Here is a 288,358-nt window from a genome sequence, read left to right on the forward strand (position 1 = left end):
ACGTGTGGTCAAGTTCACGAACATGCAGACAATGACAAATTATAGTATGACTGCTGCCTGGCCAACCACAATTCATCTAAAGATGAATCCCCACTTCAGATGTAGTAAAGTGTCAAATATGTATCGGTGTCAATGAAATACTCTAATCTGTAGTGCCTAAATAAGTTTCTGAAACATTAGTTTTATAGGAAAACTTATTTTTTATTTTTATTTATTTTTAAGGATTTATTTATTTATTTGAGAGAGAGAGAGAAAGCATGTGAGCGCGGGGCTGGAGAAGGGCAGAGGGAGAGAGAGAGATAATCTTAAGACTCCGTAAGAATGCTGAGCCCCACACGGGGCACGGCTCGATCTCACAACCTGAGCCAAAACCAAGAGTCAGCCGCTTAACCTACTGAGCCACCCAGGAGCCCCTATTTTTATTTATTTTTTTTACATCTTATCTTTTTATATCTTTGAAATTTTCTAGTCTAAAATATAAGTTATATACAGGGCAGCAGGAGAGACAAATTCTCATTGAATGGTACATTCACAATTTGAGTAAAGTTTTCTTTGCACCATTGAGGTCTCTAGTTGGATTTGGGTATCTGTGTTCTCTCCTATGAGATGCAAACCCCTAAAGATAATGTACTCTTTGAGATCACAAGAGAATGAGGAAGGCTTTGAGGATGTAAGAATTCAGAGGTGTGTGGGGCCCGCTGATTTTAAAACTGGCCCCTAAATTTGCTTCCTTCATTCATCTTTTTTTCCTCTGCTGCCACCAGCCTAATTCTATCCTTTTGCCAATCCATATAGGTTTATAGGAAAATTTATGGTCACTTTTTAAAACATTGGATGATTTCTGAAAAACTTATATCTTATTTCATTTATTTTTTTTTAAGATTTTATTTATTTGAGAGAGACAGATAGAGAGAGCGGGGAGGGGGGTGGGGAGGAGTTAGAGGGAGAGGAACAAGTAGACTCCACGCTGAGTGCAGAGCTCCATGTGGGGCTCATTCCAAGGACCCTGAGATCGTGACCTGAGCCAAAACCAAGACTCAGACGCTTAACAAACTGAGCCACCCAGGTACCCCAAAACTTATATTTTAAAATCAGTTATTTCCACAATCTCATCAACCTTTGGCCAAATTTAATTGAGTATTTGACATTGCTCCTTTGTCTGCCTTATAATAGATGTCCACTAGATAGTTCCCTTGTGGTGAGAAAGTTAATAAAACTCTCAAAGCAACTCTTAAAACTTTTAAGAAATTATCAAGTATTTAACCTAATGAATATAAGTATTTCAATTTAATAAAACAAACATTTATTCAAGGCCCTATGGTGGCATGAGGGATCTATTCCAAGTACCAATAAGGCAAGGCAGACTGACAAGAGTACTCCAGTAGAGGTTAACGGAACTTCAGGGACTACAAATAGTAATAAGAAAAGCTCCTCGGTATCTGTAATGCAAAAATCTCCTAACATCGGTACCCCAATAGTGGTAAAAACAAGGGTCAATGGGAAAATCCAAGAGAGAGTATTGTATGTGCCTGAAATAAGGCACATTTCCCCCCAAAAATCAGGCATCAGAAAAGATATCCTTTTGGCCAAAACGTTAAAAGTCTTCTCTGAGGAAGAATGCTTGAGACAGGTATAGACTTTGAATTCACATCATCTGGGTTCAAATCCTTTTTCCCTTACTGTTCTTAGATGAAATAAACTGTGTCTCTGTTTTTTTCACTGGCTAAGAAAGGATATAATGATAGTATGTAACTTCCAGACTTCTTGTGAGGATTGAAAGTGTTAAAATGTATATTGATGCCTAGTACCTAGAATCTATGTAGTCCAGGATTTCGACCCTTCCGCCATTATTGTCCACTAACATTATTGTCCATTAATCCGAACTGCAAACTACTTGAACTGGGCTTGCGACTGTAGCCTGAAACATCCTCAATCAGATACATACAAAGGTTATCTGAGGGAATTGGTTTAAAAATCAAGTAGGTAAAGATATTTAAAACAGATTAATTATGTATGGAGGTGTGACTTCACAATTTAAGTGTCCTATGTTAATGCAAGCATCCTTTTTAAAAAGCATTGAAAAAACTAAAAACTGGTGAAGACTACAAATGTACCTATTTAGGATGAATGAGAAAAAACAACCTCTTAATACAACGCAGGTGGAAATTTGTGGTTTGTAATAACATTCCTGGTGACAGAAACATAAAAGGATTCAGAAAGTTAGGTTTCTTCAAAATTTAGACACAAGTGAAAATAATATGCTTTGAAAAAAACAAAAACAAAATGTTGGTGATTCAAAATGTGGCTCTGGTAATGCTGTTATTGATGTCAAAGTTGTATGCTAAAATGTGAACAAAATTATTTTATAAAATGTAATGGAACAAGCAGTGTTTATACATTAACCTATAATTTTATTTTTAGAAATAATTGCTTATCTAAAATGAATTAAATACTGTAAGTTGACATATGCCTATTTTATCTATATTCCTAAAGTTTTATACTTGGCAAAAATAATGTTGGATTTTCCTTTACAGAAAAATAGATTAAATTCTGTTGTGTATATGATTCTGGGTAGTAGATATTTGGAAAGGCTTAAGAGGGAGGTGGGATTTGAGCCTAGTTTTGAAGAATAATTGGAGTAAAGAGAATAGAACTAAATGTATTAAGGGACTACTATTTTCTAGGTGCCTTAGACAAGCAATCACATTAAATTCTCATAGGTATTATTATTCCCAGTTTACAGATGGGGAAATTGAGGCTCAAAAAATTTAATGAGTCTTTTCAAAATGCCACAACCTACATGGTCAGGCTTCATTTTCAGGACAGGCTTTTTCAATTCCAGCACTGTGATTTCCCTAAAAGGCAATCCAGTGCAGAGGGTGGATCCTGGAGAAAACTGGGTTGAACTTCTCTTTTCTTTATTTCCTAATTGATGTAAATTACTCAACCTCTCTTTCTTAAGTTTCTTATCATGGGGATAATAACACTGTCTCTTTAAGGAGCTGTTGAGATAATTCAGTGAGCTTTTACAAGTTCTGGGAATAGCAATTGACACCTCAGTGCTCTATGGGAGTTAGCCTACATGATATAAGGAAAAGGGGGAGGCGGGAAGGGAGGAAGGAGGAGGAAGATTTCCACTCTGTCAGATTACCTCTTCCAGAAGCAGAATGCATTCTGGGTAGGAGGGATAGGAGGAGCAAAGATACAAAATCTGGCAAGGGACATAGCTATACCTGCTCTTTGACTAAAAAGCGAGGAAATAAGGGTAGGGCTAGGTCATCTTGGAATAAATCCAGCCTAGATGGAAATTACTGGGAATATATATATTCAATGGCCTTGGCAGTAAACAGATATCATACCTCAGTTTTTATGAAGTTAATTCTCTTGTACACTTTGCTTCCTGAATGTCTCACTGTGAGGGCTGCTAAGTAATTTACAGTGTATGAATACAGCCTAGATGTGTTCAATTTATACACTATTGACCTCTTAACCTAAGTCTTAATTAAGCCTATATTTGTAAAATTGGAAAGAGTTCTAACTAATAGAGTTGTTTTATGTCTACAACATGCATATTAGATGCTTGGCTGGAATCTGATATAATGAAAGACCAATTAACAAAAGAGTACTTTTGACAGATTTCCTCAGATACCTTTTATTTTCCTCCATACATAAAGGTTCTTAAAACCAGAATATATCTTAAAACCAATGTATACATTCAATGGGGGACCACTGTTTTTCTTTCACTTCCCAGAACTATTCTTAAATCATTGGTGTGCCTTACAGCTCTTAACTTTATTTCCCTTCAGAGAAGACTGTAAATCCAGAGGTTGCACTGTATTTGCTACTACTGTATTCTCAAATTATCAAGCAGTAAGTGTTCAGCAACTTTTTAAAACAATAAATGACTGAATAGTAATCAAGGAACTAAGATACTGTTGCAAAGAGACACAAGGTCCCAATTAGTTTATAAAATCTACTGAGAGAAGTAACTTGAGGCCAAAGCAATGCTTGGCGTTCTGAGACACATTATTAATATAAGAATTTTTGTTCATTTATAACCTAACTTGCTCAGAAGAAGATTGATGATGGCTTACAAAAATAAAAATAAATGACAATTATGTGAGAACTCTTAGAAAGAAAACAAAAACCAAAAACCAGATTAAGACCCTCAAATGAAGCCAGGAAAGCGACATAAATACAATTCTACAGGAATCCAAAGAAAAGGCAGTGCTTGAGGTTCAGAAAATGTCAAGAAAATTTTCTGGGTGAAACAGGGCTTGCTATGAAGTATTCAGTTTAAAAGACATGGAGATTTGGTGTCTCTGGAGCTTGTTTTAGCTGCTTCAGAATCTTCCAGGCAGGAGGGTGCTTTTTGGTGGGAAGTATTTTGGCGAACATGACGCCTACCACGGGCCTGGACTCCTGGGAAGGCTTCTACATGCTGGACCTCACCAATTATCTAATTTTTATAATAAGCTCACCACTTTCCCTAATTGCTTCACTTCTATCAACAGGTACAGTGGAAAGATAAGTATATTTCATCTTTCAAGGGTGAGAATTTCAGGTACAGTCTGTGAAGACATGCTTATTAAAGAAAAAATAAAGGGTCTGGCCTTTGTACTCACTGGCAAAAAAGTGGTATTAGGTATTGGGGGACGCACAAGGCATATTGGGTGGTGTTTTTTGTTTGATTTTTGCAGAGTATCCCCTTTTCTTTTGCTGCCTCCGTATTATCACTTCCAAAAGCAGAATGTCAAGGTCCAACTCCAATGGGCAATGTCTTTCCAGGATCTAACCATCTCAGGTACCAGAAGGACTGGGGCATGGTCATCCCTCCCCTCCAGGTGAAAAAGACAAGAAAGGGGGAATTTAGAACATCAGGGAGTAGGCTGTGTTCCTCAGGGTTGAGAGTTCTGATCTAAATCGAAAATCACCTCCATCCCTTAAAGTTGTGTGGGCTTGGCCAAGTTGCTCTGAACCCTCCGACACTTCAACTGGAAAATGGAAATATTAATCCCTTCCTTACAGACACCTTTTGAAGGAGAATCCTACTAGGCTCAGCCTAACCTGCACCGGGCTCGGTAGACAGATTCCCCGGGCCCACTGAATACAACATTACCAAGAAACAGCCTGGGAAAACCAGCGCCCGGGATGAGTCTTCAGTTTGGGAAACGCTGAGGTAACAAGGAAAGTACTTAGAGGAATACTAACAATCGGTGGTGGTGAGGTTCCGCCCATTTGACAAGCAACCCCTTCGTCAGTGCGCACCGACAAACCGACTGGCGTGCAGGGGCCGGGAAGGGTCACCCGCATCTCCGTCCTGGGAGGGTAATGCCCTCGCCGATCTCCGCTCCCGGACGCGCCCTCGCAGGTATCCCAGCCTCGCCGGCCGGGGAGCCTCGCGGCCGAGGTGCGCCAGGGGGCGAGGGTGCCAGGCGCGGCCAAGTCGCGGCAGACTGAGTCAGCCACCCAGCTATGCTGCGGAACCAGGGCGGCCTGCTTGGCCGCCCCCGCCGCTGAGCCTGGGCTGCCCCCGCGCCGGGCGCCGGCTGCCCGCCCCCGCCGGCGGAGAGGAAGCGGCGGAGGCGCGGCGCGAGAGCACCTGGGCAGGCGCCGGCAGCGGGCGCGGCGCTTCCGGAGCTGCGCGCGGGCTTGCGTTCCGCGCGCTCCCCGCCTCCAGGTGCGGCGGCCGCGGCGCGCCAGCCCGTGTGACAGCGCCGCCCGCGCGGCCGCCGCCCGGCAGCAGACCCGGTGCGGGCAGCCGGCGGGGGCCGGGGAGGAGGAGGCCCCGCGCCTGGGACCGACGGGTGAGGACCGAGCGAACCGGGCAGGGAGAGACGCCGGGGCTTCCCCGCCCGCCTCGCCTTTCCCAGCTCGGCTGCCCGCGCGCCAGGCGAGTACCGGGGGCCGCGGGTGGGTTGGGCGGCGAGGCCGGGGCGGGGCGGGGCGGGAGGGCAGTCTCAGGCTGGGCCGGGGCTTTTCGGCACTTTCCGGGTAAATTTCCAGAGCGCAAAGTGCCTGGCTCTGGTTCTGCCCCTTGGATTTCGCTCCCGCGTGTGGGCGTCTAAAAGGAAACCAGAAGCGGGTAAGTGATACAAAAACTCCTTACTAATGTGACTTGACCCGGGAGGGTGAGAATCCGCACAGACAACTAGGCACCTCCTCCAGCACCCCGCACCCCCGAATAAAAAGAAGCTGCCCTTTAGCGAGTTTCAGGCACCACGTTATTTACTCGGTAGAGATAATGAGTTTGCTCGGATCTCTGTGCTCCTCCGCACCCTGCTTGTTATACACTTTAAGAGGACAGGCTTGTTAATTAACTTTAATCACAGTCATTTGGCCTCCACCTGCCTGAACCCAACACCGTACACGGGGACCTGTCGGCAGTGAGTTTACTTGATTGATCTTTATCATTTTGTTTGGAGACAAGTCTCTTGGGGGAACGGGTGTCCATCTCATTTAGTGAAGTACGTTCGCCCAGGCTTGTTTTCTTAAACACTTTTCTCACCTCTTTTCGGCGATCTGGAGTTATTTGGATTTGGGGGAAGGCTTCGTGAAATTATATTGTGAACTATATGCTTTGATAATTAGCGGAAAAAATAGAATCATGACATTTTAGGCTTTTGCAAGTTTGTGTAGTGATAGGAACATTTTTTTTTTTTTTTTTTGAAAGGTTGTCCTTGAAGTAGACTGCTTGGTGGAGTATATCCTTCTGGTTACAAAAAAAAGTATTGAAAAAGAAACTATTTTTAAAAGTACATTTAATCGGATGTCATTGTGATTACCAATAATAGTATTGTACTTACAAGCTCAGTATTGATTTCCCCCGCACTTAAGCACTCTACACCCGCATGAGCTTATGGAACTTTGCCCATAAGTAATTGGAAGGTGAAGTTACGGCAGTTTTAAAAAGGAAGCTAACTTTTTAAAGGGGGGGAACCCCTCTAAACCTTTAGTTATGACTTCCATGCACTTACAAGAGAAGTACTGAGGGAAAATTCTCATGGTGACACTGCTTAACAATGTTTAAAAAAGAAAGAAAAGAGTAAAATGGGTCATGGAACTAAGCTGGAGCCTACAGTGGAAATGCCTCCCTGGCTCCTTTTTAAACATATATTTAACAGATAGACATTTAAAGTGGGTCTAAACCCCAAGAGTGTTTTATATAGATTTGGTTTGTTAGTACTCAAAGATTTATTTAAATTAAAATGTATCTAGGGGGTAAGTCAGTTGACTTGTTAAAACTTATTTTCGTGGGTGTGTGTTTGTATTTTTTCTGTCCTCTCTAAACCTGTCAGATTTTATATGGGTTGTCCATGAGAGGATAGTTGATTGTGTGTGTATATATATATATTTTTTTGCTGATGGTATATTTAAAGATAAACTCTTAATCATCTAATATCACTACAAGTTTCTAGCAGTGAAAGACTTGTAGATATTCAGTTAACACTTTCCAATTCAACTACTCTTATTGTGGTTAAGTGTAGGACTCCTATTACAGTGAATTGCGATTTTTTTTAAAAGATTTTTTAAAAAAAATTTATTAGAGAGCACGTGGAGGGGGGTGGAGGAGGGGCGGGGTTGGGGGAAGAGGGATGGGCAGAGGGAGAGAAACAAGTAGACACCCCCCCCCCCACCCCAAGCAGTCTGATAAGGGGCTCCATCCCGGGCCCTTGGGATCACAGCCTGAACAGAAGGCAGACACTCAACAGACTGAGCCACCTTTGTGCCCATGAATTACAATTTTCTTGGAAACTTTTACCTTAGTACTATGGAACTATGAAGTTTTAAAAACCCCAGAACTCCGAATTCTAGACTTCATGATATCCAAGAAGTGTTTTGTTTTTTTGTTTTTAATTTCTATCCCACCTTCCTGCAACTTTGAGGAAGTTTGGTGAAAGGTATTTTGAAATTGCCAAGTGTTATGAGGGTCTTTGCTTTCATAGCTTTCTTTTAACAAGAGTTGTTTTTTTCTCATTTATTTATAGACTCATTTATTGGATCCAATCTTGGCACTTCCTAAATTGAGGAATTTTTGGAATTCTCTATAAAATATTATGTAGAGAACTTTTTATTGTTGGAAATATTTTTTAAATTTTCTATTGTTAATCACCAACATCACATCGTTAGTTTTTAATGTAGTGTTGCATGATTCATTGTTTGTGTATAACACCCAGTGCTCCATGCCGAACGTGCCCTCCTTAATACCCATCACCAGGCTAACCCATAATAGTATTGTACTTACAAGCTCAGTATTGATTTCCCCCACACCCCTCCCCTCTAGAACCCTCGGTTTGTTTCTCAGAGTCCATCGTCTCTCATGATTTGTCTCCCCCTCCGATTCCCCCCCCTTCATTTCTTAGCTTTGACCAAATGTGAATTGATGAGAGATTAAAAGCTATGAGATGTCTTTTTAAGCTTTACTGTGAAGTCCTGGACCCCGGTAGTTTGTCATTTTAGGTTTTTTTTTCCTTTTTTTAATAGTATTGGCCGGAGTAAACATAAAATGATGGTTAAACCATTTTGCTCGCTTATTTCCTTATTTGAAGTCGTAGTCAACGGTATTCTCTTTATAAGATCTTTTCTAGTATAAGTATAAGCTTATTTGTTTACCCATGCTATGGAGGAAAAAAAGGAATCCTGATCTGGCTTGGGTAGTCATTTTGAGCATCTTCAAGGGTAAAAAGTACTAGTGAAGAGTTGGGAAGAATTACTTTCCTATCTTAATACCATTTGTGTACAGAGGTAGATGGGTAGCTGAGAGCGTACTCAGAAGGACTAAGGTGGTGGTGAACATGCCCTCATGTTTCTCATAAAGATGGGAGGCACAAAGGGACTCTCTACAGGTTATATTACATAGCTTTAGGAAAAGGAAAGAATGATTAATCAATTTGAAGTTGGGAGAGATGATCAGGAAAGAGCAGAAGAGAAGTGTGGTCTGCATGCTGATTGTCAGGTGACTTAAGCTCTGGAGGTGGTGATGATAACAGTCATTGCCCAGTCTCTTTGACAGTATCCTGATGAAGTTTGGAATCTTTAGACTGCTATTCAAGGCGCTTCATAGCCAATTCCACCTTCCTTTTCTGGCCTCACTTTTCCTTCTCGAACGTTAAGTCGGCTCCAGCTCTTCTCATCTCCTTGCTGTTATTACTGGAAGACATCTCCCTCTGTGTCCCCTTCGTGGCATTTCTTCTGCTTCGGATGGTGCTGCCTCTATCTACGTTTCTTCCTACTCATCTTGAGATGCCCTTGCCTAGCCCCTTCACAGATCGCTCCATTCTCAAAGCTCTGAAGGGCTGCATATTTCACTTACCTTCATGGAATTAATTTGAGATTTTTAGAGTTCCCTGGCACTCATGAAAGATGATGGTTCTACTTCTCTATGTAATTGACAACAAAGCAATATTTAAAATGTAAGCCATGTGAAAGTCAAAGTCACAAAATTAGATTTTTCTTACTACTATTTAAGCGCTTTTGGGGATATATCAGAGTGTTCTAATTTCGGTATTCCTTCCTTACTGGCACTTAACTGAGGGGTAAATAAATGATTGTTTGCATGCGTGCTATTTTCCTTATAGATCTTTCTGTACTCCTTTAGATTTTTAAACTCTTGGAGAGAAGACATTGCATCTTCACTTTCGTGGCACTTGATGCTGTTCTCAGATGAGGTAATAGGTGCTGTAATCTTGAACTGCAAATATTTCCCGCTATTATTACTCTTGGAGAGAGTAGTGTTCCTCAAGTATTTGTTGAATGAATAAATGTAAGTAAATGAGTCAGGAAGTTGGGAGACATTTGCTGAGAGACCCTCTTTTCTTAAGAGACTTTGACAATAATGGAACCAATAGGAGTAAGATCCCAAATTCAGCCGGAAAAGAGGTCAGGGTGCTATTTATAAATGCAAAGAGAGGAGGTTCCCAGGAGGCTATTTGAAACATCTGGTTGTTAGTCTAAAAATGTGACTCAAATTCAGAGGAATGGTAGGGTATTACATTTATACTAAAATTTTATAATTCAAATATAATGTATAATAAAGTGCACATAGCATAAGTGTAAACCTTAAAATCTTCCTGTTGAACTACAATATCATGCTAGTTTTGACCTGAGTAAATTAAAGCTATGTTCAATGTAGCATGAAATGGAAGAGAATCCTGAAGAATGTGTGCTCATGTTCTTATCAAGATATCTAAGTGGTCCAGTTCTCCTTCTTTCAGCCTGCACTGGGCAGAAGCAGCTGCCCTGCTACGGGGCCACAGGTGGGAGATCTCCACAATGATGCAGGCTTTGGCTTAATTCCTTTTTTACCGTCCCCACTTTTGTTCTTGTAGAAGCTCAGCAAGGTGAAACCTGTCTGGTTGCTCAAGAATTATGGCTCTCCTTCAGAGATCTGTGAATTAGAACGGAAAACAAGTTTCAAATGTTGGCCAGTTAACTTAAAAATCTAGATGGACAGCTTGAAAGAGAAAGATTTACTGAAGCTAGGGAGATTATCAAGCACTTAACTATTGAGATTATTATCTAAAATACCTAAACCTAGGTACTACTTAACCTACTAGTAACTTCTCGTAGTAGGTCAGTGAATTATCACTCCTAGCCTTCACTGGATGTGGAAATGGATATTAAGTTCTAGATTTTGAAAGAGTTGTATTTTTCAGATTGCACAGGAAATAATCAAAATATAACTTAAAATGATCCTTTCTCCTTGATCCAGGCTGCAGAATGCTTTTGCCCAGGCTTTCGCTATTTTCAGCTCAAACCTTTCCATCAGGCAGACACTAATTAAATGCTGATTGCTCGCCAGGGACTGTTGTAAGATCTTTATGCATATTTACTCATTTCATCCTCAAAACAGGCACTATTGTCATTACTCCTTACAGATGACAGTGGTGAGGCGCAGAGCTGGGATCGCTGGTAATCCCCGTGCTCTGTGTCCCAAGTCTAGTCTTCAGGTGAGGTCCTCATTCTCACTAATCTAACCACAGCTCTATATTACTAAATTAATAAAACTGTGTTTACTGCTGTGTTTGGTGCATTGTAGGCTTATTAGAAGAATAATTTACAGTGCTAATTTAAAGGCATGTAATTTTACTAGGCAGGCAGAAGAATACCAGTCAAACCAAGTGCAGCAATACAGTATATGACCAAGTCCAACATTGTTACGAGTGAATAATAATAGCCAACACTGATTGCACATTTGCAATTTATGTCAGGTACTATTCCATGTACTTTACATATTTTACTTGTTGAATCCTAACAAATTCTATCAATATGAGGTATATCATCCTCATTATACAGATGAGGAAACTGAGCTTCAGGGAAGTTAAATAACTTAGTAAGATACACAGTTAGTAAATGGGGAAGGCTGGTTTGGAATTCTAGTAGCCTGACTCCAGAGCGCTGTGCTCCTGCCTGGGTGGAAGCACGCACAGAATAGCTAGGGAAGACTCATGGATGTGGTGGTCTCTAGTTGTAAGATTTGAATTGGCCTCTAAAGGAAAGGAAAAAAGTCCCAAGTATGTACAGGAAGTTCACTTTGAATAAAAGCTGAGAAGCTGGCCCAGACCTTCTAGTCTGTCTCCCTAGCTCCTCATTGTGGTACACAAAAAACAAAACACATCATGTAACATAAAGTTTGCCATCTTCACTATTTGAGGGCATAGTTGGGTAGTTAGTATATTTACATTGTTGTGAACTAGATCTCCAGAACGTTTTCATCTTGTAGAACTGAAACTCCACACCCATGAAACAACTGCCCTCCTCTGCCAGCCCATTCTACTTTTTGTGAATTGTCCTGCTTTAGATACCTCCCAGAAGTGGAATCCTGCAGCATTTGTCTTTTTGTGACTGCCTCATTTCACTTAGCATAATGTCGTCAACGTTAATCCATGTGGTAGAATATTGCTGAACTTCCTTTTTATGGCTGCATAGTATTCAGTTGTCTGTGTATGCCACATTTTGTTTCTTATCTGTCGGTGAATATTTGGGTTGCTTACGCTTCTTTTGCATCACATTTAAACTTAAACCTTTAAGACCCTCATCTAGTACCTTCTGGAACAATACTTCAGTACTTTCTATTCTAGTCAAGCTGCTTGTTTTTACCGTCACTATTGACTGTTCTCCTGGGCAGTGACTACTTACTTTGGTTATATTTGATTATTCGATTTTTTTTTTTAATATTTATTTGACAGAGACACAGCGAGAGAGGGAACACAAGCAGGGGGAGTGGGAGAGGGAGAAGCAGGCTTCCCGCCGAGCAGGGAGCCTGATGTGGGGCTCGATCCCAGGACCCCGGGATCATGACCTGAGCCGAAGGCAGACGCTTAATGACTGAGTCACCCAGGTGCCCCTGATTATTCGATTTTGACTTCATACTTTGGTAGTATATAGTGCCACAGTAGCTGTTTTTCTGAAATGATAGATGCAAAATAAGTTTTCATCAGCTAAATTTTAAGTTACCATTGCTTTATACAGTAATTTCAAAGATTTTTTTGGTCATTTTGTCTCAAATATCACTCTAAATAAAGGTGAATTAATGTAGGCTTCCATTTGTAACCACTTTCATGGACACATATACTCACAAACTGAAAAGTTATATAACACTTGAGCTTACAAGACATGGTATGTTGAAACAAGATTTCCCCAGCGACTGTAAGTGCTTATGCATAGCTAGAGAGTCAAAGGAGAGGAAAAATATCTTCATATTGGTACCATTCTGTTGTTAAATCAGTTATGTGACTATTTGGGGGCATCATGGTTAGTTAATAGCACAGGTTGTGGAGTCTGACCCTTTGAATTCTGGAATCTGTCTGCTGTTTATCCGCTGTGTCGCTTTGGGCATGGGACTTTCCTCCCCAGGCAGCTTTGAGGATTAAATGAGATCCTACACAGATGGTTTGCAAACATCTGCAGATACTGGCTATCATTAGTAGCATGTAAGTCTGGGGGAGAATGAAGGAGGATGGCAGTATTTTCATGGGTGCAGAGGAGTAGTAGTCAAGGTAGAGAACATGGCAGTGAAGGTCAGGGCCTGAGGGTGACCACAGTTAAGACAGATGGCTAGATTGGGGGAACTGGGCTTCCTGTAAGGGGTTTAGTGGAGTTAGTGTTGCTGCAAGCTAAGTATGTGAATGGGCGGTAGAAAAGGGGTGCTAAACGGCCGATTTTATAGTATTTTGGGCAGCTAAGCACTCAGGCTAGAAAACTAAGTTAGGATTTTTGGCTTTTGAAAACCCTTTGCAATCTATTCTATACTGTGGGATGGAGTATTGTGACAACAAGCATATTTTCTCTAAACCACTTCCTCTTCTACATGGTTGTGGGGAATAGTCAAATATCATTGTTATGAATACTTGGAGTTAACTTCTTGGTATTAAACATGAGTTAGCTTGATATGCAAAAACCATGATATGTATTTCTTGTGACTATATTGTGTATTGAAGCAATGATGGAATTCTGTGAAGACCTGTGGCCTGAGCTAACTAGTTCATGTATGTTATCCCTATGGAGCTCCCTGGTTTTTTTAAGGGATTAGCTCTTTCTCCACAGTAAGTTTATTCTCGACTTGAAGTCAGGGACACATCCCTTATCATCTATAGTGTCAGTCATCCTCTGGGGGTAACTGATTAGTTGTAGAGATTTAGAGGAATAAAAATTGTGAGGTTTCTATCTTGGGGATCATTGCAGGGTGTCATAAATCAGTTTTCCTATTTACTGGTGCCATTCAGTCATTATGACCAGCAAAAGCATTTTTTTTCCCCACACATTTCTGGGTTTCCCCTGGGAGATAGTTCCACTCCATTGGGAACCACTGTTCTGGTATACAATAAACTCTCATTGTTCTTCAAATCAGTAAGAGTTGTATCGATAACCTTGAAAGTTTCATTATTTGTGTGGCAGCCTAATTTCTTTTTATTTGGTAGATATTTTGTAAGGTTCCTTTTGGTTTTGTGATCCTGTGATGGTTAAACCTATTTTGACACATTTGCAGTTTCTAAATATTCTGAGGTTATGTTTCTGATTTTAAAAAGGTGTGCTTTAAAAAAATGGGTTAAAGTTATGACTGAATTCAATTGTATGGTGCTACTTTTTTCCCTTCCATAAGATATGAGAGTTAGGCAAATGGGATTCCAGAAGTTGTCAGCACTGAATACTTCAATGACTTCATGGTTTTCAAGAAGTGGCCCATGGTTTTCAGTTTCTTTCCTAGCTCAACGAGGGGATGTGACCAAGGCCCACTGGTAGTCGGTGGAGGGGTGGGTGGTGGGAGTGGCTCACTGTGGTGGTGTACCTTACTTGAGGCATTGGGAAAGAGAAAGCTGTCCCAACCCATGAGTTTTTAAAAGCCCCACAGATGGGTTGGGATGCTTCCAGCTGACCTCCTGCTAACCCCCAACTCCTAATTTGAAGATCTCTTTTAGTGGTTAGATGGATTGGAGAAATCTGTATGTGAATCCTGTCTCTGCTCTTGGCAAATTTGGTGACCTAGACAAACAAGCTTTAACATTGTGTGTGTTTTACACTTTCCGTTTTAAATCATCTGAAGGCTGGGAAGAAGTCATTCAGCAAATATTTATTGAGTACCTGCTATATGCCTGACCATGTTCAAACATAAAGGCTAGAGCAGTGAACAGTACACAAGATCTCTGCCCTCTTGGAACAGTCCACAGATACTAGGTTGTAACAAAGCCATAAGATAGAGTAAGAGTAAGGAATAGTGAGGCACCAGGCCACTGGCATGCATGGGAAGGAGTAGGGAAGGCCTCTCTGAAGTGGCCACATTGGAGCAGAGACCTGCTAAAGTGATGGAATGAGCCATGGGTGTTATGTTGGGAAAGCAGCTTTGAAGGAGATGTGAGGGTGGGAATAAAACTGAGGCCAACTTGGTGGCAGTTGAGTGATTGAGTAGACAACCAGGGAATATGAAGTTGGAAAGTCCCAAGGAGTGATGTGCTGTGACTTTTGTTGTAAAATGAATCCTGGCTGCTCTAGTGAGACTATACTATGTGTATATGGGGGTGGGGGGCCGGACAGAATCAGGGATATGAGTCAGAAGCTCTTACAGTGGTCTGAGATGGACCAGATGGTGGCCTGGATGAGGCTGTTAGCAGAAGTGGTGAGAAGTAGTTGATTCAGGATGGAGTTTCAAGGTTGAGCTCAAGATAATAAGATAATGTGTTATTAAGTGATATCCAAGCTAGGCATGGAGCAGGGAGTCCTAAATATTACTTCCCTTTTACTTCTTCTTGAAAAGTGGTCAGGATAGGATGGGCAAATGTATAACCACATCTGTAATGCCAACTATTTGTACGTTCTCTAAACATGTGCACTATGTTTATAAACAATTTGGCATTTATTGGGCAGCTTATATGGGCTGGTCATCATCTTGGCAGAGTTATTAGTTTATTATGGGATAATAAAAAATCATTATAATGGCAAGCACTTAACATTTCTGTGTGCAGTTGGTTTTCTAGATACTTCGCAACAGCCATATGAAATAGGTATTATTATTACTCCTACTTTCCTGATGAGGGGAAACCGAGGCCCAAAAAGGTTAAATACTTGTTCAGGCTCACAAAACTAGCAAGTAGAGGAACTGGGATTTGACTCAGTGTGTCCAGCTCCAAAATTTTGGTTTTGTACTGCACCATCCCACTTCTGTCAGTTACTATGGAATGAATGGAATATGATTAAATGCTCTTAAGTAGTAAATGCTCTAGGAATACAGAGAAGAGAGTTTTTTTGTTCAATAGAGACCTTGTAAAGGAAATGGCATTTGAGTTAGACTTCAAAGAATGGGAAAGATTTTAGCTGTGGGGAGATAATGACGATAGGGATGGAAATAAATAATTATAATGGTGGAAGTGTATGTCTACTAAGCACTTAACATGCATGTACTAGGCACTGTTTTAACACTCAGTCTTCATCAGGACAGAGGTACCTTTGAGTGTTTCCATTTTATGGGTAAGGAAATGGACACACAGACACATGCCTGTGTTTACACTGCTAGGAAGTAGAGAACGTAGGGTTTGCGCTTGATACCAGACTGAGGGGCAGTTGTGTTAAGAGGGGCATTCCATCCTAGGGGAGGAGAGTGATGAGCTTAGACTCAGGTGGGATGGTATAAAGTATATTTGGTGAATGTGAGGAATTTAAAACTGGAAAATTTTCTTGCACATCCCCAGTTATCTTTGGGGTGTGTTAACAAGTACAAATTTCTGGGCTTATTATCAGCCATTGTTGCTGGCCAGAAGATCCACAGACCAGTATCGTGGAGAGCCACTGAGCCAGGGCATAGCATGCATGCCCCTGTGCCCAGGTGGAGGCCAGAATATAGAGGGGCTTTGATATCATTTTAAGGAGTGTACACATGGTAGCCTTTAATAGAATGGGCATGTCCATCTCTTTGCATCTGATGTGCATATGGGGTAAAAGCCTCTGCAGAAAGAACTGGATCTGTGAACACCCTTGAGTGGTCAGTTAAAAAATCTGGTGATTGGAGGATGGAGCTGACAAAGGCAGAGGTTGATGGTAGGGCCTGTGGAAGGGAGCCTCTTCCAAATCTTGAAAAGGAATCAAGTTCATGTTCAGCATGTGGAATGATAGCAGAGAGATGGTTTTGGGTATTTGGTGTATCCATCCTTGATTGAGCCACCCAGGAAGTGTATGTGTATACTCCAAGGGAAGGAAAGTGCGTTGTGTATGAAACATAAACGCACACACACCGCAGAACTAACTCTCAACCACTTCTATCCCTACCATCCTCTCCTGTCTCTTAAACATGTCCCAAGCACTTTGCAGAGTTCTAGGATTCCAGTTATACATGTGTATGAAGAAAGGAGGGATCCGTTGTATTTTAAGAGGTTGAAATACCTTCACAGAGGAGGTAATACCTGCCTGCCTATTCAAAATTTTAAATTGTGCATAGGATTTTCCAAAATGTTCAGATTTGCAGGCAGATGGAGCATATGCCAGAGATGTGGGGCTATTAAATGGTTTGTTGCCTCAGGAATGATAATTAACAATAATGAGCTAAAGTGAACAACGAGGCTGGCAGCATGTTTGGCATGGTTGAAATTGAGACTGGCGCTGGTACACAGGAACACCTACCTTGCAGTAAATAATGGGAGGTATGGTATCTGGTACATAATTGCTGTTTACATCAGTAGTAGCTGCTATTATTGTTGTTATTAGACTGAGACCGGACTGTGGTAGGACATGGTAACAAGCTTAGACTTTATCCTGTTGATTAAGAGGGATGTGCTAAATTTGAATTTTCATTAGCTCACTGATACATGGAAGCCGGGCTGAGGGATTTGTTTAGAAACTGTTATAATCTATAATCTATAACTGTTACAGGCAAGAGATCTAATGAGCATCTGAACCATAGCAGGGGCAGTGAAGACAGAGGAGTGTATTAGTCAGTTTGGGTTGCTGCAACAAAATACCACACACTGTTTGGCTTAAAAAAAAAAGAAATAAATAAAAACACAGACATTTTTTTCCCTCACATTTCAGGAGATGGGGAAGTCCAAGATCAGGGTGTTAGCCAATTTGGCAATAGTTATTTCCATTTGTGATGTGCAAAAAAAAAAAAAATAATATATTTATAAAGTAATTGTGTAGAGCAAGAGTGGTATATTTGAGCATTAATTTTGTATATAGTGTTGAGGTTTAGCTTTCTACTTTTTTTGTCCTGACATTTTGTCATTTTGAGTGTGACAGAGGGATACCTTATTGTCAAAGTCATTTCCTGCCCTGCATCTCTTGTTTGTATTTTTATTTCTCTGCTTCTGCGGTGCTGCCTGAGTACAGTATGTGCTTTCCCTTTCTTCACATACCTGTGTGTCCGTGTTTGTTGATATTTTTAAATAGTCGAGGCAGTAGCTTTTGGGTGACTGGCAGAGAAGACATGCAGTGTCTGAGTTGTGCCTTTTGGAGAGCTATTTTGATTTGTGATTTCCAGAGATAGTGCATCAACACTCATTCAGATCAATTTACCTAGGTGGGGCGTGTCTCCTTTTGTTATTTCAGCATATGTTATGCATGTTCTGTACTTTTTTCTTCTTACTGAAGCAAATATCCAGAAACGTGCACATATCCTACGTTTTCACAAACTGAACCCAGTCGTATAAACAGCACCTAGATGAATTGACTTTTTAAAAAATTTAAGGATGTTGTTTGGGAGAAAAATGAACATACGTGAATCTGCTGCTTATAAAGGAAAATGTGATCTTTAAACTTTTTGCTTTTCCTTTCGTATTTATTTCCTATTTAATGTATTTAAGAATTAACTATTCACGTAGTCTTGTATATCAATATTGTACATAAAATGCTATTGCATTTTTTTTAAAGATTTTATTTGAGAGAGAGAGAGCACAGGAGTATGGTGAGGGGGAGCAGCAGAAGGGGAGGAAGAAGCAGACTCGCCGCCGAGCAGGGAGCAGGGAGCAGGGAGCGGGGTGTGGGGTGTGGGGTGTGGGGTGTGGGGCTTGAACCCAGGACCCTGAGATCATGAGCTGAACTGAAGGCAGATGCTTAACCCACTGAGCCATCCAGGCGCCCCAGATGCTACTGCATTTTTGAAATGAAAACTCTTGACCTGAGAAAAATGTTTGTGCTTTTTAAGAGAGTCTTTGAAGGAAGTGTGTTAAAGGGGAAAGTTGTTCATAGCTAGTTACTGTTAAGAGAAATCTAAAATTTGGAAATCAAAAGACTCTACAGCGTGTTCTTTCAATGGCTTGTGTGGGGGGTGTTGTTTAACAGGCCCACCCTAGGGGTATTTAATTCTCATCTTGTGCTCTACTTTCTATTTACTGTCTAGTTAGAGCCCAGAACAGGGAAGTTATCTGTTAGCATATAGATTTTTGTCTGGTAGATAACCCCAAAGGTTATGGTTTTATTGCCCTGTAGGACATTAACCAGTTTTTTAAATCAAACCTACCTTAGTCTAACACTTTAAAAAAAAGTCTTTTCTGATGGGCTATCTATACCTGTTCCATAAATTGCTCTTGGAACTAACCTTACCAGCTTACTGGTTCTCTCATTAATGTGTTGAATACATTATTTGACACATGTTCATTTTATATTTGTGGGAAAGTCATTTTTACCTGTTTTGAAAATCATTATTGGATACTACCATGGCATTTCTCTTCTATACTTCCACACTCTATCTAGGAACTGACTTCCTAGGGCAGGCACAGTAATGCCAAAGATTCTAAATTCTGAGTGAGCTGAAGTAATTATCCTCATTTCTGTTTCTTCAGAGAAAGTTTATAAGGTAAAACTAGGTTTTACTAACTAAAATGTCCTAATAAATGAATATTCTTTTTTTTTTTTTGCAGGCTTAAGCACATAAGATATTCACTGTGAAGAAAATAACATTTTGAGACATTTTTCTGTTGCAAGTGATAGAGGAGAAACTAATACAGAAGTGCACTCTCCTGTGTGTGTGTACCTCATTGTACTGCTTTTGATATATCAGCTTAGTAATGAAGCCACCATTATGTCCTCAGTCAGTGAAGTAAATGTTGATATCAGAGATTTCCTAATGAGCATTAATTTGGAGCAGTACCTCCTACGCTTCCGCGAGTTTGGTTTGAACACTGTGAAAGACTGTGTAGCAGTAAATGATGGTGTACTACACAAAATTGGAATATCACCTACAGGACACCGAAGGAGGATACTGAAGCAGTTACAGATAATCTTGTCAAAAATGCAAGATATCCCAATATATGCAAATATCCATAAAACAAAGAAGGATGATGAGACTTCAGAGGATCGCCACGCTCCATCTTCTGGTCAGAATACCTCCGCAGAACCCTCCGATATGGGTGGTGTGCAGGCACCTAGCCCGACGCGGTGGGAGACCGTTACCAAAAATCTTGACCGAAATGATGTTAGTGTAGAAAATAGCCAGTCTTTTAAATCAGATGATAAGCTGTCTCTTCTTAAACACAACTTTCCTGTTCCAGAAGAACAACACCTGAATTTGAGTTCTTTCCAGCATACTTTATATGGTAATGAAAATATTAAAATAGAATCTTTGATTACAGAGAAAACTACGGATTGCACAGTTGAAGAACAACAAGCAAAAAGATTTGATTTGATCTCAGAAGATGCGAGTGAGCTTCCTGATGCAGATCCTGAATGCCTTTCTTCCCTTGGCTGTTCAATATTGGAGGCAAATTCTGGAAGTGGAACTAATGGTTTAACAGAAAGATCACCACCATCCCCGTTCTTTCAATTTCAGGGAGAAATGGTTGTAAATGATTTATATGTTCCATCATCTCCAATCCTAGCACCTATGAGAAGCCGTAGCAAGTTGGTTTCAAGACCATCTCGGTCTTTTCTGCTAAGACATCGGCCTGTACCAGAGATTCCAGGGTCAACAAAAGGAATTTCCGGGAGGTAAGAATTTTTATGATGAGCTATAAGTATTCAATTTGGGGGAATTTAGTTACTTTTAATACATATTTTTAGTGTTTGTAAATTCGACTTATATTAAGTTGCCTACTTAACCTTTTTTTTCTTCTTTTAAAACTAGAAAATGCTATTTATTTTATATACTATTTCCCAGGTCCTATTTCCAACTTATAGCTGCCTGGGACTCTTTAATTTTCTCCCCTGTAGTTGGGGGAAATTCCCTTCAATTTTATCTGGCCGTTCCTTCCCATACCTTCCTTCACACTTGGTATTATATTCTTCCACGAGTGCAATTCTCATACTAGAATTGCTGATTCTGTCTCCCCACTGGATTCTTTGTTCTTTGGCAGGGGCCACCTTTCTAATGTGTATATTTCTACTGCCCGACACAATGCGTTGGCGTGAATTAATTCAGGACACATCTAAGGAGCCACCTGCTTGGGTGCTGGTCACTGTGCTAGGTGCAAAGGAGGTAGGGAGGAATAAAGGCGCTTGAGGTATTGTGTAGGAAACAGATATAAAAACATGGTCACAGTACAGTGCAAAACCAGGTTCACTCGCATCAGAATTCTAAGGAGGGGCCCCCCCAGCATGTTCGGTTGGTCGTTCCTTTGAGGTAACTGCCGGGTCTAAGAGCTGACTTAACAGCAGAGCAAGCTTTCATCCCTTTCTCAGAGTTACACCTAAAATAGTTGTGGTTTTCTTCAGGATTGTGGTAGGATTTTTTTTTTTTTTTGTCTAAAAGCTAACACTTGTCTCTCTGCTGGGAGTCCTGAGGTTGTTCGACTGTTAACTGCTATGGTACTAAATGCAATTACGGATTTCCTGCACAGGCTCTTGCCTGGCATTTCTGCAAGATCCTCCTGTCTTGCGTGCATCCACTCTGTCCCTACTGCTGGTACTTTTGTCCTGGGGTATTGTGGTAATTATTGTGCATGATCCTGGTTGTGTTTGCAGGAGAAAATGTGGTAGTTTAGTATTTGCCAAAGAAAATGGGGCAATTTACAGGACTGTTAATTTAAGAACCTCTAATTAGAACATAAACTCTTTGAGGGCAGAGAGCCTAGTTTATTTGTCTTTGTGCCAATAGCAATGTCTAGTCTTTCCTTGGAAATCAGTAGTAATAGTGTAATTTATTAAACACCCTAGGTTTCAGTTTGGTTTATAATTTCCCGTGGGTTATCTAAATCTCACAGTGGCTCTGTGACACAGGTATTATTAATTCATCCATTTTCTTATGAGGTAACTGAGCCTTGGTTCATTTTTCCAGGATCACATGAGTAGTAAACTGGAGTTTCATTCCATTACATCAGACTCCAGAACCCGCTCACTTTCTTAACTGCTCATTTAGTAAATATTCTTAAAAATGTGGATTGCATATAGGAGAAAGCATATAGAAAAAAGTGGATTGCATATAGGAGAAAGAAAGAAAGTACACATGTAGAAAATGACCAATTTTGTATGACACTTTAGTTTTAAAATGTTTTGCTAATTTTAAACAAAAGGAAGTAACTGAGAAGGGTTTGCTTTGAGTACACACATTAACGGTGTATCTTTGCCAGAACAGAATCCTTTTGGGAGGGATAACTTCAGATAAGAAACATTTGGCTTAAGTGTTAAACAAGATGTGCTATTTTTCATACATTTTTGAGAATCTTTTGGTGTTTATTCAGTTGTAAGTGTAAGTAAGCTGTGTATCATTTGAAAGTCTTCTTATTCACATTATTTGTGAGTATGAGTCTTTGAAAATGAGAATTGAAATAATGTTAAAATTATTCGTAAATAACTTAGTACTAGTTGCTTCATAACCCTGTCAGATTACGCCTTGTAACCTTTCTTCTCTGATTATGGTGGTAAATGGTACCTATTGTATCTATGGTGCTGACATCATAAAATGAGAAAGTAAACTAAATTATTTTCAGACTTCAGTGTGTTTTTCCTTGTGGTCCTGGCCTGAATTGCAAATAATAATTTTGCAAGATTTTAAAAATGTTATGACTTTAAAAAGAAAGCTGTGGATTATATAACCTGAGATTGTCTAATCAGATTCACATCTAAATGATATTTTAGTACATTTCTTGATGTACCAAATAAAAATTTTTTTGTGTGTGTGGCCAATGCTGTTAACATAATTCCTTTACTAGTTAAATATTTCATGTATCTGTTAAAAGGTATAGATGTTGGATGTGTTATCCTGGTGGGAGGCCTTTTGTTTCTCTCTCCCTGGACACGAATTCCTACCCTCTGCTTCTTCCCTCCTTATTTATCTGACACAGTTGACTCCTGGTCACATGGATTATTTTTGTCCTTGCCTTGAGTTTTCCCTGAATTCCTCCTGCTCCTAGTCTTGGGAAGGCTGGGCTGGGTGGGAGTATGGACAGTGAACCTTAGAATCTCTTTTTAATCTTGAAGAGCCAGCTCTTCCCTTATCAGCTTCACCTGGAGATCTCTTATCGAGGCCTCCAAGCTGAAAGGAAGTTCCAGCATCTTGTCCTTTCCCTGGGAGCCATAGGTATGACCTGGGGTCTTTCCTGGTCTCATCAGTCCGCCAGGCGGGAAAGAGCAAGTACCTTTCAGCCACTGAAGAGGTACCTTTCTTACCCTCCTTCCCAGTTTCAAGATTTTTATACATCTTTCATGCAACTATTTTATCCTTGGCATAAGTCCTAAAGCCCTCTCTTTTAGGTATTGTGCCTCTCAGTGTTTTGAGGGAAGGGAAAATAAGCAGAGATGGGGGAAGGAGGATGATATGCAGGGCTGCACTGTGATCAGAGGACATCTGTTAGAATTTAAGACTGAGCTACTGTGTTGACTGGGGGCCTTTTAAAAGTTTGAAATCTAAACCTGAAGTGTCCAGGCTTCTTTGAACTTTTTATTAAAAAATAGCAATCTTAGATATTTTTCTCTGGATATACATAGACATGATATGGACATTAGAAATGGGTAACACTATGTTAGACTTTAATGTTGGAATATATCTGAGCAGAAAATGTACAGGAAAGTAATAAGCAATTGTTGGGTACATTGGATAGGAAAAATACAGAAACTCATCCTGTCTTTCTCATGTTCAAGAAAAACTGCATATTTCATGTTATAGCGGAAAAATGCTTAGCAATCCAAAATTCCTTATTTTCTTTTAAAATACCTTATAAATTCTGTGAAAAAAATAGGCTGATTATTTCAGTATTGGCAAAATTTTGACTTATCTAAATAACAAATCAAAATTTAATTCATAGTTTGATTTATTCTTAGAGGATGATGTGTGCTCCATACTTTTTATAAGTAAAAAGACATTAGGTTTATACTTTTTTATTTTTCATAATTAAAAAAACACCACTTTGAAAAAATAAAATTTTTAAGTTTTTGCTTAGCAGATGGTGTAATATTAGTTTCAGGTGTAGAATAGAGTGATTCAGCCCTTCAGTACAACACCTGGTGCTCATCACAGCAAGTGCCCTCCTTAATCCCCCTCACCTGTTAACCCATCCCCCCCCCACCAACCTTCTGGTTACCATCAGTTTGTTCTCTGTAGTTAAGAGTCTGTTTCTTGGTTTGCCTCTCTCTTTTTATTCCCCTTTGCTTCTTAGTTTTGTTTTTTAAATTCCACATGAGTGAAATCATACGGTGTTTGTCTTTCTCTGACTGACTTGTTTAGCATAATACTTTCTAGTTCTATCCATGTCCTTGCAAATGGCAAGATTTTGTTCTTTTTTGTGGTTGAGTGGTATTCCATTGTGTGTGGAACTACCATTCTTTATCCATTCATCAGTCACAGGACACTTGGGCTCTTTCCATAATGTGGCTATTGTTGATAATGCTGCTATAAACATCAGGGTTTCATGTGTCCCTTTGAATCAGTATTTTTGTATCCTTTGGATAAATACCTAGTAGTGCAATTGCTGGGTTGTAGGGTAGCTCTATTTTTAACTTTCTGAGGAGCCTCCATACTGTTTTCCAGAGTGGCTACACCAGTTTGCATTCCCACCAGCACTGCAAGAGGTTCCCCTTTTTCCACATCCTTGCCATCACTTATTTGTTCTTGTGTTGCCGATTTTAGCCATTCTGACAGATGTGAGGTGACATCTCATTGTAGTTTTGATTTATATTTCCCTAATGAGTGATGTTGACCATCTTTTTATGTGTCTTTGGGCCATCTGGATTATCTTCCTTGAAAAAATGTCTATTCATGACTCCTCATGAAAAAATATATTTTGAGCTGCAACTTTTGCTAGTTGATTAAAAAAAAAAATGAGAATAATGATGTAGATTTTTGTGTTGCAATCCTTCTGTAATTATCATTATTCTTATCCTAAGGAGATTTTTTGGTTCTTCTTGGATTGAGACTTAATTATCTGTGCATTGTAAATTTCACATTCTTGGTCTGTGCTGTAGTAATACTCATATTTTCTGAAATCAGATTTATGTGTTTTAGTTAGAAATTATATAACCTCAAGGCAGTTTTAAACTGATGCGTAATGATTGTGGTTTTCTTCTGAATTCAGTTCTGTAATGACCTGTAGTTGGTCTGTTATGAATTGCAAGAATTGCATTTTTTAAAAACATTCTGTGAAATGATGGTCCATATATGGTGTGTAATTATTTTTTGGTGTGGCTGCCTTCTCTAAGTAACAGGTAAGTATAGATCCTAAAGGGAGATCTTTAACATTAATTAACCTTTATAGCATTGCTTTTCTTGGTAATTTTAGTGATTAAAACATATATGAAAAAATAACATCTGTAGGCATGCTGAAGATCTACTTTAATAATCAGAGTTATTTTTTTGCAACTTGGTGTTTTACTTAATATTATTTTTGAGATTTGTCCACATTGATGCACATATTTTATGCAGTAACTGCTGTATAATGTTTTACAAAAAACAAACCCACAGTTTATTCCCTTACTAGGTTGTTGACATGTTTTCTCTATCACAAATGAAAAATGTGAATACTTTTAAGGACTGTAAGAAACAAATGTGCACATAAAGTTTACTGGGAGGACCAACCATTTTTTTTCCTCTAATAAAAATAATAATTGGTTCATTCTTGCTGAGTGTTTATATTGTGAAGGGCACACTTTAAATGCTTTGGAAGCATTTTCTCATGAATCCTCATAATATTCCTAGGAAGCAGGCCCTGTTTTTATTCCCCTTCGATAAATGAGGAAACCAGGCTCAGGACTGGACTGTTAGATAACTTGACCAAAGTCACAAAAGGATAATTAAAAGAGAAGGTGATAACTACTGCCTTTCTGTATGGGTTTTTAATTTTTGTAAATCAACCATGCTTTATAATTCAAATTTAAAAGCAATCTGCAGTTTTTAGGATAAATGGTGGGAAATCAAAAGGGCAGAAAAGCAATCTACAGTTTTTAGGATAAATGGTGGGAAATCAAAAGGGCAGAAAGAGATAGCCCCTTATTAGCTGTGGGACGTGGGCTGGGAGACCCTCCTTTCTTTATTGGTGGGATTAGGACACGAGGTCCTACCTCATAGGGCTCTTATGAGGATGAAAGAGATGCAGATATATAAATTCCCAACATAATGCTTTGGGCATAATAGGTTTTATAATATAAAATAGCTTGTGATAATTTATTCATAGATAAACGAGAAAATAAATTACTGATCACTGATTTTCGAAACAACTTTTTTTTTGTATTGAGCTAATCTTTCATTAACAGTCGATCAAATGAAGTTGGTTGAGAGATTCGGTAATTGCTTGCAGGTGGATATTTAGTACAAGAATCAATTAAAATCACAAACATTCTTCTTCACCTTTCATATGGCTGATAGTAAAACCAGCAAAATATGCTTTAAAACACCACTAATAGATATACTTAAAATTATTCCTTTTTAAAATGTTTTCAGTATATGTAAAGTATTGTAACTTTTCATTAATTTATTAAATATATATATTTAATTTTCATTTTTGGTTTTTGTAGTCTATTCAAGACACATTTGTGTACTCAAAGGTTGCAAAGATTTTCTTGTGTTTATTTACAGAAGTTTTAGAGCTTTAGCATTGACCTGTAGGTCTAAACTCCATTTCAAGTTAACTTTTGTATATGGTATGAAGTGATGGTTGGTATTCACTTCTTTTTTCCATTGAGAGAACCAGTTGTTCTTGCAACATGTGCTGAAGAGACTATCCTTTCCCCATTGAATCGCCTTGACGGCTTGTTCAAAAACTGGTAGACCACAGATGTGTGGGAGTTATGTGGTATTTTTATTCTGCTCTATTACTTTATGTGCCTAACATTTCACCAGTAACACTGATTTGATTGTTATAGGTTTAGACTAAATATTGAAACTGTATAAATCTTCCAGTTTGTTCTTTTAAATATTTATTCGACCATTCCAGGTTATTTATTTGTGCATGTAAATTTTAGAGTCACCTTGTCAGTTTCTATATAAAAGCTCACTAGAATTCTGAGATTATGTTGACTGTGTATGTCAATATTTGGAGAATTGGTATCTTAGCAATATTGAGTCTTCCAGTCCATTAACATGGTATATCTCTTTATTTTGGTCTTTAATTTTTCAGTGTTATATGGCTTTCAGTGTGCAGATCATGTTTTGATCTATTTACCACTGAGTATTTCATGTTATGGGTATTATTATAAAAGTTGTATTTCAAACTATTTTTCCAGTTGCTCAATGCTAGTAATTAGAAATACTGTTAAATTTGTTAACATTTCCCCCTTATCATGGGACCTTGCTAGACTTACTTGTTAATTTAGGAATCTTTTTGGTAGGTTCCTTAGGATTTTCTACTTAATAGATACCTTCTGCTTATAAGAGATCATCCTTTCCAATGTGCATGCCTTTTTCTTTCTTTCACTTACATTGCACTGGTGGGGACCTCTGAAATAATGTGAATGTAAGTGGTGAGAGCAGACCTCCTTGTCTTTCTCTTAATCTTAAGAATAACCATTCAGCCTTTAACATGAATTATGGCGTAGGTTTTCCATAAATGCCCTTTATTAGGTTGAGGAAGTTTCCTTCTCTTCCTAGTTTACTGAGAGTCTTTGTCATAAATGGATGTTGAATTTTGTCTGTTGGTTTTTCTGGGTCTGTTATGAAAATGTGATTTTTTTTCTCTTTTCTTAGTTTGGTGAATTACATTGATTTTTCCCATGTTAAACCAACTTTGCTCTCCTGGGCTAAATCTCATCTGGTTATAATATATTATTTGTATAGGTTGTTAGATTTGATTTGCTAATATTTTGTTAATGAGTTTTGCATCTGAGTTCATGAGGGATATTTCTCTAACAGTTATCTGTAGTTTTGTTTTTGACTGGCTTTGTTATCTGTAGTACCGATCTTATGGAATGAATTGGGAAATAGTCTCTCCTTCCCTATTTTCTGAAAAAGTTCACATAGAATTGGTATTATTTCTTCCTGATATGTTTGGTGGAATTCATCAGTGAAATGTCTCAGCCTAGAGTTTTTTGTTGGTACGTGACTAGTTACTAATTCAGTTTCTCTGATAGATACAGGGATATTAAGATTTTTGTTTTCTTTATTATATTTGATAATTTATGTCTCAGATAATTTTTCTGTTTCATCTAAGTTGTTGAATTTATGGGCATAAAGTTTTTTTCTTAATAATCTGTAAGTATCCCTTTAATGTTTGTAGCATTTGTAGTGATGTCCTCTTTCACTCCTGATACTGGTAGTTTCTGTCTTGCTTTCATTTTTCATCCCTGAGGTTTATCAGTTTTATCAATCTTTTTGAAAAACCATCTTTAGTTACAGTGATTTTACAGTTTTGTCTATATTTTATTTTGTTGGTTTCTATTCTTTTTTTATATCCTTGCTTGTGGTTACTTGGGCAGATACATATTTAAGAGACATTAAGGACACTCTCCTGATACATTTAGATGGATTTAAAAATAGAACTCTTTCGTATAGTAGTGGATTTTCATTGCAGCTGTTTCCACAGTGTTTTCTTTCTCTGTCATTATTATTATGTTGTATTCTAATTAATTTACCTGAAATCTTTCTCTCCCAAGACAGCAAATTTTTTAAAAAAAGGTCTTGTGTATTTTCATACTATGCTCATAGAGTCAACAAATTTTTGACTCAATATTGTAAAGCTAATGACAAAATAACCACATAAATACTGAAATCTAGTTAGAAAATTTGTTTCTCACAAGGATATGGCTAGCAGTTTTGAAATTCCATTGTGCATACTAGCATTGGGTAACTATATTCATTTACTTCTGTGAATTATAAATGTAAGGGCAAATGCTTGTAAAATCCAGTGAAGGCTCTTTAAAGCTACTTAGAAAAACATTTATGGAATTTAGCCATTCTTTTTAATTAAAATAAAATTTATTTTTGAATAGTAGTTTTTTCTACCCAGCAGAATGCATGTCTCTATAATTAATCCTTTACTGAAGATAGTGATTTACTTATTTTTGCTTATCTGTTTTAATTTATCTATTTCCCCCCTTTGCTTTAAGCTATTTCCGTGAGAGAAGAAATGTTGCTACCTCAGCTGGAAAGTCTGTGACACAGGAAAGTGAGTCTCTGCATTTAAAGTCTTTGTAAATTAGCACTCATTTGACAGTCCTAAATGTGTCAAAATTGTGATAAAAAAAGCAGCCCACCTGTGGAACAGGGAATGATGTCTGCTAGGGTTCATAATACCTCAGATGCTTTTAAAGACGAGTGAATAAAAGACAGTAATATGTATTCAGACTCCTGAAAACCTGCACATACTAATGTAAAAAGATTTTTTTGCACTATTAGCCACAGTCGAAGCCATTTAACTAAATTAAATGGCTTCTGACTGAGCTTACAGGACAGATTTATCGAAAGTAATTTTGCTATGGTAACTGGAAAGGGCTGACATTACTTTGGTAAATTCATCGACAGGCTTTTCTTTCTTTTTGAAAGTTCTGCTTATATAAGTTCAGGAACATTCTTCTTAACATAAGAAGGTGAACACTTGGTTACTGACCCTTTAAAAAATTTCTGCCATAACAAAATGCAAGTGTTGAGAATTCTTGTAGATCTGTGTATTTCAAGGACAGTGGAAATTCTCTTGAAATAACTTATTTACAGGTGTGTTAGTGGTTGTTATGTTAGATTATATTAAGTGGATCCTGGTAGTTTGATACAATATCTAGCTCTTATGTTAGTGAACTTTCAGTAATTCAGTTACTGAAAATTATAGATCTAATACTAATTTTCTGCCATTAATACTATTATTCTCTTGTTTAGGAAATAATATTATAAATGGCATCATGAGTATTTGCATCATATGTGGGAAATGTGTTTAGTTATGTTAATATGGATCTTAGATGTTAGCGAGGACACATATGACACATCACACTTTAGGAAACGGTGAGTAATGTGTCCTGGTCGTGAAGTGAGAGGCATACACAGCGAGTTCTACATCAAGAAGACCATGGGAAGAGTTGATTTGGGGGTGAAAATTATAAGCATAATTTTGGACTCAGAATAAAGCTTAAGTTGTGCTATTGCTATAAAATAATTAAACACATGACTTTTTAAAAAGTAATATTTCACATTATTCACATCTTTTCATTCTCATCCTATCATTTCCCCAGAAGATTCAAATGAGGAAAATTCATCTTCCATTTTTCCTTATGGAGAGACCTTTCTCTTCCAGAGACTAGAAAATTCCAAGGTTAGTTCCATACATTTTCATTTTTTTTCCATATTCAAGTCTTTGCTTTTCTGTCTATATAGCATCTTCATTTTCATTTAAAGTGTTTGAAGAACGAGTTATATTGAAGAAAGACATTTCCAGTCAGTAAAATTCTGTTCAGTAAAATAATGGTAAATGTGTATCTTTAAATATATTTCACAAAAACATGTTCAATTTCAGGAATACAAGAGGGGAGGTTTTCAGAATTTTCCAATTTTCAGAATTTTCCAAAAGATAAGTTACTTTAAAGCCAAACCCCAGAGAAAGCAAAAGCAAACAAACAGAAATCCCCTCGATTTTGCTTTGCCTTATACCCAAATATCTAATTCTAACTATACATCTTAATTATTCAGTTTATCACCTAGCCTTTCCTCTTGTGCTCTTTTTTTGTATTTTATTTCTTGGTCACAATAAAAGAGAAGTTGGAAGACAAAAAGTGACAAAGTAAAAGTAAATAAATTTTGTCCTTGGTTGGCATCTTCTGTTTTTCTTGGTTGAAATGATGAATTATTAATGATTTAGGTATAATATTGAAAAAGGCATCAAATATCGTCTCCCTAATTAAGTTGTTTTTACTGACAATTGATTTAAGCAGTTAGACATTTATGTAAGAAACTAAACTCAGATGTTGTGGATATTTGCAGAATATTGCTATCCTAAAAAAAGTGTATATATATCCTAAAAATATATATATATATATATTTTAATAGAAGAGGTCTATAAAGAATGAATTTTGGACCCATGAAGAAACACTCAAAGGGGAAACAACTACTGAAAGAAACTCTTTTCTCGTCAGATCAAGGTATGAGGTCATGATTGATGATGATTAATTCTTTTGAATAAAATGTTATACAGTGTTGACTTCTTGCTCATACTATATTTCTAAGAAAATAGTTTACATTGGTAAGTTCAAATCTTTCCAGATGTTTTAGTAGTGGCACTTATTTTAATAATTGAATTTAGAATCTGTAAATCGGGTACATAGTGATATTCTGCAGCAGTTTATATTTGTTTTCCTAATTGAAACCACTCTTTCTGTCCCGAAGTGGCAGATATGTGGTGCACCCAACTGCACATTAAAGATAGGTTAGTTTGAAGGAGAAAGAGGCAGTGCAAAAGATATTACTGAGGTGCAGCATTTTTATAAATGTAATATATCCTTTTTATTGGAAGTTCAGCATTGACAAGGAGCTTAACAGTTATCCAGTTATTTGGATCACACATTCAATTAAACAGTTTATGAGGCACCAACTTAAATTTTAGTTTTCTCAGTTTTATTAGGACTTGGTGTACTGCATCATTACCTAATGTTCATTTCATTTTTGATTTTTATCCTTCCCTTTCCAAGGCTGACACTGTTATGTGTTTTTTTCTTTCTTTTTCACAGGGGGGTGAACAGGGAGAGGGAGGGAGTAAATCTTAAGCAGTCTCCACATCCAGCGCAGAGCCTGATGTGGGGGTTCAATCTCATGACCCTGAGATCATGACCTGAGCTGAAATCAAGAGTTGGACGCTTAACGAACTGAGCCACCCAGGTGCCCCAGTTGTGGGTTTTCTTAAGTTGAAATTAAATAATTGAGGACCTTCAGTTAGCATTTGATATGAATGTGTTCTAATGCAAAATGTGGAAGGGGTCAGGTGAAATCATTCTTTTAAGGAAATAATAGTTTTTAGAACACTATATCCAGAAGGATGTAATTTGAGCCCTATGCTTATTTATTTCATCGATTAGCAAAAACTTCTTTGCAATGAGTTTTATTATACATAAATGAGTGAATCTGTTTTGTCATTCCTTAAGTCTATAGCAATATGCTTAGCTATTAGGAATGTCTTCCAGTGAATATTATAGGTTACACAGCTTTTACCTTCTGATCGTACCCTGACTCTCATTTTCTGGCCAACAGTGTGGTGCAGTTTTTCCTCATTAGTGTTGCAAAATAATGCAAAAGCTTTCACCAGTTGGATATACTCCTTGTTTTCTTACGTTATGATGGAACATAAGATTCTTGGAATTGAATAGTAGAGAGCCAGAGAAGGGCAACAAGTTTGGAAGTAAGATCTCCAAATAGATGAGGTAGTGTTTCACAATGTTGCCCCAGGGCTAGAGGTTGGGCCAGCTACATAATTGTGTTGGTGAAGATATGAAATCGTGATGCAGGGAATATGGTCAGTCTCCACCCTTACTACCAGTCTGCACCCAACCCCCTAGAATAAACAGATTAATGACATGTAAGAAAAATGATACTACTTCTAGCAGTGTTCAGATATGTCTTAGTGTAATAAGAGATTTCTATTTAAATTTTCTGGAAGAATTTTAAAAATTATCAGATGGATTAATTGAACTCCTAAGAGTTTTCAGACCTTTAATTTCTGTGATTTCGGGGCATGTGGGTGGCTTATTCAGTTATGCGTCGGTCTCTTGGTTTTGGTGTAGGTCTTGATCTCAGGGTCTCATGATTAGGGTCCTGGGATTGAGTACCCACCTGGAGCTCCATGCTCAGCAGAGAATCTGCTTCTCTCTCTTTCTCCCTCTCTCTCTTTTTCCCGTCCCCCTGCTCACATGCCTGCATGCATGCACACACATGTGTGCTCTTTCTCTCCAAAAATAAATCTTAAAAAATTTTTCTTTGATTTGTTTTTTTAATTTACAAAGTAACCAGTGGCTTAAATGACATATGGCACTTTGAAATGTTAACACCATTTATTTCCATTTAGCCTATATGATAACAGGAAGGAGAATATAAGTGACGACAAAGTGGAAGATATTTGGATACCTCGAGAGGACAAAAATAATTTTCCAATAGACTCTGCTTCAGAATCAGAATATTCAACAGTAGAAGAATGCTTTCAGAGCTTAAGAAGAAAAAACTCAAAGGCATCTAAATCTAGGACTCAGAAAGCATTGACTATAGACCCCGTCAATAGGCACAGTTATCCATTAAGCTCAACAAGTGGAAATGCTGAGTCCTCGATCGTTTCCTCAAATGCAATATCTCCCTATGCCTGTTTTTATGGATCCTCTGCAAGGAAGGTTAAATCGGGATGGCTAGACAAACTGTCTCCTCAAGGGTATGTAGTTATTCATTTTTCCCCCCAATAGCATATTTTTTAATGGTTCAAGTTTACCCATTTCTAAACTTGGCTAGGTTGCTGCTACTTCTCACCCCTCCCCCACCTCCCCTCACACAGATACAGTTTTTAGGGACTTTCAGTGAACTTCTGCAAATGCTGTTCTTCAGTCATAAGGAGGAACATGTGCAATGTGCAGTGTAGTATGTGGAATGCTGGGATAAAGTTCTGAATAGCAAATTGAAACTGAAAGTTGCAATTTCACGTCTAGATCCTTGATGTCAGTTTCTAACTTTACACTAAAGTGCACTGTGTCTCAATTTGTAGCAAAGAAAAACAACACAGATTGAGTTGGTATTACTAGGCCCACACTGTTTGGCTTTTGCTCATATTATAACAGTGTTCTGTTTGGGAATACAAGTCTTAATTGTAGTTAGGGAAAGTACATCATTGTTAGATTTCGGGCTTCATTGTTACTGATATATTTTGATTTTTGTATGTTGCACAGAAGGTCAGAGTCCCTTGAATATTATACTTTTAAAACAGATTTATCATTTCAGATGTTTACAGAGAAACTTATGTCCTTTAAGGGTCTTACAGTACTGAGAAATATTTGGGGGAGGGATTGTGTTTAGTTAGAATTGTTTTCCAGCATCCCGATTTTTGAATGTCTTTTTGAAATATTTACTTGAAATATTCCTCATGAATTATTAAGTTATTTTGGGATTAAATCTCTTGTGTTTAAGTAGTTAATGTGGTGAATCCCTGCAATGTGCTGGTTTTCTTTGTTCCCCCTAAAATGTGTATCATTTCTAGAAAGCCTTGGTTGGACCTAAAATAAATTTTATTAGTAGAAAATTACCTGAAGAAGCATTAGTTGACTAGTGGGTAGCAGACATTATGTTTCTGAAGAAAGTGAAAAAAAAATCCCAATACCTTTATGGTTAGTAATTATATAGTTAATACTTTATACCATTGCATTCTTTTAGCCAATTAGATGTTGAATAAACTGAAACAGAGTACTTCTTAGTACCAGTTATCTTGTCTCCTTTCTTTATATTAGGTTACATTAGGGTGACAAAGTAGTGAACTATGCCTACTCTTCATCAGTCATCAGTATTATTGGTAACTATGTAGTCTAATAGCAAAGGTATAAGTAAGCGCTCAAAGGTACACACAGGTGGTGTGAAACAGTGAGCTTGAATATTCTCGAATCTTTCATTTCTGTAAAATTGAAGTGTTTAGGGAGATCCGAGCGCTCTCTCACTTATCACCAGAAGATTTAGCAGACTCTGGTTATAGAGCCCCCAGAAGCTGTGATTTCCTGCATGATCTCTGGTGGTACCTTGCTCTCTGCAGGGTTGATATGTTTATGCTCCAGGCACACTGAAAAAGCTTCACCATCATTGGCTACCTCTGGGACATTTAGAACATTTTTCCTCTCTATTTATCAGAACTCAGACTTTCCATCCTTTCTATTCTGAATCTGCCTAAGGTTAGATGCTGTAAGTTGTCTAGATTTATGTTTTTCCATTTTAGGGGAAATAATTGAGTTTTCTGGCTTAACAGTTTTTCTCCTGGGTACCAGGATGAATGAAAATCATGAAATTAAAGGAAGTTGTTATATCACCAAGAGATTAAACTCTTCTACATGATTTTATTGCTATGACTTGAAAAGAAGAATGTGTTACTGGCCAAGAAGCATGTATTACTTATTAGAAGTAGAATCTGAATTTCTCCTTTTCCCTAATTGGACTCTGTATGCTATTGTAAGGGTGTTTAAGATGCTCATTAATTGGACAAAGTGATGCTTGCCCACTCCTTAAGCAGAGGTTCCTGAGCCTTATTGAACTCATGGTCACATGTCTGTGTGATGCAGGTAACGCTGCTGTAGATGGCATTCTGGACTCTAGAGAGAAGGTATCAGCAAACTTTTTCTGTAAAGGATCAGATAAAATATATTTTCAATCGGATACAGCCTCTGTGGGATATCTGTGGGAAATCAGCAACTCAGCAGTTGTAGCTTGAGAGCAGCCACAGAGAATATGTAAACCAATGAATGAGGCTGTGTTTCAATAAGACTTTATTTATAAACACACAATGGGCCAGATTTGGCCTGTGGGCCATAGAGGCATAAAACAGATTAGAGAGTTGGCTAGAACCTTATACCAGCTGCTTCTATTTCCCCTGGGCCCCAAGTAGAAAATTATAACCGGATAGATCACAAAGTATGGGAAACTGCTTTCTATTGTTCTAATAAATATAGAAGTCATAGTCATAAGAAGCAGGAGCCTTCTTTGGGGACCTGTGCACTTGTCATTCTTTGTCCTGGAGTGCTCTTCCCCGCAGAGCAGCATGGCTTGTGTCCTTCCTCCCTCAAGTTCTTGCGGCAGTATCTCCTTTGCATTGAGGTCCTGAACACTAAAGTTAAAATTATCACTACCTCTCCCCCCCCCCACTGCCCCATCACTCCCTTAATTACTTTATTTTTCTCTTTGGGGCTCATATGCTAGTTGATTTATTTTATGTACACTCCGTGGGGATAGTCATCTGTGTTGGTTTTTGTTTACTGTGATATCCTCAGCAGCTAGAATGTAGCCTGACACGTGGCAGATGCTCTTAGTATTTGTTGTTGAATGAAATCAGTGAAAAAACAAGCATTAGATATATTTTTTCTTTAAATTTTTTAAAAACAGGCAGTTTTTTTTATGTATAGGGATTTTTAAATAAGAACTGAACTCCAACACAATATTGGTTGAAAATCTGCAGGTGCATTGATAACACTGATATACGTTAACATTGCAGTGGACTCTCAGTGTTCTTTTTATGATTCTGTTTCCCTCTTAAAAACATGTGTTTTTTCAAAACACAGTTTATAAAAACAAGGAGCCACACTCAGTTATCCTTCTCCAAATAGTGTTTGGACCTGTCCTCATTCATGAGGGACAGTAAACAAAATAATCACATTTATAATCTGGATTTACTTCATGTGACTGTTTGCTTTTGCAATGGAAATGCCAGTCCTGAATCAATGTAGAGTATGTGAAAACTGCCTAATATTTAGCAAGAGAGTAATTGTAACATCATGCAACTAAAGAAATACTAAAACATTTATAGTTGGGCTTAAAGTATGAACATTCACTTAGCTATTTGAATTATCTAATTACAACATAGCCTGATACTATCAATTTCAAAAATTTTATGGAAGGAACCTAATAAAATGTTGACCCTGGGTCTGTGATTAGTGTTTCAAACAGGTCAAGCAGATGAAAAACTTAATAAATGGTACTTGTTTAAAAAAACCTAAAAATTCATTGGGTTTTGAAGATAAAAAAAAAAAGCAAGGCTTTCTCCCTCCCTCTTCCTTACTGTAACTGATAAGCTGAAGCTCTTCACTCAATCTGAGTGGATGCAAATCTGAAAGACCGGGTAGAATTTATTCCAGCATTTCTCAAATATGTAACTGGGAGGAAGCATTCCGGTAAGTTACTGTGAAGAAAGGCGAATGTGGTGAATGTGCTTTACCCCTCCTGGGAGATGCACATGGTGAAATATCCAAGCATATCTGCAACAAAGGAACCTTTTTGACATTTTAACTTGCTGTTTTCTAAAGATATTTGTGTGTTCAGTATAATGCATCACCATTTTTGTAAAAATTGCAGTGTATCTCAAGGAATTCATATTTTACTTGAGAATATGTTTTGTGACTTTATTTCTTACTCAGCGGAACTCCTCTTTAACAAATTATTAACTTTTTCTCCATGGAGAGGCATCGTATGGTAATCTGAGCCTAGAACAGCAGAAGCTGAATATGTGAGGCTAACTCAGCAATTCGGATATAGAATATGCTTAAGAATTTGTGGAGTAATACAAATATGTGCAAGATGTGTGTGTTTCTTGTCTTTTTTGTGTCTTCCATTTAGGGCAGAAAAAAGGAAGCGTCTACTAACTGGTGCAGAAAAATCCTCAAGCGTACAGAATTGTGAAGTTACAGAGGGGTTTAGAAAACATTTCTTCCAAGATTTTCTAGGGAGAGGAATTAGCAGTTCAGTTGGCCTTTGGAAAATGGATAAGATTTTAACTGGCACTTTTAGAAGAAATACTTTTCTGGCTAGATGGAATGAAAGGACCCTGACGTAGTTGATATCTGGAGGTACTGAAGTCTGTGAGATGGTAGCAGGGGTTGGTCAGGTTATTTTATTGGAGATGCGAGTTTGGGCTCTAGAACCAGGAGGGAGAAACTGCCGGTGGATTGATTGCATGTTCAGGTTGAACAGAGAACTGAAGAAAATGAAAAAGGCAATGGTCAAATACCAAGAAAAGATAAAATCCTGGTCAGGAGTTAGGAGTCCGATCATCCAGAAGCCCTTTGGGAAACCAGGGCTTAGACTGTTGGTGCCTCTGTCAGTGACTGATTTTCCGGCTTGTGCCCAGCGTCTCCAAGGCTGCTTTCATTGAGCTATTCCTCACCCTGATACACAAGTATGGGAGCACCTCAAGTTTCCTGGGAATGCTGACCTCTGGTTGGCCTTTCAGTGAAAAGCAAATGTAGTGGAAAGTTGACAAGTCTATCTGACCAGGATGTAATGTACCAATCACTGTGTTGAACTTCAAGTTAAATCTTAAATCTTTGATAAAAAGTATCTAGTTGGTCGTTTCTCAAATCACACATCCTTTGTAAAGACTGTGCCAAGCAAATAAAAAGCTTCAATATTTTATTTGTAATTTGAGGAAACAGTTTCTGAGTTTTCGTGTTTAGCAAGTAACACGACTAATTTCTTTCAGTCTGCTTAGTGGCAGAGAAATGAATGTGAGGGTGTTGGAATCAGACAAACTGAAATTAGAGTTGTAAGCCATCTGTTGGTCATTGGCTATGTATCCTAGAACCTTCATTTCCCACGTGAAAGTATAGGGTCAAGACTTCCTCTGTGGGATCAGTTGGAAAAGTAGATAACATTGGGCCTGACACTTAATTGGGGCTCAATAAACTGCAGTTTCCTTTCTCTTCAGAAGAACGTCATTTTATTTCAGGTGACCTTTGATAATGAGTTCTAGTCAGTTCTTATTTACCTTGGAAAATGTAAAGAAAGCATGTGTTCACATTAAACTTTTAAAATTAAGGTTTTGGTGATTGTAAAAGCATGTGGTTTAGAGTGTCAAAGTTGTACATGGTTTGTTAAAAAAAACAAAACACATAGCAACTTTCCCTCCTCCCACTTCATCACAAGAGACAGCTGCTTTCAATTCTTTTAGTAGTTTCTTTGGTTTTTACTTTGTATATCTTAATATTCTTTTTAATATATATTTTTTTTGCATTTTTTTTTTAATAGGCTCCGTGCCTAGTGTGGGGCTTAAACGCATGACCCTGAGATCAAGAGTCACATGCTCTAGAGACTGAGTCAGCCAGGCGCCCCATCTTAATAATATTTTTATACCTTTTTTTCTCCTCACTTTTCACTGTTAGAGATTATCTTTTGAGGTACTACCATGGAATATAATGTTTACTCATTTTTATCACTGTCCCCCATGCCTCCTTCTGGCATAGACACAGTTCCTATTTATCATCCCTTTCATTATAGTTGTACAAAATGGTTAGATTCTATCTGTATATAATTTTATGGCCTCATGACTGGAAATGCTGCTCATATATAATTTTTGATTTTTTTATTTGCTTGTTTTTTTATATACTTGTTGTTCGTTCATCCCAAAATTCTTCTGAAGGACCATAAATCTGTGAAGTAACCAAAATACTTACCAATTTCATCATCGCTCAGCCTCCTAAGGAAACTTCTGTTTGGGCTGGTGGTTCTTCAGGCCTCCTGCACAGTATACCAGTTAACTTTCTATGATCTCTTTCATTATTGTCCTGGGGATTCTCTATGCTGGGTGTTTTTGCCTTTCCTCAATCTTGTGTCATTGTCTACCCACCAACACACCCACCCATGCTTCTTGGAGTTTCCTGAGAAATGGTGGATAGGAGGGACAGTTTTTGAGACTTTGTATATTTGAAAGTGTCACTTTCTTCCTAAGGATGCTTATCGATAATTTATCATGGTTCTGAAATCTTGATGAGAAAGAATACTCCCTCCAGATCAGCAATCCACAGTCTTCTAGGTCTCTGGTATTGTAGAGCTGGTATTGAGAAATCCAATTCTCAGTCCTTTATATGTAGCCTGTTTTTTAGTTCTGGGAGATTTTCTTGTTTTATTTCTTTGTTAACTATTCTTTTTTTTCCTAAACTTCTTGGTAGTTTGGTGTTGGACCTCCCACACCAAAATGTTGATAAAATGTAGCTTTTCCATTTTCCATTTCTGGGGACTTTCTTCAGTTATATTTTCTAACCCACTTTTGTTTTTTGTTATCCTATATTTAATATAGAAAGCATCTTCTTTTGACTGGCCTTTTTATAGCTTACTGTTATTGTCCCATGGACACAATATTTTCTGTTACCTCTCTGAAGATCTTATATTTTTTGAAGCTTTCTTTTCCTGTAGAATCTGTTTCTTTCAATTTTATTTCTTTTGGGGGGATCATTCCCCATCTTTTACCGTAGAGGTGTTTTCCTCAAATGTTTTATTAATCTTGGGCTGTTTACATTTAAAGTGGGATCTTACTAAGCTGATTGGTACAGGTTCTGATGAGTCCTGTTATTTCTTACAAGATGATCTTCCTGGACTTTTCTTAATATGTTTCCTTGGTGAGTCCTCATGCCAGTATCTTTTAAATGAGTCTCTTTCCTTGAAGGTGATAAGACTGGTAAAACAGCTTTTTGGGAGCTTAGTAGGGAGCGTGGGCTTCGAGTATAAATATTTATGATGCAGACTTTTGGTTCTTCTGCTTTGAATACTGCCCCTTACCTTCAGTCATGTTGAGCGTCCCAGTCCAGAGATGCTTCCGTTTGATTTTCTGCAGGGAATGAAACTCTGCTATACTATTGAGCAAGAAGAGGGGAATTTTTCTAGCAGTGTGAAGAGAGGGAGGAGTCTGGGATGGAGCAATGAAGGGCACAAGTTTATCTCTTAAAGTGCCTTTCAGCAAATCTTATTTTTGGCACCCCCTCTCCTCCTCAGTCACTTCCAGAGTTACTTGATGTCTTCCATCTCCTGAGACTTTCTGAAATTTTGTGGGTAAATTGGTTTTTCTCTCATTTTGATTTGTTGCAGGCTTAGCAACCAGCTCTCGGAAACTTCCTAAGTCAGGCCTCTATCCTTCCTTCTGCTTTCTTGGTTCCTAAATATTGTTCTTATTTTCTACTTCTCTGGTTGTTATTGTTGGTTTGTAGGTATTTATTTTTGTGGATTTTTTTTTTAATCCTTTGAAGCTTTGGGAGTAGAAGTAAATGCAAGCTTTTAACTGATCATCTTAACTGGAAGCTGGTTTCCTGTTTGTGTGTGTGTACAGAATATGACTGCATAAAATAAAGAGGTGTGAATCATTTAACATAGCTTTTCATATACTATGACATGTAAGCTCTCGGTGAGTATTATAAAAATTGATAGTGACATACTAAAATGAATGTTTTATTATTGACTTTGGAAAGTTTATTTTAACCTGAAATTTTACATTAAAATAACATTTGTTTTTTCTTATTGAAAGAGGTATAGCCAAGAGAAGCTGGGATTTCAGAGAATTTTGGTTTGTTTTTGGTTTTTTTGGCCCCAATTCATTTTGGTTCACCTAATCTTGGAAACTGTCATTTTGATTTGCTTAAAAGTGAGGAAATGCATCTTAGAATAGAGAAGTGCTGGCATTTTGCACTTGATCTTAGCCAAAAGACCAAGAAACGATAGTGCTGGCATGTTATACAAATATAATAATTTCTTGCATCTGTACTTATAAAACACTTCTAACTAATACTGCATCATTTAAAAGCCTCATACTTAATAGGTAAAATAAATAAAAAATGAATAATTAGATAAAAGTATGCACTTTTCGAAATTGTGGTAGTTCTAAAACATTGAGGCTAGTTGGAGTAGCGAGTAAGACATAATATGCCTATAATTCTTCAGGATTATGTAAACAAGGAAGATGAATCTGAATCACCATGTTGATACCCTTTTCATTAGATACTATTTAGAATAATTGAGAAGTATATTTGTGATGATTTAAATTAGAGAGCCATAAATTTGACTTAGTGCCTTTGAGGTTCATTTCAGTTGTGTTATATTTAATGATGGTTTGGTAGCCTTATATTAATATCATTGGTCACCGTACTTGTTTATTTGGGGATTTTTTTTTTTTTTGAACTAAAATATTAAATCTTTTCAACAACAACAGCAAAAAAACTCCCGGGGCGCCTGGGTGGCTCAGTCATTAAGCATCTGCCTTCAGCTTGGGTCATGATCCCAGGGTCCTGGGATCGAGCCCCGCATCTGGCTCTCTGCTCGGCGGAGAGCCTGCTTCTCCCTCTCCCTCTGCCTGCCTCTCTGCCTACTTGTGCTCTCTGTCAAATAATAAAAAACAAAAAACAAAACAAAAAAAACTCCCAAAACTCTGTTGGCACTTAGGAATGAAATTAAAACAGGAGTACCTCTGTATGAGTACTTCATAAATACAGATTTAATTGTATGTACACTGTTGTTAAAAAAAATAATTTCTAAGATACACAGTTTTGAGACAACAAAAACTGACACCAGGTGGTAAGGCTGTATTTATGATAGCAGTTGTAACTTTACACCAGCTGCCCTACCAGAGCTCAGGGGAAGAGTTTATAGAATTCGTTCCATAATGTGGCACAAGCCTTATGAATTATTCTAAAAAAGCTTCTTAAAGAAATGTTTCCCTTCAGAACCCTAAAATCAAAATAGGATAAGACCTAATATGTTTCATGTCTGCTCTACCTTTTTTCCTGAAGGAATTCTGACACACTTTGCAAAATTGAATTCACATATAAAGTGGATAGAGGTCAAATGTTATCACTGCCTAAAGTAAAGGGATGTCCAGGATGCCTTGCTATAAAACGTTCCAGTGTGTTTTGCTTCGTGGTCAAGAGCACAGACTTTGGGACCAGATTGCCTGGATATGACTCCCAGATATGCTCTTTGCTAGTCATGTGACAAATTATATAACCTGCTAGTGCCTCTGTGCCTTGATCTGTAAAATGGGAATAATAATTACCTCATAGGGTTGCTTAGAGGTTGAAATGAATTAATATTTGCGTATGCCTTGCAACAGCGCCTAGAACAAAGCACAACATACTGTTTGCTGTTTTGTGGTATTTATTATGCCAAATAAATTCTTAATTGACCGAGGCTTTCTCTTTTCTTTGTAATAATTCATTATTATTTCAGATCTAATTTGTGTGCTATGACAGTAGAAACACAGCCTAGGATGACCCTGTATTTTATACCATGTCTTTATTTTTAGCATTCACTAAGCAAATTAAGCCGTTAAGTGAAATTTAAGGGAAAACGCTTAACTTACATCAGAGTAAATGTTTAAAGTACTTTTGGAACTGCTAACTGTGGGTAGTAGATTAATTTTACATAATTCCAGTGGAATTAGTTGTCTGATGTCTAATAACCTTTTATAAATATGTGAAATATATAACCCTTGCACAGAGAAGATAGTTCTTAAAACTTTAGTATTCATTGATACTTATTTTAAAATTGTACATTGACATTTAGAAACACCTTCTCAGGTACTCCCTTATTATTTCATTTAAATTTAATTTGTAGGCTTTACCAACATTAAATCTGAGTTTCCATTCGCTGGAAAGGAGAATAATGTGAGAAGGGATATATATGTAAGTTCTTATCTATAATTACCAGTTATTAGAATTCAGTATTGAACTTACGTGTAGAAAACAGTTAATTGAATGTTGACATATTTAATGAGCAAAATAGATTGAACAATATTTATATATATTTAGTTTTAGAAACATTTGTATTAATTTATATTTTTAAATAGGAATATGTCAAATGCATACATTTTTTAAAAAGTGTATTTTAAAAGTGCTTAAACATAAAATGTATTTTTAAATTATATGGGTATTAGTGATGAATTTTCCAAGCTTTCTGTAGGCTCTAATTTTTCTGTGATTACAAGGTATTTTAGAAAGCCTTTATTTTTACATATTAAAAAAATCTGGTCTTTAGTATTTGAAAAAAACAAAAAATGAAATGAGGAAATGGAGGGTAAAATGTTTTAGTGGTGTTTCTCTTCTCTCTATATAAATAATGCAAATTTGAGTAAGCATTTTTCAGTGACAAATATATTCCTTTGTTCATTAAAAATTTATTAAGCACATTTTATTGCTAGGAACTGTGGCAGTCGCTGGTTTTATATTGATAAACAAAATAGAACTGGTTTCTCCACTGAGGTATCTCAATATCTAGCATGGAGATGGGTGAAGCAAAACAAATACATAAATACAAAGTCTGTTAGGTGTCATGAAGTGAAGAAATGGAGCAAGAGACCAAGGGGATCTGTAGGATCTGTATGGTAGTGTAAGGATGTCTACTTGGAGGGAATGCTTTCAGGCTGAGGTTTCAAGGATAAGGAGCCGGCCCTGTCCAGAGCAGACAGGGAGCATTCCAAGCAGGGAAAATCGCATCTGAGAAGGCCTGGGGGCAGGAGTCTAGAGATAGCAAGCAATATGGCTGGAGGATGGTGTCCACAGAGTAAGTCCCCACAGATTTGATGGCTGGCTGGATGAATGAATGACAGCAGAAGGAGAGGGTTAATCATAGGATTGCCAAGTAGCTCTCTCCAACTGCAAAATGGTTGTTTCCTTAGCTGCTACACCATGTGGCTTCTCTTTCCATTTCACTGTCAGCTGGGATTTGTCCTCCATAGATTATTAGATTTAATAATCTAAGAATATTGAGTTAAAATGGTTGAACACATCTAACAGTTAACCTGGTAGCTGTGAAAACTAAATGGGTGGGAGACTATCTCTGAAACTGCGTCTTACAGAGGCTGAGGTTTTGGATGAGGCTTTCCTCAGAGAGCCAAGGATAGAGTGTGTCCTTTGTCATCAGTGCCCAAGAGGAGATGTGGTCAGATGGTGGTACCTTTGATCCCTAAATTGTCTGCCCTGTCTCTTCCCCTTCTCATTTTTCTGTGGGTACAAATGTTATACTCCTGGATGATGCCTCACATCCCAAACCATCTATCTAGTTGGTGATGGAATTCTGAGGAAGCTTTTTGAGTCTGAGTGGCTGCAATTAACGATCTTAAGTAAAACATATTAGAGTAGGTTTTAAAACTTTTTTTCACTCTGTGCTTTGGCAGGTTTTGAAACTTTGAATTTAATTTTGAGTTTTCAGAAGTTTTCCTGTCTTCCACCAACCTTTTTTTTTTTTTTAAAGATGCTGATTATTTGAATGTTAGTCATTGAGGTTTATTTGTCATCTTGCTAAAGGAACTGCACTCATGTCACTCATTCACTTAACAAATTCTTTTTTTAGTGCCATACATGTCTCTGTGTTAGTTGCAGATCGTGTAGTGAAAGATGAAACACTCTCGGAGTTTGTCCTTGTAAAGCATAGGGTATGGTATGGGAGACAGACATTGAGCAAGTAAACAAATACCCACACACACACACACACACACACACACACAGATTGTGTTAAGTATTAGGAGGAAAAGGTGTGCTTTGAGAGAAAATAACTTTGTCATCTGCTTTGGATTGGCTCATTGGGAAGCAGTATTTGTGTAGGTACGATAGGTAGAACTCTGAAAGAGGAGGAGTCAGTAGCAAAGGGAATAGAGGGGTAATGGTAATCATTTCCCTAAAAGATGTTGATTGTTTTTATTCTGAAATGGAAGATTATGTATACTGTTGAGCTCCAGCTTACCACCATTCACAAAGTAAGGTGGGTAGGGCCCAAAATAAAAATCTTGATTTACAGAATTATTGCCGACATTGTGTGGGAAGATGTGTATTTACCTGTGTTCAAGTATGACAGAGATCAACATGAAATGAGTGCAGAGTGATTGATTTGTTCAATGTATAATTACTTTGTATTTAATACTTCTTTACCTTTTAATATTTTTAAGGCAAGGAATTTAAAGAACTCTTGGGTTTTAAAAACTAGATGTCTAACTATTGCATGTTTCACGGTTAAGAAATCAGACCAAGAGAAGTTAAAAAGGGGCAGAAAGATGATGGAAAGAAAGCTGAGTAGTTATGCTTATGATTTCAAGGTGTTTATTGTTACTTCATAATTAATTCAAATGCTTATATATGGAAATATCTGTCCTGATGAACTTTGAAACTTTTATCCATTTGATCAGGTTTGCTCTAATTTTATGTAAAGCCGAACAGATCAGTGTGGGAGGCTTGCTGCATTTCACTCGAGTGATACATGTTTGGTGCTCAGAAAACAGCTGGGAAGGCAAGGTCTCCACACTTCCATATGTTCTTTTTTCTATCTTTAAATCTTAGGAAAACCACAGAAAGTTAAACTAATCCCTTATCCTAAACATGTTAGCAAACTACAAATGGAAAAGGTAGACATGGTTGTTTTTTACATATTTGCTTAGAAATGACTTTATTTAAACAGGAAGTTAGTTTTCATATATATCATTTGTATTAGAAGCTAAAAGTATATTGTGTCAAGTAGAGAAAGCCACTTAGAGAATAGGAATATCTGACTTCAGGGAAGGGTTCTGAAACAAAACAAGAACAAGCCCAAGTGGGAATTGGTTCTTCACTTTTCCCTTATACAGTCAGAAAAAGTTTTTCTTTTAAACCTAAACAGGAAACATGTGATTATGTTATTTTGCTTTGTTTCTCATTATTTTTCCATGATCATCTTAAATTGCATTTGCCTTTCATCTGATTCTTTTTGAAAAATGTTAATATTTCAGTGAATTTTGGATGATTGTAAAGGATTCTCTATATGGGGCTTTTTTCAGCTCATTTGATCAAAATTAAGTAATTCATAAATCCAACTGACAAAGCTTTGTTATTTTGGCAAAATATTATTCATGCTCCAAAGCAAAAGTAAAGGTAAAATAAGATAAATGCTGTAAGCTTAATGAAGGATGAAAGCTTATATTATTTTTTTAAATGTTTTTTAAAAAAATTATTTTTATGTAAACTCTATTCCCAGTCTGGGGCTTGAACTCATAACCCTGAGATCAAAAGTTGCATGCTGTACCAACTGAGCTAGTCAGGTGCCCCTATATTATCTTTATTAAGGGATTATTTCTGTTAGGGGAAATGGGTGCAGTGCTAGTGTTTCTCACCACACTTTTGTGCTAATCCTTATAAATTTGGATACTAATACCCTTAATAATATCATTGTTTTATTTATTTAATTTTTTTATTTGAATATAGTTGACATACAATGTTACATTAGTTCTAGAGTGTAGCCAACAACACTTTTACAATATCATTGGCTATATTCCCTGGGCTGTGTCTTTTATTTCCATAACTTATTCATTCCATAACTGGAAACTTGTACCTCCCATTTCTCTTTACCCATTTTAACCATCCTCCTAACCCTCTCCCCTCTGACAATCATCAGTTCTCTGTATTTATAGGTTTGATTCTGCTTTTTGTTTGTTTATTCATTTGTTTTGTTTTTTAGATTTCACATGAGTGAAATCCTAAGGTATTTGTCTTTCTCATCCTGACTTATTTCACTTAGCATAATCTTTTCTAGGTCTATCCACATTGTCACAAATGGCAAGATCTCATCCTTTTTTTATGGCTGCATCATATTCTGTTGTATGTATATGTGTGTATGTACACACACACACACTTTTATCCATTCATTTATGGATGGACTTTTGGATTGCTTCCATATCTTGGCTATTGTAAATAAAGCTGCAGTAAACATGAGGTGCATATATCTTTTCGAAATGCTGTTTTGTGTGTGTTTTTTAGGTACTCTGTAGTGGAATTACTGGATCATAGGGTAGCTCTATTTTTAATTTTTTGAGGAGCCTCCATACTATTTTGCACAGAGGCTGTACCAATTTACATTTCCAGCAATGAGGAATTGGTTCATGAGGGTTCGTTCCTATTTCTCCATATCCTCCTTAACACTTGTTATTTGTTGTGGTTTTGATTCTAGACATTTTGACAGGTGTAATGTAATATCTCTTTACAGTTTTAGATTTGCATTTCCCTGATGATTAGTGATGTTGAGCATCTTTTCTTGTGTCTCTTGGCCATCTGTATGTGTTGTTTGGAAAAATGTCTATTAAGTTCCTCTATCCATTTTTAATTGAATTGCTTTTTTTTTTTTGGTGTTGTGTAAGTTGTTTATATATTTTGAATATTAAGCCCTTATCAGATATATCATTTGCAAATATCTTCTCCCATTCAGTAGATTGCCTTTTTGTTTTGTTGATGGCTTCCTTCACTGTGCAAAAGCTTTTTATTTTGAAGTAGTCCCAGTAGTCTATTTTTGCTGTTGTTTCCCTTGCCCTAGGAGAAGTATCTAGAAAACTGCTGCCACAGCTGATGTTAGAGAAATTATTGCCTATATTCTCTTCTAGTATTCTTATGGTTTCAGATTTCATAGTTAGGTATTTAATCCATTTTGAGTTTATTTTTGTGGATGGTGTTAGAAAGTGGTCCAGTTTCATTCTTTCGCATGTAGCTGTCCAGTTTTCCTAACACCATTTGTTGAAGAGACTGTCTTTTTCCCATTGGATATTCTTGCCTTCTTTGTGGTAGATGAATTAATTGACCACATAAATGTGGGTTTATTTCTGGGCTCTCTATTCCATTTCATTGATCTATGTGTCTATTTTTGTGCCAGTACCAACAGCATCGTTGTTTTAAATACTTATGTTAACTGATTAGGAAATGTCATTTTATGTTTTTTTCCCTACATGCCATTGCCAAAACGTACACTGTCATAGCCTAATGCTTTTTTACACTGTTTAACAACAAATAGGAATGTACTCAACAGTTACACTACAAATGTATTTAAAATCCAAGTTCATGATACTTGAATGTAAAATAACAGTTTCATATGTTTTACAGAAAACGCATGTTTCAGAAGAGATGGGTGAAATTTGATGGCCTTAGCATTTCTTATTACAATAACGAGAAGGTAAGAATATTTTATAGTTCTCAAAGATTTTCTTGCATATCCAAGGTACACTTCAGTACTAAGCAAGCAATTTGGTTTTTAAGAATAGAAGTTGGATTGCCAACATGAACAGAGTTTGCATATGGTGAAACACTCTGTTCATAGTTTAACTTTTCTTTACACATAAAATTTGGATTTAAAAAAATTACACATCCAACAATTATTTATGGAGTGTCTTCTACAAACAACAGGAATTGTTGTGAATGATGTAAGGATGAATAAAAAATTATCTTTCTCTTAGAAAGCACTAAGGAATGTTTACAAAAGGATACTACAGGTAGGCAACACAAGGAGAGGTTACTTTGTATCTGAAAGGGCATGGAAGAACCAAAGAAGGCTTCTTGCATGAGATGATTTCATTTGCCATGGTCTTGAAAAAGAGGAATGTTTGCACATTGGGACCAGAGAGACTAGGATGTGGTAACAGAGAGAACCATGAGATGTCCAGATGCGAAGTCAGTTTTCTGATTGGAAAATAGAATATATGAAGGAAAATCCAACCAAGAAATGGGCAGAAGACATGAACAGGCATTTTTCCAAAGAAGACATCCGAATGGCCAACAGACACATGAAAAAGTGCTCAACATCGCTCAGCATCAGGGAAATCCAAATCAAAACCTCAATGAGATACCACCTCACACCAGTCAGAATGGCTAAAATTAACAAGTCAGGAAACGACAGATGTTGGCGGGGATGTGGAGAAAGGGGAACCCTCCTACACTGTTGGTGGGAATGCAAGCTGGTGCAGCCACTCTGGAAAACAGTATGGAGGTTCCTCAAACAGTTGAAAATAGAGCTACCATACGATCCAGCAATTGCACTCCTGGGTATTTACCCCAAAGATACAAATGTAGGGATCCAAAGGGGTACGTGCACCCCAATGTTTATAGCAGCAGTGTTCACAATAGCCAAACTGTGGAAAGAGCCAAGATGTCCATCAATGGATTAATGGATAAAGAAGCTGTGGTATATATATACAATGGAATATTATGCAGCCATCAAAAAAAAAGAAATCTTGCCATTTGCAATGACGTGGATGGAACTAGAGGGTATTATGCTGAGTGAAATAAGTCAATCAGAGAAAGACATGTATCGTATGATCTCACTGATATGAGGAATTCTTAATCTCAGGAAACTGAGGGTTGCTGGAGTGGTGGGGGTGGGAGGGATGGGGTGGCTGGGTGATAGACATTGGGGAGGGTATGTGCTATGGTGAGCACTGTGAGTTGTGCAAGACTGTTGAATCACAGACCTGTACCTCTGAAACAAATAATACATTATATGTTTAAGAAAAAAAAAAAACCAAAAGTTAGTAGGAAGGGAAAAAAGAAAGGGGGGAAATCGGACGGGGAGAGGAACCATGAGAGACTATGGACTCTGAGAAACAAACTGAGTGTTCTCGAGGGGAGGGGGGCGGGGGGATGGGGGTTAGCCTGGTGTTGGGTATTAAAGAGAGCACATATTGAATGGAGCACCGGGTGTTATACGCAAACAATGAATCATGGAACACTACGTCAAAAACTAATGATGTAATGTATGGTGATTAACATAACAAAATAAAATTAAAAAAAAAAGAATATATGAAGGAGACTTGAAGAGATGAAACTGAGAAGTTCTTTGGAGCTAGAGCTCATTGAACATCTTGATGAGAAAGTGGTCACAATTTTGTCTTTAGGCAAGTGAATCTTAACAACATGATACTGTTTTGATCATGTCTTCATTAGGTATGAGAATGTCTTTATTCTTAGGAGATGTAGGCTGTAATATTTGAAGTGTCCTATCTGCCGATGTTTTTCAGATGTTACTTATCTATATATTTATATTTATAAATATATTTACACACACACATAGGTAAAATAAAAACTGAAGATGTTAACAGTTGTCAAATCTGGTTGGAGGATATATCGATGTCAGTTGTCATAATCATTCTACTTCTCTGTGTTTGACAATTTTCCTTAATGAAAAGTTGGAACTAATAAATATATAGTATTTTTAATTAAAATCAGGTAATCTTATAGTCTGAAATATAAACATTCTCTTGCTAGATTCATTTAACATTTAAGCACATTTTCTTATTTATAGCTTATACTCTAACATTATTTTCTCATTATTTGGAGAATATTTCTTCCTATTGTGATATTTGTGGCTTGAAAAGAAACTCCCTTTCATATATTGATTCTTCAGTGCTACAGGACACATGCTCCAATACTAAGAACATTAGAAAGTTTGGAGAAGTATTACTTGGTTTCACCTTGTAGTCATCCAGATAAAGCATTAAATAAGTTTAAACACACCTCTTCGAGGTTTGCAAGATGGTGGGATGAGTATTTTTTAAAAGCTGATTTTCTGCCTTTGCTACTGTTTTTAGTTTGCTTGTGCATTTGCATGTTGAGACAGTTTCCATTCCAGCGGTGGGTACAATGTGGTCTCTGTATCTGCTGGAATCTGACCCCTAGTTTTTTTTTAGCAGCTGTGCCCTTCTCTGGTTTGATTGAAATGAGGGGGAATACTATTCAAGAGTAAGACTTCCGTGCCATGAGACTCTGTTGGTGGTGGTATTATCCCCATGTGGGAGAGAGAATTTCTGGTATCCGTGTCCAGCAGTGAGATTGAGTGCCTGCCACGTTGTGGGCATTGATGCAACAAAAATGCCGCAACCTTGGTTTGAAATTGTGATACAAAGTTCATGTTAAAATGAATGGTTACAAATTCTTTTGCTTAACAATGTTTTTAAAATTTGAATTACTGTTTTTGTGGCATTTCGTCCCTTTACTATCCAGATGGTTGGTTTCATCTTGGCAAAAAAATAAAAATGTTGGGTTGGCTGTTTCCTAAAAGGAGACACAGTTTCTGTTGTGACCCACCTTGCTCAAGGATAGATTGGAGGGCTGGGAAGAGGGCATTTCAGGGCCAGTGTGTGGAAGGCCTGGGTGTGGCCATAGCGACAGTGTCATCTGTCATGTGTGCTGAGTCCTCACACCTTTCAGTGTTTAAAGGTGCATCTGAGGAGTGTGTGGCTGGGCAGAGCTCTGTGTTTCTCTAGTTTTCCCTCACTTTCCTCAGTGCTGCTCTATCACGTCTCTGCAAGAACTTTTTCATTGTATTACTGAAAATGGCATCATCCCACCAGCCTTGATATCTTGTCACCTGCCAAGAAATCTCACTCACCCCCATTCTCACTCGGCTGGGGGCAGAATTGCTCTGTGGTCATTTCATTGTCTGAAAGTGGTAGTAGATAAATGACAAACTTGACCTAGATATCTGTGTGTTATGGCTCAAGGGATGCTTTAAAATTTCTGTCCTTAAGGAAGATTTTACACTCTGAAAAACACAATCATTCTGAGCCTTTTTTTTTTTCTCTATCTTGTCTTTATCGTGTGTTGTTTGAAGAGAAATATAAAGTCAACTCTACAGTGTTAAGAATTACGAGATTTCTTGGGACCTCATAATAGATTACAAATGAGCCACTAGAGAAACTATAACTTCCTGAGGTTAAAGTGACATGATAGTTAGCTTGTTAAGTACATTTTGATCACTCCTGGGGGAATTTATTTATTTTTCTATTTTGGAGTATTTACCTGTTAAATAGGATATTATTATAGGCATGTGGGTGGGTTGCTTTTTTGTAAGGAATTGTTTTAATCTCTTTAAGCAGATCTAGAGGTGGGAAAATCTATTTAAAATTCTGATTTCTTTTCCTACAGCGCTGCTTGCTTTTTCTATACTGAAAAATGTGTCAATGGTAACATTTTTATTCCACAAATGGTTAATTATCTCATTAGAGATCTAGTTTTATAAGCTGTTGTAATTCTTAAGCAAATTAAGATTTGAGAATGGATCATCTAAGAGAAGTGTAAATGTTTGTGGACATTCTAGATTTTTCAGTTTATCTCAGCCACTATAGACTTACAGCCAGAGGTCCTTGCACTGTCCCCAAAGGTACTATGGTCCTTCCCATGTCTGAGGTTGCCTGACACTAGGGAGACATTTTCCCACTTGTCTCATTCCTGGAGCACTTAGCGGTCTAGTAGTGCCTAGCATTGCCATCATACCCGGCTGCATTTATTGGGTTTCCTTTAAGCCAGTCAGTCATGTATTTCTTTGCATGACTTTTTTCAGCGGTATCTGGGTACACACTGTGGGGAATGCGAACATGTCTTTTTCCTGTATTTTCATCTCCATGTTTTTGCTCTTCCATCTGAACCTTCTGAGCCATTGCCATCCATCAAAATTCTGTGCAAACTTCAAGATCCATTTTTTTAATCCCCCTCTATGAACCTTTTCTTTATTTTTTTCCAACTATGACATTTGAACAATCATATGCAAGAAAGGTTAGAAGGAAGAGAAGTGAAAGTAGGGAGGCAAATCAAGGGAGTGTGCAGTAAATCGGGCAGTAATTATCTGGGTGTAGGCTGTGTAGGCAAGTGGAGGTATTAAAAAATGAATTTAGAAAAAAATACCAAAAATGAGCTGTCAGAGCTTGATTTGATTGTGATTGATTGGACATAGAATTCATTAATTGAGAAAATGTTTCTGCAATGCCAATTATGTGTAAGGTCTGAGGAAAACAGATGTATGACCCACCGTCTATTTGGGGAGACCGTCTTAATCAAATGATCACACAGTAAATATAAAAATCACTGTTTAAGTTATAGTTAGTAATTGCTATAAAGGAAACATGCAGGTTGTTATTAGCTTAAATTAGGGTCTTCTGCCTAGGTGAGGATGGGGGGCCTATGAGAAGAGGCTGGTCAGAAAACCTTTCTTCTGGAGCATATACTTATGCTGAAATGTGAAGGATGGAGAGGCAGGAACCATGTGAAGCTGGATGTGGACAACATTTCTTGAATAACAGAGTAAGCAAAGGCACTAGATTGGGGAGAAACATGGTATGTTCATGGAACCTCAAAGAAGGCTCATGTGACTGGAGAGAATCAGAGAGTGCCAGGGAGGAAGTTGACACAGTCACTGTAGGGAGAGTCCCAAGTTATGTGGGTGCAAATGAGCCACACAAATGAATGACTACTTAAGACTGATTAGAAGAGTAGTATTTTAATGAACAGATATAAAGGGGGGGGAGGTTATGTTTTCAGGAGATAATTTAAAGTTTGAGGTGCTTATGGGACAGTTATATGCACCATTGCAGTTACATGCAACTTGAAATATGAGGTTGGAGTTGACCAAAATGGATAAGGAAGGGACAGATTTTAGAATTTTCCTCATGAAGTTGGCAGTTGAAATAGCAAGAATGGATTTTCTTAGAGAAGATAAAAAAGTGGAAAACAAGGAGAAGAAAAGTTGCCTTGAAATTACTTACTTCTTGACGTCCTTGTTTTTCTGTGAGTTTGCCCACTCATCTTCTTCAGTTACAGTTCAGAAACCGTGTTCAGTGTTGGCTGTGTGAGGGGATGTGGGAAAGCCTTTGTGGTGTTGGTAGTTAAAATGGTGTTGAAGAATGCATAGGATTTTGATGCATACATGTAATCAGGGATAGGAGATTGGAGCAGAGGCATTGGAAGAGAAGAAACTGTCAGAGAACTAAGAGGGAATGCCATGATAGCACAGTATATCTTCTCAACGGGCAGAGGATAACCTCCCAGTAGAACACTGGGCTGCTGACCGTGACTGTCCCTTACCTATCTGGTAATACATGGCAGGAGTTTACCACTAGGAGGAATATGACCTTGACGTTTGTTCTCTGCATGGAATGGTTTAATACATTTAAACCAGTTGCGTCAGATACTTGGGATCTGCTAAAAAATGAGGGTTCCGTGAATCATTCTGTGGAAGGAAATAGTAGAAGAAACCCTGTAAAGATGTATCCAGACTCTTCTGATATCTAAGACCTTCCATAATGTGTCCTTGATATGTGTTTCCAGTTTTACCTCTTTGGACTCTACACTGTGGATGCTCTTATTTCTCTACTTTGCCTTTATTATTATTAAAGTTTCCAGCCAGGATGGCCTCCCAACCAGTTATCTGTGTGGTTAAACTCAAGCTTTCTTCAGGTCAGGCTCTAATGTCATTATGTCTGTGAAAACATCTGACCTCTTTTAAGCAGAAGTTGGGAGTTTCCATCTTTGTACTCATACGTTCCATGGTTCGGACTACGTTTTAAACTTTTCTGTCATTACATTAGCTTGTTTTTCATTTTGAGGCTCCTTGAATGTGTAAATACTATTTGAATTTTCTTTCCAACACAAGGCCCAGTAAATATTTCACCCTTAGTAAAAAGCTGAAATTGTCAGGTGGTCCTTATGCCAAATGGTTTTGGTGGATCCGGAAAAACAAAGACTGAGAAAGCTACCAAGAGTCTTCAGAATGACCTTCTTGAGCGAAATGGTAAAATGCGTGTGCCAGTTGCTAACAGCCAAAATTGTGTTAGGTATATGCCAGTTGCAAACAGACAAATCCATCTTTTTCCATTCTTTTGTCTTTTTCATTCATTTTTTGTTGGGGAATTAAAGGTAGAGTGAGGCAGTTGTGATATTAAGATAATTATTAGAATCACTGGGTAATATGTTTAATTGATATAATGCAACAGTCTGGTTTTGATAGATATTCTTGTTCACAATATGCAGTAGCAGTAGTTTTAAAGTAGTTTAGTTACAGTACCCATCATGGCCAGCAGATGCCTGCAAACACCATAAAATCATTTTGACCAGATTGTTTTAAAAAACATACAGTTGGTTTTGGGAACTCTGTATTGCTGGTCTAGTGCAATTGTTTGTATTTGATTCTTTGCCTTTTAATTTTAAATTCCAGAAGAGGAGAAAATTGAAAAGACATCTCACGTGAAAGGACCATTTAATATTTTCCTTTCTGGGGTGTTAAGTGTGTCTGAGGATATATACTATTTGTATGTCATTTTAAAAATTTAGATTAAAATTATGAAAGAAACACAATATGCTTGTAAATATTTACAAATATTGTACCATTCTTTTTCTGATAAGGTCACAAGAATTTCATTTTAATCTGTCTTGTTTGTGTATCTTTTTCTCTAATACAGGAAAAGTATTCAAAAGGAATAATTCCCCTTTCTGCTATATCTACGGTACGGGTTCAAGGAGACAACAAATTTGAAGTTGTTACAACACAGAGAACTTTTGTTTTTAGAGTAGAAAAAGAAGGTAAGATTATTTCTTTATCCCTGTAGAAACACTCATTGACATTACTTTCTGACCAATCAGAAGACTGATAAACTAGTGAAGCTACAGACGTCAAGAGATCTTAAAATATGTTACTTTTAAGTAATTTACATTTTATATTATTTTGAATGCCATAAACAAGTTGGCAAGTCATTTGCCCTTTGTTCATTATTCTTGCCTGCAGCAAATACTTAGAATCTACTAAGTGCCAAGAATTCTTCTAAATTCTGGATATATAGCAGTGAAAAAAAAAAAAGACAAAAATCTCTGCTCCTTTGGAGTCCACCTTTTAGCTGTTGTTTGATAATGCAAAGTAGTTATTTAATATGCAAAAACAATTTTTCTCACTATTAAAAGGTTGGTTCTAGGGAAGTTAACTTATGCCAGGTTCAACTGAAGACATAGGCTCAGTAATCATTCTAGTACAGATTTTGGAGCATCTTTTATACTTTTTCAATTCTTTTTACCTTCTTCCTCTGCTATAGGTCACTTGATGGTGAAAATTAGATGGCATGTGGTTTATGGATAGAGACTAAATCTTTAGATCTTTTTTTTTTTTTAAAGATTTTATTTATTTATTTGACAGCACAAGTAGGCAGAGTGGCAGGCAGAGGGAGAGTGAGAAGCAGGCTCCTCGTGGAGGAGGTTGCTGGACGTGGGGCTCGATCCCAGGACCTCAGGATCATGACCCGAGCCAAAGGCAGCCACTTAACCGACTGAGCCACCCAGGCGCCCCTAAATCCTTAGATCTTTTCTGACTTTTGAGGGGTGGTAAGGAGGGAGATCCAGGAGAGCTAAGAGTTTTCTGTTGCATACTTTGATTGACTATCAACACATTATTACTATATTCGTCACTATTTTTAAATAATATAGGTAAGGCCATCCTCATTAATTAAAGAATTATAATTTTAACTTCTTTTTTAAAGCTTTTATTTTAGTATAGATTATAACTCAGTTTTGAAAATACTTCTTGGTACTTAATTATTTGAATAATTGTGATTTAGAGAACTTACTAAATTCTTGATATATGCAGTGATCTGTGCTTCATTCTTCATGATAGTCTTGTGAGGCATGTAAGTGTTACAATTATCCCATTTTATAAAAAAAATACCATTTTACACAGAGCTCATTTTACCCTTTTATAAACTACAACAATATTAGATCTTATGGGGCAATATTTGTCTTTTTTATACTGATAGATTCTTAGAACATATACCAGTGCAAGGCACATAGAAAACATTCAATAAATCCTACCTATTCCTAGAAAGCTTTCATTGTTCCTTGGCATAATCAGTAAATGCGTAAGTTCTAGCTGCTGTCCACACTGGGGCAGCTTTTTTCAAACTGTGCATCACTATGCATTTGTGAAATCAACTTAGTGGTTTCTGATGGTACTAAAACAAATCCCCCCAAAACAGAAAAAACAAGCATGAAATAGAATAAGAAGTATTAAAGTGCATTGCTTCTAGTAAGTATTGTGAGACATACCTGTGTAAATATTGCACATATGTAGGGGAAACAGTGCTTCTTACTTAAGTTGCTATTTAAAAAATTGTTGAGATCTATAGCCTCGAGTCGGGGTTGGCAAACCATGGCCCGTCGCCTAAATCTGGCCACTGCTTATTTTTGTAAACAAAGTCTTGTTCCATCACAGTCACCGTCATTCATTTACATATTGTCCGTGGCTGTTTTTGTGCCTCAGTGGCAGCATTGAGTGTGACCAGGAAGGCCCAAGATAGTCTCCTTTGGACTGGATATCGTGACGATCTTTCCTTATGCTTTGATTTCCTCTGCCTAGAAGGTGACTGCCTGTTTCTTTGAGGTGCTTATCACTTTCCCCTTGGCTTCTCAAAATGAATTTCACATATGCCGCATAGCTTGCATTTTAAGATAGACACACTAAATAAAACTTCCCACCTGTGTGAAAATCTGTTTAGCCATATTTACTTACTGTAGTTAAAAGTTAAACAGACACATTTAAGTAGAATATATCAACCCACATGTTTAAAAGTTACATGCTGTGATACATAGTTCATATATAGTTCATAGTTCATGTATCACATAATTATGATAGAAACAGCATAAGAATTTCATTAAAACTTTGGTATAAGTTATTTATGAAATAAGTCTTAGGTCTTTAAGTTTTAAAACATGCTTCAGTAAAAACTGAGACTATCCACGTGGAATTACTGAGTGATGTGGTTTCATTAAAAGTCATTTTTAGGGCACCTGGGTGGCTCTGTTGGTTAAGCGTCTGCCTTCAGCTCAGGTGGTGATCCCAGGGTCCTGGGGATTGAGCCCCGCATCAGGCTCCCTGCTCAGCAGGAAGCCTGCTTCTCCCTCTGCCTCTGTCCCCCCTTCTCTCTCTCATGAATAAATAAGATCTTTAAAAAAAAAGTCATTTTAATGTCATAACTAACGTTTTTAAAGATAGGTAAATGTAGAGATGTGTGTGTGTATAAATAGTATACGTGTGTCTATATATTTAGTATGGCACCTTCAACAAGATACTAAGTATGTTTTATTGTTTTTTCCTTCTCCCATGTATAAAGATGGTTGATTGTTTTTTACTTTGGGGGAACTAAGAAATCAATCATAGTGGCTTATGAAATATTTGACTTAACTTTTAAGCCAAAAGAAACTTTACTTCAGTCTAACCAAGAAGCAAGACAAAAGTTTAGAACACAAAGGGGAAATGGCTTGACATCCTACCAGAAATGAATTCTCCATTTTTGGTGAGAAGGTTCCGAATGGCCTATCCTTTGTCTCCTCTGAAGCCAGGGTCCCTGTTCCCAAACTGCTGCCTTGCCCATTGGCATTGCTAAGACAGGATTGTAATTTGGCATCTTTTTCCCACAAATTTTCAAAGGCTTCAATTCCCCCAGGTTTCCTAGTGAAGTATTGTTATGCTCTTAGTTGAAAGTGAATTATGTTGAAATAGTAACATTTTAAAAATACTTTTCCTCAAATAAAAAATTTAGTGGGGTTCCTTTGTCCTGAAGCAGAACCACTGGAGTTGATCATAGGCTCATAACAGCTAATGATCTCTCCAGTCTGTATTCCCCTGGTAGCTGTGGTCACACACGCGGATGCATGACTTCAAAAAGCAGGTGATGTTGCGAGTTGGCAGTTCATATAGTGAGGAAAGGGCTTAAGAATTCTGGGTGGTCATTTGTGTTCCTGGGCCAGTTTCAATGCTGGGTTTCAGCTGTAGTGTCATGTTCCTGTCTGTCTCAGCTGTTCCTGGATCCCTGGGAGGCAGGCAGGTGTTTTTCCACTCAACTCTGTTTCCAGACGGCATCTTACAGCCCTCCAGTGGCAGCGATGGTACTGCCAAGCTTGTTTGTTTGTTTTAAAGAGCACTTGGTAAGAAACATAAATTTCCCTTAGTTATTGTGGGCAAGCAGACTTGCCTGTTTTGAAATAGTCAATGTTGTTTTTTTGTTTTGAAGGAGAAAGAGAGCACAGTGGGGTGGGGGGCAGAAGGAAAGAGAGAGAATCTTAAGCAGACTCTGCGCTGAGCATGGAGCCTGAGACAGGGCTCAGTCTCACGACCCTGAGACCCAAACCAAAATCAAGAGTTGGACGCTTAACCCACTGAGCCACCCAGGTGCCCAAAATATTTAATGTTTTTAGAACATTGTGAATGGAACATTTACTAGGTGGAGGGAAAGCCAGGGGAATTGAAAGTTCTCCATTGTATAAGTTGGTCGACTGTCGTAATGGGTCACAAACTGTGGAGTCATTCTTGAATCTTTTTCCTCTCATATCGCACATCCAGCCCATCAGCATATCTGATCATTTTTGACTTTGGAAATATATCTGGATTCTGATCGATTCTCAACACCGCTGTCCTTATTAGTCTAATGCAAGCCACCACCTCTCTCTGGGTTATTGTAATAACCGCCTTTGATCGACTTATAGTCCTGTTTTCTATACAGCTGTCAGCGATCATGCATCAAGGAAGTCTGATCACATCAGTCCACTTCAGATGCTGTGTTGTCTTTCCATCTCCCTGAGAGTAAAATACTTATGTACAAGAGCCGTTACGTGATCTGGCTCTGGTCTCTTTGTCCTTGTCTCCTCCCGTGCTCTCCCTCGCTCACTACATTTCAGCTCTTCTCTTGTTCCTTGAACATCAAACCCCCATGTCAACCCCAGGGCATTGACACTTGCTTTCTTCATCTGAGAGTGCTCCTCCTGCAGCCATCCTCCTGACTTGCCCTGTCACTTCCATTTCCTTTAGGCTTTTGCTTAACCATTGCCTTCTTTCTGAGGCTTTTTCTAGTACTAAGTATAAGGTAGCACTTCTTGTGTCCCTCATCCCTTGCTTTATTTTGTCCCATTGCACTTGTCACTGTGTAATACATTATATATCTATGTTTCATTGCCTTCCTCCTTTCACGAGAGGGCAAACTCCAGGAGATTAAGGCTGTGGTCTGTCTTGTTCATGCTTCCCTTGCTGGTATTCAGAATAGGTCTTGAAACCCAGTAGGTCCTCAGTTAATATTTGTACAAATGAATGGCTATTGATTTCACAAACAGTCATGGTGTGCAGATACTTCCTTCTCTGAAATTGATCATGGGTTACGTTGAGGAATCTTTAGTTCAATTATATTAGTGTATCAAAAGTAAAGGTCCATCTAGACTTTGTTAAATTCTGTTACTAATCTTTTACACAGCCCTTATGTAGTTAATCCCTAGGATAATCAGTCCTTTATGTTACTAATGAATATGCCTACTGCTAAATCTAGTGGTCAGAGAATATTGTCTCTTTTTGGTTTTTGTTTGTTTTTTTACTTTTTTGATTCTTACAGTAGTTGGCGTTCATTCCTGAAAACCTCAAGAACTGGTTTGAGGGAATTGCTATTACTTTTATTTATATTCTAGCATAATTATAAGAAAGTGGTGATTTTGTTTTCTCTACTCCCCCCCCCCCTTTTTTTTTCCTTTTTCCAACCTGGAATGCTCTACTTTCAGCAAAGCTATATCTAGGTCAGGGCAATTCTCTAAGGAATAGTGCTTAGAACAGTGCTAAGATCAAGATAGACAGTAAATGTTTGTTATTGGAAAGAATAAAAGCACCTTGGTGTGAAGAGCAGGCAGAAGCTAGCATAGTAACTAAGCTTTGCCCAAGACACTTAGCCCAAGGGAAGATCAGTATTTGATTTGGAATATTGTGACTTATCAAAGCATATTCCCCATGTCTAAGGACACACACGTTGCATAGCCAAATACCAGTACTGCTTGTAATCTATTTTACTGTGTTTGAATGATCTGTATCACTGTTTATCTCCATTGGCATGGGTAATTAAGAATAAACTGAATGTTACTATTAATTCTCGTACTTATTCATGACTGTTTACTTCCTATTAGTAAATGAGGCCCTCAGGAGCTAGATAATACTTCTAGGCTATAAGAGAACCATTTGTTGAGATGCAGCCATCATATGTTTAAGTCCAACAGATGCAATTGCCAGTTTCAAATTATTTTCCTGAGAAACTGAGATATATGCTAAGAGCAAGGTAGAAGCCACAAACACTTTGGCCTAGTTTATAAAGTTATGACCTACAAAGTGAAACAAATCAGAGAAAGACAAAGACCGTGTGATTTCACTCGTGGAATTGAAGAGACAAAACAAAATGAAAAAAGAAAGAAAAGAGACAGAAAAACAGGCTCTTAAATACAGAGAACTAACTGGTGGTTGCCAGAAGGGAGATGGGGGAGGGGATGGGTGAAATAGGTAATAGGTAAAGGGGATTAAAAGTACACTTACCTTGATGAGCGCTGAGTAACGTATGGAAGTTTTGAAGCATATTGTACACCTGGAACTGATAGAGCACTGTATGTTGATTATATTTCAATAAAAGTTGAAAGAAAATTAAAAAAAAAACTAAGTTGGGTTTCTTTTCAGTAAAAATATGACCTACATTTCAAACTAAATGATTTATGTAGGTTAATAAAAACAAACAAAAAACAATGTGTTGTTTACTTGGCAGGAGTATCTTGTGTGAAACTAATGATCACAAGTAATAACCAATGGAAGGTTTGTTGTTGTTCCTGAAAATATAAGTTATCCTAGTGCAGTCTGGATCTGTTCGTGTAGATATAAAATGTAGACATTTTCATGTGTTTTAGTTTCTAATGATGCTGGGGAAGTTGGGTAAATATTTCTTCCTGATCCATGGGAACTATTACCTGGGGACTATGTAATACCTGTAGTAAAGCATTGTTGAATGAGTTTTAATAAATACTTTGGCCTTGGTCATTAAAGACAAAACTGTTTTTAGTAGTTTGGAAGGTGAGGAAAAAATAAAGATAATTTAAAAATTATGGCTCATTATAAAATAACTTAGGGTTCATGTTTGAATGAGAGCAAGTCTAATCTGGAGACCTAGACCAAGATCTAGAGATCTTGAATCCATAATGGAGTAATTCTGTCCACACCTTAGATCTGAGATACTACCCAATTTTCCAAGCTTGGGCTCTGCTTATTCTTTCCTCCTCCTTCCTTCTTGATAATTTTTTCCTACCTGGAATTCAGGCTGTTTTGTTTTGTTCCTTTTGCCTTGATAATCACTTCTTTGTTTTTTTTGCTAGCCCATTTTCTTGCCTCATAGATAGAGTTGTACCTCAGGATTTGTCCTGTTTCTCCTTTCACATTAAACATTTATCTACTTCCATGAATCTTCTTTTGTGTAGGTTGCCTTCGTTCACGCGTTGCTGTCCACCTAGATGCTCCTGCTAGGGCACTGAAGACCTGAGATGGTTCTGTTAATAAAATGGAATCTTTCACCTTCTTTGCTCAAGTCATTGTACTAGGCTAACTTTTATTTTGATAATTTATATTTTTTTTGTGAATACCTGTCAAACATATTTAAAACTTCAGCTATTTTTTCCCGTCACCTAAGGTCTTAACTCTTCAGATACGCTTTTGTTTCCGTTTTCATTGTACTTCAGGCCTCTCTTGCCTTAGTCCTCATCCTCCCCAGGCTTCCAGTTTGGTCTCCCTATCGTCATACTAATCATGTCATTTCCTTGCTAAGATTCTTGACTTCCCCCCCCCCGCCCCCCCGTAAAAAAGTTTGGAGGCGATATTCTATACAGGTACTGCAGAAGCTCTATCCATATTTCCTGTTTCCTCTTGAGTTCAAAATTATCAATATGCTTATCTATAAGTTAGTCTGAGCAGATGTTGGTTCTTTCTGCCTTTGTTCTTGTGTTCTTCTCTGCTCAGAGTCATAAAGTTCTGCTCTTCCCTCACCAGACTCCAGTTTTGTCTTTTCAAATGCTCCTCATTCCAAGACCTAGCGCAAATACTTTTTTTTTCATAGTGCTGAGAACAGTTGTCTGAGTTAAAACATTTGATTCTCCTAATTTTAATACTAACTTGCTGTATGACCTTCAGCAAATGACTTACTTCCATTGAATTGACTCATATTTTATTTGATATCATTTGTATGACATTTATAGTATTCTGTTATGTGTTCATATATAACTTGACTTACAACTTTTATTGCTCTTTGGGGACTAGATCAGAGTCCTGTGTCCATAACACAGTGTGTTATACATAGTTGAAGGTCACTTAGCTTTTGTGGAGGGAGAAAACCAAATTTTAATTTACCAAATGAGATGCTATTGTTACTGTAGTGAGAATGGAATTGGATGAATGAATATCAAGTCAGCATACTCTTAAGTAGAGTAGGCTCTAAGTAACAAGTAAGATTTTCTGGGCCTTTGAGCAACTTAATTGCCAGATAAAATCTGTTAACTCATGTCAGTATTACTTCTATTAAAAGAGAAAATCCAATGTCATGAATAATATATAAGAGTGCTTCTTAAATATTAACATGGATTCAAATCACCTGGGGATCTTCTTAAACTGAAGATTTTGATTCATCAGGTCCTGAGTGGGGCCTGAGATTTTGCATTCTAATAAGCTCCCAGGTGGGGCCAGTAGTATTGATTACAGAACACCTGGGTAGTGTTATTTCTTTTCTCTTACAGAATTAGGCCATTGGCTCTGACTGCAGTAGCATTTAGATTGTGGTTGTGGGAAAGAATCTGTAAATTATGTGTTATAGGGAAAATAGATCCTTTGCCCATGTTTCTGTGTCTGTATAATTTATATGAGTATGGATGTATGTATTTTCTCCTGTCTTCATTTTCAGAGGAGAGAAATGACTGGATCAGCATACTGTTAAATGCACTGAAATCACAATCCCCTGCCTTGCAGTCTCAAGCAGCTGCTGCACCTGAGAAATGTGGCTATCTTGAACTGAGAGGGTATAAAGCCAAAATTTTTACTGTGTTAAGTGGAAACAGCGTGTGGCTTTGCAAAAATGAACAGGTGAGCTCTGTTATAGTAATTGCAAATTGCGGTGCCTTGATTACATTAACTGTGCTTTTTTAGACTTATTAGTGTTTTTACTTATAGCGCCTTACTTTTGCCTTGAGTACTGCACCAAATGTAAGAAAGAGTTGTTTTGTTGACTTTTCTCCGTTCCTCGGTGACAGGAAAGTAATCTACATCAAATTTGAAGCTAGACATCACCTTTTTAAGGGACTGGGGAAATTAAATCTTGAAAATAATTTTTGAAGGGTATTCTTTAGCTGAAGTGGGGTTATAACGCTATATGAGGTAACAATCAAGAACCAATTAACCATTACAGCTGTTTATGAAATAGGCACGGTTCTGCACCTGTTGTGTTTCTTTTGTAATAGAAAATAAGAGTAGGCACAGGTAACATGTTTTCTTGAGTTTCCAGCATTTTTTTTAAGTAGATATGTTGCTTGCAGAGGAAATAATTCACTATAGGCAAGTGGTTCATATATGCGCATACATACACATACACCACATATAAATGAAGTGGACTTGAGTTGTTGACTTATTGAATTTGGTTAATATTAGAAAGACTTAATAGAGAAGTTTAGTGTTTTGAGGAGACTGGTATTAAAGTTCTAACAAATTCTGTTAACTTTATTTGATTCTGTAGACTTCCCTTTCTCTAACATATCTGATTTTTTATTTTATATATATTTAAAGATTTTATTTATTTGAGAGAAAGCATGCGCATGCACACACACAAGCAGAGAGAGGGGCAGAGGGAGAGGAAGAAGCAGACTCCCCACTGAGCAGGGAGCTAGATGTGGGGCTCGATCCCAGGACCCTGAGATCATGACCTGAGTTGACTGAGCCAACCAGGTGCCCCTAACATATCTGGTTTTCATTATGTATAAGAAAATGTCCCTTTTTGGGAATGCATTCTTAATCTTTTAGCCTAGATGCTTAGTAATTTATGGAATTGCATGGTGTGCTTTGGATATCTGATCTAAGATGAACTCATTAATGACATATAATGAATTATGATAGGCTGGGATATAAATGCTGACTTTTCATAACAAATACAGATGTCAACTCAAAACAAACATTAGTTTCAAAAAATATTAACTATAGATCTTTAAAACATCTTCTGAACTGCAGTGTGATCTTATTATATTTTTTGGATAAGATTTCTTAGCCAATTAACTGTGGAAGGCATCATTGAGCACTGTTGGCATATTAATAACTTGGATAGTTAACATATTTCTCAAGAAGAATAGTGATGTAGAGCTTATAATGTGTATGAACTGAATGTGAACATTTTCAGTCTGAAGTGAGATGATTAAAACTTTTCTCATTGGAATGGAATGTAAAAATGCGTAATTTGCGTTTATTGGTATGTAAGTTACTTTGCCAGATTAATTGAGGTATTCATTTTTTACTTGCATGGATTTGACGGACTTCACATTATTAGTTTCATCGCTTCCATTAGCTAGATTGAGTTTATGTTATTCTCCCAAAGTAGATTTTTTTAAAGTTTTATTAACATTCTCTGATTAGAAATTGTATGAAATTATTGCTTTAATATTAGCAATTGAACATAAAAAGCATAAGAATGACTATCATCTGGTGAGTACCAGGTATTGTGCTAATTAATTTATAAACATTTCCTTTTAATCTTGCCCACAAATATAGGAGGAAGATCTTCTCCTCCATGTTTTATAGATGAGGAAAACGAAGATTGCATAAGGATTGTAGATAGTCATGCATAACAAAACCAGAACTTTATGACTCTAAGTGTAGCATCTTAGCAACTATACCAAACTTTCTTTTTAAAGTGTATGTTGAAAATTTCTGGCCTGTGACCTTTTAGAAATAGCCTAAGCTTCTTTCCTTGAATAACTTAGCTGCTTAGGAGGTTCAGAGTATGTGTGTATTAAGTAATACACATTCTACCAGGTGAGGCATTCTGCAAGTGGTGCGCTTGCTTAGGACTCAAGTCCTGTCTTCCAGGAAGAAAAGTCTGACAAGACCATTGTTTGTGATGGATGACGAACCCAGTGCTTTATTAGGCTTATGCAGGAGTTGTAGAGAAGTGCAAAAAAGGGCAACTAATGAAGTCTGGAGATTAGAAACACTTCCACATACACAAGTAATGGATACATTCTTCTTAAAAATTAAAGCATTAATGCTGGACCCCTCCTCATCTTTTGAGACATAAACCTACTTTCAGTGCATGTATATTTCAGGTCCTTTTCTATGCATTAACATGCCTTTATATATACCCTTAAAAAGTACATACCGTTGCTTGTGTATGTGTTATTTTTAAAAATTTGTATCATTTTATATGGAGCTGGGTCTTGAGGGACTTGATCTTGAGTCAAGTCTTAAAAAACTAGTTGGCTCAAGACTGGCTGGTTAAATTAAGGAAGGCCTTCTGTGTTTAGGCCCTAACTTACCATTCCAGTTTTATCTGTGTTTACATCCTGGTGTATGCCTTTCTCTCTAGAGGAAAGTTGCCTATTGGTTTTTCACATGGTTGAGCAGATTGTGTGAAGAACTTGGGTGATGTGCTAAATGGGGAGTCTTTCTCCTGAATGCAAGGGGCTTTAAGCTTGCATTTAAGAAAAGCACTAAAAGGTAATCATTCAGTGCTACTTCTAAAAGTTTTATATATACAGCACATTCGGTAATTTTGTGCTTTTTTTAAATATGGAAAAAAATTTACTTATAAAAATGTAAGAGGTGTTATATCGGAAGCTAATATAACATACCAATCATATTTCTATAGTAAAAATAAAAAATAAAAAAAAGAGGTGTTAGCTTTGAACTTCTGTATCTAAATTTGCATTGGATCTAATTGAGTTCCATGCATCAAAGCTAAACTATTTTTAGTTTTAAAAATTTTTAAATAGTGAATTTATTGCCCACATAAGTTGTAGTGTGAATAGAATAAAAAAATAAGGAAAATTGACCTACACTACCCTAAATATGAACTGTTTTCATTCTTCTTGCCTCTGTTGATGCATAGTTTTACAAATTTACTTCGGAGGTCACTCCAGAGAGAGTAAACAAATAATGGATAAAGGTGGAAAGGTAAAATATATTGAAGAGTTATTTAAAAGGAAGCTCCAACGTTCATTTAGAGCAAAGACGATTGGATGGAGCTAGCGGTTCCGGGTTTTCATTCTTTCTCTGCTACTAATTGGCTCAGGTAATTAAGTTAATGTCTTTAGGTTTAAATGGTGTCATGTAAAGAAGAGAGATGGCTTACTATTCCTAAGACCATTATGTAAATTGCATGTTAAAATTCCAGATATTTGGGCTCATTTCAGACTTCGGACTTAGAATTTCTGGGGATAGAATGTTGTAATCCACATTTATATAAGACCTCCACATGTATCAAAAACTACATACAGTGAAACACTGCTCTAAGGGTATTTTTTTTCTTTAAAAAATGATAAGCATCTAGGTAAAGAGAGCAAGATATTTTTGGAGTTGGAAAATGTGTAAAAATAGCCTTCAGCAGCATTGAATGCATCATCCTGCAACTTGGGACTATCATACCGCTTTTGTGATTAACTTTCATTTGGAAGTGATCTTTTTCCTCATTGAACATTTTTAAATGTGCCAACATTTAAGTGCAAAGTTAAGATAATCGTGATTAGTGGTAATACGTTTTGAAAGATTGAAGAACTGTTACTAATTGTGCATAGTTCTGAACTATAGCTCCTGGTATTTTTTTTTTTTTTTGTGCTAAGATCTCAATTTTTAAATTAAATTGAATTCTACAGTATCATTTAATTCCTTTTTCTTAACGTAGACTTTTATTGCCAGAGTATGATCTAGTGCAAACATTAAATTCCATTTGCAAACTCAGCATAAAGGGGACAATGTTTGGAAAACAGTTTGAAACTGTTATTTCCCATACATTCCTTCAACTCTGTCTGTCTGGAAGTGTACTCTGATTTTGTGGATTATTGTTAATCTTTTCCAGAGCTTTTTCTCTACTTCCAGAAAGTGTCCTTAAGATTCTGTGTCTAGCATTCCTACAAATACATTGTCAGCAATTCTTTCACCTTTTTCTAAATCTGTCCCTTCTACTGAATCAATAATCAATAAGTTAAAATAGCTGTTAGAACAGGCTATCATAATTATTGCCTTTGCTTGCTTTTGAAATTCCTTCTTTTTTAAGAGAAATGGTATGATGATAGCAAGGGGGATGCTAATCTGCATCTCCTTATGGACAGTTCACTGACAGGTCTGAACTCTATGGAATTAACATGGACTTTTTGTTTTCCCAATTGCTTGGGTTCAAAGATTCATTTTTTTCTTTCATCTCTGTCTTTCCCTTTCATTCATTAGTAGATTGTAGGAACTGAAATTTGCAGTAGTTCTCTACTGAGTAGGAGAAATGCCTTAGGGAATGTCATGTCCCCCCCCCCCCCGCCCTTGCCCAATAGGTTGTAAAAAATTAAAGAGAACAAATGTAAAAACATTTGTTAGAAAGGAGTTTGGCAATGTAGAAACAGACACAAATTCTCTACCTAATTACTCAGTTGCAAAACACTGTGGCGCTGTTATCACATAAATTACACGTCATCCCTTTATTTAACACCATCTCACAAACGCAGTGTTTAATTTTTACAAATATTGTTCTCTTATGTTTTACATGCCTGCAGTGTGTTATAATTATGATAGTTTTTCTCCAGTGTTACTTGAACTTGTTTAAAATGAATTGTGTTTCAGTTTATACAGCTTATACTACATACAGTTCCCTGTGTTTCTGTATTCATCCATTTTACAAAATGGATTTTTATTGGACACCTTCTCATTTCTGGGCACTGCTCTAGGCTCTAGGGGTATAGCAGTGACCAAAAGACGTCTTCTATTTAGGGTCTCACCTTCCACTGTGGGTATTGCACATCGTAATAAATAAGTGGGACTTCTGGTGGCTTTCTGTATGTAGCCTTTTCTTGCTTTCTATTATTATTATTATTTTTTGGCATGGACTTCTATGACCTTTTCCTAAAGAATTGTTTACATTTTAAATGCTGTTAGCTACATGAACTAGGTACCAGCTTGATTTTAACCTTAAACGTGTTGTAATTTTTATATTCTCAAATTAATGGTGTGATGGTTTATTCACTGTTATGTCTTCAGGAGTTTCAGGCCCATAGCTGACACTCAGTAAACATTTTGCAGAATGAAACTTGTTGAATGAGTGGTCATTTACAGCTGTTTTTCTTGTCTATAGAGCTTACCATTTTTTTTAAATTTGTTTTTAAGTTACTCTCTTTTCTGTGAATTGTCTCTTGATTTTCTTTTTCCTTTTATTTATTGGGATTTTATTGTCTTTCCTGACAATTTCTGTAAGCTCTTCATATAATAAAGATAATTAATCGTCAGGTCATTTTCTGTAACTGCTTTTCTGAGCTATTGCTTACTTTTCATTCTTCAGTTAATTTTTATTGTGTAGAAATTTTATTATAATTAAACTGCTTTTCATTTCAAAGCTTATAGATTTTCTATATTCTGGTAAATAATTATTTTATAAATTTATTTGCCTTGATGATGTGGATGTAGTATATAACCCAGTATTTAAAATTTCAAATGAGATAATAAAATCTGAATGTACACTGAAGTATATGTAGTGTTACATACATGGTATTGCTATTTGAATGAAATTTCTGCAAATGGATGTGAGGCACATTTAAGATAATTGGCTTTGGTTTCCATTTGTTAGGTTGTTCCGACAGCCAGTCTCCCCCATTTATTTTTTTTTTATCTTTTTTTGTGATAAGTTTTTTTCAGGATCATGTTAGTATTAGTGAATTCGTTACAACCAGATGTCTTGCTTGGTGGGTCTGTGTATCCATTTAATGATAATTGTGGCATTGAGGATTTAACTATATAAATTTACTTGATTAAACATTTTCAAATCAGGGTATAACAAGAGACTCGTTCCCCCTCATTCCCCCTACATAATGTTCCTGGTGTCTGGCAGGGGAATGAAACTCTAACAGAATTTAAATAGACCTCATAGGGCTGTGGGTTGAGTAGCAAAGAAAGAAGCAGCAGGATGTAGGTGGTGGCCTCAGATTCTCTGGGTTCTGTATCTGGCCAAACTCTGCATCTGGTATTTCCCCGGAAATGTGGTGCCAATGTCATACAATGCCACATCTGTTTTCAACAAATGTTTAAGCACCAAGTTCTTAAATTTCTGGCATGGAAACCTGGCATCCAGTATTTCCAAAAATAGGTTTGAGATTTCAGCAAATTTGGGGTTAACAAACCCTTCTTTAATTTTCCCGGTTAGGAATCAAACTTTTATTTTGCTCTTCCGCTGTGTAGTTTCAAAATGTAGTTTTAACCAGGTTCTGTTGCTACAAATTCATACAAATAACCCATTTCAGCATCTTGGTAAATACTTACCATTCATTCTAAACCGAGTATATACACTATAGAATCATTGGTGTGAATAATTTCAGTCCTTATAAATAAAATGGAGATACTTTTATTGAAGACAGATTCTGGGTTTAGAACTCATAAATGAAAGAATTGTCTGTTTGTATTAGACCCTTCAGTTATGTGGCACTCAGTTTTTACAACCGTGCTGTAGAAGGTAGATATTACTGTGTTTTTATAAATGAGGAAGCTGAGGTCTAGATAAAGTAAATAGCTTGGTAGTAGTCGGACAGCCAGTAAATGGCTTAGCCAGGATTCTCCCCCACGTCTGACTCCCAGTGCCAACACGGTGCTGACCACCCTTGCAGGTTGTCCAAATCTGTTCGCCAAGCAGTGCCATTGTTACAGTAGTGCTGATGGAGGGATTCATGCTTTCTGAGATCCCACATTCTGTGATAGCAAGTTAAATGTAAGATATTGTTCAGAATCTGTTTTTAGCTTTTTGCTTTCTATGGTAATATTCTACCCGCTGAATTTTCATGCTCCTGTTTTTTTTCTATCCAGCTTATAGCGTTTTAAGTGTTGAAAAGTGTGGCTTCTCCCTGACGTGCCTCTTTTTCAAAATGAGACTATTACTGACAATCAGATTGTAGTTAAAGGGTAATTTATTTTTTAACATTTGTCTTCCACGCCATTTTTATTTTTTTCCACCCCATTTTAAAAAATTTATATATGCTTGCTAGTTACCTTAAATATGTGTTTTCTTGTAATTAACTTTTTCATAGATAATATGTTCACTTGGTTTCAAATCCAAGAGGTAGAAACTAACAAGAATGGTAACAGTAGCTAACTAGGTCTGTGTAGCACTCATTGCCTGCCTGGTGTTCTTCTAAGCACATTTAATGTGTTGATTTAATCCTCCCCACCCTGAAGAAGTGTCCGTACTACTGTTCTCCCCATCCTGCAAATGAGTGAACTGAAGCCAGAGAGGTGTACCTGATCAAGCTGGTCTGGGTTTTGTCAGTGATCTGGTCAAGTTTCACTTCCTTTGGAAAGTCTAGTAGCCTTAACGATTTCAAATGATTTTTGTATAATCACTGCATGCCTTTTCTTGTGCTCTACAGAAGGCAGAAGGAATTGTTGATATCCTGGTATTTAAATATTGCAGACTCATCCTGTCTAGATTCTGCAGCTGGTTCTGCTGTCTGATTCAGTTTTTCTCAACATTGGCTGCATATGGGAATCACGGGGTTGTAGTTTTGCTTTTTAACTGGAGATTCTTAAACTCTGCTTTCCACTTCAGGGGATAAGAATCTCAGGGTTGGAGGGAGCATTGAGGAATTAGATATATTCTTAGTATGTTCCTAAATACAGTCTGAAAACGTGGCTTAATGTCACCACAAATATTTTTAATAAGAAACACAGTTGTTTCATATTTAAAAGCTCTGAAGAGCACGGACATTTATTTTGTTCCTCTGCTGTACATGTTACAGTCCATTTGTACCAATGAATTCAGTAGATACTCTAATTACTCAAAACCATATGGCCATGGCCAGCAACTGATAAATGGGTTACAGTTTTCTTCCAGGCTAAAAAAAATCATTTTTGCCTTGCTCGAAAGAAATTTGGGGTCTAGAGCCCACCCTCACTTATTTTTTCACAGAAATTGCAGCTTTATATGTAGACATTTCACAACTTGCTTGTAGAAATGAGGGGCCACCACTTCAGGCCGGAGCCTGGATAAGGTTCATCAGTATCCATAAAACATTGTTACTCTTGCCATTTGCTAGTCTGATGGATTGAGTAGGTATCTCTGTCCTTCCTAACACAGAGTACCTGCAAGCCGGGCACTCATCAGAGAATATAACTTGGCATAGAAGGTAACAGTGCATATCCAGCTCTTGTCAGGTCTCCATTATGGATAACTGTTGGAAGGACATGCAGTCTGTTCTAGAGTTACTACTGTATCAAGTCGGGCCATCAGATAGCTGTTTTTGAAATATCCAACCTTGCCTGACGTACGGTAGCTACACTTGTGGTGAGCATAGCACAATTTATAGGATTGTGGAATCACTGTTTGCACACTCAAAACTAATGTTACATTGTGAACTACAACTAAAAAAAAAAAAAAAAAACCCATAAAAACAACACAAGAAAACCCCCTGCTTTATTTCTTCATTTATAAAAGAGCTTGAGTGTCCAGTCACTTGCTTTGGAAGTTTCTCCAACAATTGTTATCCAGCAAGAACACTGATATGGACAATTGAGAATTTTTTTTTTTAATTGTAGTAAGTAAGTACAACACTGAACCTATTTGATTCTCCTTGTCCATATAGATCACATTAAGTATTGATTTATAGGTGAGTTTGCCATACGAATTGGAAGTATATTACATTTTTCTGATTATTTTGTAACACTTAGCATGTTGGTGCATCTTCTTTTATATTATTGACTCTCAGTTTCTGGCTTGTTTCTCCTAACATAACAAGCTATTTGTACTTTCATAGGAAAAAAAATCAAATTAATGATACATTTTATAAATGCGTCATTTCCTTATTCTAACTTAACATCTTATGTTAAAAATATGAAGAGAGGCTTTTCTGCAATTTATGAATGAAAACTCTGGATACTTTTACAAGTGGGGGAGATTTGTTACTATTTTATTTCACTTAATTTATTAGGAATGCTTCAGTATCAAATGACAAAAACCCAAAGGATCGCTTAAATTGATAGGGGTTTGTTTTAACAAATCTCTTGGTGTAGGCAGCAGAGAGCTGATGCCACCAGGGAACAAGGTTCTTCCTACCTTTTTTTCTCATTCTGGCATCCTTAGGTACAAGAATTTGTTCTCAGGCTTTTCATTTCGAGGATTCTAACAGCTTCTGTGCTCCTAGATGTTATTTTCTAAGAAGATGGAATGGCGAGGGGTTAAAGTCTTTCTTCTTCCAAGATTTATTCCCTCCCCCCAACTCCCACCTCAGGAATTTTTTATATTTCATTGACCAAAACTAAGGCATATGACCCATTCTAGCTTGCAAGGGAGTTGGGAAAATAGTACTTTTACTTTTAGCCTGTTGAGAGAAGTCCTGTGAACTTTCACAGTCTCTGCCAGAAGTATTCTTATTGAAAATGAACCAATATTTTTTGTAGCCTGTCTTTAGTATGGCTACTTTTTCTAGTCAATTTGAATTTCGGAATTTAGAGCACATTTAATCTGAACCTGTTTACATGGGTAAATCTTTTGAAGTAGAGAATAACTATATTTTTAAAGTGTTGAGATTATTTGATAAATCAAATTCCCAAACCCTTATGATTAGATAATAATATTTCAAACTTTAATGCTTTTAGAAGGTAGACCTTGTAGCCTTTTGTACAGTTTCTAATTTTGGTGGGACAAACTGAACAGAGGGGCTATAGGTATTGAACAAATGGCACTTTTCATACCAAAATTGCATTAAAAGAGCTTAAGAATTTAATTGAAGGAATAGGAAAGTAATAAAATATTGGGAATGAAATAAAATTATTAAATAAGTAATGCTTTTGTTTGAGAGTAAATGAGAAAAATAATGTGACAGAGCAGAGGTCACATCACAGAGTAAAACAAAGAATAATCAGCTTGGGTTTCAGTCACTTTCTGCCACATACAACTAGCTGCACTTTCTAAGCGACTTTCATCTCTTTGGGCCTCAGTTTCCCCTACTTTCTTATAAGTAGTAATTATAGCAGCCTCACAGTGTCATTTGACTCCCCTACTTAGAAATTGCTAGGCACATGCCAAGGGCTAGTTAACTCTTAGTTTCCTTTACTGAATAGATAAGGATGAAAAAGTGCCTAACTTAGAAAAGCAAGCATGTACTGTTCACAGTCTGTGTCCTAGTCAGCTTAACATTTCATGTGAAAGAAGTCTGTACTTGATCAGTAGCCCGGCTCTCCAGCTTGCAATGGCACTGGGTTAGCATGGATCGGAGTGTCTACCTAAAATAAGAAAACCACTGTCAATCCATTTTTAATGACTTACTTAATTCTACATGTATATGTGTAGTAAAATTTAGTAGTATATAATGGATTTTAAAGAATATAATTGTACTTGCAAAATCCATATTTTTGTTTCTTTATAATGTTGTTACATATTTTTTTCTCCCAACTAGGATTTTAAGAGTGGACTTGGTATTACCATAATTCCTATGAATGTAGCAAATGTAAAGCAAGTGGACCGAACTGTAAAACAGTCTTTTGAAATAATCACTCCCTACAGGAGTTTTAGGTAAGCTATATTTAAACTTTTGTGTTTGTGTTATTCCAAGAAAGCTTGGGCGATCTACTTTTACATTGCTAGTGGTGGTTTTATTTCTTATAGATCATATAATAAAATCATGTTCATTGTTTTCTATATTATCTAATTTATTAACCGGTATGTGAAAACACCTCATGAAAGTGACTTGAATTATCACACAACCTGCAAAGTTACTAATTTCATGAGATTTGGGACGTTTCTTTTTTTAATACCTTTTTTTCTTAGTATGCTTGATAAATATATTAATTTTTTATCAACAAGTATATGAAAAATTCCTTCACATTTTGAAGGAATGAGAGTACTACATTGTCTTTAAGCTGTATTTTTATTTACCTTCTTTTAGCCTACCCAGATGTAGTCTTCCTTTAAAATCAATTCCTGATTACAGTTGCTCCATAATGATTTCCTAAAAGGAGCTCCTGATTGAAATAATGCTGATGGATCTCGTGGTACTTATTGATCAAATATTTTAACAGTTTATTATATGTTTTGTGTTACGGTAATCTAGTAATTACTTCATATGACAATGAAAAAGAAAACTTCAAGTTCCTAATATGTTTTAATAATCTATAATAACTCCATAGCTTTGGTACACAGAAGAGGCATTAAGTCAGTATCTATGAGTTCACCCACATTAATTCATTTGTTACAAATAATCAGGATATCACAGGGTAGTGTGCGGGTCAGAGACCTTTGAAGGACGAACAATTACTTAGCAATTTCAAAAATACTCCCAAGTCTGATGTTCCATTTCATCTGTCAGATGTGTCTGCTGGCTCAAATTTTGATGAAAAAATAATCACCTAAAGAATAACAAACTTCATTTTCACATAGGCAGATTCAAGCCTCAACTGAAAATGTAGACATTGGCTGAGCTCTTTTTACTCATAGTATTTCTGACACAAAATATGTGGTGGGCTTTTTCCTCACACCAACCAATTCTCCATGCCTCCAGATCCCAACCGGGTGTTGGGATTCAGTCCTATTCCGACAGCAGCTACTTGGCGTGAGCATTAGACCCCACAAGTTTAAGGGTTCCATTCCACAAAGCTGCCTTCAATTCAGACTCCAGTCACAAGTACTGGGTCCTCAGCTTACCCATGCTTTGTTCTAACTTGGCTGCAAATTGGGATTCCCAAGACCCCAACTCCCCAGGTTCACTAATTCGTGAGAATGGCTCGTCAGAACTCAGGAGAGCAGTTTAATTAATTATTGCCAGTTTATTAGAAAGAATGCATCTCAGGAACATCCACATGGGAGAGCCACACAAACAAGGTACAGAACTTCCATGCCTTCTCTGGGTACATCACTCTTTCAACACTTTAATGCATTCATCAGCCCGGAAGCTTTCTGAACCCTGTTGTTCAGGGGTTATTATGGGGTGGGGGGGTGTTTCATTCTGTAGGCATGATTGATTAAATCCTTTGTCTTTGTTGATTAACTCAATTGCTAGCACCTCTCCCATCCCTAGAGGTTGGGGGGTGGGGGGGCTGGAAGTTCCAACCCTCTAATCACATCTTGGTCTTTGTGGTGGCCAGCTCCCATCCTAAAGCTATTAAGTCCGCCAGCCACAAATTATCTCACAAGCATACAAAAGGCACTTGTCACTCCAAGAGTTTTAGAATCTGTGTACCAGTAACCCAGGTGCAAAGACCATTGTGCCATATTGGCCGTGACCAATCTCTACGTAAAAGTGGAAACCACAAAGAAGTTTATGAATATTATGCTGATGATGGCAACATAAAGTGCTTCAGAAAATATCCATTGTAGGCCTCTCAGTTTCCTTATGGATTATTTGGAATATGTTAGTCATCTGTTATTTTCATTATATTTCAAAACATTTTCATCTTCAAACAGAAAACATTAATGTGAAACATTTTGCGGGTCATTGGCCAAGTTTGGAGCACTGTAGCACATTTCCTGACACATTGCAGATACTCACTAAACATTTCTTGGAGTGAACCCATGGTTAATGTTTTATCCTTTTACTCAGGTATCCAATAAACACTAAAAATTAGGATAAATCAGAACATGGCTAAAAATGAGTTAGAATTCCGTTAGAATAGTAATCATTTGAAACTTTTTTGATTTCTCAGTTTCTTAAAGCCATCTGGACATTCTTCTAATTAGAAAAGAAAATCTATTTTTAAGACTGAAAAAATCAAAATTTCTGGTGGGTGTTTTTGATAATTTAGTTTCAGACTATCATGGCATACTTTCTTGGCAAAATAATCCAATAGTCCTGAAAGTCTGAAACTCAGCCAGTATCTCATTGATTATTATATAACCACTGCTTAGGAAACATGGCCTCTCATTTAAGCTCTTGACCTAACAAGGCAATTTTTATATCCTGGTCAGAAAAATGTACATATTAATTTTGGTTCAAGATATGTAAACAAATTCATAAACAATGTGGGATGTTAAAGGAAAAAAATGGATTTTTAAATTAGATGATTTTTAACAGAAAAGACTATTCAGCTGCCTGGGAGGCATATTTTTCAACTGCTGTTTAATTTGTGAGTGAAATGAATATGCAAACTGAACACACCACTTAATTGGCCTTTACAAGAGAGATCGATAACGCAGAAACATTAATTGTTTCAGCTTTACAGCCGAGTCTGAAAAAGAGAAACAAGAGTGGATTGAAGCTGTGCAGCAATCGATAGCAGAAACTCTCTCTGATTATGAGGTAGCTGAGAAGATTTGGTTCAACGAGTCCAACAGGAGCTGTGCCGATTGTAAAGCCCCGGACCCTGACTGGGCATCCATCAATCTCTGTGTTGTCATCTGTAAGAAGTGTGCAGGTAATTAGTGATAAGTTATGCTCAGCACTGTTTGGTAGCAGATTGGCACTCATGAATGCTCTTTATTGTCATATGCAATGTGTCCCAGCCAACAGTTGTGAAAAATAAAAACGGAAGAGGCTTTTACATTTCAATTAAATTTAGAAATGTCTTATAGTTCTAAGTCATTCTCTTATGAATGACTTAGACGTAAAAATTGATTTTTAAGCATGTAATCATTTTGTGTGCCTCCTGGTCTATGTGTGCATATTAAAAAGACAGTGTTGAAATTTTTAGATTTTAAGGTGAGTGTGTTCCAGAATGCACCCTGAACATACCTGCATCTTTGCATGATTTGCCCACTTTCCCCCAATCATATTTTGTAAGATGTGTATTTCATATCAAGGTCATTCTGAGCTCTAAACTTGGTACAGCAGATCCTATATCTCCTCTAATGAGAGTGTTTATCTAGAAGCATTTCCAAAGAGTATTCAGGTTTCTGACAGTAATCAGTACTATGACTGGTTATCTTATTGTGACTTTACAGCTTATAGACCATCTGACAGCTCAGTGTATTTGGGGGTTCATAGTTCCAGTGAGTGGAGGGAATGGACTCCAGCTTAGCTGTGTGGTCATAGAGGTCTTGGAAAAACTTAGTCATATCCTAAACTTTATGTCAGCATCCTAGCTTTACCAGGTACTACGCTGGTCCTGGGAATTAAAAAAATGTATAAGAGATTGATATTGCAGTAGAATTACAGTTCATTGCAGTAGAATATGATAATGGCAAGACCGGAGTTGGGCACAGGTTTCATTGAGAGAATACGGAGGAGGAGCACTACCTCAGAGGAAAGGCTAGGACAGTTTCTTCAATCCTTAATACTTTCCAAGAGTTCTGTGCTTCCACAGTTCTTAACAAAACTAGATTTTCTCAGGAGCTAATTAACATCAATGGCAACAAGAAAAAGCATCAGCTAATCCCCCTCTACTTTGTATTTCGTCCCAAGCTTTTTTCCTCTCCAGTCTCATTGGAAGAGAGCCTTTGTGTTGTCCGAGGCTATTGTTTCTACTCATGTCTTCTGCTTCTTTCTTCTCTTCTCACGATCCTCACCTCATCGCTTATTCCTTCTCTGTAATTATTCAACCATGGTTTCTTTTGTTTCGCATATATACTAATGCATGTCTGTCTGTTGACACTAGCTTCCTGAAAACTTCCCATTTCCCTGTATGTATCATTCTGTCTCTTTTCTCTTCACAGACAGGGTACTTTCAAGAGTAGAATTCTGCACAGATTTCCTTCATTTCTTTAACTTCCTTGTTTTTCTTCATCCTATGATCAGTTTTCTCTTCTCTGTAGTCCAGTAAAAATGTTTTCACCATGTGTCCCTCTCTGTTTCTGTGTGGTCCGTTCCTATCTTTATTGTCTTCTCTGCAGTATTTGGCACTTCAGTATTTGACCAGTGTGTCTCTCTGTGACTTCCCATCCTCCCTTACCTTCCAAAATACCATTTTCTCTGTGTGTTCTTAATACTCTGGTCATCCTTTTTCAGGTTACTTTTCCTTTGCCTGGTCCTGAAATTCATGTGTTCCTTTGGGTTACATCCTCAGTTCTCTTTCATTCCAGTGTTCCTGGTTCATGTTATTTATCATTTTAAGTTCAGCACTCACTTATGAGTGGACAGTTCTCACCATGTTGGACATTGTACTTGTGGGTCTACCTACTGGACTCTTTTCTTGGATGTGCCCAAGATACTTCAAAAACAGCATGTGAAAAATGAAGCTCTCATTGCTGCCCGGCTCATTACATAAAACTGAACATTCTCATTTATTCTAAATCTTGGTCAGAAGCAATACTGTCTACCCCACATTCAAGCCTAAAACCTGAGAGACCCTCTTGACCCTTCCCCTCTCTTAAAGCCAACCAAGTCTCAGCAGTTTTTATCGCCTCAGGATTTCTGAATCTGCCCTCCCTTTTGTTGCTCCTCCTGCTTGTCTCAACTCAGATTCTTTTTTTTTTTTTTTTTTTGCCTCCGAGACTCCAAGGGTTCTTTCCAGTTCTACCTGTTTTCAGTGTTGCCTTTAGTTGGTCTTTATAAATGCAAACCTATGCATATTTCTGCCATTGGGATTTTAAGACTTTGTGCTCTAAGTAGTTACCATTTTAAAGGAGGAAAGGACCCTCTTACCTAATGTAGAGAGAGGAATGAACTTTCAGGCTCATAGGCAAAAAATCATTAAGATAGGGACAGTGTCTTGAATACCTTATTCTCTCCTCAGCCTAGAAAGCCTGAGACACATTCCTGGGTGCCCAGTAATGACTGAATGATGATTACACAGCATAACTGAATCGATTGTAATAGAATGCTGGGCTCTTATTCTCTTTTAGGCATATAAGTAGAATAAAGAATCCACTTCATATTTTTAGATACATGTTTATTAGAGTTGTTGCTAGTTTTTTTTTTAACAGTAAAAGGATATCTATATTTACATACATGGAATTTAAACAAACCTATTATAAAGGTTTTCAGTAACCTCTAATTGCTAGTTAATTACCAAGTGATGAATATACACACGTACATATTGGTATACATATATACCTAGTTTTAAAACTGTAGTTTTATACCACTACAGGGTAGTGATGAAGATGACTACTGTTATCTTCATTGTGGTTGGGATTTCTGTATAATTATCACCACTACTTTTAATGCTATTGGCATTAGGAAATTAGATATTGATGTGTTTTAAGTTGAAAAGGTATATACACGCACACATACATGAATGCGTACACATATTTTTTTAAAAGATAAAATACATTTACATACAAATTGAAATAGAAATGCAATTGTGTCTTGACTTCAGGACAACATAGATCTTTAGGACCAAAAGATTCCAAGGTTAGAAGTCTAAAAATGGATGCCAGCATTTGGAGCAATGAACTCATTGAGGTAAGTCCAGTCTAACTGTGGATGTGGTTAGCAGGGATCAGGTGGTAGTTAGCAGTGGAGTGGCATGAATTACTTTAGGAGCTCTTTGATAAAGTTCTCACCACACTGTAAAAATGTCTTATAACCTGTTTGGTAGTAGTAGCTTCCTACTTCAACTTTTAGAATGCTTCTTAGATGAGATAGTTATTTTAAAAATATAAAATACAAGGAATTTAGTAGTAATAGCTACTTTTAAAGGCTTGACAGCATTTTTTTTTTTAAGCCAGAATTTCTTTTTAATCCAGCATGGATAAAATATTAGAAAGTGAATGAAAACATTTGGCAAAATTTTCTATTCTTTCTCTTAGCCATTCTCTGTCGTTAACTGCACCATGTCTGACTTTCTGTCTCCAGTTTCCATTTTCTTCTTGGATTTCAGTAACCCTCTCAACCACGTTACTCCACCTACTAGGCCATTTTAAATGAATCTGTCTCTATGTGACCTTCAAAAAATAATAATGCTTTTGCTGCAGTTTGGGTCACTTGCAGTTTCTTTTCTAGCTTATCTTGTATCATTACTAAAAGCAATGAGGCTGTATTTAAAATAGAAATAATATCTGCTTTCATACTCCATCTTCCTGAAAGATGTGGGTTTTTCATGTGTTTATGCATATTTTATACTAAGTTATTTTTTTGGGCGGGGGAATATGCACATGGGGGCAGGGAAGGGGCAGATAGAGACAGAGAATCTTAAGTAGGCTCTATGCTCAGTGTGGAGCCCTATGTGGTACTCGGTCTCATGACCCTGAGATCATGACCTGAGCCAAAATCAAGAGTTGGATGCTTAACTGACTGAGCCACCCACGTACCCCCTAAGTTATATTTTAATCTGTAAATCAGGTTTTTGTAAATTCAAATACATTTTATGAACTCATATTGTTTTATAACTTTCTGACAATTTAGCTCTTTATTGTCATTGGAAACAAAAGAGCAAATGACTTTTGGGCTGGTAATCTTCAAAAAGATGAAGAATTACACATGGATTCACCCGTAGAAAAGAGAAAAACCTTTATCACTCAGAAGTACAAAGAAGGAAGATTCAGAAAGACCCTACTGGCATCTCTCACCAAAGAAGAATTAAACAAGGTATCAAAAAATATATAACAATAGACATCTTGATGTCTTTTGAAACATGGGTCGGGGATTTTGAAAAGAATTTTAAAAAGTCCTTTACTGTTTGATAAAAGTATTGTTTAATGTTATTTTATTTCCATTTGTGAAATTGTAGTATTGATTTTACCACTGTTTTACTTAAGAATTCATTATCAATAGTGAATAAATTCTTTGTCCATAACATGAGTTTCCAGCTAACTTGGGCCTCCTCCAATATTCTGAGAACTGTGACAACTTTCCTATTTTAGGGACAGGACACTAAGCGTAACTTCAGCTTGTACATTGCTGACAATGTGTCACCAAAATAAACATCATTTACTCAGTGTATTGTTACAAGCGATGCTTTGCTTAGTGCTATTGACCCCAAGTGGTGTTTACCTTTGGCTGAGTGATTCCAGACCTTCTGGTCCCTGTTTTTTGCTGCCCACTTGTTCTTTACCCTTTTGGCAAAGGATATGGTAAGCATCCTGCCTGATTTCTTTTTTGAAATTGCTGCTTCAATTTCTTATGTGTTAGGAGGCTCGTCCATGTAGAGATATTTAATACATGTACTTTTATATGCCTGTTGTTTTTGTGCTTAGAGACTATGTTCTTTCATGGTTCCCAGTTTTTTAGTATGCTTTTAGTGGCATTTTTATGGATAAAAATCCTCAAGTAAGTAGCATTATGCTGAACATTTTGGAAAATAAATAAAGGCCTTTTTCATCCTTCTGTAGAAATTACAAGATCATACAATTGATTTACATTTCTATTGGATTAGTTCCCCTAAACTAAGTTTTTAGTCTTTGTACATCCTTGGTGATGGTAAAGTGAGGCCACTGAATGATTTTAAAGCAATGACACATAAAATATGAAGGATTCAGAATGGGCAGCTAAGGTAGAGGAGAGAGGGGGTGATGGTATGGGGATGGTGTTTGGGAACTATTTATATAGGTTATTACTAAGATACTTTGTTTTGGGTGGTCTTTTCATTGGTGTTAAATACATTATTAAAATTGACCAGTTATACCAGACATACATGGAATAATAACAACAGGGTACATAAGCCAAGGATTTTGATTAATTTTGTGCACCAGAGGTCTAAAATACGTATGTAAATAAGTAAGTTGTAGATTTGGGGAAATAATTGGTGAAATTAGAGAACCAGGGCATAGCTTCCTCTAATGGTCTCTTTCTTTTTGATAGTGATGGGTATCTTATTAGCAGGTATACTAATGTCCACAAATAAAGTGCTGTCTGCCACACCACACAGTTTCCATTAGATAAGTTTTACATTAATTACTAGCAATTGAATTATTCTAAGAATATTATAGAGAAGTCTACCCATTGAGATTTATTTCTACAGTGGGCTTCTTAAAAATGGTACTCTTAATGTCAGCAAATAATTTTTACAAAAAATACATTTTATTGAATAGACATATTTTTAATTGAGATATAATTTACCTACAACATTGTATAAGTTTATTCAACCTGTTGATTTGGTACATTTATATATTGCGGTATGATTGCCCCTGTAGCTATGTCACATAATTATTGTATTGTATCACATAATTATCATTTCTTTTTTATAGTGAGAACATTTAAGGTCTAGTCTCTGAGCAGTTTTGAGGTAAATAATACAGTATTTTTTTTTTTTTTTAAAGATTTTCTTTATTAGTGAGAGAGAGAGCACAAGAGGGGGAGGGTCAGAGGGAGAAGCAGACTCCCCGCTGAGCAGGGAGCCTGATGCAGGGCTTGATCCTGGGGCTCCAGGATCATGACCTGAGCTGAAAGCAGTCGCTCAACCAACTGAACCACCCAGGCACCCTGTAAATAACACAGTATTATTGATTATAGCTGCTGTGCTGTTCATTAGATCTTCAGAACTTACTTATCTTCTAGTTGTAAGTTTGTACCCTTAAACATCTCCCTAACCCCCAGACACCCTGTGGTAACCACATTCTAATCTGTGTTCCTATGAGTTTGGCTTTTTTAGGTTCTACATATAAGTGATATATAGTATTTATCTTTCTCTGGCTAATCTCATTGAACATTATGCCTTCAGGTTCCATCCTTGTCCCAAATGGCAGGATTTCCTTATGCCTCATGGCTGAATAGTATTTGTGTGTGTGTGTGTATGTGTGTGTGTGTGTGTGTGTGTGTGTGTACACACCATATCATTATTCATTCATCTGTTGATGGATACTTAGGTTGTTTCCATATATTGGCTATTGTGAATAATGTTCTAATAGACATGTTTCCATATATTGGCTATTGTGAATAATGTTCTAATAGACATGAGATCTAATACCATTCTAATAGGTGTGAGATAATCTTTCATTGTGGTTTCCCCAATGAATAATGTTGAATATCTTTTCATGTAACTGTTGACCATTTGGATGTCGTGGAAAAATGTCTGTTCAGTTTCTCTGCCCATTTTTTAATTGGATTGTTTTTGAGCTGGTGAGTTCTTTATTTAGATATTAACTCCTTATGTGATGTATGGTTTGCAAATATTTACTCCCATTCTGTAGGTTTGCCTTTGCATTTTGTTGATTTTTCTTCAGATGTGAAGCAGCTTTTTAGTTTGACAGAGTCCCGCTTATTGATCTTTTTCTTTTGTTGCTTGTGCTTCTGGTGTTGTCTCCAAGAAGTCACTGTCAAGACCAATTTCAAGGAGCTTTTTCTTGTGTTTTCTTCTAGGAATTTTAAGGTATCAGGTCTTATGTTTAAGTCTTTAATCTCTTTTGAGTACATTTTTGTGAATGGTATAAGATAAGGCTCCAATTTCATTTTTCTGTATGTGATTATCCAGTTTCCCAACACTGTTTGTTGAAGAGACTACCTTTTTTCCATTCTGTGTTCATAGTGGATGGATATTTATTGCACACTTACAAGTTCTGAGTTCTTTTTTAGGTTCTGGGGATACGATTGTAGTAAAACGTAAATGTGCTTCTTTTATTCATGAGAGTTGTAGTCAAGTAAGGGAGACTAACCGTGAATGGCCGGAGTCCAGTAAATGGACCATAACAAATACCTTGTGCTGTGAAGGAAAACAGTAGTGGGAGATGGAAGAATAAGAGGAAATACATGTGATTAAATGTGGGAGGGCAGTCAAAGGCTATTGCAGTGGACGGGATGTTAGCTGGTATCTTTTCCAACACTCTCAGGTTGCAGATGAGGTAAACTAAGACTCAGGCAGGTGAAGGGATTGCCTACGATCACCTAGCAAATCAGTACAAAGTCAGGTATAGGTCGGGCTGTTTGATTCCGATGCAAAGGAAATTCTGTAGGTCAGCTAGACCATGGTAGGAAAGGTAAGTACGTTTTTTAACAGTTGACCATCCAGGGCTGGAACTGTGAATACATCATGGGACTTCTTGGCTGTCCACTCTGAGCTGCCTATTGGGATATTTAATGAGCAATTATTCTGAAGTTTCATTGTAGTGGGTAAATTAACCAGTGATCTATCTGGGTGCACCATGTCAAGGAGGAGGTGAAAGGGTGAGTCTGGGGCTAAAAAATCAGATAGAATCAGGGTGCTGAAATCACAGGGTTTGGAAGCACATGGGAAGCCAGTAAAGTGAGGAAGCAGAAAGAGGATGAGGAGAGATGTAAAGGCAGCTTATTACTTCAAGGTAACAACAAAAGCAGCAACAACACAGTTAGGTCCTGGCAGTTGCTAGTGTTTGTACGATGATGTATAACATAAGTCAGTGTTTTATTACCCCCTGCTTGCCGTTCCTCCTCCCCACCCATACCCCATGCAAAAGGAAAGATACTGGATCTGTTTTGCACTCATCTTTCAAATTCCCAAAGCACAACAATACTTTAAAAAATTATGTATATATGTTAGGTTGAAAAATACATACATACAACATTTATATGACAAAACATTTAACAGATACTTCTTTATTACATTTTACATGTTTTGCATTTTCTGAGCACCCAGCCGTTATCCTAGTACATAAGCATAAAAAATGTCTTCCTAAGCAACTGGAAGGTTGGAACATCACAGCAACGGAACAAGGAATTAAAACTTGGAGGTCTTAGGTTGTAATTTAAATTCATACAAAGCAGACCTTTTGAGCCTGGTGCTTAATTCAGGACATACTTATTATTAGCTTTTTAGGTTAAAAGAGAAATACACACTTCATCTTACAAATGGCTTGACAGACTTTCACGCATTTTAATAGCTAGAATTGTATTTCCTTCCCTTAAAAGGTGTATTTTCTTTTAACAACCAGGCTCTGTGCACTGCTGTCGTGAAACCAGATGTTCTAGAAACAATGGCTTTGCTGTTCAGCGGAGCGGATGTTATGTGTGCAACTGGAGACCCTGTGCATAGCACCCCCTACCTGCTGGCCAAGAAGGCTGGACAGAGTCTGCAGATGGAATTTCTCTACCATAACAAATTCTCCGGTCAGTCCCTGTCCCTACATTAGCCTGGTCTCTTCTGATATATCCCCAAAAGGACTGAAGTACAAATCTGCATATTTCTCAAATAAGAAAAACCATCAGAAGGAAGACAAGGGTGATTATTGAAAAGATAGAAGATGCTTAAAACCATGTTTTGTTTCGTTTCAAGGAAATTGTTTAGGAAATCTTTTATATTTCTTTAATCTTACAAAGATTAAAACAGTTAATCCTACCTAATCATTTTCACCAAAATTAATTCTGATTTTCATATGTGAATAATAAACATAACAAGTGCTTATTTGCAAATTCTGTGCAACGTGAAATAAATACCTGTGTATTTATTCTGTGGTGAATTTGAAGTAACTTCTAGCTAAAAACTCACATATTCATAAGCAAAAGGAAAGTATTCACATTTTAGATTTCAAATTATTATTTCTGTATTTTTTTCCAGATTTCCCTCAACATGACATTCACTCTGAAGGTGGATTAAGTCAAGAGTCCTCTCAGTCCACGTTCCTTTGTGACTTTTTGTATCAGTCTCCTTCTGCTGCTTCTAAACTCTCTTCAGAGAAAAAACTGCTTGAAGGTATCTTTTCAGCTTCTTTCCGACTTTGTTATCTGATAAAACTTTATTTCATTATCAAAACAATTATGTTTAACTTTTCATTTTTTTCCCTTAAGATGTTAGATTTGATCTGGCAATAGAGAAATATTTTTTGAGGATTTATAAATGCTTCAAGGCACAGATACTATTTCATGCACTGCAGCAGGGATTTACCACTGGGTTGGAATGCTGTGTGAATTCTCAGCAGAATTCACTGATGTCTCTTTACGGCCAGCCAACTCTGTTTCAGGATTTAAGGGTTATTCCAAAGAAATGTGAAACTCAGCCCCTTCCCTTAGGGACAAACACCCTAACTGGGGAGATAATAGAGATAAATGTCAACACATAGGCAGAACTGACAAGTTTTCAGTATATATTCTATCGGCATACTAAGGGATATGAAGTAGTTTGGTTTGTTCTGATTATAAGCCTACATGCGTGTGAGTAGAATACAGCTTAAGCATGGTTTCAAAAAAATGATGGGAATTAATTCAACAACCTATTCCAGGTTTGGGGAATCATCTGAGCAGTCACGGTAGGTATTTATCCATCTCCGCATCTAGCTCCTTGTGTCAAGCGTGTGCTAAGCATTAGGAATTACAAAAATGAATAAGACGCAGGTCTCATGTTCAATACATATGAACTGATGTGGGAAATATAGGCAGAAAAATATAATGAGATCTGTCTTAATGGAACAAAGAGAATTTTAAGAGAGATTAAGCTGTACAGGCCAACTGGTGGTGGGTGTTTAGAGACTCAGGAGCCTAGTATTAATTCCCTAGGTGGTATAATCCAGCTGTACTACTCTATCAAAGGAACAATAGGATGAAAAACTCACTTTAGAGTGTTAATCCTGATCTTTGTGCATTTAAAGTGATTATTTCAGTATAAATGCTTTATATCCAAAGAAATGATATCCCTAAGTAGAATTATATTGGGATCAGCCCTACTTTATTAGATTTTCCAGAAAATAGTAGCTGTCCTTTAGTGAAGAGGTACTATGTGTAAAGCATTGCTTTAGGTACTTTATGTACATTAATTGTAATTCTCATAATGAAAAATGGAGGAGCTCAGCAATGAACAGAATTTTACATCTGATTTGTGTTATGATTGTTATTGTAACACTTTGGTCTTGGTCAAAGTGTTATGCTGGGTGGCATTTTGAATTTGGATGTTTTTGGTTCTTTCAGCAATTGGTTATTAAATGTCTTCCTGCACTCAAACTAATAAAAATGACAAATTTTATAGAGATCTTCTCGAAATCTATTGCCCTTCAGTATTTAACCCTTAGGTAGTCAGAAGCTGGTCAGAAATGGGGAGGGAGTACCTGAATAATCTGTGACTTGGCTATAGTAATTATTAAAATAATTCTAGGCAGTTAATGCACTTGTAAATAAGTTTACAAGTTTTCTAAAATATTTCTTCTGAATAGTAGGAGATCTTAGACCCATCCTTCAAATCACTTATAAAAAGATAGGGAATTTGAAATATGAGATTTTCTTTCTAAAACTAAAGTGTCTCATAAGCACTTTGTGGCTAAAAATAAGCTTTCATTTATTTTTGGCAAAAATAAAAAACATTGTGCTTATAATATTTATAGACTTAACTGTTTTAATATTTCCTTGAAATAGATTGCTTTTCTTAATCACTTGGGGAATAAATTATGTTTTAAACTTCTAACTAAATCATTCTTTCCCCTTATTTTTTATAAATTAACTGTGGATTTTTTTTTGTTAAATTTTATTTCCAAAATTAAAAACTGGTGCATTCTTTGTAATTTCATTGGGGATGTTTTCTCATTTTGGAACATCCTGTTTTAAGTCATATGAAATTAAGCTTTTGCACTTTGGCTGTGTAGCACACCAGAAATGATTTCATTGGAAAATAATCTCCTGGTCATGTATTCTTTGATGGTCTTCATTTCTTCCATCCAGTTTGTCAGCAACTTCTATCATTTCAAACTCAAAATGGATCTTGAATCAGTTGGCTCCTCTCTATCTTCACTAATAGAATCCTAGCCCAGCCACCATCACGTCCTTCTTGGGCTGCAACAGCCCCCTTAATTTGTCTCCCAATAACTAACCTACCTTCCTTCCAAACCATTCTCCAAAGGCAGATTTAATGATCATTAAAAATGCAAATCAGATCTTGTATTTTCATTGTTTGAGTATATTCATCAGTTCCCCATGACAATATACCCCTGTTCCTTAGGGTGACCGAAGACAACCTCCTGTCCCTTCCCTCTTCATCTCACATTATTTCTCCCTGCACTCACAGGCCTGGCCCCCCACTGTTTTCCTCTCCATTTCTGCAACATGTCATGTTCTTTTCTGCTCTTCTGGACTTGTACAATTGCTGTTCATTTTGCCAGGAGGGCGCTTCCCCAGTTTGGCTTTTTTCTCATTTTTCAGGCATCAGTTTAGTGCTACTGTGGTATGCTGTTACTGGTAGCTCTTTCCTTTCATGGGGTTCTTCTTATTTCCATCATAGCATTTATTGCATGAAGATGATCCCTCCTTTATTGGTCTCTCTCTCTCTCTCTCTCTCTCTCTCTCTCTCTCTCTCGTGAAACCTCAATGAGACATTAGCATTTGCTGGCTTATTCAAGATTATCAAATCTTTGGTGCCTAAAATAGTGTCAACACAACAGTAGTCATGTGTATATATTTGTTGAATAAGTGACCGTTTCTCTTATCAAGTTATTACTGGTGTAAAAGCAAAACAAATGGACAAATAAACAAAGAAAACCAGAAACAAAATCATAAATAGAACAAACCAGTGGTTGCTAAAGGGGAGGGGGTTGGGGAGGATGGGCAAAGTAGGTGAAGGGGATTAAAAGGTACAGGCTTCCAATTGTGCAGTAATTAAGTCGTGGGGACGCAAGCTACAGCATAGGGAAGGTAGTAATATTGTAACAATCTTGTATAATGACAGGTAGTGGCCGATGATGACTATACACTGCACAACGTATAGAATTATCAAATCACTGTTGTATACCTGAAAGGGATGTTGTACAGCTAGAAGCAATATAACACTGTATGTCAGCTAGACTCCAATTAAAAAATTATGTAATTGCTGATGCAGAACATTTTGTTCAGAAAGTGTCTGCTTAAAAGTGAAGAAAGAGTAGAACTGCCAAGAAACAAAGTTCTGTTTTTTTTTGTTGTTGTTTCTCAAGATGCCGTAGTGTTGTTACTGCTGTTGAGCACCAGCGTTATGGAAACAAATGAATTATTTGGAAAGATTTAGAGATGAAAGTGTGTGTGTTGCCTTTGCCCCTGACTGGCCGTCCGCGCTTGTCAGGACAGCCAGGGAGCGAGATGATTAAACAGGAAGAAGAAAGTCAGAATAAAATGCATGCAGTCCTTCAGAGAGTTCCAAGAGGCTTCAAATTGTCAGTTCAGGTTTTCAGGATTCGAAGTTCTTCTAGCCTCAGGTTATGAAGACTGATCTGTATTTTTCTTTTTCTTTTTCTTTTTTTTTTCTTCTCAATTTAGTGTTCATGAAAAGAAAGATTGATAGCTTGTGTTAAACCTAAGTATAGAGCTGAATAATAGCGTCCTGGTTTTGTTTCCTGTTTTCTCCCCTCAACCATATTTTTTCCCCCTTGGTGTCTTACCGTGATTTGTTGACACGGTGTTTGAGTTTTTAAAAAGAAAGTGGTTGATATGGTTTGCTAGAAACTCTGTGTCGTCTGTTTACATAAATTAGCATTGAGGAATTTTGAAGATCTTTTGTTCTATCAATGCCTAGCTTGTATAGTCTAAAAATGTTTGAGGCTAAACCACATTTATTTTAAATGAAAAGAATTCCTTGTGTGTATTCCTGTTTTCAGTGAATGCTGAATACCATCAGTTTAGGAAATCCTTCATCAGGAAATAACCTCATGGTTTCAAAAAAGAATAGTTTGCCTTCCCTGTCTTGGAGTTACTGTGCACATGTGTATTAGAAGCTATGACCTCGGGGCACCTGGGTGGCTCAGTTGGTTAAGCGTCTGCCTTCGGCTCAGGTCATGATCCCAGGGTCCTGGGATTGAGTCCCTCATTGGGCTCTCTGTTCAGCGGGGAGCCTGCTTCTCCCTCTCCCTCTGCCCTCTCTCACCCCCACTCGTGATCTCCCTCTCTCTGTCAAATAAATAAAAAAATTTTTTTTAAGATTTAATTTATTTGTCAGAGAGAGAGAGCACAAGCAGGGGGAGCCGCTAGCAGGCAGAGGGAGAAGCAGGCTCCCCGCTGAGCAAGGAGCCCAATGCGGGACTCGATCCCAGGACCCCAGGATCGTGACCCGAGCCCAAGGCAGAAGCTTAACCAATTGAGCCACCCAGGTGTCCCAATAAATAAAATCTTTAAAAAAAAAACAAAACTATGACCTCTAATCTCTCTAATATGTTTTAAAAATGGACATGCATGCTTCAAATGTGTAACAGGCGCAGAGAGGCAGTATTGTTAAGTAGTCAAGAGGATTGGTTCCCAGACTTGGCCGCCTGGGTTCTACTCTCTGCTCTGGTTTCTAAGTACGTGTGTGATCTTGGAGAAGTCAGGTAACCATTCTGTGCCTGTGGACGGGGTACAAGGGAGGGATGTGTGGTAGAACTGACCTAGTAGGGTTTTTCTGAGGATTCAGTGAGTTGATGTTTGTAAGATGTGTAGAAGAGTGCATGGCACGTAAATACAATGATGAGGGGATGAGAAGCAGAAGCAGCAGCAGGGGTCTATCTGTAGTCATAGCTGTTTCTGATTTCCTGTTAGCCTCTGAGTTTAGGCGTATCCTCCAGGTGGTAGCTGACACCCAGTGTCCCCAGCAGTAGCATCCATGTCATTGCATAGTAGTGTTCGAGTAGCTCACCACTGGAGTCCTTTCTTGTGTTTGAGCAAATTCCAGTAATGTTTTTCTTCCCTGATCTAAATATCAAGATTGAATAGAAACAATGAACAACCTCTCCAGCCACTCCAACCGCCATACACACCAGCTCTTGTCAAACAAACAGCTTGTGTCCTGAGAGTTACCCTCTGTGGCCCCAGTTTTATTTCTGGTGGACATCTTCTGGTAATTGGTTAACGGTAAGACTTCCTCTGTAGCAGAGTATATGTTCTCAAAGTCAGAGTTGGGAGAGCATATCTGAATTGGGCTAAGCAGACCGATGTAATCCGACATAAGCTCTTCATTGCTTCCCAAATGAAGAGGAATGCCAGGGTTTCCTATCACAGCTTTGTTATTATAAATCCTCAAAGGTGATATCTGTGCCTGCCTAGTCTGACCACTTCTGGCCCATTTCCACCTACTAAAAAAAAAAAAAAAGAAAAGAAAAAGGCAAATCAAGGTTTATAGTGATGATAATGCTTTAGGACTAAATCCCCTCAAGCTCATATTTCTAACCGAAAGTGAGTTCGTACTCACCTTTTTAAAGGATCTGTCATTTGTTTCCCATTAGAATTTACACAATTAGATTCTGCATTTACATTTATTTTGTGCATTATGCATTTGGCACTTTTTGTTTAAGACCTTCCAATGACTCCCACTTGTCTGCCGAGAAAGGCACAAACTCCTGAACACCTGTCACATAAGACTCCTGGGGCCTGGCCTCTGCTTTGGGTCTGTGGTCTTCTCTCCTATTTGCTAACTTCATGTATAATCTGGTTCTCTGGCCAAATCAATTTTTGGCAGTTTCCCCTTTCCTTGACTTTTCTCACAGTGTTTTTTTCCCAGAATTATGGAGTGGTTATAGCTCGAAATGTACTTTTCACTACTTTAATGTCTTTTCAGTTATAAATAACTATTTTGAAAGCTGTGTTTTTCTGTGAAATGGTTTATCATTCTAGTCTGAGGATGGCTTCCTTCCATGAGTGCTTCCAGCCCCTAAAGGCACCCCTGCCCCACCATGGTTATTATTCCAGACACATCTCCTCTTGGATTGGACTGCAGAATGTTTGAGTACAGGGGGTGGGATTCCTAACTGTGCAAGTCATTATCTAGGTACTCAGTAAATGCATTTTTTTTGCATTATTCTTTATGAGGATTATCCTCTTACATCTGAGTACATTGTTTTGAAGTTGTTTTATAACTCCAGTTGGTTGGTACTTTGACTTTTCCTTGGGTTATATCTCAGAAGTCTACAATATTCATTTAAAAATTATGGCCTTTCATGATTTTCATATAACCATGCAGAGTACACACTGTGACTCAGGATTTGAGGGTCCTGGGTGTTCAGTATATGACATTTCAGTAAGCATTGATTGGGTCTCTGTGAGCATTCCTCTGCCATTTCTGATTCAGCTTTTCATTTGGCAGTTACTCGGAATACAGTGATCCTAAGTTCTCAGGATTTTGGCATTTTAAGTGTTTCTCCTCTTGATGGTTTTTGAGGCTAAACACCTCATCTTGTTTTCTTCTTCTTTTTTTTTTTTTTTAAGAATTTATTTATTTAATTGACAGAGTGTGAGAGGGAACACAAGCAGGCGGAGTGGGAGAGGGAGTAGCAGGCTTCTGGCAGAGCAGGGAGCCCGATGCAGGGCTTGATCCCAGAACTCTGGGATCATGACCTGAGCCGAAGGCAGTCGCTTAACCACCTGAGCCACCCAGGCGCCCCTTGTTTTCTTTTCTTCTTTACCACCCTACCTGTGATAAAGGGAAATTTAAAGAGTACGGTAACCTATAGTTTCTTTTAACTTTTTGTTTTTAATTGTGTTATAATTTCAGACTTATAGAAAAGTTGTAAGCATGGTATGAAGAATTCTCGTATACCCTTTACCCAGACTTCCCAAATATTAATATCTTACATTCAGTTTATCCTCTTTCTTCCTGTGTATGTGTGCGTATGTACACACGATCAGGTATATGTGTGTATATATTTTTAGAATTACTTTACGTTGCAGACTTCTACCTTTTTTTACCCTTAAGTAATCCATTGTGTATTTCTTAAAAAGGACTTTCCCTGAAATAACCATGCTACAGTGATCAAGATCAAGTAATTATCTGATGTACAGATTTTATTCATTACATCTATATGTATAAACCTTATTTATTAGTCTTAATATCTGTAGATCTAATGTATATTTTAAATGCAACATTATAGGTTGCTTGTATAATTTAATTCTTGGCAATAACTTACAATTTGAGAGTCTGTACAATTTCTAGAGTCCACAAATAGGATGGCAGGATGATAGTTCAAAAATAATTATTTTTTATCTTGAGACTGAAAATTTCAAATAGTTTCTTCTTCCTAGCTTTCCTTTTTAAAAAAAAATTAAGTTTTTTACCTCACTTATTCAGAGAGTTATTTGGCAAACTATAGACCTTGAATTACATCATTAAAACTTACAGAAAATAGCATGTTTCAGAATTCAATTTTCATGTTAGTGTCTTTCACTAGGAAATATATGGGATGATTTTTGGGATTTTTCTCAATTCACAAAGCTCATTGTTTTAGTTTTTTAAAGTCAGAATTAAAAGGAAGTGATAAAGATTAGTAATGGCAATGCAAAGACATTATATAAAATCACAAGGTATTCATCCCTTTCATTTGAACTCTTTTGCATTTATGTTTTTGTTGTCTAAGGTTCAGTTGGGAAAAAACTAAATGCAAGGAGTGACATGGGTACTTTTGGAATGTATAATAATGTAAAACCCACTAGAAGAGCAAAGTAGATAAATACATGCTTTATATTTGTATATAATTTCCAGAATTCATTAGGAGCAGAACAAGCCTGAATAGACCTGTTTCCAAAATGACGCTTTCTTCCCAGCCCCCCAGTCTTCCATTAGACTCCACTCTAGCAAATAAGCATTGTGTCTTTTTAGAAAGGACCCAAAATTTTATTTTCAAAATTAAAAGGGAACAGCCTTTAGGAAGTAGTTTCTGATTTCCACTATTAAGTCTCAATTCAGTTGTAGCAATCAATAACTTCTCCTCCCCCATATCCATTTCCGTTGTCATCTTTAGCTTAAGTTCCATTCATCCCAATACTGTTTCTGTGTGTATGGACCATTGTTGATACTCATGGCTGCATTGATTCAGATGTTCTGTTAACCTGTATATATTACTGTACTTCCAAACTGATATTCTCATAGTTGATGCATTAGCAGAATTTGGCTCATTCTATACCTTTAAAGTAATGCTCCATGGTTACGTTGTTGTGGTCAGGCCTTATTTTTACATGTAGTTCTTAGACCCTTTCAGTTAGTCTTGTTCATCAACCCCGGACCATTTCCAGTTCTGGTTCACCAGCCCTCTTCCACCTTTATTTGGATCCGTATTGTGATTTCAGAAACATTCTTTCTACTCTCCAAAATTGCTTGTTTCTTTTTACCCATTAAAAGAAACAGCTTGGCCAATCTCTTCTATTTTACCTGCTTTTGCTTCCAGACCTTTGAGATTGCTGAGAATTGCCAGTTAGGGAACCAAGCCTTTTGAGTTGATCACAAATTCGTGTGTGTGTGTGTGTGTGTGTGTGTATGTGTGTGTATGTGTGTGTGTGTTTAACCTAATCTGGATGCAACACACTAATTGGTGGTCTTTATAAGCAATTTTTTCCTAATTTTAATTTTACCAAAGCAGTACATGCACATACACAATACAGTTTTAATGGAAAACATATTTGTTCCTTGTTTTTTCCCCCCATTTTTAGACATTATTCTTTGTCTTTGATAAGTTCTTTTTATCTGATCTTTTTTCTTGGAAGTAATATTACTTCCTGTATTACTTCTATAATCTTACAGCTCCATCATATTGTATTAACTTTTTTCTCCCTCTTACTTTTGGGAGAGTTTCTTTTCTAAGCTTTCTCTATCTTTTTTTAATTTTTTAATTTTTAAAATTCATGATTCCATTTTAAATTATCAAAATTTTTTTTTGTGTTCTTAATTTTCCTTTTTAGAACCTGTGTTCTTGTTTTATGCCTATGGTATCTTCCCTTGACTGATATTACTTATAGTTTAAGAAAATTATTAGTTTTGGTCTCTGTCTTTTATGTTGGAAGCTTTCTTTTAAATGTTTGGGATCAGTTGTCAGAAGATTCCATCTCTTGCTGAGAGTGTTGGGATTTGGGGCTTGGTTATCACTGGCTTCATTTTATATGTAAATGTGGGCAGTTAACTAGGAGTCTGTAGAATGTCCTGTAACCACTTTGTTTCTAGAATGGCACCATACCTCTGTCTCCACACAGTGCCTACACAGCCACAGATAATCCATAAGTGAATACATGTGGCTGTGTTTTAATAAAACTTATTTATAAAAACAGGTGATGAAATGGATTTGGCCTGCAGTGTAAGACCCCTTACAATTTGAATTTTAAATTCCCTAACCAGGGCATTAGGGGCACTGCAGGTTATGGCCCCTTTCTTCTTTTGCATACCTACCTAACATCAACCACAGTCTTACTTTTTACACTGCATGTTTTTCTCTGAATACTCTGTAGACATCAGTCCTTGCTGTTTCAGAGATGTTTTGCAGCAGTCTCTTATGGACCTGTCTGCGTTTCTGGTCATCAATGTCATAGTTATTTTTTGTACTTTCATTGTTACTAGATTGTACGTTTTTTAAGAGCAGACAGAGTGACAACTGTATATTCCATACAATAACATAATTGTTATGTAAGCAATAACGTATTCTTTACACAAAATAGGAAATTAATAAATTTGAATCCTGTTATTTAAACTGTTTGTTTTTTAAAAATATGCTGTAATTGTGATACATTATTTGTTTTAAATTCCTAGAGACAAATAAAAAGTGGTGTGTTTTGGAAGGAGGCTTCTTGAGTTACTATGAAAATGATAAGTCTACCACACCTAATGGCACCATTAACATCAATGAAGTTATCTGCCTGGCTGTACACAAAGAAGACTTCTATTTAAATACCGGGTAGGTCCACTGTTAGGTAACAGGTGAAGAATATTTCCTGATATTTATCATACCAGATAATAAGAGTTTTGTTATGTTAATTCTTCATTTGCTTATTGTGGAAGAGTTTAATAGTTTCTTGAAGCCTGATCATTTTGCAGCTTCTGAAAGTTCCTTAGGGAATTTGCTAAAAAGTAGAAAAATTAGAATATTACACCAGGTACTATGAAAGGCTAAGCTATTTGCATCTAATCTTAAATTTAAAGCATTCCATTCTAGAACATGTAGTCCTAAAATTTTTATAATTTACTCATTTTAAATGGTGGACTAATAGCAAAATTTATGCATTCATTTAATGCATTATTCAAAGGAAAATAGTAATGACTTATTTGCATTAAAATAAAAAACTAAAAGTATTTTATACCATATTGAAATGCTAAATTCCCTAAATATTCACTTTAGCATTTTAATGGTCTCAAAAAAGTTGCAATTAAATGAGTAAGCATTATTTATTTAATATATTTGACTCAAAGAATGCTTTAATAAATTTTTTGTGAGGACTTTTAAAAACAAACCATCTAAGATACTTGGTATGAAAGTTACATTTTGCAATGTAATTAATGAAAAACTATAAATATTAAAATCTGCATAAATCAGTTTTATAGAAACATCATATTTGAGTATAAATTTTATGAGAATGGACAGAGATTTGCAAAACTTTGCCATTTATGTAAAATTACATGTACCATAGTATCATTAGTATACCATGACTAGTATATCCTAAAGTGACTTTTTTAGTAAGTCAACAAAACTGATCATTAGTGATTGTTTTTGTTTTAATCTTAATAGTGCTTTTATTCCAAATGAATAATTAATGTGGCTTACTGTGGAATATTAAAATAAATGCATTTTAGTATTTAATTGCTTACTTAGTAAATAAAATATAATTTAAAATAATATTAGTTTATGTCACCTTGTAATCATTCAGAAATAAAACATTCTTGATAGAATGTTCCTGATACAAGTAGACATGCAGGAGAAACCATCTACAGTGAAATAAGGTTAAAAATAACTATTGCAGCCATCCTCTGAGTCTCCCTAAATAGCACTTTATAGAGTTTGGACTCAGTAATGTAGGCAGTGAGGAGTTACATAGATTTGTATTTGAGGAAGAAAACTGGCTGAAGTGGTGAGAGAGAGAGATGGGAGGAAGAGACCACAATTACTGAGAGTTTACCTAGAGGAAGAGATCATTAAAAAGAGAAAAAAAACAAAAACAGTGAGTTGAGAGAATTTTATGATTGAACTAGTAAGAAATACTCTCTTGACTGGATGAGAAGCTGCTGTTAAGAAGAAATTAGGGGCGCCTGGGTGGGTCAGTCGGTAAGCGTCTGCCTTTGGCTCAGGTCGTGATCCCAGGGTCCTGGGATCGAGCCCCACATCGGGCTCCCTGCTCAGCGGGAGGCCTGCTTCTCCCTCTCCCTCTGCCCCTGCTTGTGTTCCCTCTCTTGCTGTCTCTCTCTCTCTCTGTCAAATAAATAAATAAAATCTTAAAAAAAAAAATTAAACCCCAGGGTTTTGAGTTTGTTGATAAAGTAGATGGTGATGCCTCTAAATTGAAACATGAGGCAAATACAAGCAGTATGGGGTAAAAAAAGAGGAAGAAGAAAGATGACTCTGATATAGGGTATTTTGAGATTTTTTTAGGTAACAGTGGCAACGTACTTCACACGTTCCAGGAAATAGTTGGAGCTATGGATGAGGGCCCCAGGGAAGAATTCAGGACCTGGGATGTTACTCTAATTTTATCTGCAGTAAGGAAATAAAATTTTGGGATAAGATGAGATAATGGGAGGAAGATTTGTGAAGTAAGACAGGAAGAGGGCTGATTACGGAATGGTTTGGACAGTGTTTGCTTTAAACAGAGCGTCAGGATGGCCTGATCTGAGAGGGAAGAGGAGACCAAAGAGAGCCCTTTGCCACATCAGTCAACTAATGAGTGTCCAGGGCATTAACACAGTCATGCAGTCGAGTAATTAAGTCATCAGAAGAATATTCCTTTTGTCTGATCCAGTGTATTCCATTTATTCAAATGAATTAAAATATAAATTGTTGAGAAAATATGATAGATTTCAAAGCATTATCCAATTTTCTAAGGGAATTTAATTAAAAACTTGATTTTTGTGTTCCTTGTTTTCCATAAGAGCCAAACAGAAACAGTGGTATCTTTTTATTCATGTGTGCTACAGGCCCATCTTTACCTTTGAGATCTATTTACCCTCAGAACGTGCGTTTTTATTTGGAGCTGAAACATCTCAAGCTCAAAGAAAATGGACAGAGGCAATAGCCAAGGTATTTAAATATTGCATATTTACCCTAAGTCCAGAGAATATTCTTAACTTGAGGTCTGTGGTTGAGCTTCAGAGATCCATAAAAATTTTACACAAGATTCTGGGAAAAATGTCCATACTTCATTAAGTTTTCAAAGGTTATAGTCAAAAGAGATTAAGAGTTTCCTTCCTGGAGCCTTAAGGTGAGGAAAAAAAAAATGTAGGACCTTGGAGGAATCATTCTTTGAATTCAGCCATGTTATGATGATTAAGATCTTTTCACTATTTTAAGTCATTTCTATGTATGTCTCTTCATAGGTAGATATGTTATTCATGTTACACACAAAGGGGAAAGGAACAGATTCAGTGAAAGATACAAATGGAGACAAACATTGAAGGTTGACATTTTGAAAAATGCCACAAATCAGCATAGATGATGTCTTCCCATTTCAATTCTATATCAAAAAAAGTGATTTAAGACGCTGCCTTTTGAAAATGCATTATAGCTGTGCAGTTTTAAGACTGATAGCAAGTTTAAATAATTGTTTTGAAATTTGGGTTACTTCTAAATTTTTAAGGTAGAGAAACTATTTTTGTTTTTCTACCTTCCCTTGAGTCTGTAGGTAGGGAAGGGATTTCCTATTTGCACTGTCTTTATTACTTTTCTGTATTTGTTTTAACAGCATTTTGTTCCCTTTGTTGCTGAAAACTTAACAGAAGCTGACTATGATTTGATTGGTCAACTCTACTACAAAGACTGCCATGCCCTGGACCAGTGGAGAAAAGGCTGGTTTTCTATGGAAAAGTCTAGTTTGCGTTTTTGTCTTCAAATGCAAGAAGTTCAGGAAGATAGAATGCACTTAAGAAGACTGCAGGAGCTAAGTAAGATTTTTTTTTCCTCTTTCATCTTGTATTTTGGATGTGATTCTTTATAGCATATGATAATAGTAGTTTTTACATAAAATTATGATGCCTTATTTCCAAACATGACTAAGTAGTATTAATAATTGTGTCTTTATGGGTATTTGGTGTCTTGTTTTAAATGATGGATTCATGCTTTTCTCCTTTTTCTCCAGCAATCAGCACAGTGGTTCAAAATGGGGAAAAAATGGATGTCTTGCTCTTGGTAGAAAAAGGGAGGTAAGTGCATTTTTGCTTTTTACTCTTTAATTGCAATAATTCTAGGGAGTAGGGTATTTGACTATCTTCTTTGAGGGAGAAGCCACTATTTTATAGCCTGTTGGAAGTTCTCTAAAGTGTGTGTATATGTATGTCTACACACACATACACACACACACACACACACACACACACACACACACTCTCTCTCTCTCTCTCTCTCTCTCTCACTCTTCAATAGAATACACCAATAAAGCTTGCATATTTTTATATTTGTATGGGTGATCAGTGTTACATTTGTCACCAGTGTGATCACTTATTATACTTTTCTGTAGACTTAGATTCCTCTGGGACATTCACATTTAAATATTTGGAAGCACTTTGGCAGTTGTATAAATATGTTTTCATTGTGGGTATACGATAAATATAAATAATATCCTGAATTATCTGTGAGTCATGTAAAATAAAACTTGATTTCTTGAATTTATTCACTTTTTCAACAAATATTAAACACTACTTTGTATCAGACACTGTTATAGGTATTGGGCATACAGTTTGTATATAAAATAAAAATTCTACACAAGATTCTGGGGAAAATGGCCATGTGTTTTTGGACACAGTTTATGCCCTCATGAAACATGTGCATTAGTGGTAGAAACAGAATATACGCAGACAAAAAAATAGTTACATAGTATCGTGTCCATCAATTTTAAATGCTTGAAGAAGAAAAAGGTGAAGAGAGACAGCCTGATGGAGCAGTATTCTGTTTTTAGATAGGGTGGTAAGAGAGGGTATCTTTGATTAGAGATGTGCCTAAGGTGAAGAAGCAAACCATGGAACTGTCTGAATAGTGTTCCAGGTATAAGGTCAAGGATATTTTGAAGACCCTAACAGTGTGCTGTATTTAGCATGTTCACGGTCTGCAAGCGAGCTGCTGTTCGTGGGGAGATTTGAATGAGTTTGAGGGTGGAAAGAAATTATTTCAGAGATCTCTGGGCCTTATCATATAGAGCCTAACAGGTAATAATATGTAAAGATGTGAATTTTATTCTAAACCTGATGGGAAGCTGCTCATTTTGAGAGTCAGGAAGTGGAATGATCTGACTTCGGTGTTTAAAGGACTACTCTGGTTCCAGATGAATAAGCCTTTGGGGTACAAGAGTGAAAGTGAGTGTCCAGTTAGCATGCTGTTACAGAGGCCGGGCAAGGGATGGCAGACATAGTAAAACAGTGTTGAGTGGTTGGAGCCATTGTGAAGGCAGAGGCCAGAGGGCTTGTTGATGGATCAGGTGTGTGTGAGAGTTAAGGGTTACCCCAAGATTTTGGCCTGAGCAAGTACATTAATGATAATGTTCCTTTTTTTCCAGATAACAAATACAGGACAGTAGAATTAGGGTGTTAGTAAGTTTAGGGTAGTAGATCAAGAATTTGGTATTGAAAATGGTAACCTTGAGATGTCTACTTGACAGCAAAGTGGAGTTGGTGAGTGGACATGTGGATATATATATACAAGTCGAATTAAGGGGAGAGGTTGCAACTGGAGATAGAGATTTGAGAGTCATCAGCACACTGATGTTAATTTAGCCAGGGAACTGGATGGATTCACCTAGACAAAGAGTACAGACAGAAAACAGACTTGAAGATGAGCCCCTGGGACTCCAATAATTAGAGATCAAGAAGAGGGGGATGATCCAGAAAGAGAGCCTACGAAGGAGCAGCTAAGGGTCATACCACAACATTTAGGTATAGCCTCTTGAACAAACTGTTTTTTATCATTCCTTGATTATAGTGATATAGTATGTTTAGCTCTACAAGAGTACAAGATAATGTGCAAAAACATCTGTTATATAAAAATATAGCTAAATTAGCTTTCCCTTTGGTTATTTTTTTTGGTGACATGAATAATGACTCAACAGTTGTCTGAACCTGTCTTTTTCTTCAGTTTCATGGGAGGATATCAACAGCTTTAGACAGCAAGCATATTGCAGATTAGATATTTATGTCAGAGCGTGTCTTTTAATTTACAGGCATAATTAGTATTCTGTGTTTTTACTTGTTTATTTCTGGGATTATAATGATTCATGATACTTGAGATTCTGATTTTTGGTACCAGGTGATGGTTGCACTGTACTTTCAGAGTGCTGTTCATTATATGTTCACAAGTAACAACGAGATAGCATTATGTTTAGATAGTTTTATATCGTTAAAGTACTAGCAAAATGCAGTTTTTACAAGTCATCTATTCATATTTATGGAATGCCTGTTGCCTCCTACCATAATGGCAGGAAAAAAGTTGGTCAGCAGTACAGATTTGGAGTCTGAACTCCCAGAATTTATGTTTTTAAACAAACCAACAGCAACTTGTTAGTTAAATTTATTGCATTTATCATTTATATTATCAGGTTACTATAGCCAAAGTGTTTTTTTGTTTTGTTTTTACCATTTTCAGGCTAAGAAGGATTTGATCAGTGATACATTGGTTTTAATTAAAATGTTGCAAACGTGGATTAAAACGTAGCAAACAGGGGTTGGAATTATTCTAATCAATTTGATGACTTTTTATTTAATGCTTATTGCATGCAGTGCACTCACTCATGAATGCAAAATAGGGAAGCCAGAAGACAAAATGTGTTGTTATTTTGTAACATCTTGACCTTTTCACTGGACTACAGCCATCAATCAGTAGGTGAACTCAGATACACTCTGAGTTCATAGAATAGTTGAAAACTGATGGAGTTGCAAAATAATGGTCAGAGCTGCTTTAATCGTGTTTTTGATAATTTCAAAAATTTTATCTACATGTGTTATTTACAAGTCATGTTGCAAGCATTTTTACTAAAGTGAAGCACAGGGAATGTGTCAGAGACCTACAGGGACAAATATATAACCAGGTTATTTTCCTTAAATCTGTTTGAACAGCTGCCATACAAAATGTACCATTTGAAAACGACTATTTATCACATGCTTACATCCTGCTTTTCCTTGCTTTTGCTGTGTTCTCCAAATCAATGCTATTCTGACCATAACAAGAATACAATGATGAGAGTGTGTATAGAACTCACTGTATCAGGCACTGTTTCAAGCACTTTAACAGCCTTCCAGTGCCTATGTGATGTTGAGGAGGATAATCTCGTACCTCTAAGGTAAATTTCACCAGCAACAGTGGGTTTATTTGGGAACGGAGAACTGCAATTAGGGACAAGCACACTAAAATGAAAGCCCAGGCAAGTCTGGAGAACAAAAGAAAAAGAGTAGTCTTTGGGAACTTGTGGGGGGCTTTTTTAAACAAAAAGTCTTGTGGAGTGAAACTGGCAAATTATAGTGGCTTTTCATTGGCTGAGTTGTGACGGTTTCTCACTGGCTGGGCAGTTGCTGGGAAGGAGAAAACCTTTCTTCCTCCTGCCTGAGTGGTAAAGAAGTATTTGTAGTATGGACTTGCAAGATTCCCTTCCTGTTGGGTCTGCAATTAACTAACTAGTGGTTGTGCTTGAGAGCTCCCGCTTCTGGCCTCTTGACTCCATTCTAAACAAGATTTTCTTTTATTATAAATTTTCACAAATCCATTTTGAAATCAAGGTGAGGTCAGTTTATAACTTAACAACCTTAAGAGACTTTCCTTTTTGGAACAAGAATTAAGGGGCACCTGGGTGGCTCAGTCAGTTAAGCCCAGATCCTCGGATCGAGTCCTGCATCCGGCTCTCTGCTCAGTGGGGAGCGTGCTTCTCCCTCTCCCTCTGCTTGCTGCTCCCCCTGCTTGTGCTCTCTCTCTCTCCCTCTTTCTCTCTGTCATAAATAAATAAAATCTTTTAAAAAAATAAAACAAGAATTAAGTTTAACTTACCGACACCAAGTCATTCTCAAGAATTAAGTCAACAAATGTACCAGGATCCTGGATAAACGTTGTAAGTTATCAGAATTTAAAATTTCGGCATTTTATGAGAAACTTTTATTAGAAAAAATCATTTTGTTAGAAAATATTTTGTTAGAAAAAAATATATATATCTCCATATAATTCTTACCTAATTAAAGAGAGATCAGGAAGAAGGGAGGTCAGAAGTGTGAACAGTTAAGAACGTGCCTGGGAGATTGTGAGTGCACTAGATTATAAACCCTGACAGAACATGTACCGGCAATGGCACCTTGTGTGGGGCAAAGTAGGCTCTCATATTTATATATCTATGTATTTATAGACATAGACACACACGTGTATGTATATTTGTGTATGTATTTATGTATGTATGTGTTATGTGAATAAATCAGCTTCAATAGGGAATAATGGGAAAAGAGCAGGTTTGAGAGGGAGCTTGGGAAATAAGGAGTTTGATTTTAGATGTGTTGAACATGAGTTGCTTATAAATACCTAAGGACAAAGTGCTAGGAGGAAGTTGTATTTATAGATCTGGAGTTCATGTAAAGGTTAATGGGGTGGAGTTACAGATTTTGGAGTTACCGATATATAGAAGGAAGGACAGGAAGTCACTTAGGAAGAGTCTATAGAGTAAGAAGGGAAGAATTAGTGGGTTGGAGCCTTGATGAATACACATCATTTTAGAGGCTGGTAATTGTCAGGGTGGAGGAGCTGCCTTGAGTTGTTAAGCTAGTTTATCCAGAAAGTGAGGCAAGAAACCGAGAGTGGGGTCACAAAACCCGGGGAGAGAGAGTATTACAAGAAGGCAGGAACAGTCAGAACTGTTAGGTGCTGCCTGATGAGGGCAGATACTCCCTGGGATAATTGATGCGGAGTCCATCTGGTGACTTTGAAGGGAGCAGAAGTGATAAAGCAGAAACTGGATTAGATTAAGCCTGGGAATTGAGTAACTTGAAACAGCTGGTGAGTTTGGCAAGGATGTCTGGAGGTTAACAGGATTCTCGAGGTAGAAGGGATTTGTCCCAGGAAGGGTATGTGTGTGCAGTTTGTTTTAGATGGTTTGAACTTGTGCAAGTTTAAATTCTGATGGAAGGAGACACAAAAAGGGAGCTATTGAAGGTATGAGAGAGGACAAGAAGAGACCAAGGTCCCTCGATTGTAACCGGAAGAAAAGAGGAATTGATGGATGGTTTTGGATGTTGGAAACTTTCTAGATCTCGTGGGTGGAATGTTGAGAAAGATACCCAGTCTGATGGTTTTCAGTTGCTTTGTGAACTAGGAGATGAGGACGACTCCTGAGCTTTTTTGGCCTGGGTGACTTTACGATGGTTGTATCATTTACCGAGATAGGGAATGTGTGCCCCTCTCTCAGTACTCAAACAAGGCCAGTTAATTATAGCTGTGGTTGCTCAATGAGGTGTTCTAATACCATGTCAAAAGAAGAGAATTTCACTGCATTGCCCTCTTTTCCATCTCTCTTTTCATCTCTTTTTTAGCCTCTTGGGAAATAATGACTGTAAGCTAAAGTAGACTGTTAGACTTGTCAATGACAGATAAAATTGTGGCTTTAGGAAATAAAACAACTTCCAGTTATTCATGTTGATGGCATATAGAGATATTGTGAATAATTGGAAGAGAGAAACCAACCAGCTCTAAGTTTAACCTTTGTTTCTTTTTGCTAGTGATGTCTTGAACCAGAACTGCAAATCATAAATAAATTTAATAAATAATTTTACATCTTTTCCCTCACCTTGTCTACCTTTGATTAAAGTGCTAAAATATATTAATATTTCTTAAAGCCAAGGAGGAGAAAGAACCCCGCTGAAATGGAAAAGTTCATAAATTGATAATCGTCCACTGAATATAGTCACTATTTAGATATAGATTTTAATCTTCTTGGTGATTTTCTCTATGTGCATAGCATGAGTGTCTTTAGACAGAAAAATATTACAATAATATTTTACACACAACATTTTTGCTTTAAAAAGCTCTAAACAGAAGGTGTTCCAGATGGTGTCACTTTAATGTGTATTCTTTGTGTACTTTAAAAATTATTATTTTGGAAAATAAAGCTTTCTTGATTACACTTAAGGGTTTCTGGCATGCTCTTTGGTGCTATTTGGTGCTATTATTGGGACTTAGATTTTGCTTTTCTTTTATGCCTTAGGATTTCTTTGTGTGAAAAAAGATAGTGTTTTTGAGTATCTATTGTTAGTGAGTGTTCTGGACCATGAGGTTAGAAGGCATTTTCCTGGATAGTAGGTTATATATTCACTTTAACTAGAATGTTCAAAACATCCTTTTCTTAAAATTTGAAAACTATTTCTGCACTTTAGCCTGCACACTCTGTATATTTTTTCTGATGAATAAGCTGCTCTGTTCACAATCTTCACTTTCTGTAGCTACATGCCCATTTGTCAAAGACACCTTTTATTAAGCTTTTGCTGAAAGGTTGTTGGTCATAATGAATACAATATGACTAACTCAGGTATGTTATCAGAAACAGAAAAGACTGGCATTTTTTTTGTTTGTTTTTAGTGGGTGTGTGTTTGTTTTTTAAGATTACTTGGTTGACCTATAGTAAAGCATAATACACTTGATGGCTCCCAAGCCTGGCTGCATTCAGTTTTAATTGCAAATTCCAGACATAAAGAACCTAACACTGGAGAGTAAACACTTCATCAATACATTCCACAATTATGGGACAGACTACCTTTCTCAATTTGGGAGATTAACGCCCTGAGTTTAAGATTCTTATTTTAGATCAATTTATTGCATATGATGTTTTTTTTTCCTCTTGAATTGTATTTTGCAGCAGCTGATATGTTAGCAATACTCTGGAGGGTGAATTATCTTAAAGTGGTTTCTAAATTGTGCATGTAATTGCAAATTAAATAGTAGCCGATTGCCCACAATATCAGCTTGACTGCTTTTGTAACTTTCTGATGATTTAATTCATAGAGATAGTTTAATCTGAATGTTGCCAAGACAAACGAGATTCTCTTCTCTCACCGCCCCCACAGGTTTTGCAAAAAGAAAGGGACTATTCAAACTTAATAAAGTGATTTTTTGTTAGAATTACAATAGAGGGAATGCATGACCATTTAACATAAGGTAGATTTTTTTTTTTAAGATTTTATTTATTCATAAGAGACAGAGAGAGAGAGAGAGAGAGAAAGGCAGAGGGAGAAGCAGGCTCCCCACTGAGCAGGGAGCCCGATGCGGGGCTCGATCCCAGGATCCCAGGATCATGACCTGAGCTGAAGGCAGACGCTTAACCATCTGAGCCACCCAGGCGCCCTCCACAAGGTAGATTTTAAAGTATATATTATTTGCTTCCAAAGTTTCTCTTACTCAGTTTAAAGCACCATCCAAATGCTAGAATGTAAGCTTATGAACAAGTAAATGTGATATTATCTGAAGAGATATGAAAGAATGAGAAGATTGCTTCTCAATAAATAGTAGGATAATTTTTTTTTTTTTTTTAAGAGAAGCGTATTTAACTGGATCTGGAATTCTAGGTAGGATTTCAATAGAAAAAAGAAAATGAGGGGGCTAAGAGACTGAAGTATTCAGGAGGTGGAAACAATAGATTCAGAGGAATAGGAAGGCTAGGGAACAATGTCAGTGCAAATTGACCTGGACCTTGAGTTCCTGAGGAGGAAGCATGATCCAGTGAACCTGGAAAGATAGATTGACACCATATTAGTATTATCAGTTAAATGTAGTTAATAGTTTGTCTTGTTCTGGAAAAGGATTGCAGGTTCTTTACAAGGGTACAGAAGATGTAGTTTTTTGAAAGATATTTTAAAACTTAAAAAAAAATACTGTTGTTAAAAGGGTGAATTTGGATTTATTCTGCAGCCAGTGGAACACCATTAAAGGTTTTAAGCAGACTTGAAACAAGGCTGTTTCTTCCTTTCCTATATGTGATTGCCTAATAGTGTGCAGAGATGAGATTGTAAAATGGAGCCTTTGCCTTCCTGGGGAGTTAGGTGTTTTGACACTTCTTACTGAACTATTGGCTTTAGACGAAACAAGATATTTAGAATAGTATTTATTTCTGCATTATTTTTGTGACACAGTCTCTGCATCTGCAGATTTTCTTCACAATTGTTTGGTTGCTTCTGGCTAAACTTCCATCCTTATGCAGTGAACTCTTATCTGAAGGTGTGGGGAAAAAATGCTGTATTTCTATAAATTAAAATGAGAGTGATTGGTTGCAGTGACTAAAGAAAATGTGCCAGACTCCCATTTCTGACCATGAAGAAATAACTGGCATGGAACATGCCCTCCCATTTCAAACAACTAGAAAGCCAGACAAAATATATGAAACTATTTTCAGACTCTGGGACAATAGGCATTCCAGGATTATGATTATGAAGAGAAGAGAAACAAATGAAGTAAGATTTAAGATCACCTTGTCTCTCTACCTGCAGGCCCTTTTCCTTCCATGGCACAGGGAAAGGGGAGACCGAAGCAGAATGTGGTGGTTTTGCTACATTGCAAAGGTAGATATAGGAGTTTGGGGAATCTGAAGTAGCTAAAATTTTCCAGAGAGAATATTAGAACAGAGGTTAATATGTAGAAGAGAGTTTTGGAAGTCTTCATAGCAGTTTCCTTTTCACCTGTGGCTCAGTACTAATCTGGATATTTGTCGGTGAGATTCCCAGAGGCCGGGCCATGGTACTGTGAATTGAACAATGCCCAGAACTTAGATGGAGTGCGGTCACATTCCATCCCGCTAGGTGAGACCTCATTAAACATACAGGGCATTGGCAGAGACCCCAAAGGTAACACTATTGATTTAAGGCTAAACTAGCTGTAGGGTAAAGGTAGATTTATTTTTACCTTATTACTAAGCTTAAAAACAGACCTCCAGCCTAGATGTCCATTGACAGATGAATGGATAAAGAAGATGTGTGTACACACACACACACACACACACACACACACACACACACACAGGAATATTATGCAGCCATCAAAAAAAGAAATCTAGCCATTTGCAATGACATGGATGGAACTAGAGGGTATTATGCTAAGCAAAATAAGTCAATCAGAGAAAGACAATTATTATATGATCTCACTGATATGAGGAATTTGAGAAACAAGACAAGAGGATCATAGGGGAAGGGAGGGAAAAATGAAACAAGATGAAACCAGAGAGGGAGACAAACCATAAGAGACTCTTAATCTCAGGAAACAAACTGAGGATTGCTGGAGTGGTGGGGGGTGGGAGGGATCGGGTGGCTGGGTGATGGACATTGGGGAGGGTATGTGCTATGGTGAGCGCTGTGAATTGTGTAAGACTGATGAATCACAAATCTGTACTTCTGAAACAAATAATACATTATATGTTAATAAAAAAAAATATCTGCAAATCTGAGGGAAAAAAAAAACAGACTTCCAAAGGATCCCAGTGCTCCACAAGTAATTTAGTTGCCAGGTGTCAAACAGGCAAATGATGCCAAAATAAACATCAACTCTCTCTAAAAGAAGACAACAGTCCTGACACTCAGCACTCATAATGTCTAGCGTATGATTGAAATTACTAGTGTTGTGAAAAAGCTGCAAATCAGTTCACAGAAACAGAACCAGAAATGAGAAGGATAATGGAATTAGCAAAGACCCTAAATTGGGATTATTAAATATTATAAATGTGTTCAGAGATGTAAAAGAAAACATAAACATAATGAGGAAAAATGGATAACTAAAAAAAGAACCAAATGGAATTTCTAAAACCTAAGTAATACACACTCTGTAAAGAAAACTTCACTATCAGCTTAATGCCATAGTCGATTCTACATAAAAAAGAGATCAGTGACCTTGAAAGATCAGTAACCTTGAAAGCATGACAATAGGATCAAAACACAAGCATGGAAAGGAAAAAGACTAAATAAAATCAACAGAGCCTCAGTGACCAGTGGGGCAATATCAAGCAATCTCATGTAAGTGTTAATTAGAATCCCAAAATGAGAGAAGAGAAAGAAGTCAAAAAATCTTTGAAGAATTATGGGCAAATCTTATGTGAAATTGATAAAAACTATTAACCCACATGTGTACTAAGATCAGCATACCTAAAGTATGATAATCAAATTGCTGAAAACCATTTTGAGAGAAAAAAAATTAAGTATCAAGAGAAAAAAGACACATTAAATATAGGGGACAAATATGAGAGTGTCTTGTCACAAACAGTGCAAGCCAGAAGATAGTATATTGAAATCTTTTCAAGTGCTGGAGAAAAACAACAACAACAACAAAAACTCACAAAATAAGCAAACCAGCAGCTGTTAACCTAAAATACTAAATATAGCAAAAGTATCTTTCAGAAATGAAAGCAAAACAGTATGGCCAAACAAATGCTGACTTATACTAAAAGACTCAGTGTTTTCATTTTTGTGTAAATGCATAAGATACTCCCTTTTTCAGTTATTTTTGTGGGGCATGCTGTTAGCTTTTTGGTTGTGTTTAAAATGTTCTTTATGTAATTGTATTTATTTTTTATACAGTCAAATTTATTTGTGAAGGCATTCTGGTGTTGGGCAGTAGACCAGGCTAGAATATGATAGTCTGTCCATACTTTGTGGTTATTATGTTGCAATTTTGAGAAAATTGTTTTTTGTAAGTCCTGGGGGTTGGTTTCTAGGTCTTATTGAACTGTCTTGATTCGTCATAGGATATAAGAATATTTCTTTATATGACATTGAAGTGCCCTTTAAAATTTGAGAAATGGACAATTAGAATAATTTGTTTCTCTGTAGTTAGAGTTCCTCAAAGTAACTTTTCAAATTTTCAAGATGTAAATGAAATATTTCTTTGGAATTCTTATCTAGAAATGTAAAATCATTGTTTGATAATACTTGGAATCACAAAGTCGGCCAGTATATGTGTTGAAAATGTCTTTTGATGCTTTATTCCAGGCACAGAGATTAGATAAGCATCACAGGAGAAAGTTGTTGAACTGAGGCTATTAAATGTCATACATCTACTTCACTAGATGCTATATTTTAGGATTCAGTGCTTGACAGGTTGACTCAGGAGTTAACTTGTCATTACTTGTTCTACCCCTCACTAGTTCACAAGGAGACAGCTAAACTTGTCATCATGGGATTTCTTCTGAATAGAAAAACAAAGTTTGAAATGTGCACAGTTGATGGCAGAATTATACTGGTATTGCAGGAAGGTTGTTGCATTTTGGATTTCTTTCACTGTACCTGTTTGTTTATAAGCAAATAATACCAAATATTTTGTATATATTTAAAGTATCAAGTTAAAAAAAAAGAAAATATGTAAGAATCAACTAAAATTAAAACTTTCCCTTTACCTAAACTCCTGAATTTAGCAAGTCCTAATTTTGATTGTCTACATAATGTGGAGGCTTGATATTTCTCAGGGAAGTTACCTGAGTTATATAGTTTCAGTTAGACAAATGTACCCAGCAATAGAACGCTTTTGAGCTAAAGATGATTTGAGTTAAACGAAAAGGCTAAAAGCATGTCAGCAATATTACAGCAAGTGTCAGATTTCTTCAAAAAGAAAATTCAGAAACAGGAGGTCAGGGCTGCTCTGGCACAGTGGAGAGTAAGAACAATAGATACATATGTCAGAAAGCAAGAGATGAAGATTACAGGCATGCATGTCAGGGAAGAAGTAGTCGTTCTAGCAAGTTCAGAAGATGTTAGCAGTGTGTGTAGTAAAGCTGCTAACTTTATCTTCTTAGAGAAACATTTATAGAGAAGAAACTGAAGGAAAGAAAGGTGGACTTTTATTTTCTTTTTAAATTAGGGCTAGTGAATTACCAGGAATGTAAAAGATGAGCTCCCCCAAAACAAAACGAAAAACAACAACCTAGTGTTCATGCAGCTCATTTCTTTCTCTTTAGTTGAACCCAAAGTAGCCTGTTCAGAGTTTGAAATCAAGATCAAATAGTTTTACTTTGATATAAATATACATCAGTGATTACTTTTAACTTGTTTTTCAAGTGAAATTTTTCATATCTAGTAATAGGACTTAAAAAACTTATGTACCGCAAAATGCCGTGCACCGTGCTTATGACTAGACATACCAAAATGCTTTCTTCCTTGCTTGTCTGTGCCAAGTTTGGCTTGCAAAAACATTTATACATAGAACAGATGGTATAATAGAGGGCAAATCAGCTATTCATAATTAAGAAGGGACACACGTACTAAGCATCTGGATCTTAGGGATAGGCTATTAGGGATAGAGTGTCAGGGAGGGTTACCTGGAGTATACTTGGGAGAGAGTTGGAGTAGCCAGCCAAAGATCAGGAAATATTTATTGCAATAACATGTGGATTTTTTTTTAAGTGTGTCTTTAGTGTAGGAGACCGGCAGAGTTGGAGGGGAAAGTATGGGCCAGATCATAAAGGCCTTTTAGTCTTGAAAACGCCGGAGCTGTAGAAGGGAAATAACTAGAAAATTATGCCGCTGGCTTTGCATTTATTTATTTATCAATTCATTTTTAATTTTTTTTAATTGAAGTGTAGTTGACACGTAATGTTTCAGGTGTACATGTAGTGGTTCAACCTTTATATATATATGGTGAAGTGATCACCATAATAAACCTGTCTACCATTTGTCACCATAAAAGATTATTACATATTAGTATATTCCCTATGTAGTACATTGTATCCCTATGTCACATTTATTTTAACTTGAAGTTTGTACCTCTTATTTTCTACTTAGTTTGTACCCTTCCCCTATTTTCCCCATCCCTTCACTCTCCTTCTCTCTGGCAACCACCATATTATTCACTGTATCTAAGGGTCAGTATCTATTTTTTTTCCTCAGTTCCACATTTAAGTGAAATCATATGATATTTGTCTTTCTCTGACGTATTTCACTTAGTATAATACCACCTCTGTCCACCCATGTTGTCACAAATGGCAAGATTTTATTCTTTTTTATGGCTCAGTAATGTTTCATTCAAACATATAAACATATACATATAAACATATATATATGTATACACATATACTGTCAATTTCTTCCTTTATGTCTTAATATTTGCTTTATATAGTTAGGCGTCCATATGTGGGTGTGCAAATATTTACACGTGTTCTACCCTCTTGTTGGGTTGATCCCTTTATCGTTATGTAGTGTTTTTTTTGTCCCTTGTTACATTTTTTTGTTTTAAAGTCTGTTTTATCTAATATAAAGTGTTGCTACACCAACTTTCTTTTTATTTCCATTTGCATGGAATATCATTTTCCATTCCTTCACTTTCAGTCTGTGTGTGTCTCTAGATCTGAAGTGGGTCTCTTATAGACAGCGCATATACCTACATACATACATATATATGTCTTTTTAATAATCCATTCACCCTCCCACTTTCTCTTTTGATTGCAACATTTAGTTCTTATTGTAGTTATTTATAGATGTGTACCTATTGCCATTTTATTCATTGTTTTCTGTTGTTGTTGTAGTTTGTTCTTTTCTTCTCTCTTCCCTTAGGATTTGGTGACATTTGGTCCCTGGTGTTGTTTGTATTCCTTTTTCTTCATTTTGTGTGTGTGTGTGTGTGTGTGTGTGTGTGCGTGTGTGTGCGCACGCGCGCATGTGCGCACGCGCGCGCAGCTTTTATAGATAATTGGTTTTTGGTTTCCATGATGTTCATATGTAATATCCTTAGTGTATAGTAGTTTGCTTTAAGTTAATGGTTACGCCCAAGCATGTTCTAAAAGCACTACATTTTAACTGCCTACCCCCTACCACATTTTCTGTTTTTGATAATCACATTTTACACATTATTATCTTAGTAGTCCTAGATGATTTTACTACTTTTGTCTTTTAATCTACATTCTAGCTATATCGGTAGCTAGATCCTCTTCCTTTACTATATATATTTACCATTACCAATGAGATATTTTTTTCTTTCATAGTTTTTAATTTCAGTTATGGCCTTTTCTTTTTTATTTAAAGACATACTTTTAACATTTCTTGTAGCTGGTTTGATGAACTCCTTTAGTTTTTGCTTATCTGAGAAACTTCTTATCTCTCCTTTACTATTGCTGGGTGTAGAGTATTCCTGGTTGTATTTTTTTTTTTTTCCCATTCAGCACTTTGAATATATCATGTTACTCCCTTCTGTAAAATTTCTGTTATAGAATCAGCTGATAGTCATAAGGGGGTTTCCTTGTATGTAAATAGTTGTTTTTCTCTTGCTGCTTTTAAGAGTCTCGATTTAATTCTTTATACTAGTTATAATACGTCTTGGTGTGGGTCTGTTTGGGTTCATGTTATTTGGACTCTGTTCCTGGACGTGGATGTCTGTTTCCTTTACCAGGTTAGGGAAGTATTTAAGCATTATTTCTTCAAATAGGTTTTCTGTCTTTTTTTCTCTTTGTTCTCCTTCTGGGACCCCTATAATGCAAGTATTTGAATACTTGACGTTGTCCCATTGGTCCCTCAAACTATGCTCACTTTTTAAATTACCTTTTCTTTTTGCTGTTCTGATTGGGTGATTTTCATTCCTCAGTCTTCCATTCCTCTGCACTGATCCATTCTCCTGCATCTTTTAATCTGCTGTTGATTCCTAACTTCCTTCCAGTTATTGTATTCTTCAGCCCTGATTCTTTTTTATATTTTCTTCCTCTTCATTGAAGTTCTACCTGTGTTCATTTATTTCTCCTTTGATTTTAGTAAATATCTTTATGATCCTTACTTTGAGTCCATCTGGTCTAGCGTCAATCAAAGCCATTGGTTCCTTGTTTATTTTCTGTTCAGATTATCTATTGATTAAGCGGGGTGTTAAAGTCCCCTACTATTATGGCGTTATTATCAATTAGTTCCTTTATGTTTGTTATTAATTGTTTTATATATTTGGGTGCTCCCATGTTGTGGGCATAAATATTTATAATTTTTGGATCTTCTTGTTGGATTGTCCCCTTTATTATGATATAGTATCCTTCTTTATCTGTTCTTACAGCCTTTTGTTTTAAAGTCTAGGTTGTCAGATAGAAGTATTTGCCACTCTAGCTTTCTTTTGACGTACATCTGTGTGATAAATGTTTCTCCATCCCCTCTCTTTCTTTTGTTTCTTTCTTTTTTTTTTTTTTTTTGGTATGATTTTATCTATTTATTTGACAGAGAGCACACAAGAGGGAGGACCAGGCTCCCCACTGAGCAGGGAGCCTGATGTGGGGCTCGATCCCAGGCAGACGTTTAACTAGCCACCCAGGTGCTCCCATCCCCTCACTTTCAATCTGTAGGTGTCCTTAAGTCTAAAATGAGCCTCTTGTAGACAGCATAATGGTGGGTCTTGTTTTTTTATTCACTGTGACACCCTATGTCTTTGGATTAGAGCATTTAGTCCATTTACATTTAAAGTAATTATTGATAGATATGTATTTATTGCCATTTTATTATGTGTTGTTCCTGGAGATTTTCTCAGATCCTTTATTGTCTTTGTCACTTTTGGTCTTTCCTTTCCACTCAAAGAATCCCCTTTAGTATTTCTTGCAAAGCTGATTTAGTGGTATGACCATTACTTTGAACTCTTTATCAGATAGATTGCTTATCTCTGTTTTGTTTAGTTTTTCTGAGATTTTGTTTTGTTCTTTCATTAGGAACATATTCCTCTGTCTTATTTTGCCTAATTCTCTGTTTCTGTGTATTAGGTAGATCAGTTACATTTCTCAGTCTTGAGATTAGTTTTGCATATTAGATCATTCTGGCAGCCCTGAGGAGTGGAGATTAGAGAGGTGGAGAAGTGGGAAAGCAAGTTTATTAGGAGGCATTTTAGCGACCTTAAGGAGCAGTGTGAAGACCTGAAATCAAACAATGTCAGAATGAAGAGGAAGCAGAGTAAATATATTCAGGAATAAGAATCAACAGAATTCATGTGGCAGTGATGGGGTTGGGGGGGCGGGAGCCAATTTAAAATTAATTAATCCTGGGGTGCCTGGGTGTCTCAGGGTTATGAGATTGAGCCCTGTGTTAGACATGCTGGTCGTGGAGCCTGCTTAAAATTCTCTCCCTCCCCCCACAACTTGCATGTGTGTGTGCACACTCTCTGTCTCTTAAAAAAAAAAAAAAAATCCTAGATTTCTGGTGGGATAAGTGGAGAATTTCAGTACCAGTTTGGTAGGAGAAAGAGAAAGTTTTGAGATAACTGTGGCACATTAAGATGAGGGTGTCCAAAAATTAATAATAATTAGTATTATGGTTTACTACTTAGTTATTAATATTACATTCACTGAGTGTTGAGGTGTATACTATTATTACCCTCATTTTGCCACTGATGAAACTGAGGCCCAAAGAAGGTTGATAACTTGTCCCAGATCACAAAGGAAGCAAGTGCAGAGTGAAAATTTGAATTTGAGAGGTGATTACATTTTCCAGTCTCTTGGCTGCTTTATGCTCTTGCTTTTCAGTCACATGGAGATCTGATCTGTGAGATAAAGTTATAACCTGGAGATAGGGATTTGGAGTTACCACCTCCAGATGAGGGCTGAAACCACTGGCCTGGATGAATGACAGGTCTTTGCACAGTCTTTGGAGTTCATGCAAGTGCACTGAGGTTCAAAAAGAGGAAGTGAGCTTGTGTAGAAATTGAGTGACCAGAAAGACAGGAGGAAAAACCAGAAAGAATTGCATTACAAAAGCCAAAATGTATTTTTTTTTCTTAAGAAATGAAATCATCGACAGTTTTAAAAATCTTGAAAAATGTAGCCACAAAATCCAGTCACCCATGATGTTGGCCAGAGTAGTTTCAGTTCAGTTATTCAGAAACAAAATAAAAGGGGTCAGGAAATGAAGGGAGGTGAGACCATGAATTCATAGAACTTCTGTACTTCCTGGAGAGATGTAACTGCACAGGCAAAAGAGAGATGGAATGGAAGCTAGTTGTAGACAGAGGGGTTTTCTTCTCACGGATGAGACAAGATCACATTTGTATGGATTTAAGGATAATCTGTCTAGAAGTAAGAATTAAAAAAAAACAACATCCAAATTATAATTTGAAATGCTTTTAAACTTTACAGAACATTATACATCCATGGGCATACCAAGTTGGATTTCACAGTCTGGCATACCGCAATTGAGAAAGCAGCAGGTACAGATGGTAATGCATTACAGGATCAGCAGCTCAGCAAAAATGATGTTCCTATTATTGTGAACAGCTGTATAGCATTTGTTACACAGTATGGTAAGTATCACAGAGTTTTTATTCAACCCCCAGAACTCATACTATCATTCTTAGAGTTTTTAAGTGGTACCTCCATTGGACTGCATTAGAGCTCTTTATATTTGTAAGTACATCCGTGAAAAATAAAAACGTAGTCCCTGTTCAGCCAAATGCCATTCCTTCTCCCAATAAAATTCAAATTACGTAATGTACTTTTACTGTTTTCTTCTTTCACATGCATAAAAATTTTAAATGCCAGATAGAAAGAATCTATATTATAAAATGTATATTAGAAATAGGTTGAAGACTATGTTTTTAAGAGGTTACAAGCCTACAGTAAAGTCTAGGAAAAGGCAAAGGGTTGCCCCATAAGCATGTTTTTGGAAGTGGAAAACTATGGGACAGTATGTAGAGGAATTTATTTTTTTGGTGCCATACATTCAAAGTCTGTGTGTTCATTTATTTCATTCAACATGCTCTTGTTCACATGTTTACATTAAGAATCATGGTTATCGTAATAGTTTTGACTTAATTTTAACAGGCATTTTTATGAATAGCTTGCAAGTAAAAAAAAACTGGTTGACACATACATGGTCTAGCTTCATTTTAATTTAATATGCTATGATAGTATTTTAGATGTCCCTGAAAAGTAAATAAAGTATGCCTTGATTTTTCATGTTTATTTTCAAATTACTTTGAATTCCTCAAATTCCTTCTTTCTGCTACGTATTTCCTTAATACTCTAAAAGGTAGAAATTTGTTAACTATATTTTTAATATAAAAATGTTTTCTACCTGTTAATCTGTAGATAAGTGCCATTGATTTAGATTACAAATGTGGAAAAGTAAAATGATTGATCTTATATTTTGAAAAGCAATTAACTTTTATTTTTGTTCTCTCAATATTAGAAATGTCCTTGGGTGTTTTTAATTTGAAAAGAGGGTGTAATCAGTGAGGGAGCTGCTGTAAAACATTGTGTTATTAGTTCCTTACTTATTTATTGTCTCTTGTGTGCCAGCCATTGATCTTGGTACTGGAAATACAGCAATGGGAGTAAGAAGTTAAAGACAAAGCCATGAATCATGGGTTTTAGTATGAGAACTGACAATAAACTGATATGAGCAAAATGTCAAAAATAACAAAGGCCACGAAGAAAATAATTTTTAGAAATTAAATTTATAACATGCATACATTAATCTATTTTCTTCTGGGGAGAGTGGCATTTTATGTATTTTGTTTATTTCACATGTAATCCAAGTACAGTTATCATTGATACTCAGATTCACTGTTTAAATTATATAGGTTTGAATTATATATCTACTGTAAATATGTAATCACATTATGTGTCTATTACTCTATGAAATTTCTTCCTATGATAGTATGTCTGTGTTCTCCTTATCAATGGTAATCATCTGTTTATATGAAAATGGGGGAGGAGGAAGGTTATGGTCTTCATTTATTAGCCATTCCTTATTAGCGCACTTGAATTTCGTAGGTATAAATGAATTACACACATATTATGTTTTAGCAAGAGCATAACCTCATTGGGAATTTTCACATCATGTTAGTTTCATAATGGCATAGGGTCTTTCTTAAGCTGAGAAATGATTAAAATAACTCTTCTGGCTTCAATGTATCTAATTTAATGTTTCTCTAGGGAAATCAGAAGTTTCTTTGTGGTGTTTCTTTGAATTTAAAATCATTAAGCATTAGATTGTTTTCAACCAAATTTCATACATTAAAACTACTTTGTAACTCTGGCACAAGGTACATTAACTTGCATATTAAAGTAATAAAGCCAATGAAAGACTCTATGTTTTGTTTTGTTTGGTTTTTAATGAACAGAACATGGGGAAAATCCAATGTTGCCAGCATGTATAGAAGGGAAGATATCATATGCATTTAGAAAATGCCCAGTGATTAATAGAATGCAGATGGTTGACTCAGAGCTTACAACAGCAATTATTTTGAACTTCCTGACCTTTGTATTAAAATCTGAAGGCCAGGGGTGCTTGGGTGGCTCAGTCGGTTAAACAGCTGCCTTGGGCGCAGGTCATGATCCCAGGGTCCTGGGATCGAGCCCCGCATCAGGCTCCCCACTCTGTGGGGAGCCTGCTTCTCCTTCTCCCCTGCTTGTGCTCTCTAGCTCTCTCTCTCAAATAAGTAAAATCTGAAGACCAATTTTTTGTGTTCACAGTGTCAAGATTTGAACTTGACCAAGTTCACAGTCAAATTTTTAGAGTTTTAATTTTTTAATGGGTTATAGTAGTTTTTTGGGGAAATTAATTTATGTAAACAAAATTTTTAAATTCACATGCAGTTAACTTATTTGAGGACTAGCTATTAGAAATTCACTCAACTAGGAACATAATATCTCAAAAACTTAGTCCCAATTTTTTTGTTTTTGTAGAATTTGCTTATTCTTGCATTAAATAATCATTTATTGAATGCTTACTAAGTTCTAGTCATAGTGTAGTTAACTGTACGCAGAGAGCAAGACATCCTTGCCTTCTAGGTTTTTACACATTTTTTGAATCAAAGACAAACAGCTGGGCAATTACATCTCAAGTGTACAAAATTCTGTGGTAGAGAGGTTCAGGGGTTGGTACAGGGTGAATTTCACCCAGAGTAGGGGTGGTCGTAGGGAGCTTCATGGGTGAGATGTGGTGCCTACCATGATTAAGAGAAAACAGGAGCTAGTTAGAAGAAGGGAGTAAGGACTCTAGGAGGAGGGACAGGGTGCGACCATGGGGAAGTCATCTGTTGAGGGAACTTTGTGTAGTTAAATGTGGCCAGAGCTTAGTGTTGGGAGAACCAGAGATAAGAGGCAGGAGGGTTAGGCTTATTCATGTAGAGCCTTAAATGTTGTAATATATACACAAACTTGCCCTCTAGGCAGTGGGAAGGTGGTATGCAGTTTTTTAAGCCTGTTGGTAACACCAGCAGACCTGTATCTCGGATCAAGCTGTTATCAGTGTGGAGGCGGACTGGAGAGCTGCCCAAGAATAGCGGCAGGGTGTTGTGAAAATGTAGTGAGGAATCAAGTGCAAAAAATAACAGTACGTGAGATGGAAAAAGGGGGACAGTTTTGAGAGCAAGGTTGTGATGAAAAATATATGTGACATTTGTTTTGTTTCATTTTAATACTGTAAATGAGAAAGAAAAGTTCTGACTTACAGAGAACTGGGGAGAAGGCACTGCCATGTATTGAGATACAGAAACAAGATAAAGAATGTATTGGGATTGGTAGGTGACATAGCAAATGGGGCAGGAGACTTGATTCCTCAGATTTTTTTGATTTGTCCATGACAATCGTGTGTGTGTGTTACAGGTATTTTATAAAGAATCTGTATATTAAAGGGTGTGTGTGTTTGACATCTTAGAAATGAAAACCTGGGTGAAAATGTGTATGTAGTAGTTGAAGTGATAAAGTTGGATGGGTTCACCCAGAGAATTTTTTGGGGAATTGGGAAGAGAAGAGACTTGAGGATGGATTTCTGGAATGATTAGTAAATACTAGGTGGTTGTATAACTAGAGGACTGGAAGAGTTATCATAGAGGAAGGGGGGAGGAAGATATGGGATCATAATGTCATGAAAGCCATGAAATTAAAAGAATTTTAGCAGGGATTCATTTGGAATGTCAAATACTGCAGGGGATTCTCATTGGATAAAAATAGAAAAGCATATAGAAAATAGGATGTCATTGGAATTCTTGATGAAGAATGGTCCCAGTAGAGTGGGGATTGGGCACAGAAGCAAGATTGTGGTTCAAGGATGAACAGGAAGGTGAGATGGTAGGAGAATAAATACAGGAAATTCAGCGGGGTTTTGGAAGGAGGAGACACCAGAGACCTGGGAGGGGGGGCAAGGGAGCATTTAATTTTTTTGTATCATCATCATTACAATCACTCCTCTTTACTCTTCTTCCTCTTACTAACCATGCCTCCCCCCTTTGTTTATATAGGGCACTTAATGAATCAATAACTTTGAAAAGGAGATGACCCTTGGGGCGCCTGGGTGGCTCAGTTGGTTACGTGTCTGACTCTTGATTTCAGCTCAGGTCATGAACTCAGGGTTGGGAGATTGAGCCTCATGTTGGGCTCTGGGTGTGGAGCCTGCTTGAGATTCTCTTCCTCTCCCTCTGCCCCTCTCCCCCCTCAAAAAAAACAAAACAAAATGAACAAAGAAAAGATGACCCAACTATCTCATCTAGAAGAAGGTGAAAATGTGAAACAGAAATTAATATACGAGTACAGATGGTTAAGAAATATACCAGAGAGCCTCTTTACTGGTGAAACTGGAGACAAGCTTGAATTCTGGGAGACAAAGTGAAGATAGGGTACCTGTGGTAAAAGAACATTTGCAGATACCATGAAAAACTGGGGGAAAGGCTGACCAGGGGTTTGCTAACAGCTGAGGCTGAAATAGCTCATCAGGTTTACATTTTAAATACTAAAATTAGTGGGCTGGGGAGGCTTTTTCCCTCATGCATGTTTATATCAACTCTTGGGTAATGATTTTGTCTTGCTTAATATCCTAACACAAAAGTTTTCTATTTCTGAGATATAAAAGTGGTTTTTGATTTTTGACTTTTTTTCATATAACTTTTTTTTTAAACAAAGGTTTAGGGTGCAAATATATCTATCAAAAGAATGGTGATCCTTTGCACATAAGTGAACTCCTGGAGAGTTTCAAAAAGGATGCAAGAAGCTTTAAATTGAGAGCTGGAAAACATCAGCTTGAAGATGTGACAGGCGTGCTGAAAAAATTTCTCTCTGACATTGATGATGCACTTCTTACAAAGGAGCTCTATCCATATTGGATCTCTGCTTTAGGTAATACATATAATATAGAATATAATAAATGCTTGCCTTCTAATTTGATAATTATATTTTTAAGATCTTTAATCTGAGAATTTAATTGAAAGGAAAAATGTACATATTGGCTTAGAACAGAAATTGTGCAAATATCAATAGTTGTTTATATCTACCTCAAAATAAATTTATAGTAATAATTGCTAAATAGTATGTTAAAGTAATTCTTAGTTTTCAGATTTCTTAGTGTTTGCTTTAACTTTGGAAGTGTTATGGTCAAGTCCATGTATGCTATTAATTTCTCATTAAGATTAAAATGAAAGGTGTAATATAAGATTTGTTTTATCTCATTTCCCCATTGGCTCTTCACCTCTATCATTTACCTCTGTAAGGGTACATAACAGTATTTTTTTTTAACTCTTTCTTTCTTCATTTTTCTTTCATTAATTAAAAAAAGCTTTATACTATTTAAGAAATGACCCTAGAAAAGTAGTTTATTTAATCACTTATTGGGTTAAATTGATTCAGTAAAACCTACATTTACATCCATTAATTCAAAATAACTCCTTTTATAAAAACGTTACAAAAATGAAGACTTAAATGTAAACATTACTTTTAATCCCATCTCTCTAATAGAACAATTTTCATTCTTATATATTATTTTATAGTCTTTGTCCCTACACCTATAATTTATATATAATCCTTATTATATCAATAAACCACAAACATTTCTCATATGTTTACAGTTTTTAAAAATGATTTTCAATCTTCATTTTTTTAATTAAAAATATTGAATTTTTTACCATACTTTACTAATATATTTCTCACTTGTACATTTAATCTGTTTCAAGATTTTTTGCAAAAGTGACCTTTGAATTTCACTATATGATATTCCTCTGTTGAGAAATGGGCTTTTTCAGTGAAAGTATTTGTTTAATCTCAAATATAAATATATTTTAAGGGGTTAATGTGGAAATGATGTCATAAAACATCCACAGGTTGAAAAATTATCCCAAGAATGACCTGTATTAGTGTCAGCAAGTAGGGAGTGGGATTGTTATTAAAATAAAGCTTTTCTTTTTTAACTACCAATTCAGAAGCCTTTTATTTGCCTCTTGATATTTCTCAAATCAATAGGTTCAACTCCAATCAAAAAGAGAGTTGATTGCATAATTACATGGGATATAAAATATGGAATTAGATAATATATCTCTTTAAGCTCAGTTATCTTGCCACCCTCATTTTTGTTTCAGAAAGATTTCTTTGTAATTTATAACTATGAAATTATAGCATCTCGATAAAGGCTTATAATTTGTCTTTGTTGTAAAATCAGTTATCAAAAATTTGAGGCAAATAGACTTTTGCTCAGTTACCAGGTTCTATGACAAAGATGTCTTTAATGTTGTCAGGGGGAGGTAGTTGGTAGATAGTAGCATGTGTCAAAGAGGAATGTGTTCACCTTTTATTTGTATGTGAATTCTTGGAGAAGGTTTTGGATACTAGGTCAGATAGCCTTAAAGTCATTTGCTTTTAGATCCAGCATAGCCCTGACTTGTCAGAAGTGCCCTATGTTGGATCTGACAAGAATAAACCGGAATGTTCGTGGTGACCTCGTAGGAGAGCTCTCGTGGGTCCTGTGCACTGAGGCAAAGAATGCCTTGCAGTGTCATTCCACTTATTTATATGATATATGATCTGTTCTAAGAACACCATTACATTGAAGTCTGTGGCTAGCTGAACAGTTCCTTGTATTTTCTATATGACCTGAAATCTATCTTGTTTTACTTTCAAATTGCTTAAGCTTTACTTTGAAAATATCATCTATTTTATCCTTATTAGATTCGTGAAAATATGCTGTACTAGCATGACTTCTTATAGTAAGTGTAGTAGAATTAATTACATTTTATTAAATAAATACCATTACAGTTAGAAACTGGATGAGAAGAGGGTAAATATTTGGATTGTACTAGAGATGATAGATAATTCTTCATTCACTTCCAGTATAGTCCTTTGAATGTAATTTGGGTGTTTTCCACTCTTGCTTTTAGAGAGTCATCTACTAGCACGCTTAAGTCAGTATGATCACGTTTACTTTCGGAGACCTTACAGGCAGGCTAAATCAGAACAAAAGAGCTATCAGTTACAGTTTTGAATAGGAGTCTACTTCAGAAATGTGCCACAGAGTTTCTTACCTCCCCAGGGATCCTAATGCCCTTTACAAGTGACTGTGTACTTTTAAAGAATCATTAATGTGCTACTGTCTTTCTGTGAATAGAATAGGTAGGGCTAAGCAGAAAATGAAAAAGTCTTGTTTCCAAAGGTAGTTGGGAATTACAAGGGAATATATAAGTGCAATTCCCTTAAGTTACAAAGTCAGCACAAGGGTTATTTATTTGAAGAATGGCCTTTCATTTCTCTTATGAGCTAGCAGGTCAGATCAGACCACCACTATACATCTTCTAGAGTCTAAAACTTTGGGAGTTCCTGGGTCTGGTTTCTCCAAGTATTTAACCTCTGGAGTTAGGATAAGGAAGCATAATTCCTTTTCATCCTCCTTTCCATAACAGAGGGTCCATTCTACTCTAAGTCTGTGTAATAGTTTTCAGCGCCTGCACATGACTTCTTTCATTACCCCCTCCCTTTTCCAAGGAGTTGGAGGTGCCAGGCTTTGTAAAAGGCCCTATACATGGATCTGCGGGGTAATGCAGTTCATAGCTTTGGGATGGTTCATAGTTTTGGTAAGATTTTTGTGATTTCACAAAGAGAAGAAATCAGAAATGTCATTTTCAAATAACAGATAGTGAAATCTTTCCATAGCCAAAGAAAGTACTTTTGGTTTATCTCTCAATTTGTACTCCAATTTGAGTTATTAATTAAATATATTCCTATTAGTTGAAGTTCAGTTGTTCGTAAAGTGGAAGATAAAACGCAAACCTGGGTTTTGAAAGTGCTTCATTTTTAATCAGAAAGTATTAAAACTATAGCTTATTATCATGTAATGTTGATGTAAATGCTTTTCCATTATTAGAGAAGTTTGAATGTTTATTCTATTGAAATTCGATTAGATCACTTAGTGAAATACAATAATGACTACTGTTTTAAAATACTGTTAAAAGACAAATTTGTAGTACAGACTCTTGGTTTAGGCCTAAAATTGTTTTTTGTTTTGTTTTATTTTTAACCTCTAGATACTCAGGATGACAAGGAAAGAATTAAAAAGTATGGAGCATTTATACGTACTCTTCCAGGGGTCAACCAAGCAACGTTGGCAGCTGTAATTGAACACCTTTACAGGTGGGTGGTTTCATGAGCTTTCCTAAACATTTCAAACATGCCTTTCAATACATCATTATTTCTTAAATTTAAAGTAGTATAGCAAACTTTCTATATGGGACTGTGAATTTCCCATCATATCTTAAAAATGGTTTCAATCTACCAAAAAACTACTAGAACTGATAAATGTATTCAGTAAGGTCATAGGATACAAAATGAATATATAGAAATCTGTTGCATTTCTAGAGACTAATAATGAGGTAGCAGAAAGAGAAATTAAGAAAATAATTCCATTTATAATTGCACCAAAAATAATAAAATACTTAGGAATAAACTTAACCAATGAAGTGAAAGGTTTGTACTCCAAAAATTATAAAACACTGATGAAAGAAACTGAATATGACAGAAATAAATGGAAAGATATACTATGCTCAAAGATTGGAAGAATTAAATTGTTAAAATGTCCATACTACCTAAAGCAATCTATAGATCTAATGTAATTCCTGTCAAAATACCAATGGATTTTTTCAGAATTAAAACCAAGTAATCCTAAAATTTGCATGGAATCACAAAGTTCCCAAATAGCCGAAGCAATCGTGAGAAATAGCGGTAAAGCTGGAAGTACCACAATCCTAGATTTTAAGACATACTACAAAGCTCTAGTGATTGAAACAGTATGGTACTGACACAAAAATAGACACACAGAACAATGGAACAGAATAGAGAGTTCAGAAATAAACTCATGCTTACATGGTTTATTTATGACAAAGGAGGCAAGAATATACAATGAGGAAAAGACAGTCTCTTTAACAAGTGGTGCTAGGAAAATCAGACAGCTACATGCAATAGACAGAAACTGGATCACTTCCTAATACCATACACAAAAAACAAATTGAAATGGATTAAATACCTAAATGTGAGACCTTAAACAATAAAAATCCTAGAAGAGGACATAGACAGTAATTTCTTTGACATTGACCTTAGAAAAATCTTTCTAGATGTCTCCTTGGGCAGGGGAAACAAAAGCAAAAATAACCTATTGGGACTACACCAAAATAAAATGCTTTTGCACAAGAAAGGAAACTATCAACAAAACAAGGAAGCCTACTGAATGGGGGAAGATATTTGCAAATGATATATCCAATAACGGGTTAATATTCAAAGTATATAAAGAACTTCTGCAAGTTAATGACAGAGAAACACATAATCTGATTAAAAATGGGTGGAGGACCTAAATAGACATTTCTCCAAAGAAGACAGTCAGATGGCCAACAGAAACATGAAAAGATGCTCAACATCACTTATCAGGGAAATGCAAATCAAAACTACCGTGAGATATCACCTTACACCAGTCAGAATGGCTAGTAACGAAAAGACAGGAAATAATAAGTGTTGGCAAGGATGTGGAGAAAAGGGACCCCTCATGCACTGTTGATGGGAATATGAAATAGTGGGAATATGAAATATGAAATAGTGTAGCCACTGTGGAAACAGTATGGATGTCCCTCAAAACATTAAAAATAGAACTACCATATGATCTGATAATTCCACTACTGGGTATTTACTCAAAGAACGTAAAAGCACTAATTCAAAAAGATATATACACCCCTATGTTTATTGCAGCATTATTTATAATAGCCAAGTCACAGAAACAACGTTAAGTGTCCATCAATAGATGAATGGATAAAGAAGTAGTAGCATGTATACACAGTGAAATATTAGCCGTAAAGTAGAATGAGGTTTTTGTCATTTGCAACAACATGGATGGACCTAGAGGATATTATACTAAGTGAAATAAATCAGACTGAGAAAGACAAATACCATATGACTTCACTTACATAAGGAATTTAAGAAAGAAATGAACAAAGAAGGAAAAAAAAGACCAAAAAAAAAAAAAAAAAGCCGGATTCTTAAGTACAGAGAACAGCTGGCGTACCAGAGTAGGTGGGTGGGGGGATGGCTGAAGAAAATGGTTTTCAAATGAAATCCCCAGTAAACTATCACTTTAGTGTTTCTTTCTGTAACGAAGATCCATTTCAGATAAATAGCATACTGGAAGATTTCTTAAATGAATTAGAAATAATCAGGTACAGAATCCCCAAATGAATCCAGTACATAAGCACAAAATTTTTGAAACTCAAGGGGGAAGCTGGAGAAGAGAAGGAGTCCAGAATTCTCTAGCAGGATTCTGTCTGTGAGCATAGTGGTTTCTCATGGTGGACTCTGTAGAAAATTCTAATTCTTCCTTAGGAATTTGTATCTAATTGATAATTCTAACATTTTAGTGTCAGACTGTTGATCAGAGGAGAAAATTTTTAAAAATCAAAAATATTGTCTTAATGTATGTAGTTTTCAACATTTGGGAGGATAGGAAGAATATAGTAGTAGCTTGAGAAGTGAGATCTCTGAAGGATGAGGAATGTTTTGGGGAAAAAAAAACCTTTTCCATTAAAATGAAAGGTTTGGTTTGTTTTGCTATCAGCAAGAATTACCACAGAACTTTAATAAGTGTAAATATGGCTTAAGGAATATCATTGTAGCTGCAGTCCTTCCTGCATGGATGTAGAACTCTCTTGAATGAATTTTAGTGAAGCTAATTTCTACTAAAACTACCTTATTTGCAGTCTACATTCAGAAATTATTCACAATTTCTTTTCTCGTTATATTTCTTTTCCCACTACCACTTCTCATGCATGGAAACTCCATTACTGTAAAACTGATTTTCTTATTATATTATACAAGTATAGTGTATATGTTGTATAGTCTTATCTCTAAGGAGACATTGGAACAGATTTTTTTTCAAATATTTTAATGTATGACCAAGCTGCTACAGTTTATTAAGTTAATATTTTAAATATTGAGTTATACATATTTTTTCTTAAAATCTATTGCTTGAGAGAGAGAGGGCACATGCTCTTGAGAGGGAGGAAGTGGGGAGAGAGAGAGATGGAGGGGGGAGAATACCAAGCAGACTCCCTGCTAAGCGCAGACCCTGATGTGGGGCTTGATCCCACAATCCTGAGAACATGCCCTGAGCCAAAATCAAGAATCGGATACTTAACCAACTGAGCCACCCAGGTGGTTAAGAATCTTTAACTTCTTAATTCAGGTTTGAATTTGAGATAATGAGTTCCTGTCCTTCCCCCTCTCCAACTGACATATATTTTAGTTACTACTGCATACACAACAGTACCTATTAAAATTTCATGTGAAGGGGCGCCTGGGTGGCTCAGTCATTAAGTGTCTGCCTTCGGCTCAGGTCATGATCCCAGGGTCCTGGGATCGAGTCCCGCATCGGGCTCCCTGCTCAGAGGGGAGTCTGCTTCTCCCTCTCCTTCTGCCTGCCTCTGCCTATTCTCTCTTTCTCTCTCTGTCAAATAAATAAAATCTTTAAATAAAATAAAATAAAGATTCCACGTGAACAGAAACATTTGATGATAATACATGAAGACAAAGTCTTAAAGTCCACCGTTCCCAAACTGAGCATCTGGATGTCCGAGTGAATACACAGGGTTGCTGGAGGGCATTTTATATTTTTTAGGGAAACACGGCAACACTGGGACAGTTTTTAATATAAAGAATTTTAGCATGGGCAGAAGGATGGAGTGATTTGTCGTGTGTTGACACCCAGGGGATGCTTCACATCTAAAGGGGTATGTGAGCTGGGTGTGAAAGAAAGGTAAGGACAAGATATGAGTGGAGGATATTTTCTGGGAAACAGGTGTGCTAGGGGATGAGCTGGTTGGTCGTTGGCTGGCAGGTGGTTGTGAAAGGCTCAGATGGTCATGTAAAAAATTTGGATTTTATTCCTTTAGGTAATAGTGACTGATCAAATCTGTTTTAGGACAATAACCCATTAATGGGTTTGATTGGGAAGAAATTAGAATAGATGCAGAGAAACTAATCAGGAAACCGTTTTCTTGGACTTCTAATGAGAAAGCCTGAGTGAGAAGAGACTCAGTGGGCTGAATAGGAACACTTGGGAATGATAGCATGTGGGGCAGAGAAATGAAGGAAGGAAAGGAAAAAAAAAGCTGTAGTGTGGACTTTATGCCAGAAATCAAGGCAGTTACAGAAATGGAAGAGGAGAGAGGTGAAGAGTAGCAAAGAGGATGCTATGGCAGAAGGAAGTCTCACAAAAGGTGGGAACGTTTGATAGAATTGTCCGAAGTTTGCGAGGTCGATTTGAATAAGGTCAGGTTGATTTAGCATTTAATTCCATCCCTGCCCCAGATAACAGATCGCTTCCTGCATGACTAACATTTACTTAATTCCATTCACCAGATATTTATTACACAACTCCAGAGTGATTAAAGCGAGAGTCCCAGACGGGGAGATGCTTCGATCCTAGTAACACAGGCAGACCTGCAGATAAATTTTCCAGATGTTTATAATTTAGTGTGATAAAAGTACAGGAGTGGTTTTGAGAGGGATGTCCACAATTATCATACCCTCCTCTATTAACTTGCAATTCCTTTTGCATCTTATGAATCACATACGATGATTACGCTTGCCCTGTCTCTGCTGTGCAATTTGGTATTTTATTGTGAGTTTCTTACATCATCATATATATATTCCTGTCACCTTTTACTTTTTTTTGTAATTACTAGAATCTCTGCTTTTTGTAGATAGGTGTACCTAACTTAGTCTTGTTTTATTCCTTTGATACAGCTGGTCTCTCTTTTTTAGTATGTATTTTAAAATTTATAAATGTAATTAGGAAATTGAGCAGGGTCCTATTATATATAATCAGTAACAAATAGCATCAACAGATACTTCTGTGTGTATCACTTACAGTTATCACCTGTGCATTTTTGTCGATGCAAATGTGCAAATGTTATTAAGAAAATCATAAAGAAAATATATTAATAGTACTGTACTGTGTTTATGGAAAAGAATCCACATGTAAGTGGACCCACACAGTTCAAACTGTGTTGTTCGAAGGTCAGCTTTACTTTAAGGGCTCTTCGTAAGACCCAAATGTTGTAGCCTACTCGTGGGGAGAGTTGACTCCTCTGTTCTTGTCTGTTCATTGCAAAAAGCCATTCTTAATAATATCCAAGAAAAGTATAATTGTATTTTTAAATTAAGTGTTTGCTTTTTGAGAGATAATATCCAATTTTGAGTAACCATACAAACACATGCTGCCAAGTATTTTCTCACCTGATTTGCCCTTCCTGGAAAACTCAGCTCAGCCTTAAACCTTGAATTTGGAACTCTCTCCTATATGCCTCCCAATTCACCTTTCTTGCCTTGTTTCCTACTTACCTGCTGCCCCCTATTCCCTCTTTCATTTATGCTTCAGTCCCTCTAGTCATTTTCCACCATTGTGCAAGCACATCTTTATGCCTTAGCCTCAGGTTGCACCATTATCTGGAATTATTTGGATATGGTGGGTCCCTCCTCCAATCAACAAACAAGTACTGCTTTGTAACCTGTAGTCATATCTTCTTTTAGTTTTTTTCTTATGTTCTTAACTAGACTATAATCTAGTTGGAAAAAAGAACTGCAGTTTTCTTTAAATCACCACCATAGCTGTTATATCAGAGACCTTCAATATGTGTGTGTGTTAAATAGTGATAAATGGGTATTGTGACTAAAGTTCTATGAAAACTTCAAATCGAAGAGTGTGGTAATGAGCTGTGCTTTTCTCTAACAGGGTTCAGAAGTGCTCAGAAATCAATCACATGAATGCGCATAATTTGGCCTTGGTCTTTTCATCCTGTTTGTTTCAAACTAAGGGACAAACTAGTGAAGAAGTGAATGTAATCGAGGACTTAATTAATAATTATGTTGAGATATTTGAGGTAAATATTTTATATCCTGCCCTTGTTAAAATAGTTTTGATGTTACTGTTGGCAAATTAAAAAATACATTTTAGGATGTTTATAATCAAGTCTTCATGAATATCTAAAAATAAAGGATAGTTATATGATTTTTAATACTTTAAATACAACTAGCCTTTTAAGCTGTAGCCATTCATTTAAATTTGGCTGCTTTGAAAGCCATCTGGTGTCTTTTGGACAGAATATTTTCTATTTATGGTGTTTCTATGGCTTTTTTCCTTTGTCAGTATATTGTATGTATTAAGTATGTCTACTCAGAGGTGTGAAATTATGAATTTCATAAATTTGGTAATAGATACCAGGCTGATAAATTCTACAATTGAATGCATTTTAGTGTTTTAATTATGTCTGAATTAGAAATGAAGAAAAACCTGAAATATCCTGTGGTTTTTACTAAGTCATTTGTTCTAATTATTTGACTTTCATTTGCTGTTTTATGAAGTCAATATATTCAGTGTTTCATCAGAAAACTGTCAGAATAGGGATGATTTCTTAGTTGAAAGAAGTAAAAATTGAGGAAATTAGCCCAGGATTTGAATATGGGGGGAGAATATAAGGGATCTGAGTCAAAGATACAGTTTCATCACTTAATTACCACTGGCATGGCTGTCATGTAACCTTTGGGGGCTCTTTGTTAAATGGTGATACATTGTATAAGACTTCTTGTTTTCCAGGGTTATGGATATGTTAGTTGAAGTCAAGTGGGTTAATGTAATAGGTTATTATACGTAGACTTACCTTCTTTAAGTGATCACAAGATTCCTTAACCAAAGGAAAGAAACTCTATTTTAATAAAATAAAAACACATAGTTTTTATCTTAATATATATAGGAATGGACACCAAAATTGTTGGATTCTCTTTGCTCTTTGATCTCTTTTTTATTTTCTTTCTATATGTGTCCACTGTTTTTGATCAACAGCAGCTTCTTTGCAATAATTCTGATGCTGAGAAATGAAAGAATTAGGAAAAAAAGTAACGTGTGGCTTTACGTGCTCTCTTTATTCTCTTTTTGTACTGTTACGTGAATAAATGGTTATCTTCATGGTTTTGCTGACTCCAACTTGAAGTGGTGGAAGTTTTGTATGCACTTAATTAGCATTTCAGTTTGAGACTGAGTCTTGTCTCTCAACCTACATAAACTCTAGCAGATCATTCATAATCCCCTCTGCTTATTAAGTTGCTTAGCGATACAGCTTCCATTGATGGAATCCACAGTTTGAAGTGATGTCATCATAAAATGCTCTGAACTTTATGAGGCTCTGTCATGTTGGCTTTATTTCTGCCCTAGCTGTGTGGGCCCATGCTGATTAAGATGGCCATTCTAATTTATTTTTTAAATTGTTGGTCTTTAAATTCCTGAAGAGTTATGTGAGGATGAGTACCATCACTTCTTGTATTTTATTAGAATGTCCCAAATTATATTTTAAACAGGTTAAAGAAGACCAAGTCAAACAAATGGACATAGAAAATAGCTTTATTACCAAGTGGAAAGACACTCAAGTGAGTAGTATTAGTTAGATCTCCAAAGAATAAAAAAAAAAAAAATTAAAACAAAAAACAAAAACTTCTATTGTAAGTAAAGATGTTTGTTGTATTTATTTTCAAGTTCCTATGTGAAGCAAAGTAAAAGTAATGGGGAAAAAAGAACCTAGATAAAATAGCTGCGTATTTTTGCAGCATGATGCTTCTATGCAGAATGCCAAAGTATGTTAATGTAAATTTTTCAAAATACAGAGGGAAAAATCATTATTAATCTTATTAATGCCCTTTATAAAATCAATTTTTACTTACAAATGCGCTATTAAAAATGCCAGTGGATTTCAAAGGAAGCATTTAAAGCCAAAGAAATACTAGAGTAAATTGAAAATTCAGCTCTATAATGATTCTTTCCATTATGATTTTGAAAATATAAATTATTTCTTCTATGCTTTTGCTCTGCATGCTCTCAGATGATTATATTAGTGGAATGTTTCTAATGTCATCTTTGTCACATATGCTGATTTATGTCTTAAATTGACTGTTTTCTAAACCCTCTTTTGCTTTCCTCAGTCACATTATATTGGATTTGTGTATTCAGGTTGCACTGCAGTTTTCCAGCATACCTTTCCTTGTTTGGTGAACATTCACTGGATTTTCTTAAAATTCATATTTAAACTTCCTCTAATCACTTTGAATTGTAGTGGATTCAGGATACCAATATAAATAATATCAATGGGTCAAATATATTCTGTTTATAGATATACTCAGAGAATGAGGCAAATGCTTCCTTATTAGTCAGACTCAATTTACCTTATTCCTGAAATATTAGGAAAGTCATTGGAGCTACCATTCCATATGAAGGAGGGGAGGAAAGACTTCAATTCTAGTGCCTGAGATCCTGAGTACTAGTACTGTGATAGAGTACTTACCTGAGAAATCATCTCCTCCATTTTGACCCTAAGTAATTAATGCAGACTCCAGAGGAGTTAACCATAACAACTAAAAAATCTGGCTCGTTGAGTTGAATTGAATTACTTGAATTACTGCTTTCTGGGGAGTTTCAGTCATGAAATAAAGGGTTGTGTGAGCCCAAGGGATAATCTTTGGCAGCATTACCTATGCTGTTATTAGATCAAGTATGAGTGTCCTTTTGCATTTTTATCTTTTATATTCATATTACAATAATGAGTCTTGGCTGCTTTTTAATTAAGTATAAGTCACTAAGTAGAGGAAAAGAATTACCAGAAAAGTAGACGACTTTGGAGAAACCTGTTATTTCACGTGTGTTTTTCTCTAATCCATTGAAAACTCTGCTATAGCGTATTTTTCTGACAGCCTCCGTGTCTTATCCCTGTTTGAATTTCTTAGCTATTCTTGTTTTGGCTTCTCTCTATGAGTCCTTTGTGTTTGTGTTTTTAATTTTTAAAATGTGTCCTTCCTGGAGAGTTGTTTATGCAAACAGTGAAAAGTAGAAATGTCAACTGTATCCTTTCTTCCCTCAAATTTTTGTGTAGCTTCAAAAGTGAGGAAGAAAAATTGGAAATATGCTTTTCTAAGCCTGTAGTGTCAGAATAATTAAGAACACTTCCTCAAAGTACCTTTTTAATGTTTTCCTCACTAATTTCTTCATCAGGTTTTATTTTTAGTAAAATTTAACTTCAGAATGATTGTTTCTCCAATATCATTTTTTTTTTAATTGGGAGATACTATTTCTAAGTGGTTACATAACTTAAGGCAATTTCTGAAAAAAGCTACTCAAAATATTTTTCATAGATTCCTTTGGTTTTTCATTACCCTTTTCCACATTATACTGTTAATCTACATAGTGATATCTTATGGTTTTTATTTTCTGGATTGTCTCTTCTTCACTTAATATGTCTCCTGGGATATAATAGTGACCCAAATATTGGAACACTACATAGTTGGCTGACAATAATTAAAATAAAAACTCTTTTTCACCTGCCTTATTCTATCACTTCACTTTTTTTCTTTGCTAAATATATTTTCTCTATTTTTTTAGTTTTAATATAGCTCCAATCTAATTTATCCTCAAATTTCAATTTTTAGATATGTCTCTTTGAAAATTTAGCAACACCTTTTTTCCCTTTTAAATAATGGTATTATGCCCACACTGTAGCTTAGAGAGAGCACAGTTACTATATGGATCATTGCAGTTCTCATTTTGTTTGTCCTATTAACATACATGGCAATGGCTCTTCTAACTTCTCCTGTTGACATCAGCCTATTCCCATTGTAGCCAGATTCATTATTTTACCAAGAATATTCAGGATATTAAACTCTTGGTTAAGAGATGAAAAAAAAAATTGCACTGGGATTACATCATTTGTGTAGATTCCTTGTCAACCGCATCTGGAAAATGTGTATCATCATGCAATCGACAGGCTCATTTCACTATTATGAAATATTTAGAAATAGGGCTAGGACTTTGTGTCTTAAGTGTCATACTTACATTTGTTGTTTTCACATCTGCCCCTTTCTAGGTTTCCCAGGCTGGAGATTTGTTAATTGAAGTGTATGTAGAAAGGAAGGAACCTGACTGCAGTATTATAATTCGGGTGAGTCCTAAAGATGGATGTAAAGAGTACTTTTGGAAGTTGCCAGTATTAATATACATTAATTTCTGTATTTTGAATTCTCCATTATTTCTTGTATTTTACCTGTCTCATTCAAACAATGACTGATTGATAGGATTGACTTTTTATTCCAAAATCCTCCAGGAATTCCATGTTTTAGTCATTTGGAAAGAGAACATCTTAGATGCTTTAGGTTATGGTTAGGATTTCCTGTAGGTTCTAGAAAATAACCTGACCTCAAATACTTGTTCCTCCCCTTCATAGCATCTTAACATTAGGCAAGTGAACTTACTCTGAGTTGCAGTCGTCTCACCTGTAAAATGAGGATAATTAGAGTATTTACATCATATCATTGATGTGAGTCCTCAATGGGATACTGCTTCTAAAACAGTAAATTGCTTGGCACGTAAGTGTTTAATAAATAATCAATACTACTAGTCCTATATTATTTTTATTATTTATTAATGGTCTTCCACTTTTGTATTCTAGACTAACTTCCTATCTTCCAATTTATTTGAATATTGGACAACTCTTTTTGAGAATATGAATCTTTTTTTTTTTTCTGAATTAAAAGTATCCTTGTGCTGCCATATTCTGTATTTCATCTGCCTTAGGGAGGGTAACAGTGATAATTCAGTGTCCTGCTCAGTTAAGACTACATTCTCTGTATAAGGAAGACATTCTGCCATCTAAAGTCCAAGATTTAAATAGAGTCTTATATATTTCTGGACTTCAGTTTTGTTAAATACATTGTACTTACTCATGTATATTTTTTTAATGATTACATATTGTGTTTCTGTGGCTCTGGTTAACTCACTTAGAACATGGCGTGAACTACTGCAGTCATAAGTCGCTAAGAGGCAGGAGTCTTGCCACTCCTTGGCCACATCAAATTTCTTATGCTGCTCGTGGTATGTTGATAATAGGGGACACAAGGAAGTAGTACAGATAATCAGCACAAGTTCATCGCTAACGCTAGAAGAGGTAGTCAATTCAAAGCACATGACTTAGCTCCACCTATGCACAGACTGTTTAGCAGCTTATTTTAATTTTATCTTACCGATAAGACCATAACACAAGTTATTACAATTGACCAAAATTCTTATTTTAAGTATATGCACATAAAGGACTGTCCGGTTTCACCTATAACAACTCCAAATTCTCTTTAAAAACATAACAAAAACTATGTAAAAATAATCATTAACATTTATTTCATGCTTAAGACTTTAGAAAACTCTTCAGTTATATTTATTTCAGCTGGTTGTTACCTCAGCCCCAGGAGATAGGTGAAGCAAGTAATGTCTCAAGTTTACATGAATACAAACTGGGAATTAAAAGTATTAAGGCCAGAACACATTCCTTGATCATCATATTCCTAATCTGATGATTATCATACTGATTTATATATTCCTTGGAGTAATGATTTTCCAAGCATGCTTTGTGTAGTTCTAGTAGTTCTGGGGGTTCCCTGTCCTTGGGAGTCTTCGGGGATAAGGAATGGAGTTCCAGTTTTCCATTCCTGTGTCAACCTGAGGCACTCCTGGCTGACTCCTTCACAGTTTGGTTTCTCATTAATTTATTATTTTAAGAAAGGGTTATGCTTCTTAAAAAATGTTAAAGCCATTGAGGTGTGAGCAGCATTATTGAAATGATTCATCTAATGTTTCTACTGATTAAAGTTTTCCAGTTTTCCCAGATAGTGAGGTTTTTTTTTATTCTTTTAGGATTATATTTAATTGGGCTTTTAAAAATAGAAACCAGTGGACTTTATTGTATCATTCATATATTCCGAAGAAAGCTATACATTCCACAAAGTACAGAAGATGGACCATAGGAGTTACCTGTAACAAAATGTGTTTTATGTTACATATGTGTGATATGCTTATGTACTAGACAGGAGAAATGGTAATGAGCACATTCCTTTTTGAAGAAATTTTTAAATAGGTACATACTTTTACTGAAAAAGTGCAAACTAGGTTGCAGTTGCAGTATCCTAATGTTTAAAACATCTTCTGTTTGTTTAACGTTATAACTAAATTCATATTGAAAAAAGCCAGCTTGCTTTTGTCCAGTATGCATTTAAGATTGGTAAAAACAAAAACAAGAAGAAACCAGTCAAAAACCCCAAAAGTCCCTGAAGAAGATGGTGTGCTTATGTCATGGCCTGAGGCTCTGGGACTCTTGTGGAGCTGGCCCCAAGGCTGGCACTGCAGACTCTGCCCTCTGCCCTGAAATCCTGGCTCCAGCGTGCTTTGGTATCCCACCATCTGTCGCTTCGCACGGCAGGGCACACCACAGACCACTAAAACCCTGGGGCTTTTTGGCATGGTAGACCGCAGTTGACTGTATAATTCAGGGCCCAGACTGAATAAACCAAACCACTTTGAACTCTTGATTATTGAACTGATGAGTGAAAATTTTTAGTCCTGGAATACCATTGGATTCACTGTCTGGTGAAGGTCTATCTGTGTTTGACTATGTACCTTCTTCCCTCCTTGAGTGATAGAAGTGCTCACTAAGTGAGAAAAAAATATTATTCCTGATTATGTGTATTTTGTAATATCTTTTTGTACTCACATTACATTTTATGGAGAAGATCGGAACAGGCTGTTTTTCCTGTGTGCTTAGAGAAGCTAGGTAAACAGACTAAGAAACTTGGAGCATCATAAGTTGGTAGATGGGGTGAACACTATTGGCCCTGTCATTAGGCAACTTCTGTGTCTGACATACATTCTGAAGAAATTTTGCCTCTCTCATAGATATCTCCTGTGATGGAAGCAGAGGAATTAACTAATGATATATTAGCAATAAAAAATATAATTCCTATGAAAGGTGATATTTGGGCCACATTTGAAGTCATTGAAAATGAAGAGCTGGGTAAGTGATTTTCATGCTAGGATTCTTAAATTCCTTATAGTGTGAAGAAGTACTATTTTTGTGACAAGTCATTAAAACATGTTTTTTTAAATATTAACATCTCATTTTGAATTCCCTTCTACCTCAGTGCATGTGTTAATATGTTATTGCCACTTGAGGTTGCCCTCCTATGATTTTACTCATCTCAATAATTATTGACTATAAAAATATAGTGCAAAGCATTAGGCATCTATGTTGCTGCTTTATGAAATAGGCCTTTGTTTATAAGGACATGCAGTTTGATTTGTAACCATATGGCCATCCACCTCATTGCTATATACTACTCTTTTAACAAAAACAAAGAATGTTGATTTAAAAGATTATTAAAAAAAAAATTTGTTTTAAGCCTAGTGGACTCTTATTTTTGGCTTTTTCCCTGTCCTCTGTCCTTAGTGGAGTAGATCAGATATCTTGTCATCTTTTATCTCAGAGGCAGAAGGATGAAGAGAGCTTTTAAAACACCTTCACTAATCCAGTAGTCAAATGCTAAATAAGCTTTACATTCTAATGACACCATTTGGTTGTAAAGACCTCTAGGAAAAAGAAAAAAAAAAAGAAAATCTTTGTACCTTGACCATCTGTCTAGCTGATACCTACTAAGGTCTTGGGACCCTTTCAAGTATAGTTGTCAAACTGCCAAAAGTAAAATCTTGCCAACTGCAAGCTCAAGATAAAAATTAAAATTCAACGTTGAAATACCTCATCGTGTATTGTTAGGAGTGTTGTAGTCAATGTTAGAATGAATGGGATGTCAGATACTTTGTCTTTCATTAGTTCATCTTGATGTTTTCATTTCTTTATTTTAATCGTGCATGATTCTTTAAAAATCTAATTTGTTTCCTGAGATTAAGAATTCCTCATATCAGTGAGATCATATGATATATGTCTTCCTCTGATTGACTTATTTTGCTCAGCATAATACCCTCCAGTTCCATCCACGTCGGTGCAAATGGCAAGATTTCAGGAAACAAACTGAGGGTTGCTGGAGTGGTGGGGGGTGGGAGGGATGGGGTGGCTGGGTGATGGACGTTGGGGAGGGTATGTGCTATGGTGAGCACTGTGAATTGGGTAAGACTGTTGAATCACATACCTGTACCTCTGAAACAAATAATACATTATATGTTAAAAAAAAAAAAGAAAAAGATAGTAGGAAGGGAAAAATGAAGGGAGGGAAATCGGAGGAGGAGACGAACCATGAGAGACTATGGACTCTGAGAAACAAACTGAGGGTGCAAGAGGGGAGGGGGGTGGGGGGATGGTTAGCCTGGTGATGGGTATTAAAGAGGGCACGTTCTGCATGGAGCACTGGGTGTTATATGCAAACAATGAATCATGGAACACTACACCAAAAACGATGTAATGTATGGTGATTAACATAACATAAAAAAAATCTAATTTGTATTCAAAAGTAATTTTTTTTTAATATTCATTGTCAAGAGTCCATGACTCCCATGCTTTGGTGTTCACACTGTGTCTCCCCATACTCAGTCACCCCATTTACAGGAAGTGGTCTAGTGGATGATTAGTATGACCCCCCGCACCCCCGCCCCAGCTTCCAAGTCCAGTTGATTTGCTTCAGGCTTTACTTGTCCTTTCTGTAGAGTTTATTGTTAATGAGCATTCCCTTTCCTTTTGAAGTTCTTCACTCTGTTTTTGACACTGTGTGGATGCTCCTCCTGGCTCTCTAATCGTTTTATCTCATTTGTCAATTCTTCTTCTGTCTTTCCCCTAAGTGGTTGGTTTCTGCTGACCCAATCTTTGCCATCTTTTATTTTACATGTTCTTTATAGATAATCCCTTCCTTCTCTGTGCTTTCCTAACCTGCATGATCTCGTGTTTTCCCAGTGCATCTTTACTCTCCCCCATCTGGCCCACCAGTTGACCTCCTTTAAAACCCATACTGAGGGTTCCTTTGCACTTTGTCTTATCTGATAGTGCCTATCACATGGATTTATAATCTCTTGAGAGCTCCTTGGAAGGAAGGGGGGGACTTTCTTTTTTCTATATCTAGTATCTGGCATAGTGCCTTGGACATAGTTGCCAGACAATTAAAATCTGAATAAGTGAAGCTCAATTTTTGCATTACTGTAGGTATATGGATGGTGCAGTCTTTAGATTTTTGTTGTTTCATTTTAAGAAAAGGGGGTAGGTTACTAGCTTCATCATATTTGTGAGTAAAAGATAACTATCTTTCTAAATTACAAATAAGATGATATTGTTCCACCATTTAAAACCCTTTTATTATTTCCTCATTGCCTATCCTTCAAGATCCAGTTCAACTAATCTTTCTTCCATGAAGATGTTTAGATGAACATAGTTCTTCTCAGTGAGCTTTTTCTGATTACTTGTTTATTGATCTATAATACTGCATATTATCTACTTGTAGAATAGTAATGTATATATATCTGGCTCTGTCCTAGACCATATGTTTTTTAGGACACTTACCATGTTTTTTAGACCTTTATACCTGTCACTTCCTCTAGTAGAATGCATTGATGTGGAACATACCCTACAAGTATCTTGTTAACTATGGTGGGACAAAAAATAGATACATTCTGAACTCAAGTGACTTGGACTGTTGCTCTTTGGATTAGATGTATCAAAATGTGGAAGGTACATGAGAACTGATTTCTGCTTACAGATTAGGAATCACTAGGAGGTCTCAAGGCCCTGGTTAGCTCTTAGACAGCAGATTGTTTCCTATGTGCTTCTGTTTCGGTTGTTTTTATTAGGAGATCCACAGCAAAATCATGAATCATGGATCTGGGGGTAGGTACCCTCTCCCCACTACTCTTATTCTCTCGAGGATTGAATTGAAGCATATCCCTGTGTCACATCACTGGAGCTTTGTGCCTGTGGGCATTGGTGCTCCTGACTGAGAGGAGCAAGCAGAATGAATGAGGATAGGAAGGAATTATATATAGCTAGAAGAGAGATTGCCGTATATCTGGAAACAGTTACTAGATTTCTCTTGCAAAATGAAGGGATGCTTACTCTGAAAATGAGTATCAACTTGAATATGACAATTAGTACATCACAAATGGTAAGATTGGATTGGGTTTTTTTTTTTTTTTTGGTTCCTTTTCTCCAATTTAAAAAAAAAAAAGTTTTGATGAGAATATAAAAAGACTTAGGAGACCTCAAGTCATTTGGATTCGTGAATATCTAAATATATAATCAAAGGAACAACCCATGTACACCAAGAAAAAAGACATTTGAAGGAGTTAAGAATTCAGATTTGGCACGGTTTTAACATTTGGTCAACTCTTTAAGTAGAATTCTCTGGAAGAGAAAGCTAAGATCATTTTTGCTGCTTCTGAGGGAGCAGTGCTGGGAAAGCAGCAGAGGGGCCTGGGACTGTGCCGGCTTACTGAAGCAGATGGGAACCTGTGTTCCACCTGACCTTCTGAAATGTTAAAAGCTTTATTTCTAGTAACATGCAGGGAGGCTAAAGTGAAATATAAAAAGAAGATAAAAGTGAAGGCGTTGGTAGTCACAAGACTGTAAGTTGATAGGAAGAATGTCAGCTGGGAATTGCTGCTTTTTCAAATGTAAAGATAAATCCCCCCAAGTAACAAAGTAACCAAAAATAAATAGGTAAATAGGTAAGTAAGTGAATCAGAAGTGCTGGATTTTATTTTAGGTGTCAGTAAATTTTATTTTATTTTATTTTTTTTAAAGATTTATTTATTTATTTAAGAGAGAGAATGAGAGAGAGAGAGCATGAGAGCGGGGAGGGTCAGAGGGAGAAGCAGACTCCCCGCTGAGCAGGGAGCCCGATGTGGGACTCGATCCCAGGACTCCAGGATCATGACCTGAGCCGAAGGCAGTCGCTTAACCAACTGAGCCACCCAGGCGCCCGGTGTCAGTAAATTTTAAAGCAATAGTTTTCTACCCTATCCTATCCAGTGCCCCTTTTTATAATATTTTGTAATGTTCCCTTTACTCTTCTGAGATAATCTATTATACTTACATTTAAAAAAATTATTATTCCCTTACTATATAAAAATAAGAAGCAAATATATATTGTATAAATGCTTAGACACTCCTAGATGGTTGAGGATAATGATAATATATTTTTTTTAAGATTTTATTTATTTGTCAGAGAGAGAGAGTGCACAAGCATGGGTAGCGGCAGGCAGAAGGAGAAGGAGGCTTCCTGCTGAGTAAGGAGCCCGATGCGGGACTCGATCCCAGGACCCCGGGATCATGATCTGAGCTGAGGGCAGACGCTTAACTGAGCCACCCCGGTGCCCCTGAAAATAGATTCTTAAACCTATAAATGGAATTACCATGGATGTGACAACTACAGATGCAGACTGAAGCATGTCCATTTGTGACTCATGTATCATTAGCATCATTACTGTCATTGGTGAAAGTGTCTTAGTCCATTTGGGCTGCTCTAACCATTCTGTAGCCTGGGGGGCTTATAAACAATAGAAATTATTTTTCACAGTTCTGGAGGCTGGGAAGTTTCACAAGATCAAGGTGCTGGTAGATTCAGTGTCTGGTGAGAGCCTACTTCGAGCTTCATAGAGGGCTGTCTTTTCCCTGTGTTTTCACATGGTGGAAGGGAGCTCTTTGGGGTCTCATTTATTTTAAAAGGGTACTAATCCCATTCATGAGGGCTCTGTGCACATGACCTCCAAAAGGCCCTACCTACTAATACCATCACATTGGGGATTCGGTTCTGACATACAAAGAGTAATCTTGTTTTGCTTATCTGGTAGTCAAATTGATGGAAAAATATGTCATATTAAAACCATATAAATATTTTGAGAATATATATGTAAAGCTGAGTTAGATTCTAGGCTCAGTTAATTTATAAAACTGGTTTTTCCTCTAAGTGAATGTCTAATGGGACATTTGAAATTTGTACTGGATAAAGAAAAGTCATTCTTTGTTTCATTCTTTGAAAGATGCCAAACATCCCTTAACCCATTGCTGCCAATCACTAAGACAAGCTGAAACCCACCTTAGGAGAAGGTATCACCTTCATCAAGAGCTAACCTTCTCAAGTATGCTCTTATTTTAACGCTTCATCTTAAAACTGAAGTGTCCTCTGCAGATGTAGTCCCATATCCTCAGGGCCTTTACATGTAAAGCTGGAAAAAAGTAAATAAATAACCACCCAGGGGGCCTTATTTAGGTAGGCCTCTTCACTGAGAGGTTCAAGTTTGTGAAGCAGTTACATTCTCTAAAGCAATATCATAACAAAGCGTTTTCTTGTTTCTTCCTTATAGTTAATGTGATATGAAAGATCTGTTCATTTTCTTTTTTAAGATTTTATCTGAGAGAGAGAAAGTGAGCGAGAGGGAGCGGGCACAGGAGCAGAGGGAGAGGGAGAAGCAGACTCCCCACTGAGCAGGGAGCCCTAAAGGGGGCTCAGTCCCAGGACTCTGGGATCATGACCTGAGCCTAAGGCAACTGCTTAACCGACTGAGCCACCTAGGTGCCCCATATATGTTCATTTATTTAATCGAGATTCTTTTCAGTCTCTCTCCTGATGACACAGAAAGTGCTTTCACCCTCTGATTGTGGACAGGGCAGAGAAAAACTTGCACAGCTCTTAGTTTCGCACTAAGAATTTAACTATTGAGGGAATCATCATTGTTTCAGGAAATCGTGTGTCACTACTGCCAGAAATTTAAGGATAACACCTCTTATTTGGAGTGCAAAATGGATAGTTCTCTCTTTAACAAGGGAGGCCAGGTTTATTCTGTGACCCTGATTTTAAGATATTGATAATGTGATTTACCTAGCTAAATAACCACCTCCATAACCTTTTCTTCTCAAATAACTACACTGAGTTTTCAGCAATTTTTATGCTATGGATAGTATGCAACTGAGTTATTTATTTCTAGTAATGCCCTAATGCCAGATGACGTGCATACCATATAATCTATCATGACAGATGGTTTGCAAATGGAACTATAAACAAAAACTTATTTGTAGGAATTTATATTCCAGCAATGTTTGATGTCTCAATTTTCCCTGCCTATTATCTCTTAAGGTAGATTTTAATGCCATTTTATAAATGTAGCATTTGATAGTCTGATACTTTCATCCCATGTTTCAGCTCTTACTTTTATACGGGAACTTGGATCTTCAGGATTTTCATTCTCCTGAAGTATTTCATACTGTGATACTGATGAGAAAAACATACTTGACACTTTTTTTTTTTTTTTGCAAATCTGTATTTACTTCTGTATCTATGGTGTCAGTAATACTGTGATTTCAGTATAACTAAGGACACTTTAGATCTATCACTGTAGTATCTACTTGTAATAGTGACCCTTTTTAATACCAATGTTCTGATACTCGGAAGTCTCATTACCAATTTAATCTTGTAATAAAGAAGAGGGAGCTTTTATTTCAATCCGGATACTGTTTTCCGGTTAGGAATATAATTCTTACTTTCAAGCCAACTGTGGGCTCATCAGTTTCGTTAAGTGCAGGATGTTGAAACAAAGTATTATGTCCTTATCTTCTCACAATGATAGGCAAGGGAAGGGGGAAGTATGAACTGACCTTCTTTTCACTTTTATTACCTTGTCTAGTCCTCAAAAAAATCTTAGCAATTTGATGCTTTTTTCCCCAAGTTACATGTGAGAAAATCATTATGGAGTTTACATAGTTGCCCAAAATAAGACTTAAGTGTGGCATTTAAAAATATTGGGCTTGAATTCAAGTAAGATAGATTTGAGGTTCAAATCTTTGTTCTTCCCTTGAACCAGCTAGGGTTTGACTTTAGGCAAGTCGACTCTGATCCTTGGGTTCCTTTACATATAAAATATGAATGATACCTAATGAAGAGTGCTGTGTAGATTAAAAGTGATAACAGATGCAAAGTATCCGGTATATATAATGTCTGATACATAGTTATTCCAGAAATGGCAACTGTTAATGGTATCAGTAGTATCCTAGAGATTGCAAGTAGTGGAACCAAGGATTAGGAAATGTCAAATGTAAAGAGAATGCTCATTCTATTAATAGTTTTTTTTTTCTAATACAGTTAATTCTAATTATAACCTCCACTAATAGAGGAGAAAATTACTTGAAGAGGGGTGCCTGGGTGGCTCAGTCAGTTAAGCATCTGCCTTCAGCTCAGGTCATGATCTCAGGGTCCTGGGATTGAGCCCCACATTGGGCTCCCTGCTCAGCAGGGAGCCTGTTTCTCCCTCTCCCTCTGCCCCTTCCCCCTGCTCATGCTCTCTCTCTTTCTTGCTCAAATAAATAAAATCTTTAAAAAAATTACTTGAAAAAAATGGAACTGATAAAGCACAGATTTTGTCTGAATTTACAAATAATTTTGTCTGCTGATTTCATTTACAAATATTTTCTGTTAATTATGTTCCACCATAGAAATTCATGAGATCCTTCATTCCTTGAGTATTTATTGAATGTTTATTATGTACTTAGCAGTCTGCTGTGTACAAAGGATATATTTGTAAATAAGAGGTAGATTTGCCTTTAAGATGTATGGCTTAGTCGTTCATTTTTTTGTTGTTTTTTGTGGGTTTTCTTTTTTTCTTTTTTTTTGGTAATTGCCATCATCATAGTGAATAGGATTGCTCCAGTAAGCATAGAATGCAGAACTATATTTCCTTATACTAAACAGTAAGCAAAAATCTCGTTCTTTATACTGGAAGCAGAAAAATTTGTTTTCTTCTTCTGTGGACCTGAGATTATTAAGTTCTGGAATGCTGTGGTCATAGCTGGGGAGATCAGTATTAAGGAGGGTATGATATATTTGGTCATTTTACTTTTGATTTTATCATCAATTAAAATATCATGGTTCCTATATGAGTATGGTACTCTTGACATGTTCTTTCTTGTTTGTCATTAGCATTAGAAAATGAAAAGCCAGAATGCTGTGCACTTTGTATTTAGGAAGGGATGAAAGAGTTGAATTACCTTATACATGGCTATGATTCTGAAAAAGCTGCATCAGCATCTTTATGTAAAAGCTGATGTTCTTGCTGTTTTAATTATGCCATTTTCAGGGTACTGTGGAAAGGTGTCAGTTTCCTTTTTTCTGAGCATATGTTTCTGTTGTAACATTTTATCAACTGATTGTCATATTTTGGTCAGGAAAAAACTTTCTATGAAGCTTTGATTATAATTGTAAAAACAAGTTTTTTTTTAACTCCATGCTAAAAATTTGTGATATATTTAAAAACATGATTGCCTAAAACAAAACATATGGATGGGTATTTATCGAGGAGAAATCTGTAAGATGTCATTAACTTTTTACTTTTGGACTGTTGTATCAATAGTTACTGTATAATATTGCCACATAATAATTCTGATTGATATTTTCACTAATAGACATAAATGACTTAGTAGTATTTTATGATTATTTTCATCCATTCTCTGCTGAAGGCATATTTTATAATTTTATCAGCTATAAATTGTTCACTGGTATTGATCAGAAATTATAACATGCTAATCATGTTGGGATAAACAAAGGTTATTACTTACTACTAAACAAAATTAACTTTGCTAGTCCTTTTACAATTAATTACTTGCAAATGCAAATAGCTTTTCATAAGCAAACCAGAATGTTATATGAATTAAGAAGAAGGGATAAGAAACTGGTTTCTTTTACAAAAGGGTAGCATTATTTCTGAGATTTTATCTGAAAGATAGCACCTCTGATTTTTTTTTTTCCAAAAGCTGAGTAACAAATGTCCCTGCACAGATTCATTTATATAGTAAGTTTTATGATATGCTTAATGGTGTTCTAGGTGTTAGGGTCTCTTCTCTGTAGTCCTAGCGTTGTTATTGTATAACATAAGATCTGGTTATATTTTTTGTTGCATACAGATCTTTTTTAAAGGATTTTTTAAAAGGTATAAAAACTGATAATTTTTTTTTCAATTTGATTTGGTTTTATTTTTTGCAGAACGCCCTCTTCACTACACAGAAAATGTATTGGAACAGGTGCTTCGGTGGAGTTCATTAGCTGAACCTGGCTCTGCTTATCTTGTGGTGAAGAGATTCTTAACCATTGATACAATTAAACACTATAACGGTAGGTGTTGTTATTTCACATTGCAACTACAATTGAAAATTCAAGTGGCTAAAGGATAGTTATTATAGCATAAGTATTATTTGATAATGTAAAAAATGGGAAGCTAAATACTGAATCCACTTGACACAGTATTGTAGGATTGGAAGAAGAATATCTAGACAGAAGTCCCAAGTGCCAGATGCAGATTTTCCTGGAGAGTAGCACTCTGCTAATAGTTGGCTAATTTTGTAGTCCCAAGTTAAGCTTTTTGTAATGAATGGTTTATATATTTTTTTAATGGTTTATATTTTTAAAAGGACTTTTGCAATACATAATGTGTTTTTCTAATTTTTAGATAGATGATGATTCTTCTTCCTGAATTATGTTTCCATTTGAAAGTTCTCTGGGCATTCAAGAAGTGCCGGTTATACGAGCTCTGAGACTGAGTACTTGCTGTAATTCCCATTTATTTTGGGGGTGATATTGGGGAAAAAAAGAAGTACAAAATGACATACTTCCAATAAGGATACTTGCCATCCAGTTGGGAGAAGACATGTACACATGGAAGGTTAAATAGGTTAGCAAGCACAAGGGAAACATGCCAGCCAGTCTCAGAACCCTTGTGAGCTATCAGAGAACTTTTATTTTCAAACTGATTCTTCTGTTCTGTTGTCATTAACTGACAAATTAGGAAAAAGATGTTCTGCCAGTACTCTACATAAACCAACTCTGAAAGCAAAGGAGTTAAGTTCTATAAGAAAATTTACTACAGCTTTTACAATTGATATTAATAACTGTTTACTATTAATCACATATCATTAACTGAGCTCTATACCTAACAGAGCTCATTTAAAGTTTTTTAAACTTCCTAGTGCATTATATTGTCATTTGAAATTTCCAAATGGGGAAGAGAAGTGCAGAGAAATGAAGTAGTTTGCCCCAGATCATACAGTTTCTAAATATTGGATTTGAGAACAGATTGGTCTGTCTTCTAATTTTATATATATGTACAGCTCTTAAATGCTATAAACCTGCTTAGAAGGATTTCAGGTTCTCCAGCTAATAGCCATAGTTCATAAGTTCTTAGTTGTACCCCAGCTAATCTGATACGTTTCTGACTTCATGATCATGTCCTAGTCTGTTCAGGCAGCTAGAACTGCAATAGACTGGGTGGCTTATAAACAGCAGAAATTTACTTCCCATGGTCTGGAGGCTGAAAGTCTGAGACGAAGATGCCAGCATGGTTGAGTTCTGGTGAGAGCCTTCTTCAGGTTGCAGACTTCCTTTCTTCTTGTCTCTTCACAGGGTAGGGAACAAAGAAGGGGAAAGCAAGCTCTGTTGTGACTCTTAGTAGGACACCAGTCCTATCATGAGTGCTCCACCCGCTGAACTCATCTAACCCTAATTCCCTTCCTAAAAGCCCCACCTCCTAATACCATCACACCAGGAGGTGGGGTTTCAGTGTATGGGTTTTGGGGGACACAAACATTCAGTCCACCACGTGTCCTTTACATCTTATTTATCTGTCCTCTATATCGTTTACTTACCTGAAGGCATTTCGACAAAAGGCAAACAGTGTAACAACTCTGTGTCATTCTGATCTTATAGGCATATAAATAAACAGAACAGGTATATTCTTCTTGCTGGAGAAATTTAGCCTTTTAGAAGCCATTATTTTATTTTAAATTCCTTTATTATAACCGCCTATGTTTTTGACCACATACCTATACCTCTTCAGGATTGCAGCAGAAATTTTCTCTAGTCCTACAGATATGACATGATGTAGAGCAGTAGTTCTCAGGTGGGTTCAGTTTTGTTCCCCAGGGGACATTTGGCAGTGTCTGTAGATATTTCTGACTTACAACTAGATATAGTGGTGTTTCTGGTGTTTAGTGAGTAGAGTCCGGAGATGCTGCTAGTCATCCTACAAAACAGAGGACAGCTCTTCACAAAGAATTATTTGGCTCAAAATGTCAGTGGTGCCCATGTTGAAAATCTCCCATTTAGATAATCTGTGAAATCTGTTCTAGCTCTTAAATTCTCTTATTCTTTCATGTTGACACTGAGATGAAGAAAAAGTATCAAGCTTATGAACCAAGTCCTGTCAACATTATGAAATATATATATATATATAATAGGTTCTCCTGGTTTCTTTTCTTTTAGAAAATCATCTTTTCAGGTACATTTTTATTTTTCTGGTGAGAATTTTCCTTTTTTCTAGTATTCTTCTGAAATGTCTCTATTTTACCATGAAACCCATACCTAGACATAATACCTTAGCTCTTGTTTGAATGCTAGTGGATTGGCTAGACAAGAATAAGATCTTAAAAGTCTGTGATACAAAAGAACGTTTTGTGCAGGTGGGGGTGAGGGATAATCAATGCAAGGATACCATTAGGTGCTGATCTTTAAAGAAAAAAAAAAACAACAACATTGAGCTGGTCGAGAGCAGTCCCATCAGAGTAGAAACGTTCAAGTTGTTCAAAGACACAAAGAGATGGTAGAGTGGCAAACTGCATTGGCTCTGTCTGCAACTGGGTCAGAAGATTAGGTGTTGTCATGATGCCTCACATATTCCTGTGTGTCCTCTTTATGGGGTTAGGAGTGTGTCCTTCTGGTATGAAAGCATCAGGCTTCCGTAAGGTGTAGACAAAACATCTGCATAAAAACCTGGATGACACGTTCTCTAGGGTAAAATGTCAGCAAACTTTTGTGTTACTCTCACATCTCCTTCGTTCCTCTCATGGGTTGTGGGCCATAAAACACATGCCTATCCCCTGTACTGGCCCTGCCTCAGTTTGCCGAACCAGTATCCAACTTGTTACTTTAGTGTCTGTAGTTCTTTCTACCGGAAATGATTTCTGTTTGCATGGGGAAAAAAAAAAAAAGTCAAGTGTTAGAGTAACACCATCAGCAGATAGATTAATTGGACCATTTCATATTAGTTATGTATTTTTAGTCAAAAATAGGAGTACTCATGCAGTAAATATTCTAAAAACATTTTTTTATCTTCTAGCCAATAAAATTTTTATAAATGTTTTTAATTAGAGCTTGATTTATATTTAGATTGTCAAAGCAAAATAATCTCTTTCATTATGGTTTGTTCTGTGTCTTTGTGAATTTAGGATTGTCATGTTAAAACAACTCCAGCCTGTTGTTTATTTTTTAAATCAGTTTCTTATGTCATGATCGTATTTCCCTATAATCGTATCTTGCAGCAACCTGGAGTTTATAAATACTTCTTATGGGGTATATTTGGTGATAGATTTAAGGTTGGTTAGATATTCAGTCTACTTTGTCTCTGTCTTGGCGAATGTCTCCTAAATCAATCACAGTGACCACCGACTCCAGAATTATTGCTCTGTTCATTACATCCACTGCTCCTTAAAATTGGGATCTAAAAGGAAAGTAATGGAAGTAAATCAAATGTGATTTCTCTGTCAATTCGTTAGCGGGAAAACTGGAGTCATCTCAGAAATACATTGCTCTGCATGGCAGAAAAAGAACAATGTGAAGGATTTCTTTTTCTTTCTTAAGATTTTCTTATTCTAACCTGGGGACCAAATGGAAATTAGCAGATTTTGAAAGAAGGGTAGTTGGTTGCAACCACATTTTTTTCTCAGTAACAAATAGCTAATGTTTTCACATTTTGTTAAGATATAAAATAGTACAACCTATGTCTTTCCATACTTGAGGTCTAGTTGCCACAGGTTTTACTATCTGCCTACCTGTCCCTACCTCTATCCCTGTATCTACATATACAAAAAATATATATATATATATATGTGTATATATATGTCTGTGTGTGTTTGAATATATACATGACTTGCATTTCATTAATTGGGTTTTTCTGATGTATATAACAAATTACAAGCACATACTTTTGTTTTACATTACGTTTTCAACACCTACTTGCTAAATCAAAATTTTATCAAATAAGTTTAAGTGTTTCAGGTAGTTTAGGGGTTTTCATTTCCTTAATTTTCTCACTTTATCTGAACAATTTAAAATGTTGACATCACAAATAGGAGTGGATTTTAGAATCATCCAACACTTAATTTCTGCTCATTCATTTGAGGTGATGAGGTAGTATACTTCACTTTTATAAAAGTATATGAGAGTAAATAAATTTTCTGTTGCTTCTACTTAGAAATCAATTGTGTATTCTTCAAAAGCAGCATTTTATTTCTTAGAAACATTTTATGCCATTGCCATTATTGTAATGAGGAGTTAACTAACTTGAAAAGAAAGATAATAGTCCTCAAATTTCTTTTCTACCCCATGGATTATGACTGAGACATTACGATAGGGAGAATAAAACTTCATTTAAATTGCCATTTAGACGTTGTCATAGCTAATCTCATTAGACTGTCTTTTGTTATCATTATCTCTTGTATTGAGTTAAGCTTCAGCATCTCTATCACAAATAAACCATAAATAAATACATTCTCTAAGGCTCCAGAATAATTTTATGTTGCAAAAGTCTTGTTTTAAGCATTAAGGATCTTTAAAATTATTCCAATAGAATGTTATACATTGGAATCAAGTTTTAATGATCTCAATGGGGAAGAAATACTTTTAAGATACAAGATGTAACTCAAATGCAGATCCCTGTGGGTTTCTAAATTTAGATTGCTGCATATGACAGATGCTTTGGAATTAAATTTGCATTAGAATAGAATAGTTCAAAATGCAACTGCTTCTGGCAAATACAGACCTGGAAAGCTGAACCATCCACTATGAACTGACTTAGGAAAATAAAAGAAAATTCCAGCAAAAATAGTACAAGTCCATAAATCATAGTCTAGCTGAAATAATTCACTTTCTATTCCCCATCAAATCTTTTTAAATCCAAATGTGTATAAACATTGAAGGTAAGCCTAATCCACATCAAATGGAAATATCCTCTTGGAAATTGATGAGTCTTTGATATTCACTATGAAGCATGAATGTTCCGACTTCTTTTAATATTATAATTCTGTAGTGAGAAAACCAACTGGTAAGTTCCTATTAGGAATCTACCAGGCATCTACTGTGGAAAATTTAAAGGATTGTTAAGCATTATCTTTCCCTAAAAGGAACAGAAAATCTAAATATATGAAGTCTAAGATGGGTGCCTGGGTGGCTGTGTTGGTTAAATGTCTGCCTTCAGCTCAGGTCATGATCCCGGGGTCCTGAGATCGAGCCCCGCGGTGAGCTCCCTGCTCAGTGGGAAGCCAGCTTCTCCCCCTCCCACTCCCCCTGCTTGTGTTCCCTCTCTCGCTGTCAAATAAATAAATAAAATCTTTAAAAAAAAATAAAAATAAATGCTTTGTGAGAGATTAGGATAGGGAAAATAGAAGGGGTTGCTGGTTGGGATGATATAGGGGTGGGTCACTGAATTCAGTTTTGGATGTCTTGAGTTTTAGTGACTTGTCAGGTGTTCAAGGGTATGTTGTCTAGAAGGGTTCTATGTACCCATCGCTATGGAGCACATTATTTGGAGCATGGTTTTAGTCTTTGGAGAATATAACATCATGCATTTGTAGTGTTAAAATAAGACATTAGAAAACTGAGCATAAAATTACCAGCATTAAGGCACAGATGTATCAAAAGAGGCCCTGTGTATGAAGGAACAGTCAGAAAGTTTGCCAGAAAAGAAGGACAGAGCAATGTCATGGAATCATCAAAGGAGTAAGTTTTAGGAAAAAGTGTGTTTAACAACGTAAAATGGTGCACAAGGCCAAGAAAGGCACTGGAAAATTTATTATTGTGGTAATGATGGTGGTGGTGATCATGATAATAATGACCATTACTTGGAAGTGTCTCATAGAAAACAGAATTCTATGTTACATGTTAAGAGACCTGAATTGTAATTTTTAACCTTGTCGCAAAACCTTTGTGAGCCAAAGTTTTCTCATTTATAAAATGAGATATTACCTATACTTCCTACTTTAGAAAGTTGCATGGGGGACGCCTAGCTGGCTCAGTCAATAGAGCATGCAACTCTTGATCTCAGGGATATAAGTTCAAGCCCCACATTAGGTGTAGAAAGTACTTAAAAAAAAAAAAATCTTAAAAAAGTTGCATGAGAATCACATGAGATAAGATACATGAACACTTTGGAAAGTCTAAAGTGTTACCTCTGTGTTTATTAAGAGTAATATGCTTAAAAACAACATAGTGATTTAATATAAAAAATATATATCATTTACTATGCTAAATTTTATTTCTAAAAGTTTATTATAATTCAGTGTAACAGTAAAAACAGAATAGAAAAGTAGTTTCTACTTTCTGTAATTGGCTGCACTGTCAGTAAAACAGCATGGAATTTCTGGCACTTTTCTAGTCAGTCCTTCAATAGTAATTATATTTATAATTTTATTATTTATGGAGACTCTAATTGTAGAAGAATGTCAATAGGCTACTAGTTCTATTAAGCATTACTTCTTCAGTACAAGTAGCATAAAGGAAAATAGACTGGGACTAAGTCAGGGGACATATTTGGCTTTCCCTAAGAAATAGATTACTTTCCAGCAGCTATTACCAGTTTGGTTTCTACTCAGTTGTAGAAGTAAATTTTACTGAAATGCACTTTGACTGAATGTCATACAGTGAGTACAATGTATCTAAAATTCTGCTTCCTCCAAATTATAAAAAATACACATGTTCTTGGTCACACATGGTTATTTGTCTTTCTCAGCCTGACTTATTTTACTTAGCATAATACCCTCTAGGTCCTTCAAGAACAAAAACAAAAACAAAACAAAACAACGTATAAATAAACAGTGGAATCAGACCTATAAATACAGAGAACTAGTGGTTGCCAGAGGGAAGGGGGTGGAATGGGGGAATTAAGCAAAATGGTAAGGGGGACTGGGAGGTACAGTCTTCCAGTTAAAGAATGAATAGTCATGGGATTATAAGGCACAATGTAGGGTGGGGGGCGCCTGGGTGGTGCAGTCAGTTGAGCATCCCACTCTTGGTTTCTGCTCAGGTCGTGATCTCAGGGTCTTGAGATCAAGTCCCGAGTCAGGCTCCGTGCTCAGCATGGAGTCTGCTTAGGATTCTCTCTCCCTCTCCCTTTGCCCCTCCCGCTCATGCTCGTTCTCTCTCTCTCTCTCTCTCTCTCTCTCAAATAAATGTTTTAAAAAAAGACATAGCATAGGGAATAGAGTCAATGTTATCATAATAGTGTTGTAATGAGACAAATAATAACTTTACTTGTAGTGGATATAGCATAAACTTGTCAAATCACTAATTCTATACCTGAAACTAATGTTTCAAAAAAGAAAAAAAGAAAAAGAATATACATCCTCTATATAATCAATGTCAAAGGAAAATTTGCCTAATTTTTAATTTGTAAGAAATTTTTAGCTGTTAGGCAACAAATATTTCCAGTATCACTTGGTCGTGGCATGTTTTCAAGAGGATGTCTCTCCTGGAAACTGCCCATTTGTCTCCTTTGCAGTTCACGGGCAGAGATGCAGTAAGGAATTTTTTCAGATAATGTACAGCCCTGAAGAAATAATCTTTGCCAGCAAAAGGGGGGGGGGCACATAGAGACCATGAAAAATATAGACCTTTTTTTTTTCCCTTGTCTTGCTCAGAACATATATAAAAGAAATATAAGAGGTTACAATACATTTTAGTTACTATGCATTTACTCTGCACCAGATGGTGGGTTGAATGCTTTGCATTCACCATCTCATTTATTCTTCATAGTTAGTCTACTAGTACTTAACTAGGCCCTCTACAGATGGAGAAGTTAGGATATGGAGACATTACATAACTCCCCCAAGGTGACCTGCTTATAAGTGACGGAGCAGGCATTTGAATCAAGATGTCTCCAAATCCAGTCCATATATTCTGTCCTAACCGACCTACTGTACTGAAATCAGGGATAAATCAGATTTTAGTTTTATAAACTCTTAAGAATTCCATCTATAAATCATCAAGACTTTGGAAGTATAGTTCTTTCTGTTTTTGCTTACTGCAGACTTTGTGGTATAGAGAAAAATGATGTGTGTCATCTGTTAATTAAACAAGCAATTACATACTACTTCGTCTGTACCAAACACTGTTCTAAGCACTTTACACACCAAATCTATGGGGTACTGTAGGTGTCCCCATTTCGCAGTTGAAGAAACTGAGATTCAGAGATTACTGCCTGAGATTGAGTGTAGGATGCGGTTGTCATTAAAACCCAGTTCCAAAGTGTGCTGTCAGTCACTGTGCTCTGTCAGCTCTCACATAGGTTGGGGAGGAAAATCCAAAGCAGACAATGTTTTAAAAAGCTAATATGAAATTATCATGTACTTAAGAGCTAAATTATTAAGCAAATATGGTTTATGCATTCAGGAGCTAAACTATATCTTAAAGTTTAAAGACATAAATAACAAGTATGGACTAGAATAGTTAGAAAAATCTCTGTTGATAAGTTGGACACGGAAGGGGATAGAATTTGTGTAGAAGCAAGCAGAATGGAATTTCTCTCAAGTTTATTAAGGTGATCAACTTAAGTCATGCCATGGAGATGAGGATTGGTTTTCCAAACAGTATATTATGATCAACTGAATTATGAGTATATTTTAATTTAATATTTTATAGAGAGGGGTAGGAGAAATTCAGTTTATTTAGCCCTTTAAGTGTCAGGAAAAGGAGTTTAGACTTTTAATAGTAGGAAAGTAAGGCTTTGAAGGGAGTTGGGGGAGGTGATTAACATGTTAGAACAGCATTTTCATAACACCAATCTAGAATCATTTGCTGGACCCGTTAGAAAAGAGTGCATGGAGTTATAGAATCCTGAAATCCCCAGGTAGTGGGTAGAAAAGGCAAGGGTTGGAAAATAACGTTGGGAATGAAGTGGAATTGAGCCCCAGAGAGAAATTCTCAACGAACAATGGCTGACTAGCCAGCTGTCTGCCATGGAGGATAAAGAAGGAGTTTATATTTTAGAAGTACCATTCCTGGATTTATGTTTCTCCCTCCCCCTCTCTCTGTCGCTGCCTCTCTTTCCCAGAACCCTCTCACCTCCTCTACAGATCAGTTCTTTTATTGGGATTAGGGACCATTCAGTTAGGAATTGTTCTTTTTGTATAAGAACTTGAGGTTTTCAGATGATTTTGAAAAACTTCTTTCTGTTGTTTTCATTGCCCCAGTAATATGATAGTCTGTTCTGTTTAAATAAATTTGGCCATTCTGTTTTGCTTCATGCATGTGAGTTTTAAGGGCTTTTCTAATTAATAACAATTACAGCACAACTAAGAATACTATTTTTTTTTCTTGTCTCCACTGTTAATTCAAAAGATGCTTTAACTCCAGTTGTGCGTGCCTTGTCCTAGCAATCAACAAGAAGGGGAGAGGGATTTATGATTTTCTAGAGACAACAGTATGCTGGAATTTTATTGGAATGAAAGACAAAGATAGTAAAGGAAATTCTACCCATTAGGGTACATCCCAGAATCTTTCTCTGAAGGAATTAAGCGCTTTGGGGAGTGCATTAAATCTTCAGATTTGTTATATTTGGGAAAAAACCTTAGATGATTTTCCCAAGTTACTTAACGGCTTCTTTTAGTACATTAATCATATGCTATAGCGGGTTTCTTTTTCAATTAAAAACAGATTTACAGGGTGTGTCCTATGTTTTCTTTTTTACATTCTTAGTACATAAAGTATTCCATGCTTACTAACTTACACTGGCTGAGGATTGATGTCATGGACCCTATGACATGTGAAATCATTCTTTTTGATTGGATCAGAGGGATTTGATGTATGCTGAATGACCATAGCAAAGGGTGTAGCCAGGAGGACTGCTTACATGGCATTTGAAATACTAGTGCTCTGAAGTTTGGGTCCTTAAAAAAAAAAAAAAATCTAGAAAGATTGCTGTGTTGGGAAGGACTATGAAGAGAGCAAGAGCTCATGGAATTGAGAAGCCCAAAGCATAGCAGGGAGACAGGAGTTCTGGCCAGTTAGGAAGCAGAAATTTGAACTGTAGCTCAGAAGAGAGGTGCAGGGCACAAAGCTTATATTCTGAGAAGCTAGAGTTGAATTCAAACCTGGACAGGGTCTGGACAGCAGGTAGAGTGGACACATCTGGCATGAACTTTTACTGAACCAGTCTCCTGTAGAGCAGAGGACCTTAGTAAGCTTTTTGCCTGGGGTGAAGGGGAGGGATTGAAAATAGAAGAGTGAAGTACCCCACAGTTGAGGGACCAAGCAGTCCTGGAAAAGTTTGGAAAAGTGAATTATTGAAAGCCATTTAATTCACAACTGATTCTGTTACACGCTGACTCACACACGACGTACCCCAAAATATGTAGCTTCATTTTGTCCTTTAAGTAGTGGGTAATTTTTCTACATGTTTTAACATTTTTGAGATCAGGCAGAAATTTAGTTGTGAGAGCTTTTAAAAAGTCTTTAATGTCCTTGACAGTTACAGAACTTCATATTTCAAAGTTCTTTTCATTCTTCCCTCCTCCTTCACATATATTTCTCTCGAAGCCTTCCTCCTGAGTCCTTTCATAATGTATGGTGCAAGATTTAGCTAATATACTCAGTTACACAAGTATGAACCAAGCACGGCAACAGTATTTTTTCAACTAAGCCTATTTTCTCTTTGACTTACAAATGGTTTACTTAGGCATTGGACATATGGTTATTGGTAAAATTTGAAAGGTTTATTAATTTGGACAAAAATCTAAGTGAAAAAGTATAATTAGAAGGTGTGAATGGAATTTGTTTGGCTTAAGCAATATATAATATCTATATCTCACAACTTGGTTATACTTTAAACTTTTAAAAAATGATTTACCTGTTTCTAAACCAGCAGTGTTATAAATGCCTTTCTCCACTTCCTGTTCTACATCAGCTGAATCACTAAGCCTACTGACTGTTTTTTTGAATTGTTCACTTCTGTCAGCAGATATAGCTTTGCTTGTCAGCCCACATTGAACTTGTCTCCAAGATTGTATATTACTAGAACCAGGTGCATACCAGACCCTCAATACTTTATGAAGAAATGAATGATTTGATGTAATAATGAATTTCACTGAATAGTTTTACGTTTATTTTTTTCTTGACCTTCCAGTCGTATTAAAATACATCTTCTTTTTATTCGAAAAGTTATTTTTAATTTTAATAGAAGTTATTTAGCTGTAAAATATCATTTGAAATATTTTTCTGTGGAATTGAATATTGAATAATTGAGAAGACAAATTTTAGCAGTTTTTCAGAAATTAAAGTCGCATCTACCAATAAAGAAGCAATTTAGTATGACAGTATGACAGAATAAGAGGCAGACTCCCCACTGATTAAAAGAATGTGTCTGTGGCTAGTATATGTATTATGAAAACTATTGGGGTTTGTTAATTACATTTGTTTGTACATCTGTGCTTAGCATCAGGGATATGCTTATTCTTGCGAATTTTTGCTTCCAGATATTCATGCCATGCTCATAGTTGAGTATGATTACAAGGAACTCCTGTTTTTTAAACTTTAGTTTTCTTATGCTGATTATAATTGTGAACCTCTGTGTAGTATTTGTCATAGAAGTACAGGTTTTCCTCAAACCAAGGAAATGTTAGATTTAAGACTAAGAGTTCTTTCTAAAACCACTCAAGTTACTCTGTAAATTTCAGAAACAGTGCATGAATATTTAAAAATTGTATCACCTGACAGCAGAAAATTGCTAAAGGTCCTGGACAGATAACAGTATCCCACCCTACATCTTTTTGTGGTCATTCTCTAATAGGAGGCCCACAATAATCTGAAGGATAGGTATTATTACTCTTATTTTCCAGGAAGAACAGGCATTGACACCATAGTGACTGTGTCATAGCTGTTTGACTTAAGGTTCCTCCCCCCAGCCCCCACCCCCGTTCTTTGGTTCTCAAGTAGGCAGTTGAGTATCATCTAGATTTCGAGGAGGAAGCTTTAGACTAGAGCTGTATTGATCAATTTATACAAGTACAGATTTGGTGTTCTTACCAAAAAGTATTTTTATAGAATTGGTTGCATGTTTCTAAGTGTGGGACATGGCAGTATTTTACATGAAATGTAGTTGTTGATAAATGCTCTACCTTAGCAGTTTTGCCTTTTTTACCCTCACCTGGTTCAGATGTATAGGATTTTCTTTAGTCCCCTAAGAATTCCTGGATTCCTGAATCAGAATTCTGGGAGAGGCTTCCATTTTTGCCTCTGTATTTGCACTGTTTTTTCGAGAGCTGTTCAAAAGAAATATAATAAAACCAATTAAGTAAGTTTAAAGTATTTAGTAGCCACATTAAAAGATACAAAACAGGTAAAATTAATTTTACTAACATAGTTTATTTAAACTCATTTAAAATATTATAATTTGAGCATATAATAATAAAACCCAGTTTTGGGTGGTGATTACAAACATATTTTTACCTTTTTTTGGTACTAGGTCTCTGAAATATGGCATATATTTCATACTAATAGCATGTCTCAGTTGAGATTAACCACATTTCAAGTGCTCATTAGCCAGTAGCCAACTGGACAGTATAGGCAGGCCTATAAGTAGATAGGAATACCCTGACACATGGTGCTCCCAGTAATTAACCATAGGCTTCTTACTGGTAAAGAAACAAGTTACTATTTTATATTATCAAAACAAAATATAGAAATGTTTTATATCATATTCCAAATAAATGAAAATGTACTTAACTTACAAAAGCAATGTTGTACCTTACAGAGAGGAGGGCCCTGGAAAGTATCAAAGAAGGAGTCTTGAAAATTAAAGAAGAACCATCTAAAATACTGTCTGGAAATAAGTTTCAAGACCGGTATTTTGTTTTACGAGATGGGTATCTCTTTCTCTACAAGGATTCAAAGGTAGTTGTATATTTAGTTTTTGAATATGTATGCATGTTTGTGTGGCTATTAACATTCTCATTTCATACCTCTGTCAGTCCTCTCTTGACAGTCAAGCCCTGTAGTAAACAGAACACACAGTCAGCTGATGATTTCTTGCAGCCTCTGGATATAATATTAATACGCTAAGTAACACAGTGAAGAACTTCATATAGCCTTTTTTTTTTAAGATTTTATTTATTTATTTGAGATGGGAGAAGTACAGAGGGAGAATGAGAGGCAGACTCCCCACTGAGCAGTAGAGCCCAATGTGGGGCTCCATCCCAGGACCCTGGGATCATGACCCGAGCTGAAGGTAGACACTTAACTGACTGAGCCACCCAGGCACCCTGCATATAGCCTTTCTGAGCACTTCTCATTTTTTAGTGCGGAGAAGTCCTTAAAGAAAAGTCTAATGTGTGTTACATAAGCTAGCATATAAATCAGCATCTTCATCAATAAAATTAAGAACCATCAAAAAGGATGAAATCTTACCAATTATGTGGTTGTAACTGGAGGGTATTATGCTGAGCAAAATAAGTCAATCAGAGAAAGCCAATTATATGGTTTCACTCATATGTGGAATATAAGAAACTGCACAGAAGATCATAGGGGAAGGGAGGGAAAACTGGGAAGAAATCAGAGAAGGAGACAAACCATGAGAGGCTCTTAACTATAGGAAACAAACAGGGTTGCAGAAGGGGAGATGGGTGGGGGGATGGGGTAACTGGGTGATGGGCATTAAGGAGGGCACGTGATGAGCACTGGGTGTTATACGCAACTGATGAATTACTGAACTCTACATCTGAAACTAATGATGTACTATATGTTGGCTAATTGAATTTAAATTGAAAAAAAATGTTACGCCCTGAGGCAAAAGTCTATTTCTAGGATGAGAGAAATAAATGTTCTTTATCCAGTTTTGGGTGGTGATTACAAGTGTATGCAGTAACATCTCTACTTCCTTGAGGTTCAGATAACACCTACACAATAATTTAAATGTAGAATGACAGCACTTTTTTATATTGAATTATAAAATTCATTTGGGTAAACATTGCTTGCATACTTTAAGTGTGTGGTGCTTCGCTGTGGTCTGTTGTGGAGATGTATAAACACAGACCAGACTAGTAGCATCTGTGAATATGTTGTGAAGAAAGGATTCATAGGCAGCTTTCCAAAGCTCTGTGGTCTCATTTTTTTATGGCTTCTGTTGAGCTCCCCACATGCTTTGACCACTTTCCCTGTATGTTCCTCCAGCAGAGAGGCCTCCATGTGGGCATAAATAAATCTGAGTAGCATTCTTCCTTTGATTAGGACAGTGGACTATCCAGGCAGGGGGGCTAACAAAACAGCACTGAATCCTGCAGCCCTCATCTATTCAGAGAGCTATATTAAATACTGTACTCGAACTCCCACCTTATTATTCCATCGCATAGACCCAGCAGGGAGTCTGTATGGGTATCAGATGGTTATTATTTATTATCATTCTTCAGTTTTTCTAGTAGACGAAGAGTGGAGTTTGCAGAAGTGAGGCACAGAAGAATTTGGGGTTGTGTGAACTGAACACATCAGATTTTAAGGTTCATGAACTTAACAGATTTGTGTTCATGAAAGTAAAGTCAGGACTTCACAGCTGATTATTCTAGCCATCTAGAACTGGATCTTATTGAATTTTCTTTGGTTTTCTTCAATGGGTCACCCACTTTGACCTTCATTAGACTGACTTCCTTAATCCTTGCCCTTCTATATATATACCTAATGTGTTGGTTAAGGGTCACTTTTGTAGTTGGGTATCTGCTTAAGGTATTTAAAAATGAACCTGAACTTTTTGGTCCCACTGAGGAACCAACCCTTCCTTCCTTCCTTCCTTCCTTCCTTCCTTCCTTCCTTCCTTCCTTCCTTCCTTCCTTCCTTCTTTCTTTCCTTTCCTTTCCTTTCCTTTCCTTTCCTTTCCTTTCCTTTCCTTTCCTTTCCTTTCCTTTCCTTTCCTTTTCCTTTCCCTTTCCCTTTCCCTTTCCCTTTCCTTTCCTTTCCTTCCTTTTCCTTTCCTTTCTTTCCTTTCTTCTTTCCTTATTTATTTATTTAAGATTTTACTTTATTTATTTATTTGACAGAGAGAGAGAGATAGCGACAGCAGGAACACAAGCAGGGGGAGTGGGAGAGGAGAAGCAGGCTTCCCGCTGAGCAGGGAGCCAGATGCGGGGCTCTATCCCAGGACCCCGGGATCATGACCTGAGCCGAAGGCAGATGCCCAACAACTGAGCCACCCAGGCGTCCCAAGGAACCAACACTTCTATTGTGTAGCAACAGAAGGTTGTTCTATAAAAAGTAGAGTTCTATACATTTCACTTGGATTATCTCATTTTACCTTTATAATAACCCTACGAAATTAGTACTATAATTATTCCCACTTTACAGGTGAAGAAACTACACTTACCAAGATACTGCATAACTTGCCCAAGATCCCATAGCCAGTGAGCAGCAGAGTATTCATTCCCAAGTGTCAGATTCCAAAGGCTCCATGCAGGGACTTACTAAACAAATAATAATTTTGCATTATTTTAACTTGGTGGATAAGTCTTTTTCATTTAAGCAGTACCAAAGATTCCCAGATATGGCAATCCATACAATTCGTTTTTTTAAGTGTTTTCCCCCAAGCTAATGTAAATTTAAAAATCTGCCGCAGGAAGCTTGTTCATGGACAAGTGATTTTTTTTTTTCAGATGGATTGATTTTTGTGAGAGAAAGAATCTCATACACTTTAACAGAATATGTTTTAAGAATTTATATCTTTTTGAAAGGTTGAACCTACTCAGTCTAAGACAATTCATAGAGTGACAGTATAGAGTTGGTCTTTAAAGAGTGGTTTTTTGTTTTTTGACATTTGAAATACTTCTTTTTCCCAGCTTTACTGAGGTATAGTTGACAAAAAATTGTATATATTTACGCTGTACAAGATGATGTTTTGATACACTGCACATTGTGAAACGATTACTTCAGTCAAGCTAATTAACATACCCATTACCTCACATAGTTATCTGTTGGCTTTGCGGGTGTGTGTGTGTGTGTGTGTTGAGAACATTTAAGATGTACTCTCAGCAAATTTCAAGTAGAAGGTACAATATTAACTGTAGTCATCATGCTATACCGTAGATCTCCAGGACATTCATTTTGCATAACTGAAAATTTGTACCCTTTGACCAATATCTCTCCATTTCCCCACCCCCAACTCCTGACAACAACCATTATACTTTCTGCTATGATTTCAACTTTTTTAAATTCCATATGTAAGTGTGAGATACACTATTTGTCAGAAAGTGCATTTTAAGGACGTTGAACACATTTTGTTTTTATAACAGTGACCCCAGGTTATGGAATTACGATTATTGTGCTTAAAAGTTGTATTTGTACATCTGTCAGAATAAATTAATGCAACTGATACTTTATTTAGCACATTCAGGCAAGCAGAGGAGACTTGGCTTATGGTTTTCCTTAAACTACCATTTTTTTTCAACACATGATTTTATGTGGCCGGTTATTTTTTCATGTTGCTGCTCTGTCCCTTTTAATATTGATGGTCGAGTCATTGGCAATGTTAACATTTCCAATTATTTTACAGTAAATAAGCAATAGCGAAAACCTCCTAACTTATTTGAATAAACATTTGGCTCTGGTTTTGACAGTTGCCATTAATATATGTGTGCTTGAATATACTTAGAAAATGATTTACTGAGAAGGAAGTGGAAATTACAAATTGAAAAGTATATTTAAAAAGACTATATGTTAATTAGAGATAATTTATGAATGCTCATTAACAACAAATTAGGGTAATACACAGGGGAAGATATATTTTGTTTTGAGTTTTCCCTGTACAGAAAATGTTAATTAAAATGTTTTCAGACTTGATTTACATAAAAGGTGAGGAGTTTCAAAGAATATCACCATTATACTGTTAATGGTGTGAAAAAAGCAAGTGGGTAAGGGAGGGGTTATTAAAAGTTGCATGCGCTAATAAGCAGATTCCTTTTAGGAGCAAGAATAATTTTTTAAGCACACTAATTTAATTGGCTTAGTTAAAAACTTTATTTTGAATTATAGTGCCTGAAGTAACACATTAGAGACTTCCTAACAGTCTAGTATATTGAGCTTCTTGAAGAAATTCTCCAGAAAATACACATACCAAAAGAGAGAACTGTAATAAACCAACAGTAAAGTTATCTTGCCAAATGAGATTTCTTTTTATAGAACTTTCTGTTAGTATCCTTACAGTTCCACTTTATGCATATTCAGTTTAAAGACAGAAACTTAAAAAGCATTCTTTCCACCACTGCTGATTTCCTCTCAAATTCTGTCATTAGTGTTCTTTTTGGACAGGATTTATGGTATAAAGTAATGAGCCTGCATGTCAGGAGAATCTCTTGTATGATTTCAGACTCTATTGCCAAAAGTATGTCAAAATGTAGGCAGTCCTGGCATTATTGATGTCCTGTTGTAAATGAAGACTACCTGCTTCAGCACTACTGCTCTCATTCTGAACTGTGCAGATCCCGTCATACTGTCTCTCACCTTACCTGGCCACCTCCCTTGGGACTGAGTCCAGGAGACTCACTGTCTCAGCTAGGAGGGCCATCCCCCTCAGCTGCGGTCTGATAGAATCTCTGACAGGTGTGGCCGGGAGGCTCCACTACTGGATACGTTCCTAAATTCTCCTTGCTTTGACTCTTCCCTACATGGAATACTCACTGCCTTACAAAGCTACCTCACTGTTCTTTATTAGACTTCGGTGCTGCTCCTTAACATTCAGTAAAGTAGCACGCTACAAAATCAGTACCCCAAAACCAGTCCTCAGTCAGAATAAAAAGACAAAACACATAAACTACCAGAAGATGATCTTAGCAAGAAGTACAGGCGTTATGAGGGAAACTACAGAACTTCACTGGTAGAATTAAAATTTATGTAAAGTCTACTAATATTTATCGATAGGTTTAATGTAATTCTTTTCAAAATCCCAAAGGAATTATTTTTAGAATCTGGCAGAAATGATTTGATAATCACCTCAAAGTGTAAACAGATAAGAATACTTGCAAACATTTTGGTGTATAAAAAACAAAATAATTGTGTAGTATTTTCCATCCAGCGATCATGGTTATACAGTAAAGCTGAAATAGCTGAGATAAATATGATCCTGGAATAAAAATGAACAGAGATAGCAGTGGTACTATAAAGTCAGGTAAAAGACCTACGTGTATATTAAGATTTGTTTTTGATAAATATGCCACCATAAATGGATGTCTAAAGAAAGCTTTGTTTAATAGGGCTGGGATAATTCTTAAAATTTTTCAATTTAAATTCTAATCTACACTGTGTATGAAATATATATTCCAGATTGACAAAAGAAGTAAAACTTTAAAAATAGCAACCCTTCAAATTCCATGGCCATGCAATTCAGTATTTGTCAGCTATGTGAGAACCCTTTAAAGTTGAAGAGATAGTTAAGAAAGTTCAAAAGAAAAGATCAATATGACTTCCTAAAAATGATAAAAGTAAACAGCAAAATTAAGCCAAACAGCAGTTTGTGTAGAATATTTCATTTAAAAAGGCAAGACAATTTCTTATTTCATATATACAAAACTAATTCAAACAAGTAAAGCAGATAAATTGTGGACCAAATCAAAAGTGAAAATTGATAATGAATATACAAATGTATGTTTAATTGTAAGTAAATGTACACTATCAATTTGGCCAAAATCTTATTTTTTTTTTTAAGATGTTATGTATTTATTTATTTGAGAGAGAGAACAAGAGTGCGAGCGGGAGGTGGGGGAGCTGAGGGAGAGGGTCAAGCAGACACTGTGCTGAGCATGGAGCCTAATGCAGGGCTCCATCCCATGACCCTGAGATCACAACCTGAGCCAAAATCAAGAGTTGATGCTCCACCAACCGAGCCACCCTGGCGCTCCCAAAATCTTATTCTTAAAAAAAAAAGTTCCTAGTGATTCCACTTCTAGAAATCTAGCCATAAGACAAAAAATATCCAAAATAACTATTTTAAATGATCCACCATGATGATAATAGCAAACATTGGTTATAGTGACTAGGAGTAAGTTCGCCATGTTCATACCAGGCCTCATCAATGCCGTAGAGCACTGGTCACCCAAGCATTATTCCTGATCATCTTGCTTGCTTTTGCCTTTATATTTCCTCTATATTCTCTTAACCTGTCTTCTCAATGAAAGGCAGTTTTTAATTTTATAAACATATTTTCTATCCTTTACTTTTCAAATTCAACTGCTTTCATGATGAAAAGACTTCATAGTAATAGTTTAACTTTTATAGGACTTAGTTCTAATTTCAGCTAATTGTACTTCGTACTTAGTACTAAATTTCAGCGAATATTTGCTAAATGGGCTTTTCCATACTGTCCTAGGATTCTAACTTGTGTGTATTACTGTGTCTCTGAAGCAGTGTGTTCTAAGTTCCTAATAACAACAGCTGTAATTTACTGCACACTTATGCTAATTACTAGATTAAATGCTTTATAGACATTTTTCTCATTTAGTCTGTAGAATAATCCTTCAGAGTACCCCTTTACTTCCTCTTCTTTTTTAAGATTTTATTTATTTATTTGAGAGAGAGTGAGTATGAGCAAGGGGAGGGGCAGAGTGACAAGCAGACTCCCTGCTGAGCAAGGAGCTAGATGTGGACATGGGGCTCGATCCGAGTACCCTGAGATCATGACCTTAGCCGGAGGGAGCCACTTAACTGACTGAGCTGCCCAGACATCCCCTTACTCACTTAATCTTAATAATAACCCTATGAGATACTCAATATTTTTATTATCCCTCTTTACTCACAAACAAGAAGAGCAGAGAAAAGTAACGTGAGGTCACAAACTTAAGTAGCAAGCCAGATTTGCTCCCAGGTTTCTATGATCCCAAACCCCTTGCTCTTAGTTACAAATGCTATATGCCTAAGACTTTGAAACAAAAGATTTCCTTCAGAATTCTTAGGGTATGGGGAAAGCATGTGTTAATAATAATTTCCAAGGCTGTTATCTTTATAAAATTATTTCAGGTTATCCAAGGATCTATAATAAAGTGTGTGTGGTTTGATACAAGTTCTGAAATTAAGGTATAATGATTCAAGTTTTGCCTCATGGCCTACGTTCCAGGATTTTTAAAAAATATTAGTTACAGATAAATATGTCAGGATGTGTATGGAGAATAGATCATTGATCCAGAGTGGATGTAAATTTTTAATAGTCTACTTTCATTAAATATTTGTGAAAAATGTTATTAATATGGATACTTGAAATAGTTCAATATATACCATTGTTTTCATCATCTGAAATCCAAAAAGTACAGAAAATCATAATGCATTTGGCAACAAAACCTAACATGAAGGTAGTTGTCTTAGTTATATGAGTGCAGGGTGCTGCCCCAGACAACATTGATGGAATTACATAATATTGCACATGATTCTATTTTTAAAATGTGAAAAAATTGAAAAATTATCAGTTCTGATTTATATCTGGTCCCAGGTGTCTTGAATAAAAAATTGTCTGTGTATATGTATATACATATAAGCATACATGTATATCCAAAATTTCCTATTTAAATTTATAACCTTGTAATCAGAACAGTCTTCATGTACTAAAAACTTAGTATAACATCCCTAAAACATTAGAGAACTAAATAATTCTAAACCCAGTCATTAATACTAAAGGAAAATAGATATTTATAAAGTCTATTTAATTACAAATGATTTTGTTTTCCTTACAGAGTAGTAAATATGACAAAATGTTTGCTCTTGGTTCAGTGAAGTTTTATCTTGGAGTGAAAAAGAAAATGAAGCCTCCAACAAGGTAAAGTTTGAAAGGGAAGGGTTTTTGAAAAGTGGAAGTTGTAGGAATATGTATCTAAGGATTTGGAGGTCAGAGGCATTAATCAGACTTTTTATAAATTAAGCTATAGACAAAATCTCTGAGCTGTCACAGACATGGCAGGGGACCTGTTGCAGATCGAGGGAACTTCTGTGGGCAGATAAAAAAGCATGATGTTCCCACTGAAGTCCTATTCCTTGGTGATGGCATCTCTGCTGCATAAAGGAAGAAATCCCCAGAAGGCCCTATCTACTGAAGAACACCTGGGTTTTTCTCTGCACTCCATTCCTTGATCAGTTGCACAACCTGGGGGCATAAGGAATGTTCCAGACAATTCTGCACACAGGAAAACAGCCTCTTGATGCCTGGCTGTGTAATTTGCCCTTGTTGTTTTGCCAAATTTAGTAGTAAACCCACAGCACCCAGATGGTGGAGAGGAAGTGGACCCTCTTATACATTGTCCTTCTCTTCAACCCTTGAATCATGCCAGCCTGTGCTTTATGCCATACTTTCTAGTCACAATGTAATTTGATTAGCTAATTAATGTTTTCACAAATACTTATGAAACATTTTCATGAACTGTTAGATGCTTACTTTGGGTTTCTGTTACTGAAAATTTTTCTCATTTTTGCCTACATGCTTAATGTATAAACCCAGCGCATACACCTGTGTTGTTGTTGACACGTTCTTTAATTTCCCACAATATCAGTAGGAGAAGGTATATATCTTGTTTTGGCCATTTTCCTAGATATCTATCCTTGCTCAGCCAAGGGTATCTTCTAAGAGATTTTCCTCACTTTCCCATGACGTCATAAGACCCCTTCCCTCCGTCACCCTTGAGCATATTTAAATTTGTAGCCAAACCCCTCACTTATCATTAAGCTCGAGATCAGTCATACCCATTGAATCATCACTTCTGTCTGTTCTGTTATACATTGCCACCGTTGAATATCTCCTTAATATCTAATCCTGTTTTCAGTTTTGTACAATTTCTTTTTTAATATGTATGTGTGTGTGTTTTTTCCCATCTGATTTAGTTGGGGATTGACAGTGTATTCTGAAAAACATCACTGGTAAGTTAACAGCTGACAGTTTTTGATTTGATATATTGATAACTTCAGTAAACAAATAATATTATTGGCAGATAGATCTACAGATAGGAAATGTTTCACCAAAGTGAATTTTTTTTTTTAAATACTTTGAGAAGAAGAAAATAGATTTGCTTCAAGGTTTAGGTCCATTTCAATCCCAGGTGTCCTACTTGCTAGTGCCCTCCTGAGAGAAACTACATCTGATTTCTCCCTAGTTAATATGTGAGTGTGGAATTCCCCAGCTTTTATGGGATAAGCAGGCAGAATCCAGTTTTATATAAAGGATAACAACTAGCCAAAACTTAGTATAAAAAAAAAAAAAACTTGGCCTCAAACCTTTTCTTTGCAAATATGTACTTTTTTCCATTGATGTCACCGGATCTAGCCAGTCTCCCTAGAGATTGTACTGTATGTCTCCTTCTCCCACCCTAGCTGTGTCTAACCAACCACTAAACCACACGGGATCCGCCTCTTAATTGTCTCTCTGATCAGGCTGTGCCTTCATCTGTGTGGATTATTCCAGTTATCCTAAGTGCTCTTTATGCCTCTGATTTTACTTTTGTTTTCTAGAATATTCTCTAGCCACCAAAGGGGCTTCCTAAAATGCATTGTGTTTCTTTCCTGCGTTAATGCTCTTCTACAGAATAAAGTGCAGAATTGTTGGCACAGCACACAAGGCCCTTTAATATGAGGCTCCATCAGCTTTATTTCCCATGGCTTTCCTTTTTTTTTTTTTTTTTTTACTTAAGGGTAAAACAGTAATCTCTCTTTAATTCACCATACATTCCTTGCTCCTTGCTCCTTCATCTTTCCATGTTGAATGTATGTAGTCGCTCTGCTGAGCCTTCTCCCACACTGCTAATGTGCTGGACTCAACGGTCATTCTTCCTTCAAACTATAGCTCACATGCCCCAAAAGTCTTATCAGATAACTCTTACCTCTAATCATTACTTACTTACTTCTCAGTTTCTGTAGTGTTTTGCACACATGGGTGCTTAATTATAGAGAGGGCAGGTTTTTTTGGACATGGTAGTGGAAAGGGACAATGTCTTTGTGAGAATCTAATGAAAGAAGCAAGAATTTTTTACAAATTTCATTTTAACATTTTTACAAATTATTTTTCATGCAGGAATAAAAATACATAATTACCTTGAAATGTCCGTGTCATTTTAACATCACTTACTGAATTTTCCTTTTGTAAGAATCCTTTACTGCATCCCCAAGTGTGCTCTTTCTATATTTGTGTTCAACTTGACTTTCTCTTTCTCTCACTGTGTTCTAATTTATTGGTTTACATGCCTAGCTCCTCTCATAGACTATGTTAACCTTGAGGGCAAGATCTCTGTTTTACATAGGTTTTCAATAAAATGTTACTGAATCTGTTATTGGACATGCGGTAGTAGTTTTTCATTTAGTTCTTCATGAGTTTTGTGGGTATTTATGTTTATAATCCTTATGATGGAGACTAAGCCTTTTTTAAATGTCTGCTCTTAAGGAAATGTGCACATATTTTTCTTCTTAGGCTCAGAATTTCTGGGGAAAAAGATGTTTAACATCATGTACCTGAAAAAGTAAATACGTTGACCTTTCTGCCTTTCCAAAAATATTGCTGACCACTTGTCAGCAGTTACCAAAGCCTGTAGCTGTATTTTGTTTAAACTAGCATATTTTACTATTACTTTAATGTACATTTAACAGAAGCCTGAAGCAACTTATACTGAAATACTCCCATTTTGATTGCATTAAGTCATGAATCAGGAGAAATCCAAAGAGGTTTCTGATCACTTAATAACCAAAAAATACACCAGAGAACAGTCTGCTGTCTTTTTGAATTATGTATTTTATAAACCTTGTTTTACAGGCACATTTGTTGTGATAGTCTACAAACTCAGATGGAGTGGATGGCCAATGTTTTCATTGCCCAGGTACGATCTCTGTTTCACCTCTCCAGCAAAGAATAACCACTGCTCCTAGGAAATGTTAATGTGATGTACAAAGCGTTTTTAATAAGAGTTTATGTGTATGCTTCTATTTTCTCATTTATATATTTTTAAAATATATGAGAATCCGAATTTATCCATTACTCTTAGAAAGAGAGCTTACTCTCTTTGTTGAGGCTTCTTTTGTTGGCACTCCAGCAACTCCTTACCTTAGGAGAGGTGTACTGCTTCAAGATGGTAGTATAAGAAGGAGGAACTTGTTTTACCAGAGTCCCACATTCATCTTCATTTAGAAAAGTGTGCTGTTTTCTTTCTTGTTCTCCCTATGGCCGCCTACTCCCCTGCCCCCTACTCTAGCCTTTCCAGAAATAAGGACAGGAGCCTATATTCCTTTAATACTTACTGTGTGCTGGATTCTTCAGAAGAGTTAACTCATGTATTCTTTGTAGCAAACCATGCATGGTGTTGCTTGTAGATGAGGGAATAAAGGTAATGAAGATTCTCTAACTAGCTCAGCACATATATTTAGTTAGTGGTTTAAACCCAGGGGTGCCAGAAGCTACTACCTATACTCAATTCCCCATTTAGTCTCCTCCCTATAGGAGGACTGTGTCTTTGGGGGAAGGGTTATGTAGTCTATTAATAGGATTGTTTCTTTCCCCCCAACTTGTCTGGCTGAATTCCCAGCAATGTTTCCCAAAAGAGCATTGAAATACACTGGTAATGATTAAGTTGTCACTCTTTATTACTGAGGATGTACTTCCCTGTTTCTCTTATAAGTGGGAAGTTAATTCACCCCCAAATTTGGCCCCTATTTGTTTTGAAAACCATTTTCTCTATTCATTTATTAACCTTTCCAGTGGTTAATAAACACTGCTCTTCGCAGTCTGACGCTACTGTTACTACCTGAAAACACATAGACAGGAAAAGACTTAACTTTTTTTAGAGACTTTTCCTCTTATTTATGACTTTTCAGAAATTCAGATATTTTAAAAAGAAAGCAAACTAGTTTTGAAGTGTTTTAGTAAAATTGGAACCATAGAGTCAAAACTATTACAGTGTCTGTGGTACAACTACTCTGATTTTTTTGCTTTTATAATGGAAGTCACTAGACTCTGTGGTTGAAAATCAAGGTATAAATAGAAATAACCAGAAAGCAAAGGTTGCTCTCATGGCCAACTTCTTTCCCCCTGCCTCATCTATCCTTCATTGTCTTGGCCCTAGAGATTCAGCCCAATTACTTTTCCTCTGCTCGTTCCACTTCTTTGGATTAAGATAAACACAAAGGCCTTCTTGGATTTAAGGATTTAATGGCTCACTTCCATAGGGAGACAGGAAACTAGCAAATGTTGAGATATATATATATATATATATATATATATTAACACACACACACTAAGTGCTCCTTATAAGGAGTTCTTTAGGGTGTGCAGAATACTTTTCTAATATCCAACCCCATCTGCACCCTGATTCAGAAACCCTCTAGATTTTCACTTATGTGTCACATTCTCAGAGAAATTCTCCCTCATCTTCCGACCAGTCAGACGTTCAGCCTATAGGAACCCTGAACATTCTGTACATCAGTTGTATTTCTGATTAGAAAGCGTTGTGTAATTAGAATTTTCATTTCTGCCTCTCCTACTAAAACGTAAACTCCGTGAGAAGAAGGGCTCTGTCAGTCTCGTAAGACCTGTACGGACACCTGCCCCGGAGAACCCAGTACCATTTACAAAGTACATTGAGCCCCACACTGGGCTCCCTGCTCAGTTGGGAGCCTGCTTCTCCCTTTCCCTCTGCTGCTTCTCCTGCTTGTATGCTTGCTCGCTCGCTCTCTCAATATTTCTAAAATAAGAAAGGGGAGAGAACATAAATAATTTGACAGAATTTCAAATAGATATTAGTTTAATAAAATAAGGGAAAGGAATGGGTGTGACTGAGGTAAGGAAAGGCACTAACTAGGAGAGGTTCTCAGGAAAATGCCTTTCCAAATAGCTGACAGTTGTGCGGAGACCTGTCTGAAATTAGGGAGCAAATCATGCAGGTATGGAGGAGTGGGGAGAGCATTCCAGTTACAGGGGCCAGCAACGACAAGGTCCTGAGGTGTGCTTCCATGAACATCGTGAAGGGCTGTGTGCACAAAGATGTAGAAGATGAGGAAGCCACTAAGCAGATCGTATAGTCCCCGTTTAGGAGTATGGGGAACAGGAGAAGGATTTGATCTGATTTATGTTAACTGAAGAAATAATAATTTAGTTTGTTGAGGGCACACTATTGGGGCTCCAAGATGGAAGCAGGAAGAACAGCTGTGAAAAGATGGGCAGCTCAGACTAGGGTGGTAACAGTGGACACAGTGAGACCTTTAAGATCGAAGAGTAGTTGAAGGTGGAGCCAGCAGAATTTGCAGATTGGCGACAGCGGTTTGAGAGGAGTACAAATCAAGGAAGAGTCCTGGGATTTTTTTCTAGCCTTGGGCAACTGGCAAGTAGAAGTGATAAGATCAGAGATGCAGAAGAAAATTGAGAATTCTCTTTCAGCCATATGAAATTGGAGATGCCTGTTAGACATACAAATAATATGCTGAATAGCAAAATTGGATCTATAGATCAGAAACTCAGGCAAAGGGTGACCGGCTGGCTCTGTTGGAAGGGCATGTGCCTCTTGATCTCAGGATTGTGAGTTCAAGCCCCACGTTGGATGTAGAGATTATTTAAATTAAAAAAACAAACCCTTAGATGAAAATTTGGGGTTGCAGTGTAAATTTGGGGGAAGTCAGTGTTCAGTTTGCATTGAAAGCCCTGAATTTGGGGTAGATATGAGAATATAAAATGAAAGGAGGGTATGATGCGGGAGAGGAAGAAAGAAAAAGGACAAAAGCAGCGGCCCTGGGGCATTCCAAACTTTAAAGGTCAAGCCGAGGAGAAAAAAAAAGAAAACAAAAGAAATGAGAAGCGTGGCGAGGAAGAAAAAACAGATAACCAGTATAGAAAATCCAGTCAAGGAATTTGCTATACAGATAAATAAGGCTGTGTGACTAGAGAGAAAGGCGAGGTCAGGGTAGGTTTTGGGGTTTCAGTTTATTTGTCTTTAAGATGGGAGGGTATGCACTTTGCACAGATGCTAATGGAGAAAATTCAGTAATTGGAAGAAAAAATTGACAGAAGAAGAAAGTGATTTTTTTTTCCTTCCAAGTTTTTATTTAAATTCAAGTTAGTTAACATATAGTATAGCCTTGGTTTCAGGAGTAGAATGTAGTGATTCATCCCTTACATATTCCACACGCAATGGGCTCATCGCAAGTGCCTTCCCTAATGCCCGTCACCTGTTTTACCCATCCCCCACCCTCCATCATCCCTCAGTTTGTTCTCTGTAGTTAAGAGTCTTTTATGGTTTGCCTCCCTCTCTGTTTTTGCCTTATTTTGAGGAAAGCGATTATTACACCAGCAGAGGCCCTGAGCAGACATGGAGCAGTGTGAACAAATGCACATATGTTCATCGTTGCTGAAAAAATCGTTGTATACCAGAGTGTCACACATTATTATTGACTATATATTGTAGCCTGTTGAGCACTTTTGACTGAAGAAAAGTTATTTGTAGCCAGAGTAAATAGTGGGAAGAAAAGGGAGCCTCATTTATATGGCTAAAAGATGCAGGGAGAGTAGTATATTTCACGGTGGGAAAATGAAGTTCTTCAGTGATTACTAGTGGTTTTTAAAATGAAATCAGTGAGCTCACCTTCAATGAGTTAGGGAGGGATATTGGAAGTGCAGGGGTGGAGGAAAGGTGAGAAATAATCTCCAGAGAGTAAGGAAGCCAATTGCACTACAGTAGAACTTCACCTTAATGCTGAGTGCTTGCCTGAACTTTAAGGTTAAATTTAAAGTGAGATGCATCTGTAGCGTGACCATCTTTTCTCTTCATCAGTTGGTAGGCACCCATAGACTAAGGAGAATTGGGTTTCACTAGGATGGGGGCTTTGCCAGGCAAGTGTGATGAGAGGAGAGTAGCACAGGACTTGAAGGTATTTATAAGGAGGTGATTATACCGCATGACTATGAACTCTGTGACGATGGGGGTGTGTGGAAAGTAGGATGATGGCAGGGACTAGACTGGAGGTCTCAAGGAGTCTAAAGTGAATAAAACTAAATTGTTAGCTGGAAAGGTAAGAGGTCAAGGTCAGAAAGAGCGAGACAGACTCAAGTTCATTGCAGCATTATTCACAATTGCAAAGGTATGTAAGTGACCTTAGGTCCTGTCAAATGATCTAAGTCCAAGGATGAATGGCTAAAGAAAATGTGTGTGTACACAGACACAATTAAACATTATTCACCCTTAAATAAGAAAGAAACCTTGTCATTTCTGACAACATGGATGAACTTGGAGGGCATTATGCTGAGTGAAATAAGCCACACAAAGACTGCAAGTATCACTTACATATGGAATCTAAAAATAAGAGTTGAACTCCTAGAAACAGAGAGTGGAAAAGTGGTTGCTGGGTGGGGAAGTAAGGAGAGGTTGGTAAAAGGGTACACACTTTCAGCTGTAAGATGAACAAGGTTTGAGGATCTCATGTAGAACACGGTCACTGTTGAGATCGTTAATACTATACTGTATCACTGAAATTTGTTGAGTAGAAGTTAAATGTTCTCACCAAAATAAATGAGATGATAGATGTCTTAATTGACTTGATGGAGGAGAATCCTTTCACAGTGTATACATAGATCAAATCATCACATTGTGTATTTTCAGTATCCTGTAATTCTGTCACTTATGCCTCAAAGCTGGATGGATGGGAAAAAATAGAAAGTGGGAGATAGAACTGAAGATTTTGGGGTGTGATCATGGGTATAATAATGAACGTAAGATCCTCAGCTGTATGATCCATGCAGTATGACTCTTGGGGTCACTTATAAATAACTATAAATGTCGGAATGTATTACTAGGTACAGTGTTTTGCATGTTGGGAAAAATACCTCTTGGATCAGTCTGGTAAGAACGAATTAGTATACACAACGTAGTTATATCATGTCAGAAAAAGAAATACGTATTTGAGATTGTGTTTGCTCTTACGTTTCTCTGATTATCATTTAGCACATGCATTATACATGAGTGAGTAAAAGTGTAAGCATAATCCATAGGCTTAATGAATTCCTTTCCAGCCAGTTTTCTTGGAGCTTTACATGTTGGGAACATCCCAATTATATAATATCAAAATTATTTTTACCAAGTTTGGGGCTGTGACATAAATATAGCATTACAAAGCTTGTAACTTTCTCTCTGAAATATTTAATAACTTACCATTAGATTTGCTGAACCAAAATAAAGGCTTCACTAAAATTCAAGGGCAGATCTGATGCATAGACAATCTAGTAATAAAGATCTACACTGTAGGATCAGTGAAGATTAAATAAGATTATAGTTATATATGTTAAGTGAGATTGTATAAATTTTTATGATACACATTAATGAGATTATGCACACTGATAAGCACCAAGTCTGGCAGTATATCCCTCAATATAATCTCGCCATTATATATGGGTACACAGTCAATATTAATTGAAATGAACTCTTTGCTATAAAACACATTAAAATACCAGTTGCAACTTAAGACAGGAATATGTTGAATCATAAGAATAGGCATTTAGCTATATAGTTTACCAAAAAGTTTTCATCAGAACATCTCTGTAAAGCTTATCATTTTATAATTGGTATTCTATATTTCTTTCATAGATTGTTGTCTGAAAATCAGTTTGCTTTTGCCAACTTCTGAAAAGTTAATCTACCCTGAGGAGTAGAAAAATTCTTTTTAAGATTTGTCTTTTATATGCATATCTGAAGGATTTATCACTCAAGGACTTATATTTTTACCTGTGGATATTTCTCCCCATGCAAAATTAATTTTTCTCCAGTCATATCTATAGCTCTTCAGTTGGCCAGAATATGTAGTCAATAATTTGAGAACAAATGTGCCATTCTCTGTTGTACAGTGATTTCTGTATAAATGTCTGTGTGCAAGGTAATTTCTTTGGAATTCAATTAGATGGAAGAGTAACATTTTTCAAAAGGTCATAAAATGAGGCTAATTTTTCTGATAGCTGTGCCTTAGGTTGAATTGAGGACTATGAGGTTAAATTATTTTTACGCTAAAGTTGCCTTTGGTGGAGGGAGAAAATGGATGCATAGTTACTGTGATTACGGGGCCGAGAAATATAGACAAGTGTATTATTTTTTCCCCACAAAGAGATTTGCCAGTTTCCTCAAATATTTTCCTCCTTTTGATTTGATAAGTAGTACAAAAGCCATGGATTTGAAACTTAGAAATTGAACTGAGACCGCAAAGCTCTGTTCACTTAAGGGTTTTACATCCTCAAGCGATGCTCCTGCCAGGAGTCCACAGCTTAATTACAAATGGCTTTCTCATGGAAAGCGGATCATTTGATTTGGATGTATGGAAAAGGAGCCAAGTGACTCTATAACATGATATACCACATAATAAAATCACACACCAACAGCAAGAAATTGTGTTTCCTCAGCATGAAAATGATATATGGCCACCAGCTGGAAAGGAACGAAAACGTTCTATAACCAAAAATCCCAAAATTGGAGGTTTGCCTCTAATTCCCATCCAGCATGAGAGAAGTGGAACCCAAGCCCGGAGAAATATTGAGGTAGGTTAGGATTTTATTTGTTTTATATTAATTATAGCATTTGTTTTCTTATGTCTTAATGTGATTACATTAATTACTTCTTTAGCTTCAAAAGCACAACAATAATCTTTGGAAAGCATAGTAAAAATCACATCCAGCAAGAAAACATTATGAATGACCCTGTGCTTCTCCTTTAAGTTTTATATTTTAACTTTTCTTAAAGAGTTTTAATAATGTCATTGACCATTCAATTAAATATGCATAATACTACTTATTTTCTTATCCCTCACATAGCCAAGCAATTTTAAATGTGTATACTTTAAATGTGTATACAGAAGTCCGCCTGGTAAATCACAGTCTCAAATTAGTCTTACAGGTTCACTTTTAACACACTTACAATGAGCCCAGGGCCGATTGTGTCTGGAGCCATGGTAACTAGACTTTCTAGTAACACAATCAAATTCCAGTGGTTTGGGAACTGATGGGGTGTCGCAGTTAATTTAAGGAACTGCAAGATGACCCCTGAGCATCAATAAAAAAGACCTAGCATCTTTCAGAAAAGTGGCTATTTGTTTTCCTTCTCACCTTGCGGGGTGGGGGAGAACATACATAGCATCAATCTTGACTTGAAGTTCAGTCTCTTCAGGAAAGGAGAAAATCTGTTTGCACTCAAAACTCATTAGATACTTTGGGATTAATGCATGTTTTGGTGCCTTAATTGAGCCCCTGAAAGCAAAAAGAAAAGCATGTAAAGGTGTTATTTCTTTGGGGTTTGGGATTGAACTGTTTGAATCTCTTTCTTTCCAAACAGAAATAACTTCTTTTAAAAGACTAAAGGTATTTTAATTTAGTGATTAGATTTAAAAAAATATCTTTCCATGTAGATCTTTCCTTGAACATTTACCCCAGTGTAATATTTCTCTTCACTAAAAGATAAAAGCCATGAAAATAATGGTTATTTCCTTTGTTGCCTATTCAGTCCTTCTGCACTTTTTTTTTTTTAAATCAGGAAAAACTATTCACAATTACGGGTTCCTCAGCTAATCTAGAATCTTAAAATTCTAAGGGTCACATTTCGTAAGAACCCAAATTAGGAAACATAGTTGGAACAAATGAAGCAAACATAGGGAGTAGATGTGCCCTACTGGGACCCCAGCTGCTTCTGATGTGGATCAGTTATGGAGCAAAGCAAAAAATAAATTATTAGGACCAAATCAAAATACATTAACCAATATCCAGTATAGAATTAGGATGATGATCTATAAATATATAGTGTAATAGTTTGTTACCTAATCTCAAATCCAGAATTTTAGAGATAATTTTTTTTTCTCTTTTAGCATGCTTAAGATCAGAAAACTGATGAACTCCAAACAACAAAGAACTTGTTATAGGCTTTTAAAAATAATTCCATGAAATATTAATTGCTAGACAATTTACAAGTAGTTAAGCTAAATTAACTTTTTTGTAAATGTGGTGATTCAACAAATTTGGCAAAGAAAAATTTTAAATGTTCCAGTGTTGGAAAAACATTGGAAGTTTAAAAAGCATTAAAACAAAATTGAAATTAAAAATTTCATATGAACCAGGGGCGCCTAGGTGGCTCAGTCGTTAAGCATCTGCCTTCAGCTCAGGTCATGATCCCAGGGTCCTGGGATCGAGCCCCACTTTGGGCTCCCTGCTCGGCGGGAAGCCTGCTTCTCCCTCTCCCACTCCCCCTGCTTGTGTTCCCTCTCTCGCTGTGTCTCTCTCTGTCAAATAAATAAATAAAATCTTTAAAGAAAATAAATAAATAAAAAATAAAAATTTCATATGAACCATTTAAATGTTTGTTATAGAGTTAGATTCATGTAAATATTTAAGAAAATATGTTTATAAAATGAATAATCATTTTTGATCCTTTGTTTTAAAAAGGGAAAATGGTTTAAAATATTGCTAAGTAGGGGGGGCACCTGGGTGGCACAGTCGGTTAAGCATCTGACTCGGTTTCAGCTCAAGTCATGATCCCGGGGTTGTGAGATCGAGCCCCATGTCAGGAGCCATGCTCAGTGAGGAGTCTGCTTGGGTTTCTCTCCGCCCCCCTGCACTTTTTCTAAATAAGTAAATAAATAAGCAATATATTTTTTTAAAGATCTATTAAGTACGATATACTCATAAGAAAATTTGATGCTTCAGCCATTTGGTAACTTACCATTTCAAGTCTTGTCTTGATTTCATGAGGTTCTATTAAAATCTGTGTGAGGATACCTCATTCAGGCAGGAAGTCTTCCTGGAAAAAGCAACTTCTAAAATTGAGTAGTGAGCTAGCTGAATAAGCCAGGGAAAGTAAGTTGTTGTCAAAGGAAATCACACACGGAGAGGCAAATATAGTACTTAAGAATGTACGTGCTAGGTCCCACCTGTGATTTGGGTACCTCCTAACTACATTGTGCTCAGCCTTTTTATCTGTAAGCATGAAGGGATAAAAAAAGGCTCTACCTTATAAAGCTATTATGATTCAATGATATCATACTTTAGAATTTATTAGAATAACGCCTAGTGCACAGTTAACATTCGAGTCAAAATAATAAGGAACTTGGAAGACGATATGGGATAATTTACTCATTTCCAAAATGGTCATATTTTTTGTCATCTGTAAAACAAAAACAGTGAGCAAAGAAGAATGATGCAGTTCCAGCAGAAAATGGTGACCTAGAATCATTGCATGCTTCTCTCCTCCGTCCCCATCCTGAAGCACATAAAGAGGCACATTGGTTCCAAACAGGGCACCATGGCATCCCATTCCAAATTCCCACTTCTGTGACCTTGGGTGAATGGGCATTTCTATTTCTGTGTCTTAAAATATAATTTACCTTTAGTAAATTATATATAATTTACTTTATAGTTTAATCATAATGTTTATTTGCTGTAAATAATGTCTCTAAAGCAGTATTGTGAGGATTAGTGATAGGATTATATATTTTATAGCATGGAGATTACCAACTAATACAGTGAGTTTAGTAGTGAAAGTTATTTGAGAGCATTTATATTGATCGTTGTACGTTTTGGTATTTTTGAGGCCTCCATAACCAGTGGCCTACATCTGGATATAATGGAAAATAGATATGGGTACAGACTAAAGCCACGTAAGGGATCTCCTCTGAGAACACATTCCTGTGACATAGAAACTACTCTGTGCAGGGAGGAGGACTGCTTTTCACACTGACCTTTCCATTCAAACAACTACTTTTCTCTAAACATACTCTGACACATTCGCTCTTGCTCCTCTAATTTCATAACTTATCTATCCTTTTTAAATTATTAATGTCTTATCTTTTAAGGACAATGTGGCACATAAACTATGTCCTCCTTTCTCCACAACATGAAGGGTGTTCCCAGCACATCATATTGTTCACTTGAAGCCGCACTGTCCCATCCTCTCAACTCTTTTTAAAAAACATTTTATTTATTTGAGAGAGAGTGCTGAGTAGGGGGAAAGTCAGAGGGAGAGCATCATCAGCGCAGAGCTCAACCTGGGACTCGACTTCAGGATCCTGAAATCATGACCTGAGCTGGAATCAAGAGTCAGATGCTTGACTGACTGAGCCACCCAGGCCTCCCCTCCCCTAATCCTCTCGACTCTTAACAGGTTACTTCCCTCACCTCTCTCCATCTTCGTATAAGATTACATCTCTTAGGCTAATACTAAAGTTTACTTGAAATTTCCGCATTACCTGCATGAATACTACATCTAAGAAAATCCCGACGTCTACCTGCTGATGGTTGAAAGATAATGAGAACTGTTCCTATGATATGTAAAATCACTATAGACCCTAAGACACCACTAAAAAACCATTAGAAATGATAAATGAATTCAGTAAAGTTACAAGATACAAAATTAATATACAGAAATCTGTTCTGCTTCTATATACTAATAACAAAGCAACAGAAAGAAATTAAGAAAACAGGTCCATTTGCAATTGCAAGAATAAAATAACCTGGGGGAAAAACTTAAGGAAGTGAATGACCTCTACTCCAAAAACTATAAAACACTGATGAAAGAAATTGAAGATGACACAAATGGAAAGATATTCCATGCTCATGGGCTAGAAGAATATTATTAAAATGCTGAGTTTCTGTACACTAATGGAATAGCAGAAAGAGAACAATCCCATTTCCAGTTGCACAAAAAATAATACCTAGGAATAATCACCTAACCAAAAAGATGAAAGAAATTGAAGATGACACAAATGGAAAGATTTTCTATGCTCATGGAGTGGAAGAACGAGTATTATTAAAACGTCCACACTACCCAAAGCAATCTACAGATTTAATGCAATCCCTATCAGGATACCAATAACATTTTTCACAGAACTAGAATAATTCTAAAATTTGTACGGAACCACAAAAAAACCCTGAACAGCCAAAGCAATCTTGAGAAAGAAGAACAAAGCTGAAGGTATCATAATCCTAGATTTCAAGATACACTACAAATGTATAATATCAAGACAGTTTGGTACTGGCACAAAAATAGGCATAGATCAATGGAACAGAATAGAAAACCCAGAAATGGATCCACAGCTACGTGGTCAACTAATCTTTGACAAAGCAGAAAAGACCATCCAATGGCAAGAAGACAGTCTTTTCAATAAATCGTGTTGGGAAAGCTGGACAGCTACATGTAAAAGAATGAAATGGGACCACTTTCTTACACCATACACAAAAATAAATTCAAAATGAATTACAGACTTTAAATGTGAGACCTGAGCCATAAACCTCCTGGAATAAAACATAGGCAATGTTGGCCTCAGCAACATATTTGTGGTACATCTCTTTGAGCAAGGGAAACAAAAGCAAAAATAAATTATTAGGACTATACCAAAATAAAAAGCTTTTGTACAGTAAAGGAAACCAAGAAAAGACAGCCTGCCGAATGGGAGAACATATTTGTAAATGATATCCCTGATAAGGGGTTAATATCCAAAATATATAAAGAACTTTTACAACTCAATGCCACGGTAACAAATAATCCAATTAAAATGGGCAGAGGACCTGAATAGACATTTTTCCAAAGAAATACAGATGGCTTACAGACACATGAGAAGATGCTCAACATCACTCATCATCAGGGACATGCCAATCAAAACCATGATGGAAAAAACAAAAACAAACCTTCAATGAGATAGCACTTTACACCAGTCAGAATAGCTGGTATCCAACGTCGACAGGAAATAGCAAGTGTCAGTGAGGCTGTGGAGAAAAAAAATCCCTCATTCACATTCCCCTGTTGGTGGGAATGTAAATTTGTGTAGCCACTATGGAAAACAGTGTGAAGGTTCCTCAAAAAATGAAAAATAGAAATACCATACTATCGAGTAATTGCACTACTGTGTATTTACCCAAAGAAAATGAAGACATTAATTCAAAAAGATATATGCACCCCTGTGTTTATTGCAGCATTATATGGAAGCAGCCCGAGTGTCCATCAATAGTCAAATGGATGAAGAAGAGGTGTAGATGTATTGAATGAAATATTTTTCAGCCATAAGAAAAAGAATGAAATCTTGCCATTTGCAACAACATGGATGGGCCTAAAAGATACTGCGCTAAATGAAACAAGTCAGAGAAAGACAAATATGATGTGATGTTACTTACATGTAGAATCTAAAAAACAACACACAGAAACAGATCCATAAATAGAACAAACGATGGTTGCCAGAGGGAGGAGGGTTGGGAGTGGGCAAAGTGGGTGAAGGGGAGTGGGAGGTGCACAGGTTTCCAGTTATGGAATGAATAGGTCATGGAAATAAAAGGCACAACATGGGGAATATAGTCAGATGATATAATAGCACTTTCGGATGACGGATGGTAGCTACACTTGTGTTTAGCATAGCATAACATAGACTTGTCAAATCACTATGTTGTACGCATGAAACTAATGTAATACTGTGTGTCAACTATACTTCAATTTAAAAAAAAATTTATATTGCTCCTTAATTTTCCTCAGGTAAGAGATGCCAAATGAAACTTAACATGTTTAATATTTATAAACTCCCAATCACAGCCCTATGCTGGTTAGCCATCATTCTTTGCAGGGGAGGGGTTATTTTGTTGTAGTAAATATATGTAAAAATATAAAAACTGTTCATTTTCGCCATATTTAAGTGTAATTATTGGCCTTGTATATACATTCACATTATGCAAGCATCACCAGTTTCTCAATATTTTAACATATTCAAATGAGACTTTGGAATTAAGTTAGATACTAAACATTTCATCAGTTTTTAGAGTAGAAGAAATGTATTTACCTGAGATATATAATCATAATTTTATCAGAAAATTCCAAGTTATAAAATGTATAAAATACATTTGTGAAAATATTTGTATTCAGCCTGAATTTGTATGTTTCAATTCCAAACCTGGATTTGATGGAATTTAGGAAAATAGAACATGTTATACGTTTGAAAAATTTTAAACCGACCTTATATTCACTATTTAATAAGTTAATGATCACTTTCTAAGTGCAGGCACTGTACTAGGTTCACGCTTCAGGGAACATATCAAACAAAAACCCTGCTTGCACTGAGTCTTTCTAGCAGGGCATTCAGATAATCACATTAGATAACTGCCCTAGAGAAAGGTGGGATGTTGTCTTTTAAACATTATTGTATTGAAGATCTTTACCGTTTATGCTACTCACAATTTCATACTTAATATATTACCATTTTCATTACACTTTCAATATTCATAACTTAAGTGCTCCTTCAGATTTTTGCTTTCTAGGCTTGGCAGTTTTTACTGGGGAAATTTTGAAGACGTTTCTTCAATTGTTGCTTCTTGTGAAAAGAATAACTTTTCTCTTTCCACTTCACCTACATCCTGATCCAATTTATTGGGTATCCTTTCTGTGTGGCTCCATACTGCTCTATGCTTTTGATTCTCTGTTTGTTCTTGTATCTTACACTTGATTAAATTTTCATACCCTTTGATAATATGATGGAAGTTCTATATGCCAGAAATTGCCCAGTCACAAGATGTTCTGAACACTAGTTAGGAAAGCGCACCTTTATAGCTCACTGAATTAATGTGTACTCTAATCCTCAGATACAAAAGTGGGTTTAATACATAACTATATATTTCAGTGTTTCCAGGAATGTATCTGTGGGATTCTAATAGGCATTGTGTCGGAGGAAGAAAAAGAAGTTAAACAGATCTTTTTGCCATAAAACTTCTCAACACTTTTAATATACTACTATGTACTGTAAGTCTCAAAGGAGGGGCTGTAAGTACGAGTATAGAGCATGTCCCCAAATCACGTGGCCACGGACAGGACACCGTAGGAATTACAGATATATGAACATATGATGCATTCAAGCAGAAATGAATTGGAAGAGGCATGTTTGAAATGAGTCCACCTGAATAACCTGAGAGACTTCTTTGAAGCTGTGTGTTAAACGCATGTTAAAATGAATTTCCATGATCTACCTTTCAGTTGATCTTGTAGCTCTAAGATGCCTGTATTGATGTCTTGGTTAGTCAATTCAGACATGCCAGTTCTGTCGAAGTAAAGTTAGAACCTCAGTCATGGAAATAAGCATGAACATAAGGAGCATCAACATTTAACACGGCATGTGTCTTTTAAACTTACCTTGTACTAAATCTTGCTTTCCTGTGGGATGTTGCATTTTCTTTTCAGAGTGCCAGAGCAGAACTGGAAAGGTTGCGGCTCAGTGAAGAGCGGGATCAAGAGTTGGGGGGTAGCAGCTTAAAGGAGAGAGCCTCCATGGTGGCCCACTGCCTGGAGCACAAGGATGAGAAACTTCGAACTCGAACCAGAAAACATCGGAGTTTCAACTGTCTGGAGGACCCAGAGGCTGACGTCCTTCACGGGCAGCAAAAAAGCCATAAAGGCCTCAAGACATTGAGGAAGACTGAGGACAGGAATGGCAAAGCTGCTTTGGACTCTGATAGTAAGTTACCGTCAAGGGTAATTGAAGAGCTTAGTGTGGTGCTGCAGCGGACGAGAACCCTTCCAAAAGACTTAGAGGATGAGGAGGTCTTGCAGAAGGAGATAAAATAGTGCTGCACATTATCTTTTTTAAATATTGTATACTGTGTGTGTGCAAACCAGAAACCAAACAGTAGAATTCGTGGTTTGTGAGATTTGTCTAGCTCTACATAAGCATTTAAATAGTATTTTAAAATATATATGTACATATGTGATAAGTAGAAGGTGATGCTTTTTTAGGTCTGAACAAAGCTTGTACAGTTCAACTGTAGAAGCATTGGCTTACTTTGAGTCGGCCAAGCTTTTTACAGTAGTTGTCTGTTGAATGGTGTAATTTATGAGCAGAAATCTCAAACTGTACTGTATTGTATAAAATGCTTTGTTTAAATGAAGCCTATGAAACTGTGTGTAACACATTTTGCACTTTGAGAAACCTTGTATATTAGGTTACCATATATGTTTTTAGGTTTACATAAGGGTCCACCTTACGGAAAAGAAAGGGAAGTTGAAAAGGGGAAGGGTTTATTTTAGTGGCTGCCTGTCAAACATGGGAGTTTTAAAAAGAGGCAAGGAGGTCAGTTAAGTTCTGATCCACAGTGAACCAGAATGAATCTTATTAATGAGAAACTGCTTAAGAGAAAAGTCTAGTGACTGTTTCCCAAGATGACAGACGTTCAGCCAACAACCACGAATAACGGCAGTGGCCACGCTTACTTTCGGTGTTAGTGAACTGGCCACAGAATACACTCAGTACACTTCGGTTCTGCAGAGGGGTCTGCTGACAAGAAACGTACCCTGCATATGCACTGTTGCTGTATACATTTTATTCCTTACTGTGGTTTTCGCACAAATTCACTATCACAGGGTTTTGTTATTGTTGTTTGATTTTTTCCTTGTTTTTTACTTGGTATTTCATTTCTTATTTTAAGTAAGGTGGTAATAGGCTTCTCTGCAATGTCAGAATTAAGTGGAGGTTTACAACATAGGGCCATTTGATAGCTTGTACCACTTTTGACAGCTACCAGTTCACATTTGATCAAATCCCTTTATTTAAGGGGGGGAAAAAAAGTCTCCTCCCTGAGCCTAATTAATAACAACAAAGCCCTCTTTTTGCTTCCACATCAAGGTCAGCTACTGAGTTAGTATTGACTGTTGGAGGAGAATCACCATCTAATTATAGTTCACATTAGGAACAGTGCTTTTCATCGATTTCTTAAGAATTTTATTAGCTATATAATTTTAGTCAAAACTCATCAGACCTAAGCTTTATTTCAACCACTATTTCCCCCCGTTTTTCAGGTGACTTCTTCAGAATATGTTATACAAAGGCCCATACTTTGGTCAGTCCAATTAGTATAGTAATATACTCTTAAATGCTCTGAATTTCTTCATTGTAAAATACTACTCACTTATATTTGGTGGTGATACAATATTTTACTATGGGTGTGTGATATTTATTCTTTAAAAAAAAAATTCCAATCGATTTGGATTTAAAGAAACTGCAGGTCAGTTTATGAAACAGGTATTAGCACTGCTGGGGAGCCTTCATTTAAAGCAAGAAATGGTATTTAGAAAATAAATCTAAAATAAACTATTCTAATAAATATTTATGAGATAAGCAGGCATATGACAATGTTTGACACTGGGAAATTATCTGGAGTTTTTTTTTTTTTACCTGCCTTATCTGAATATTTTTTAAACTGGAGCTTAGAATCTAATAGCCCTGTTTCCCTTCCTTTTCCTGTATAATTGTCTCCATTTTTCAAGAGTAAGATAAGGGCTAATGATGACATCTCATATTTTGAATAAAAATTAAAACTGTTTTACAAGTCCATTTGAATGTGATTATTATTTTCAGAAGTTAAAGGTTATTTTGAAATAAATCCAATCTTCTTTCCTTTTTTCCTTTTTAAATATTTGAATATGTACTTCAAACAAGCTATGTCATTTTTTCCCAAACGTGTCAGTGTGAATATTGTTCTACTTTAAATGATGACTATACACAGATAGATAGGACACAAACATATTGGTGGTAGTCTTTCATTTCTTTAGCCCTAAAGTTAATTACTAGACATGGCTTTTAAATATGTGACTTCTAAACAAATTACCTGATGATTTATGAAAGTGGCACTGAAAATTCAAAACTAAGCAAAAGTAATTGAAGCAAAATATGACGTGTACATAACTATAATAGCTGCCAATTTGCATTGTTCAGATGACAATTTATAATTCTGAAATACACAAACTTTATTGCAAAAGGAAATATTTTTGAAAATGCATCAGATTTATTTGAAGACTAGCATTCACATATTTTCATGTTTTCTCAAACTTTTGAAAATCACTGTGGGGAAAAGATGATGAAAACTTTTACTGTCTTATCAAAATTTGCACCAAGACTTTCATAATTATCATTCGCTCAACAAAAGATAGAATTACATTTATAATGTGAACAATTTTCTGTCATGTGTACAATCATGTTTATCTCTAATCATCTGGAAATGCAAATCACAGAAATGAATATTAGATAACTAAAATTAATCTGTTTTATAGCTGTTATTTTGAACAATTTTTTAGTGCAAATGTTCTAAGTTATATTGTACGTTCCTATCTTCTCTGCCATAGCTACCGTATGTTGAATGTAAACAATAATTTGGATAGCTCTATAGATTTAAGACCTTTTATGAATTATGGGATTCATGTTCAGAATCTAAGTGTCCTCATCTAAGAAGTGGGAATAATACCTATCTTGTAGGCATTTTGTGATAATTTTATATATATATTTGTGTATATATACATATATACACACACATATCTCATAGTTTTAATAAATGTTACTTATTAATGTATTAGTTTTTCTAGCTCTCCTTTGATTCAAGTCTTGAGACGACTTACTCATTTTCAAATTGTCTCTGTCAGTTGTTTTTTTTCCCCCATTGTTTTAAAAATATGCACTAATACAACACATTACCACAGGTTGTGGGCTAAACTGTGTTTTCCCAAACCCCATATGTTGAAGACCTAATCCCCAGTACCCCAAAATGTGGAATGTTTGAAGATGGGGCCTTTAAAGAAGTGATAAAGTTAAAAGGAAGTTATTAGGGGCGCCTGCGTGGCTCAGTCGTTAAGCGTCTGCCTTCGGCTCAGGTCATGATCCCGGGGTCCTGGGATTGAGCCCCACATCGGGCTCCCTGCTCCGCGGGAAGCCTGCTTCTCCCTGTCCCGCTCCCCCTGCTTGTGTTCCCTCTCTCGCTGTGTCTCTGTCAAATAAATAATCTTTAATTAAAAAAGGAAGTTATTAGTGTGGGACCCAATCAAATCTGACTGGTGTCCTTAAAAAAAAAATTTGGACACATGACAAACAGCAGGGATGTATGTGCACAGAGAAAAGGCCATGTGAGGACACAGCAAGAAAGTGACTATCTGCAAGCCAAGGAGAGAGGCCTCAGATAAAACCATCTAATATCTTGATCTTAGACTTCTAGCCTCCAACACTGTAAGGAAAGCCCTATTGTTTAAGCTACCCAGTCTGTGGTATTTTGTTAATGAAAGCCCTAACACACTTTTATGTTAATCTTAATATAGATATCAAACAGAAAACTCCCTGGTATTTATATGTATTGGTTCTTACACTCTTCTTATCCCACTTAGCAGAATGTAACATTATATCAATGCAATGAATACAGTGTAATATTACAGCTATCATAATGATTAATGGAGAATAAGAGAACATGTTGAGGTGTAACTGCTTAGAGGTGTCAGCTAGCCAGATAACTTGAATGCTGAAATAATATAAACAATTGAAAATTTGCCCAGCAAAATTATAGTTTGGGTCTGCTTGTAAAGATTCAAGTTCTATGACCTCAAGAACACTATTCCAGCAGAGTGAAGATGCTGACTCCTCACACACCTGATAGAGAATACTGTGAATCCTTCCAACGAACAACCCAGAGAGATCTTGAGTTCAGTAACTTGAGTATTCACTAGACTAGAGACATAAAGTCCTTTCAATTAACCCAGATCAGCCAAACCATAAACCTACTACTCCAGATTGGATCAACACTAATCATCAAATAAAAGTGGCATTTGTATCTCATTGGAGGGGATCTCTTCTTCCCCTCCAGTAAATTGTCTCACTTGCCACCATTTTTATCCCCTCCCATTTTCTCTCAAACCTTTTCATTCAGCCTTGTTTCCTGCTATTTACCGTAACTGCTCCTGGCGAGGTCAGAACAACCTCATTGCTAATTCAAGTGGTCACTTCTCAGTGGTTGTACCTGATCACCTATCACCGCCTGCAGCATTTCACACAGTTGATCACCCCACCTTTGTGGAATACATCCTAGCATTGGTCTCCAGGATATTTCTATCATGTGGTTTTCTCCTTCACTAGTCCATCTTGGATACCTTACTGGATACTCCTCTCTAAATGAGTTCCTCTAGCTCAGTTATATAATCTCATAGCTTCAAATTTAGTACATATTCTGACTAGTTTCATTCTAGACCACCCATTGAGCTCCAGACTGTAATTTACATTTCCACTTGAGTTGCCCTGCTGTCATTTCAAATATACCGTATCTAAAGCTTTTTACGTGTTCCTCATCCTTTCCATTCCACCCTCTTCTGCCCTTTCTAGGACTCAGGTACAGAAAGATCAAGCAGATTATTCAGGTAATGATCAACAAAGTTGGCATTTGAATGTCAGCAATCTAGCTCAGAAGTCCACGCTTCTAAACTCCACATTAGCTTGCTCAGACCACTGTCCTCTCTTGCCTGAATGATTACAAAAGATGTACTATGTGGAACAAATCACAAATTAATCTTTTTAAATATAAGTAAAGGCCAAATTAATCTTTTTAAATATAAAATAGTCTTTCCTAACAACCCTTGAATAGCTTTCTATTTCTGTTAAATGGAAAGTATCTATAAATACAAGCCCAGGAATAATTGGTTTCAGTGTACCAACTGCTACTTCTGTCACCAATCTTCACCTCCCTCACTTTGATAGTAGCATACTTGTTCCTCAGAATCACCAGGCATGGAAATGCTTTAGCTTTGCATGAACTGTTCCCTGTAAGTAACATGCTGTCCAGACATACACATATCTCACTGTGACCTTCATGTAGGTCACCGTCAAATAGTTCCTTAACAGACAGACCTTCTCTGAACATCCCATATAAAATGGCATCATCACTTTCTATCCCCTTTATCTTCTTACATCATAGAACTTACCACCACCTAATAATTTACATATTTATTAGTATATATTTTCATGGTCTAATTATTTCCAATAGAATCTGTCAGTGTAGGATCTTAGATTACCACTATATTCCCGCACCTAGAACAGTGCCTGTACCATAGCCTATAGTCACTACTGAAATATATATTAAATAAATGAAGTCATGGTATAAGGAAATAGTTTGAAGAAGAAAAATGGTCCCACCAAGACCTAGGAACAGTGGATTTAAAAAAGAAAAAATTCTGTAAAGGCTATTGCGGAAGTGAATAGGAATGAAAGTGGCAGCATTCTGAGAAAGTAGGAACATTCAAGATATTGTATAGCTGCTCTTTTTCTGGGGGTATTTACAGAATCTATACACAAAAATAAGTTGAAAAATCTGGTCTTTAATCAAGTTGAGAGATGTTTTTTGCAGAGAGATAAATTAGTTTTTGGACCCTTGTGTAGCTAAGGAGGCAAAATTGGAGACTCAAGGGACAAAAATCCCAGGAAAAAAGGGAAGAATGAAAACTGGCTATAACTGGCTTTCCTTTTAAGACAACTTGCTGAATAATGATGCCACATAGGGCAGCAGGCTAATAAGTTCAGTGGAAAAGGCTTCAATAGCAGAGTTGAGTTTTTTTTAATAGGCTTACAGTACTAAGAAGGCAAAGATTCAAGTTTATTGACTATCATGGAGAGGTTCCCCTGTGAACATACAAGCTCCAGTTGGAAACCTTAAGAGATCCATATGGTCAGAGCATATATGAATTGGAATCTTAACAGAACATGGTCAAAACTGCCTCACAACCTCAATTCATCTCAGTCCCTGACTGGGTCAAGATCATCAGCTTTTTCTGCTAAAACAGGAAAAGAGGAAAAATAATATTATGTAGAGTTCACCCGTCTGGCATGAAAAAAAAAAAGGCATCCCCCTTCTGCTGCCAAAACCAGATAAAGACACTACAAAAAAAGAGAACTACAGGCCAATATTCCTGATGAACATATATGTAAAAAGCCTCAGCAAAACATTAGCAAACTCAACCCAAAAATACATCAAAAAATCATTCACCATGATCAAGTGGGATTTATTTTCAGGATACAAGGGTGGTTCTATATTCACAAATCAATCAACATGATACATCGACAAAAGATAAAAACCGTATGATCATTTCAATAGATGTAAAAAAAAAAAGCATTTGACAAAGTACAACATCCATTCATGATAAAAACTCTCAACAAAGTAGCTTTAGAGGGAATATTATTCAACATAATAAAGGCCATATATGAAAGACCTACAGCAAACATCACTCTCAATGGTGGAAAACTGAGTGCTTTTCCCCTAAGATCAGGAAGAAGACAAGGATGTCCACTCATACCACTTTTATTCAACGTAGTACTGGAAGTCCTAGCCATAGCAATCAGAAAAGAAAAAGGAATAAAAGGCATTGAAATTGGTAAGGAAGAAGTTATACTATCACTATTTGCAAGGGACGTGATACTATATATAAAAATGCTAAAGACTCTGCCAAAAAACTATTACAACTGATAAATGAATTCAGTAAGGTTGCAGGATACAAAAATCAATGTACAGAAATCCATTGAATTTCTATACACTTTAATAATGAAGCAACAAAAAGAGAAATTCAGTAATCCCATTTACAGTTATACCAAAAATAATAAAATATCTAGCAATAAACTTAACCAAAGACCTGTACTCTGAAAACTAAAATATTTTTTAAAAGATTTATTAGAGAGAGAGAGAGCAAGCACGAGTGGGGGTGGGGGGAGGGAGAAACAGACTCCGCTGAGCAGGGAGCCTGATATGGGGCCCAATCCCAGGACCCTGGGGTCATGACCTGAGCTGAAGGCAGATGCTTAACCAACTGAGCCATCCAGGTACCCCTGAAAACTATAAAATATTGATGAAAGACAACACAAACAAATAGAAAGATATTCCATGCTCATAGATTGGAAGAATAAATCTTGTTAAAATGTCTATACTACCCAAAGTAATCTACACATTTAATGTGATCCCTGTCAAAAATACCAACAGCATTTTTCACAGAACTAGAAAAAACAATCCTAAAATTTGCATGGAACCACAAAAGATTCTGAACAGTCAAAACAATCTTGAAAAAGAAAAAAAAAAACCTAGAGGCTTCACAATTCCAGAGTTCAAGTTATACTATAAAACTGTAGTAATCAAAACAATATGGTACTGACACAAAAACATAGGATAGAAAGCCCAGAAATAAACCCAGAATTATATGGTCAATTATTCTTCAACAAAAGAGGCAAGAATATGCAATGAGAAAAAGACAGTCTTTTCAATAAATGGTATTGGGAAAAATGGACAACTATACGCAAAAGAATGAAACTGGACAATTTTCTTACACCATACACAATAATAAACTCAGAATGGATTAAATACCTAAATGTAAGACCTGAAGCCATAAGAATCTTAGAATAGAGGATAGGCAGTAATTTCTCTGACATTGGCCATAACAACATTTTTCTAGATTTGTCTCCTCCAGCAAGGGAAACAGAAGCAAAAATAAACTATTGGGACTACATCGAAATAAAAAGTTTCTGCACAGCAAAGGAAACAATCAACAAAACTAAAAGACAACCCACGGAATGAGAGAAGATATTTGCAAACAATATATCCAATAAAGGGCTAGTATTCAAAATATATAAAGAATTTATGCAACTCACCACACAAAAAAACACAAATAATCCCATTGAGAAATGGGCAGAAGACATGAACAGACATTTCTCCAAAGAAGACATACAGATGTCCAACGGATACACGAAAATATACTCAGCATCACTCATCATCAGGGAAATGCAAATCAAAATCACAATGAGATATCACCTCAAACCTGTCAGAATGGCTAAAATCAAAAAACACAAGAACCAAGAACTGACAAGGATGTGGAGAAAAAGAAATTCTTGTGCACTGTTGGTAGGAATGCAAACTGGTGCATCCACTCTGGAAAACAATATGGAGGTTCCTCAAAATATTAAAAATAGAACTACCCTACAATCCACAATTCATACTACAAGGTATTTACCCCCGAAATGCGAACACTAAGTCAAAAGAATAGGTGCAACCCTATGTTTATTGCAGCATTATTTACAATAGCAGGATTAGAGAGGCAGCTCATGGTCCATCGATAGATGAATGGATAAAGAAGATGTATATATACAATTGAATAGGATTCATCCATAGAAAAAAATAAAATCTTGCCATTTGCCATGACATGGATGGAGCTAGACAGTAAAATGCTAAGCAAAGTAAATCAGAGAAAGACAAATATCATGATTTCACTCACGTGAATTTTTTTTTTTTTAACACATAATGTATTATTTGTTTCAGAGGTACAGGTCTGTGATTCAACAGTCTTGCACAATTCACAGCGCTCACCATAGCGCATACCCTCCCCAGTGTCTATCACCCAGACACCCCATCCCTCCCACCCCCCCAACTCCAGCATGTGGAATTTAAAACACAAAACAAATGAGTAATTGGGGGTGGAGGGGAGAGACAAACCAAGAAATGGACTCTCAGCTATGGAGAACAAACTGATGTCTACCAGAGGGGAGGTGGGTGGGGGGAAGGGTGAAATAGGTGACGGGGGTTAAAGAGTACTTATCATGATGTGCACTGAGTAATGTATAGAATTGCTGAATCTCTATATTGTACACCAGAAACCAATATAACATTGTATTTTAACTATACTGGAATTAAAATTTAAAAGCTTAATAAAATTAAAAGCAAAAGATATTGATACAGAATAACTGCATAAGAATTTCAGATACAGTTCATATTCAGATACAGTTTACGTTAAAATTACATTTGAAACAACCTTTAATTTCAAGGCAATAAATTGATGGAATTTTTTTTTAAAAAAAACATTTAAAATTTTGGGAAGATGGCAAAGTAGGAAGATCCTGAGCTCATCTCATCCTGTGGGCACACCAAAATAGCAGCTACATCCATGTGACTAACCGAAAATAATCTGAAGACCAGCAGAACAGACCTTCCACAGCTAATCAGAGAGAGAAAGCCACATGGACAAGGTTAGGAGGGGTGGAGATGGGAATGAGAAACAAACCCCTAGCATGACTGGCCACAAACAGGAGGGACATCACAAGCATGGGGAAATGAGAGGATCAGACCCTGCACCTGGTCTCCCCAGTATTAGAGAACTTTACTACAAAGATGAGTCCCCATAATGTCTGGCTTTGAAAACCAGCACAGCTTAATCCTAGGAGCTTTAAAAATCACCAGGGCTTAACTTTGGGAGAGAAAGAGGGCAGTAAGAAACTGAGTTCCTGCCCTTAAAAAGTAAGCATACTAAAGAACTTGGCTCAAGACACTGCAAAGCAGCAGCAGTTTGAAAAGCCCTGGGGTATATGTGAAGGCAATATATTGACTAATCTTAGAACATGTGCTGGAGGGACAGGAATCTGCAGGAGATTTCTCCAGGAACAAAAGCATTGACAGGTGGTATTTTTTCTTCCCCTCCCCCAGCCTATATAGCTAGAATGCTTGTGAGAGCCAGCAATAACACTCTTTGTCTACACCTTGCTAGCAGCACCAGGTGCCCTGCCCCCATGTTCCCCTGCCAACCCACTCCATCTAACCCACCTGCCTGGACAGGCATCCCTCCAAAACAACTCCGGCAGAGCCATACCCAGCAAGCAGTCCCAGCAGGACTAGCACCACTCCAAAAAGATTCCTGCCCAGGGGATGGGGGATATATTAGCCCATATACCAGCAAATCCACGGTTCCTGCAGCTTAGCTTCTTAGCTGGCTGTGCAAGAAGCAAGCCCTGCTATTCAGTGTGCCTGCAGATGTGGCAGAGAGGCTACCTGCAGACAGCCAGGCTGACTGCTGCCCAGTCCACCAGTAAACCACCACCAGTGCAAACAGGCCTCTCAATACTACAGATGGAAAACACTGCCCAGTGCATCTGCAGCAGACAAACCTGTCATTGTTGCTGGCTGGGAAATCATGGCTCAGCCACAACAGGAGGGTACATGCAGCCCACAGAGGGGCAGCCCACACAGGGGTGGCCCCCACACACAAAGGGCAGCCCACACATACAAAGGGCAGCCCCCCCACACACACACAGGGGCAGCCCTGGAGTACCTGGTCGTGGTGATTGGGGGGATTGTTCTGCAGGGCCCCACGGGACCTCTTCACGAGGCCACTACTTTCAAGACCGGAAGACATAGCTGACCTACCTAATTAACAGAAACAGACGCAGAGAGTTAGACAAAATGAGACAGATGAATATGTCCCAAAGAGCAGGACAAAATCACAGTAAAAGAGCTAAATGAAATGGAGATAAGCAATATACCTGGTAAAGAATTTAAAGTAATGGCAATGAAGTTACTCACTGGACTTGAGAAAAGAGTGCAAGAACACAATGATAACTTCAAAATAGAAATAGAAAATATAAAAAGGAACCAGTCAGAGATGAAGAATATGATAACTAAAATAAGAAAATAGAGTGAATCAACAGCAGATTAGAGGATACAGAAGAACAGATCAGTGATCTGGAGGCCAGAGTAATGTAAAGCAACCAAGCCAAACAGAAGAAAAAAAAAAAGAAAAGAAAAGAAAAATGAGAATAGTTTAAGGGAACTCTGTGACACCATTGAGCATAATAACATTTGCATTATAGGGATCCCAGAAGGAGGGGGGGGAGGGAGAGAGGGAGAGAGAGAGAGGGAGGGAGGGAGGGAAGGGGCATACTTCATATTTGAAGAGATAATAGTTGAAAGCTGCATTAATTAGGATAAGGAAACAAACATCTAGGTCCAGTCTCTAATAAGATTATACCAAGGAGGTCCACACCAAGACACATAAGAATTAAAATGGCAAAAAAATAGTGATAAAGAGAGAACTTTAAAAGCAGCAGGAGAAAAGAAAAGTTACATAGAAGGGAAACCCCATAAGGCTATCAGCTGGTATTTTCAGCAAAAATGTTGCAGGCTTGAAGAGAGTAGCAGGATATATTCAGGATGCTAAAAGGAAAAACAAAACACCCTACAAACAAGAATACTTTACCCAGCAATGTTATCACCTAGAACAAGAGAGAGAAGGAATTCCCCAAACAAAAGTTAAAGGTGTTCATCTCCACTAAAGCAGCATTACAAGAAATATTAAAGGGAATTCTTTAAGCAGAAAAAAATGCCACAAGTAGAAGAAAATTATGAAAGGAAAAAATTTCAAAGGTAAATATAATTAAGGTAGTTGAGAAATCATTTATAAAGTCAGTATGGAGGTTAAAACACAAAAGTGGCAAAATACCTACAAAAATTAGCCAAGCGATACACAAAATGAAAAGATGTAAAAGATGACATAATGTATTTCAGACATGGAGGAGGGAGTAAAACTTCAGTGCTTTGTGAATGTGTTTGAACTTAAGCAACCATCAACTTAGTATAGACTGTTACAAGATGTTGTATATGAACCTAATGGTAACCACAAATCAAAAATCCTGTAATAGATACACAATAAGTAAAAGGGAATCTAAGCAAAACACTAAAGAAAGCCATCAAACCACAAAGAGATCAAGAGAAGTAACAGAGAAGAACTACAAAAACAACCAGAAAACAATAAAACGGCAATAATTATATACCTATCAATAATTACTTTAGGGGTGCCTGGGTGGTTCAGTCAGTTGAGTGTCCAGCTCTTGATTTCAGCTCATGTCATGATCTTGGGGTCCTGGGATCAAGCCCCACGTGGGCCTCTGCACTCAGTGGGGAGTCTGCTGGAGGATTCTCTCTCCCTTTGCCCCTCCTTCTGCTCATTTTCTCTCATTCTCAAATAAATAAAAAAAATAATAATTACTCTAAATATAAATAGACTAAGTGCTCCAATCAAAAGATATAAAGTGACTGAATGGATTTTACTTCAGACCTAAAGACACATACAGATTAAAAGTGAAGGGATGGAAAATTATATACCATGGAAATGGAAGTGGAAAAATAAAGCCAAGGTAACAATACTTATATCAGACAAATTAGACTTTAAAATAAATGGGTGATTGGTATTAAGGAACGAACTTATCGTGATGAACACTGGGGGTTATATGTAAGTGATGAATCACCAAATCCACTCCTGAAACCAATGTTACACTGTGTGTTAACTAAATAGAATTTCAATAAAAATTTGAAACAAAGACAGTAGCAAGAGACAAAGAAGGGCATTATAAAATGATAAAAAGGATCAGTTCAAAAAGAGAATATAATTGTACATAGCTATGCACTCAAAATAAGGGCACCTAAATGCATAAAGCAAATATCAATAGACATATAGGGAGAAATTTATAGTAATTCAATAATAGTAAGGGACTTTACAATTCCATTTACATCAATAAATAGACCATCCAGGAAGAAGTAACAAGGAAATGGTGGTTTGGAACAACACATTGGACAGATGAACCTAACAGATATATACAGAACATTCCACTCAAAAATAGTTGAGTAAACATTCTTTTCAAGTGCACATGGACCATTCTCCACGATAGATCACAGGTTAGGCCACAAAACAGATATCAATAAATTTAAGAAAACTGAAATCATATCAAGTATCTTTTCTGACCACAATGGTACAAAACTAGAAATCAATTACATGAAAAGAAAAAACTAGAAGAAACACAAACATATGGAGCTTAAAAATGGCACTAATCAATCAATGGGTCAATGAAGAAAAGAAAAACTAAGAAAATACATGGAGAACTATAAAAATGAAAGCAGAACAGTCCAAAATTTTGGAGACATAGGAAAAGTAGCTCTAAGAGAGAAGTTTATAGTGATACAGGCCTCCCTCAAGAAATAAGAAAAATCTAAAACAAACAACTTAACTTAAATGATCTAGAAAAAGAACAAAGCCCAAAACTACTAGAAAGAAAGAAATAATAAAGAGTAGAGCAGAAATAAATGAAATAGACTTTTAGCCTTTCATCAAGAAAAAAAGACTCAAAATTAAATAATGGTATCACAAAAATACAAAGATAAGAAATTATGAAAAATTATATACCAAAAAATTGGACACCCTAGAATAAATAGATAAATTCCTAGAAACATATAACTTCCCAAACCTGAATCAGGAAGAAATAGAAAATCTGAACAGACTGATTATAGCACTAAATAGGTAGCCAAAAAACTCCCAGTGAAACTCCAGGACCAGATGACTTAAAGGTGAATTCTAACAAATGTTTAAAGAACTAATAACTATTCTCAAACTATTGCAAAAAAAAAAATACGAGAAAGGAAAATTTCCAAATTCATTTTACAAAGTCAGCATTACCCTGATAGCAAAACCAAACAAAAACACCACAAAAAAAGAAAACTATAAACCAATATCTTTAATGAACATAGATGCAAAAATTCTCAATAAGATATTAGCAAACCAAATTCAATAGTACATTAAAAAAAATCATTCATCATGATCAAGTGGAATTTATTCTAGAGATGCCAGGGTGGTTCAATATTTGCAAATAATCAATGTGGTACATCACATTCACAAGATAAAGAATAAAAACCATAGGACAATTTCAATAAATGCAGAAAAAACATTTGACAAAATACAAATTCATTCATAATAAGAACTCTCACCAAAATAGGTTTTGAGAGAACATATCTCAACATAATAAAGACCATATATGAGAAACTCACATGTACCATGATATTCAATGGTGAAAAACTGAGAGCTTTTCCCCTAAGATCAGGAACAAGGATGTCCACTCTTACCACTTTTATTCAATATAGTATTAGAAGTCCTAGCCACAGCAATGAGACAAGAAAAAGAAATAGAAGGCTTACAAATGGGTGAGAAAGCTAAAATTTTGACAATTTGCAGACATACTATATATAGAAAACCCTAAAGACCACCAAAAAATTATCACAACTGATAAATGAATTCAGTAAAGTGGCAGGATATAACATATAGAAATCTGTTGCATTTCTATGAACATTGGGGTGCATATGGCCCTTCTTTTCACTACATCTGTGTCTTTGGGGTAAATACCCAGTAGTGCAATTGCTGGGTCATAGCGTAGCTCTATTTTTAATTTTTTGAGGCACCTCCACACTGTTTTCCAAAGTGGCTGTACCACCTTGCATTCCCACCAACAGTGTAAGGGGGTCCCCCTTTCTCCACAACCTCTCCAACATTTGTTGTTTCTTGCCTTGTCCATTTTTGCCATTCTCACTGGTGTAAGGTGGTATCTCAATGTGGTTTTGATTTGAATTTCCCTGATGGCTAATGATGAACATTTTTTCATGTGTCTGTTAGCCATTTGCATGTCTTCTTTGGAGAAGTGTCTGTTCATGTCTTCTGCCCATTTTCTGACTTGATTATTTGTTTTTTGGGTGTTGAGTTTGAGAAGTTCTTTATAGATCTTGGATATCAGCCCTTTGTCTGTAGTGTCATTTGCAAGTATCTTCTCCCATTCTGTGGGTTGCCTCTTTGTTTTGTTGACTGTTTCCTTGGTTGTGCAGAAGCTTTTTATTTTGACTATGGACTCTGAGAAACAAACTGCGTTTTAGAGGGGAGGGAGGTGGGGGGGTGGGTTAGCCTGGTGATGGGTATTAAGGAGGACACGTATTGCATGGAGCACTGGGTGTTATATGAAAATAATGAATCATGGAACACTACATCAAAAAAGAATGATGTACTGTATGGTGACTAACATAATAAAATTAAATTTTAAAAAAGGAAAAAAATTAAAAATAAATAAGAAATCTGTTGCATTTCTATATAGAAATAATGAAGTAGCAGAAAGAAAACTGAGAAAACAACCCCATTTACAATTGCACCAAAGGGATAAAATACCTAGGAATAAATGTAACCAAGGAGGTGGAAGCCCTATGTTCTGAAAATTGCAAGACATTGATAAAAAAAAAAAAAAAAAAAAGTGAGGATGACCCAAATGGAAAAATATACCATGCTCAAAAAATATCCATACTACACAAAAGCAATCTACAGATTCAATACAATTCCTATCAAAATACCAATAGCATTTTTCACAGAACTAGAACAAATAATACTAAAATTTGTATGGAAACACAGAAGAGCTTGAATAGCCAAAGCAATCTTGAGAAAGAGGAACAAAGTTGAAAGTATCACAATCTCATGTTTCAAGGTATACTACAAAGCTATAATAATTGGAACCATTTATAAGCATGCTTACATGGTCAATTAATCTATGACACAAGAAACAAGAATATACAATGGGGAAAAGACAGTCTCCTCAAATGGTGCTGGGAAAACTGGACATCTACATGCAAAACAATGAAAATGGATGACTTTCATATACCGTACACAAAAATAAACTCAAAATGGATCAAAGACCAAAATGTGAGACCTGAAACCATTAAACTCCTAGAAGAAAACATAGACAGTAATCTCTTTGAGATCATTTTTCTAGATATGTCCCCTGAGGGTAGGGAAACAAAAGCAAAATTAAACTATTGGGACTATGCCAAAATAAATGCTTTGCACAGTTAAGGAAACCAATAGAATGAAATGGAGAGAAGATATTCACAAATTATATGTCCAATAAGGAGTTAATATCCAGAATATATAAAGAACTTCTACAACTCAACACCAGAGAAACAAATGATCCAATTACAAAATGGGCAGAGACCTGAATAGACATTTTTCCAAAGAAGACCTACCTATAGTTAGCAGAAAGACACATGAAAAGATGCTGAATGTCACTAATCATCAGGAAAATGCAAATCAAAACTAGAATGAGATATCACTTTAAACTTGTCAGAATGGCTGGTATCCAAAAGATGACCAAAAAAAGATGACAAAGGTGTTGGTGAGGACATGGAGAAAAGGGAAGTCTTGTGAACGTTTGTGGGAATGCGAAACAGTGCAGCCATTGTGGAAAATCTCTCATGAAGAATAGTGTGTGCACATAGGCAAAGAATACCATACACTCATTCCAGATAAACCAAATCTTATCTAAGGTTTTTAATCATCTTATAAAATTACTATAATTGAAGATTCTTTATAGGATTAGAATAACAGACTTAATTTAGTGACAGATGCTGTATTCACATCTATAGATGGATTCAATCACTTTTTAAATATTGTCAATGTGCTCTTGTACAACCAATACAATTCAAATGCTAAAAACATTTAAATCATTTCTAACAGTTAACTATTCAACTGGCAAAATCAACACCAGGAGTTGTTGCCTATGTTTAAAGATATAATCTGCCAATTAGTTAGTCATTTAATTTGAATAATAAATTTCTGACAATACGCATTTTAAATTATTACTGCAAAACAAATTCTTGGCCTCATTTGTAGTCAACAATCATTATAAAATGTACTATAAGTAGCCTACAGGCTCTTAGGGGATTTCCTATTATGCCACAGGATGAGGTACTTAATAAATATTTCTTGGGTGACTACATGGATATTAGCAGACATCTGCCTTATAGTCAGTGAAAATTTTTTCCAGATTTTGATAAATTTTTGTCTGGCAGTTTGTGGTAATGGTGTAGTATTCTTTTGTTTAGTGTTGTTTACTCAGTTGTTCATTTTGCCCTTTTTATTTGCTTTTTCCCTCCCTTTGTTAATGGTATTTAAATAGAAAATTGAGAAAGGTTCTTTCATTTGTTCTATAAAAACATCATTTTATACTGGAAGTCCAGATCTGGTCTCCCTCAATTCTGATTAAAATTCATTTTCCAGCTTGGTCTTAAAGATGCATATCCTTATAAATTCCCATTGCACTTCTGAAATAGATTACAATTGAATTGCTTTTAGCATGGAATACTAAAACTTATGTATTATGCTTATCAGAAATTCTGTAGCTTTTTTTTTTAAAGATTTTATTTATTTTTCAACAGCGAGAGAGGGAACACAAGCAGGGGTAGTGGGAGAGGGAGAAGCAGGCTTCCCGCGGAGCAGGGAGCCCGATGTGGGGCTTGATCCCAGGACCCTGGGATCATGACTTGAGCTGAAGGCAGACGCTTAACGACTGAGCCACCCAGGCACCCCTGTAGCTTTTTTAACTTACCAATTAAAGTAGGAAAAATTCTGACTCTGAAATAAAGTTGCTAATATTTACAGTTCTTAGAATGGAGCAGTAACTGATAATCAAATGCCAATGGTTGATATATTCCATAAAAAGTTTCTAAGAGCTACTCTTTCCTGGTCCAGACAAAATTTGTGGATATAAAAAGGTTAGTGTTAAGCCTGCTGCACCTGGGTAATCCAATTGTTGCTCTGATGTTCCTGGGGGTTAAAACCCTGGAGTAAATTACAGCCTGCAGAGTTCAACAGTTATAGTGATCCATTTTGTTAGGTTATTGTGATATACTGAGCATTTATCATGTGCAAAGCATTAGCAAAATGTACCTAACTTGCAGGATTGTTTTAAAGAAAAGCAAGATAATATTTTTAAAATATGTAGCATTCTGTTAATCAAATTTCTAAACCTTTAGTAAATGTTTGTTCCCTCCCCAATCTTTCTGTTGTTTTAACAATTTAACAAATATTTATTGTGTACGTACTGTATGGCTGGTATTGAGCTAGCCAGGAATTTTAAAACAGGATCTAAATTTGTGAGATAACTAGGTGAAGAACAAGAAATGTGAGCATGGTTCATCTGTAATGAAGTTAACTAGCTCTTGGAAATTTGATGGAAGGTGCCTAATGCTCCAGTCTTCAAGTAAACGTAGTCTCCCTTTAAATAAATATTTACCAAATCCAGTTTTTACTCAACTATTTGAAAGATGCATAAGTATTTCACAAATACAATTTGACAATACTTTCTCTCATTGAAAGAAAAATATTTCAATGTCTTTGGAAAATAGAAGTCTAGCAGTTGAATAGATGATAATTTCTTTTTATTTAGTTGATCACTTTTAGAAATGTTCAGCATTGCAGTAGAAAATCACAGAAGTAGTTAAATGGGTTCTGAGCACCAATTTTCAACATATGCGTTGGGCATGTGGTTCCCTCACACCACCAAGCAACGCTCCAACACCAGCTGGGTGTCTCACAATTCAACCCAATTCCAACATTATCTACCTAAAGACCATATCGGCTTCCACAGGTTAAAGTTTCAATACTGAAAGACTGCTCTCCATAGATACCAGTTGAAGGGCCAGGTTCTCATATGTGCTTCTGACCTATCAGCTGTAAATTGGAGGTTCCAACAACCTCCTTTCTTGAATTCAATTAACTTGCTAGAATGGCTCAGAACTCAGAGAAACATTTTACTTCCTAGATTATGGTTTATTATAAGTAGAACTCAGGAAAAGCGAGATAGAAGAGATGCATGGGGCAAGGTATGAAGAAAGGGCAAGGAGCTTCCACTCTCCCCAAATCTCCATGTGATTACCAACCTGGAAGCTCTCCTTCTGTGTCTTTATGGAGGCTTTACTACATAGACTTGTTTGATTAAATCATTAAACATTGGTGACTGAACTCAATTCTTCAGCCCCTCTCCCTGTCCTGGAGGTCAGGAGGTGAGACTGAAATTTCCAACCCTCGCATCACTTGGTTGGCTCCATTGGCAACCAGCCACCATCCTTAGATGGTGTCCAAACCACCTCATTAACATAACAAAAAGATTTATCACGGTCATTAGAGGAAATGCCACAGGTTCTAGGAGCTTTGTGCCAGAAACAAGGATGAAGACCAAATATATGTTTCTTACAAGTCACAACATGACAATAATTGTCTTGGGTGGAAATGGAAATTGAGTGGGATGATAGGAGGTGACTGTGGAGTGGATGAACTGTTATGTTCTGTATCTTGATAGAGGTTTGGACTACACAGGTATATGCATTTATCAAAAACTCAGAGAATGTACACTGAAAATATGGGCACTTTATATTTTACATAAATGTTATTAAAGAACTACATGCTAAAGTATTTAAGGAAGTTGTTGAGATGTTTGCAATTTACTTTAAATGAATAGAAAGTAAGATGAATTCATGGATGAATAGAGAGAAGGATAGTTAAAATGTTAATGGTAGAATCTGGGTGGTGGATTTTAGCTTGGTCATGAAAAAGTTTTTCCAACTTGGCTGCATGTTCAAATGTTTGCATAATGAAGTACTGGAAAGAAAAAAATGCAGCATTAAGGGTGCATATAATTTATTCACCCTGTCCAGCATTTTGATGTTAATAAAAGTATTCAGGATTTAATTAAATTGTATTTAATTTCAATGTTGCCTTTTCATATGTGCCCACTGTTTATAATAGTGAAAGCTGTTTCCTGCATGTGGTCCTTTTAGAACTCAATTAACATTGATTTGTCCACTGCTGCAGACTATATTAACACTAACAACTTAGAATAAATTAGTGTTTGCTCTTTATGAATAAGTTCAGTAACTTGTTTTCATTTCAACTTCCTTTCCAGTGTGTTCAAATTAAAAGCTATTAATGTTTCTGTTTCCTGGCAATTTTATTTTTATATTCATATTCAAATTGCATTACTAAAATGTATATTTTTCCCAATAAATGTCAGATATTATTATTTCTATTTAAGAGTTTAATGGCTCTATTTGGATGTTCAACATTTAACTTTTTTTAAAAAAAGATTTTATTTATTCATTTATTAGAGGTAGGGGAGGAGCAGAGGGAGAGAGACAAGCAGGCTCTGCTGAGTGGGGCTCAGATGTGGGGCTGCATCCCATGACCCTGAGATCATGACCTGAGCTGAAATCAAGAGTTGGTTGCTTAACTGGTCGAGCTACCCAGGCACCCCTCAACACTTAACTTTTTAAAAAAATTTCATAATTCATAAATATAACATGCCCTATTTTTCAGTATGCTTTGTTCTAATAGAAAACACTAGAAAATGGCTAGATTCACTGAAGGTGTCGTAAAAGTGCATGAAACTATCTGAATTTATTTTTATTAAAAACTTTATTAATAGCGAATATATGGATTGACCAGGACATGCTCACTTGGTCTTTATCAGTCACACATCACATGCAGTATCTGAATTTCCTGAAGAAAGAATGAGTTTTGCAGTGTGGGAGGGTTAGCAGTTAAGCTTATTGTATTAAATTGTAGTTCATACGAGACTGTTAACGTGGGTTTCCAGCACTGGTCTGACTATGTGGGATTCTGAAAGTGCTGCCGGTTTGGACAGGATCCCCAGAGAGGTGGACTCCTAAATGATCTTCTTGACTTTTCAGTGAAGAGTGAAAAACTGTTTGTATTTAGTGGAGTTATTCATGTTAATACAGTCAGAACATATTTTATTCATATATTTCTATCTAATGAAGTCATCTTCCTGACCTAATAAGATCATTAACTCTGTGCCTCACTGTCATTGTTTTTGGATTTTTGCTGATCTAGATGAATTAGCTTTGCTTCGGCCTGGAAAGAAGAGAGAAAAACGAACTTCTCGGTTTCCTTGTTGTGATTATTGTGGTTAATGAATGTTTTTTCTTATGCCTGTGGGCCGGGTCTGTGGTCCACCTTTGTTGATCAAGGCCTATTCTTTGCCACAAAATTTTAAAAGAGATTCTTTCTGTGGTCTGCATGAGAATGTTTTCTAACCCCCACATAGGAATTCTGTACTTACCAGGGTTTATATGGTAACTGGAGCGGGGGATATGAGAAATTCTCTTAGCTTTAGGCTACTAGAATGAACGTATTTGGGGACGTACACCCAGTTCACCGTGAGCTGATTAATTATTCCCCTCCTGTACTCAGGAAGAGACAGCTTGGGTAGAACTGAAGAGAATACTTGGAGTGAGACATCGGAGATTTTATTCCAGGTCTCCCACCTCCTAGCAGTAGAACCCAGGCAAACTTTGCAAGGTTTCGCGTCTCAATTTCCTCATTTGTAAATGGCTCTGACAATGGTCTCCCTCTTCCTTGCTTCCTAGGCTTTCTGTCTCTGCCTATTGTTACCAGCATACAAATATCCTATAAGAGCTTCCATTTTCATTTTTTTAAAGAAGAAAAAGACGAAGTCTGTCTTTATACCATGTACTTCTCCTGCTATGTCACAATATCCCAACAGCAAACCCCCTTAAAAGATCCACTTTACAGTGTCCTATTTACTCCTGTTCTCTCTTGAACTCTCTCTCATCAGGCCTTTCTCCCCACCAATCCTCCTCCTACCTTCTGACAAAACAAAACAAAACCCAAACTTATTTCTAGTCAAGATGATGAATGACCTCCACCTTTGCCAAACAACTTGTTTCTTATACTTCAGATAACTCACTTCATCAGTGGCCTTTGACACAGTTCATCACTCCCTTTTCAAATCCTTCCTCACTTGGTAAATGGGGCACCACATTCTAAATGAGCAAAGAGAGAAACCTCAAAGTATTGGTGGGCTTAGTTCTTTTACTTCTTCTCTTCTATATTGGTACTCATTTCCCGAGTTATTTTATCTAGTATCATGGCCTTAAATACCATGCATTTACTAATTACTACAAATTTGTATCTCAGACAATTTCTTTTCCTCTTTGAATTACTTGCTTTTAGGTTCTGGGGCATGTATGTGTGTTCTTATTATAAATTTCTAAAATGGTTCCTCTTACTTGCAACTCCAAAGTCCAAATACAGTTACCTAATTAGCCTTCTGAGAATGTTGTTCCTGATATCCAAAATAAAGTTCCTATAACTGAAACACAGGCAAGGCAATTTTCGGCAAAAGACTCTGGTTAAAACATGTAAGTGAAATAAGGAAGAAAAATGGAATTCTCCAAAGTTTTCTTTTGTTTTTTTTCATATTATCAAGAATTAGTTGATAAAACTAATGATTGTTTTATTGAGTGCAGAGACCCCAAACTTAAGGGGTAACAGGGCTTCTCTGCCCCTTAGTGGGTTTTAGTCATGAGTATGACAAAACTGCAAAATCAGGAAGGGAAGGTGTCGGCACATGGCAGTCCATAAAAATATTTTAGGAAGAAGGATGCCCTGAAAACAATGTATTTATTATTGAATAAATAATGGCCAATGAACTCTTGATCAGAGGGAGCCATTAGCATGACATCCGCAAAGGAGACAGCTACTAAACCATATTTAAAAAGCATACTTAAAGGGCTTTTTCCCCACCTGTGCCCAGCAAGATAAAGAGTTCTCGTTTTATTTGAAGTCATCTATGCAAGCATCTAAGGAATACAGAGTGTAGGAAGTAGAAGAGAGCCAGTATGAAGAATTTGAGAGATAAGAATGATCTAAAACACTTACAAATACCTAATCTTTTGAGAACATAAATGCAAGAGAGCAAGGTACATGGAACAGTCTCATAGTTGTGTTAAGTCCCTTTAGGTTCATGTCTGGCACATTAGGCATGTTATAATTGAACTGTTGAGAAACAAATTAAAATTTTAATGAACTCTCCTCCCTTTGGAAGTAAACTTAGTTCCCTATTACTGATGCTGCCAGAACTCGTAATATTATTGTCTAACCAAAACTTAATGGCCCACTCTTAGTGCCTCTAATTTTATATAATTAATTAACATGTAAAAGAGCCTTGCAGATGTTTTATTTTCATATACTACATGTTGGAAAAAGATAAACAACCTATATTAGGTTCTTACTTCGGAATCTCCTGAGATCTGGGTCAGTATTTTTGCACAGATATGGGTAGGGTATAGGTATTGTGTTTTTTACAATACAATATATTCTGTTCACTCATCCCCCCCATTCTGATGGTCACCTCTTTACATGTCACTAAAAAGAATAACAAATAGTATAAAATCTATTTACAGAGATAATATGATTCAACTTACAAATGCTACAATTGCTCACCAATTTTAACTAAAAAACTGAGGGTTGCTGGAGAGGAAAGGGGTGGGAGGATGGGGTAACTGGACGGTGGACATTAAGGAGGGCACGTGACGTAATGAGCACTGGGTGTTAGATAAGGCTGATGAATCACTGACCTCTACCTCTGAAAGCAATAATACATTATGTTAATTAATTGAATTTAAATAAAAATCTGGGAAAATTTTTCTTTGTCTGAGGGTAATCATAGGAGTGTATTTGTACATTTTGCCTCATCTGCTTTCTCCTACCAAATCCCTCTACCTGTGAGTTTACAACCTACACTGAAATATCATTTGCTTACACAGCTGAGAAAGTCTATTACCTCCTTCACAACTAATTTCTTTTCTTCTTTGGTATTCATTGTTTGGTAGCCTAATTTGTCTCCTACACAAACTTTTCCTGAATTACTAGGTTTTAGGGTATAAAGCTTGTCCTCACAGCAATTTCATCCTTATCTGCTACGTGGTCTTTCTGCCATTATATAAAGGCACCTCTCTCAAGGCATGCTGATCCTCTCTATCACAGAGACTTGCTGAGTCAGGAGTATTTGGGAAGACTCAGAATAATTTCATTTCAAAGGCCTCAAACATAGAAGTCATGTTGTAAAAAGAACTTGTTTTAAGGGAAAGAGGGCAAAGAGTGGCCACAAGGTGTGGAAATGCAGGTTAAGAGTATGGGGGGAGAGGGTTCTGGCTCAAAACAGCAACATAAGAGGGTCCTGGACTCACCACCTCCCAACAACACACTGAATCTGCAACTCCCTGTGGAATATCTTTCTCTGTAAAAAAGAAAAACCTAAAAACTCCTCTGAGCAACTCCTCAGCATCAGTGAACAAGTAAAGATTCACATCAGAGTAGGTAGGAGAGGCTTGCCCTAAACACCATCCCAGGCTTGGTAATCCACAAACAGGAGGGAATTCCAAAACCCAGAGCTTCTCCCTGAGGAGTGAAGGGTTTGAACCCCACATTGGACACCCCAACTTATAAGACTTCCACCTGAAAGATGAGCCACATCTAGCTCTGAAAAACCAATGGGGTTCACATCCATGAGACCCATAGGCTGAAGCAATCTGAGAAATGGCTCTTAAAGCCACTCCTTTGGACTCACTTGCCTTAGGGACCAGCACAGATGCCTGACTTTGTGAATAAAGCCCATTTGCTAATTTAAAGCATTGGCTTGAGGGTCAGGCATCTAATTTAGCACACATCTAGGGGCCTCCTGGCCCCTTCTTGCTCTCCCTCTGCCTCATTCTATCCAGTAGGTTTCATCTTTTTTTTTTTTCTATGGGTGCCATCTATGTGTTCTCTCTCTGCCTTGTTCTAGTTAGCGGGCATCATCTTCTTGCTCTCCCTCTGTCAGCTCCAGAGTGCCAGCATTTCCCAGAGGGGATCTTTCACACTTATCCAGTAGATCAGTTTTTATGGCTGCTGCCCAGGGGATGTACCACTTGATCTCTTTGGTGCAGTAAGAGGCAACAGACCCAGGAGCTCAGTCTTTCTCTGAAAGTAGCCTATTAGCTTATCATCATAGCTGAAGCCTGAGGGACAGCTTCTAGTTATACACACCCGAAGGGCTGATTTTAATTCTTTCAACAGACCTTGGAGGGCAGGCATTATCTTCAAACTCTTCCCCGGCCATGCTCCGGAGCACCAGTACTGCCTGGAGGGGAGATTTTACACACATATCATGCCCCAGATTTTATGTCTGGTGCCCCAGTTTTTGTGCCTATTACCCAGGGTATGTCCTTTGATCAACTGGATCTGATAGCCAGGGGGCTTGTGTTCTTGTGTCACATAAAATTGTAACATTTGGAGAGAGTGCTCTTGCCAGACTACCATCCCCAGGGGACTGCTTGTCCAGGAGCCTTGGCTTGAGGGCTATGTTTCTGGTTTGGCTTACAACTAGGGGCCTACAGAGGTGCTTTCAGGGAACAGAGGCCAGTAGATACAATCTTTACACTCTCCCTCTGCTCTTTTCATGGGTATCTCCCAGAAATGAGCTTATACTCTTATCTAGTGCCTCCAGTTATGTGCTATTCAGGGGACACCTCCAGATCACCTGCCTCTGGTGGCCAGTAGGGCTTATGTTTATGGCCCCATAGAACTGTATATATTTGCTTTCTTTAAAAACTTCTGCCTGAGGGTCTGGATTCCAATCAGCCTGGAACTAGGTGCTAAAGGAGATTCTTCCCTTTGGGACACTGACAGATCCTGGTAGATCCTCAACTACAAGGAGCCATTAAAAGTAAAATAGGCTGTTTGGACTATCACAAAATTTGGGGAGAACAACGAAGAGCTAGAGCAAGTTTGAATGATAAGTTTCATCTCCTACATCAGGCCCCTCATTCAAGACTGGAAGAAGTGGCTCTTTTATCTAATGCAGAGAAACCAAGGGTGACCTGTGTAGCTCAGTCAGTTAAGCATCTGCTGTCGGCTCAGGTCATGATTCCAGGTCCTTCCTGGGATCAAGCCCTGCATGGAGTTTCCTGCTCAGTGTGGGGCTTACTTCTCCTCTCCCTCTGTCCCGCCCTGCCCATGTACTTTCTCTCACTCTGCTCTCTCTTGCTCTCAAAAAAATAAAATCTTAAAAAGGAAAAAAAGAAACCAACACACAGAGTGTTCCAGTCCAAGATGGCAATGTTAAAAGACCCTGAACTCACTTCCTCCACTGAACACACCAAATTACACCTATTAATAGAACAATTCCTCCTGAAGAACTGAGGACTGATGAACAGCTACTGAACAACCAAAGATAGAATGGCAAGAGAACTATAAGAGAGATGGAGACACAGTAACAAAGGGAAGACCCAAACCCCACATTGCAAATGGCAGTGGGGAGGGACCTGAAAAGATCCCACTTTAATTGGGCACAGAAGAAAACCCACAGTTTAAAAGAGCAACTAACATATAAAAGAGACAACACTAGAACTCCACCAAGTGGTAGTGGAACCGTGGGATTGCTCTCCAGGCAAAGGGACTGGAGAACAACAGTTTACATTCCCACCACATCTTAAAAGCCTAGACTGAAGCAGAGTCTGGACACCATAATGGGAAGGTCTGATCATCACACATATCATGCCCCAGATTTTATGTCTGGTGCCCCAGTTTTTGTGCCTATTACCCAGGGTATGTCCTTTGATCAACTGGATCTGATAGCCAGGGGGCTTGTGTTCTTGTGTCACATAAAGTGTGTCACAACCTCAGCGAGTCCAAGGTCTATAAGCTCATACCAGCACTGTACATGCTGGGACATAGAGAAAAAGGGTTTTAAGAGAGGGGCATCTGGGTGGCTCAGTCAGAAGAGTAAACAGCCTTGATCTCAGGGTCATGAGTTTGAGCACCACATTGGGTGTAGAGATTACTGAAATACACTTAAAAAAAGAAGAAAAAGAAGAAGAAGTCAAGGACCTGTGGGAATGCTCTTTCCTGCTCTACCTTAATAGACCAGACTAGAGCAGGATCTGGTTGCCATAACAGGTGGGGCAGGTCATCACAGAGAGCTTGGGACCTCAGTGAGTCCAGGGTCTACAAGTCCACTTCAGCCTCTGTGGCACAGAAAATAAGTCACGAGATTTTTAAAAAAATTTTGGGGGGGGGCCTAATTTTTAAATTTTATTTTTATGTATTTTTTGTTTTTCTACTTTGTCTTAATTTTTGTTCCTTTGAGTTTTTTTTTTCTCTTTTATATTTTTCTTTTATTATTATTTTCTTATTTTTGTAAAACACCATGGTTTAAGAGACTACCTAACAAAAAACAACCACAACCTCAGCCAGGAAGCAAAAGTCACCAAGCACAAACTGTCTATGGAAGGGACACCATACACCTTTAAGCTCAGAAAAAGTAGTCTTTCTACCTAGAAAGACTACCTAGAAACAAACACAGAAAGTCAAGAAAAATGGGGAGACAGAGGACTACACTCTGAAAAAAGGGACAAGAAAAAGAATTCAGAAAAAGAGTTAAATGAAACAGAAATAAGCAATATGCCTGACCAAAAATAAAAAATTAAGCTAATGATCATAAAGATACTCACTGGGCTGGAGAAAATAGTAGAAGATTTCAGTGAGACCTTCAGTAAAAAGAAAATGTTAAAAAGAACTGATCAGAGTTGAAGAGGACAATAACTGAAATAAAAAACACAGTAGAAGGAATTAACGGTAGATTAGAAGATGCAGAACAACTTATCAGGGATCTGGAAGACAAGGTAATGGAAAGCACACAAACTGAACAGCAAAAAGAGAAAAGAATTTTAAGAATAAGGATAGATTAAGAGATCTCTTGGACAACATCAAGTGAATAAACATTTGCATCACAGAGGTCCCAGAAGAAGAAAAAGAAGAGAGAGAAAGTTGTAGAACACTTATTTGAAGAAATAATAACAGAAAACTTCCCTAGGGGAAGAAATAGACATCTAAGTTCAAGAATCACAGAGAGTTCCAAATAAGATGAACCCCAAGGAAGTCCATAGCAAGGGATATCATAATTAAAATGTCAAAGGTTAAAGATAAAGAGAGAATCTTAATATCAGCAAAAGAGAAACAAAAAGTTACATATGAAGAAAACCTATAAAGCTATGAGCTGAGTTTTCAACAGAAACTTTTCAGGCCAGAAGAGAGTAGGATGATATATTCAAAATGCTGAAGAAAAACAAAACTTACAACCAAGACTGGGAAGGTTATCATTCAGACTGAAGGAAAGATAAAGTTTCCCAGACAAATAGGGGAATTTATCACCACTAAATCAACCTTAAAAGAAATGTTGAAGGGAAGAAAATGGCCATAATTAGACATAAGAAAATTATGAATAAAAAGATGTAGAATATGATAACATATGCATAAAACACAGAGAAGGAAGTAAAAAAGGGAAGTTTTCTTTTTCTGTTTTTTTTTTTTTTTTTTTTTTAAGAATGTGTTTGAACCTAAATGACCATAAAATTAATACAGACTCTCTTTTTCTTAGGGTGTTATATATGAACCTCATGGTAACCACAAACCCAAAACCTTATATAGATACACAAAAAATAAAGAGAAAGAAAACTAAACATAACAAAGAAATTCAACAGCCACAAAGAAACAAAGCAAGAGAAGAAAAAAGGAAAAAAGAACAACAACAAAAAAGAACAACAACAACAAAAAACAGAGCAGATTTTTTAAATGGCAATAAGCACATCCCTACTAATAATTCCTTGGGGTGCCTTGGTGGCTCAGTTGGTTAAGTGTTTGACTCTTGACTTTGGCTCAGGTCATGATTTCAGGGTGTGAGATTGAGCCTTGCAGTGGGCTCTGCACTGGGCATTGAGCCTGCTTAAGATTCTCTCTCTTCCTCTCCCTCTGCTCCTTTCCCACTACACTCTTTCTCTAAAAAAAAATAAAAAAATAAAAAAAATATATATATAAATGGCCTAAAATCTCCAATAGAAAGACATAGGGTTGCAGAATAGATTTAAAAAAAAAAAAAAAAAAGCCAGGTTAGCAATACTTATATCAGACAAAACAAACTTTGAAATGAAGGCTATTACAAGAGATAAAAAAGGTCATCACATAATAATAAAGATCAATCCAATAAGAAGATATAATAATGGTAAAGAGCTACGGACCTAACACTGGAATGTTTAAATATATAAAACAAATATTAGTGGAAATAAGGAGAAAAATTGATGGCAATACAATAATAGGAGACTTTAACACCCCACTTACATTAACAGATTATCTAGACAGAAAAATCAATAAGTAAATAATGTCTTCGAATGACACATTGGACCAGATGGACATAACAAATATGTACAGAACATTCCATGCCCCGAAAACAGAACACACATTATTTTCAAGTGCCCATGGAACATTCTCCAGAGTAGATCACATATTAGTCCACAAAACAAGCCTCAATAAATTTGAGAAGATTGAAATCATACCATGCATCTTTTCCAATTACAATGGTATAAAACTAGAAATAAATTGCACACACCAAAAGACTGGAAAAAACACAAATATATGGAGACTAAATAACATGATACTAAACAACCAATGGGTCAAAAAAGCAATCAAAGAAGAAATTAAAAAAATACATGGAAACAAATAAAAATGAAAACACAATGGTCCAAAGTCTTTGGGGACACAGCAAAAGGAGTTCTAAGGGGGACACAGTGATACAGGCCTACCTCAAAAAATAAGAAAAAGTTCAAATTAAAAAAATGAACTTTACACTTTAAGAACTAGAAAAAGAACAAACAGAGCCCAAGGTCAGTAGAGGAAAGGAAATAACAAAGATGAGAGCAGAAATAAATGACATAGAGACAAAAAAAGAGAAATCAGTGAAGCCAAGAGCTGATTCTTTGAAAAGATTAAAAAAAAAAAAAGGGGGTAAACCCTTCACCACACTCATCATGAAAAAGAGAAAAATGACCCAACTAAATCAGAAACAAGGGAGGAAAAATAAAACATACCACAGAAATACCAAGGACTATAAGGGAAAACTATGAGAAATTATATGCCAACAAACTGTACAACCTAGAAGAAATAAATGCCTAGACGCATATTGTCTTCCAAAACTGAACAAGGAAGAAAGAGAAAATCTGACCACACAGATTACAAGTAATGACTGAATCAGTAATAAAAAAACTACCAAAAAGTAAAAGTCCAGGACCAGATGGATTCACAGAGGAATTCTACCAGACATTTAAAGAAGACTTAATACCTCTTCTCCTCAAACTATTTAAAAAAATAGAAAATAAAGAAAAGATTCCAAATACTTATAGAAGGCCAGCATTACCCAGATACCAAAACCAGATAAAGACACCACAACAAACAAACAAACAAACAAAAACAAACAAAAGAACTACAGGCCAATATCCCTGATGAACATAGATGTAAAAATTCTCAATCCAATATTAGCAAACCAAATCCAACAATACATTAAAAAGGTCATTCATCATGATCAGATGGGATTTATTCTGGGGATGCAAGGATGGCTCAATATTTGCAAATCAGTTAATATCATATACCACATCAAAAAATGAAGAATAAAAATTATACAATCATCTCAATAGATGCAGAATAACATTTGACAAGATTCAACATCTATTCATGATAAAAACTCTCAACAAATAGGTGGTAGATGAAACATATCTCAACGTAATAAAGGCCATACATGATAAACCCACAGCTAACATCATACTCAATGGTGAAAAACTGAGTTTTCCTCTAAGTACAGGAAGAAGACAGGATGTCCACTCTCACCACTTTTATTCAATACCATGCTAGAAGTCCTGGCCACAGCAATCAGAAAAAAATGGAAATCAGAGGTATCTATATTGGTAAAGAAGAAGTTTTATGTTACTATTTGCAGATGACATGATATTATACATAGAAAATCCTAAAGACTCCACCAAAAAAATACTAGAAATAATAAAGAAATTCAGTAAACTGGCAGGATACAAAATTAATACTTGGAAATCACTAGTATTTCTATACACTAATAACTGTGTAGCAGAAAGAAAAATTAAAAAAAAGTACAATTGTACCAAAAAAAAAAAAAAACCCTAGGAATAAACTTAACCAAGGAAGTGAAAGATCTGTGTTTTAAAAACTATAAAACATCAATGAAAGAAACTGAAGAGGACACAAATAGAAAGAGAGGTCATGCTCATGGATGGGAAAAAAAAATTAAATGTCCATACTACCCAAAGCAGTCTACAGATTCAATGTAATCCTTATCACAATACCAATAGCATTTTTTTTAAAGAACTAAAACTAATATCTTATCTATGGAAAAACAGAAGATCTCGAATATCCAAAGTCATCCTAAGAAAGGAGAAAAAAACTGGAAGTATCACAGATTTCAAAACATACTACAAATTTGTAATAATCAAAACAGTATAGCACTGGCACAAAAATAGACATTGGCATTGACATTAATGGAACAAGATAGAGAGCCCAGAAACAAACCCAGAATTATATGGCCAATTAATCTATGACAAAGGAAGCAAGAATATGCAATGGGAAAAAGAGTCTTCAGTAAATGGTGCTGGGAAAATCAGACAGTAACATGCAAAAGAATTAAACTGGACTACTTTCTAACATTGTACACAGAAATAAACTCAAAATGGATTAAAGAACTATATAGGAGACTTAAGAGCATAAAAATCCTAGAACAGAGAACAGGCAGTAATTTCTCTGACATCAATTGTAGCAACATTTTTCTAGATAGATCTCCTAAGGCAAGGGATACAAAAGCAGAAATGAATTATTGGGACTGCATTAAAATAAATAGCTTTTGCACAGGAAAGGAAAGCATCAACAAAACAACAAGGCAACCTACTGAATGAATGAAGATACTTTCAAGTGATGTATCTGATAAGGGGCTAATATCCAAAATATATAAACAACTCATACAACTCAAGACCAAAAAAAAAAAGGAGGACCTGCATAGAAATTTTCCAAAGAAGACATACAGATGACCATCACTAATCATCAGGGAAATGCCAATAAAAACCACAAAAGATAACATCTCACACTAGTCAGAATGGCTGGTATCCGAAATGCAGAAAATAACAAGTGTTGGTGAGACTGTGGAGAAAAGAGAACATTTGTGCACATTCTCCTGTTGGTGGGAATGTAAACTGGTATAGCTACTATGCAAAACAGTATGGAGGTTCCTCAAAAAATTAAAAATAGAAATACCATATGATCCAATAATTCCATTATTGCGTATTTACTGAAAGACAATAAAAACACTAACTCAAAAAGATATATGCATCCTTGTATTTATTGTAGCACTTTTCACAATAGCCAAGAAATGGAAGCAACCTAAGTGTCCCTCAACAGACAAATGGATAAGGAAAATGTAACACGTGTGCATGCGCGCGCGCACGCGCGCACACACACACACACACACACACACACACACACACGCACTGGAATATTATGCAGCCATAAAGAAGATGAGATCTTGCCATTTGCAACATTATGGCTGGATGTAAATGGTAAAATGCTAAGTCAAATAAATCAGACTGAGAAAGGCAAATACCATAATTCCACTCATAAGTAGAACCTAAAAAAAATGAAAAAACAAAAAGCAGAATCAGACACACAACTATAGAGAACAAACTGATGATTCAGGAGAGAGGAGGGGGATGGAAGGGTGGGCAAAATGGGTGAAGGGGGATGAAGATACAGGCTTCCAGTTTTGGAATAAGTAAGTCACAAAAATAAAAGGCAGAACATAAGGAATACAGTCAATGATATTGTAATAGTAATGTAATGGGACAGATGGTAGCTACATTTGTGGTGATCATAGCATAATGTATAAGCTTGTCAAATCACTAAGTTGTGCACCTGAAACTAATGTAATATTTTGTGTCAACTATACTCAAATAAATAAAAAAGCAACCAACACAGAGTCAAGCAAAATGAAAGAACAGAGCAATATGTTACAAACAAAAGTACAAGAGAAAAACTTAGGGGGGAAAAAACCTTAACGAAATGGAGATAAATAACTTATCTGATAAAGAGTTCAAAATAATGGTTAGAAAGATGCTCAAAGAACTCAGAAGAATGGATAAATACAGTGAGAACTTCAACAAAAGGATAGAAAATCTAAGATAGTACTAAATAGAAGTTCCTGAGCTGAAGAACACAACAACTAAGCTAAAAAATACAGAAGAGGGTTTCAACAGTAGACTAGATGAAGCAGAAAAAAGGATTGGTGAATTCGAGACAGGACAGTGGAACTCACCCAATTACAGCAAAAAGAAAAAAAGAAGGAAAAAAAGTGAAAATAACTTAAGGGACATATGGCACAATATCAAGTATACTAACATTCTCATTACAGGAATCTCAAAAGGAGAAAAGAAAAATAAAGGGGGCAGAAAACTTATTTAAAGAAACGATGGCTGAAAACCACCCTAACTTGGGAAAAGACACAGACCTCCATGTATAAGGAGCACAGAGTTCCAAATAAGATTAACTCAAAAGAGTTAAAGGCAATGAGAGAATCTTAAAAGCAGCAATAGAAAAACAACTTTTTTTTTTGTAAAAAGGAACCCCTATAATGCCATCAGAAGGTTTTTCAGAAGAAACTTTGCAGGCTACAGGGGAGTGACACAATCTATTTAAAGTGCTGAAAAAAAAAAACAACTTCCAAACAAAAATATTTTACCCAATAAAATTATATTTCAGAATTGAGGGAGAGATAATGAATTTTCCAAATAAGCTAAAGCTAAAAGAATTTATCACCAAAAAACCAGCCTTAGAAGAAATGTTGAAGGGACTTTTTTAAGCTAAAAAAAGGGGGGGGCACTAATTAGTAACAAGAAAACATTTGAAAGTATAAATCTCACTGGTAAAGATAAACATATAAAGATAGTGGGCTAATCACTTATAGACCAGTATAAAGGTTCAAATACAATAGTAGGAAAAATAACCATAATTACAGTAATTAGTTAAGTGATACAAAATATAAAAAAGATGTAAAATGGGACATCAAAAAATAAAATGCTGGGGGTGGAGAGTAAAATGTAGAGCTTTAGAATGTTCAAACTTAAATTGTTATCAACTAAAATAGACTGCTATAAATATAAGCTGTTATATGTAAGCCTCATGGTAACCTATAGTAGATACACAGAAGGTAAAGAAATCTAAGCATACCAGTAAAGAAAGTCATCAAACCATAAACAACAGCAAGAGGAAAAAGGAACACAGAGGAACTGCAAAACAGCCAGAAAACAATTAAGAAAATGGTAATAAGTCTATACCTATGAATAATTACTTTAAATATAAATGGACTAAATTCTCTAATCAAAGGACAGAGTAGCTGAATGGATTAAAAAAAAAAGTTAAGAACCATCAATATGCTGCCTATAAGAGGCTCACATCAGACCTAAAGACAAGTGTAGACTAAAAGTGAAGGGATGGAAAAAGATATCCTATACAAATGTAAACCAAAAGAAAGCTGGAGTAGCTATCCTTATATCAGACAAAATAATCTTTAATACAAAGGTAATAGGAGATGCAAAGTGCATTAGATAATGATAAGGGGGTCAATTCAACCAGAAGACATAATATTTGTAAATATTTATGCACCCAGAAAAGGAGCTTTTAAACAGTTGACCCTTGAACATGGCTTTGAACTGCACAGGTCTACTGATATGTGAACTTTTTCCCCTGATAAATACAGTACAGTGCTATAAATGTATTTTCTCTTCCTCATGATTTTCTTAATATTTTCTTTTCTCTAGCTTACTTTATTGTAATAATACACTATATAATACATAAAACATATGGAATGAGTGTTAATAGACCATTTATATTATCAGTAAGGCTTCCAGTCAATAGTAGGCTATTTGTAGTTAAGTTTTTGGGGAGTCAAAAGTTATATATAAATTTTTGACTGCATGGAGGGGCAGTGCCCCTAATCACCATGTTGATCAGTGGTCAACTGTATAAAACAAATATGAACAGATGTAAAGGGAGAAATCACAATATAACAATAGTTGGGGACTTTAATATTCTGCTTACATTCAATGGATATATCATCCAGATAGAAAATCAGTAAGCAAACATAAGCTTTAAATGACAAATTAGACCTGATGAACTTAAGAGATACACACAGAACATTCCATTCAAAATCAACAGAATACACATTCTTCTCACGTGCACATGGAACATTCTCCAGGGCAGATCATATGTTAGAACACAAAACAAGTCTTAGTAATTTAAAAGATTGAAAACATATCAAGAACCTTTCCTAACAACAAGAAGTTCTTAGAAATAAATTACAAGAAGAAAACTCACAAATATGTACAGATTAAGTCAATATGTCACAAAACAAACAATGGATCAAAGAAATAAATAAAAAAATACCTTGAAACAAATGAAAATACAACATACCAAAACTTTTGAGATGCAGGAAAAGCGGTTCTATGAGCAAAGTTCATAGTGATAATGGCTACTTCAAGAAAGAAAAATCTTTATTAAACAACCTAACTTTATATTTCAAGGAAAAAAAAAAAGAAAAAATGAAGACCAAAGTTAGCAGAAGAAAAGGAAGTAACAATTATCAGAGTGGAAATAAATGAAATAGAGAATAAAAAGACAACAGAAAATTTCTATGAGACTAAGAGCTGGTTATTTGAGAAGAAAAAAAATCAACAAATCTTTAAATATACTCAACAAGGAAAAAGAGAAAACACAAAATCATGAAGGAGGAGACAATGTAAGTGATACTACAATACAAAGGATGAGAAGAGACTATCATCAAAACAAATTTGATAACCTAGAAGAAATGGATAAATTTCAAGAAATCTATAGTATATCAAGACTGATGGGAAGAAATAAAAATTTTGGATAGACTGATTACTAGTAGGAAGATTGAATCAGTAATCAAAAGCCTTCCAACAAACAGAAATCCAGAATCAGACAGTTCTTTGGTGAATTCTACTAATGTTCACAAAAGAATATTATTAATCCTGGGGCACCTGGGTGGCTCAGTTGGTTAATCATCTGACTCTTGATTTGAGCTCAGGTCATGACCTCAGGGTCTTGAGATTGAGCCTCATGTCAGGCTCCACACACAGCATGGAGTCTACTTAGGATTCTTTCTCTTAGGGCACCTGGGTGGCTCAGTCAGTTAAGCATCTGCCTTCTGCTTGGGTCATGATCTTGGAGTCCTGGGATCGAAACCCATGTTGGGCTCTTTTCTCAGCAGGGAGTCTGCTTCTCCATCTCCCTCTGCCCCTCCTCACCCCCTGCTTGTGCTCACTCTAATAAATAAATAAAATCTTAAAAACAAAGGGATTCTCTCTCTTTCCCTCTGCCCCTCCCCCTGTCTCTCTCGCTCTTAAAAAGAAAAAAAAGGAACACTTCCTAACTCATTTTATAAGACCAGCATTATCCTGATACCAAAACCACCCAAAGATATTATGAAAAAGTCACAGGCCAATATCCTCATAAACAGATAAGCAAAAATCCTCAAAAGTCAGCAAACCAATTTTAACAATACATTAAAAGAATTCCATACCAAGATCAAGTGGGATTTATTCCAGGGATGCAAAGATGGTTCAACATCCATAAATGAATCAATGTGACACACTACATTAACAAAAAGAATAAAAATCATACAATCATCTCAATAGAGAAAACATTTGACAAAATTCAACATTGATTTATGATAAAAACTTTCAACAAAATGGGTTTAGAGAGAACATACCTCAACATAATAAAGGCCACATATGACAAGCACACAGTTAACATCACATTCAGCGGTGAAAGCTGAAAGCTTTTCATTAAGAATCAAGGAACAAGACAAAAATACTTTCTCTTGCCACTTTTGTTCAACATAGTACTAGAAGTCCTAGCCAGAGCAACTAGGCAAGAAAAAGAAATAAAAGACATCCAAGTTAGAAAGGAAAAATTAAAACTCATTATTCATCATTGATCTAGTATTATATATAGGAAGCCCTAAATACTCCACTAAAAAACAGTTAGAAATAATAAATTCAGTAAAATTGTAGGATACAAAATCAAAATACACAAATCTGTTGTGTTTCTATACAATACTAACAAACTACCAGAGAAATTAAGAAAATAATCCTACTTACAATTACATCAAGAATAAAGTCTCTAGAAATAAGTTTAACCAGGAAGGTAAAAGATCTGTACACTGAAAATTAGAGGTATTGATGAGAGAAATTGAAGATGCCACAAATGAATTGAAACATACTCCATGCTCATTTATTGGAAGAATTAATATTTTTTTTAAAGATTTTATTTATTCATTTGACACACAGAGAGAGACAGCGAGAGAGAGAGAGGGAGCGAGCACAAGCAGGGGGAGCGGCAGGCAGAGGGAGAAGCAGGCTTCCTGCATGAGCAGGCAGCCCGATGTGGGGCTCGATCCCAGGACCCCGGGACCATGACCTGAGCCGAAGGCAGCTGTTTAACCAACTGAGCCACCTAGGTGCCCCGGAAGAATTAATATTTTTAAATGTCCATACAACCAAAGCCATACTGGCCTTATAAGAAATGTTGAAGGGACTTCTTTAAGCAGAAAAGGCCACAGTTAGAATAACATTATGAATAAAATGATATAAAATATATATATAGATATATAGTCATATTTTATATCATTTTATATATAGATATATCTCTATCTATCTATCTATGGAGGGTGAGGAGTTAAAAAATGTTCTTTTAGAATGTGTTCTAACTTAAGTTACCATCAACTTAATATAGACTGCTTCATACTTAGGATGTTACATATGAACTTCATGGTAACTATAAACCCAAAACCTATAACAAATACACACAAAAAATAGAAAGAAAGCTAAACATAACAGCAGAAAGCCGTCAATCACAAGTAAAGACAGTAAGAGAAGAATAGAGAAGAACAACAGCCTTGTGATGTTGAGGTGTGTTCCCTCTATCTCTACTTTGTTGAGGGTTTTTATCAAGAGTGGATGCTGTACTTTGTCAAATGCTTTTTCTGCATCTATTGAGAGGATCATACAGTTATCTTTTCTTTTATTAATGTGGTATATCATGTTGATTGATTTGCAAAACTTGAGCCACACTTGCAGGCTAGGAATAAATCCCACTTGATTGTGGTGAATGATTCTTTTAATGTACCCACAGTTAATATTGTCCTCAATGGAGAAAAACTGAGAGCTTTCTCTCAATGGTAAGGAACAAGACAGGGATGTCTACTCTCACCACTGTGATTTAACATAGTACTGGAAGTCCCAGTCTCAGCAATCAGACAACAAAAAGAAATAAAAGGCAGCCAAATTCGCAAGGAAGTAGTCAAACTTCCACTATTCACAGCCAGTATGAAACTTTATGCAGGAAACCTGAAACACTCCACCAAAAAATTGCTAGAACTGATACACAAATTCAGTAGTCAGAGGATATGAAATCAATGTACAGAAATCTGTGGCATTTGTATACACCAAAAATGAAGCAACAGAAAGAAAATCATGGAATTGATCCCATTTATAATTGCACCCAAACCCATAAGATATCTAGGAATAAACCGAACCAAAGAGATGAAAGATCTGTACTCTGAAAACTATAGAATACTTATGAAAGAAACTGAAGACATAAAGAAATGGAAAAACATTCCATGATCCTGGATTGGAAGAAAAAAATTGTTAAAATGTCTATACTACCCAAAGCAATCTACACGTTTAATGCGATCCCTATCAAAATACCACCAGAATTTTTCACAGAGCTAGAACAAACAATCCTAAAATTTGTATGGAACCACAAAAAATCCGAATTGCCAAAGCAATCTTAGAAAAGGAAAGCTGGATTCATCACAATTCCAGACTTCAAGTTATATTACAAAGATGTAGCGATCAAGGCAGTATGGTACTGGCACAAAACAGACACATAGATCAAAGGAACAAAATAGAAAACACAACTGTATGGTCAACTAACCTTTGACAAAGCAAAAAGGAATATCCAATGGCAAAAAGACAGTCTCTACAACAAATGGTGTTGGGAAAACCGGACAGTAACATGCAAAAGAAGGAAACTGGACCAATTTCTTACACAAAACACAAAAATAAGTTAAAAAATGGATGAAATACCTAAATGTGAAGCAGGAAACCATTAAAATCCTAGAGAAGAACACTGGCAGGAACCTGTTTGACTTTAGCCATAACAACTTCTTACTAGACACATCTCTGGAGGCAAGGGAAACAAAAGCAAAATGAACTGTTGGGACTTCAGCAAGATAAAAGGCTTCTCCACAGCAAAAGAAACAACAAAACTAGGAGGCAACCTGTGGAATGGGAGAAGATATTTGCAAATGACATATTTGATAAAGGGTTAGTATTCAAAGTATATAAATAACTTACAAAACTCAACACCCCCCAAACCCCCAAATAATCCAGTTAAGAAATGGGCAAAAGACATGAATAGAAATTTTTCCAAAGAAGACATACAGATGACTAACAGACACATGAAAAGATGCTCAACATCATTCATCATCAGGGAAATACAAAGCAAAACTACAATGAGATACTACCTCACACCTGTCAGAATGGCTAAAATTAACAACACAGGAGATAACAGGTGTTGGTGAGGATGCAGAGAAAAGGGAACACTCTTACATTATTGGTGGGAAAGCAAACCGGTGCAGCCACTCTGGAAAACCATATGGATGTTCCTCAAAAAGTTAAAAGTAGAACTACCCTATGATCCAGCAATTGCACTACTAGGTATTTACCCAAAGGTAAAAATACTGATTTGAAGGGACACAGGCACCCCGATGTTTATTGCAACATTATCAATAATAACCAAATTATGGGAAGAGCCCAAATGTCCATCTACTGATGAATGGATAAAGAAGATGCGGTATGTGTGTATATATACGCACACACATATACATATATACATGTACATATGCATGCACATATACACAATGGAATATTACTCAGCCATAAAAATAATGAAATATTACCATTTGCAATGACATGTTTGGAGCTAGAGTGTATTATGCTAAGCAAAATAAGTCATTAAGATAAATATTATATGATTTCACTCATATGTGGAATTTAAGAAATGAAACAGATGAACATAGGGAAAAAAAGAGAGGAAAACCAAGAAACAGACTCTTAACTATAGGGAAAAAACTGAGGGTTGCTGAATGGAAGGTGGGCAGGGGGATATATTAAATGGGTGATGGGGATTAAGGAGTGCACTTGGGTGTTATATGTAAGTGATAAATCACTAAATTCTACTCCTGAAACTAATATTATACTGCATGTTAAGTAACTGGAATTTAAATAAAAACTTGAAACAAACAAAAAGAACAACCACAAAACAATTAACAAAATGGCAATAAGTATATATCTTTCAATAATTACTTTAAGTGTAAATGGTCAAATGCTCTAATCAAAAGACATAGGGTCATGGAATGGGTTAAAGAACAAGACCTATTTATATGATCCCTACAGGAGACTTACTTCAGTTCTAAAGACACATAACAGTACATCTGGGTGGCTCAGTCATTAAGTGTCTGCCGTTGGCTCAGGTCATGATCCTGGAGTCCTGGGATAGAGTGCCATACTGGGCTCCCTATTCATCAGGGAGTCTATTCTCCCTCTGACTCTCATCCCACTTGTGCTCTCTCTCAAATAAATAAATAAAATCTTAAAAAAAAAAAAAGACACACAGACTGAAAGTGAAAAGAATGAAAAAGACATTCCATGCAAATGGAAGCAAAAAAAAAAAAAAAGGCTAGAATAGCATTACTTATGTCAGTCAAAATAGAGACAAAGAAGGATGTTACATAGTGATAAAGGGCTCAGTCCAACAAGAGGATATAACAATTTTAAGAATCTTTGCTCCCATCATTGGCACACTGAAATATATAAAGCAAATTTTAATAGACATAAAGGGAGAAATTGACCAATACAATAATTGTAGGGGATGTTAACACCCAACTTACACCAATGGATAAATCATCCTGGCAGAATATCAATAAGGAAACAATGTCTTTGACTGTTACATTTGACCAACCAGCATTACCCTGATACCAAAACCAGACAAAAACACTATAAAAAAGAGAGAACTACAGCGGTGTTTGGGTGGCTCAGTCGGTTTAGCCTCTTCCTTGGGCTCAGGTCATGATCCTGGAGTCCCGGGATCTAGCCCTGCTTCAGGCTTCCTGCTCAGTGGGGAGTCTGCTTCTTCCTCACCCCACTCATGCTCTTGCGCTCTTTCTCTTTCAAATAAATAAGTGAAATCTTTAAAAATTTTTTTTAAAAAGAGAGAACTACAGAAATATCCTTTGATGAACAAGATGCAAAATTCCTCAAGAAAATAATAGCAAACCACATTCAACAATACATTAAAAGGAGCATTCACCACAATCAAATGTGATTTATTCTGGGGATTTAAGGATGGTTCAATTTTGCAAATCAATCAACATCATATACTACATCAACAAGACAAGGATAAAAATCATATGATTATCTCAATAAGTACAGAAAAAGCATTTGATAAAATACAATATCTGTTCATGATAAAAAAAAATCTCCACAAGGTGGACTTAGAAGGAACATACCTCAATAGGGAACATACCTCAACATAATGAAGTCCATATATAAGAAACCCACAGCTAACATATACTCAATGGTGAAAAACTGAGAGCTTTTCCTTTAAAGGTCAGGAATAAAACAAGGATGTCAACTCTTACCACCTTATTCAGCATAGTACTGGAAGTCCTAGCCACAGCAATCAGACAAAAATTAAAGGCATCTAAATTGGTAAGGAAGAAGGCAAACTTCCACTATTTGCAGAACACGATACTATACACAGAAAACCCTAAAGACTCCACCAAAAAACTCTTGTAAGTAATAAATTTAGTAAAGTTGCAGGATACAAAATTAATACCCAGAAATCAATTGCATTTCAATACACTAATAATGAGGTAGCAAAAAAAAAAATTAAGAAAACAGTTCCATTTACAATTGCACAAAAAAGGATAAAGTACCTAGAAAAAACTTAACGAAGGAGGTCAAAGACCTGTACTCTGAAAACTGTAAAACACTGATAAAATAAATTGAAGACAACACAAATGGAAAGATTTCCCATGCTCATGGATTAGAATTCTAATGTTCAAATGTCTATACTACCCAAAACAATCTACAGATTAACTGCAATTCCTATCAAAATACCAACAGCATTTAAAAAATTACAGTAGCCTTTTTCACAGAATTAGAAAAAATATTCCTAAAATTTATATGGAACCTCAAAAGAGCTTGAATGGCCAATGCAATCTTGAGAAAGAAGAACAAAGCTAGAGGTCTCGCAGTCCAAGATTTCAAGATACTGGCACAAAAATAGACATACATATGAATGGAGCAGAATAAAGCCCAGAAATAAACCTATGCTTATATGGTCAATAAATGTACAAAAAAAGGAGACAAGAATATACAAAGAGGAAAAAATAGTCTCCTCAATAAATGGTGCTAGGAAAACTGGATGCTACATGCAAAATAATGAAACTGGACAATTTTCTACCCATACACACACAAAAAAAAACCTCAAAATGGATTAAAGAACTAAATGTGAGACCTGAAATCACATAAAATTCCTAGAAGAAAACTGACAGTAATCCTTTTGAGATCAGCCTTAGCATTTTAGATATGTCTCCTGAGGCAAGGGAAACAAAAACAAAATAAATTATTGGGACTACACCAAAATAAGAAGCTTTTGCACACTAAAGGAAACCATCAATAAATCAAAAAGGCAATCCACTAAATGGGAGAAGATATCCACAAATGATATATCCAATAAGGGATTAATATCTAAAATATATAAAGAACTTAAACAACTCAGTACTAATAAATAACCCAATTAAAAAATGGGCAGAGGACCTGAATAGATATTTTTCCAAAGAAGACATACAGATGTCCAACAGACACATGAAAAGATGCTCAACCTCACTAATCATTAGGGAAATGCAAAGCAAAACCATTAGCAATCACCTTATACCTGTCAGAATGGCTAAAATAAAAAAAATAAGAGATAACAAGTGGTGAGAATGTGCAGAAAAAAACCCCTTATGCACTGTTGGTGGGAATGTCAATTGGTGCAGCTACCATGGAAAACAGTATGGAGTTTCCTCTCAAAATAAAAATAGAACTACCATTTGATTCAGTAATTCTACTACGGTGCATTTCCTCCAATAAATAAAAACACTAATTTGAAAAGTCATGCACCACTGTTTATGGCCTATTATGTACAATAGGCAAGATATACAAGCAGCCCAAGTGTCCAATGATGAATGAATGGATAAAGAGGTTGTGGTGTATGTATATACAATGGAATTTTAAGCATAAGAAAGAATGAGATCTTATCATTTGTAACAGCATAGATGAACCTAGAGGGCATTATGCTAGTCAAAGATAAATACCACATAATTTCATTTATATTTGGAATCAAAAAATAAAACAGATGAACAAACAAAGCAGAAACGGATCCACAAATACAGAGAACAAACTGATGTTTGCCAGAGAGGAAGGGTATGGGAGAATGGACAAAATGGGTGAAGGGGAGTGGGAGATACAGGCTTCCAGTTATGGAATAAATAAGTCCTGAGAATAAAAGCTACAGCATAGGGAATACAGTCAATAGGATTGTAATAGCATTGTATAATGGTAGATGGTAGGTATACTTCTGGTGAGCATAGCATAATGTATGGACTTGTGTAGACTATGGTGTACACTTGAAACTAATATAACATTGTGTCTCAACTCCAAAACAAAAACAAAAACAAAAACAAAAATACTGGAGATCCTGGATATAGAGACCAGACTGGTGGTTGCCTGAGGTGAGGACTGGGAAAAATGAGTGAAAGAAGTCAAAAGATACATATTTCCAGTTACATAATAAGTCATGGGGATGTACTGTACATCATGGTGACTATTGTTAATAATGTATTGCATATTTGAAAGTAGCTAGGAGAGTAGATCTTGACAATTCTCATCACAAGAAAAAAATTATAACTGTGTATGTTGATGGATGTTAATTGGACTTACTGAGGTTATCATTTTGTAATATATACAAATATCCAATCATTACATTATGTACCCTATAATTGATATGTTATGCAAATTATACCCCAATTAAAACAAAAAAAAGAGTACGAGTATGAGGTCAGCCTAGAAATATAAGAAGGGTTTTCAGGCTCAGCATTCAGGCCAGAGATTACTTTTAAAAGTTCAAACCAATGGGGGTACAGAAGCAGAGGTAGGTAAAGGTTGTACAGGCCAACGTTGCACAGTCGAAGAGGTTAACCTCCAGAGGCCCAAGTTGGGAGGAAGGCTTAGGCAGAAAAAATCCAATAACACAGGCACTACCTAACATTCAAGCTAGGTCTGAAGAAACTACTGGAATCAAATGACTGGAAACAGCGATTTGCAGGTTTGTGGGATTGACACCTCCAAAACAGAATATGGTTTCTTCTTTGGTATTGTTTTAGTCACTTCGCTGAGTGTATGTTAGAGGGAGTGCATGTGTGACGAAGGGATACAAGGTAGGCAATGCTTCCAGGAGAGGCAGAGCTTTGCAGGTACTTGCAGAGAAGGTGAATTTCTCATTGAACTTCCTCCTTAGCTTCCTATTATTGACAAGTATCTTGAATTTCCCTTTTATGTCTTCACCTGATTTTTCCTTGTCTGTATCTCTGGTGACAAAGACAGTGATAATTATTTAAAGAATATGACTATTTGTCAAAGGCATTTAGCCATATTATTTTTCCCCTTTAATAAGGTAGGAGTGATACTGGGGAAGTTTTACATTTAGTTGACATAAATGTTCTCGGAAAATTAAAATAAATGCAAAAGATGACATTTTACAAGATTGCTTTCCATTCTTAACATAATGAACAATTCAGTCACTGCTGAATAGCCCAATCTATTTTATTTCTTTGAACAAATTCCATTGTAAGAGCCAACATCATCTCTGTACTTCCAAAGCAGAAAGTAATTATCATCACAATTAACTTTTACAGAGATACACATTTTCCTTATGGCATTGCTTCCCATCTTTACCTTCCTCCCCAATTTGTATTCATATCTTCAAAGTGGCCGTATAAAAAAAGATCACCCCTTTAGCATTTACTTATACAGCTCTGTTGAGGAACTCTGTAAAAACATTAAAATATAGATAACTGTTGCCTGAGTCACCAAAGTTACATTTTAGCCAATATGTAAGGTCAAGGCATATTGTTAAGGTCTTTAGAGAGTCTGAAGAAACTTTGGAAATAGAGACATTATCTTACACAGATATAAAGACATTCAAAAGAATTTCTCTTTGGACATTTATGGTAAATATGAGGACTTTAAAACTGCTTTTCTGACCTCTATTATTCCCTGATTCTTCATAGTCTTTTGAGGGAGCCAAGTGCTCTTAACTGTAATTGAATATGCCTTAGAAAAAATAGGAAACAAGTGGGAGGCTGGGCAGAACAGATCTCCTACCTTCACTGTAAAGCTGTGCAGGCGGGGGGTGGGGGGGTTCTAATCAGAGATATCAGTGGCTCTCTGAGATATGCCAGGATGATGGATATCCAAAGGGCTAATGCTAATCACATAACTGCTGTGGTCAAACTGTCCAGAATCCACTACAGCTCACAATAGATGGCACAGAGGGAGCAGGTAGAAAAAGTACAGAGGTCTTAATATGTGTGCGAGGCCACGTGACCATAATTTTTTGACTAGTTACTTGGTTGGGTAAATTCATGTGGGTGATAGTGAGGAGCTTTTTTGGAATTTGGAAAACAGGAATAAGAATGGTCTCTAAGAATCAGGGGGACCTGGGTGGCTCGGTCAGTTAAGCATCTGCCTTCAGATCAGGTCATGATTCCAGGGTCCTGGGATTGAGCCCCATGTCGGGCTCCCTGCTCTGTGGGGAGCCCCCTTCTCCCTCTCCCTCTGCCTGCTGCTCCCCCTGCTTGTTCTCTCTCTCTCTGTCAAATAAAATAAAAGTCTTAAAAAAAAGTTCTCTAACAATCAGTTTATAAAATCCACCTCAAATGATAAGAAAGATTCAAAGTCACCTTGAAAAGACAAGTTGGTCTCCTGAATAGAGCAAGACAAAAAAATTTTAAGGAATCTAAAAAGATTAGAAACAGGGATTAATTAGCATAAAATATAGAAGAGCAAGACCACTCAACAATCCAGGACAGTAGTCCCTCCACTCAGCCCTGTGGTGGGGATAGAACACATTGATAAAAGATTCACCCTGCATGGTTTTGGTGGGAGGTATCTCTGTATTCTGATGAGGAACGTGTCTGACTCTAGAACCCTGACATAAATATTACACTGGTGAACTAACGCTCTTTTCCCTAGTTCTATGCTCACAAATCAACTTTATATTTTGCAGGAAGTGAGAGAAGACCAGCTAGAATACATGGATGGATAATCTTCCCTTTCAAGCTTAGTGTGATTACATCCCCGGAACCTAAGACCCTACCCCTACCGAAGTCCCCAGGCAGGCAAAACAAAGGTATGACAATGATGAAATCAACTGAATGTCAATTAAGAAGGCCTCTGAATGCCCTGCCAGGCAGCTTCTCTGATGATAGGGCAACTTTAGTGCTCTGACAGTAGGGAACCTAATTCAAAGTGGAAAGATATCCCTGGTCTACTTTTGTTTTTGAGACCACACCTAAAATAATGGGCAACACACTGAGAAGTGTGAAGAGGGCATGAAAGTCTTAGGGAGCATTCAGAGAAGGATGCTCACCAAGGTGGTGAAAAATCTAGATACCATGTTTTATGAGTGGAAGAGAATTCTTAGCCCAGAGAAAGGAAGGGGAGGAAAGTAAGGTAGAGACACTGACCTTATGATCTCAAGAGTTATCATAGGGAAGAAGATAGAGACTGGTGTGGTATTGATACTGGATTAAAATAAGAACCAAAGGGTGCAAACGATATATAGAGATATTTTTGGGTCATTATAAGAAGTCTTTAATATTTGAAGGAGTGGTCTCAAGAGAAAATAAATTTTCTGATTTTGTAGATATTCTAGCAAAAGCTGTACAATGGCAATTTGAAAGGGATATTGAAGAATAGATGCCTGGAAAAGATACTTTTTCTGGTTACTTTAAAATCTCATTTTCTAAAAATTTCTGTGTTTAAAGATATAATTGAAGGCCTGAATTCTAAACCACTGAAATATTTATGTAGTGTGGTATATGGAAGAATTAGATTTATAGGGTGACATTTTAAACCTATTTCCACAGAATTAATCATTAGCTTTCCTTCGTGACATAGTGACTCAAAATATTTTTTATTTTGAATAATGGAATAAGTCCAAGTAAGTCACCACTGCAACATCAAAAACCAACAAATATATAGGAATAAATCTATAGAAAACCATGCAAAACCTCTACACTGACAACTATGTTAATGACTATCCAAATGAATGGAGGAATATGCCATGAATCAGAATATTCAAACTAGTAAACATGTCACTTCTTAAAATAATCTGTAGAATCATTCCAATGCCAATATAAATCTCAGTGTCCCTAAGGTGTATTTTGTGTGTGAGCATGTGTGTTTGTGTGTGTGTGTGTTGACAAATTGATTCTACAATTTTTAATGAAAAAATAGCCATAATTTTAGAGATAAGTTAAAGATGAAAAATTTACTTTACGAGATATTGAAACCTATTCTAAAGCTATAGTAATTAAGACAGTGTAGTTTTGTAACAAGAATAACATTCCATAAATAGAAACAGACATTCTAGAAATAGACTCACACAGACTTGTCACTCTATTTGTGACAAAGGTAATATTGCATAATAGGATTGTCTCTTCGATAGATGTTTCAATTGGAGAGACATATGGGAAAACATTTTGACACCTGCCTCATACCACACCCCGACCCCACAAAAAAAAAAAAAATCAGTGGGCTCCAATACAAACACAAAAAATAAAACAATAGTACAAGACAGAACATCATTAGCATCCTGGAGTAAATGATACCAACTATTGGTAAGGATATGGAGAAATAAGAACTCACATAGATTCTGGTAAGATTGTAAATAGCCACAAGTACTTTGGAAAATGGACCCAACAGGTTTTCCTAGGCATGTATCCATCAAAAATGCAAAGGCATTTACTAGAACCTTTATAGCATCACTGTAATAGCTAAAAACTGGAAATATACTATTATCCATCAATAGAACTGATAAATGTATTCAATGACATAACATACATTGAGATAGAACATTCCACAGTTATAAGCAATAATATGCATGAATCTTGCAAATAATGTTGAGTGACAACAGCTTGCCAAAATATGTACTGTAGGATATTATTCAAACAATAAAAATATAGATCATGCTTATATATGTTATTAAAATTCAGGAGACTGATTATACTTGGTGGGGGATGATGATTGGGAGGTGGTTCAAGAGAAACAGAGGTGATTGGTTTTGTTCCTCAATCTGGGTGCTAAGGAATGTTAACCCTTGAACTGTTCACTTATGATAGGTACACATTTCTATGTTTATTATAATCCAATAGTTCAAAATTACAAAAAAAAAAACCCAAACATTTTCAAAAAAAGTTCTTAAGTACTTGCTGTCTTGCTGTTTTCTAACACTATTTTAAATACTATGTTTTAAATTACATTAATTATGTTTGTTGGGGTATAGGTATACACTTGACTTCCACCTCTGAATAAGAATATGTAAGATCTACAGAGGTCTTGCTTAGTACAAGCACATTGAATTCTGCATGTCAAAGTTAACAAATACGTATTCTTCTTACTCACACATAGATCATTTAAAAATGGATCATGCATTAGCCTGAAAGTTAGCCTCAACATATTAGAAAGTGAAGGTATCACACATCATGGTTTTTGCCAGTGCAATTAAGAAATATGCTTATTTTTGAGGCCCCTGGGTGGCACAGTTGGTTAAACGTCTGACTCTTAATTTCTGCTCAGGTCATGATCTCAGGGTTGTGAGACTGAGCCCCGCACTGGGCTTTGTGCTGAGCATGGAGCCTGCTTAGGATTCTTTCTCTCCCTCTGCCCCTCACCTCCACCCCCTAAAAGAAAAAAAAAATGTGTGTATATAATATATATGTGTATATATATATATATATAAGCTTATTTTTAAAAATAGCTAAGAAAAACCCTCTAAGTGTTAAATAATTCAGGATTTAAAGAAAAAAATCATAATAGAAATTTAAAAACACTTAGAACAAAGGGGTAATAAAAAACCTATGTATCAAGACATAAGTTTCAACTAAAGTGGTGCTTCAATGGAAATTTATATCCCCAAACATTTTCAGAAAAAGTTATATTTAAAGAAAATTATTTTACATATATATATGTAGAAAGAGAGACAAGGCTGCAAACTAATACGTAATATCCATCTGAAGCTTGAAAAACAAAAGAAATCCAAAGAGATTACAAGAAATATATACTAAAAATAGGAGTGTAAATAAATGACAGAATAAATATACCATATGGATGAACAAATCTAAAAAACTTGTTTTATGAAAATATATCAAAAAGGTATACTTTTGGTGCTATAGCTAGGAAAAATAAAAGACATATAGTAATTTTTAAACTAGACATAATAAGAGATAAAAGGAAATTCCAAACATAAAAGATACTGTTAAAAACTATTTACCAACATTTTGGTTAATTTCAGTGAAGTGTACAAATTCATGGGGAAAGATAGAATATAAGGCTTTTTTTTATTCACTTAAATACCTTACACCTGTATTCTCCTTCTGAATAAATATATAACTATAACTTTTAATATTTGAAATGGTCTTATTCCTGTTGTTAACCTATAAATAGACAAGTTTTTGGTGGAACTAAGTAATTTTTTTCTACAGATTTGTTTAAAAAAAAAGATCTAAAGACCTAGATTTGAGTTTATTAAAGATGCCAATTATGTACACTAGCTCTAATGAAATTAACTTTTCATAGAAAAATGAAAATCTGACATAAGAAAATGTCAACAAATAGCAATGCTATAATTTCATGATAATTTTAAGAGAAATTAAACCTTTTTAATAATAAATTGATTCTTGTACTATCTAAACTCTTTAGAGGAGTTCAATTTTTCTATCTTGATTATTATAACTCTTTATTTTTGCTTTTAATATGTATTCATTAAGATCTCATTTACTATAGCATTTTCTTTCTGCACTCAATTTGTTATCTACTATGAATGAAAAAGTGATATTGTCTTTAAAAGTAGAAATTAAGTTTTTTGATGGTTTTGACAGACTACTTCCATCAAACATTATTTTTTTAAGCTTTGAGATATAACTGATATGCAATATTGTGTAAGTTTAAAGTGTACGACATCTTGACTTCATACACATAATGAAATGATTACCATCATAGCGTTAGCTAACAACTCCATCATGTCAAGTAATTACTATTTCTTTTGTTGTCAGACATTTATGATCTACTCCCCTAGCAACTTTCAAGTATGTAATATAGTACTATTAACTATAATCATCATGTTGTACCTTCAGTCCCCAGAACTTACTTATTTTATAGCTGGAAGTTCATACCATTCGACTAACATCTCCCATTTTGCCCTACCCACCAGCCCCTGGTAACCACCACTCATTCTTTCTATGAGTTTGGCGCGCGCGTGTGTGTGTGTGTGTGTGTGTGTGTGTGTGTGTGTGTGAAAAAGAACCTTTATTACTTATTTATAATAGTCTCTTATGCTTTTATGCATAAGAAATTGTCAGATGCCTTTGGAGCAGGTGCCTTCTGGGCTGGAGGTTTCTGACCCTTCTGAGCCTTTAGAGGCACTGGCTCCGGTCTGCAGCTTTCTGGGTAGGAACCTTCTGGGCTGGAGACTTCTTGCCCGCAGTGACCATCTTTTTTGCTGGAAACTTTACAGCAGCTGCTGCAGCTGCACCCTTAGCAGAGGGTGATTTTTTGGGGGGAGAGACTTCTGGGAGAGCTGCTTTTTTGTAGTTTCCTAACTTCAAACTTGATTCTTCTGTTCCTCATTTTCTGGGCCGTCATGACTTTATAACGATCAAAAGCTGCCATCTTGGCTCTCCTTTCTCTTTCATCTTCTTGGTCCATCTTGTGGCTGTCCATTTTGTACTGTGTCTGTCTTCTGCCAGGCTTGTCAGACGTACTTCTGGCTGGCATTGTGTGGGCACTTGAGGATGAAGTCAATGAGCTGCATGCATTGGAAAGGCAAAGCCTGTCTCCTTACCTGAGTGCAAGGTCCATCAACCAAAGGCCTTTTCTGATCAATAACATCTATAATCTCAACCAGCTTCCCTGCATGAAGTCTGAAGGAGATGTAGGCCACCTGGCCAACCTCCACAAAGCACCTGAACACCATGTTGGCAGCGTTGGGCAAGAGGGGTTTGGCTTTTTTTAGTCCATGGGGAAATTACATGATACTGTATTTGTCTTTCTCTGACATTTCACTTAGCATCACTTCCTCAAGTTTCATCATGTTGTTACAAATGACAGGATTTCCTTTTTTGTCATGCCTGAATAACACTCCATTGTATATATGTGGGTGTATATACAATGGAATGTTATATGTACACATATAAGTATGTACACACACATTCCCCACATCTTTATCCATTCAGCTGTTGATGGACATTCAGGTTATTTCCATATCTTGGCTATTGTAAATAATACCACAATGAACATGGGAGGGCAGATAGCTCTTCAAGAACCTGTTTTCACTTCCTTTGGTTATATATTTAGAAGGATTGCTAAATCATGGTATTTCTAGCTCCTAATTTTGAGGAAACTCCATACTGTTGTCTATAATGCCTAAACCAATTTACATTCCCACAAGTAGTGCACAAGGTTTTTCTTTCCGCCATATTCTTGCCAACATTTGTTCCTTTTTTTTTTAAAGATTTTTTATTTATTTATTTGACAGAGAGATAGAAGCACTAATAGGCGGAGAGGCAGGGAGAGGGAGAAGCAGGCTCCCCGTTGAGCAGGGAGCCCGATGCGGGACTCGATCCCAGGGCCCTGGGATCATGACCTGAGCCGAAGGCAGCTGCTTAACTGACTGAGCCACTCAGGAGCCCCCATTTGTTCCCTCTTGTCTTTTTGATAATACAATTCTAACAGATGTAAGGTTATATCTCAATGTGGTTTTGATTTGTATTTCTCTGATGATTGGTAATGTTGCACCTTTTCATTTACCTGTGGCCCATTTGCGGGACTTTTAAAAAAAGGTCTATTGAATTTCTCTGCCCATTTTTAATTGGATTTTTTTTTTTTGCTGTTGAATTGTATGACTTTTTTATATATTTTGGATATTAACCCCTTATCAGATATGTGATTTGGATATTTGTAGGTTGCATTTTCATTTTGTAGATGATTCCCTTTGCTGTGCAGAAGCATTTTAGTTTGGTGTAATCTCAGTTATTTTTGCTTTTGCGATAATAAACAATCGTTACCAAGACCAAGGTCAAAAAGCTTTTTCACCATGTCTTCTAGAAGATTTATGGTTTCAGTTTTCATTTTTAAGGTCTTCAGTCTATTTTGAGTGAATTTTTGTGAGTGGTGTAAGTTAGGGATCCATTTTATTCTTCTGCATGTGGTTATCCAGTTTTCCCAACGTCATTTATTGAAGACTTTCTTTTCCTCATTAAGTATTCTTGGCTCCCTTGCCAAAGATTAGTTGACCATATATGCAAGGTTTATTTTTGGGCTCTCAGGTCTGTTTCATTGGTCTATGTGTCTATTTGTAGATCAGTGCCATACAGTTTTGATTACTACAGCTTTGTAATATAGTTTGAAATCAGGAGGTGTTATGCCTCCAGCTTTGATTTTATTTTTAAAGATTGTGTCGACTATTTGGGGTTTCTTGTGGTTCCATACAAATTTTAAGATTTTCTATTTCTGTGGAACATGCACTGGAATTTTGGTAGAGATTGCATTGAATCTATAAATGCCTTTGGGTAATACGGACCTTTTAACAATATTAATTCTTATAATCCATATCTTTCTACTTGTTTTCTTAACCAGATTTAGTTAGGTTCCTTTGATCCCTTTTCTCAAGGGAGACTTGACCTTGGCTTGCCTTTACCAAGAACACTGCTGAGTCAGTTCAGTGAGAATTACCTACTCTTAGTATATGTTCAAGTTCCTTATCCCTTCCCTTGATATCCTCATCTCCTATTTTTACTTGTTTTATCTGGAGTTCAATTTCTCTACTCCTACTGTCTTGGATAAAATCTGTTGTACTGTTTTAACAAGTGTCAGAATAGTTTTTCTTTAACTTCTAAGGAAAAAAAATACTAATTAGCCATACAAGATCTTGGTTTTACATCTCTATGAAGAGAGGCTAAGGATCCGTTATCTTTAATGTAGGTCACATTCCTTCCTATTTACCAAATGTGAGAGCTCATTTAGCATATTGGTTAAGAATCTTGGTACAAGTACTGACCTTGGGCAAATTTCAAAACTTTAAGTATTTCCCTTGAAAGAAAAAAAAAATATATCTTCTTTCCCCAAATCATAGGAGGAATTTGGGTTTTTTAGTACAAGACAGACTTCTATTGGTATAAATAAAATGCAGTTTTATTCATCTGTAGTAACTTATTTGTTGGAGGAGGGGTTGTACAGAAGTAGGATATTTTTAAATGAGCAAAAAATGGCAGACAGCATCCAAAGGAAACATAAAAATTTGTAAGATGAGAAGTTATTTCAGGTGAAAAATTGTCTTCAAAATCAACCATCATGCAGACAAAAACACCTTGAAGCAGATACTCACATACTCAGCATATAAATAGTTCCCTGGTGTCACTCAAGGCCAGGAGGAATCGGGTGTCCCAGGCAGCTAGAATGCAGAGACCCTAAGTGCAAGAGGTTTGAAATAAAGCTCTCAGAGGGAACTGCCTCAGCAGTGGGGCCAAATTATACACAGACTGAAGCCTGTCCCAGGCCCAACTAACACATATTCAAAATAATTCTCCAAAGCATCAATATTCCAAGGAATGGCATAAAAAAACAAAGCCCAGCTTTATTTAAAGGAACAGAAAATCCTCAGCACTCAATTTAAAATGCACAATGCTGGTCTCCTACCAGCTCTTACCTAGAGTTACCGGGTGTGCGATGAAACGAATACAATTCACCACTAGCAGGGAAATCAACCAATAGACACCCAACACCCCCCCACCCTGCCCCCAAAATGATGGTAGAATTGCTATAGAAGGACTTTAAAACAGGCATGAAAAACGGACTCTCTATGGTTAAACATAAAATAGGAACGTAACGAAATAGGAAGACACAATCTAAATGGAACTTGCAGAGTTGAAAATTACAACAACTAAGATAAAATATCAAAGCAAACACATAATTCCCTTAAAATCAGAAAGTTGTGAAGGGACATACCACCAAACAGTTGAGAAGTGGCATAGGCGAGCAGTTGAGGTACCACAGTGCCGGGTTTCTATCCCCAGCTCTGAAATGACACCTGTGGATCCCTGTTCAAGGTAATTACCATGCCAGGCCTCAGTTCCCTTCCCTGTAAAATGAGTATGACAATAACAGCTTCTTGCTATGAGGCTGAAAATAGTTCATATTTGTAAAGAACAGAGAAGTTTGCGGGGCACAAATTTTAACAGCTACAAAAATGTTTATGAAGTAAAACGAAGACAACCCAGCTATCCTCCTACAAACACCCAGGAAGCAGACTCCCTCTCAACTCACCTCCATTTTTATTCTTGACTTTTCTCTGCAGCCAAAGGGCCTGCAGAGAGCTGGCGCTTTCTCTGCCCTGCTGGAGTTCAGGAGTGTCAGGAGGTGCCAGAATGTTGAAATGTGCTTACCCTTCTCTGCTTCTGGCAGTCAGTGAAGCAGATGGGAGGTCCGGCCACTGTTTAAGGTAGTGGATAGGACTGCTCCTCTTCCATCCCCCGTTAGTGCCCTCATCAAGCTGGCTCATATTCCTCATCTGGGTCTCTGGGGGTCACCCCGTTCATAGAGGCTTTCCCAGACTGCGACATCCCTCAGAGGTGTTTCCCTGTCATTCTGTCCTCAACCTTGACTAACACTTTCTACAGGTCAACATAACTTCTAGTAAAGTGTATCTCTCCCACTAGTTTATAAACTCAGCAAAATCATGGAGCCTGCCTACAAGTGAATTCAGCTGTAAAACAGCTTCCCAGCCCTGATTCTACAATGGAATCAGCTGGAAGGCATTTCAAAGGCCAACCCCCGTGATTCAGATTTAATTATTTTGGGCTGGGTCCCTAGGCATTTGTGTTTTGGAAAAGCTACCTTGGTGATTCTAACATGCAGCCTGGGTTGAGATCTGCTCTCTTAGAGGAACAGTGTGTGTTTTGTCATGAGCTGCACCTGAGTGCGGGGGCCTCCTCTGTCCATATCCACCTCTCTATGCTCCAGGCAGGTGGAGACTGCAGTAACTGTGAGTCACATCCAGGCTGCAGATTAGAACTGCCTGAAGACGACTATCCTGATGAATGTAATTTCTCAGAGATTCTCACTTGAGGAAGTTTGGGACCTAAGCATCAGTAGTTCTGAAGGTTTCCTGGTAGTTCTAAGGTATCATCAAAGTGGTGAAATTACTCTTTTTTTTTTTAAGATTTTATTTATTTATTTGACAGCGAGAGCAGGAACACAAGCAGGGGGAGTGGGAGAGGGAGAAGCAGGCTTCCTGCTGAGCAGGGAGCCCGATGTGGGACTCGATCCCAGGACCCTGGGATCATGACCTGAGCCGAAGGCAGACGCTTAACGACTGAGCCACCCAGGCGCCCGGTGAAATTACTCTTAAAAAGGATCTGATGGGCAGGAGACTTTCTTTTGCTTCCTGACAAAATGTTGGTAGTTCTCAGGGAATCTCTTGAGCCCGAGGCAGGTGACCAAGGTCTAATCTAGGAAAGACTTCCTGAGATCTGACACTAATACATATGAGCATGTGGATTTAAAGGAAATAATTTCACACAATTTCAGTACTGTTTGTCTTTCTAAAAATGAGGAAATTGGGTATTAAGTCTTAAACCTTAGGGAAAAATCTTCCAATTTAGGATAAACTCTCTTTTCTCTTTTTTAAAAAAGTTTGTCTATTTATTTTTATTTATTTATCTATCTATCTATCTATCTATAAGCGATATCTCCCCCCAGTGTGGGGCTCCAACTCAGGACTCCAAGATCAAGAGTCACATGCTCTTCCCACTGAGCCAGCCAGGCGCCCCTAGGAGAAACTTTCATAGTGTCTTTGTAAAACATTCTTCTATGAAATTTCTTGGATTGATTTTGAAATGAGAAGGGAAACAGGGTAGAATCTTGGGAGGAAAAGTATTTGAAGTTAATGAAAGTATAAAGTGATCCTGGGTGTTCCTGAGTAAAGGAAAATCACTGATTAAAAGTGTGGGTGACTGTGGAAGCTGGTGATAGTTGCTGATGGGTGAAGGAAATGACTAAGAAGTATTTTAATTTTTTTAAATCATTTTTCAAAGATTTTATTTATTTGAGAGCGAACGAGAGCACAAGCTGTGGGGAGAGGCAGAGGGAGAAGCTGACTCCCTAGTGAGCAGGGAGTCCGATGTGGGGCTTGATCCCAGGACCCCAGGATCATGACCTGAGCTGAAGGCAGATGCTTAACTGACTGAGCCACCCAGGTGCCCCAGGAAGATTTTATTTTCCAAGGTAAAAATGGAGTCTTTTCAGCTTTCTGAGTGACAAAAGGAAAAATAAAGACAAATATTATGAAATAAGGGAGACTGAGAAAGGAGAAATGTTAGAAAGAAACTATGGCATTTTTCTTTTTTTAAAAAAAATATTTATTTATCTGAGAGCAAGCCTGCGTGTGTGCACATTTGCACAAGCACGAGTGGGCAGAAGGACTGAAGGAGAGAATCCCAAGCAGAGTCCCCGCTGAGCCTGGAGCCCAATGTGGAGCTCAATCTCACCTGAGATCATGACCTGAGCTAAAACCAAGAGTCAGATGCTTACCAGACTGAACCATGCAGGAGCCCCAAGAAACTATGGCAATTTCTACCTAAATGGTATCATGTAAAGCTGAGACACCAGAGGAGACAAGACTATGGAGACAAACACACACAGTGATTCTCACTGTAAGAGAAGCCGCCTTCCTAGGCTGAAGACAACAGAGAGAGAGAGAGGGAGAGAGAAAGAGAGAAAGAGTTCAATCAACCAGACTTCAAGAGGGGCCTTTCCATAAACAAGGAGCAAAGCTTTCCACCCTGGTCCCTGACTTTCCTCCTCAAGGGTCAATATTGGTCTCAAAAAGGGATGTGCATTTCACTGTGATTTAGAGCTGCCTCTATTTTCAAGGATTTGAGAGGAAACTTGTAAGCTGATAGAAAATCACCAATTTTAAAGATTTTTTTTCATTACCAACACGAAATGCAACTTAGGAAAATGTATACAGACAACATTTTGGAATGAAAGGGAATCTGGAAGGAATGGAGAGGAATGTAATGGTATCAGTGTTCCTGGGTAGAGATAGCTGTCAACAGAAAAGAGGTTTGAGGAAGAGAAGTCAGAAATCATGAGTATGAATGGGATCCAAGGGGAGTTTTTGCTGAGCCCTGGAACTAGTGGAGTTCTACCAGTAGATAATAGGGAGTCACTACAGGCTGTGTAGTAGCAAAAAAAAAAAAATATTTTAGGGGGAAGATCAAGGCTTCAGGAAGCATGAGTCTGGAGTAGAGAGAGAATGGCATGTTGGGACAGGTTATAATACTATTAGCCAAACTGAGAGGAAAGATTGATGGAGAGGCTAAGATAGGAGAGGAGAGAACAGAAGAGTGATTGACACATTTCCTGACAGTAAATATATTGGTGTAGAGAGGAGTTAGAGGCCCTAGGGGCAGAAATTGGCCCTGAGGTCTAGGAAATGGCCACCACCCACAGTGGGCACTGAGCATCAAAGCCCTGGTTTTTAATACAAGTACTGTTTCTTAGTATCCCCACTTGATCTGTGATCTTGGACACACATCTGATCTTCTCTTTGAGTCCTGGTATCTTCCACCAAAAAGGGGGGGCTGGTGAGAAATCTTACATGTGATTGAGTCAGGCTAATTCTGGACAGCAGACCTTTTGATTAATTCAAGGACTGGGACTTTGATTCCATCTGCCAAGTCCCTTCAGCTGTACTTAAACTAGTGTTTGATTGGATAATTGGGAGAGGGTGTGATTGGCTTCAGCTAACGCAGGGGTTCAAGGATTCTGGGCCACATACCCCCAACTCAATAAAAGATTGTCTCGTTTCTGCAAATGCACATTCCTGACTTCGGAATTTTCTTTTGACTTCACTGAGAGCTTCTAGTTAAACAGGAAGAGCTGAAACCCCAGCCTCTATATAACAGTGGAACTAGCTGTGTTTTCTTCCCTCTGGTATCAAAATAGTCCTTTCATTAAGGATCTTTCCCATGGACAATGGCAGTAGCATTCTCAGGGACACCCCACTCATATTGCTTTTAGTATTCAGATCAAACCTCCTTATATGGGTTTGGTGGACAGAGGACATTTCTCCAGGGGTGAAGGAAGGACCTCTGAGCCCTTGTGCTGGTGCGCTAGTCCTGGCCAGATGTGCCTAGAGCTGAGTCTGTCAGTGAAGGTTGGGTTGGATCTCCCATGCGTGTGAGCCTCTGTCTGGGATTTAACACAAAAGTAGTGTTTCCTAACCAACACTGCCCCCAGCTACAAATGTTAATTTCTACCCCAGCTAAAGATAAGGGGGACTCTTTAGTGACCCATCAGCCAATTGAGTTCTCACAAAGTTTATATTCTCCATGGGTAAGCAATATTGTGCAAGGGACTGCATTACTAGTTATTCTAGTCATTGTTAGAAGAGTGCAAATAAGGTTGTACATGTGATGTAAATGATAAAAGTTGTTCATGAGAAAGATTTGTGAAATTGGAATCTGAACAACACAGAAGTAAAATAACTTTTTATAAACTTGACTCAGGAAATGTAGAGAAACAGGTCTAAGGGGCACAATATATCTAAAATGGTTTACCTTATATGCCATGTATTCACATCATCCAAACCGTGAGTGCTAAGGTTAAGAAGCATCAGCTCACAAGAAGTAAATTGAGGCCCAGGAACATTAAATAATGGGACTTTGTTCACACAGCCAAGAATACTGATAGCAGGATTTCACCCTATTGATTACTTACAAGTTTTCCCTGTGGTTAATGACTCTCCAGACAGCAAGAATTTTAGGGAAATGGTGTGAGAGGGGTGACGGATCCCAAGTCACCGGGAAGCTGAGCTCCCTCCCTGCCTGTTGGCCTCTCTGTGTGTATTTGGGTCCCATCCAAGCCCTGGCTAATAGCAGAATTGGAGATCCTCCAGTTTAGCTTCACATTTTATATTCATTTTGTTGGTATTGGGAAGAGAAGGACTCATGAAATCCCGTGTCTCTCAAGTGGAATTGGGATCCAGGTTGACATTTTCAGTTTAGGATCTGGGTCAGAGACAGAGAAGGTGGATGACTGCAATTGGGGATGAGGTCTGGAGAGAAAGGCAGGAATATTGGGCACAGAGATCCCATGGAGAGCTCAGTGCAGGGCTCTCATCCAGAGCATGTTGGGGGGTGGTGGTGGTTGGAGAATAGAAATAGGTAAAAAAAAAATCTGGGAAATGACAAAGTGGGAAATAACAAATAAGAGTATACTGGACATAAGAAAACATTTAAGGAAAAGACAAAGTAATCTTAGCAATTAAGACTAAATAAGAAGTCAAAGTAGTATAAATTCAACTGAAAATATAATAAAGGATTTTAGGCAAGGTATGTATACACTTATGACAACAACAAAAAAGAAAACAAAACCTTAAAGAAATAGTTAAAAAGGATTAGAGAGAATAGTGATTTTTAATGAAGAAAGGAAACAACGTTCAACATATGTATACTTGAATTCTATGCCGAAGAAAAACAAAACAATGCAACAGAATTAATATTTAAAACTCTTCTCCAAGAAAACTCCCTGTAAATAAAAGACTTTCAGTGACATATAAAAGGATACCTAGTGTATCTGGAAAAATTGATTTAGATTTGTCATCTCCAAGACATATTATGGTAAAAGTATTTGATTTTAAAGATAACAAATTTCCCTAGAACATCAATAAAATACAAAAGTCACTTACATAGAAAAAATCATTTTGACCTCAGAATTTTTGACAGTAACATACAAATGAAGACAACACTACAATAACTTAAAAAAATCAAAGAAAGAAATAGGTGATCCGAGGATTATATTTCTAGCTAAACTGTTTTTCAAGTATTATGGTTATAGAAACACAGATTTAAATACACCAAAACTCAGGGAATACGGTATCCAAAGCTCTTTCTGAGTAATATACAAAAAATTGGGTTTCATACAACCAGGAGTGGGTTATGAAATTTTTGGCAAAGAAAATTTAGAGGGACCATTAAATACCATTTTACCATTAAAGTAAAAGGTAAAAGAATAGAACTGTTGTTTGCCTTGACATTAAAAAGTAATAATGTTATAAAAAGGAGAGAGGGAAGAGAAGGAATTAGAATAAGCTCAGCAGCGGTCACTTAAATAATAGGTGGAGTTAGCAGATATCATTATAAGCTGGTAAATCAAATAGTAGAGAACTAAGTAAGGGATAGTGGACTAAGGACATTATTAAAATGTTATTTAAAAGGCAATCTTAGGAAGAAGACCTCAAACTTTCACAAATCATGGAAGAAACTGAAAAAGAGAAAATAAAAACATTCAGAAAGCAAAAGTATATATAAAATGCTAAGTTAAGAAACATATCAACTATATCAACCGAATGTGCTTAATTCACCTATTAAAATACAGAACATTTTAAATTGTCTTACTAACCAAAAATCAACACAGTAAGATAAAGTTGTTCAATAAGACTAAAAATAGAGGGATGGGTGAGTGTATATGGGACAAATGTATATAACGGAGTGAAGCTAACTAGAAACCAGAGGTTTTCATCCTAATCCAAGGTGAGGTGGAATTCAGGCCAAAAAGCATTAGATGATGAAAACCTCAAAGTATTACAGAACAAAATATAGGGTGATATAAAGTATGAATATGCAGCACATAACAGCAATTACATAAAGCAGAGGCTGCAGGTGGTGCAAGGAGAAATCAACAGAAACACATAAAAAACTTTAACCTTTAAAACACTATGTTTAGTCCAAAAAAGACCAAGCAAACAAAAATAAGTAAGGATATAGTAGATCAAAATAACTGTATTAAAGTAGATTTTATTGATATGTGTTGGTATATATTTAGATGTGAAACTTTACGTGCTTAATATCACCCCACACCTGTCAGAATGGCTAAAATCAACAACATAAGAAACAGCACAAGGTGTTGGAGAGGATGTGGGAAAAAAGAAACACGCGTGCACTGTTGGTGGGAATGCAAACTTGTGCAATCATTGTGGAAAACAGTATGGAGTTTCCTCAAAAAGTTAAAAATAGAACTACCCTATGATTCTAAAATCATACTACTGGGTATTTACCCAAAGAATAAAAAAAAAACTAATTCGAAGGGATACATAGCCTACTCCTATGTATATAGTAAAGTTATTTACAATAGCCAAGAAATAGAAGCAGCCCAAGTGTCCATTGATCGATGAATAAAGAAGATGGGATTTATATATATATACATACATATATAATATTATTCGGCAATAAAAAATGAAATCTTGCCATTTGCAATGACGTGGATGAAGCTAGAGAGTATAATTTGAGTAAAATAATACAGTCAGAGAAAGACAAATGTCATGATTTCACTCATGTGTGGAAGAAACAAAATAAAGGGAGAGAAAGAGAGAGAAAGAAATCAAGAAACAGACTCTTAATTATAGAGAACAAACTACTAATGGTTACCAGAAGGGAGGTGGGTAGGGGGAGGGATGAAACAGGTGATGGGGATTAAGGCGTGCACTTGTCATGATGAGCACTGGGTGATGTACAGAATTGTTGAATCACTATATTTTACACTTGAAACCAATATAACACTGTATGTTAACTAACTGGAATTACAAACTTAAAAGGGCAAATAAAAGGAAACTTTTTGTGTTTATAATACAAGATATCTTATTTATATCATAATAATGAGATAGTGATATCTTATTAAAGCACTCATTTACTTTTTATAAAATTGATCATATATTAACAAAGAATGCCTTATTAGTTCCTTAAGGTAGAAATGATGCAAATAATATCTTTTTAGCATAATACAATGAAACTAGAATTAATAATAAGAAAAAAATAGCCCTTTCATCTTGGGGAAAGTCTGTTATACAGCTCTGGGGGGTGGATAAAATAGAATTCAAAATTGTAAAATTTTTAAGAAATAAAAATGAAAAAAGCAAGGAGATAAAATAAAGCATTGAAAACATCCAAACTTAAGAGCTAGTGTGAGAAAAATAAAAGTAAATGCAAAGATTTAAGAAAAAAATGTAAGAACAGGGTTAATGATGGATAAAACAGAAAAAAAATGAATAAACAAGTCAAATGACTATCTGGAAAGAAAAAAAAAATAGACAAAAACACTAGGTAGCCTAATAAAAAGAAAAAAGGAGAAAGTACAAATTTACAAATTGATAAATGATAAAGGGTCATAGCCACTGAAACAGAAACAATTCTAGAAAACTATGAGAAATTACTGTATGGATCCATACAAATATATTTGAGAACCTAGATAAAGGGAAAATATACAATGAAAATAAAATTTACTAAATTTTACTAGAAAAATTCCTATTTTATCTATTTAGAAATAGCTAAACCAAGCTATTCCCATGAAAGAAAGAACACTTTTTAAAGAAACACTACTTAAAATAGCACCACATCTAGATGCTTCATGAGGAATTCTTACACTGGAGACTAGATAATCATAATCATAAGGTTACTTATGTTTTCCAGATGGAAAACTTTTAAAATGCTTTTAATGAAGCATATTAAATTTAATATGCATACTGATAATAATAGCATATAGGCATGTTGATGTGAAAGTCCAAATGAAACATTAACAAGTAAAGTCCAGCATCACCTTAAAAATAATAAGTACATAATAAACCAGTGAAATTTATTCTGGAAATGCAAGAGCAGTTCAATATTATCATATCCATTTGTGTACCTCAGTCCGAAAGTCAGTAACATACAGTATTTTGATGTGTAACTACTTAGTGATGTTTCCAGTGGTTCCTGCCAGGGATGACTTAATGGGTAGACATCCAGGGCATCCACACAGGTATTCATGCTTAAAAGAGCCCACAGTTGGTTTAATGCTCTGCTGTGGCCATCTTAAAATTCTTAACTTCTTCACAAGAGGTCCCATATTTGGCATAGGCAGACCTGGAATTGGATTCTGGCTCTGTCATCCATTGTCTACCTGTCCTTGGGCAAGTCACTTAGCCTGGCTATACGATGTTATTGTGGAGTGCTGGAAGGGTATGGAAGGGATGGAAGTTGGTAGAGGGTAAAGCTAAGTGTGTACTAAGTGCCATAGTATGCGATAGATACATGGTAGTTATTATTGCTATTGCGGTGTCAGGGGTAGCTATTCTTTGTGGCTAGGTTGGTGTTTTTTATGTTTTGTTTTTTTGTTTTTTTTTTTTTAACCAAGGTCTAGTATTAGTAAAAAGGAGAGAGTAGGTAACTCTGTTTTGAAGTATCAGAGATTATAAGGAAAGGAATTATTTAGCTGAGTCTTGAAGGCTGAGCCCCATCAGCCACGAAGAAGGGCATTCAAGATGGAGTGAAGAGCAAATGTAGAGGTAAGGATGTTTGCAATCCCATGGGCTTCTATGGGAGGTCGCATGGTGGCCAGGAGCACGGATTTGGGTTAGAATCTCACCTCCACTATCTGCATGACCTTGGGCAAATCACTTCACCTCTTTGTGTCTTTATCTTTAAAAACTTGTGATTGTGATGATAATATAGTACTTACAGTGTTATTTTAAGAATTAAGTGAGTTTATGTATGCAAAGTACATAGCAGAACACCTAGCAAATTTTACATGCTTAATAGATAATATATTATTCAAGGAAATCTGGGTCAGACAAGAAATTTAAAAGAAGTAGGTGAGGGCCAGCTCAGAGGATTAGTGTGCCACGCTAAAGACCCTGAATGTGATGTTGAAAGTAATGGAAGGTAATTAAAGTGTTTAAGCTCTATTTGACATGATCTGACCTGTCTTCTAGAAAATTGCTATGACAGCATTATAGAGATTTAAAGAATTGTGGAATAAAAGTTGACTTCCAGTTACCACTGCTTTCCCTGCTGGCACATCTGAAAAAGACAATTTCAATTTCTAGTGTAAGCAATAGTTAGCATTGAGCAGATAAATTCTCAGCTCAAGAAAAGTGCCTTCTGGCCACAGCATCTGTCCCAGGAGGTACCCTGGTGAAGGCTCAACCGTAACTCATATCCTAAATACCACTTATACCCTGCACCCAAGAAAGAGTCAGAATATGCTCTAGTTTGCCACTCCTCATGATATCTCTTCCAAACCAACTCCAGGCTTGCGGAGTCCGAGCTAGAACCTGCTGAGAGCTTTAACACTTCCACTCCCATGATGCCCAGTTGATGTCCTCACCATTTGCTATTGCTGCCAGAGGATCCTTGGATGCTTCATTCACAGCAGATGTAATGGCAGCCCATAAACAATGTTTATTGAGCACCCACTGTGCTTAGAGCATAGGAGCAAGGCTGCAGAAAGTTGCCACAGCAAAGGAAGCGGTGGGAGATGGTAGTACCTCGTGAGTAGTGTCTGACACCCCTGTCAATAGCGTTAGCTCTTCCAGGCCATTAAGAATTATTAAGTACAACGAAAAATTGTGACTCATTAACTGTCCTTTTGCCAATTGCTAAGATGTCTAACAGCTGGGGATTCACCAGGCATTGGACAATTCTTAGAAAATGTTCAGAATTCTCATTATGAATTAAAGAATGTTAATTTGTCATGCATGATCAATTACCTCTGAATTTCAAATTGATTCATTTACTCATAGTTTTGACCAGCAACTACTTAAAATAGTGAGAAACAATTATTTGTGTATTATATTTTATTTTAAAACTTCCAATAATATCATTCCTGGGTGTGTATTTCTTCCAGCAATTTGGAAGACTGTTTTGCAATATGAACTGTTTTGAGCTCTCAAGAAAAACATGGTGCCTATAATAAAACTGTACTTTGAAAGTTTGTCAATAATATATCTGGACACCATTCATTCCATTATTTAAGGAAGTCTTAGGCAAAAATAATTGATATTCAAAACAAAGCTTCTTCATTATATGTAGAAATATAATTATCTTTTTTTTGTAATTTTTTCTGAGTTTATAAAAACCTTTGCGTAATACCATTATCTCATCTTCAATCGCAAAGTAATATTGAACTGTGGTGAGTGGTTACCTTCTGTTTTTCAGGTTTCTTTTTTTTCTGCAAAATATAGTTCCCCACAGCTATTCCATAATTATATTTACAAAGATAGATGAAGGACCTTGTTATAGATCTCAGGCTTGTTCAAAAAATGAGATTGAACGGGATGTCAGATTGGTCAACTCTTATGTGAGAAAAACATTCTGGAGATCCATTTTGTGTGACAACATCATGCATTTAACAAAACAAAAAATAATGAATTCCATGCCAGTGACAGGAGGTGATTCAGCTAGCTGGCTGGCGGTAAAGGTTGTTCAGCAGGTTCCGGATTCCTAATTGGGTGTCTAGCTTGCTAAGTAGCAGCTGGTCTTTAATTAGTGGAAAAATTATTACCACTAAGAGTTGCTTTAAAAAGAAAAAGAACAAAATAATTAAAATGTTAGAATCCATATGGTGAGTGCTTATCCTCACTTGTCAATAGCTGTTTTCCTTCTTTATCACTAATAAGTTTAAAAATATTCCTATGCCACTTTTTTTAAAGTGTAACTCATGTAAACGTAAAATCCCCAATAACTCCCAGAATGGAATAGCCAAAAATATAGCTGTGTGCTATTTAATAATTCTTTTTGACCATGAATTATCTCTGATACTCCCTACCCCATGGATTGGATATCTAATTGATAAGTAAATCTTACAAAAGGCCCCATTACTAACCCCTTATTGAAGGGGTTAGTAAAACACTGAGTTGATTTTTTTATAAATACAATGACACTGGTGAAAATATCAGTACCTTACGGCAGGAAAATGGTCTTCGTGTACAGATTCCACTTAACGATTAGCAGGAAGTTAATATTGCCTAGAATTACAGGAAACCCAAATTTGCCGTGATTTTTGTAATTATATTTCTTTTTTTTAAAGATTTCATTTACTTATTTGAGAGAGAGAGAGCATGTGTGTGTGTGGGGGAACACAAATGGGGAAGGGGCAGAAGAAGCAGAGTCCCCCCTGAGCAGAGAGCCTGATGTGGGGCTCGATCCCAGGACCCTGAGATTATGACCTGAGCCCCAGGCAGAAGTTTAACTGACTGAGCCACCCAGGCGCCCCTATAATTATATTTCTATTCTGCTTAGAGATAAAGTTTTATAAAAATGTTATTTTAGAGTTAAACCAATCTATATACACATTGAACATGCCATGAAACACTACAGTTCATTAGGCACATAGGACAGTGTTCTTACCTCCCATATGGACAAAGCTGCGTTGCTTAGACCAATTACTTATAATAATATTTGCTTTTAGTTTTTATTATTTGAATTGGGAGGTTATGGTATAGCAGAAATTGTGTGAATTTTGGTGCTAGCAGAACTAGATTCAAATGTTCACACTTCCTTTTACCAACCTAATATGTCCTAACTCATCTTTGGCTCTATTTTTTCTTCTGCAATGTAAAAAAATTAAAATCCAACCTGTCAGATTATTTTAAACTCTACAAAATACTTGGCATTGTTTCTGGAATGCATTTCAAATGCTTTTCTTATACTTATTTCAATATGCATGTAATGAATTTCAGTTATCTGGAAAAATTGATGATTGAGTCCACCTCATGCTCTAAGGACATGGTATCAATGAGGAATGATTTACATATGTATCCAGTGTGATTTTGAATAAATATATCATTCATCAATCTTTGAGACTTGCACACTTTTTGGAACTTGAAGATCATTTGATTTTCATGCTGTTCACCCCATGGTTGGTACAGAAAATGAGACAGGTTTAAGTGGCAATTTTAATATAATATTAACTCTCCATTCTTCTGAAGTTTCTAACTCATATGAAGAAGAGTTCTCATATCTGGATATCTAAGTTAATGCTCAAATGCATGTCTTAATGTGCCTGCACTTATTGAAAAGAATTATAGTTACACCCAACAGTGTGGTCTTTAGTGGCAGTGCCAGGACAACATGCCTTCTCTCCTGACAGAATGAGAAGCTGACTTTTGTTTTGTAACCTTTTCTCCGATTTGTTTGTTTGTTTGTTTGTTTCGTAACCTTTAAAATCTTCTTGAAACCACTTGTCCTGTTTTAATATTACTTCTTCAAGTTCATTGCAGGGTAATAAAAGGAATCATTTCCAATTAAATGTTTTGCATCAACTTTTGTCCCTACTTCGCTTGCTTTTCAGCACTGCCTAAAGTCTCTGCCCATGCAATCTCTCCATCATTATGTTCTGCGTGTTGCTGAGTTCACTGTTGATGTTCAGTAAATTTCAAATTATCATGACCAGGCAATGCCAATTGGGAGAAACACTAACATGTGGTACAGTAAGATGCAAATCAGGCTATATAGATTAATAGCAAACATTTGGTTGACATCTCTAATTTTGCTTGGATTGGAACTAAAACTTTATTGTGCTTCACTGTGGTCTGCCATACTGAAGGCTGTCATTCCTACAGATGTTCTCAGCATATGAAGGGGAGTCTGAGCATTAACCCCTGCTGCATATCAACAAGATGCAGATGATCATGCAATAATTTGCTTCCTTTTCAAGACCTAACTGTTGTTATGACATGATGGAAAACCTCATTGTTACAAACTGTTACAAATGTCTGTAATTACTGCTGCTGCCCAACTAAACGATCCAGCTCATCCATTCCATCCCGCTCAAAAGAAACACCAGTGACATTTTACTTTTCCTGCCCTTGGTTTTCCCCAATTCATGGCAGCTGGAAAACTCTGGCCTAATCATGACGAGCCTAGCTAGAATATTTGAAAGTTTTACTGTTCGACTCCATGGCATGACAGTGATGATTTTTGAGCTGATTGAAAACAAAGTATAAAAAATAATGGAGGATTCTCTGGCCACTGTGTTCTGAATGCATTGGAGAGAGGGAAAGACCGGAGGTATTCTGCACAGGGCTTTAGCATAAACACATTTTTTTTAAAGATTTTATTTATTTGTTTGACAGAGACACAGCGAGAGAGGGAACACAAGCAGTGGGAGTGGGAGAGGGAGAAGCAGGCTTCCTGCCGAGCAGGGAGCCCAATGCGGGCTGGATCCCAGGACCCTGGGATCCTGACCTGAGCTGAAGGCAGACGCTCAATAACTGAGCCACACAGGCACCTCATATAAACACAAATTAAAAAAAAAATCATAGAGAAAGGAGGCCTGTCGCAGACTTTTGTATGGTTTCTTGGTTTTTCTCCTTTATGTATTCACTAATGTTGCCTAAAGGCACTGATACAAGAAACTCCCAAATTCCAGTTTTTTTTCCCCCTTAGGACCTTGAAATAAGTTTAGTACAACATGCCAAATCTGTTATTCTTGCTCAACAATCAAAATGGGATCTCTTGGGCTATCTGCTTTTCCTCCTGCCCCCTTTTTTTCTGAAAATAACATTTTTTCTTAAACTTCCATTCTTCTTCTTCTTCTTTTTTCTTTTTCAATTTTTTAAATTTATTTGAGGAAGAGAGAACAAGCAGGGGCAGGGGCAAAGGGAGAGAGAGAGGGAGGGAGAAGCAGACTCCCCACCAAGTGCAGAGCCTGATGCCGGGCTCAGTCTCACAACCCTGAGATCATGACCTGAGCCGAAAGCAAGAATCGGATACTCAACCGACTGAGCCACCCAGGTGCCCCACCATTGTTCCTCTTTAACACCATCCTTCCATCATGCCCTCTGAAACTTGACTTTCTTCTGAAGATAATGCTTCCTGCAACTTTCTCAAGAGAAGACTCTTCTTCCAGAAACCATCTTGAGATGTAGTTGGTGTCCTTGTAACTCTCCACTATGTATCTAAATGATTACTTCTTCACTCTTAAGTACATGTATTTACTTTTTAACATCAGCCATAATTCCTCTCCCAGCTGCCATCTATTGATTGGCTGCTCACCCCACACTCATCAAAAGCAGAAGTATCTGGCCTACAGCCCCCCTTTTCCTGCCACTTTCTGCCATTTTCCTGGATAATATTTAGCCAACGCCCTGGTCTCTCATTCTTTCATCTCTTTGTGTCAAGTGATCTTACCTTCCATTTTACAACAGCCAACTACATGTATGGCTGTAATCCTTCAACATGAATTTAGCTGGAATTGTAAGCCCAGTTGCAGACAAGAGTTTAGTCTCCTTCCTACGCTTTCTCTCAACTATTTCCAGCACCAACCCATAAACCTCCTTGATGTGTTTACCCACAAGACTGTTGTCTCTCCCTATCTGCTTGCAGGTACCAGTCTTGGTTTCATTTTCAATATCATATATTCTATTTTTCATCTTACTTGTTGTTCTTAGTACCTTCAATACTCTTGCCCCATTAAACATGTTTCACTTGCCTAAAAAAACAAAACATGGTTGATTTTGTCGGATAGCCTGCTACACCTGGATGCTGAGTGATGCTGAAAAAAGTGATGAAAACTTCAGTGCCACTTACAAGTTCATGAACATTGAACTTTCTTCTGAATAGCTCTATAAGCAAGGGTCACAGGCACCTCTAACTCAACATTTCTAAGGGAATGCATCATCTTTCCTCCCTGCTTATTCCTTCATTCCTTCTCTTGTCCTAATCTAATTGAATGCTGCTAACTTTCACCCAGTTTCTCAAACAGCTGAAATTCTCTCATCTTTTTTTTAACAGATTTTATTTATGTCTCAGAGAAAAAGAGAGAGAGAGAGAGTGAACATGTATAAGCAGGTGGAGTGGCAGGCAGAGGGAGAAACTGCTCAGCAAGGAGCCAGATGAGGGTCTCAATCTCAGGACCCTGGGATCACGACCTGAGCTGAAGGCAGATGCTTAACAGACTGAGCCACCCAGGAGTCCCTCTTTTTTTTTTTTTTTTTTCAATCATCCATCTAATTAGTAATTAAGTCCTGTGAATTCTATATTGTAAATAGTTCTTGAATCATCTACTGTCTCAAACTTTACTGGCGTTGCCAAGGTCTAGACACTATTACATCTAACTTGACCTTCACAGCCACTTACTGGTTTCTCTGTCTTAGATATCGTCTCCATCCAATCATGTATCTACATTGCAAGCAAGAGTGAACCTTCAGAAATATAACTTATATCACATCAATCTCCAGTCTAATATCCCACATAGGTTTGTCATTGGAATTAACAAAAACTTGTAGTCCCTTCCAATAGCTTACAACATCCTCTGGGACCTCACTCTTAGCTTAACTCTTGCCACTCCCACTTTCACACTCTATGCCTCAGTTCTTTAAATATTATCTCATCCTAGACCTTTTGCATTTGCTATTTGATCTACAACTGATTATCATTCTTCTCTTCATCTGGCTAACAACTTCACATTATTCTTCTCTTGGCTTAATAATCTCTTCCTACAGGACGACCTCCCTTTGGTCCAACCCTAGATGTGTGCACACACATAAATGAAAAGACGTATAGAAGACCAGGGCTATGATATCTGATGTTGTCCCTGTCAGTCTTCCATTATAGCATGTATCATATTTTTTTTTCAAATTGCTTTTTAATTGTCTTTAAATATCTCTCCTATTAGGCCCAAATCTCTGAAATTTGAACTATGTCTGTCTTATTCACCATGGAATCTTTAGTTCCCAGTATTTTGACAAAATGAGCATTAATAAATTAAAAGAGTTCATTTTTTTCAACTAAATAATAATGTGTAATCACTCAACTAATAACAGTAAATGATGCAACAGTAAAATGCCTCTCATCAGGAGCAACATCAATTGGGCCATTATGCATAGTCTTCATTATAACTTCACTACCTACTCTATTATTGAAGGAAGCAATGAAAGCAATGAAAAAGTTCTATGATTGTAGAAGTAACTTTCTTTTTTCATGGTTTGTAAAGTGGAAGTATTTTAAAATTTTGTATTTTAATTAAGATATAAATACTATTATCAGAGATTGCAAAATAATAGTTACCTACAAGATAATTTTTTTCCTCTTATACCAAAAATTTTTCTGATATCTTCTGTCCAAACTAAAATTTTATTTATTTATTTATTTATTTATAAAGATTTTTATTTATTTATTGAGAGAGAGAGAGAATGATAGAGAGAGAGCATAAGAGGGAGGAGGGTCAGAGGGAGAAGCAGACTCCCTGCTGAGCAGGGAGCCCGATGTGGGACTCTATCCCGGGACTCCAGGATCATGACCCGAGCCGAAGGCAGTCACTTAACCAACTGAGCAACCCAGGCGCCCCCTAAAATTTTATTTAGATGGAAGACAGGAAGAGTCAATATTGGGAGAAAATAATCAATCTCTCACATTTGCTGAAATATAATTTATTTGCTAAATATTGCAAATCACATAGATCATTGTGTTGTCATGCCCTATTTACAATACAGGTCTGAAGTTATGAATTGCTTCATAATTTTTTGACAATTCTAAAATATTTTACTTTTCAGCTGAGCTTTTGAGAGGTGTTGAGTGAGTTCTATCTCATACTCTATAAAGTATCCTGGTTGCAATAATTCTAGGCTGCTGCTGATCCAGTGCAGAGTCAGATGTTTTAACAGGTACCAGAGCCGGGTTCGATTGGCAACCTCTAATGGAACTAACTGAGGACACTAACAAACAAACAGCCAAGTCAGAAAAGGCCATTTCAATTCCTAGACCATTTCAACTCCTTACACAGGGCCTGAGCCATGGTACTTTTCAATAACTTTTGATTCTGCTCTAACATGGGGTCAGTAAGTAGTAGACGGCCCCACAGCTCTATTCCATGGCCATAACAATTTTAGACTAAAAACATTTTAAAATAGGCACACTTTAAATTATACACTGAAAAACTAACTCACTACATTATGAATTTGAAATTGTATAATTTTCAAGAGTGTATAGTTTCAGTAAATATATTCAGCTTAAGTACTATGATTACAATATACTTTAAAATAAACTGAGAAATAGGAAAATAAAAGTAATCACACATGATGATTTTTGTTATTTGTTTCCTCCATCACCAAATATCCTGATACTCCAAGCCATGGTCGTCTCTTGCCTCCTTATGATCTTTCTGCTTCCACTCTTTCTTGTCTACACCCCATTCCTCTGCTCAGAAATTCTCACTGAGTATAATAGCCAAAGTAGTTACAGCGGCTTTTTAAAAAAATGTCTTACTAGGTCCCCGTGTGAACCCTTACTACTTTCTGATCTTTTCCCTGAATATTTCTTTACGCTCCACAGTAGTCATGTGATTTGCTGTTGCTTGGGCACAATTAACATATTTCCCCTAAGACCTTTGCATATGCTGTTCCCTCTGCCTGGAACACTCCATAAAAAACTCATCACTTTCTAATGTCCATATTTAAATAACAGTTTATAAATTACACATATTCTGACAACCACTCTCTATAAAAGAGTAGCATCTCCCGTGTTTCCACTCCTCTTATCCTCCTCATCCTGGTTCATTTTACTCCATATTGCTTATCACAATCTGACATATACAATGGTTTAGTTGTTGTTTGTCTCTCCCAGGTAGCATAAGACGCATGAGGGAAAGGACTTAATTTTGTCCTAAAAACAGTACTTGGGATGCAGGAGGCTCTCTATAGTGTTTGCTAACTGCATATATGAGAGTCTATCTCATTTAAAAAGTACCAAAATAAATGATAAGAAATGGATAACAATTTTTCATTTTTAATTGGACACTGAACTGAATATATATTTGAAAATGAGTTTCATAAAAATTATCTATAATATTTTTCTTTAACTGTTGACTTATGTCCTGGGCTTCAGGCTTTTCAGGCTTTTCAGGGTTGTGTGATTTCAAATAGTATATGGTAAAACAAATGAGCATGGGTTTGACACAACCTGACCTTTAAATGACAATGAGAGCAAAAGGGCAAAATGAATATGGCCTTGTCAGACTCTTATGAGAATAGAAAATTTCCAGTAGCCCCAGAGAATGTCAAAAGAAGTGTTCTCTAAATGGGATGAGGAACCAACTGAAAGGTTTTCATCAAATGAGGGTGACAGACAGAGGTCTCTCAAAGAATATATAATAAGAAGCATCGAAGTCGTTCAAACTGAAGAATGGGCAAGAGGTTGTGTGATTTATCTCACATTTTCAAGCGAGGTATAATCATTATGGAGAAATACTATCTTTTAAAAGGTAACATAATACTATAAAAATTCAAAGAGTATCAAAAGATATAAAGTGCAAGTTCTTCTTTACATACTCTCAATTCTCTGATTCCCTTCCTCAAAGACACCCACTGGTACTAATTAGTTTTATAAATTTCTAAAGATATTTTATGCAAATATAATCTGACTATATTTCCTTTAAATATTTCCAAAAGATTTCAGGTAGGCAAGAACTATAGAGGATAATAGAACAGGCATCAATGTACACACCAGACAGATTTTATGAATCATATTTGTCCAAATTGCTTTAGATGTATATTAAGAAACAAAATGTTGCAACTTCTACTGCATTCCATCCTCCCAGTCCCAGAGATAAACACTATCCTGAGACTGATTTGTATCTTTACTAATATTTTTTTTTCATACTCTTACTTACTATATATTGTTATAGATGTATATGTATCATATTACTTAAATTTATGTAAGTTCTATCATACTATACATATCCTTAATTTTTCATTTGAGATTATAATTTCAAAACTAATATATATTTTTAAAAGATTTTATTTATTTATTTGACAGAGAGAGACACAGCTAGAGAGGGAACACAAGCAGGGGGAGTGGGAGAGGGAGAAGCAGGCTTCCAGCCCAGCAGGGAGCCTGATGTGGGATTCGATCCCAGGACCCTAGGATCATGACCTGAGCTGAAGGCAGACGCTTAATGACTGAGGCACCCAGGTGCCCCAAAACTAATACATATTGATACGTATACCTCTAGTTCATTCATTTTAACTAGCTACCGGACAGTTACCCATTTATAAATAGACCCTATATATCCAGTTGCTGGAAATTAAATTGGTTTGAATTATTCCATAAATATACAACTTTGTCATTTGTATTCTTATACTTGCTTTCCTGTACACATATGTAAAATTTTCTTTAGAATTTATCTATAGAAGTGAAATTGCTAGTTTGGAAGACATGTGTGTATCTATTTCTAATGTATATTCCCAAACTCTTCTTGAAACTGATCAAATTTTTTATACCGCCACCAGAAATACCTCAATATTTACACATATTCTTGCCCTAACTTGGATAGAGATTGAAGACATGGCCACAATATTTTGTAGCTACTCCCTTCAAGAGGTAGAGCTGATTTCCCACTCACTGAATTTGGACTTGCCCTGTGATAGGCGTTGACAAACAGAATATGGTAGAAATTACATTACGTAAATTCTGAAGCCTGGGTCTCAAGAGGCCTTGTAGATTCTGCCTTCCCCTCTTCAGAGCATATATAATATCCTATAAAAAAAAACAAAAACGAAAACAAAAACGAAACCTAGTTTATCTTACTGGAGAAAGATAGAACAGAAAAAGAAAAAAAGATGCCAGAGCCAACAGCCAGACATCTGACTGAGACCTCCTTGGATCATCCAGCCCTTTCGAGTCATCGGAGTATAACTGCATGAGTGATCCCAAGGAAGATCCAACAGAAGCGCCCAGTAGAACCTAACCCAAATTGCTCATCCTTAGTATTATGGGCAAATAATGGTTCTTGTTTTAAGCCACTGAGTTTAGGGATGATTTGTTATACCGCAAATAATTACTCAATTCCCTTGATGTTATCAGACATTTAACTTTGCCAGGCTGGCTGCGATCTTTCTATCTATGAACATGGTATTTATCATTAAGCATCCTTACATCAGAAGAACGATTTCCAATATCAGCCAGTAGAATACCACCGAGTATTCAACTAATAGTATCTTAAACAAAAGAAAATAGTTTTTCTTACATAACAAGAAATCTGGAAGTTGGTTCTGACACTTGTCATGTCTCTAACTTCTCCTAACTTTTCTTGTGGCCATAAGTTCCTCAGCTTCACATAGCACATCTGTATGCATTAAAATGCTGGAAGCCTGGAATATCACAGGACAGAGCATTTAAAATATATATAAATACATATATATATCTTCCAGAGAAATCTCCCAGCGGGAGACGCCTGGTAGCTCAGTTGGTTAAGCTGCTGCCTTCAGCTCAGGTCTTGATTCAGGTGTCCTGGCATCCAGTCCCTTTTCATGCTCCCTGCTCAGCGGAGGGCCTGCTTCTGTCCCTCCCCTCTGCTCATGCACCCTCTCTCTCTTTCTCCCTCTCTCTTTCAGTCTTAAGTAAATAAAAATAAAATCTTAAAAAGAAGAAACCCTCCAGCAGATTTCCCTCTGCATTCTATTGACCAAAATAATGACTCTAAACCAGGAAATAGTCCACCTTCCTTCAGATCAAGAAATATCTGGAAAAAAATTGTTTAGTTAACAAGAATAAGAGTAGAATCACTTTTAGTTAAACAAGGAATAATGTCAGGCTTATTTTGTAAAACATTTAATTTTATTCATAAAATTCTCACATGTTTATTTAGACATTATTCCTAGATAAAACAAGTTTTTCTGTAATAATGAATGGGATATTGTGTTTAAATAACATTTCTCCGTTTGTTTTGCTGTGTATGGAAATAAATACTTTTGTACTTCTCTTTTGATATTGTAATAGCAATTTTGTTGAATTTGTTTATTTGTTCTAATATAGAATTTCATGGATTTTTTTGTTTATTTAGGTAATCATATAAACTATGAGAAAGGACAACTGTGGCTCTTTGTATTATTTCTGACTTCTCTTCCTCCTCCTCCTTCTTCACACCAATTAGGACACGAGTGAAGTGGTAGCAATGGTTGATACGTAATACTTATTTTTACTCAAGAGTTTGATTTTCTGTTGCCTACTGATGAGAAATCTGTTCTACATTATTTAATGAACTTGATGTAACTGCTCTCATATTTACTTTCTCTCTGCCTTTCAGAGTAAGATTTACTGTTCCAATAAGTATGGATTCTTTTGTGTATATTTTTTCCTATAATTCTTTGTTATGAGAATTGGAGATGCTCATCAGTTATTGTCTTAAGATGATTATATTAAATACCAGAGTAAGCTAATTTTTTTTAAATGTCTGACTCTCTCTCATGTTGGATCATTTCCTGATATGATCTGCAATAGCTTTTTTTTTAATTTCACTTGCTCCCACCAAATATATACTAACCTACTTTCACCTAAATCCATATATGTTACCCTCCCTCCTATAATATAACCTCCAAAATCTAGATTTGCCTGCTTCTCACCTGTCCAAATACCCTGTTCCTGTAGTTCTCTATTCTCTTTTCTTACTCATGAGTTTCTTCTGCTCTACTCTGTTATTTCAATCAGCATTCAAGCATACTAAAAAAATCTTGAAACCACCCCAACATTCCACAAGTTCTTCACTCTTTACCACCCTATTCAGTAAAAATCCCCAGGGAGAGATTTCTACACTGGCTGGAGCAATTTCTTATCCTCCTCTTCCCTGGGCACACTCCACAAATGGTCCCACAACATTTAGTCAAAGGTAACTATTTCTCAAGTGATGTAAAAACTATCTTCATAAAATTCTAAATTCCCATGAATTTTGGGATCTTTTTCTGGTCTTTCTACTCTTTCACTGGTTATGGATGAGTACCTCACTTTTTTTTTTTTAAAGATTTTATTTATTTGTTTGACAGAGAGAGACACAGCGAGAGAGGGAACACAAGCAGGGGGAGTGGGAGAGGGAGAAGCAGGCTTCCCGCCAAGCAGGGAGCCCGATGCGGGGCTCGATCCCAGGACCCTGGGATCATGACCTGAGCCGAAGGCAGACGCTTAACAACTGAGCTACCCAGGCACCCCTCTCACTTTTAATATAGTATTTTATAACATGTTTTGAATATGGCAGAATTAGTCCCTCTCATTGATCTTTTTTCCTTAAGATTTTCCTATATACTTTTTCCGTATTTATTTTTTCATATTGATTTTATGATCAATTTTTCTAGCTCAAAAATACCAATTTGTTTTGGGTTCACATTAAATCTATATATTACCTAGGAAAGACTTAACATATTTATGAACTTAAGTTATTCTATGCAAGAAAAAGACAGATGTTTTCCATGTGTTTAAGTCCACTTTTATGTCTTCTAAGAGTTTGAAACAATTGCCTCTTATGTATTTTAAGTAGCTCTTATTGTTTATTTTTAGTTATTTTATTTTTATTATACTATTATATATAGCTCTTTTTCTTCCCTTATGTCTTCTACATGGTTGCTTGAAAAAATAAAGGCTACTGATTTTTGAATACTAATTTTGTATTCTGCTACTTTATTAGTTTTTTGAGTTATTGATTCTTGCAAGAATTAATGTCAAATCATCAGCTGATATAAATAATTTTACTTATTTTTTTTGTCTATTCTAATGCCTTGATTTTCTTGTCTACCTCCATTTGACTAATTACTCAGACACAATGTTAAAGAGCAGGGGAAAAAGGAGGCATCCTTGCCTTACTTTTGATTATAATGGGGGGATCTTAACTTTTATGTTACCAAAATTCTTTGCAAACAGTAGAACCTATAATCCGTATTGAATTTCTCATCTACCCATGTTTTTCAAAATGCACACCTCTCAATTGTATTTGAGTGGGTAATTTGTCGGAATATGATTTGTTTGAGAATTATGTAAATTTATCTTTCCCCTTTAAACTGTGATGAATATAAAGTTTGCAACAAACTTGCCAAAGCAATCATTTAAAGATCTGTAAATGAGAACTGCATTCTCCAGCATTTCAGTTTCTTCTACAGGGATAATTATCTATCTATCTATCATCTATTTTTTTTTTTTTTTTAGAGAAAGAGAGTATATGAGAGGAGGGAGGGGAAGAGGAAGAGGGAGAGTCTTAAGCGGGCTCCACACCCAGCTCAGACACTGAAATCATGATTGAGGCCAAAAGATGCTTAACCAATTGAGCCACCCAGGCGCCCCATACAGTGATAATATCTTGAGCATATTTTATATTACAAAACACTTCTGTTTAAAATAGTTGGATATTAGTAAAATAGAACTCTGCAGAAAGATGTTTGCTGAAAAATTCTTTTCCTAGCCATTAAAACCTGATGCTGAAAATTGAACAAAAGTATCATTTGCGGAGAATAAAAACTTCATTAAGCTAAAAATACATCACTATGTAACATACCATATGCCTATTAACTCTTTCAAAGTTTTCACAAGCACAAACTTATATTTTGTTGCTTTGAAAGGCATTACATTCATAAAAGTTTGGACTGTGATTCTATTCTATTTTTACTCATTTTAATGTATATTACTAGCATAGTATGGTAAAGTAGGCCAGACAATGCCAGTGTTTCAGAATTTTACTAAGCTAGGCAGTCACACGTTTTAGAGAAAACTCCATGACCTCCACAGGAAGAAGCTAAGGTTGGAACTGAGAAACACACTCCCAAGGGAGTTCTGATCAGCAGTAACACGAGTTACCCGGTGTGCACTCTGTTCCACAAGCCTGGGATCTCCTTACTACTTGGAGGGGAATTGTGTTTACAGCTTGAAGAAGCATGCTGTTTGGAAATGTCAATGTATACCATTAAGGACCTCACAACTCTTTGAGATAGTTCTTCTGATCTCCTAGGAGCTGTGCATTTTGAAAATGGGCATTTTGAAAATGTGAGTGAGAAATTCAATGTGGATTATATGTGCTTCTGCTGTCAATTTTATGAAATTATACAGGTTGGGATGAAGACACACAGGACAAATCAGAAAATGTCTGTCACATTTACATTAAAATAGGCCCACTTACATATGTATTTTTAAAGCAAGGGCACACTCAAAAGCAAATAAAGATGAAAAAAAATCATTATTATAAAGATATCAATAAAGGCAGCTGGCTGGATGGAGTATTTAAACATGTTTAGCAATGAAGAAATGGCATGTTTTCCATTAAAGCAAGTGTATTTTAGTGACCTAAGGCCCAAGTTGTACCTGACAGAAATGAAATGTCCTGAGGTCTTGGAACTAACACTTTTTGCCTCAGCAAAATTTTACATTTACAAAAATAGCTGCCAAGTGAAAACCACACAGCCTTTTGTAAAAAGGTTGCATATCACAGTTGACATTTTCTGAAGAATCACAGAAATTAATTCACACCTTCTAAAAGTTACAAATTAAGCATCCTCTGTAAAATTATTTGATAGTGATAAATAACTTGAAAAATTTACTTAGAGACCACTTCATTTATGATCATCCTACCATGCTTTAGATAATTTGGAAATATTGACACATCTGACACATTCTTGCTTTACATTATAAAATAATAATGCATTAGTATCATTTATAATTTTAAAAATATTTACACTTCTATTAGTTTTTTTTTTTTTAGGAAATATTCTAAGACTGCCATCATGTCTTTTGCCCTGTGAAGAGAGAAATGTAGTCCTCAAATTTTTTGAATGTGTTTGAGATTTCCCTCCTTCCACTACTTTGTTTACTTAAAACTTTTTTTAAATTGTGAAATATACCATACATTCAAAAGGGTGTATATAATTATATGTACGCTTAAAGAATGACAATGGGAGCACCTTTACACACAATTCCCAACATAAGAAACAGAATGCTGGTGCATTTGAAGATTCTTTATGTGATCCCCATGATGGCATTCTATTCCCTCCATCAGAAGTAACTAATAATAGCACTGAAACACTAATCAGTGTGCTCTGTGGGTGTTTCTAGGCAGCTGTGGCTAAAGGGTTGTGTCATAAAGTATTGCTGGAAAACTTAATGTTTAAGCCAAATTATAAGGCAGAGTATATTTACTGTAGGAATTCAGAATCCTAATGTGCTAATGAACATTGGAATCTCCATACAATCTTTATTTTCTGCAAACTTATGGAACATATTTTATAAAACATTGATCTAGGTAATTTACCAAACTTTTGCATAATTCATAATGAACTAAAGGTCAGACAAAATGCAGACTTTTTTTTTTTGTATAAGACTGGGTAGACCTTTTATGGAAACTGAGCCTATAGGTGGATGAATAAAGCATCCTCCACGGCAGGAACTAAACTTAAAATTTCATTGGCATAAAAGAGCAAAGATTTATTTCTCATTCATAATATATGTCCATCATAGGTTTACTAGGGGCTCTGTTCTGAGCAGTCTTCTCTTTGGGCCACACTCAGCTGGAAAGTGCTGATCAAGACATTTCTACTCAATTCACCTGGTAGAACCTGTCAAATGGCTCCATCCCAAAGGAAGAGGGTTGGGAAATGCTATGTGGGAAATGTTTGTGGAGGAGAATTAATGATTATTCCCATAGGCTAAGGGGCACGACCACTAATATCAAATGCAAGGAATTGAGTTTGAAAGGTAAGAGTTGAGTTTGAAAGGTAAGAGTATCTATTATGTCATTTAGTTTGGAGAAAGCCTTAGACCTCACCTGAATCTGTTGAGGGAGCATTGGAATGGCATTTTCCTTCCAAAAAATTCTATCTGCTATTCTTTTCTTTGAATTTTAATGATAAATGTTATTTATGTATGTAAACAATTATTTTGTGTATTATATAACAAAGTCACTTTCTTCTGAGCTCGCACAATTCTGTTTGCTTAGCATGGTTACTAACAATATTTGATATATTTTTTCAAAATAGGGTATTTTCTCATAGAACAGCTTTTCTCAGACATATTGTTCTAAATTATATTTTCTGTTCCGAAGGAAAACAATTTTTAAAGTATTTTTTAAAGTTAAATAAATGCTATAAAATATTCAAATTGTTAGGAAAAAAAAACACTACATGCTCACCCTTTGTGATTCATAATAGCTGTGGAGTCTAGACATTGGAGCTGGAAATCCTGGCTTCAGTTGTTGGCTCCAATATACAATAACCACATGACCTTGGGCTAACTTCTTAACTTCATTTTTTATCATAAAATTACATCATAATTCTATCAATCTATGCATCAGTGCCCTTTAAGTGTTTAGGACAGTGGTAACATTCAATAAGCACTCACTAAATAGTCATTATGATTATAGTAATAAAAATATGTAGAGCAATATTAAAAATATAATCATTATATTTATGTTATTGTAATAATTATCGAAGACACCTTCCTAAAATCAAGAGAGGACAAAATTCCTTCCTAATAGTCCAGTTTTCTGTTAGAGTGGGTTCAAAATTAATTTGTAAGGGACCCCTGGCCCTACACCTGGTATTCATCTGACTTCCCTCCTGGAGGACTTGGATAGTCTTCCATTTATAACATATCCACGTTGGGCACCTCATTCCCCAAACCCTTCTCTATTCTCATCCGTCAGTTAAGGCTTTGTACTGAACTGCTAACATAGAAGAACAAGACATTTAAAAACTCACTAGTGAATACAGCCATATCCTATTTCTCAAAAGATTATCAAAGCTAAACAACATTTAGAAGGAAGTGTTGCCTGGGAGCTTACTGCATCAGATGGTTCCTTTTAAGGAATTTTTATAGGAATTGCACTTACATTTAATGCCATGGGTCACTTTGAGAGAATCAATAGGGGGCAAAAGGGAGCCCTGCAGCTCTGAAGATGTTGTTCACTCCATTACACAGGCCTTTCATTTTGGGAACCTTAAAAGACATTCTTTTCTGATATTGTTATCAGGGATAATTGTGATTTTCCTGTTTAGTTGATTTCATGTGTTTATCTTAAGGAGAGTTTGAGATATCTAATTTACTATATTTTCCTCCTTAAGTTGTCTGGTAAACAGCTTAAAAGCAAAATTATGGTTAGCCCATGTCAAATGTATAGAATTTGATGGTATGTTATCTTGATTTAGTCTCAATTATTCTCACTTTATTAAATTTATTCTATTTAATAAATATGTCTACATATATCTTTTTAAAACCACCTGAAACCGTTTTTGTAAGAAACTGGATTAGTAATAGCTATGTAATTTATAGAAGAAATTTTAAGATCTCTTCATGACTTTATAGCTTTCGAACACAATGGTATGTCAGTGATAAAAAACCTGATAATTAAAATAGAAATATTTCAATGACAAGCAGCGGAAGCTTAAGGTATATTGGGGAATGATGCAACTCTGTAGGCTCTGTTATAAAAATAGTAAAAGATAACAACATTTTACTTATCAGATGTTAGTATTAATATCTATTAGATGTTAAAAACTATTCACACAAAACATTTTAAACTTCTTTGAAATGAAAGAACAAAATCTACATACATATTGTGTTTGGGTTTTCCTTTATAAAACTTTATTTCTTCATAGCATATAAACTGTTGCCATACATCTAAAAATTTTCTATAGAAGTTTAGATAAAAAAATCTACATGCCAAATGGTAACGATATATAGGGTAAAACAAACATAATCTGTTAGAGAAATTACTTTACTTTTATGAAGTGTGTCCCTCCAGTGAAGTTTTCTGGTATAGGATTTAGATTAATACCAGGTGAAACGTTAACATTTGCATTTTAATAAGAATATTTCATGAAAAATCAGCAAATAGAAAGTTACATTTTTTCTTATCCATTTTGACAAAATGCTAAATTAAGAAACTCGGGATATATCTCATCAGAACTATAATTATATAAAGTGGCTATCATAGTCTTCCTCCATAAATTATGGGAAGATATTAATTAAAAAAATACAGGACAAGTAAATCATTAGAGAAAAAGGTAGTTTCTATGTTAACATACATTTGTCAAAAGAAATGATCTCTCTTTTAGATCTTGCTCTTTGAGCACTCAGGAGTGACAAGCATTTGTTACATATGCTCAGCTGACAATGAGGCTGTCTCTTGTGAAAGACAAATGAAAAGAATTGGATTAATTTAGTTATAAAGAGATTTACATTTTGCTGTTTCTAACATGTCTTTTGGAGATTGATGAATAAGAAATGAGATAAGAAAGCCCTTCAGAAGCTACTATTGCTGAATATGGTAGAAAAATTGCTCTTGCTGGAAGATGAATCAAGTTTCTGTCAGGTAAAGCCAGGGAAAATTCTCTTGTGTTATCAACTAATCTTACTGGAGAGGGAATATTATGCAAGATGTATTACTTTGCTTTCACCCTCTCCCAGAAGCAAACTGGTTGTGCACTATACCAATCTAACAAGATTTCTACACCTTCACTTTATTTATTTACCAGCTCAGTCGTGAGTGTATAACAAGTATCCCCTGATCTTGCCTGTCCACTAAGCTTCTTCTGGAAGGTTTTCACCATGGAAAATTAGTTATTAAATCTTTTGTAACAACAATAAAATTCAATTTACTGAAGTTATTTGCTTTGCTTTATTTTTTTCTGATTAAAATATATACTAGTAAGCAAAATATAATTAATCTAAATTCAAGGAATGCACATTTTATTTTGCCTGCTTACAGTCTTTTAAGTACTTACTCTTCTGTCAATCCAAATCTTAATTTCTTTTTCTTCCATAGCCTTTATATTCAGTATATATAGTAGCACGAAATCACAAAACTAAAACTAATTCTGTATAATTCTAATGCTATATGGGGATTTCACTAGTGTTTTGCCAAGCACAACAGTTGCAATAAAAATCAACTTAGTGTGAAAACTCATCCCAATAAAAATATTTAAGTAGCCTAGACTTAAGTATTCTAGAGTAAACAAGCATGAAAAAGAAAGTGCCCATTTCAAACAGCTAGGATATTTCTCAATCCTGATAAGAGCTACTTATTTCAGTGCTTGTGTCCTGAAATAACACTCTGAGGAAATTTGGAGTCGAGTATCTTTTGGATACTTGTAATAGCCGATCCAATAGTGGTACCTCAGGGGGACAAAAGAGAGATGCATGATTCAAGCACATTTTACTGTCAAAACAGCTCAAATTGATTGCAATTAGGTCATATCATTCCTTCCATAATGCCCTGCAATGGCATCCTATTGCTCTTGAAACAGAATCAGTGTTCCTTACAAGGCTTTCTGTCCTGCCACCTGCCTTCTGTCAGTCTTCCACTCTGTCCACACTGTAGAGCCCTCTCCCTTAATACTTACTGTTCCAGGTACACTTCCAGACTCTTTCTGATACGCTAACTTCTTGCCTTTGGGCTTTTCATTAGCTGTTCTCCCTGCCTGGCAAGTCCTGCTTTTAGATTCTTTATCCGGCTTGCTCCTTTTGATATTTAGTTCTCAGTTTAAATTTTACCTCTTCAGCAAATCCTTCCTTGATTTATCCAATCTAAAGTGGACCTTTGATCCCTTTCCATTACATTACCGTGTTTTTGTTTTTCAACACACGTAGGAACTACCTGGTATGTTTATACTTGGTTATTGTTCATCTCCTATTAGTAAACTATGCCTTGTAATAAACAGCAGAGGCCTTATCTATATCATTCATTGCCCAGTGTATTCTGTTCACTAAATGTCTGACAATTTGAGGATTTTCTTTATTCATTAGTGTCACCTATCTTGATATCACATGATTTGCATACTAGAACCTCACTATATCCCTTTTTAATAAGTTTAGTTTATGGATGAAATTTTTTTAAAGATTTTATTATCTATTCGACAGAGAGAGTGAGAGAGCACAAGCAGGGGGAGCAGCAGAGACAGAGGGAGAAGCAGGCTCCCCGCTGAGCAAGGAGCCTGATGTGGGACTCAATCCCAGGACAATGGGATTACGACCTGAGCCGAAGGCAGACGTTCAACCGAATGACTCACCCAGGCGTCCCAAGGATGAAATTTTGGAATCTTCTCAGGTATGTGGATGAAAAGTCTGTATATAATGCTGGACTAAACATTATCTACTGTAAATAATAGAACAGAATTACAATATACTGTCTCCTGATTAAAACTTTGAGTATGTGCAGCATGTTCTGCATATTTCAGGTTCTGTTACTCTTTTCATTTTCTCCTACATGGAGGCTATTGGCTGAGGTGAAATCCACATGTTTCAGTTCTGCATATTAGTTAATATCATTCCCAGTTTACAAATGAAGGAATGAAATCTCAGTCCAAGAAAACAAAATGCAGGTCTTCTGATTTCAATGTCAAGGCTCTTTCCACAATATCACTCATTTATTTCTTAAAATTAAGGCACAATAAACATCTTATATTTCTGTATACCCTAGGACAGAAATGTAAGAATAGTGTTCCCAAATTTTTTAAATCCTTGATATAAATTAAAAGGTATACTAATGCACACACTTCCTAAAGTTAAAATTCAAGGTGGTGGAACAATGTTGAAAAAAATATTATTAGAATCTAGCTAAATAGGAAACTCTATTTTTCTATCAAAAGACAATAATGGCGAACTTGTTAACTGGAAATAGAATTAGAATGAGGGAAAAAGCCAAAACAAGACAAAAATAAAATCCAACAAAACAACAAAGAAAAGAAAAGAAAATGAACTTTTATTTTTGGATTTGAAATCAGTGTTGTGACGCTAGATGTGTGATTATATTCACGTAGCTTGGTTTCTTCATTTGTAAGATAAGGATCATCCATTTCTTAGTAATCTTTTAGTACTGCTAAAGGGGAAGTTTGAAGTAATGTGAAATTTGCTTTGATAAGGCAGAAGTAGGATTCTTAGAATGACAAGTACAGAGAAGCAAGGTGACATATCACACTTGAAGCCTGTGGTCTCTTAATGAAAGAGTTCACACCTTGGCAACTGTGCAATTTGCTCCTTTGTTTGGGGAAGAAGTTAAGTCCCAGTTTTGTTTTCAATATGGAAAGCATTAGCTTTAGGAATATTTTAATACTAATCTTTTACTTCCCTTCTCCCAGTAACTGTTTCATATGTCCTTGCTTAATAAGAAAGAATTGAATTCAACATAATACAAGAAGTAAATATGAGTCAAAGGGTAAAGAGTGTGGCAGCATGACTGAGCCCTAGTCACACACTGTGTGTCCTAAAGCTGGAGTTGTGAGCCTAAGTTTTGCCTTGTTTCAGGGAGGTAGCTGCCAGGGACACAGATGCTTTTCTTAGAATTATTCATGTCCATAGAACATGGTATATGATTTCTCCTTTTCTTTCCTCGTACATCACTGTCACCTATGGCTTCTTTCCTACTGATGCTGTTTCAGTTTTTCTTAATAGAGTGACTTCTCCCTTGAGTCTAAGAAAAAAAAAATTGAAACCAAGCATTTCAGTTTGTAAATACTAAAGTAACTTGTTCAACAGGACCCCACAGAAACTATGGCTTAATATTCTCTCTACAGTGGGCATCGTCATTGTAGATAAGATCTCTCTCCCAAAGCTCAAAATTTTCAACCCTAGCCAAAAATACTTAAAGCATAGAAAATAAAATAATGGTTTCCATAGAATTATCACAACATCTATTTTCATGCTAATAAAATTAAAATGTAACTGGATTCAATAAGATTATAAATCTGTAATTTATGGTGATTTACTTATAGAAGTAAGGTGCCTTATTTGTCAATGAGTAAACTGAGTATATCTGGGTTGATCATTTCATTTTCTATTTTACACTGCAGTAAGGACATAGTTTATGTATCCAGAGAGCTAACATTAAATGTGAAAATGGATTTTTTTCTTCCAGTGAAAAGTTAGAAAAATTTATTCTAGCATTGGATCTATTTTTACATAATATATATTATAATTCAATATAAACTTGTTTAGATCTTATTCAGATTACAAAGATCTATTTTTGTCTATTTCATATTAACCATGTTACCTTTACACAATGTTTCTCAAACTTGAGTGTACATCAGAATCACCAGGAAGTTTTGTTAAAACCTGGATCTTTAAGATCCACCTGCAGAATTTCTGAATCTCTAGGTCTGGGACAGGACCCTCAGCTCTGGATTTCTAATAAGTTCTCAGGAGAGGCTGATGCTGCTGGTCCAGAACCCACAGATCGAGAAACTCTGCCTTGGATCAACCATTGGATATGGAACCATTGCTCCTCACCTGTCTCATCTGTGAACTAATGGTGTTAAACTAAATGACCATATGGCAAACATGTATTAAGTGACGGAAATTTGTCAAGTGTTATGCTGGGCATGGTCCCTATTTTTGAGAAGATCACAAAGGAAATGACTGATTCTGTCTGGGATAAAAGAATCTGGGAACACTTTATCGAGGAGATATATTCAAAACTGATAAAGGTTTTAAAAAATTGCAACCTACAGAAATATTTCAATTTAGAAAAATATTACCTCTTGTCCATCATCCCAACCCTCACTCCACCTCACATTTCCCACTTCCTAGACAAAACATTAATAATTTGATGTGAAATCTGTCAAAATGTCTCCAAATTCTCCAGCCTCCTGGAGTGATTCATTAAATATCCAAATAAAATGACCCAAGCTCTTTATATCACATATAATAGAAAGTTAAGCAAATATTTCCAAATATTTTCTGGGATTCTCTAATGTCTAAGAGTATTTTACTATTACCTCTAGCTCTAAATTCCTGATACTGATGCCATTCTGATTCTCACTCAGCTTCTGCTCCTTTGGCTGCTGACCTCTCTTGCCCTACGTTGCTTAACAGACAGACACCTTTAAACCTTCCCTCCTCAAAGCAGCACACATCTAAGGCTGGTGTGTGTAACAGACTTATACTAAGTATTGAGTTCATATTTTTCAAGTACTACAAATGTCAAGTGTTACACTTTCAAAAAATATGTGCCAGTCTTCACCATAGGAAGTCTATTGCTGGCTGTGGATCTATCCTTAAAACCAGATCTGCTGCCATGTGTTAGGAAGTCTTCTTTCTCTTCCCTTCATTAATGTCCATGACACCAAACCCTAAATTAGGGGCAGCCAGAACTAACCCCCAAATTGCCGTTGCTCTACCATGCTTAAGCATAATTTTTATTATGCTAAACATCAGTCTCTTCTCAATTAGACTATTTCTTGCCTTACCTTTTATAACTAAAATCTACTTATTTCCTAAATTGGGCCTACACCCTTAGCAACACAAAACAGAAACTTTAAAAACCTCTATTTATTCAACAACAGATACCGCCAGGTTTATTTCTATGTTGTAGCTCCAATTCATTTGTAATATTCTGGATTCTAAGCAATTCTATAGAATTTATGGAGTATAGAATCTATAGAATATCTATAGAAATCGGTGAGCTCATTACTTATAATTATATTTCCTTTTACAAAAATTATTGTATTTTATTTTTTTAAGTAAACTCCACACCCAGGGTAGGCTTGAACTCATGACCCCTGAGATCAAGAATTGCAGGCTTTACTGAGTGAGCCAGGCAGGCGCCGCTACGATTATATTTCTTTAAAAAGTACTCAGATAGGGCGCCTGTGTGGCTCAGTCATTAAGCGTTTGCCTTCGGCTCAGGTCATGATCCCAGGGTCTTAGGATCGAGTCCCGCTTCGGGCTCCCTGCTCCGCGGGAAGCCTGCTTCTCCCTCTCCCACTCCCCCTGCTTGTGTTCCTGCTCTCACTATCTCTCTCTCTCTGTCAAATAAATAAATCAATAAAATCTTAAAAAAAAGTACCCAGATATTGGGGTACCTGGACGGCTTAGTTGGTTAAGCGTGTGCTTTTGGCTCTAGTCATGATCCCAGGGTCCTGGGATTGAGCCCCGAGCTGGGCTCCCTGCTCGGCGGGGAGTCTGCTTCTCCCTACACCCCTCCCCCAACTGATACTCTCTCTTTCTCAAATAAATAAATAAAATCCTTAAAAAAATTACTCAGGCAGGAAAGATAAATATTTATGAAAGATGAGATGACCTGACAGGTAAACAGCTGGGAAGCTATACCAATGGTCTGGATGAGAAGTTTTGAAGGCCTGAATGGAAGGAGTGAAAGTAAACTGGAGCTTTAGTACTATATGAAAGATTGAATACGGAGGATGAGAGAGGGAGGTTTTGAAATGAATCACCTGATTCTTTTTTGAGTTACCAGGTGAATATGTCATTAACTTTTTTTCTCTATTATTTAATACTTCAGGCTTTGATTCTATGTCAATTTTATGATGAGAATTGAGATATATCAAGAATGTGGCTGTCGAGTGATGAACCATTAACTTACCTGAGGCACAAATGTTAGGTTAAGAAATGCAAGATACATATCTGAAATGGGATAGACACTTCCTTATTATATATCAGACATAAGAGTTAGCCAAATCTGTCTTTTTGTTGTTGAAAATCATAAACAACTGATAACTAAACCACATTTAGAAAAAGAATAGGAAGTTTACCACATGATTTCTAGTGACAAAGCCAAGTGACATTGTAGAATCACATGGACATACCTTCTCAATATACATTTGGTTCAGGATACACATAAAGACTGTACACAAGAGATCAGAGATCTGTTATGACACAAGATATCCAGTACTGTAAGAGATATGCAGAGATGTTGGAAACTGGCAACAAATTATAACTAGGGTAAATGAAAAAGTTGTGGTTTGCTATCTAGATATATTAAAGAAAAATTAGGAACGCAGGCTGTTAGAGTTCTCCATTTAATATAAGTCAAATCTCTCGGTTTTTATTATTTTGCTGAGGAAACATGGGTCAGAATTTTTAAGTGATGTGTCACTTCTGCTGAAACTCTTTCAAAGTCATGCAAACATGTAGATAGACATATAGATTTGAGGACTCCCCAAAGAATGCTATTTTAACAAGGCTTATTTCTGACTGTGTGTACTAAATAATACACTATATAAATGATTAGGCGTTGAAGCATCATAGAAGTAATTATAATCTGCAATTAAAGTTGTTCATTACATGATAAAAAAATCACATTGAGTCTTGCAAGGCATTTTTTTTGATATATTAAAATATATCACTTCTAACACCTGCACATAATATAATGAGAAGACTGCTATGCTTTGGGGTAAGTCTCCATAGATTCAAATGCTTTAAAAAAGTTTAGAATATTCCGGATTCAATTTCATGCTCTAAAATCCCATCTCCTCAGAATATTTACCCTTTCATGAGATTGACCTCTCAAAGTTGGCTTTTGTCTTAAAGAATCTATAGGGATTTTTATAAAAATGGAATTCACTTTTGCTAGCACAGTAACATTTCTTTTAAGGTGTCAGGCCAATAAATTATTCTTTTGTCAAAAATATGTTGTTTCTGTTTTTTTTATTTGTTTTTGTCATTTGTGTAAACAGACTTCACCTCTGAGAATAAAATTCTTGTTTACCCTAAGTGTTAATCTCTTCTGATGATATTATATCTTATTCCACTTTTAAAGCATCTTTACTGAGGTACAATTTACATACTGTAAAATTCATCAAAGTATATAATTCAATAGATTTTAGTATATTCACAGTTGTTCAATAATTAACACAATCTAAGTTTGAAACGTTTTTATCACCCAAAAAAGAAACCCCATACTCATAACTGTCACTCCCCATTGTCAATCCCCTTCCCCCAGCCATAAACAACCACTAATCTACATTCCGTCCCTCTAGACTTGCCTATTATGGACTTTTAATATAGATGTGAACATACAACATGACTGGCTTGTTTAAGATAGTGATTTCAAGTTTCATTAATGTAGCATATATTATTTCATTCCTTTTTATTTCAGATAGCATTTCGTTTATCCATTTACTACTTGATAGACATTTGAGTTGTTTCCACTTTTTGGCATTCACGAGTAAGGCTGCTATGAACATTTGTGTACAAGCTTTTGTGTGGAAACATTTTCTATTTCTCTTGTATATGTACCTAAAAGTATAATTGTTGGATTATTTTGTAACTCTGTTTAAGCATTGTAGGAACTGCCAAACTGTTTTGGCTGCACAATTTTACATTCCCATAAGCCATGTAGAAAGGTTCCAACCTATCTACATCCTCACCAACACTAGTCATCGTGTGCCCCCCTGACCATGGCCATCCTACTGGTATGAAGTGATATTTCAATGTGGTTTTGATTTGCACTTCCCTAATGTGCTTATTGATCATTTGTATGTCTTCTTTAGAGAAATTTCTACTCAGATTCTTTGCCCATTTTCTAATTAGGTTATTTGTCTTTTATTATTGATTTGTAACAGTTCTGTATATATTCTGCAAAAAGTCTCATTACATATGTGATTTGTAAATATTTTTTTCTCATTCTCAAGATTGTCTTTTCACTTTATTAATGGTATCGCAGCATAATATTTTTTACTTTTGATGTAGTCAAATTATTTTTTCTTTTGTTTCTTGTGCTTTTTTTGAAGATTAATCTGCTATTATTTTGTTTTTTATTATTTTAACTTTTCATTAATTAGTTAATTTATTATTTTATGTAGAGTTCCATGATTCATTGTTTGGGTATAACACCCAGTGCTCCATGCAATATGTGCCCTCCTTAATACCCATCACAGGCTATTGGTGACATATTTAAAACACCATTATTTAGGGTGCCTGGGTGGCTCAGTAGGTTAAGTGTCTGCCTTTGGTTCAGGTCACGATCCTGGGGTCCTGGGATGGAGTTCCACCTTGGGCTCCCTGCTCGCAGGGAACCTGCTTCTCCCTTTCTTCCCCGCTCCTGCTCTCTCTCTCTCCCTCTCTAAATAAATAAATAAATACATAAATAAATAAATAAATAAATAAAATCTTTAATTAAAAAAAAAACAAAACACTGTTGTTTACTCCAGCACTATGAAAATTAAAACTTCACTCATATGTCTTTCTCTAAGAGTTTTATAGTTTTAGCCCCTATAATTAAGTTTATGATCCATTTTTTTAGTTAATATTTTAGTATTTCTTATAATGTGAGATTGGAGTTTAACTACATTGAACGTGGATATTCACTTGGCTCAGTAGCATTTGTTGAAAACACTTCTTTCCTCATTGAATTGCCTTGGAACCCTTATAGGAAATCTATTGCCCATCAATGCATGGGTTTATTTCTAGACTCTCAATTCTAAGTACCATACTGTATTAATTACTGTAGTTATGTAGCAAGTTTTGAGATCATAAAGTGTGAGACCTTCAACTTTCTTCTTCTTTTTAAAGACTTTTTGTCTGGTTGATTTTTTTTGCTGTTCTAGATCCTTTGCATTTCCATATGAATTTTGGTATTGCTGTCTCAATTTCTGCAAGAAAGGTAGTGGGTAATTTGATAGAGATTGTATTGAATTTGTAAATTAATTTATAAAGTATTGCTATCTTAACAATGCACGGGAAGTTTTTGTTTTTATTTTTTACTTTGTTTTTTATTTCTAAAGATTTTCTTCATTTATTCATGAGAGACAGAGAGAGAGAGAGGGAGGCAGAGGGAGAAGCAGGCTCTCCGTGGAGCAGGGAGCCCAATGTGGGACTTGATCTCAGGACACTAGGGTCATGACCTGAGCTGAAGGCAGATGGTTAACAGACTGAGCCACCCAGGCACCCCAATGGGAAGTTTTTAAATACTAATTCAATCTTTACTTGTTATAGTCTTTCAGGTTTTTCTATTTCTTCTTGAGTTAGTTTTGGTAATTTGTGTGTTTCTAGGATTTTCTTTTCCTTTTTATTTAGAGTCTCTAATTTGCTGGCATACATTTTTATGGTATTCTCTCCATTTCTGTTAGGTTGGTAGTGATATTCCCTATTTTATCCTTGATTTTAATAATTTGTTCCTTTTCTTTCATGGCCAGTGTAGTTAAGTATTTGTCAATTTTCTTGATATTTTCAAAGAACCAAGTTTTAGTTTTGATTTTTTTCTATTTATTTTTGCTTCTCTATTTCATTTATTTCCTCTCTAATCTTTATTTCCTTCCTTTTACTTGCTTTGGGTTTAACTTTCTCTTCTTTTTCTAGTTCTTGAAGGTGGAAGTTTAGATTTTTGAATTGAGATCTTTCTTCTTTTTTTGTTTCTCTTTTTTTAAATATAGGCATTTATAGCTCTAATATCTCCCTGGGTAGTTACATCCCTCAGTTGTTTATGTGTGTTTTCATTTTCATTTATTTCAAGGTATTTTTGAATTTCACTTGTGATTTCTTCTTTGACCCATTGGCTATTTAGGAGCAGTGTGCTGTTTAATTTGCACATATTTGTCAATTTCCAAACCTTCTTTTGGTATTTATTTATAATTTAGTTCCAGTGTGCTTGGAGAACATAAGTTTTATGATTTAAATCCATTTAAATTACTGAGGTTTGTTTTATGTCGTAGCATATTGTTTATCCCAAGAATGTTCCATAGGCAATTGAGAAAGATGATGACATGTTGTATAGATACCTGCTGAGTATAGGTACTTCACAGCATTGCTCAGGTCTTCTGTTCGTTATTCATCTTCTACCTAATTGCTTTATCTATGATTGAAAGTGGGGTATTGAAGCCTTTATTATTTTTGAATTATTTATTTGTTCCTTCAATTCTGTCAGTTTTTGCTTCATGTATTTTGGTGCCCTTTGTTAGGTGCATATATGTTTATAATTATTATATATTAGTGATGAATTGACCCTCTATTCATTATGGAATACCACACTTTTTTGTTTTATTTTTGTTTTGTTTTACCATATCTTTTTTGTTTTAAAGTCTATTTTTCTGTATAGCTATTTCTGTTTTATTTTTTCCTATTTATTTATTTAATTTTATTATGTTATGTTAATCACCATACATTACATCATTAGTTTTTGATGTAGTGTTCCATGATTCATTGTTTGCATATAACACCCAGTGCTCCATGAAGAATGTGCCCTCTTTAATACCCATCACCAAGCTAACCCATCCCCCCAGCCCCCTCCCCTCTAGAACCCTCAGTTTGATTTTCAGAGTCCATAGTCTCTCATGGTTCGTCTCCCCCTACAATTTCCCCCCCTTCATTGTTCCCCTCCTGCTATCTTCTTCTTCTTCTTTTTTTTTAACATATAATGTATTATTTGTTTCAGAGGAACAGGTCTGTGATTCAACGGTCTTACACAATTCACAGAGCTCACCATAGCACAAACCCTCTCCAATGTCTATTACCCAGCCACCCCATCCCTCTCAACCCCCACCACTCCAGCAACCCTCAGTTCGTTTCCTGAGATTAAGAATTCCTTATATCAGTGAGGTCATATGATACATGTCTTTCTCTAATTGACTTATTTCACTCAGCATAATACCCTCCAGTTCCATCCACGTCATTGCAAATGGCAAGAGCTCATTCCTTTTGATGGCTGCATAATATTCCATTGTGTGTGTGTGTGTGTGTGTGTGTGTGTGTGTGTGTGTGTGTGTGTGTGTGTGTGTGTATACCACATCTTCTTTATCCATTCATCTGTTGACAGACATCTTGGCTCTTTCCACAGTTTGGCTATTGTGGATATTGCTGCTATAAACGTTGGGGTGCACGTACCCCTTCGGATCCCTACATTTGTATCTTTGGGGTAAATACCCAGTACTGCAATTGCTGGGTCATAAGGTAGCTCTATTTTCAACTTTTTGAGGAACCTCCACACTGTTTTCCAGAGTGGCTGCACCAGCTTACATTCCCACAGGAGTGTTGGAGGGTTCCTCTTTCTCCACATCCCCACCAACATCTGTCATTTCCTGACTTGTTAAATTTAGCCATTCTGACTGGTGTGAGGTGATATCTCATTGAGGTTTTGATTTGGATTTGGATTTCCCTGATGCTGAGTGATGTTGAGCACTTTTTCATGTCTGTTGGCCATTTGGATGTCTTCTTTGGAAAAATGTCTGTTCATGTCTTCTGCCCATTTCTTGATTGGATCATTTGTTCTTTGGGTGTTGAGTTTGATAAGTTCTTTATAGATTTTGGATACTAGCCCTTTATCTGATATGTCATTTGCAAATATCATCTCCCATTCTATTGGTTGTCTTTTGGTTTTGTGGACAATTTCTTTCGCCTTTTATCTTGATGAAGTCCCAATAGTTCATTTTTGCCCTTGCTTCCCTTGCCTTTGGTGATGTTTCTAGGAAGAAGTTTCTGCGGCTGAGGTCGAAGAGGTTGCTGCCTGTGTTCTTCTTTAGGATTTTGTTGGATTCCTGTTTCACAATGAAGGTCTTTCATCCATTTTGAGTCTTTTTCTGTGTGTGGTGTAAGGAAATGGTCCAGTTTCATTCTTCTGCATGTGGCTGTCCAATTTTCCCAACACCATTTGTTGAAGAGACTGTCTTTTTTCCATTGGACATTCTTTCCTGCTTTGTTGAAGTATAGTTGGCCATAGAGTTGAGGGTCCATTTCTGGGCTCTCTATTCTGTTCCATTGATCTATGTGTCTGTTTTTGTGCCAGTACCATACTGTCTTGATGATGACAGCTTTGTAATAGAGCTTGAAGTTCGGAATTGTGATGCCTCCAGCTTTGCTTTTCTTTTTCAACATTCCTCTGGCTATTCGGGGTCTTTTTTGGTTCCATACAAATTTTAGGATTATTTGTTCCATTTCTTTGAAAAAAGTGGATGGTATTTTGATAGGGATTGCATTGAATGTGTAGATTGCTGTAGGTAACATTGACGTCGTCACAATATTTGTTCTTCCAATCCATGAGCATGGAATGTTTTTCCATTTCTTTGTGTCTTCCTCAATTTCTTTCATGAGTATTTTATAGTTTTCTGAGTACAGATCCTTTGCCTCTTTGGTTAGATTTATTCCTAGGTATCTTATGGTTTTGGGGGCGATTGTAAATGGGATCGATTCCTTAATTTCTCTTTCTTCTGTCTTGTTGTTGGTGTATAGGAATGCCACTGATTTCTGTGCATTGATTTTATATCCTGCCACTTTACTGAATTCCTGTATGAGTTCAAGCAGTTTTGGGGTGGAGTTTTTTGGGTTTTCCACATAAAGTATCATATTAGCTGCAAAGAGTGAGAGTTTGACTTCTTTGCCGATTTGGATGCCTTTTATTTTTTTGTTCTCTGATTGTCTGATTGTTGTGGCTAATACTATGTTGAATAGCAGTGGTGATAGTGGACATCCCTTCTGTGTTCCTGACCTTAGTGGGAAAGCTCTCAGTTTTTCCCCATTGAGAATGATGTTCGCTGTGGGTTTTTCATATATAGCTTTTATGATATTGAGGTATGTGCCCTCTATCCCTATACTCTGAAGAGTTTTGATCAAGAAAGGATGCTGTACTTTGCCAAATGCTTTTTCTGCATCTATTGAGAGGATCATATGGTTCTTGTTCTTTCATTTATTAATGTATTGTATCACATTGATTGATTTGTGGATGTTGAACCAGCCTTGCAGCCCAGGGATAAATCCCACTTGGTCGTGGTGAATAATCCTTTTAATGTACTGTTGGATCCTATTGGCTAGTATATTGGTGAGAATTTTTGCCTCTATGTTCATCAGGGATATTGGTCTGTAATTCTCCTTTTTGATGGGGTCCCTGTCTGGTTTGGGGATTGAGGTAATGGGTGGCCTCATAAAACGAGTTTGGACGTTTTCCTTCCATTTCTATTTTTTGGAACAGTTTCAGGAGAATAGGTATTAATTCTTCTTTGAATGTTTGGTAGAATTCCCCTGGGAAGCCATCTGGCCCTGGGCTCTTATTTATTGGGAGATTTTTGATGACTGCTTCAATTTCCTTAGTGGTTATAGGTCTGTTCAGGTTTTCTATTTCTTCCTGGTTCAGTTTTGGTGGTTGATACATCTCTAGGAATGCATCCATTTCTTCCAGATTATCTAATTATCTGACATATAGTTGCTCATAATATGTTCTTACAATTGTTTGTATTTCTTTGGTGTTGATTGTAATCTCTCCTCTTTCATTCATGATTTTATTTATTTGGGTCATTTCTCTTTTCTTTTTGAAAAGTTTGGCCAGGAGTTTATCAATCTTGTTAATTCTTTCAAAGAACCAGCTCCTAGTTATGTTGATCTGTTCTACTGTTCTTCTGGTTTCTAGTTCATTGATTTCTGCTCTGATCTTTATTGTTTCTCTTCTCCTGCTGGGCTTAAGCTTTATTTGCTGTGTTTTCTCCAGCTTCTTTAGGTGTAGGGTTAGGTTGTGTATTTGAGACCTTTCTTGTTTCTTGAGAAAGGCTTGTATTGTTATATACATTCCTCTTAGGACCGCCTTTGCTGCATCCTAAAGATTTTGAACATTTGTATTTTCATTTTCATTTGTTTCCATGAATTTTTAAAATTCTTCTTTAATTTCCTGGTTGACCTATTCACTCTTTAGTAGGATGCTCCTTAGCCTCCACGTATTTGAGTTTTTCCAACTTTCCTCTTGTGATTGAGTTCTAGTTTCAAAGCACTGTGGTCTGAAAATATGCAGGGAATGATCCCAATCTTTTGGTACCAGTTGAAACCTGATTTGTGATGTAGGATGTGATCTATATTGGAGAATGTTCCTGGGGCACTAGAGAAGAATGTGTATTCTGTTGCTTTGGGATGGAGTGTTCTGAATATATCTGTGAAGTCCATTTGTTCCAGTGTGTCATTTAAAGTCTTTATTTCCTTGTTGATCTTTTGCTTAGATGATCTGTCCATTTCAGTCAGGGGGTTGTTAAAGTCCCCCACTATTACTGTATTGTGGATGTGTTTCTTTGCTTTTGTTATTAATTGGCTTATATAATTGGTTGCTCCCATGTTAGGGGCATAGATATTTACAATTGTTAGATCTTCTTGTTGGATAGACCCTTTAAGTAGGATATAGTGTCCTTCCTCATCTCTTATTACAGTCTTTTGTTTAAAATCTAATTTGTCTGATATAAGGATTGCCACCCCAGCTTTCTTTTGGTGTCCATTAGCAAGGTAAATGGTTTTCCACCCCCTCACTTTCAATCTGGGGGTGTCTTCGGGTCTAAAATGAGTCTCTTGCAGACAGCATATCGATGGGTCTTGTTTTTTTATCCAATCTGATAGCCTGTGTCTTTTGATTGGGGCATTTAGCCCATTTACATTCAGGGTAACTATTGAAAGATAGGAATTTAGTGCCATTGTATTGCCTGTAAAGTGATTGTGACTGTATATTGTCTGTGTTCCTTTCTGGTCTATGCTGCTTTTAAGCTCTCTCTTTGCTTAGAGGCTCCCTTTCAATATTTCTTGTAGGGCTGGTTTTGTGTTTGCAAATTCCTTTAGTTTTTATTTGTCCTGGAAGCTTTTTATCTCTCCTTCTATTTTCAATGACAGCCTAGCTGGATATAGTATTCTTGGCTGCATATTTTTCTCATTTAGTGCTCTAAAGATATCATGCCAGTCCTTTCTGGCCTGCCAGGTCTCTGTGGATAGGTCTGTTGCCAACCTAATGTTTCTACCATTGTAGGTTACAGATCTCTTCTCCCAAGCTGCTTTCAGGATTCTGTCTTTGTCTCTGAGACGCATACATTTTACTATTAGATGTCAGGGTGTTGACCTATTTTTATTTATTTTGAGAGGGGTTCTCTGTGCCTCCTGGATTTTGATGCCTTTTTCCTTCCCCACATTATGGAAGTTCTCTGCTATAATTTGCTCCAATATACCTTCTGCCCCCGTCTCTCTTCTTCTCCTGTGATCCCAATTATTCTAATGTTGTTTTATCTTATGGTTTCCCTTATCTCTGGAATTCTGCTGTCATGATCCAGGAGTTGTTTATCTCTTTTTCTCAGCTTCTTTATTTTCCACCGTTTGGTCTTCTATATCAGTAATTCTCTCTTCTGCCTCATTTGTCCTAGCAGTTAGAGCCTCCATTTTTTTTATTGCACCTCATTAATAGCCTTTTTGATTTCTTTGACTTGGTTAGATTTTAGTTCTTTTATTTCTCCAGAAAGGGTTTCTCTAATAATTTCCATGCTTTTTTCAAGCCCAGCTATTATCTTTAGAATCATCATTCTGAATTCTAGTTCTGACATCTTAGTAGTGTCCGAATTGATTAGGTCCCTGGCAGTTGGTACTGCCTCTTTTTCTTTTTGTTGAGGTGATTTTTTCCATCTTGTCATTTTGTCCAGAGGAGAATAGATGAAAGAGAGAACAAAATGCTAATAGGGTAACAACGTCCCCAGAAAACATACACTAAACAAATCAGAAAAGACCTGAAACCGGGGGAAAAGAAAGGGAAAGAAAGAAAAAAGAAAAAGAAAAGAAAAAGATAAAAGCAAACAAACAAAAAAAACTAAACAAAACAGAATATGATCAAATATGATCAGGCTGGTGCATTGATCAGTGCCACACACTAGATTTTGGGTGTATTTTGGTCTGTTAGAAGAAAGCGCCTCCCAAAATTTTGAGAAAGAAAAACTCATATATGTACAAAAATAAGGGTTAATAAGATGAAGGGATGGAATATGACTGTAAAAATGAAAAATATAAAAGGTTTTATAAAAGGAATTGATAAGAAGTTGGTTGAAAAAAGAAAGAAGAGGATTTAAAAGAAAAAGGGAGAGAATGTGATCAGGCAGGAGACTAGAACAAAGCCATACACTAGAGATTTAGGGTATATTTTGATCTGTTAGAAGAAACTGTAACCCAAAATTTTAAAGAGAGAACAACTTATATATGTATACCAAAAATAAGGGTAACTACTATGAAGGGATAGAATATGACTCTAAAAATTAAAAATAAAAAAGATTTTTTTAAAAAAAGGATCGATAGGGGCGCCTGGGTGGCTTAGTTGGTTAAGCGACTGCCTTCGGCTCAGGTCATGATCCTGGAGTCCCAGGATCGAGTCCCGCATCGGGCTCCCTGCTCAGCGGGGAGTCTGCTTCTCCCTCTGACCCTCTTCCCTCTCGTGCTCTCTATCTCTCATTCTCTCTCTCTCAAATAAATAAATAAAATTTAAAAAAAAGGTTGATAAAATGTTGGTTGAAAAAGGGAAAAAGAAAAATTAAAAAAAAAGATGGTTAAAAAAAATTAACTTTGAAAGACTAAAGAATCATAGTAAAAAAGCCATGAATTCTTTGTGCAGTATTCCCCTAGTGCTGGAGTTCTGCCGTTCTCATTGATCGGTAAACTTGGTCTTGGATGGCTGTTGTGGCTGATCTTCTGGGTGAGGGGCCTGTTGCCATGATTTCCGGACCCTATGACTGAGCATTTCTATCTCTGGCACCCAACCCCGTTTGGAGTCTCCAAACCCAGCAGATCCCTGTGGTGCTTCCTGCACCACTCCTCCCGGGGGAGGAAGGGGAGTCTCCCTGGATCTGCCGCTTGTTGGGGCCCTGCTGGAGGAGCAGTGGACCGACTGTGCTGCGGATCATGGGTTATGGCAACCCCCGAGCTGAGAGCCCACTCCTCGGCTCCGTCTCTGCAGCCGGCTTCCCTGCTCCTATACCTGGGAGCTCTGACGCACTCAGGAACCCCCAGTCTTCCTGTGGTCTTCCTGTGACCCTGAGGGTCCTGAGACCACACTGTCCCAGAGAGGGTTCCACCCCCCCCGCTTAGCCACTGGAACGATGTGCCTCAGTGGAGCAGACTTCTAAAAGTTCTGATTTTGTGCTCCGCAGCTCTATCACTTGCTGGTAGCAGCTGACAGGGCTCCCTTCCCCCTGCGGTCTAGCTTCCTGAATATCACCTCAGATTCACTTCTCCGCACGTCCTACCTTCTAGAAAGTGGTCACTTTTCTGTTCAGAGAGTTGCTGCTATTCTTTTCTTCAATCTCCTGTTGAGTTCGTAGGTGTTCAGAATCGTTTGATCCCTATCCAGGTGAATTCCTGGGACCAGACAAAGTCCAGGTCTCATACTCCTCTGCCATTTTACTCCTCCCCCCTATTTCTGTTCTATTTTGGTTGCTGTTTTCCTCATGTGTCTTTTCCTATCCTTTTACTTTCAAACTTTTCATTTATTTGAGTCAAGAGTTGTCTTCTATTAACAGCATATAGTTGGAATAGATTTATTTTCAATCTGATAATCTCTGATTTTTTATCAGATTTTTTAATTCATTCACATTTAATGTTATTATTGATATGATTGGATTTATATCTTTTTTTGTGTTCTATATGTCTCATATCTTTCTTGTTTTGATACTTCTCTATTGCCTCCTTTATTATATTTTTTTAAAGATTTTACTCATTTATGTCAGAGAGAGAGAGAGAGAGAGCACAAGCACGGGGGAGTGTCAGGCAGAGGCAGAGGGAGGAGCAGGCTCCCTGCTGAGCAAGGAGCCCGATGGGGGACTCAATCCCAGGACCCTGAGGTCATGACCTGAGCTGAAGGCAGACACTTAACCAACTGAGCCACCCAGGCATCTCTGACTTCTTTATTATTAAGTGGATACTTCTAGCATGTAATTTTAATTTCTTTAATTATTTTTATATTTTTGAACTGTCTTCTTTGTGATTGTTCTAGGGATTACAACATACATAACAATTTACCAGAGTCTACTTCAGATTTGAAATGCTATTCCAATGAAAGATAGGAACTTTCTCTGTTATATCTCCACTTTCTTCCCCTCCTTTCTTGATACTATTTTTGTTATAAATATTGTGTTACATACAGTAAAACACAACCATAAATTGTTATTTTTGCATTATGTAAGCTTATGTCTCCTAAAGAAGCTGAGAGAAGAAAGGAGTATAAGTATGTATTTATAGAATTTGTTATATTAACATTTTAATTTCCTATTTTTCATTCTCTTTATTTCTCCCCCTGGATTCCAGTTATTTCCTTATTCTATTACAGCTTTGTTTCCACCTTACTTCCTACTGCATTTGTTGTCTATATTTCAATTTTGTTTTTTTTAAGTCCAACAATACAATAATATTCATATTGTTTTATGCAGTTATGTTAAAATCAGTTAAGAGAAGAATAGAGAAAAAATATGCAATTATATTGTCTTTTAAAATTACCTGTATAATTATCTTTACTGACACTTTTTTTTTCAATGTGAATCTTAATTACTGCCTGGTATCATTTGCTTTTAGCCAAAATTTCCATCAGTATTTCTTGGAAGGCAGGTCTGCTAACAACATATTCTTTCAGCTTTGGTTTATAGGGGAATTATTTTATTTCACTTACACTGTCAAAAGAGTTTGGTTATATGTCAAATTCTTGGTTAATTGTTTTTGTTTTTAATTTCAGCACTTAGAACATGTCATCTCACTGGATTCTGTCCTCCATTTTTTCTAAAGAAAAATCAGCAGTTAATCTTATTGAAGGGGGGTGGTCTTTTATAAATGATGAAACATTTTTCTCTTACTGATTCTAAGATTTTCCCTTTATCTTTGGCTTTCAACATTTTGGCTGTGATAAGTCTGGGTGTGGGTGTCCTTATATTTATCATGCTTATGGTTCTTTGGGTTTCTTGGATATGTAGATTAGTGTTTTTAATTAGCTATGGGGAGTTTTCAGTCATTATTTCTTCACATATTTTTCCCCCTTTCTCCTTTCCTTCTGATAATCTAATTACATTTATGGTGTCGTAATTGTGTGCCACATTTTTCTGAGGCTCTGCTCATTTTTCTTTATTATTTTTACTCACTGCTCTTAAATTGCATCATCTCTATTTATCAATCTTCATGTTTGCTGATTCTTTCTGTTAAAACCTCAAATCTACTGTTGAGTTCCTCTAATAAATATTTTATTTTGGTTATTGTACTTTCCACTCTAGAATTTCTACATGAGTGGTTGTTAACCAAAAGGAAACTTGACATTACATATTTATTTCCATTTAGAAAATTATTCATATTTGATAAGAAATGACACTTTAATTACATGATCATATATATGGAGAATGAAAATGTTTTCAGTCAATAGCCAAATTATGGAACCAACCCAAATGTCTATTGATAAATGAAAATAGAAAGAAGGTGTGGTATATGGTATATATAATGGAATATTATTCAGTCAGAAAAACAAATGAAATCTTGCCATTTGCAACAACATGGATGGATCTAGAGAGTATAATGCTGAGTGAAATAAGTCAGCAAAAGAAAAATACCATATGATTTCAGTCCTATGTGTAATTTAAGAACCAAAACAAATGAACAAAGGGGAAAAAAAGAGACAAACAAAAAAAGACTCTTAACTATAGAGAACAGATGATTACCAGAGGGAAGGTGGAGGGGGTAGGATATGGGTGAAATAGATGAAGGGGATTAAAAGTACATTTATCTTGATGAGCACTGAGTAATATATGGAATTGTTGAATCACTATATTGTACACCTGAAACTAATATAACACTATATGTTAACTGCACTGGAATTAAAATTAAAAAAAATATTTGAAATAATGAAAAGAGGTATTTCTATTCACTCCTCTCATTGTATTTGTTTTCCTCTGTGTGTGTGTGTGTGTGTGTGTGTGTGTGTGTGTGTGACATATCTAGCTGTTTTAATAATAGTTGGCTATAGCATTTGTTAAATTTGATAGAATTATTAAGAATGATTTAACTAATAGACAAAATGTTTTTACATTATTATAAATGGTTCATGACATATACATATTTCTTTCTAATTTGTTAATATTCTTCAGCAAAATTGTAGGTCTTCTGCAATATTACTTTGTTTTAATTAAAGGCAAATACTCCCATTTTAATTAAAATTCTGAAGCAAAAGATTTGAAGAAAAACTTCCTGTCACCGTAAATAGAATGAGGATCATGTAACAACATTACATAAGCAATCATAACTCATAGCCATTACCACAGAATTATCCTATATAATCATAAATTATTTTTATAAGTCTCAATAACAATATACAGGTATTTTATACTAACTACTTTTGATGCATTGCTTTCTGTGCTTACAAAATCTGCTGTGCAGAAATCTCAAGGGAGAACATTATTATATATAGATCATGTATCTAGTGGTTAAAAATATTGATTAAAAAACAGGAAACTTCTATTTC

The 288,358-nt window shown here is 36.4% G+C and overlaps 1 protein-coding gene and 1 pseudogene across 5 annotated transcripts; one reads left to right on the top strand and one right to left on the bottom strand.

Annotated features, from left to right (window-relative positions):
- Positions 1-5,725: 5,725 nt before the first annotated feature.
- ARAP2 (ArfGAP with RhoGAP domain, ankyrin repeat and PH domain 2) lies at positions 5,726-186,748 on the top strand. Of its 5 annotated transcripts, none has more exons than XM_088021221.1 (33): positions 5,726-5,893; positions 19,341-20,406; positions 28,885-28,943; positions 29,998-30,077; positions 30,809-30,900; positions 32,814-33,167; positions 48,118-48,187; positions 55,236-55,356; positions 63,546-63,724; positions 74,254-74,369; positions 77,004-77,203; positions 80,042-80,127; positions 81,070-81,252; positions 85,506-85,680; positions 86,129-86,263; positions 95,993-96,137; positions 98,366-98,468; positions 99,130-99,328; positions 99,523-99,586; positions 116,440-116,603; positions 121,207-121,419; positions 124,587-124,692; positions 130,331-130,478; positions 131,950-132,018; positions 134,499-134,573; positions 137,351-137,468; positions 146,416-146,544; positions 159,221-159,360; positions 167,160-167,242; positions 168,298-168,333; positions 170,213-170,276; positions 176,822-176,956; positions 184,608-186,748. In XM_088021221.1, exons 2-33 carry the CDS (start codon positions 19,502-19,504, stop codon positions 184,989-184,991), a joined length of 5,130 nt encoding a protein of 1,709 aa, XP_087877347.1. In that variant the 5' UTR covers positions 5,726-5,893; positions 19,341-19,501; the 3' UTR covers positions 184,992-186,748. The 5 variants fall into 5 exon arrangements, with proteins under 5 accessions (XP_087877347.1, XP_087877349.1, XP_087877350.1 ...); XM_088021223.1 differs by having other exon boundaries at positions 30,001-30,077; XM_028087704.2 differs by lacking the exon at positions 5,726-5,893 and adding an exon at positions 5,998-6,085.
- A 48,405-nt stretch (positions 186,749-235,153) lies between these two features.
- Positions 235,154-235,796, bottom strand: LOC114196668 (large ribosomal subunit protein eL14 pseudogene; annotated as a pseudogene).
- Between the last annotated feature and the right edge of the window lie 52,562 nt (positions 235,797-288,358).

This window comes from Eumetopias jubatus, unplaced genomic scaffold (genome assembly GCF_037043125.1).
Source record: "Eumetopias jubatus isolate StellerSeaLion01/CBP00866 unplaced genomic scaffold, mEumJub1_p1.0 scaffold_2, whole genome shotgun sequence".
NCBI lineage: Eukaryota > Metazoa > Chordata > Mammalia > Carnivora > Otariidae > Eumetopias > Eumetopias jubatus.

What these genes read in the sequence shown, in the direction of transcription:
- ARAP2 (XM_088021221.1), top strand. Translation starts at nt 19,502, where the DNA reads ATGTCCTCAGTCAGTGAAGTAAATGTTGATATCAGAGATTTCCTAATG. An exon ending in GACTTCTATTTAAATACCGG is followed by an intron (nt 96,138 to 98,365) that starts GTAGGTCCACTG and finishes TGTGTGCTACAG; the next exon opens with GCCCATCTTTACCTTTGAGA. An exon ending in AGCATTTGTTACACAGTATG is followed by an intron (nt 116,604 to 121,206) that starts GTAAGTATCACA and finishes TTTTAAACAAAG; the next exon opens with GTTTAGGGTGCAAATATATC.